Source organism: Rhinoderma darwinii, chromosome 1 (assembly GCF_050947455.1).
Source record: "Rhinoderma darwinii isolate aRhiDar2 chromosome 1, aRhiDar2.hap1, whole genome shotgun sequence".
NCBI lineage: Eukaryota > Metazoa > Chordata > Amphibia > Anura > Rhinodermatidae > Rhinoderma > Rhinoderma darwinii.
Window position 1 is genome coordinate 325011241 of NC_134687.1, and position 288358 is coordinate 325299598.

The following is a 288358-nucleotide window of genomic DNA, read 5'->3' on the forward strand; positions in this document are numbered from 1 at the left end:
AGGGGCTGCCGATTAGTGCAGTGCTATTTTGCCGCCAAAAACGTGCCCGTAAATACGGGTGGAATACGGGTGACACCGGACCCATATTTACAGGGGCACGGGTTCGTAAATACTGGTGCAAAACGGGTGGAATACGTGTTACACCGGACCCGTATTTACGCCAGTATTTACGGGTGGGAAAAAATACGGTCGTGTGCATGAGGCCTTAGACTACTTAAAACTAGACCAGACAGGCAGATGTTGCAAAAAAATTAATCGCAGTGACGCAAATGGTTATACATTTAGGGGATCTTGTTAGAAGTTAGACACTTATGTCTTCGAAACATTACATTTTTGGCTTTCTCTAGACCAAAAATTTGCCTTTAAAACTTTTAGAACAATTCTGGTGCATTTCAAACCATGCCCCCTTCTTTAGACATTTTTCAAAACTGCACAGTGAGGCGTATAAAGCGTCTAAAAACACAAAAACCTAGCGCAAGGCAAGTATGCCAGTTTTTTTTGGCGCAAATGGAGACAAAACTCTGGCGAAGTTAGCATAGTAAATCTTCCTTCAGGGTGTTTTGGTTTGTGGCATTTTTGTAACGTTTCTGTGATTAGTAGGTGTTTTTATCAAGCATGCTCTAGGTATGGCATTTTTCTGGTGTTTTCTTCATAGGCTCCTCTATAGAACTTAACCCCTTGGAGACACGGCCAATTTCAGTCTTTCCATTTTTGATTTTGCCTCCACGCCTTCCAAAAGCCATAACTTTTTTTTGAATTCAATGAAGAACAGCTCAAATGTTCGGCCGTCAAAGACGCCTCGCATAATGCGAGGAGGAGCTTTTACGTGTGAAACGACGCAGCTGTTTTCTCCTGAAAAGTCTGTAATTTCAGACGTAAAAGCCAGCTAGTGTGTGCATATACCCTAAGCGAGCGCCCCTCTGATTCTAACAATTTAAATGCCACGGTCACGATTGACCGCAGCATTTAAGGTGTTAAACGGGCAGAATCAAAGTGAACTTTGATTCTGCCCGCTGGAGTGAGGCGTCGGCTGTGTAACACAGGCATCACCCGCCATGTATGGAGTGCGCTCCATACTTCCCCATGGCGACATTTCAGTATTAGAGTCGTATGTCGCCAAGGGGTTAAAAAAAGTCACAACAAACTTTATAAACGCATGGCGTTTACCTACATATGAAAAAAACCAAAAACACAAGCGTGTGCATGAAGGAGGCCAAACCAAGATTTTTTGACATACGGTTTTGAATGGTTTAGATGGCTTCTTTAGACAGTACAAGCCATAGATTAAAGTTATAAATATATAGGTGGCAAAGAATCCATTCTAAACACGTGAATAGGGTTCTGTCTGCAGCAGGTGCATGGATTTCTGCAAGCCCCATTCAGATGTAAAGGACAGTCGCAGAAATTTTTGCAAAAAAATCTGCCCTTTGTGAATATACTCTCCAGCTCTGTCGCCAGATCATTGACTTGTCATTAGTCCACTCACATAGTTAATATATTATCAACACTCTAAAGTAATTTGGCAAGCAAGAACTGCTGCTATCTTAGAAAGCGAGAAGTCTCCAATTGTTAACTGTTCAAGGAAACTCAAGCATTTGTGACCAGAAGGAAACATCCACAATCAGAGGAAGAGCAGGGTGAGGCCTAAAAAAATAATTATTGAAAAAAAGCTTTTTAACTTTTAAGACAGGCTTGATGAACACTTCCTATTTGTGATAAGCAGGGTTAAGTATTGTAGAGAACTTGCTGGGTAAGTAGAAGACTAGAAGAAACCACTGTAGAATTACAGGTCCGATCAGCAGTGCCTGGTATTAAAATAATGATGCAGCTCCGTTATGTGGGCGCTGGCAGACAGTGGGTGTTTGAGGGATTTGTTCCTTTTGGCAGGTGTCACAATAATTAGCTAAGCAAACATGAAAGTGACAGACACCTGCGCACAAGCAGAATCGGGCTTCATGGAAAAATTCAGGCAGGTGTTTCACTTACGTGCTTGAACGTTCAATAAAATTGTCAATTTAGAGGTTGCTCACGGTAGAATTATTTTTCGTTAGGAGATCATGCAGCTAGCTTTTATAGCAACCCAATACAATAGGAAGAACAGAAGAGCAGTCAGCCAGCGTCATGTCGCAGGTGTCACCTGAGCACCAAGAGACTTCTTCGGTGGGTTGCGCTTTTTTTCTATCATGTGGATGCATTGACTCTTCCTCTTAAAGAGGCTCTGTCACCACATTATAAGTGCCGTGTCTCCTACATAAGGAGATCGGCGCTGTAATGTAGGTGACAGCAGTGCTTTTTATTTTAAAAAAAAATCGATCTATTTTCACAACGTTAGGAGCGATTTTGGTTTATGCTAATGAGCTTTCTTAATGCCCCAGTGGGCGTATTTTTACTTTCGACCAAGTGGGCGTTGTACAGAGGAGTGCATGACGCTGACCAATCAGCATCATGCACTCCTCTCCATTCATTTACACTGCACTAGCGATGTAGTTATATCACTATGTGCAGCCTCATACACAAGCCCTAACATTACTACAGTGTCCTGATAATGAATACACATGACCATCCAGCCTGGACGTCATGTGTACTCAGAATCCTGACACTTCTGAATCTTTTCTGTGAGATTTACAGCAACGGATACGAAATCTCGTTTACCTCGTAATCTCGCGAGATTTCGTATCCGTTGCTGGAATCTCACAGAAAAGATTCAGAAGTGTCAGGATTCTGAGTACACATGACGTCCAGGCTGGATGGTCATGTGTATTCATTATCAGGACACTGTAGTAATGTTAGGGCTTGTATATGAGGCTGCACATAGTGATATATCTATATCGCTAGTGCAGTGTAAGGGTATGTTCACATGCTAGCTGGCTTTTACGGCTGAAAAGACAGACTGTTTTCAGGAGAAAACAGCTGCCTCGTTTCAGCCGTAAAAGCAGCTCCTCGTATTATGCGAGGCGTCTTTGACGCCTGTAATCTTGAGCTGCTCTTCATTGAGTTCTATGAAGAACGGCTCAAATTACGTTGCAAAGAAGTGCCCTGCACTTCTGTGCCGAGGCAGTCAATTTACGCGTCGTCGTTTGACAGCTGTCAAACGACGACGCGTAAATTACAGGTCGTCTGCACAATACGTCGGCAAACCCATTCAAATGAATGGGCAGATGTTTGCCGACGTATTGTAGCCCTATTTTCAGATGTAAAACGAGGCATAATACGCCTCGTTTACGTCTGAAAATAGGTCGTGTGAACCCAGCCTAAATGAATGGAGAGGAGTGCATGATGCTGATTGGTCACGGATTGGTCAGCGTCATGCACTCCTCTGTACAACGCCCACTTGGTTGAAAGTAAAAATACGCCCACTTGGGCATTAAGAAAGCTCATTAGCATAACCTAAAATCGCTCCTAACTTTGTGAAAATAGATCGTTTTATTAAATAAAAAGCATCACTGTCACCTACATTATAGCGCCCATCTCCTTATGTAGGAGACAGAGCACTTCTAATGTGGTGACAGAGCCTCTAACTGAAGGGCTGGACGTACACTCTTTTGTTGCAGTGAGCAATAAAACCGCGATGCATAGGAATGCATTTGACTAGAGCGAATTATCTCACTACAAAAGATCGCTGTGATAAATCTCTGTCCATAGGAACGCATGGAGTTGCTTGAAAATCTCCTCAAAATCACTCCACACAAGTGTGTAGCTTTGAAGAGATTTTCAAGCTACTCCATGCATTCTTATGGACAGGGATTTATCACCGCGATTATTTTGTAGTGAGATAAGCCGCCCTAGCCGAATGCATTCCTATGGACAGAGATATACGCCGCTCACTACAACAAAAACAATAAGTCTCGTTAAAGATAAAAAATATTTCGGTGTGAGAAAGATACTTCAAACTACATATCTTATAGCGCCTCTATGGACATTACAAATACCTTCAAAACGGAAACGTTAGGTGTTTATGAAGGGTCCTATTACATGGTCCAACATGGGCCATGAAAACAAGCGCCGACCGAGAATACAGCTTGTCGATTGGTGCTTCTTTGCTTCTTTCACAAGGAGAAATGATCGGTTATGTGTAGGGACGAGCGATTGTTAGTCCCCATACATTTCCATCATGTCAGCAGCACATCTCCCTATGTACATAAGGAGCTGCGACCATTCAACAATCGACCATTCTATTGGCCACAAACAAGCTGATCAGCCAATGAACGAGCGTTTGCTCAGTCATCGGCTGATCGTTGCCATGTTTACACAGGGTAATTATTGGAAATTCTTCTGAACGATCGTTTGCCTCAAAATTGGACCGCGTAAAAGGCCTTAAAGAGGCTCTGTCACCAGATTATAAGTGCCCTATCTCCTACATAATCTGATCGGTGCTGTAATGTAGATAACAACCATGGTTTTTATTTTGAAAAACAATCATTTTTGAGCAAGTTATGAGCAATTTTAGATTTATGCTAATGAGTTTCTTAATAGACAACTGGCCGTGTTTTTACAATTGACCAAGTGGGCGTTGTAAAGACAAGTGTATGACGCTGACCAATCAGTGACCAATCAGCATCATACACTTCTCATTGTTCCAGCCCAGCTTCTTTCACTGCACAATCACACTGTAACAATGGACTGGAACAATGAGAAGTGTATGACACTGATTGGTCAGCGTCATACACTCCTCTGTACAACGCCCACTTGGTCAAAAAGTAAAACACGCCCAGTTGCCCATTAAGAAAGTCATTAGCATACATCTAAAATTGCTTATAACTTGCTCAAAAATTATCGTTTTCAAAATAAAAACCATTGCTGTTATCTACATTACAGCGCCGATCAGATTATGTAGGAGATAGGACACTTCTAATCTGGTGACAGAGCCTCTAAAACCGGCCATACATGAGATAAGGTTGTCTGAACATAATTTCGAGAGTGGGTCAGCCAACAATATAATGTATATGGCGACCGCCTAACATTAGGCTGAACTGATTGTTCATGCTTGTGGTGGAATAGGGAGAAACAGCCATCAGCTGCCAGTGACAGAAGGAAGAAAGATCACAACCTCTTGGCTGAGTTTACACGGGATGGTTACGCTGCGTAAAAGCACACCGCGTATATCCATCCTTTGCGCCGCAGGCAAAAACCGCACCAAACTGTGGTGCAGTTTTTCGCCTGGAATGTCTGCTGCGGAAACTGCAGCAGCAGCCAGCCTGCCTCCTGGGATGACATTTCATCCCAGGAGACCGCTGCAGCTTGTGATTGGCTGCAGCGGCGGTCACCTGGGATGAAGGGTCTTCCCAGGAGGCAAGCCTTCTGACGTCACCCAGGCCGGCCTCATGAGATGACGTTTCATCCCATGTGACCGCCGCTACAGCCTAGGATAGGCTGCAGCGGTCAAATGGGATGAAACGTCATCCCAGGAGGCCACGCTGGAGGAAGAAACAGACTTCTGGGTAAGTATCCGGCTTTTTTTTTTTTCCCCGAGTTGCGTTTTTGGTTTAGGGATCACTGCGAACCCGCCGCAAAAAAACGCAACAACTGCTATTTGTTGCGGGATTTTACCTCCCATTGAATTCAATGGGAAATTCCCGCAACAAAAGTAGCGTTTACGCAAATACAATTTACATGCTGCTGACCAAATTTCTGCACCGCAGGTCAATTTGAGCGTTTTTTCCCGCTCCGTATTTACGCAACGTGTGGATGAGATTTGTTCAATCTCATCCACTTTGCTGCTGCTGTATTTTGCTGCGTTTTTTCCGTCTGCAATTCCTGACGAAAAAAACGCAGCAATTCCGCAATCCCTTAGGCTATGTTCACACGGCAGATTTTTTGCGGCATAATCTTCCACAAGATTCCACCTCCCATTCATTTCAATGGGAGGCGGACGGTTCTTTTTCCCGCTAGCTGATTTTTTAAGCTAGCGGACAAAAGAAGCGTCCTGCCCGATCTTTGGGCGGATTCTGCGCGATCTTCGGGCGGATTCTGCCCAAACCTCCCATTGAAGTGAATAGGAGCAGGAATCTTTCTGTGGACAGCGGGAATAATTCTGCGGCGAGGCCCGGCATGCAAAAGTCACTGTGTGAACATAACCTCACTCATCTCTTGTACAGCCTCCAGTGACCCCAGGGGGTTGATGCATGGACTTTTGCTCAGGTCATCACCCCCCTAGGCTGAAATGACGCACGGCATTTAAAAATCGCATTTTTTGTAGCATTTTTCTATGCTTTTTGTGGTCAGTGTGTCTCATTTTTTTGGGTCTCACTCTAGGTAGGGAATTTTTTTTCATAGACTTCTTTATAGGACTTTTAAAAAAAAAGCTGTACAAAATGTCCCTAAATAAAATATGCCATTGAAACATACACTTGAAATGCATATTTTTTTTTACATGCATTTTAAACACGCTGGAAAAAAAACCCAAAACAAAAAACTTGTTTAAAGAAGATCCGTTCGGGCTCTATACTGACGTTCCGTCGGAGCTTTCCGTCAGAATGGATCCCTGACTGACACAAACCATAGGTTTCCATTTCCATTGATTTAAAAACGGACAGATCCGTGCCAATGGTTTCCGTTTGTCTCTTTTGTGCAACAGTTCCGTTGTTTTGACGGAATCAATACCGTAGTTGACTGTGATATCGATTCCATCAAAACTCTTGCACAACGGAATGAAATCAATGGTGATGGAAATGGAAACCGGCTCCGTTCCAACGGAAAGCTCCGATGAAACGGAGCCCTGATGCATATGTGAATGCAGCCTTAGACAGGATGTGTCTCACATATAGGGGTTCTTTTCACCCCTTCCCCCGAAATCAGGCCTTATGTTGATTCGGCGAACCAGATGCCAGTAAATCTTTGCATCAGATTTTTTTTTTACCTCTTCAGTTTTGATGATTTTGTGATAATATGTGCATGTAGACACAGGCATACGTGGCGTATATGAACTCTGCATATCTTGAACTTTCATTTTTATGAGGTTGTGCATCTCAGGCTCTGCTTATGCATTATATGTTACACTTTACTGCAAAGCTGCATGAAGGTGCCCAAAGGTGTAAAGGAATGGGTGGCATTCACATTCATCCACAATATGCCAGGTGTCTACTTTAAGAAAACATATGCAGGGAATTTGGAGCTTGTACAGAAAAATGGAGCCCAACCTCTATAAAGATATAATAAGAAATGTATTAGCGCCAAGCTTTGAACACAAAAAAAAAAAAAACCTGTAAGACAAAAAGGTGGAGATCCATCTTAAGTAAATAGAATTCTGGGTCACTCTTGTTCAATTCAAACGGTGTTGACATCAAACCTAGAAAGTTTGGTTTAGAACTGCATGTATGTATTACCTGTAACCCAGTTCTCTCACTTCATGCCCTTTTTACAATATCTGCTTATACTACGTGCCTATGTTTCCGGGACCTATTTCAAGGCTGGAGCCACAGGTGATACTTTCTACAGGCTTCTTTTTCATGCCATTAGCAGTACAACCTACTGATGCAGCAGAACAAACAGAACGACCTGCCATTGGGTGATGGCGCCCTGTAGACATGGTATAAAACTGAGTGATCTTTACTTCTCAACTCATAGGACTCCCCATATAAATTCAGTGTATAGGCTTCAAGCTCTGTACATAATAATCATTGTGAAAAGCTGCAGATATTGTCGTAAATTCTTCCATAGAAACTTAATTTGCTACGAAAATCTGCAAACAGATGAGTGATTTGTGTAAATGGAGCGTGCTAATATTTTATAATGCATGGTTGGTAATTTCTCATATCATGTGATTTAAATGGAAGCTTAGAGTTGTACACGGTAATAATTTTTTTTATTGCCAACTCGTTTTTACTCCTTAGAGAGTCAAGAGTAAGGCTAAAAGCATACTAAAATACTACAGTCCGTTAAAGACACCGGTATCCTCCCCCCCCCCCGCCACCACCTTAAAAAAACCCTCAATAAATTATGATTTTGAGTGTCACAGTTCGGAGATAACAAATCTAGGATTCTACATAGGCTTTATAAATAAATGTGGCTTTTGTTCAAGGTTTGAGATTGCCTTCCTTGATGGCTTAAGTCGGCGACGCTGTATGGTCCCTGTCAGTTATGTCTATAGAAATCACTGAAGTGGTATAATTTGGGTGTCTCGCTGGAGAGGCTAGTAATTAAATGTCAGATGTCAGGCACGGCTGCTTCCCCGCAAAGGGAATTCTCATTTTCTCTCATTCACATCAGGACACTTGTATATTTTTTTTAGGCCTGACCTCTTAGACAAAGTTCCTTGCAAATCGGAACCCAATTTGCATTAGAATTCGGGGGTAATGAGGTGCAAATCCAGAGGCATAAGTGAATAGCATTAAAACATGAATAAACCATTGCACTTCAGATATCAATTAAGAGCCGTCTCCCGGTGATGATCTCCGTAGCTTTATCATTCTTCCCAATCACCAGTAAAAGTCAGACACAGAAACAGCTTGGAAAGCATATACTGTATTGCACAAAGAAATTCAACGAACTGCTGACAACAGTTGAGCAGAGACAATAATTTTCACTTCCACATGCTGAAGATCAATTTTATTAAAGAGAAGGTTGGAACCCTAATACTGTCGTTTTTTTTTAAACTATTTGGATTGGAGGAAAACCGACTTCACAAGCTAACAGTCAAAAATAACAATACCCTGATTTAGACTTAAACCTAGAACATTCGAGTAACTCTTCCTCACTAAAGGACAGTCACACTGTACAAACACTAAACATTGTCAACGCTGCCTTTTAAGGCCTCCGACTGTAAAAAAGGTGCACAACAACTCTTTGTACCAAAAAACGGGGTCAAAAATATAATTATATATTAAACCGCTATTTTCTTTATTTACATATCCTATTCATAAATAATTAACCAAAACGTGACTTTGCTCAATAATGGGTCATAATAACGGATGTAGCAAGTGAGAAACCAATTATTGCTCCAACAGACAAGTATTACTAGACATATTGTCAGAGCAGTCCACGCAGGCTCTAGGTGCCACAGAAAATGTTATTGGTGGTTTTTTCTAAAGCTTAGCGTTGAAAGGTGATAGCACTGAAACATTTAAAGGGAATCTGTTCCCGGGTTTATGCTAACCTATCTGAGGGCAGCATAAAGAAGCGCCAGAGATTATAGCGGTGTATACCTTACTTGTTTTCTTGCAGTAGTTCTCATAAAACCACTGTGTATCAGCTGCAGCGCGAGCCAAGCACAACAGGTTCCCTCCACCTTCCGGCCACTGACTGACAGCTTTCTCCATATAATGTGCATAAGGCCATTTGATCGGGCAAACTAGCGTTCATATGAATGCTCCTGATCATTGCCCTGTGAAACGGGGCAACGATCAGCCGATAAACGAGCTCGTTCATGGGATCTTTTATGCGACCAATAAAATGGACGCTAGCTGGCAGGGTGATGTGTTGCCTAAATGATGCAAACGCATGGGGACAAACGATCGTAGTAACAATCATTTGTCCCCATACATTACCTATCATTGCTCCTTGTGACTCGAGCAAACTAGTGCCAATGGCCAATATCAGTCTAAAAAGACCTAGAGGAAGAAAGCGGTCATTACGTAGCGGTGGGTGGGGGCAGCAGCTCACGTATATCAAGGACTCCTGAGTACACGCATATCAGTGAGCGGACTCCTGGCTCGGCTCGCGTTGCCACCGATAAACAGTGATTTTATGAAAATAACTGCAAGAAAACAAGGAACCTACTGCTATAATCAGGGTGTCTGACACTAATTTGTGCTGCCCTCAGATGGGCAGCATAAACCTGGTGACGGATTCCCTTTAATGCTCCACACAGCAATTAAATCTCTACAGGGCATGGCCTAGACCTCTTCACTGGGCCTCCTTTCCTTTAATATGAAAATCTGCATTGCCTATTTGTAGAAGGAGAGGCCTTCAAGGAAACAGTTTTCGGATAGCTATGGAACTTCGTTACCGAGGCTTTACATTTTGATGTAATTCCTTCAAGATATTTGTACCATCCAGACATCTTTTGGGATGTTTTCTATGGCTTATATGCCTCAATTTCACAGCAATTATTAACTCTGCCGAGAATCGGCTGATATAGCTGGAAATGGAACGCCTCATTTCAGATCATTTTTTGTAGTTTAAGATAAATAGTTGACCATTGCTGACATTTTATGCTTGAGCAACCCCCAGCATCACTGCCATGAGGTATAAAGCGTACAAGGCAAACCAATTATTTCTCCTCATTTGAAATGACATAACTGCCAATATAGCCCAAAAGCACCAAACAGTATTATGCTTCGAAAGAGGTTTGCAATGGACACCTCAGATCTTTTCTGAGCATATATACTAGTTTATATTGTATTGTATATGCTTTTTACAGTTCAACTTCTACTCCAAAATAAGCATTGCATCAAACCATGCTTTTTTTTTTTTTACCCTTGAAAACCTACAAAACATCATGGAACCTTCTCAAAACAGAAGCAGTGTTCTTTATGAAAGCCGTAGTGCAACATCGTACATATTGTGAGTGGCCGTAGTTGACTATTCACAATGTCAGTGCCTAAGTTGTCCCCCTGCAGTACCCTGCTGATTTGTAGTGCAGATGTTCAGTCCTTGCAACAATGCTTCTTGCCAGTCCCCTGTCCACAGGAAGGGGTGCTTCAGTCCGTCTGCAATCTAAAGGGTCCGCACTGCTACAGGGTAGAGGAGTGATAAATGTTCTGCTCCTTTTATTGGAAGCTTTCTGGTGGTGTAGAAATGGATGACTTCAGGGACGCTGTCAAAAGGAGGACTGTTCTGACCCAATATATATTTTTCTTTGGCCTTTGACAGTTTCATGTGCATAAATCCTTGGCTGCTCCTGTAAATACAATGGAAGAGAAATGTAATCCAAAAACCCAATCATAAACAGTAACATGCATTCAAACACATTACACTTAAAGGGGCTTTATGACAAAGGAATTTACAGCATAGTCCCTAAACACACAGTCTGACCCCCCACCCTTCAGACTATTGGAAAAGCTCTTGAAAAACCCTTATCGATTTTCTTACAAATAGATTTAGATGACGAAGCTTTACAAAACCGTACTGAGTTATGCATAGTTGAGCACAGTAAAATGATAAAGACGCTAATTAGAAAAACATCGAAAAAGATTTATCAATATTATCATATGATGGGCAAATTTATAAGCCAGCAAAAATCGTGCCAAAAATCAAAATGACACCGTCAGCATGTTAATTTTGTTGCAACTCATTAGGCATGTTAGACACGTGTATTCCATTTGCCACCTACCTCATGGCTAGCGTACATGTACCCTAATATTTTGCCCCAAATATTGGCACATTTATAACTCTCCTTGGACACCTTCCTTTTTTCTACACACATTTCAAAACTCGAGATACGTATAAAGTCTAAAAAACTAAATATATTTGACATCCACAATATACCCGATTCTGTACGCCCAATTTGCACTAGGATTTTTTCTGCATTTTGCTTAGTAAATCTCCGTCATTGTTATTACTAACCAATATTGAGAAATTAAGATGTTTATGTTCAATGATCTGAACATAACGGATGCTAGGATCCCGACTAATAATGTTAATATGGCTTCAGTTATATTATACGCAGAACATTTTGAAGTCTCATTCACATGGGTTTGTGAATTGGAGATGAGAGAGATGAAGGGGCAGACATGTTTCTGGACCCTCTCAGCCATTTCGAAAAGACCGTTTACCAGGATCTGCAGATTGCAGTCGTATTTATAGTCACATATAAAATTTATGGCATAATAAAGAGGATGGCGGCTGAAACTGAATCCTAGCAGAGTGGACCGTAATTCATGGGATGCAGTTCCATGTAGTGTCAGTTCTGTCTCAGAGACTTGGTGTTCCCCATTAGCCATAGAAATATGCATGGCTATTGTGTGAAAGTAGTATCAGAAACCGATGGCTGGAATTACAGCTCATGATGCCACATAGAACCAGAATAGAAGACTCCTGTTATCTAAAATCCACAGACACAAGATGTACAATGCGTTTGACAACGGCTTTGAAATCTTAACAGCTCAATTACCACACATTCAGCAATTTTATTAGCCCAGGAAGTAAAAACACGCAGAAAATGCAAAACCAAATCTAGGAAAAATGTAGTCCATTCATGTATGGATTTCATACCAACATCAGAACCTATAAAAAACAATATGATTGCTGCCAGAATATAAGTAAGCAGCAGAAAAATATAAACAAGGCCAGTAGATGCCAACAAGACACCAAAATTTGCTGCCATATATGCGTGCAGTCCTGTGGTGTTAGGCCCGATTCACACGAACGTGTTAACGTCCGTGGGACGGCCATTGAAACCGCGGCCGCCCCACGGACCTATGTAATTTAATGTGGCCGTTCACACAACCGTTGTTTCAACGGACCGTGCGAAGGGTCCGCACGAAAATAGGACATGTCCTATCTTTTCACGCATCACTCCATAGACTGTTTAAAAAAAAAAAAAAAGGACAACCCATGCGCGCTTTATTACTATTGTTATATGGTTCAGCGGCAAGTTTTTTTTTTTTTTTAAAAACGTGCAGTAGACTACAACAGCATGTAAACAAAACCTTAATTATTTACTGGTGTGCACAACTTTAGGGGGTGGAACCCCTGCAGACATGGTGTACCCTTCTCTGGAAAGCTCAAGGCTAAATTTACACGAACGTGGCCAACCTCGGACGTGAAAAACTGCTGTCCATGCGGGACGCCTTATCACGCATCCCCCATAGACTAGAGTCTATGGAGGGATGCGTGAAGCGCAAAAAAATAGGACATGTCCTATATTTTCACAGACCCTACACACACTCTGTCCCATTGAAATAAAGGAGTCCGTGTGGCCGTCACACGGACGTGATACACGCTCGTCTGAATGAGCCCTAACTACTAGAAGCACTGAATTGCATTTGCATAACAATTGCAATTCCAGTGCTGTCTGTTTGGGGAGGAACATTGTGCTGCTTTATTATGTCTTGTAGAGGGAGGACTATATTAAAGCTCTGGCAGGTAGGATTGCCTGGTGTGTAATTTGCAGGCAGTCCATTCTAATATTTTATTCATTTATAGAGCACCAACATATTCTGCAGCACTGTAGAAGTGGTCATCACTCACATGGAGTATCCAGAAGAAATCCACACAAACAAGAGAACACAAACTCCATGCAGATGTTATCCTAGGTTGGATTCGAACCCAGGACTGCAAGGAAATAGTGCGAACCACTAAGGTGTCATATGGGCACTCTAGCTAGTGCTAAACATGGTCACCATGGTTGTTGTTTATAATGGGTATAGTTTCTGGTTTTGCCTGTTGAGTGGGTGTATTCTGCCTCAGGTGGCAGAAATTGACACTATATTATACATATTGCCTTTATTAACCCCTTAGTGACCAGCCTATTTTAGGCCTTAATGTCCAAGCTATATTTTTTACATTTTTCCATTGTCACATTCAAAGAGCTATAACTTATTTTTCCGTCAACATAGCTGTCTAAAAACTTGTTTTTTTGCGGGACAAGTTGTATTTTTTTATTTTTACTTAATAGCAGCATTTTGGGGTACATCTAATTTGATGATCTTTTATTAACTTTTTTTTTTGGGGGGGAGGGGGGGAGATAGAAAAAAAACCCAGCAATTTCGCTATTCTTTCTTGCATCTTAAATCTACGCCATTTACCGTGTGGTATAAATAACTTTATTCAGTGGGTCGTTACGATTTGGGGGATGCCAAATGTAACTTTTTTTTTAGTTCTACAAGGGGACTTTACTGTGCGATCATGCGAACGCTTTTATAATACACTACAATGCTTCTGTATTGCGGTGTATTATTGCCTGTCAGTGTAAACTGACAGGCATCTGTTAGGCCATGCCTCTGGGAAGGAAGACCTGGGGGCCGTTGATAGGCCCCCAGGTGGTAAAAAGAAAACATCAGCAAATCCGCAATCGCATTGCATTTGGCCCAGTTCAGACAGATTTTCTTCCGCCGATTTTGAAGCGGAAACTGCGTTGGAATCCACGCCGAAAAACCATCTACACCTGACTCCCATTGATTTCAATAGGCAGCATAGGCACCTTTTTCCTAGACCACTTTTAGCCGCTCGCGGGAAAAAAAAAGCAGCATGTCCTATCTTGCCGCGGTTCCGCCTCTGACCTCCCATTGAAATCAATGGGAGTCAGAGAAAGCGTGTTTCTCAAAGTTTTTTGCCCACGGTCCTCAAAGGCCACGGGCGAAAAACGCAGCAAAAAAGTGCAGGCAGATTAAAATCTGCCGCAGATTTTTTTCTGTCTGCAAAAAAACTCTGTGTGAACTAGGCTTTTTTTCTTTCTTTTTTTTTTTTTAACACAATGGTGCAATGTGTGATCACATCTCAATAGATGAATCCCCACTACCGACAAGAGATAGATAGACCCTCTCTCTCTCTATATATCACTTTTCTTCGATATGTGTCATGGTGTTTTAAATCGGACACACTGCTAATTCAAGATAGTAAACGAATGGTTGGACTTCTGATATAAATATATACACATACATATATAGGCTTAATACGAAGATCAAACACATCTTAGGGTCTATATGTATATATTACTTATATAGGGAATGTTTGGTAGAAGTTATTGATCTCTGACCCCTCTTTGCGGTGACGAATGGATGTGCTATGCATTGTGTTAGGGGAGCTCAGGTGTGCTTCCCTTGAAATACACAGTGGGGTAATAGAACATCAGGTTAGGAGCATGTGTGGCGCTCGAAATGCGTAAGCAATTTATTGGACATTTTCTTCAGGATGATGTAAAATAAAGTTTATACTTTGGATATACCACAGAGTGCTGACTTTCTACTGTAAACTCTTGAATGAAATGTATTTCCCTGTGTGGGGTGTCATTTGTCAGTCTCTTATTCATTCTTAAAGCAATAATAGCAGGAACTTCCTAGTCGAGAAGCAATTGATGGGCTTAGAGATTAAAGATGAATATTTCAGAAAGTAAATGGATTTTACTATAAACAATAAAAGGTAACTGCAGATCGCCACGATTAGGGGAAGGGGGCTGGAGTTTCTGTAAATCAAGGTCTGTTATACATGTAAACTCAGGATATCTAATATTAACAAAAAAATAATTCTCTCAGAAAAACGAAACTGCTTTTTAGCTTCGACACTCTCCTGAATTCTGGCATTCACTGCTGAATATTTAGTAGATCTTAAATGTAGATATTGGTCTTTTAACAATGAGCTGTCATTACATGGTTCTCAACCACAGACTAAAATGTAAGTACAACGGAATTAACAAATGGGGGGAAAAAAAAAAAAGTCTCTTTACATCTCGATGAGAAGTGTGGTGATGCATCATATGTCACGGCTCAACAGAAATATTAGTCACTGCATCCAATTGGCAGAATACAGCTAATTTGCGGAAAAGGTTCTGCGGGCAGCAACTATTGTTTGATCAACAGCTAGTTATTATGGAAATGTGTGAATCCTTGCCATCAAGTATAAACAAGACAAAATGACAGCAGATTACTAAAAAAAAAACAACACGGAAAAAAGAGAAGAGAAAATAGAGCGGTCTAATGCATAACCACACATTCTAGGATGATAAACATACAGTACTGAGTAGCCTCCCCAAGTTATATTACCAGCTTTTATAAACGTCTCCCAATTGGGTTCATCTTGCATTACAGGATTCTTATCTTGGCTACTCCAGACGTCTTTATCCGCCCTGAAGTACTAATGAAAACAACTTGTACTCTGACATGCAGAATTGATGTGCCATTTAGGGAGCTATCAAATATAGCTTTAGTCATGGTGTAGCTATTAACAAGTGAGACCAGTTTATTTAATGGCCCCAGCGATAGCATCTTAATGGTCCACTGAGCTGTCCACGGCACAGGTTGTAATTAACAGTACGTAGAAAGAAGAGCATTATTAACCCAAGTATTAAAAGGATTCTTCACCTTCAGTCTGTACCACAAAGGCAAAATGCCAGGGTTGTATGGCAAGTCCATACCTGCATAGAGCAATTTCCCTTATAATAATATGTTTAGGACATATCCTATGGAAACAATGTATACCTTCAAATGTGCAGACAGAACAGGAGAAATTAAACAACCCCTTTAAATATGTGTGTGTCGTGTCAGTGAATGAGCCTCTTGAAAGTAGAAGGTGTTAGAAGTTACCAATAGCCAAGTTAAGGGATTGTTATCACACAATCTGTATTTTATACCCCAAATAACCATTTCTAATAATAAAAAGGTTCTCCAACTAAATTTATTAGATTAATACCAAAGTCTAATAGGGACTGCCAGATAACTTACTACCAAGATGTACGTCTATACGGTCAGCACAGGGATAATGCAGCTTAGATCTGAACAGGTGAGCTATCGGAGACCACGTAAATCTCGCTATACACAATCTGTGGGCCGACAGCTATCACCCGACTAACCAAAGAGTTGTGAAACATCTAAATGGTAAACAACAAGGATCAGACCGGTAAAACTCCAATCTACAGTAGATCATCTTCGCTTCCTTCCCTCCATCAGTCATGTCTACAGATATAAGATTATCGAAAGATTGACAAAATTAGCGGGACCTGCTGACAAAAATCCAAAGTTTACGGCCATCTTACATTTTTTAGGCACATGGTCACGGTGTAGTAGAAGGATTGTATTAAAGGAAAGGGCACAATTATGGCATTAAAATCTCTAAGAACATAATCAGGGTTCATACTTGGATGGACAGAGTTAGGGTATGTTCACACACTAAAGTAAAACCGGCCGTAAAATACGGAGCGGTTTTCAAGGGAAAAGAGCCTCTGATTGTCAGCCGTTTTTAAAGCAATCGTTTTTTGGAGCAGGTTTTCGATTGACAATGAAAAGCGGCTCAAGAAGTGACATGCTACTACTTTTGATGCTTTTTTTTTTTATGCAATGTTTTTTCAGAAAGCAGTTTAAAAAACGCCCCGCCTGAACGAAACACAATTTTTCCCATTGAAAATCAATGGACATATGTTTGTAGGCGTTCAGCTTCTGTTTTTTCAGACGTTTTACGTGGCACTTTTGCCCCGAAAAACACAATGTGAACATACCCTTAGGACTAGTTCACAGTTTTTTTTTGCAGGTGGAAAAATCTGCCTCAAAAATCCTTCAGGAAATTTGAGGCAGATATTGACCTGCCTGCACACCCTTTGCTGCGTTTTTCATCCGCAGCCATTGAGCACCAAAGGCAAAAGGCTGCGAAAACCGCTTTCTCTACCGCCCCTTGATGTCAATGGGAGATCAGACACGAAAAAGTCTAAAGAAAGGGTATGATGCGTCTTTTTCCCACTAGCGTTTTGTTCCGCTAGCGAGAAAAAAACGCCCCCGTCTCCCATTGAAATCAATGAGACATTTTTGCCTGTTTTTTCGGCGCGGATTGAGACGCAGTTTCCGCGTCAAAAAGCTGTGTGTGAACATACCCTGGTGGACTACTTATAGAACGTAGGCTTCAGTTGGACCACTCCAGGAGTCGGACAATAAGAACTTCCTTACAATTGCAAGCTTCTAGGCGTTGACTTCCTGGCTGGCTCCAGTCCTGCAGTATGTCTACATATAGGTCTACAAAATATGAAGCTTAGATTAAGAAGAAAAAAAAGTCTAGACATTGGAGAAAATCACACTGATCTCCCAAGAGGTGTCTCTTTTCTTGGGGTTCCACAACTAGGCACCATAATTACAGATCTCCTGGATAATGTAAAGGTCTCTTCTTCCATTCTGCACAGTCCGGGAAGGCGACATCATCACATACATAATGATGAAATAAATGCTGCTAGAATGACTGTTCATTAAACCGTGCCTGCGCTGACTGACACAGGATCCGGACACCAAGAATATTAAAAAACAAGGAGCACCAGTTAGGTGCAGGCACAGAACCGTCGCGCCAGTATAAGGGCTCGTTCACATGCAGATTTTGCGTGGTGCGTGCCGATGGCAGGAAGATTCCTCCCTCCCATTGAAATCAATGGGAGGTTCAAGCGGAATTCGCCTGAAGATCGAGCAGGACGCTTCTTTTTCCCGCTAGCTGAAATAATCAGCTAGCGGGAAAAAGAAGCGTCCGACTCCAACTGAAATGAATAGGATGTGGAATTTTGAGGCAGAATTCCTACATGTGAACATACCCTTACTCGGAGATGTATATCTTTACTTTGGAGATACCCTGGCAATTATATAAGGAGATGCCATAGTGATCTAAAGATAGAGCAGGGGAGTTCATGGTAAAATCAAACTTACTGTGGCTTCACTGTAGCACAGCCTGTAACATAGTCTGTAACCTGCACTCCATAGGCAAAGTACAAGCCATTACTGTATAAATGGCAGTCTACAGTTCTTGTGACAGATACTGAAAGTTAAATTAATGGGGGTCATTTAAAGCTGTAATATCACCAAAAACCAGTCCAAACTATAGCGCAAACCATGTCAGTCAGATTCACTGGCTTTCTATTCTATATAACCTCAATAAAAATAGAACCACAATAGATCTGCTATAAAAATCAACAGGGAATTTTTTTTGGGGGAGGGGACTTTTTTCCCTAAACCTAACATTGCAGCATAGCAAGTCACAGTGTATCGGTGGAGCAATACTGCTGCACCATAACGGTGTGGCGTAGCTTTGGTGGAAGAAAGCACAGGGCAACTACTGCTGCTGGAATAAACAATACTTATTTTCCCCAATGTCAGGAGGGCGACTGTATGACCTAACAATGGAACGCTTCAATCTTTCCATGCTAGAGCTTGTATTTCTTTTACATATGAAACAGAGCATTTGAAGCGACCCAGGATCAATAGTGGCGAGATGGAGACAATTAACCAATCACATGCCCTGCATTCGAAATTCACCTACATTAAAGCCTCAATGGTAGAGACTACATTCAACATTACACCTGCTCACATAGCTCCATCAAGCCTTAAAGGGAACCTGTCCCCAGCATTTCACCTATTAAACCAGCAATATCAGGTGGAAGTGGGTGAAAAATCATTTTTATGTAACCTAGAATTCTCTTCTAAGTTGGCTCTGTAGCTTTAGTATTACATTTTTTTTAGTGTTCCCGCGCTGTATGCTAATGAAAATGAGAGTCAAATCTTCAGTCCTCAAGTCTTTCCGAGTTAACCCCACCCCCTTACTTTTGATTGACAGCTCACCGCCTTCCCAGCACACAGGAAATCCTGAACTTACGCATCGATAACCTGTTCAGGTGCGCGTGTAAATCAGGACACCATAGCGGCGCATGCGCAATAAGATAAAAGGCGCAAAAATGTTTGCAGACCGTTATTTACAGTCGGAGAGGGGATAACGAGTTCAATAGGTGAAATGCTGGTGACCGGTTCAATTTAACCTGCTCCAAATGAAATGAATGAGAACCCTTTTTCCTGGCAAATGGTGACAAAAACCTGGAGAATGTTTTAGATCTTTTAAAACACAAATGTAAGTAACTGACTGTCATCACCCCATGATGTTACGGTTACATTGAAATCCACAATTCTAAATTATTTCTCCACAGAGGTGATATAACGACGACGCCTGAAAGCATGGAAGACTGCCACTCATTTACGCTCACAGAAAGGATGTTGATTAAATTACCATGGAAACCAAGGACCCCCTACCATCGAGGTCTGTTCCGTGGAGCAAGTAGCTAACAGACACATGGATCACTGAAGGCTACAACGCTCAACAGAATACAATGCCAGTGCCGAGACCTAATCTTTGTTGCATTAGATATATGGGCTCAACATTTAGACAGACCACATTCTGGGAAAACACAAGTCACAGCATAGGATATATAGATACGATATAGAATAGCACACATGTTAGACTGAGACGTGACCAGGCACGGATGAACCTGTAGTGTAATATAGACATATACAAACAATAGCCTGGGTGTCTAGTTCTCCATACAGTAGAGCGGTAAGCGGCACCACTCTCAATAGGAGACTATTCTGTAACAGTAGTGCCCCATGCCCATCAGGAATAGCTCATTATGTTAACAAAGAAGGTCATTTCTGATGGAGGATTTCCAACTGTGTTATGTTTGATGGAGAGACGGATCCAAAGACGTTGCACTTCGCTAATCATCAGCGTAATAACACATCACAGATTTGTGCAGATGTTCGGGCGCCGCATGTATTCTGCTACCTCTGACTTCTGCCTGTAATTGCACAGTGAATAATTCATGAGCTAGACATGGGAACGTTTATGTCAAATTAGCTGCCACTATGAAACAGCAATCTAACATACCAGGCGCGGACGTTGGCACCTGTAAAATCCACTTACAATCAAAATTGTAATTGAGTGCACCAACACGCTACACAAGAACATAGATAAAGCGTGAGATAATAGAGTAAGCAACAGCGGTGTGTTAAATTAACATGGTAACAAATGACTGAACCTAATAAAGGCAGAAAATTGTGGCGGCACATAAATAGGATACATTTTATGCAGCGGTGTACTTTGCAAGGTGCCAGGCATGTAAACATAGAATAAAATGGATGAATTTGTGAGGAAAAAAACCCTCAGTGCACCTTGGAATAAAATCAAAAGGCATATGGAGGCGCAATATGACCCCATCGATTTATAAAGGTGCCGCTTTACAAACCTATCAGTTATCCGGAATATTGTAATGTGAATGAGCCCTAAACAAAATGTAACTAATGTTGTCCATGTAGGCTTTAGGGTATGTTCCCACACAGGACAGAAAATCTGCAGCAGAATCTATAGAAAAACGCTGGTAGATCAGTTACAGAAATCTGCACCAAATAGTGCAGGTTTTTTTGCTCATATTGCTGCGGAAACGCTGTATTTTTACCTGCGTATTTAGTGTTAAACATTGGTTATAGCAAAGCATGTGTGCACCTGTGGATTTCAAGAAGTTTTTACTGAGTTTCCGCTGCGTAAACTATGTAAAAACCGCAACAAATCTGTTGCGGAATTTCTGCTCCTCATTGAAGTCTATGGGCCAAGCAGAACACTTTCCGCACGACTTGTGTGGTCTTCTTTCCGCAACGTGGGCATGAGATTTATGAAGTCTCATTCACTTTGTAAATACTGTGGAATTTCCGCACAGAATTCAGTTTCCACTTAATGTGGAAAATCTGCAGTGGATTGAAGTCCCAGCCTCGTGAATGAGATTTGAAAAAACATCCTATCCACATGCTGCGGAACGTTTTCCGTACGGAAATCGGAGTATGCTGCAGATTTTCAAAGCTGCAGCATGTTCATTCTGTTGAGGCTTTTCACAGCGGATTTCACCCTGTTCAATGTATAAGGGGTAAAATGCGGAATCAATCCACAGCAAAATCTGCAGTGTTTTTGTTGAAAAATCTACAAAGAATCCGCTCCGTGTGTGGGTAGCGTTACTAGTCTAAAATCAATATGCGTGCGCAAGAAATGACAGTGCCCGTGTGCCAGCCACATATCACCAAATGGAACACAGACTGCAATTCAGACACTATAAATATACTGTAATCGCTGTAGGCTACTGGGTACAAAAACTCACAAGCTGGCTTCATAATTCAGATTTCTTGCACTATGACTGAAATGCGGAATAAACGTTCACTCTGGCATCTCTTGGTCAAGGTCACAATTAGTTGCCCTTCGCTTTGGACCAGGGATTTTAATTTCACAGGCCAGCGCTTTATTCATACCCACGCATTTATGCTACAAGCAATGAGATCATGCACTCTATGTCGTTGACAATATGTGGTGGTAACAAGTGAATGTTCTCACTCTATACCACAACTGTACATCGGTGTTAACCATGGAGTCAGGTAAGGCCTTTAAGGCTATGTTCACACAGGGTGGATATGCTGCATAAAAGCACACATCATATACGCTCTGGGCACCACAGGGAATTCGGAAAAATCGCACCAAATTGTGGTGCAGTTTTTAGGCCGGAATGTCCGCTGCGGAAAGCAGCACATAGAAAAAAAAAAAAAAAAGTTTCATAGTTACGTAGCCATGGCGAGGCATCCCTCTGCCGTCCTGCAGGCCAGCCTCCTGGGATGACGTTTCATCCTATGCGAGCGATGCAGCCTGTGATCGGCTGCAGCAGTCACACGGCACAGAAGGTCAACCCAGGAGAGCGGCCTTGATGAAGAAACACAGAATTCTGAGTAAGTAGAAGAATTTTCTTTTGAGTTGCAATTTTTGCAGCGAATCACAGCTGTGATTTCACCGCAAAAATCATAACCTGCTATTTGTTGCAGATTTTACCTCCCCATTGAATTCAAGCGGGAAAACCCGCACAAAAAGTAAGCAGCAATTATGCAAATACAATTGACATGCTGTGGATTCTAAAAAAAAAAAAGAATGCGCACCAGAGGTCAATTTGAGCGTTTTTTTCCCGCTTATCATTTACTCAGCATACGGATGAGTTTGTTCAAATTTCATCCACTCTGCTTCTACTGTATTATACTGTGGATTTTCCCACAAGGAAAATACGCAGTATTTATGCTGTGTGTGAACTTACCCTAAGGGTATGTTCACACGACCTATTTTCAGACGTAATTCAGGCGTTTTACGCCTCAAATTACGCCTGAAAAGACGGCTCCATTACGCCTGCAAACATCTGCCCATTGCCTGCAATGGGTTTTACGATGTTCTGTTCCCACGAGCCTTTATTTTACGCGCCGGTCAAAATACAGCGCGTAAAATGACGGCTCGTCAAAAGAAGTGTAGGACACTTCTTGTGACGTTTTTGTAGCCGTTTTCTCATAGACTATTGAAAACAGCTCCAAAAACGGCCGTAAAAAACGCTGCGATAACGCGAGTTGCTCAAAAAAACGTCTGAAAATCAGGAGCTGTTTTCCCTTGAAAACAGCTCCGTATTTTGAAACTTTTTTGACTCTGCGTGTGAACATACCCTTAATCTCAACAAAGCAGCCAGGAAGCAGATAAGATGCCTACTCAACTTCTCCAATTTACACAAGTGCCAATAGATACAGTGAAGGAAATAAGTATTTGATCCCTTGCTGATTTTGTAAGTCCGCCCACTGTCAAAGACATGAACAGTCTAGAATTTTTAGGCTAGGTTAATTTTACCAGTGAGAGTTAGATTATATTAAAAAATAAATAAAAAAATCACATTGTCAAAATTATATATATTTATTTGCATTGTGCACAGAGAAATAAGTATTTGATCCCTTTGGCAAACAAGACTTAATACTTGGTGGCAAAACCCTTGTTGGCAAGCACAGCAGTCAGACATTTTTAGTAGTTGATGAGGTTTGCACACATGTTAGATGGAATTTTGGCCCACTCCTCTTTGCAGATCATCTGTAAATCATTAAGATTTCGAGGCTGTCGCTTGGCAACTCGTATCTTCAGCACCCTCCATAAGTTTTCGATGGGATTAAGGTCTGGAGACTGGCTAGGCCACTCCATGACCTTAATGTGCTTCTTTTTGAGCCACTCCTTTGTTGCCTTGGCTGTATGTTTCGGGTAATTGTCGTGCTGGAAGACCCAGCCACGAGACATTTTTAATGTCCTGGTGGAGGGAAGGAGGTTGTCACTCAGGATTTGACGGTACATGGCTCCATCCATTCTCCCATTGCTAAGGGCACAGGACTACTTCACCGCATCAGAGAAACACCCCCAAAACATAATGTTTCCACCTCCATGCTTGACAGTGGGGACGGTGTTCTTTGGGTCATAGGCAGCATTTCTCTTCCTCCAAAAACGGCGAGTTGAGTTAATGCCAAAGAGCTCAATTTTAGTCTCATCTGACCACAGCACCTTCTCCCAAACACTCTCAGAATCATCCAGATGTTCATTTGCAAAGTTCAGACGGGCCTGTACATGTGCCTTCTTGAGCAGGGGGACCTTGCGGGCACTGCAGGATATTAATCCATTACGGCGTAATGTGTTACCAATGTTTTTCTTGGTGACTGTGGTCCCAGCTGCCTTGAGATCATTAACAAGTTCCCCCCGTGTAGTTTTCGGCTGAGCTCTCACCTTCCTCAGGATCAAGGATACCCCACGAAGTGAGATTTTGCATGGAGCCCCAGATCGATGTCGATTGACAGTCATTTTGTATGTCTTCCTGTTTCTTACTATTGCACCAACAGTTGTCTCCTTCTCACCGAGCGTCTTACTTATGGTTTTGTAGCCCATTCCAGCCTTGTGCAGGTCTATGATCTTGTCCCTGACATCCTTAGAAAGCTCTTTGGTCTTGCCCATGTTGTAGAGGTTAGAGTCAGACTGATTAATTGAGTCTGTGGACAGGAGTCTTTTATACAGGTGACCATGTAAGACAGCTGTCTTTAATGCAGACACCAAGTTGATTTGGAGCGTGTAACTGGTCTGGAGGAGGCTGAACTCTTAATGGTTGGTAGGGGATCAAATACTTATTTCTCTGTGCACAATGCAAATAAATATATATAATTTTGACAATGTGATTTTCTTTTTTTTTTTTATATAATCTATCTCTCACTGGTAAAATTAACCTAGCCTAAAAATTCTAGACTGTTCATGACTGACAGTGGGCAAACTTACAAAATCAGCAAGGGATCAAATACTTATTTCCTCCACTGTATACATCATGCAGGTTTCTTTGAATGCCCTGCTGGATCTTTTAGCGGAGACCTCATCTGCCCTAAACAAGGAGTCATTTAGAATGATATAAATAAGACTCCAGAGGTAAGGAATTAAATAGGCTTTTCTCCTCTATGGCCGGGTTCACACTTAGTTTTTTGCAGGAGGAAATTCTGCCTCAAAATTCCGTTTGGAAGTTTGAGGCAGATTTTCCTCTGCCTGCACGCCGATCTTCGCAGCGCTTTTCGCCCGCGGTCATTGAGCGCCGCGGGCATAAAACGCCACGAAATACGCTTTCTCTGCCTCCCATTGATGTCAATGGGAGGTGAGAGGCGTAATCCCAGAGGTGGGACCCGCATCTATCGGACATTCATGGCATATCCTGTGGATATGTCATAAATGTCCAAGATGGGAAAGCCCAGTTAAGGTTGAACTGGCTTACTGACAAAACTTTGCGTAAATAAGCATGGTGAGTGGGGTTTTTGGTATCTGTCAGCACAAAAATTGGTATTGAATTCCAGTTATAATTCTCCATATTCCCCATTCTGACATTGGTAGAGGAAGACACTTAAAGGAGGTTGTCCGAAATTAGTAAAAAGGGTCTGGGTCCAAAAACAGCATCACTTGTACATGAGGACCTGTGGGTGACGTCACGCTGTGTCTGCAGTGAAAGAAGCTGGCTGGGAATGATGACGTCACCCACAGGTCCTTCAACCTTGGCGTCGGAAGAGAGAAGACACCACAGCTCCAGGCGTACAGTTGAATTTGCAGCAGCATCACCATGTGCAGGTAAGCATAGTAAACTCCCTAGAGACGAGCATATATTTACCTTTTGGACGCCTGTAGCTGTGGTGTCTTCTCTCTTCCGACGACAAGGTTGAAGGACCTGTGGGTGACGTCACTCTGTCTTTAGTGAAAGAAGCTGGGTGGGAACGATGAGAAGTGTATGATGCTGATTCGTCAGCGTCATACACTTCTATTCACAACGCCCAGTTGGTAAAAACACAATACACGCCCAGCTGGTATAACGAGAAAACACGCCCAGTTGTCCATTGAAAAGCTCATTTGCATAAATATAAAATTGCTCATAACTTGGGCAAAAATGAAACAAAAAACTTTGTGGTTATCTACATTGCAGCGCTCATCACATTCAATAGGAGATAGGGATTTGATAATCTGGTGACAGAGCCTCTTTAAGGGGTTAAATGCCCGAAAAAACACAAGTAGTTTTTGGGGCATAGATAAATGAGCATGTAAAACAGTAATGCCTTCCCCTATCCCAATACTCATCATTACTTTACAATACAGACAGTAAAACTCAATCTACCACTAATAGGAACATCAGATTTCTTGCAGAGCTGTAATCTCTCCAAAAGGCTATTGATTGGGCGATGAAGCGCTTATACGAACGTTCATTCCCGGTCATTGCCCAGTGTCAACAGTGCAGTGATAAGCCGACGAAGGAGCAAACGCTCAATTGTCATCCGATTGGACCTTTTATGAAAAATGGCCTCTTGACGGTAGCACACCTCCCCGTAGTAACTATTGTTTGTCCCCATACACTCCGATTATTGCTCCATTGGAATGGAGCCAACAAGCACCAATCCACATGCTGTATTCGGCGCTAGTGTACAGGGTAGAATATCTGCCTGTGAAAAAGGGCCTTTAGTCTGTATTCACATGACTAATAATGCTAGGTACAGGAGCCATATATTTAGTACCATAAACAGGTGTGGATTCCAACATGTATTCGAGGTATGCCTATCTAAAAGCTTTATTTTATGAGAAAAATCTTTTCTGAATACACAAAGGAATCAGATTCAATCTTTAGCTCTACATTTAGAGCATTATTATGAATGCAGCATTAGGGCTCATGTATGCAGACAAATTTGTCTATGTCCTGATGGTTGGGGGCCAAACAGAACGACATTACAAGGCGTGGCCCCCGTCTGCAAATTGTGCATTTCTGATCCATAGGGTCTTCATAAAGTAAAATACATGTGAATAAAGCATAAATGGGGCAGATTTGCTAAGCCAAATGCACCAGAATTCGGTCTAAAATTGCAGCAAAATTGTGTTCTAGAGACTGTCCTTACATAAAAAAATATATAAAATAAAAAAAAAATTATATATATATATATATATATATGTGTGTCTAGAAAAGGGGGCGTAGCCAACGGATCCTAAAATCTGCCAGATTTATTAATGGTGGGTGCCACAATATTGTTCTAGAATACTGGAGTAAGCCAGCCAAGAGGTGGTAAATAGAAGGGAAAAGTGTCTAACACGTCTAGCAGGATGAGCCAAATTTATGACGCGGCGCACACCTCTCGGATAAATTGGGTGCATCTTCTGCCCACCTGGTCTAGTTTTAAATTTCAGACAGTTTTAATAAATTTGCCACAATATGTGTGGATCCCAGTCTTAAAACTAATAAAGTAATAGGAGAATATGGTTCTCTAACACAGTACGTCTAATGCCTTATGCACACGACCGTTGTGCCACTCGGGCAGTTTGACGGCATCCGAGTGGCACCCGATAGTCTTCACGGACCCATTCACTTTAGCGAGTGATTCAAGTCCGTGAAAAATGGTCCGAGTAGAACATATCCTATCTTTCCTAGGATCACTGACGGGACTCTTATGGCACACACGGTCGTGTGCATGAGGCGTAACTACCATGAAAATTATGGCAAAGAAATTGCAAGAACATTGTACAGAAAGTAGTAAATCTCTCAATCATACATTGCTGAATATCCAATAAAGGAATATTTTATACAGCTCAGTCAACTAAATGATTGAGAAGACAGAATGACGGAGATCGGGCTTTAAAAACACACAGAAATCTAAGTTTTGCCAAAGAATTAAGGAACACACTGAGAAAATAGCCCTTTATCTCATTCAGTGGTTACTGGCAAGATGATAAATCTTCCCAATATACGGTCAATCTTTATAATGTATGTATGTATGTATGTATATATATATATATATATATATATCTATCCCACAAGCTCAATATCATGCCTTGACGCTTTATCCTGATATGAACACCACTCTTTTGTGGTTATTTCCTCTATCACTCCAGAGACTAGTGAAGATGTTAGCCAGACAAACCATTCCAAAATGGTCAAGGCACCAAGTGCTACAGCTAGATGAAAGAAAAATCTTAATATCTACGGTGATCAAGTTCCCATTCACTCAATGTGAGAAAGGGTGTTCTGCTTGGAAAATGACAGCGCTGGTAATTGCAACCTAAGCTGGATGACCTTAAAATTTGGCAAAAGCAGACACTGGAGATAAAACACACCTGTCCGCTTAAAGTGGATGCTCATTTTCTGCTTAAAGTGTTTGTTCATCGCATTTAAGGGAATGAATGGAGCGCATATCTGTTTTCAATAGAAACACCACAAGGTTTTCATTAAACTGGGATGATCTGTAAAATTAGATCAAGACCTGATCTACCCGATTTCCTTTTACAGCTGCAACAAAATGGATAAAAGCCTCTGCATTCTCCATGCCATTTATAAGTTGCCTTTTTGAATATGATCTTCAGGGCCTATATATAACTAAGTGTACATATTGCTGTAGTGCACTCACGGGATTCTTAGATTATATCTGGACAGGATGTACAGTGATTATAGAACTGTGAATACTAGCTAAATTCATTTTCTCTCAGGAGGTGTAGTTTATAATCATTCTATCCTTGTAACGGGAATCAGTGCCCCGTGTATACACAAAGCGATCAATCTGTACAAGTAGAGCTGCAGTGTAAAGAAAAGGGAAACGACAGCACAACACCTTTAGTTTGTACAGTCCTGGCCAAAAGTTTGGAGACTTACAAATTTTGGTTTTCACGTCGTTTGCTGCTTCAGTTTTTATAGTGGCAATGTCCATTAACTCTACAATTAATTGCAATACAGCTGCTTACTCTTCATAACAATTTAAAGTCATTCCTTGCCATGAAAATTAACTTGATCACAAAAACTCCATTTCCACTGCATTTCAGCCCTGCCACAAAATGACTCAACAATTTCAGTGATCTTCTCGTTAGCTCAGGAGAAAGTGTAAACGAGGACGTGGCAGCTAATATCACCGTCATGCTGATAGAATTATAAGAGCAGACTGGTTGCTTTAAAAGGCGGATGGTGCTTGAAATCATTGTCTTCTTCTGTTAACCATGGTATCCTCCAAGGAATCACGTTCAGTCATCATTGCTTTCCATCAAAACGGCTTTACAGGCAAGGACATTACTGCTTGCAAGATTGTCCCTAAATCAACCATTTATCGGATCATCAAGAACTTCATAGGAGAGAGGTTCAATTGCTGTGAAGAAGGCTTTAGTGCGCCCAAGAAACCCAACAAGTGCCAGTACCGCCTCCTAAAGAGGATCAGTTCAACATCAGTGCAGAGCTTACTCGGGAATGGCAGCAGGCAGGTGCCAGTGCATCTGCACGCACTGTGGGGCAAAAGCTTTTGGAGGCTGGCCCGGTGTCAAGAAGGGCAGCAAAGAAGCCACTTCTCACCAAGAAAACCATCAAGGACAGACTGACATTCTGCAGGAAGTACAGGTATTGGACTGCGGTAAAGTTATTTTCTCTGATGAAGCTCTCTTCAGACTGGTTGGGACATCTCCAGACAATCGTTCTTCCAGAAGAAAAGGTGAGCGCCACCATGAGTCCTATGTCATGCCAACAGTAAAACATCCTGAGACCATTCATGAGTGGTGTTGCTTTTCATCCAAGGGAGTGGGCTCACTCACAATTTTGCCTAGGAACACTCCCATGAATAAAGAATTGTATCTAAACATCCTCCAAGAGCAACTTCTCCCAACGATCCAGGAGCAATTTGGTGATGAACAATGCTTTTACCAGAATGATGGAGCAACATGTCACAAGCAAAATTGTTAAAGTGGCTAGGTGAACAAAACATTGAAATTCTGGGTCCATGGCCAGGAAACTCCCCAGATCTCAATCCCATTGAGACCTGGTGGTCAAAACGCGGGTGGAAAAACAAAAAACACAGAAATTGTGATAAACTCCAAGCACTGAATAGGTAAGAATGAGTTGCCATCAGTCAGAATATGGCCTAGAAGCAGATATCTAGCATGCCAGGGCAAATTGCAGAAGTCTTGAAAAAGAAGGGTCAACACTTGATCTATTTGTCAATGCTTATAAATGTATGAAATGCTTAGAATTGTACTTCAGTATTCCATAGAAACATCTGACTAAAAGATCTAAAAACACTGAAGCAACAAACTTTGTAAAAAACAAAATTTGTGTCATTCTCAAAACTTTTGGCCAGGACTGTGGTAAGACAGGAGGAGGTGGATTTAGGATTCCTTTAGGCTCCCATTAGACAATGCGGTTATGCTACAAGCACGAATGCCCTAATGAAGCAGAGCTACAAAGCAGCAAAGACTGCCGAATATAACTAGCAGGTAAGCACAAACCAAATCGGCACTGACTGTATATTTTTTCAAGATCACTTGGCATCCACTTAAAACATAGCAAATTATATGTCAACTATCTATTTGATAGCAGAAGTCATTCAGCAAAAACTAAACCGTTTTGTCTCCCCACTGACCACACACTCTCGGCCTCGCTCTACACATAATTCTGCTGATGTTGTATATGAAGACTAAAGCTGGGATATTCGTTAGGATGATGTTAAAAAAAATCCTATTCTATAAGCAGTTTGCAAAAATATGACTACTTCTGACAGCTGTCAAATGTTTCTTTATTCTGAACTTCATGTTGGGTTTGTAAGGTGATCATGTTTGTAGCTTATCTGTACATCAGCAGCCTGAGCAGTAGTGCAGTCAGTTCTGTAAAGTACTTTAACCTCTCATTCATAATCTACGGCATCAGCAGAAATGGTCCACTCATGACTGTAGTCACTAAGCTCGGCAATGCACAGAACAAAGGCAATCTGGACTACAGATCAGAGACATCGGATTCTCTCTGATATCAAAACAGCTGTCAGCAGCAGCAGAAAATACAGCCTTTCAGGAAATTCCTATGGAAGACAAGTGCAGCAGATGTGTCACACGTACAGAGAAGAGTGAGGGTATAAACTGGGAAGGTCAGCCGTCTGTCCATGTAATTAGGTCTTCGGAGAGCAGCTACATGCTGGTCGCACTGAGATCTGTGTCTTGACAGCCTATTTACAGTTATCTGGATCATGTTATTCAAATGCATACTTATATCCACATTGATACCATGGAGCTTGGATGAAATGTAAACTGGGCAGAGAAAAACTGCACACAATCTTGACAGTGTAGATCAGCACATATAATAATCCCACAAATGATAGCCACACTGCAATACATCAATACAGATTTGCAGATTATGTTAAAAAAAAGCCTTTATGTCCAGTCAGTTGTCTTGACCAAACATATTAAATTTGGCTGACTTATCTGCATTCTATGGCTAGCTGACAGCAGGAACAGTACTGAAAAAATAATACAAAAAATTTTTTTTTTAATTTAACGAAGCATTACATGCCGCCAATTGAAGTCAATGGGTAATGTGTAATGAATAAACACCATTGGTTCTCCAAAGCAAGCAAGGGTTGCCTTTTTTGCAAGAATTATTTCTACAATCTGGCAAATATATGGAGTACTGACAGGGCAGATCTAGGCAGACAATGCATGTAAAAACACTAAACAAATGCACAAAAAATTAATAAAATTCAAATATATCCTCCCTTCATCTAGTCTCCTTTAATTCTATTTGTTTCATATGTCAATAAAGAAATACACGGAGAAATCTGTGTTTCACAGAAGCTCAGCCATGTCCCTACTCCTCACTGTCCTGTGTCTGGCTGTAAGACAACTGGCTGCAGCAGGAGCCTTCCCAGTCAGCAGTAGGACACAGACTGTTAAGCCTCATCCACTTGGCTAAGCCCTGCCCGCTCAGCCAAAAATGGAACAGATCTGCAGGAGATGAACCTGTGTTCTCTGCAGTATTTCTACAAGACTGGTTGTTTCAGGAATATGTAGAAAATCCCACAAACAGTAGATATAATTTCTAACTTCTACGCACGGTTTACTTTTAGCCTTCATTTCTAGGTTTAGCGTTCCATTCATATATAAAAAAATTAAAAGTAAATAAATAATAATAGATGTGGCCATATATTTGGGAGAAGCATGAAAAAAAAAAATACTGGGCAACTAATTACCTTTCCACTGGCTAGGTCATAAATATATGATCTGAGGGAGTCAGACACCCGGACCCCGCACCGATCAGCTGCTTTGGTGGCTTGCGGGATATCATTGCACAGTATGAAATGTATGGAGCCGGAAGAAGTTGGCTCCATATATTGCATAGTGTCCGTGCTGCAGAACCTCACTTGAATAGGAGCTGAGCTAAAGTACTGTCGTTTGGCCGCTATTCTATGACCGGAGCAAACTGCTTCCAGCATGGACCTCCGATGCCAGGAGGCAGCCAGAGCAGCTGATCGGTGCGGGGCCCGGGTGTCTGACACCCACAGATTATATACGGATGACCTATGCGGTGGATAGTTCATCAGATGTCCGGTAGTGGACAACCCTTTGTTATAGCATGCCAAAAATTGACTTCAGAATATCATTCATCTTATTTACTTTAGTGAAATGAAATCATGTTTTTATATCACATGACATTGTCCAGACCTTTCAATATAAGATTTCACACATTTTCATGCAATGAGCAGGATTTTGCTTTGAATAAACCGACACCTGGACTTACTGCTCTAGAAAGATCTCACGGACAATAGATTTGCTGAAAATAAATAAAACAGAAACAAGTATTGCTTTTACTGGCAATTGCCCAACTAAAGCTTATTTAAGATCAAAGTTCCTGCATCAAAGCTCCGCTCCAGCCAATGTGTCAGAATTAACCCTTACAATGCTGGAAAGGCTTAACTAGTATTATTGGATCAATGCACAGCACCAGAGTCAAGCCATACACTGTTGTCAGCAGTCCCAATCCTGTTTCCAGAACTCGGCTGCTAGCTGTATTGGAGGCCAACAGATATTTGCACCATCACCATCCAGAAATAATAGTCTTCACAAAGCTGTCTACAAGTGCGGACAAGCCAAACCACGATCAATTATGAAGCCTTGTTTAGGACAGTCCTCCTATTAGCCAATTACTTTTGTTTTTGCATCTATGGGTAGCTGATCTGGATTTTGTGTGTCAGTTTGTTGAGAGAGGCAAAAGCAGAGTCCCCTAGCAACTGCTCAAATCTGTCCCTAATGTACATGAGAAAGCGTGAGACCGCAGGCAGCAGTGAAGTCTGCTCCTTGACCAGATGTGACATGTCACGGAATCATACGCATCATATGCCAGAGCCTCGGTTTCCTCTGTGGACTTGTACTAATGGAGGCTTCCAGGAAGCACAAGACAGGAGCTATCAAACTTTTAAAACACAATCAACTGTTCTATATTATAACCATGTGTTATCATCTAAACAACAGCGATGGACTTGGAACTACATTGTTATGAAGTCATGTGTAAAAATGTTTATAAAGATGACAAAATCACACTGGATTTCATCATCATGAGGCTACTGTCATTAGTAGAAGACTCCCATAAAATGTATTACATTTTACAGTGATTTGACATTTCCATGCTAACAGAAGTGTCAGGGGCGTAGCTAAATGCACATGGGCCCCGATACAAAGATTCTTCTTGCCCCCCCCAAACATCTCATGGTCGACAGCCCGCAGCTTTCAGCTGCATCGATGGATTACCTAAGTGACCCAACAATGCAGCACTAGCAGCCGGGGGCGTCACTAAGGTCTTGAAACGTCAGGGGAAATAGCCCCAATACATATGTCCCCCCCAAAAAACTGCGTGCGTGTATGTATATGTGTATATAGGAGACAGCATATCTATAGCACTACAATCCTATGCTATGGATAGGATTAGATACAGTGGCTCACACATGATAGGATTAGATATAGGGCCCAGCTCGCTGACATTGCAGCTCCAGCGCTGGACCCAGGAAAGGTAAGAATAATAATTGTTTAGATTTTTTGTGCGCTACTAATACATTTTTGTGTGTGTGCTTTTTTACAAGTTGTTGGACTTCTTTAGATTCGAGGACTACTTCGAAGACTGCGTTATTTTTAATTCTCAATAAAATGGATAACGAGGGTTGTGTGGGTTTTTTATGTCAATAAAATATTTTCCCTATGTCTTCGTATTTTCTAAACTTTATTACTAGCGCCTTCTTAATAGCTGCAGGCTGATTGACAAGTCCATTACTAAGGCGGGGCTTAGTGTTAGACATGAAGAGGCTAACGCCAACCATCATTATTACCCCGGTACCCACCACCACCAGGGGTACCGGGAAGAGCCGGGTATGATTGAATACCCAACCATCTGTAGTGATGGTTGGGTACTGGCGCGGCAGCAGGCTGGTATTATTAGGCTGGGAAAGCCCAAAAACAGTGGACCTTCCCACCCTAGTACTGCTTGGCTGCTGCTATGTTGTGTCTGGCTGCTTATAAAAATGGGGGAACCCCACATAGCTCTTTCCAATTTAAAACAAAAAAAAGTGGGTCCCCCTATTTTTCATAACCAGCCAGATACAACACAGCAGCAGCCTAGCATTACCAGGGTGGGAAGGGCCAAGGTTTCCAGGCTACTAATACCAGCCTGCAGCCGCCCCAGTGCCCAGCCATCACTACAGATGGTCGGGTACTGGATCGTACCCGGCTCTTTCCGGCCAGGGTAATAACCGAGATTAGTGTCAGCAACTCTGAACCCACTAACACTAAGCCCCTCCTTAGTAATGGACGTGGTCAATCAGCCAGCAGCTATTAATAAGGCAGTAGTAATAAAGTTGAAACAAAATACAAAGACATAGAAAAAATTGGTTTATTGCAATAAAAAACCCACACATCCCTCATTGCATTTTTTTTTATTATCAATAAAATGGTTAGTCATTAAAGTAGTTCAACGACCGAACCTTTAAAAAAACACAAACAAAAAACAAAACCTTAGTAAGGGCCTGTTCACATCACCCTTCCGCCGGAGGTTTCCTTCGGGTAACCCCTCAACGGAAAGGCAAACTGAAACCTCAGCTTCAGTTTCCCTCACCATTAATTAGTTTCGTTATATTGATGGAATCAATAGCGCAGTCGACTGCACTATTGGTTGCTTCAAGAACGACGGAACCCTGTCACAACGGTGACAAACGGAAACCTTTAGCAACGTTTCCGTCACCATAGAGGTCAATGGTGAGGGAAATGGAAGCTGAGGTTTTCGTTTGCCGTTCCGTTGAGGGGTTACCCGACAGAAACCTCCAACGGAACCCCTCAACGGAAGGGCAACGGTGATGTGAACACAGCCTATCACATATGGTAAGCTTAGATACAGGGCCCTAGTGCACGTGTGATATGGTTTGTTGGACCCTGTATCAAAGCCTAAGTTAGGCTTAGATACAGGGTCCAGTAGACAGTAATCTTATACAGTATAAGATTACTGTCTGCTGGGGCCCTGTATGTAAGGCTGCCACATGGTAGGTGTAAAAGGGGTTGTCCAGTCCCTAAACATTGATGGCCTATCCTCAGGTTAGGCCATCAATAGCAGATGGTCGGGGTCCAACTCCCGGGACCACCGCCAATCAGCTGTTTTAAAGTAGGTGCAGCGCTCGTACAAGCGCTGCTTCCCCTTCATTTCCCTTGCTTGCTCGCACTGTGAATCGCTAAACACATCCGTGTCAGCGATTCAGTGTGTAAAAAAATGACCGGAATGAAGGGGGAAGTAGCGCTGTACCCCCTTCAAAACAGCTGATTGGCTGGGGGCCTGGGAGTTGAACCCCAACCCGTCAGCTCCAGCAGAAGAGGTCCTGACTCCATCCAGGGTCGGGATGTTATGCGCAGTGCATAGTGTTGTGACATCATGCGCTGCGCACAGCACTTTGATGTCAGGACCTCCGCTGCGTTCCGGAAAGGGGGGTAAGTACTGTCAGTTACTATAGTAACGGGGGCCCGTGTAGTTTATCACATAGGCCCCAGTTACTATGGTAACTTTTCATTGACGTGGTGCAGGGGGCCGCAGGCCCCCATGGCTTTGGTGCCCGGTTGCAATTGTGACCCCTATAGTTACACCACTGAGAGGTATATAATCAGAGTGGAACATGGGTATTAATCTGACCAGGGTAACAATTGTATAGCGTTATGTAGGTTTATATGAATACAACATAAGGAGGCAGATTCAACAACTTGATCAAAGTGAAGAACGTGAATAAGATGGTCCTGAAAACGGTCATGAGTGGAATGTCTCAAACAGTTTTGCTATTTTTTTTAGACCGATAACAGAACTAAAAGAAACTATTGAAATTTAGCCTTTAAAAAGGTGCGCTACAGGGGATTTACATGCTGGTGGCTAGTAGGATACAGCTGTGCAAAATTAATTTAACCCCTTTAGGACTGGCCATAACTTTTTTTTCCCCTTCCTTTGTCCTGCAAAAATCAAATTCACATACGGCTGAAAGTCATTTTTTAAAACAACCATAATAAAAAGGTACATATAATTTAATGATTAAATTCTATAAAACATTTTTGGGAGGGGGTAATGGGAAAAGAAGCAATTACACCGTAGTTTTCTTGTTTTGTTTTTACGTGGTTCAAAGAGAATTTAAAGTAACGTGTTATTATAGGTGATACGATGTGTTTTCTGCTTTAACACTTTTGCAAAATAAAACCACTTTAGAGGCCTTAAAAAATTATTTTATTTCATTTGTACTATGAACAGTTTTTATACTAAATAAATACATAAAATAAAAAAAATGTATATACAGTTTAAAAAAATATAATCTAGTCTCCCTTGGGGACATCACAACACGATCTTCTGATCGCATCTTGAATGCTTTGGTATGCTTCGGTGCCAATCGGGAAACCCCACTTTTAAAAGTTTTAGATGTGGTGGTGGCGGCGAATGACTGTGGCATCTAAGGGGTTAAACGGCCGGGATTGGAGTCATCTCCGATACAGTCTGTTGGAGTGGGACGTCAGCTGTTCAGTACAGAGAGCACCTGGTGCTGATGGCGTGGGCACAGCTTCTCTTGAGGTGCGGGAAGTTAGTCCTCACAGGACGCACAGTTATGATCGTGGTGCGCAAAAGGGTTCAAGGAATTGCCACGATTCAGTATTCTGTTCGATAATGCAAAATAAAAACTATTTTTTCAATTGCAATCAGTTAAAAAAGAAATAAAAAGATGTTCATTTGGCTAGATACTGATGTTACATACTTGTTATGGCACCCCATGGTGTTATTTCGATTTACTTTCAGAACGTCCACCTATTGTGTTCAGTACCAGTGGATGGACGGATGCACACACTCTATCTCTGTCCCACCGCCGGGATCCTCTTGTACGTTGGCGATTCCGGCTATAGTGCAGGCCAGCCAATCATAAGCGCACTAGAAACTGTTTATTCTCACCAGTACTGGGCACATAAGGTGAACGTTCAGCATGGAGCAGCAATAAGTACACAGGAGAATTTTTTAAATATGATTCCAAATGAAAAATTGTAATGGTATGTGTGATCTAACAGAGAAGTGTAAGGGTATGTTCACACGCCCTATTTACGGACGTAATTCAGGCGTTTTACGCCTGGAATTACGGCCGAAAAACGGATGCAAACATCTGCCCATTGAATTCAATGGGTTTTACGGTGTTCTGTGCAGACGGGCTTTTTTTTTTTACGCGCCACTGTCAAAAACGCCCGCGTCAAAGAAGTGCATGTCACTTCTTTGGACGTAATTGGAGCCATTTTTCATTGACTCCATAGAAAAACAGCTCCAATTACGTCCGTAAAAGACACCGCAAAAAACGCGTGCACTTGTCAAAATGTCTGAAATTCAGGAGCTGTTTTCGCCTGAAAACAGCTCCGTAATTTCAGACGTAATTGGCGTTGGCGTGTGAACATACCCTTATACTTAATCATGGGACAAACCCTTTGTCCAACAACAAAAGTTTTTGTTTTTTTTTTACAAAACTTGAGTAAATGTATAGTACAGAGCTTGTAGCCAATTCAGAATATTCATTCGAAGTACAGATATTTATCATGTGTCTTTACGATTTGTGAGACAAAAAAAAAACAAAAACAAAAAAAACTGCTCAAACGAATATCGAGTATTTTGAAGGCAGAAAAAAAAAAAGTCTGCAGATTTTGACCTGCCTGCACTTCCTTGCCGCGGTTTTCACCGGTAGCCATTGATCAACACGGGCAAAAAATGCTTTTTCTGCCGCTCATTGATTTCAATGGGAGGTCAGAGGCGGTACCGCGGCAAGAAACGACACCCTGCTTGTTGTTCCCGCGAGCAGCTGAAAGACGCTCGGGAAAAAAACAGCCTCCACCTTCCATTGAAAATGAATGGTAGGTGGTTTCGGACATTTTTTGGCACGGATTCCAACTAAGTTTCCGTGTTAAAATCATGGACATATCTTATTACGGCCGTATTTCGCGGTCCAGGCTCAGAGAAAATAATGCAGGCGGCCATGTGCACGGCTCGTTATTTGCGGGCAGCTCGCGGGCGACACTCAGGGGCCTGAAAATCAAGGCTGTGCACATGGCTACGGTCGTGTGCATGAGGCCTAAAGGGCTATTCACATCTGTGTTTGAGGTTCCGTCAGGGGCCCCCATAGCAGATCCAGCAGAAATTACCAGAAACAATAGCGCTGCATGCTGCACTATTGTTCCCCCGTAAATCGACTGACACCCCAACAGAAAGTGGACAGTACCCATTAAAGTCTATGGGTTTCGTCAGCTGCTGGCGGTGTCTGTGTTGCAATGGAACCAGTGCGTCCAGCGTTCCCTTGTTCTGCTCCTCTGACTGAGCAGAACAGAATCCCCTGACGCAGATGTGAACAGCCCCTACACTTGGGGAAAAAAAACAAAAACAACTCATTGGGGCAGATTTACTAATGCAGTTTAAGATTTTAACAGCGTAAACTTAAACCAGGCAATCAGAAGATGCAGCAAATTTATCACAGTGGCACATGCGGTATGATACATTATTGAAAAGTTTCTAGTGAGGTGCAAACACCCGTTCTTTTTGTTGCAAATGACTAATACATTTGCCTAAAAGTGATTTGCGAAAGAAATTTAAAAAAAAATAAACAAAAACAAAAAAAACGCAACTTAGGCCACAATTCTGGCACAACAACAGTAGTGGTATCACAATGATGTATTAGATTCTAACAAAATGCGTAATCGTGATCAGGCATCTCAGATGAATGCAGATAATACGGATTGCTAGAAGCTACAGCTGTTTCTTCCTGTAACCGGCATTGTCATCTTAGGCTGGATTCATACATTGCAGATTTTAATGCGGATGATTTTTTATCCAAAGTCAGAAGTGGATCCAGGCTGAAAAAAGTGCTTTATATTTCCCATTCTTTTGAAAACCACTTCTGGCTTTGGCTCAAAAATCTGCATCAAAATGCGGTGTGTGAATCCGGCCGTACTCTGCAAACAATACAAATTCTAGCCAAAACAAAAGACGACTTTAGATGTAATAGCTGCACATCTAGCCTCTGCTGATGTGCCGCTGGCAGGACTAATAACAAACTCAAGTCAGAGAAAGCAGACTATGAAAATGAGTGTGTGAAAACGGTTTCTTTACATCTGAATAAGTAATGTGTTTCTCAGCTGTTCAACCTTAAGAAAATAACGGTTTTGGTTCCAGCAGGAATATAGAACACATTGAAAGGCACCTCTTATTGTATTAACCCCTTAACGACGGCCCAAAGTCTTTTGCGGCAGGCGGTGCAGGTCCTTAGTCTACAGCGACATTTTAGAAATTCTGCAGTGTTTTCAGTATCCGTGACGCCACACCCCTAGCGCCGCTTTTTCCATAATATGGCCGTACATGGAGGGACACGTGAAAAGACCTCCCTCCACAGCCTCAGATGAAACCCACTGCACATGTGCAGATCCTGGAAAGTCAGGAAACTAGCGAAAGCACAGCGGCAACTAGAAGTGGGTTTCATCAGAGGTTATGGACAGACGTCTCGTCAAGTGTCCATCCATCTGCAGGTAAAAAGCAATGCGAACAAGGGGGCGTGGCTTCACAGATAGCGAAACCGCCACAGTACTTCTAAAGACAATTGATTAGTAAGTTGCCTATTTTAGCATTTAGCACATTAGGAAATAGCATATCTAAAGTGGCCAACTGCTTTAAGCTTTTTTCGCTTCAATAACTTGGTACACACACCCCCCCCCCCCCATTAGAAATAGGCCCTAACAACAAGTGATTGGCTCCAAAGTCCGCTCCAAATGGGATTACGTTCTGTATGAGTATGAACTTTGGGAGCCATTATTGTATCAGAGCCTGGGCCCACTGGAGGATCCTCTAGTACTCAAATAGGCCAGTCCAACCCTTAACATAAATATCTTACATCTCACTTGCAGTTATATACTGTACATGTATATAATACTTTGTGTTCCAAGAAAGAGAAAATAGTTGATTTGTCCAAATATACAAAAATAAGCAAAACAAATGTTCGTTTTTTATTTTATCATCATCTTGCAGAACATCAAGATCACAAATTTAATATCAGACAGACACAGTAATGTGATAGAAAAGCGTAAAGTAATAAATCAAACAGGATAAAAGTCGCAAAAGGTACATTATGTTATGAGTTGTTTATCTATTGCACACAAAAAAAAAAACCTTCAAATTCCAAGTTAACTGCAAGTATTCCGTATTTTTTACAAGGCTAATGATGACATGATGGCAGGAAGCCCTTGCTGCCCGCAGAAACGGCCTCCATGATGTCACTGGTTTCTATTAAATTTATTAACCGAATTACTTTATTCTGCGAAATTCAATAAAATACTTCAAGACCTGTCACCTGCCCAAAAAATCATCAGCTTAGATTGCAGGTGCCTAACAAATTGCCGCTTTTAATTTTTTTCTTCTAGCCCCCCACCCAGTGGCGTAATTACCGCTGTAGCACCCAAAGCAGCTGCTACGGGGACCGCGCCGCCGCAATCTACTAAGGGGGGGGGGGTCTGCGTGTGGCGCAATCTACTAAGGGGGGCTGTGTGGCACTATATACAGAGGGAGCTGTATGGCGCTATATACAGAGGGAGCTGTATGGCGCTATATACAGAGGGAGCTGTATGACACGATATACAGGGGGGGCTTTATGGCGATATCTACGGGGAGAAACGACTGTATGGCACTATCTACAAGGGGGAAGTGGGGGGCGCTATCTACAAGTGAGGTATGACAGTCTGCAGTTGAGGCTGTATAGTACAGTCTACAGGGGGCACTATATATAAGGGGGGGGGGGGCTGCGTGTGGCACCTAGGGGGGGGGCAGTCGAAAGTTTGCTATGGGGTCCTGTCTTTCCTAGTTACGCCCCTGCCACCACCGTTGCGTAAATATCGGTGCAGTTAGTTTTGGATATGTAAATGAGACCTTTGACTGTCAAGTGGGCGGTTACCGCTTATCAAGTGACTGGTGTTACCCACCCACTTGACAGTCAAAGGCCTTATTTGCATATGGGGCACCAAAAGTAATTGCATCGATATCTCAGCAACGTTGGGGGTTAGAAGAAAAAAAAAAGCGGCAGAATCGGAGAGGCAAACAGGTTTGTTGGCTGATCGCATCTTTCATGAAGCCTATAAAATCATTGCGTCGGCAGAACATCTCCAATATGCAAACGGTATGGCAACCAAACTACCGTTTTAACGATGATTAGTCTCCATACAGTTCGTATCAGCCAGTGTAAAAGTACCTTAAACGAGTGGCAATCAACAACTTGGAATTGTAGCGATCGTTAGGGGGCATATATATATATATATATATATATATATATATATATATATATATATATATATATATAATCCCCAAAAAAATGGAAACCCAAAAAAACGAAGATTGCTTTACATGGGCAGTTCCTCCCTATCGGCGATATAACAAGTAGATCTGCGCTCCTTCACAGGTTGATGCTACACAGTATGGGAACGACTGATCGTTAATACGCTCGATCAATGCCCATCAGTTTGCATCATTGTCGGCAGCACATCCCCATTGTGGCTGCCCTGTTTACATAGGCCAATAATCAACGGAACGAGCATTCTAAGGCATGCTCGTTCCCGATTATTGGCCCATGTAAATGGGCCTTAATGTCATACAACATGTAAATCTTTAGGACTATCAGTGGTTGAAATGTGTGTGGCCTGACAAAAGCTATAATCTCACTACAGAGAGCAAGCAGGATCAGGGTGTGTTATCTTTAGGCATGGATTTCCTTCAGGTAGTCAGAATACCTGGATTAATAACTATCCTCGTCATCCTCTTGTTCACTAAAGCAATTACAAAATTTGTCTTGGTCGTTGAGCGGACAATTCATACAAAGAAAAAACAACTGGTCAATAAGTCCTGCCCCACAAACAGCCAAGTAACTTGTAAACTTAACATTTTAAAATCTCAGCCAAATGAAAATTCAGAAGACAAGACACCAGATATAATACAGAAAAATACACATGAAAATTGTGAAACCGTCGGCGATCAAGCCAGAGCTTGGTATTAAACAAATACAACCAGATATTCATTGGCTGTTTATTTAGGTAAAAATGCACACTGTTTGCAGAAACGGCTTCCTCCATTCACCACATTAATCATGTCTACATCACTGTTTTATGAAACGGCACGAACGTAAACTAAACAATTTGGAAGAAATTAAGCATGCTCAATTTAAAATCAGCTGGAAATGGATAATCTAGAGAATTTCCACTGAGTATAGAGAAATGTTTAAAAACACTGAATTCCTGTGTCGTGCATCAAACAGATGAGTTCATTCCTCTATATACAGCGTTCGTTAATCTATGTCAGCCAACCACAACAGGTTTCCATTTGAAAACATTGGTAACTTTCTCTGAAAATATTTCTGCGGCTACTCTGAGTGCACGTAAGGTTAGAGTCATGGACTTGGCATAAAATTCACTTCAACGCACCAGCTAGTGTATCGGGAACGGTAAAATACCCTAAACAGAGGTGCTCAGCCATTTAAAATAATCAGTGGCACTGACCGCTACAGGTGGGAGTACATTTCTTGGCACTGCCATCTATTTATATGGTATCAGCATCTTCCATTGCACTATACACCGATTACTCCTCTATGTGAGTGATGACAGAGTCCCCGAACCCAGAATTCCTATGAAACATGTATAAAAATTTGTACATAATTTCATAAAAGGCCAATTGAACGGCCAGTTTGTTTGCAAAGTTTGGGAGAAAACCCGAGTACCCATTGCAACTCCATGCAGCGTTTTTACTGGTCCAGCTTGAACTCAGAACCACAATGCTGAAAGTCACCTGCATGAAGTGGAAGGGCATGTGCCATACAGACAGGAATCAGCAAGGAACATTTCACTGCAATTTAAAAAAAGTCATCTCCTGTATAAAAACTCTGCAAATATTGAGAAGGACTTTATAAATCAATTACACTCCAGTTACCTCCTGTTTGTAACTTACCCAGAAATCCCTTCTAGTGACCACTTAAAAAAATAAAATAAAAAATAAATTAAAAAAAGGCTAGCGACTCGCCTGACTGGAGCAATTTAATAGATTTTGAAGATATTTTAAAGGTACAAAGCATTTCTATGGACAACAATTTCTAAGTTTTTTTTTTAGAAAGATGCAAATTTTAAGCGTATCCCTAGCCTTAGAGTTGTTTTACACAACAATCAACGATATAGAACATCGATCGGCACTTATTTAGTTCTATTTACATGGAGCAATCATTGTATCATGTGGGGACCAACAAGATCGATCATCCCCATGCAGTTTACAGCATTGACGGTAGCACATACAGTTTACACGGGGGAATGTGCTGCTGTCAACATGGGCTTTTAGTACCGCATAAAAGATGCCCCGGGCCCTTTTACATGGGGCTATGATCGCAAACAAGCATTTTATTCCCGATAATCAGCCCCTGCAAAATTGCCTCTAGAAATTGAAAGGAAGCATCAAACCAATGGTATGCTAATACAACTGGTTTTCTTATGCATCCTTATATGGTCCCCAAGGTCTATTACACCAACTGTCATTGTTCTGCTTTCCAGGCTTCTACATGGGGAATTAACGTATTTATATATGTCTTCCTCAACTGCATATTGTACAGGTGCCTAATTCCTACCTTTTCATACCTGTGACATAAGTGCACCTACTAACTTGTAGGGGTTTTCCCATCAGAGACATTTATAGCATATCCACAGGATATGCCATAAATGTCAGATAAGTGTAGGACCCGCACCTATCTCTAGAACGGGGCCCCCTAAACCCCGTTCTACCTTTCTGTGTTCCCGCTGTCACTTGAGATTTCTAACCATGGAAGCAAAAACCAGAGTAGCTCGCGTGCTACGCTGCTTCCGTAACGGTCATTCACTCTATGGGAGTTACATTAACAGCGTAGCGCAGCGAGCTATGCGGCGGTTTTCTTTTTACATGGTCAGAAATCACAAGTGGCAGTGGGAACACGAAAGGTGGAACAGGGTTCAGGGGGCCTTGTTCTAGAGGTGGGACCCGCACCTACCTGACATATATGGCATATACTGTAGATATGCCATAAATGTCCCTGATGGGAAAACCCCCGGGAACCAGTCACCAGCATTTCACCTTTTAAACCAGCAATACCTGGTGGAAGTGGGTGAAAAATCGTTTTTATGTAACCTATAAATCTTCTAAGTAGGCTCTGTACCTTTAGTACTTTTTTAGTGTTCCCGCACCGTATGCTAATGAGCAGAAGAGTCATATCTTAGTTTGAAAAGAATTTACCCCGGCTCCCTACGGTTGATTGACAGCTCCTCACCTCCCCCCAGCACACAGGAAACCCGGCGCGTGCGCATCGATGTCCTGTTCTGATGCCTGCACACAACGGGACACCATAGTGGCATATGCGCAGTAACTAGATTTGGGGCCCGGATGAAGCAGGGAAGGGCGTCGGACCATACATGACGGGCGGATGCATGCTATTTCAGACGAGATTTTGGCATTCAGGGTTGGCCAGTTTTCAGCGGTGGGCGGACATAAGGAGAGGAATGAACGAGACTACCGGATTACCACCATAAAAGGCACAAAATGTTTGCAGATCGTTATTTACGGTTGGAGTAGGAGTTTAGGAGAGGGGATAACAGCAATGAACTTTTAACAGCAGCGGCCAGCGAGGGGTAACAAGAGTTCAATAGGTGAAACGCTAGTGACAGGTTCCCTTTAAGATGCATCATGCACCAAAAAGAACAAGAGAGACATATACAAATTTTAAGCCCTATAGTTGTATCCATCAGGGATAGAAAATAGAAAAAAAAACACCGGTCTTTTATTACATGCACAGATATTTTACTATAGCAGAATCGGGAATCTTTATGCGGGTCACGTAGTGTTCGTATTACACAAAGCGATTACTGGATTGTATCAAACATTGGTCAAGCCTTTTATATATGAATGACCTCAGGTAAAAGGTGCACTGTGTCTGAGAAGTGAGCAAAGGTCTGGACCGCAGATGGAAAGCAGTCCATTGTTGGTAATGATCATCAGGCCCCTGTAATTGGAACCAGTTCTAAGAGGCCATGCATCTCCTTAAAAATCTATAAACTGCTATGAGTCTGCCTGATGTATTAATGTTACTTCCCAAACGGCTTATAAAATTAAAATGATTAAAGCAATAAACTGCTGGAGGCAATAGTTGTTGTAAAATACCGACCTCATTTAACAGCATAAATCGTTCAATAATGATTCGTGAAAAACAAATGACCTAGAAGTCCCTTGATATTTTTTATTTCTGTGCATTAATGTAATCTCAGTGGTTATTAGAACTTCCAATATAGAGGTATGTATCAAGTTAAACAGTAAAAAGGATCGAAGTTGCTTTTTTTAAGCTCACATTGATCAATATTACTTAAAGATATGCACACTACTGTATATGCACATAAGAAAAAAAGAGGACCGTTTCCAACTACAAAAAGGCATATGTGGACAAGTTTCATCTGGTCTTAACCAGTTCAGGACCGGGCTATTTTGAGCCTTCAGGACCAGACACCATTTAGCCCTTTTTAGCACGTGTTAATTAAATTTGTTGGGCTAACGACGTGATTTTTGCGTTTTTTTTTTCCGTAGACCATGCAGGTTTCATTTTTTATCGTTTTTATACACACCTTTTTGCAATTTTAGAATTTTTATTCATAAAGTTTGAAAATCGTAAAAAAATAAGCTCTTACGTATCAGCTATTTTTTTTTCGTAATAACATAGTTTTACGCTAAAATAGACCTTTTATTTGTGATAGTCATCGTCTACCACAAATTTTAATATATTACATGTCTATATTAGGGTAATTGGGTCAGCGCTAGCGTTACAACAATGAACGGTGCTTTGTGGCAGTTTACCTGCACCGCGGGTGGCCAGGAGCATTGTTGTACAGGAAAAAACTGAATGGTCGGCAGCGCTACATCAGCGCGGCGGCACCTGAATTCTAAGAATTGATAGGGGTCCTGGCAGTCTAATCCCCACTTGTCATAAAGTGATGGCATAGTCTGATGAGGATTCCACTCACATAATACAAGCTGCTGTAGACTGCCAGTAATACCACAGTGGTAGATCCTACAGCGTATGTGTGTAAAAATATCCTGAATTCCCAGACCCCAGATATTTTTATTAATTATATATATATATATATATATATATATATATAATTAATAAAAATATCTGGGGTTAACCCATTTTCTCGGATGACTTCTTCGAACGTCACCAGATGTCCCGAACTTTCTGGTTGTATTGAACTCCGCTACTCACAATTTCATTACAATCCGCACCAATTATGAGCAGGATGATTTACTCTTATGACTTCTGGAAATTGCAAACTCAATATGTGGCTGGAAATGTACCTAGAACTATTATTTACAACAACCATGCTTATTTCTACTAAGGCTAATTAAATAAAAAGAAAGGGACAGCAAGGACTGCTTATACTTTGCAACCGAAATGCAAAAATTATGTTTTTCTAGAACATGCAGGAATGCTTTATTTTACTTCTATATAAACTCCCAGCACACACGTGGGACTTCCTCTAGGTCTATTACTTTATTAGTGTTGTACCTTATTTCCACATTAGATACAGGATTTAGTAAAATGACAATGACATATGCACTACCAAGCAAACACGCTTACACATTTTGGTTTTAGGCGAAGGCTAGGGTTCTAGAGCATCTTCACATGTGCGTTCCTGGTTGTGGGATAACCACATAACGGTACTTGTTAAGGATTTTAGAGACTGAACGATTTGTAGCAAAAAAAAAAAAGGATTGTTCTAAAAACAATCTGTTCTGACCAAAAGGTAATCTGCCCCGTTGGTTGAGACATTTTTAGTGTCTATGCATGTGATTTCTAGGTATAGTGTAAAGCCCACATGAATGGCAGTCCATGTAATAAACGGACGGCTCAAGTTTTAGGCTATCTATAGCCAAAACAACGCCTGCATTATGCCACTGTACCATTTGGTAATAAATCCGTAATTGCATTGTCTGGTGCCTTAGCTTCCCACTTTTTGGATTATTGGTGGGTTTTGGATGGTGCCCTAGCGAAGTTGCAGAGATCACATTTTACGTGAATAGTGGCGTTACGGATGATTCTTTGACTTCAGTACAGATGTATACAAAGAGCGGTGGAGGACCAGGGGACCATTGGCACAGGATTTGAATGGTGAGTAAGTAATTTTTTTTATATTTTAATACATAAACAGCTCACTTACATTGTAAGCTCTTACAGGCAGGGAACTCTCCACTCGTCTCTTCGTTTTCTCACCTGTTTCAACTACTTGTCATTTTACTGGTTTGTTACTTCCTCAATTGTAAAGCGCTGTGGAATAGGTCGGTGCTATATAAAGGGTACATTGTTTAGAATTGTAAACGGACTATCCGAATGACATGGAGCATGCTCACAACACACTCCGTCAAGTCAACGAGTCCTTTTCTAGCTTTATTTTGATATGACCAGGTGCCTGCTGTAAAGCAAATCTCTGGAGCGGTTAGAACAACTCCTGTAAGATGGCTGACCCCATAATTTATACAAGCCCGTCATTTTGCTAAACCAAAAACTTGTGCAGATTTCTTAAGATTTATTAGCACCATTTTTTTTTTTACTAATTTCTAAAAAACCTAGGCACATGCCAACTACAGGTTGGTGGGAATGACACTTGTAAATTCAGTAACGTCCATGGGGAGAACTCACTGCAGCACATTTTCTTTTACCTGCTAAGGGATCATTTAAAAGGATTTGCCAGATAAATTAGGAGGTCGCACAGCAGAGGTGAACACATAAGGGAGCAATGCAATTAACCTGGGCCTCAGCGTTCCTTCCAGCCAGAGGATCTTCATCTATATGTGACTTTACTAATTAAAACATTTAAAAAGGTGACCTAGAAAAGGTGACACGAATTATCCAGACAGTGTGTGATGTCATCGCTTTACTGCTCGTAATGGAATGAAGGCCTATTATACCTGTAAATCACAACGTCCTGGTGAGCCTTCTTTCTCCTACAGGAGACTGTTGCTGTGCCACAAATAACCCAAATGTCTTCCCAAATGCGCATCGGCAAGATACAAGCAGAGCGGACATTATTTCACCTACTGGTACATGCCAATAAGCACTCACCGACACAGCTGATCGCGTGCCAAAGCCGTGCAGACAGCAGTGGTGCAATAAGTATTAATGTGTTCCTCTGCTTCATCCTCATGTATAGATTTCCTTAGGCCCTGTTCACACAGAGTTTTTTTTTTTACGCGGAAACCGCGCCGCAAAGCTCCTCAAAAACCGCCTGAAAATGCCTCCCATTGATTTCAATGGGAGTTGGACGAGTTTTTTTTACCGCGAGTAAAAAAAACACGTCGCAGTAAAAAGAAGCATCATGACCCATCTTGAGGCGGTTTCCGCCTCCAAAACCCCATTTCAATCAGTCAGAAAGAGGAAAAAAACGCCGACGACGAGTGTTTTGACGAGTTTGTCAAACCACTGTGCAAAAACCGTCTGGAGCAGTTTTTGCAGGAGGAATTTTCCCCCTGCAAAAAACTCAGTGTGAACACAGCCTTAAAAAAGATTTCAAACTAGTTTGTACAAAAGTAGTTTGTTGTTTTTTCTTTTCATCCAAGAAAAAAAAAAAGAAAATTCTGTAAAAATACAAATTGAACGCATGACAAACAACCACTTACTCTGCTCATGCAAAAGGTGAAAGACTATTTCCCCATTCTGATTCTATTTCTTTGCTTTTTTTATACTCGGAACGTCGGAATGGAGCTCTAGCGCAGATGTGAACGAAGCCTTACATGTTATTTATGCCGCATAGTGAATGGCGTGAATTTATAACACAAAAAAAATCAATGCTGTAATAACTGTTTATTTTTAAAGAGGCTCTGTCACCAGATTTTGCAACCCCTATCTCCTATTGCAGCAGATCGGCGCTGGAATGTAGAGAAGAGGAACATATTTTTTTTTTTTAAAACGAGCATTTTTGGCCAAGTTATGACCATGTTTATATTTATGAAAATGAGGCTTGCAAAAGTACAACTGGGCGTGTTTAAAGTTATGTACAACTGTGCCGGTATTGTGTATGTACATCTGGGCGTTTTTACTTCTTTTACTAGCTGGGCGTTCTGACGAATCAGCATCATCCACTTCTCTTCGTTAACACCCAGCTTCTGGCAGTGCAGACACACAGCGTGTCCTCGAGAGATCACGCTGTGACGTCACTCACAGGTCCTGCATCGTGTCGGACGAGCGAGGACACATCGGCACCAGAGGCTACAGTTGATTCTGCAGCAGCATCGGCGTTTGCAGGTAAGTCGATGTAGCTACTTACCTGCAAACGCTGATGCTGCTGCAGAATCAACTGTAGCCTCTGGTGCCGATGTGTCCGACACGATGCAGGACCTAGGGCAGGAAGTGACGTCACAGCGTGATCTCTCGAGAACACGCTGTGTGTCTGTGCACTGCCAGAAGCTGGGTGTTAACGAAGAGAAGTGGATGATGCTGATTCGTCAGCATCATACACTTCTAGTCACAACGCCCAGCTAGTAAAAGAAGTAAAAACTCCCAGATGTACACACATAATACACGCCCAGTTGTACTTAAGAAAGGCTCATTTGCATAAATATAAAAATGGTCAAAACTTGGCCAAAAATGCTCGTTTAAAAAAACAAAAAAACAAACGTTACTGTTATCTACATTGCAGCGCCGATCTGCTGCAATAGCAGATAGGGGTTGCAAAATCTGGTGACAGAGCCTCTTTAATGCTTACCCAAAATAAAGTTAATCAATATATTATATGCACCCAAAAATGGTGCAATTGAAAAATACAACTCGTCCCGCAAAAAACAAGTCCTTATACAGCTATTTCGATGGAATAAAAACAAAGTTACGACTCTTAGGGTATGTACACACGGCTTACTTTCGGACGTTTTTTGAGCCGTAAACGGACGAAAAATCGGGAGCAGACCACCTCCAAACATCTGCCCATTGATTTCAATGGAAAAGACGGCATTCTATTCCGGTGGGGCGTATTTTTACGCGGCTGTTTTGAAAAAACGGCGCGTAATAAGACGCCCCGTAAAGAGTGCATGTCACTTCTTGAGCAGTTTTTCATTGACCCAATAAACAAAAAAAAACGCTCCAAAAATGGGTTTGGTTAAAAAACTTCTGAAAATCACTAGCAGTTTTCCCTTGAAAACAGCTCCGTATTTTCAGACATGTTTTAGTAAGCGTGTGAACATACCTTCAGAATGCGACAGTGAAAAAACAAAAAAATAATCCTTGGTCATTAAGACGCAAATAGGCCTGGTCATCAAGGGGTTAAAGGCTAAAGAGGGCTCTGGATTTATGTAATTAACACTTATCATTGTATAGCATTAGCATACAACTTTCCAATCTGCTCTGTACGTCAATTCTTCAAAATCTTCAAGAATTCTACTTGTGGTCAAATGACAACAATGGAGAGGAATTTAACAACCTTTTGATGCCAGTTTTTTAAGGTGTAGAGAGGTCGCAAAAGGCCCAAAAGTCAGAATGTGTTAAAAATTGCGCTACCGTTGCCGCTTTTGGGAAAAGGGGATGTGGCTTTATAAAAAAGGGCGGCCCAACAAATTGATGGAAATTTAGAGCGGAAATTATAGTAGAAACCCACGCCAGTACCTAGCTCACTCTGTGAGGTGTAGCTTACCCCCGCCCCCCCCCCCCCACCCTGATCAGGCTACAAACCCCCTTCCAACATGTTGCAGCTCATACAAGGTCCTAATGCCGAGCAGTGTAAGGACGTGTGTGACGCAGAACTCAGGACATGTAGTGCTCCGTCACATAAAAGGCCTGTACATAGAAGTTATCCTTAGATTCGCTTCATTCTCAAGTTATTGAGCTTTATCTACAGAAGGCTGGACAAACCCCATTAAATGTACATGCAACATCTGGCTACTGGGCCACATAGCTACCCATCAGTCTGCAGACATTTCACTGGGTGCCATGTACAAGAGTAACAGTTTTTGCTTTAAAAAAACAGTCAATGAATACTTCAATTAAATCGGCTAGAAATGACTTACTTCAGTGACAGGGAATAGTCGAGCTTGCTGGTCTGACTGTTCCTTACAAGATAACTGCATTCTTTGCACAACCTCAGTAAGTTCTCAGCATCTGTCCGGCTGATGGCTCCATGGTACCAACTAAAAACACACAACATTTGTTATACTGAACATAAAAAAACTAAATTAATAAGAAAAATATGTGATACAAGGGATATTAAAAGGTAACTTGTCAGCAGGTTCATGCAGACTTAACTACAAGCAGCGTGAAATAGCAACAGGTGCCCTGAGTACAGTGAACTTGGTTTTACTTTGAAGTGGTGCGGTGTTTGAGAAAACCGTTTTAAAAAAGTAGTGGGCAGCATTGCTAATCTATTCATTACCCGCGATCTAGGGAGGGGCCGTCTGTGGCAGTATCTACAGGGAGGGGGTGTGACTATCTACAGGGGGCCTGTGTGGCGCTGTCTATAGGAAAAGTGGTGTAAGAGGGATTCTTTCATTGATGCCTAGAATTGGTGTTTATAACTGTGAATTTTACTGCTGTACTTGTAGTATTAGGGTATGTGCACACGGCCTATTTTCAGACGTAATGGAGGCGTTTTATGCCTCGAATTACGCCTGAAAAGACTCCTCCAATACGTCTGCCCATTGCTTGCAATGGGTCTTACGATGTTCTGTTCAGACGAGGTGTAATTTTTCGCATTGCTGACAAAAGATTGCGCGTAAAATTACGCCCGCGTCAAAGAAGTGCAAGACACTTTTTGGGACGTAATTGGAGCCGTTTTTCATTGACTCCATTGAAAAACAGCTCCAATTACGTCCGTAAAAGATGCAGCGAAAAACGCGTGCACTTGTCAAAACGTCTGAAATTCAGGAGCTGTTTTCGCCTGAAAACAGCTCCGTAATTTCAGGCGTATTTTGCGTTGCCGTGTGAACATACACTTCTAGTATTTAAAAAAGTAATTAAAACTAAATTTAAAAGAAGTTTTCTTATTCTCTTATTTAGCACGCTATATTAGCGTTTACTGGGGAGTACTACTTTTGGTCATTAGATCGCCCACCATTGACAGAGAGTTTCCCTGCTCCCTAACTGCCCCGCTCAGGAGCTGCCAAGACTTATCCCTTATTCACACGACAAGGTTTCCCGGCCGGGTGACGGCCATTCATAAAATCGGCCGTCACCTGGCTGCAGTAGGAACAATGGACCCCTAATGGGGCTATTCACACGACCGATTTTTTGACGGCCCGGGAAACCTGGCCGTCAAAAAATGGGACATGCCCGTTTACCCGGCCCCCATAGAAGTCTATGGGGCCGGGTAATACACGGCCATCACCAAAATGTGTCCCGAGTGATGGCAATGTAATCCGTCGCTCGCGCTCTCTCTCCTCCTCCTCCTAGTGCATGTGAGGAGGAGGAGGGTCTTTTTTTGCTCCCTGTAGGAGTCGGAATCCCCAATCCCCGGCCGGGGATTGGGGATTCCGCTACAGGAGAAGTGAGTGACTACACTGTCCATATATGGACACAGCGACGTCACTCATTTCAGAAGCGGAATCCCCGACTCTGTGGCAGGGGATTCCGCTACAGGAGAAGTGAGTGACTACACTGTCCATATATGGACGTCACTCACTTCAGAAGCGGAATCCTCGACCCCGTGGCAGGGAATTCCGCTACAGGAGAAGTGAGTGACTACACAGTCCATATATGGACACAGCGACGTCACTCATTTCAGAAGCGGAATCCCCGACCCTGTGGCCGGGGATTCCTCTCCAGGAAAAGTCAGTGACTAAACTGTCCATATATGGACATTGAATTCAGTGACTTCTCCTGGAAGGGGGGGGGGATGGGTGCAACCTAGAGGGGGCTGTGTGCCATCACCTGCAGGGGGCTGGGTGGCATCAGCTGCAGGGGGCTGGGTGGCATCACCAGCAGGGGGCTGGGTGGCATTACCAGCAGGGGGGGCTGGGTGGCATTACCAGCAGGGGGGGCTGGGTGGCATTATCTACAGAGAGCTGTGTGTGGCAACAAATTTAAATGAAATTCAGCCGATTTTAAAACGGGCAGGGAAAAAAACGGTTGCAAAACGGGTCAAAATCAGCAGTTAAAAACGGCAACACGGTCCGGAATGGATGCAAACCGGCCGATTTTATCGGCCGACACTCGGACCCTGTCATGTGAATGAGGCCTTAGAGGGAACATTGGCTACCAGCAGCCAATTTTGATGATTTGCATGCCCAAGTGCACTTAACTTGGCATAACATTCCTCAGACGACCATTAATAGCCTCATTGATGACGCATGTATGTGCGTGTATTTTTGCGTGTGGCGCTCATACTCGGTACTGAATAAATCAAGATGTCTGGAATATTTGGTTTCCACTTTATCATTTGCATGTCATTAACATGCCTATCGATCCGGTGATTACCTCAATCCCAAAACTTTTCCTTCTTGGTGTTGAAATTTCAACAAGAGGAAGAGAGAACTGTGAGCGATTTACACCAAAGTTATGAAGGCATTTAGGAATAACAAAGGATACCAAAATTTTAATTTTTTGAATTTCTAGAATTTGTAAAATATTTATTGTGCAAACTAACATGATGCTGTATTAGGATTATATAAAGTTATATGTGGCTACACTTAAGACTGAATTACCACAGTCAATGTGATGCTGGATTCATGCTGCTTTATTAATAAGTAACTTAAATGATATCTTCTCTAGAGTATTAGAGCATTTTTCGCTATCCTTGTGCCTTTAGAACACACATTGATGAAACACTGAAATTATGAATATTTAACTCCTTACTTGGCTGGACTTATCCTCTAAATAACCCTTCCTTCAATCAATACAAACAAGAGAATATTTCTTTAAACACAACTCACATTTGTTTTTCCAGTGTTACATTTGGGTCCACTCTTTCTCCCAGGATACCACAGAGATCCGGGCTGCCATGCTTTATAGGTTTAAAGCCACCTCCAGGGGCACGGAGCTGTCTGCGCCGGTCACTTGATGGAGAAGGCGAACATGGTCTTTTATCACTGCCATTAAACTGGGCTGCAAAAGATTAAAAGGATGACTATAACCAATTACCAATGACCACTTCTAAAAGGCCCTGGCATAGATACTCTGCTGCTGCCAACAAAACGTCTTGTAAGTACCCAAGTATGGTGATAATGATTGGGGAAACCTTGTTTCCTGCCACATAGATTAGAACTGAAACGTTCTGGTATGAGGAGGAAACCTTATTTCCCATTTACTGACAATCAGCATTATATCCGTGCTTCGAGCCTGGAAAATGGCGGTGTGCCATGGCTCAAAAGTTCAGAGAAACAAAGCTCTTGGGTAATTATTATTAGTCTGAACTTTTACAGAAAGCAAGTACTTTGTTTAGCAAGAAAGCCTAACAAACCAATCACTTACAGCTTTGACAAGAATTTTAACAGCGTTTACTGTATACAATTTCTCCTCATCTAACTAAATAGGGCCCCTTAGGCAATACCAACGCAGTACTATCTTCATAGCCAGATACTGGTAAATAACATACAATGTATATACAAACTAAAACATATAGGCAAACGTACACTTCGGTCGGGCGTTGTATGGCCACTACTGACTGTTCCGTGAAACATGGGCTGCACACGGATGGATTCCGTGTGCAGTCTGTTTCACGAACCAAATCAATAAAAAAAAAAATCTGAGACTGTTCCGTCCAAAACGGGCAGGAGTAGAACCTGTCCTATTTTGGACGGAACGGCCGCACGGTTCCGTTAAAATGGAAGTGTGAATGGCCCCATTGAAATGAATGTGTCAGGGTGCCATCAATCAAAACAATGGATAGCGCCCTGACAAACAAAATGGAAGTGGGCATGAGGCCTATAACAATACATTCTCATATTGTGCTGGATATGCGGATTTATTTTACTGTAAGAAACCATTTAATTGAAATAATAATAATAATCTTTATTTATATAGCGCCAACATATTCTGCAGCACTTTACAATTTAGAGGGAACATGAAACAAACAATATCAGAAATTACATAGTGACAAAAGTTAATTTACAATTTAAACCTGAGGAGTGAGGACCCTGCTCGCAAGAGTTTACAATCTATGAGGAAATAAGGGAGACACAAAGTGTAACAGTGTTTGTTCTGTACAATGGTCCGGCCATTTTTATACACATGCGGTGGTAACATAAGCTGCATGAGCCGGTCACCAGCCAGTATCCGTGTATGACAGACATGAAGAGAAGGAGTGTGAGGGAATCTTATTCTGATGACTAATCTAAAAGGAGGGCCATGGAAAGGAGTCAGATTAGGGAATGTTATAGGCCTGTCTAAATAGATGTGGATATTGGGAATTAATCTGATTGTCTGGGGTAGCGCATTCCAGAGGTCTGGTGCAGCACAAGAAAAATCTTGGAGACGCGAGAGTTGGAGGTTCGGATTATGGAGGATTTTAATCTAAGGTCGTTGGCATAACGTAGAGCCCGAGTAGTGTGGTAGACAGAGATGAGGGAGGAGATGTAAGGAGGCGCAGCACTGTGGAGAGCTTTGTGGGTGAGAGTAATAAATTTGAATTTTATTCTGAAGGGGATGGGCAACCAGTGTAGTGACTGCCAAAGACTAGAGGCGTTGGTGTAGCGGTTGGTCATAAAGATGAGCCTGGCTGCTGCATTGAGGATAGATTGGAGAGGGGAGAGTTTGGTGAGGGGAAGACCGACTAATAATGAGTTACAGTAGTCAAAACAAGAGTGAATCAGAGCAACAATGAGAATTTTGACTGTTTCCTCCGTAAGAAAAGGGCAGATTCTGGAGATGTTTTTGAGGTTTAAATGACAGGTGCGTGAAAGTGAATGAATGTGAGGAGTAAAGGAAAGATCTGAGTCAAAAATAACCGAGACACGGGGCGTGGTGCTTAGAAGTTATGATAGTGCCACACACAGAGATGGAGACATCAGGTTTAAGGAGGTTAGTAGATGGTGGGAACACAAGGAACTCAGTTTTAGAAAGACTCAGTTTCAGATAGAGAGAGGACATGATGTTAGAGACAGCGGACAGACAATCACTGGTGTTTTGTATTAGAGAAGGGGTGATGTCATGGGAAGAGGCATATAATTGGGTGTCATCAGCGTAGAGATGGTACTGGAAGCCAAATCTGCTGATGGTTTGTCCAATAGGGGCTGTGCAGAGAGAAAAGAGAAGCGGACCTAGACTGATCCCTGAGGAACCCCGATAGAAAGGGGAAGAGGAGAAGAAGTAGAACCAGCAAATGACACACTGAACGAGCGGTCAGTGAGATAGGAGGAAAACCAAGAGAGCCGCGTCCTTGAGGCCAATAGAGAGGAGCATGTTAAGTAGGAGTTTGTGATCTACAGAGAGATCCAGAAGAATCAGTAGAGAGTATTTACCATCCGATTTAGCCGCCAAGAGATCATTTGAGACTTTAGTAAGGGCAGTTTCTATGGCGTGTAGCTTGCGGAAACCAGATTGTAAGGGGTCTAGAATGAAGTTGGCAGAGAGATAGCGGATAATGCGAGAGTAGACCAAGCGTTTCAGGAGTTTGGAGATGAAGGGCAGATTAGAGACTGGTCGGTAGTTAGCAGCGCTGGATGGGTCAAGAGTTGTTTTTTTCAGTAATGGGTTTATAATGGCATGTTTAAAAGAGGAGGGAAAGATACCAGTGGAAAGAGAGAGGTTAAATATTTTAGTCAGGTGACTAGTGACAGCTGGGGAGAGGGATTGGAGGAGGTGTGAGGGGATAGGATCACTAGGGCAGGTAGTAGGACGAGAAGAAGAGAGGAGCCGAGAGACTGCTTCTTCTGTTATTGGGTCCAATGCCGAAAGTGAAGAAGAGAGTGCGGGAGGGAAGGGGATCGATGTTACTAGGGGACTGGGAGATCATATAATGGCGGATGTTGTCAATTTTAACTTGATCAATTGCATACAAAAATGTGCACAAACATGGCTCCAGCTTTTAATCTCCTATACGGCCATCTGGGGTTTGGCTGGCATCACACATTCAAAGGGTTTGCCATGCTCAGTTGAACACATGGGCTAGTTAAGCCACACACAGTCATACAAAGGCCAGCGTGACAATTTCAACTTGCCTGCCACACACTATACTCACATGGGAACAGTCACCCATAAAACCTCCCTTTTCATTTATAGAACAGTGAATAGAAGCGAGGAAGGCTAAAATGTGGCACTTAAGGCTGTTTTACTGATGCAGAGATTAAGGAGCCTGATGTACTGAAATGTGATTTCAATAAAAGCAATCTTTAAATAATACATAATTTAGAGGATTAAAACAACTCATTGCAGACAGAAAAAAAATTTAACGGTTCTACATTAGAAAGCACAAAAAAAAAATGTAAAAGGGAAATAGCAGAGAGCTTGTCTGGTAACAGCATCCTAGTTTGGTCCCATTGGTATGGAATCGCCCCTCCTTATACAACTCACAAAAATGCCTGTCAATGCACGAGACAAATGAAGAACAAACTGAAGTCATAGAATTGTTGAGTTAAAAGCGGCTATAATGGAAGGAGCTCAGTCCATGTGCAAGTGGGTGGGTATGGGTTTCAATATTTTCTTAAAATAACGCATTCAATTATATGGATTATACCGGGTTCAGTGAAAAAAAACAGGAATGGCAGACAGGAGCTTTGTAATTGGTAATACTCTTAAGGGGGGTTTACACTGGGCGATTATCGGGCAGACAAGTGTTCATAGAACGCTCATTGCCAATAATTGCCCTGTATTAACAGGGCAGCGATCAGCAGATAAACGAGCAAACGTTCAATCATCTTCTGATCGTATCGCTTTAAAAAAAGTGAAACATTATCGCTGTCGGCAGCCCATTTCCCTGTGTAAACAGGGAGACGCGCTGCCGACGTGATAATGTATGGGGACGAGCGATCGGAGTAACAACCGCTCGTCCCCATCCATAGCTCCTTGTGACAGGAGCAAACGAGCGCTGATCAACGAGCTGTCTTGTTGATCGGCACTCGCTGCACCGGCCAGTGTAATGGGGCCTTTAGATGCTCTTCTGTATCTACAAATTCTCACGGATACCTGAAATCAAGGGCGTACGTACTATAAAAGGCAGACCATGGGGCTTCTATGAAGCCCTTGGAGAAAGGGGGCTCCGCCCTGTTCCATCCTTTTGCGATTGGGTGATGAGAACCTGTGCAGTACTCCTTTCTCTAGGGGAACTGCAAAATTAGCGAACTAAGAGGTAAGGAATTGGCCATGGAAAGAGTGGAGAGAAACTAAACACTAAGCCCTTGTGTCATGGTGGCAAAACCAGGGATCATAATGGGGTCCTCTCTTTTATGTTTGCCATTGCTTATAACGTAAGTAAAAGGTGACATACGACGTGCCACTAATAAAAAAATATTTAGTTAAAAATGCAAGATGATCTTTGCCCATAAACTGAACTTCTAATGCACCAGCATCATTTTCTTCTAAGAGCGATGTTTGCTAGGCAGTGCTGAAGATACACCCACATCTCCACCTTCTGTGTTTCTCAGGGGAAGACCACCACCTCGTTTTTAGCCAATTATTTTTTCCAATGTAGTTTAAAGAAAAATATATATATATAAATAAGCAAACCAAAGAATTTTCTATAGGAGCAGATTCTGTATTTCTTTAGCAGCATTGCTAAACTACTTATTACCCAGAATATATTATCCACTCACAATGGTTCTGGTTTTCAATGGGGTTCATAATAGGATTTTCCTATATCACGCACCCACGCTTCGGTTCATTGGCTTCCAGTGAAATTTGCCAGTTTGTTTTTGGAATGTGGGAGGAATCTCATGCAAACATGAGGTAAACATTAGAAAAATGATGGCAGTATGGACGGCTGTGCACGTCATTGCCTTTCATGTATTCGGCTTTGGTTTCAAATACAGAACGAACCAGAATGCAATGGATGATTAAAGACACGACTGATGAAGTGGTTGGATCAGTGTCTGCCTTGAATGGTAATGCATGATACAGTACAAAACTAAAACGCCTTGCATTGAAAAACAACGGTTTATTTGGGATGTAAGTAAAGTGTGCAAAAATGCCTTAAATGGCATGCCGTAAAGAGCTTTAAAATGCCTAGAACGGGGGCGCATGCGAAGCTCAAGGTACAGGACGCACCTGATGTGAGCTCCGCTCCGGCAGCACTGATTAAGCCGTATTAGCGCTGTCTTTCACAGCTCCTTAGCAGCCAGAAAGTCCGGTAAGGTGCAGTATGACCCAGACCAACAAATCCAAGCCTAGAGGACCGGCGACTCCAGCCCCGTCTCAAACTATCCCGGAGATCTTCCGCACCACGAGGCAATCCATCATGGCCGACCCGGCAGCTGCTCAGGTCAGTGAGAGTCAGTCATCGGTGGACCCTTCCCCACCACCCTCACCTCCAGAAGCAATAACCCACACTGACACTGATGATTTATTCAGGAATATCGCAGCATTGTTCCGAACGGAATCACAGGCGGTAGCCGAATTTTCCCGCCAAATTCATGAAATAGGTCAAAGAGTCTCTGACATGGAGACTAGAGCGGACGACATGGCGGATGCATTAGAGACAGACCGCAGGGATATAGATTCCCATGCAGCTCAGTTGGAGGCACTGGAATTTAAATTGGAGGATCTGGAGAACAGGTCCCGGAGAGGGAATCTGCGGGTCAGAGGCCTGCCGGAGACCATTACGGACTTGAAACCCACTCTCACCACGCTTTTTCGTATCCTTGTGATCCAAGATGACATTGCTTTATTTCGTATGGATAGGGTTCATAGTGCCCTGACACGACCACGCAATCCGGATTTACCGCGTAATGTGATATTGAAATTTCATTATTCGGAGGCTAGGGATAAAATCCTTATGGCGACACAGAATCTTTCGCCTTTACCGGGAATGCCACCCTCTGTCCATTTATATGCGGATTTAGCACCCTCTACACTCCAACGTAGGAGGCATATGCGGGACATCACTCAAGCTCTACAGACGGCTTGGGTCCGTTGCCGATGGGGATTCCCCTTTTCGCTTAACTTCCAGAACCTAAGTGGTTAAATCGCCGGCAGAGGGTCGAGATGCCCTACGCTGTGCTGGAATCTCAGTGGTTCCTGCTTCAGCCCTCCCGCCCCGACAGGAACTGGACACCCGGGCCGAGAACCTCGAACACTCCTATTAGGCAGCCCGACCCTCGTGGGCCCTGAGGACACATACTACAAGGATCCTCTTATGTCTCTTGGCACTCAGATGAGTATCATACCCTATAAGGGTTTATATTATTTCTGTATGTTGCACCTCATCTAAGCCAGCTATGCCATTTCTTGTTCCGGTGGACTTTACGGCTAGATCTTGTTACCTGGCTTCGTGTTGTCGGCCATCATGCTGGCCTTATCTTTGAGAATTGCTGTAGCAGAGATGTGCACCCCAGGAGGATCTGTTTGCTGAATACTCCACAGATTTTTTTGGACACTTGTTCATTGTTATTTGTTCATTAAGTTTTTTCTGTCATATTTGAGTCTATATGTGAAAAGTACAAGTCACTTATACATACTTTACTGTATGCCTGGCATCTCTCCTATTTGTAGAATTTCCTGGCGTATGCCACTTCTTTACTGGTATTGTGTAGAGTACTAAGTCATAATGTAAGGGGATTCAACTCCCCGCAGAAGAGGAGAAAAGCATTCCTCTCCTATGTTAAACAAAACCCTGATACCATTTGTTTGCAGGAATCTAATTTCACACCCAAATCTCATCCTAAATTCTTTCATCCCCGGTATACTACATTTTACTCCTCTACCTTTCCCTCTAAAATCACGGGGAGTGATCACCTTAATTAAGAATAATTTCCCTATTCAAGTCACTGAAACTAGAATAGACCCTCAGGGCAGATTTGTGATCATACTCGGCCTGTTATACGATAAAGTCTTATGTATTGTGAATTCATACGCTTCGAATGATGATCCGCTTCTCTTTTTTGATGGTTTACATGATATCTTACCCACTCTACAGTACCAACATTTAATATGGGAGCGGAGATTTTAATTTTGTACTGAACACTGTACTAGACCGTTCCTCACCTGCTCCTTGCAGGTGTACGCGTAGTCAGGCAGCTTTGATCACCAAGATCCTGGGCTCGCTCTCTATTGCGGATACTTGGAGAGAACATAATGGTGCGAGAAGGGGTTATACGTACTTCTCCCCGGCCCATCGTCTATATACCCGTATTGATATGATTCTTGCCTCAACTAACTCCCTCCCCTTATTGGCCTATTCTAGACATGTCCTGTCTGCCTGGTCTGATCATGATATAGTTCTAGTGGAATTAGATTTCTCCAAACGAGGTGCCATGCCCTTCTCCTGGAGGCTCAACGAAATCGCTTTTATCTAACCCCACTGTTCAGTCACAGCTCCAGACTGAGCTTTCTCAATACTTTACGGATAATGCCACTCCTGATGTTAATTCACATACTGCGGGGCTTGCCCATAAAGCATTTATGAGGGGAAGGATAATGGCATTGGCTTCTCAATGTAAAAAAGAACGGTCCCAGGCCCAGAATGCTCTTGAAGCTAAACTTGCCCACCTAGTGGCGGCCAATCAAAGTCGTCCATCATTTTATCTTATTCGTGCTATTAAAGATACCAAGCTTCAGATTGATATGTTATTAACCAACAAGATGGAAAAGGCCCTTAGATGGGCTAATAAGCTGGATAAACTTATGGCCCATCAGCTTAAGGCTCGTCAGCGAATCAACCAGGTGTTTCGTATACAATCACGCCCACGACAGACCACCTCTAACCCAGATCATATTCATGCTGCCTTTACCCCTTTTTACCAATCTTTATATGCCAACTCCTCTCCCCCTTCTGAGACTGCGGTGAGGGACTTTTTAGCTTCTGTCAATATCCCTCAACTTCCCCAAACGGCTATTGATTTTTTGAATACTGAGATTGAGCGATGAGGTGGAGGTCACAATTAAAGAATTGAAACTGGGGAAGGCCCCGGGACCTGATGGGAGAATTTTTTGTAATATAAAGGCTGTGAATCCAACAGTTAGTCCCCCATATTTTGAATTTTTGTACGGATCTGATGAGGGGTCGCCCCATGCCCACTGAAATCCTCTCCGCAATGATAACGGTTATTCCCAAACCCAACAGGGACCCCTTGATGACTGGTAACTATAGACCAATCTCTCTACTTAACCTAGATACTAAAATATTTACTTCAATTTTAGCCAGACGGTTGAACAGGTTTATGTCTCAATTCATAGAGAACAGGTACGATTTATTCCGGGACGGGAAGCGCCTGATAATGTTAGGAAAATTCTTAATACTATCCATTCAGCTAATACTTCTAAATCCCAGATGGTCCTTCTCACCTTAGATATCGAAAAAGCTTTTGATAGCCTTTCCTGGGAATACCTATTTAAAATATTGGAAAAGGTGGGTATCGGGGGTCCCTTTCTTCGAGCTGTTAAGGCGATTTATGACAACCCTGAGGCACACCTTAAATTACCAGCTACCACACTTCATCCCATACATATTCGGAGAGGCACTAGGCAGGGATGTCCCCTCTCACCAGCCTTATTTGCTCTTGCTATGGAGCCCTTAGCAGAAATCATTAGATGCAATCCAGACATCATGTTGGAAACAAGGAACAAAAGTTAAGTCTCTTTGCTGACGATCTCATCCTCACTCTCACTAAACCGTTGACTTCCCTCCCAAATCTGATGGCGGCTCTCGGCTCCTTCTCTGCAGTCTCAGGTCTTCGTGTGAATCAATCCAAGTCGGAGGCCCTATATTGTAAAGTCCCACCTTCCATGCAAAAACTAGTGGAGCTGAATTTTGGCTTTCACACTCTAACACATTATCTTCCCTATTTGGGCATAGCTCTGATACTCTCCCTTGATACACTCTATAAACATAATTACCCACCGTTGTTTAAGGCCATTAGGGCTGATATGGCTAAGTGAAGTAAATTTACGATCTCATGGGTGGGTAGAAAACTATCAAAATGGTTACCCTCCCCCGACTGCTTTACTTATTTAGAACCCTCCCTATCCCCCTTCAGAAGGGTGATCTACAACTCCTCAAGACAGACATTTTTTAATTAATTTGGAACAATAAACGTTCCAGGATATCGACACGTATCATGATGTATCATAAAATAATTGGGGGTCTCTCACCTACTAAACTAATACAGGGCGGCTAGGGTGGCTCAATTATTATTGACTCATCTCCCACCAGATAGGGCGCCGGTATTTGTTTCCTTAGAGGTGGCCCAGCTTGCACCATATTCCTGGGGCGCACTGATGTGGATGATATCGCCCCTGCCGGCTACGTTAAAGAATATCTCTCTCCTTTCCTACCATTCCCTACTCCTTTGGCGCTCCGTTAGATTCAGACATGGTTTGCAATCCCGATACTCCCCGCTGATTTCTGTGTTTGGGAATCCGGGGTTTCCCTCGGGTCTCTAGTGCTCAAATTTTCACTGGTGGTACTCTAAACATTTAACCAAAGTTCATGATTTCATTAGGGATGAACGTTTGATCTCATACGTGCAATTCACTGAAGCCCATGCCCCCCCCCCCCGCACCTGAGTGCTACAGGGCTATCCAGCTGTTCTCTTTTTTGCACAAGTTAGTTCCTGCCCAAGTTAGTATGTCATACACCCCTATGGAAATTTTTTTTACTTTACTCACCCTCTCGACTAGGTTTGTAGTCTATGGTATATCGTATTTTTAATACTCCACGTCCGGACACCAAATTGCCATATATGTTGAAGTGGGAGGGGGACATGGGTGCCACGCTCTCGCCTGCACAGTGGAGACAATGCTGTGACACGATAAGTAAAAGGTAGCTGGCTGGTTGAGACGTCTACGAAATTGCTCCATAGAGCTTACTATGTTCCAGCAACACTTCACACCATCTATCCTACGGTTTCGGCCGGTTGCTTTAGAGGATGTAGCCTAGATGGTACGATGTATCATATTTGGTGGTCTTGCCCGCGAGTGTCGACTTTTTGGTCAGATGACTGTACTTTAATCTCCAAAATCTGCCAGTTTACCGTCCCAAAACGGCTACCTACGTGTCTATTGGGGGCTATTCCTCCCAGAATGTCTAACTCTAAATTTAAGCTTGCCCAGTTTATATTCCTGGCTGCTCGAATTTATATAGTTTCCAAGTGGCGTACAGCTGATCTTGATTTCTCTATGGTTATTAATAGAGTTAATCGTATCGCTATTTTTGAAAAATTGGAGGCTGTGAGAACTGACTCACTCCACCTCTATCGTGCAGTGTGGGACCCATGGCTTTCCTCCCCTCATTCACCCGATTTTCAGTATACCATTACCTTATAATGTGTAATCCTTTTCTGAGATACTCTGCTCGCTCTACATATCTGTGACTAATATGTGCAATTTTATGCCATGGCTCAGTTGTTTGGTTTTTATTTACCCGCCCTATGTCCCTCCACGTCCCTTTTTCCCTGTATGGTCTCCCTATTTGATACAAGCTATTTTCATTATATCCTCCTGCGTGGGGATTGTATATCCAATTTCTACCCTGATAAACCAATAAATGCCTTTTGAAACTAAAATGCCTAGAACATATTTAGCGTGTTCTATGTAGCTAACCCCACGTCAAAACAAAAATGGACACGTTTGGAAATCATGCATAATTAAATGTAAATTATTACTGGTGGGAACAGAAAATAAGAACATCTGTTAAAACTAAAATCAGAAGTGTTTAATCTGTAGGGACAAATAGCTCAAATTAACTTTGTGACCCTAAGCAATGAAGAATATTTCTAATTGGGCAGCATAAGGGAAAAATGTTATTAAGAAGCGCTAAATGATTTCAAGAACATATTGTGCATTTAGTCACAATAACTTTACGATTAACAATCTGCTGAAGAATAGCAATGTTGTCTGAATGATGTCCTTCACATACGAGGAGTGGTTTGCGTCCATTTGCAAGTCAGCAGACAGAATAGGTTTAATTGTTGCTTAGCAACAGGTGCTGCAGTAGGTGGGTGACACCATCAGATCACCATGCCCCGGTGGAGGCCGACTGTCACCTGCTATGCTATAGAATGGCTAGTAGAATGTATTAATGATGTGCCGCCAGCATTTCCAGACACCATACATGGGGGGGGGGGGGGCGAAGATAGAATTTCACATCTATTGCAATATCAATGATGTTCTACAGGGTGCTTGCCCAAGCCTTACATAAGACAAACTCTTATCTTTGCATATGGAGTCCGATGGTACACAAGCACACTGACCTTGTTCACTCAATTGGTCAGACATACAGTCGTGATAAAAAAAAAAAATAGCAGGGAGTTTATATATAAAAAAAAAAAAAAAAAAGCACAAAATCATATTAACTTATTTTCCTAAATACTAATTCACTGGAAATATTACACATTCAATTTCAAATGAAAAACAATAACATTTCTCCAGTTTGTGTTAATCCTTTACAGAAAGTAAAGAAAAAGGAATATTCGGCTGTTCAAATAAATAGCAGTGCCAGCATTTTTCTTTAACAACTCAAAAATGGAATGTATAAACTGAAAATATATTTCAGATTTCACTTTACTGAACTAATATTTAGCGGCATAACCATTGTTTCTGAGAACTGCTTGACATGTGTGTTGCATGGAGTCGACCCACTTCTGGCACCTCTGAACAGGTATGCCAGTCCAGGAAGATTGGACGACATTTCACAGTTCTTCTGCATTTTTGGGTCTTGCCTCATAAAACACATTTTTTATGTCACCCCACAAGTTCTCTATGGGATTGAGGTCAGGGGATTGGGCTGGCCACTCCATTACCTCAATTCTGTTTTCTATAACCAAGATGTTGTTCGCTTACTGGTGTGTTTTGGGCCATTTCAAGGGCATTTCTTCTTTGGCATAGGACAACATGATCTCAAGTATTTTGATATATTCAAACTGATCCATGATCCCTTGTATGTGATAAATAGTCCCAACACCACGGTATGAGAAACATCCCCATATCATGATTTTTGCACCACCATGTTTTACTGTGTTCATAGTGTACTGTGGCTTGAATTCAGTGCTCGGAGGTCGTCTGACATACTGTCTGCGGCCACTAGACCCAAAAAAACAATTTTGCTTTCATCAGTCCACAAAATATTGCACCATTTCTCTTTGGGCAAGTCAATGTGTTCCTTGGCAAATTTTAACCTATTCAGGACGTGTTTTTTTCAATGGGACTTTGCGGGGAGTTCCTGCTGGTAACTTGGCTTCACTTAATCGTCTTCTGATTGTAGCAGCACTCACTGGTAACTTCACATCTTCTTTGATCTTTCTGGAGGTGATCATTGGCTGAGCCTTTGCCATTTTAGCTATTGTCAGATCCATTTGAACAGTAGTTCCGCGCTTACTTCCACACCTTTCAGGTTTTGGTTGCCACTTCAAGGCATTTGAGATCATTTTAGCGGAGTAGCCTATAATTTGTTGCACTTCTTGATGTTTACCCCTCCCGAATCCGCTTTTTAATCCAAGTAAGCTTTTCTTAATGTCTAGAACGACCCATTTTCCCCAGTATTTCAGAGGGAAATGCACTATAACTAACATGGGCGACATTTGCCACCATCCTACCTTAAATAAGGGCCAAAATTGCCACCTGTAATTCCACAGAATGAATGACGTCACCCATTTAACCCCTCACTGCTATTATTGTGAACAAGCACTTTACAATGAATGATTCAATTACTCAGAATGAGCGGTATGCATGTCCTAATTGTCAGCTCTGGTTTTTTTCTACTACTCTACAACACTTACAAGAATGTAGAAATATCACTTCTACCAAAAACATTGATTTATTAGGTTAATGATGTTGAACTGCTATTTTTTGAACACTACATTGCATTTTATGGACAAAAGTATTGAGACACATACACAGAACACCTACAAGAGCTTTAAAAGGACATCCCATTTTAAACCCATATGCATTAATATGGAGTTGGTCCCCCCTTTGCAGCTAAAACAGCTTTCACTCTTCTGGGAAGTCTTTCTACAAGATTGGAGTGTCTGTGGGAAGTTTTGCCCAATCATCAAGAAGAGTATTTGTGAGGTCAGGCACTGATGTTGGATGAGAGGGCCTGGCTCGCAATCTCAGTTTTAGTTCATCCCAAAAGTGTTCGCTGGGGTCTAAGTTCTTCCACACAAAACTCACCCAACGATGCCTTTATGGCCCTTGCTTTGTGCACTGGGGCACAGTTATGCTGGAACAAAAAAGGGCCTTCACCAAAACTTCTCACAAAGTTAGAATAATACAATTGTCCAAAATATCTCGGTGTGCTGAAGCATTAAGATTTTCCTGGAATTAAGGGGCCTAGGGCAACCCCTGAAAGACAACCCTATAACATTATCCCTCCTCCAAACTATACAGTTGGCACAATGCAGTAAGGCAGGCAACGTTCTATTGGCATTTGCCAAACCCAAAGTCGTCTCTTAGACTGCTAGAGAAGGGCGATTCATCACTCCAGAGAACATGTTTCCACTGCTCCAAATTCCAGTGGTGCTTTACAGGACTCAGACGCTTGGCATTGTGATTGGTGATGTAAGTCTGGCATGCAGCTGCTTGGCCATCGAAACCCATGTCATGAAGCTCCCGCTTCAACATTTTTAAGCAGATGTTAAGGCTAGAGGAGGTTTGGAACTTTGCAGTTATAGTCAGCAGAGCGTTGGTGACTTATGCACTACGCGCCTCAGCACTTGGTGACCCTGTTCTGTATCTTTACTTGGTCTGCCACTTTGTGGCTGAGTTTATCGTTCCCAAACGCTTCCACTTTGCAATAATACAGCTCAGTTGGTGGAATATCTAGGAGGGAAGAAATTTCACTGACTGACTTGTTACAACGGCGGCATCTTATTATAGGACCACGCTGGACTTCAGTGAGCTCTTGAGAACGACCCATTCTTTCACAAAGGTTTGTAGAGGCGACTGCATGACTAGGTGCTGGATTTCATACACCTGTCGCAATATACACACCCCCTGAGGAAGCACTATCGCGAAACACGCGTTTGGGTTCTGCACATATTACGCAGGTTTCTAGGACCATTAAGATGGGTAAGGTGCTGTTTAATTCCTAATACTTCAGCTTCTCCTATCTCTATATGGACTGTTTTGTCCTGATTACATGCACTTTGGATAGGGTATTGCCACTCTCAGGCTACTGCACTCCCTACTCTGTACATCTTTGATATGGAGACTACAGTATACTTTTTATAATATATTGTTTGTTATCCTGTCATGACATGTATGTGGCTTGTCTTTATAGCCACACATGTAAAAACTCTCCCGCTTCATTTGCATAAAACATGGCCACTACAGATGCTTATTCTATTGACTTGTCCTTGGCCATCGCTCCCAAGTCGTGCTTCCTGGGAGTCTATTAGAAATGCTCCTTTTAGGGACAATGTGACAACGTAACACTGGCTTCAACCATGGCCCAGATAAGGATATCGGGTGATCTCTGGAATAGCAGCAGTCAGGGCAAGTCAAACTCTGGAGATCTAAAGCACCATGACTGAGGAAAAGGCAGAATTTTTGTTCTTTTACTTGCGTTTATAGAAGGAAACTATGGAAGATAAGTGAAGGCGGTAAAGTGGCTGGTTGTGAAATTGGTAATGACATAAAAATACTAATTTAATGTGGTCATAACAGACTTTCGCAATTGAAGCTTTCACAAGCAATAGGGTGCAAAGAACATGTTTAACGTACACAAATACAAGCTCCTCAAGAGAAGGATTGGAGTCTGTGGAAGGCTTGTATAAGAGGATTACATTTAATTATATCTTTTTCCAACTGCATGGAAAGGTTATTAAAAGCCAATTACCTCTTTGGAATGCAGTGAAGCGAGCAGAGGCCATTCCAACGTCCTCCTTGCACTACTTAATACTGAAATTAACAGCATTTTAATTCTTCATGATAACTTCCCCTCATGAGAGAAAATCAGGAGGCGGCAAAAAAACATAGCAATTTTATGAGCAATTTAGTAGAAAAAGAGAACACCGCATGCTCATTTGATTTTGCGAAATAACATTTATATGCAGCCTGTAAAAGCACACATTGCTTATTGTCATTCTATCAATGGTCCAAGATAGATACCCTGATGACGATAGAGAAGCAAATAAACAAATCAACATTTCTTCCATTTCTTTATTTCTAAGGGCCGGTTCACATCATCGTTCGCTTTCCGTTCAGGGGTTCCGTCGTGGAACCCCGCAACGTAAAGTCAAACGGAAACCCCTGAACGGATAGCGAACGCGGATGTCAACCGGCCCTAATATTTAAACCCATGTTAAAACTACGTTAGGGCCTGTTCACATCAGCGTTGGCTGTTGACACACAATAGATCTTCTGTCCCTAGAATGGAAAGACAACATGGTCCAACAGTGTCTACATACATTAGAATGTTGGCAAATACTGATGAAGACTATATCATCTGCCGTACGACTGTTACTAAGGGTCCCATTAAACAGGCAGATATTCTTTCATGAATGAGAAACGAGTGGTTTGTATCTGAAAGACTATTACACGTAGGAATAATTTACAGATTTTCGCTGTTTAGTTGTTACTGCGATTATATGAAAATTTGCACGATAAAATCGCTCGGTCTAAAAATTCCTTAACTCGGAGCAAAAGACCATCCGCCATCTAGATTTCTTTGGTTCTTTTCTGGGATGATCGGCGCTGTATAGCAGTTGTTCACTCCACAGCTGTAAATATTCATTCACCCAAGCCATACATGTTAATAGGCGTACTGGGGGGTGAGAAGTTCTGGCTAAATCACTATAAGCAGGCCGTCTAAAACCGCTGTACACGTTAAATAACTGCCAATGATGAGATTAGTAATATACATGGCTTTTTGCCATGCTTTATTGGCATGAGTGCCCATTGTGCTCTGATTTTCTTAACAACATCCGTGTGTACACAAGTTGTAGCCAAAAGAACATTTATCAGAATATGCAAAAGAATGGTTACTGCACAAATCTATGGGGTTCTCTTACTTGTCATACAACTCATAACTGGCCAGTAAATTAACTCTTTGTATGTAATAAGGGGGTGTGGCTTTAGGAGGTGCCAAGGCAGCAGTTGCACCCAAGTACTGGTGCCTGAGGGAAACCAAAGGTCCAGTATTAAAAATGGCACAATAGGTTAGGGACCCTACAGATTTTGCGCTGGGGCCCAGGAGCTTTAAGTTACACCTGTACAAGGTGCGTCCCAAAAGCAATGAGAATGATTAGGTGAGGAGAGGGAGGAAAGAAGGGATAGAGGTTGCTTCGGGGGTATCAAGTATACGGCCGGACCTTCCTCAGTTAAACCCAAACCTTTCGAGGCATTGGTACGTTACAAAAGTGCGCCCTCGTTTTCCCTTAGTCACAGACGAAAATGCAGAGCAGAATCGCACAGCGTTACGCAATCAAATTTTGCAAGAAACTTGGAAAAAGAGCTTCAGAAACCTTAGAGATGCTGAAGACAGCGTATGGAGAAGCTGCTTTGTCATCAGTCCAAGTTTTCAAATGGCACAAGTCCTTCAAGGATGGAAGGGAAGCCTTTAAAAATGAACAGCGCTCAGGGTAACCTTCAACATCAAGAATTGATGAAAATGGGGCTTATAGCCATGACTTGGCACTGTGTGATTTGTTTTTGTTCTCCAAAATCAATACTCACCTGAAAAGACACCATTTTGGTATTGATGAAAACGTCCAGTCAGCAGCGATGAGGGCTCTGACCAACCTCTCACATGAAGACTTCCAGCACTGCTTGCTGGAATCGTTGTGTTCAGTCCCAGGGGACTTACTTTGTAGGTGATCGAGCCTAATTTTATGTGTTTTGAATAAAAGGATCTTTTTGGAAATCATTCTTATTACATTTGGGGCGCACCTCGTATGTCACATAGTTAGTACGGTTGAAAAAAAAGACACATGTCCATCAAGTTCAAGCAAGGGGTGGGAAGAGGGAAAGGAAACATTTCACATAGGAGCGAATATTTTTGTGTTCTAGGAAATTATCTAAGCCTTTTTTAAAGCCATCTACTGTCCCTGCTGTGACCAGCTCCTGCGGGAGACTATTCCATAGATTCACAGTTCTCACAGTAAAGAAGGCTTGTCGCCTCTGCAGATTGAACCTTTTTTTCTCCAGACGGAGGGAGTGCCCCCTTGTTTTTTTTACATGGAACAGGATTTCACTGCAGTTTTGTATGTGCCATTAATATATTTATATAAGTTAATCATGTCCCCCCTTAGTCGTCTTTTTTCAAGGCTAAATAGGTTTAATTCTTTCAATCTTTCCTCATAACTTAAATTCTCCATGCCCCTAATTAGCTCCGTTGCTCTTCTTTGTATTTTTTCCAACTCCAGGGCATCCTTTCTATGAACTGGAGCCCAGAACTGAACTGCATATTCTAGATGAGGCCTCACTAATGCTTTGTAAAGTGGCATTATTACATCCCTGTCCCGCGAGTCCATGCCTCTTTTAATACATGACAATATTTTGCTGGCCCTTGAAGCAGCTGATTGACATTGCATGCTGTTATTTAGTGTATGATCTACAAGTACACCCAGATCCTTCTCAACAAGTGACTCCCCCAGTGTAGCGCCCCCTAGGACATATGATGCATGCAGGTTGTTGGTACCCAGATGCATAACTTTACATTTATCTACATTAAACTTCATCTGCCAAGTGGACGCTCAAACACTCAGTTTGTTTAAATCCGCTTGCAATTCACGAACATCTTCCATAGACTGAACTATATTACATAGCTTGGTGTCATCTGCAAAAATAGAAATAGTGTTATTAATCCCATCTTCTATATCATTAATAAATAAGTTGAATAATAGTGGTCCCAGCACTGAACCCTGGGGTACACCACTTATTACCGGGGACCATTCAGAGTAGGAATCATTGACCACAACTCTCTGGATACGGTCCTTGAGCCAATTCTCAATCAAATTACAAACTATAATAGCTAAACCTATAGTCCTTAATTTACCCATTAGACGTCTATGAGGGACAGTGTCAAATGCCTTTGCAATGTTCAAACACACAATATCCGCAGCGGCCCCTCTGTCTAGGCTTCTGCTCACCTCTTCATAAAAACAAATCCGGTTGGTTTGACAACTTCTGTCCTTAGTAAAACCATGCTGGCTGTCACCTATATTATTTTTTGTCACATAATCCTGTATATAGTCCCTCAATAGCCCCTCAAACATTTTCCCCACGATGGATGTTAAGCTTACTGGCCTATAATTAGCCGGGGAAGGCCTAGGGACATTTTTGAAAATAGGCACAACATTTGCCCTGTGCCAGTCCCTTGGCACTATACCAGTCACTAGAGAAACTCTAAATATTATGAAGAGGGGGACAGAAATAACTGAACTAAGCTCTTTAAGAACTCTAGGATGTAACCCATCTGGTCCCGGGGCCGTGTGTACATTTATTTTATTTAACTTAGCTTGGACCATATCTACATTCAGCCAATTCAGTAGATCAACTGATATATTAACAGCACTGGCACCGGCTACATCAGCTGCTCTTTCTTCTGTTGTATATACAGAGCTGAAGAACCCATTTAGTAGATGCAACTAGTACTAGTGGAACCCATTTAGTAATGTAACTTAGTAGATGGCCCACTTTACACTCCAAAGGTTAAAATACTCCAGATAAATGCTCAGGGACAAATTATAGCTCCTCAAGTAGCTAAGAAAGTTGTGTTTCTATAAAACAGAATAATAACAAGTAAATAAAGTGAATGAAAAAAAATCAATATAAGGCCCCATGCACACAAACGTAAAAACGCCCGTAATCACGGGCCCATAGACTTCTATTGGCCACGGGTACCTCCCCGTATGCTTACGGGAAGGTGCCCGTGCCATTAAAAAATATAGAACATGTCTTCTTTCAGGCCGTAATTACGGCATAGAAGTCTATGGGGCTCCCGTAATTACGGGTGACTACGTGTGTGCACCCGTAATTACGGGAGCGTTGCTAGGCGATGTCAGTGGCTAGTCACTGTCAAAGGGTGCTGAAAGAGTTAAACGATCGGCAGTAACTCTTTCAGCACCCTGGACAGTGACTTCCGATCACAATATAGATCAACGTGAAAAATAATAGAAGTTCATACTTACTCAGAACTCCCTGCTTCTTCCTCCAGTCCGGCCTCCTGGGATGACGTTTCAGTCCAAGTGACGGCTGCAGCCAATCACAGGCTGCAGCGGTCACATGGACTGGCGCATCATCCAGGGAGGTCGGGCTGGATGTCGAAAGAGGGACGCGTCACCAAGACAACGGCTGGGTAAGTATGAATTTCTTTTACTTTTACTATGGAAAGGGCTGCCCCTTCTCTCTATCCTGCAGTGATAGAGACAAGGGGCTGCCGATTAGTGCAGTGCAATTTTGCAGCGAAAACGTGCCCGTAAATACGGGTCGAATACGTTTGACCAAGGACCCGTATTTACGTGAGGAAAAAAATACGTTCGTGTGCATGAGGCCTAAATGCTGGAAATGTACTAGTAGGAAATCAGCAAAGGGCATAGGTAGTTTCTTTGACTATATCTGTAATCTAGCGAAGTGAAAACTGTAGTTCTAGATTCAAGGCATTCTCCACCAGTGCACGAACCCTTAGAATTTCATATAATAGAATATAAAATGCCTGCACTAGTTGAATATTATGACTTAATATAATATAGACAAGCTGTTACAATAACTTTGATCTTTCAGCTTCAGGACCATGGCTACTGGTCACGCGTGATGCCGTTTGTACGTTGAGCACATCTCACAGAAGTTGCGTTGGATAGTAGGGTGCGACAGCTACAATTGTGGCTCATAGAATTCAATTGAAAAGGGTGGTGGTGTATGAAAATCCTAATGAAACAAGTTGCTAGAATATGGAAATATAGCGATGCATATGAAGGAAAAGCATATAGAAATGCTGGAAACTGATTCCATCTTTCTTCATTACAGGATGCCCCTGCTCTCTCCAGAGTGGTGCTAAATAGGATTTCCTCCCCAATGTGGATCTGGTATAAGGATGGCCGTATAGCAGTAGTAAAACACAACTGCGTGGACCGACCTCAGCAGAGAAACGTCGATATTTATAAAGCTCTGGAACACCCATAATGTAGACCAGCAGTGTTGTATACATGTCCTGTGCATATATTTCAGCTCTCATTACAAGCAAAAGGTTGTACAGCAAAGTGACAAAGCAGTTGTAGAAAATCTGCAAGTATCAGCCCTTCCTGTCTCAAAACCGGAGATGGCAGGTGTTTTACATACATATAGCAGCAAGTCGGAAAATTAGCCTCCGGCCTTTTATTCTATAAATCACAAAAGCTTTGCATGTCACTTCGCCTCCTGCAGCCGCGGGCAAGGAAGTGGCCCATAACTGCAGCACCATGAAACAAACACAGAGGAATGAAACCAAATGTCAATGTGTGTGAAACAGCTTTACAATAATCCGATCAGTTACTACCGGGCAGCAAATAACTTCTAACTGCTAATATATTTACTTCTAGAGGCACCCTCCATAAATTCTGTTCTAACAATGCTGTCCAAATGATTGCCAACTATTCCATATGCCAATAGGATCCCTAGCGTCCGTCTGAGCCAAGAAAGCGGTCAATCACCCGCTCACCCCAGTTTGTGAATTTTATTGTAAAAAGATAATAAAACATAAACAGAGCAAACAAACAATGAAATAAAAGCACCTAAGAATATATCATTACGAAACAATTACCACCGACACTTTCTACGGAATCGGTGTACCCTGTACACAACCTACACTTTGAGTAGATTAATAAAAGGAAACCGCATTTGGATCCCATACCGAAAAAATTCTAGCATTACAAAAGCGCAAGAAATTTGCAGGAAAAGAACACACCTGAATGTTTTTTTTTGGTACGGTTTTTAAGTTTTGCTGTGTAATTAACTGCGTTTTCATGCTGTAGGGTTTGCTGCGTATTTCTGTACAACTACAGGGATAGAATTCACAAGCGTAATCGCGAAATAAACGGACATGCTGCAATTTTGAAAATATGCACTACGGGTCAATTTACGTCCTGTGAAATACGGCAGCGTGCACATGCGATTACCTGGAATCTGATGGTTTATGCTGGTACTGTAATACGCATGGTGTACATTGACCCTGAAGGTTACTCTATGGACGGTAAGATCACTAGACCTCTATCTTAGGCAAGTTCAGTCTTGTTCTGGTTAAGGAGAATGGTTATCCAGTTCTGAAATGCTCTTTTGTAGCGTATATAGCAACAGTATAAGTTCAGGGCCTCATGCAGCTCGTGGCCCTGTTCCCTGCCTCTATTAAGGCAGACTTCACATGGGACGGAAATGCTGCAGATTTTCTAAAGCGTATCCGCAGCGTTTTATGCATGCGTTATGTGCGTATATTGCTTCAAAATTATTCCCATCTACATTGAAAAAGCTGAAATCCGCTGTGAACATCCATAACAGAATGAGCATGCTGCGAACAGTATTTGAAAATTGGCAGTATGCTCGGATTTATGTCCGGAAAATGTGCAGCAACATGTGGATGAGATTTGTTCAAATAAAGCATTTGTGGGTTTGCTGCAAAGACACTTTAGAAATGCTGCAGAAAAGCTGCGCAAAATCCTCAGCATTTCCATCCCGCCGTGAATCCTGCATAAGGCCCCCTGCACATGCTGCATATTTTGTTGAAGAAATTTCTGCAACTGAAATTCACTTCCGTTCATCTGAATGAAGTTCTTTCAGTTGCAAGCACAAAATTTGCAGCGTGTCTAGCGTGAATACTGGCCGTAAAAATACGGATCCGTAAAACAGAGGGAGGATGCAAACTATGTCATCATCAGCATGTTGCATAGCAACGCTTCAGTAAATATGGACGGTATACGGATGCACATTCGTAGCAGTCTGTATTTACGGAAGCTCCCATAGACTTCTATGGGAGAGTCCTTGCCGTAATTACTGACAATAGGACAGGTTCTAGAATTTTTTTTCAGCACGGACACCCACCAGTAAAAATACTGAAAGGTGTTCGTGGCCAATAGAAATGAATGGGTCAGTAGTTACTGCCCATAATTACTGATGAAAAATACGGTTGTGTGCACGGGGCCTAACTCTTCAGACTGGAGACAAATAAGTCTCCAAAATTCAGGGAGAAAATCAAGGATTCCTGGAATACCATACTACTGCCCTGATAAGACATTAGTTATAGACTAAGGGCTTGTCTACATGTAAAGGAATTGCTACAGAAAATTTCTGCAACAATTCTGTTGAAAGTAGCAGACATTCCGCTGCGGAAAAACGCATCATTTCCTACAGAAAGTGGTGCGGATTTTACGGCGTTTTTCTCAATGTTGGGGAATGGTGACATCTATGAAAAACGCAGCAATTCAGTCCACTTTCCGCAGCAGGAATTGACATGCTGCGGTACGAAAAATACACTCCGCAATTTCGGGTGGGATTTTTACGCAGCGTGTGGAGGAGATTTGTTATATCTCGACCACTTCGCGGCTACTGTATTCTGCTGCGTATTTTCCGCCCGCAGCAATTCGACTACGTGTGGACAAGCCCTAACTTTTCCAATCTGACAGTATAGATTGGCACAGGAAGATATAGGTACAAATGGTATGATTGGCTGCTCAAATAAATTCCTGTTAGCAAAGTAGTCCTTGAGGAGAGAAGAGTTGTATTGATATTTTATCAAAGGGGAACTCTCTGGGAACTATAGTCTGGGTATTGCTAAAGTAAGCGGGCACTTTTATAGGATTGTTTTATGCTCGAAACTATGTGGAGGACCACATTTATGGAGAATTGTGTGTGGAGGGTACAATGGTATGGGCTACTCTATGATATTGCAATAGCTTATATATCTGGGGGGGGGGGTAGCACCACTGTGTAGCTAGCATGTCTTCCTAGTATGGGGACAGTCTGATATGAGCCCTACAATTTGAAACAATTTAGGGGTCACTGACATCACTAGATTTGGGGGCACTTAGAAAACAGGGATTTTTAACCGTTTTGCACGACTGACACTTTTCACTGCATAAAAAGCCACAGCAGAAAAATGGACGGAAACCTGCACGTGTGAACATACAATATACTTTCCCATGTATGCAGTTCTTATTTAACCTATGCCCTGCCAGAGTGCCATTGTGTTTTCTTGCTTAGAGAATTTGTACAATTGTATAAAAACATGGGATGCCTTTCCTTGTGCCCGATGTACCTGTTGTAAGAATTAGACTGCAGCAAATGAAGCGGGCAATGATCGACTGATTATGTGCATGTTGTCTAAAGAGGGTGGCATCTGTTTCAGAAATCATCTAATCGTGCGGATGACGGGGTGGCAAATGTCATTTCTACCTCAAGAAGCAGACGTTATTAGAGGAACAGATGCTGAACCAGCCAAAGTGTGAGGGCCCCAGGTGACAGGATCCTGGGTGGTCGGTTAAACTTCTTAAACATACAATATTATTCTTGTATGATTGGGAAATGGGGGACGTGTGACATTCACAACCAGCCTGGGTGAAATCAAACGCAGACGAGTCTTCTGGCCTTCATCAAAGAACACTTATATAGTCTGCAACCTGGGAAATTAAAAGGTTTACTTTCAGCTTCCCTCAAAACCACAATATAGGATTACACTGATTATAACGAACACTCCCACAAAAAAATACAGATTACTAACAGTCCAGGCACACCATAGGAGTGGGAAAGCAACGAGCTGCAAGATGTGGCCTTCTCTAGAACATGTGGTTTCTCCTATAAACTACAGACAATTCTCCATGTCAGATACCTGCTAAAGCTGGTAAGGCTTTGTTCCATTCCCACGGCTGGTCATACTCATCAGCAGGCCGGTCATCATCTTGAGGCAACTTGCTCTCTCGCATTCGCAGGTCAACAAGGCTTTCAGAATCCGACTCCACTCCATTACACTCTTGCTCATACGGCGTGTCATACAACTGGATGTTTTTCGGGGGCTGCTTTTGACTTTCCTGTTTTTGAATATCTATACAAAAAAGAAACATTTCCGGTTAGCTATGCTGTAAAATGAGATCACAGAATATCTTATTCCATGAATCTTGGCACATTAGAACGTATTTAGCACAATTGTGCAATGGTTTTCGCAGCTGCAATGTGTTGTGATAAAGAGCATTTCTTCTTTAAAAAAATAAGCAGTAAATACATATACAAAACAAAACAAAAAACAAAACCACTTGCGTCTTCTGCCAGACTGGTTACAGCAGCCTACGCGTTTCGGACAACACTTCTGTCCTTATTCATGGCTCGTGTCTGACACGCGTAGGCTGCTGTAACCACCGCCATGAACTTTCTGATTCTTTTAAATCGTTAGAATAAACTTGGAACGTTGCTTTCTTTTAAATACTTCTAAGCGCTGGATCATAGATCTTTTCTTCCCTTCTATTGGCTTGCCGTGTGCCGTCACGCAGGATCCGAGCGCAGTCTGGATTGAGACGATCTGTGGGTGAGCTGGAGGATCCTTCCTGGCTTTTCATATATACACAAATTTCACCAAAAAAGCTGGGTGACAATCCACATGGGAACTGAAATGGCAACTATATTGGTTGTACCAGATAACACTAAACTAACAACTGAATAGAATTTTTAGCAGGATAGAACAACTCGAGGGCATATATATCTATCTCTATTTTTACACTTTTAGGGTCGAAATCCTCACTAAGCATTAGCGCTCTAGATTATAAATAACGGGGTACAATCCTTGCTTTCTATTCAATTATTAATTTATTTCACAACACTGACCCATGCAATCAAGAATTCATTTTACTAGAGGAACTAATGGTAGAGGCAGACCCAACAATTTGCACTTCCACATTTCTGCATATTTATTAATGACTCTGTCTGGGCATACTCCGGGTAAATGTAGAGCTTGTATGAAAAGGATAGGTAAGGCTTCGTTCACATCTGTGCTAGGTCTCCGTTCTGACGTTCCGTCTGAGCTTCCTGTCGGAACGGAGCCCTGACAGACACAAACTGAAACCAGAGGTTGCCGTTTGCATCACCATTGATTTCAATGGTGACTGATCCGGTGAAAACGGTTTCTGTTTGTCGGTTGTGCAAGGGTTCCATCGTTTTGACGGGATGAATACATAGTCGACTGGAACGACGAAGCCTAACAGCAGTGAACGACAAAAGATCTGAATGCACACTTTCTAATTCATTCATTGCTTATGCAAAATGATCCTCGCTGTCGCACTAGAAATGGTGTTTTTAGGGCTCGTATAAAATCTTTAAGTTAAAACGCCATCCGCTGGAATATGTACAACATACAGATTTGGACTTTGACAATATGAGTTAAGTCTAAATGCACAGTCACATATTACATTTTTATTTGATCTTTTTTCATTTTCTTTGCACAGATTACTGAGGTGTGCAAAATAAAGCAAGTGTGTCTATGTATAAGCACATATGGTGTAATTCTATTTTTGCTGGAAAACATGCCTATTAAAATGAGAGCATGATATAGAATTAATATCAACCCAGGAGAGTACAGACAAACTCCTTTAAAGCCAAAAACAACAAGTTGCCAGATCAAATATTCTGGATTATCACACATCATCGAAAAGTTGTTTTAGAACTGCAAAATAATCTGAAATCAAAGATCAGGAGAAACACTAACCAGATAAAATAAATCGAAGTGTCTAGAAATTCTGATAGTCTGCGTCCTGTTACAGAACAGCTCAGATTCAAGGCGTTTCATATCACCAGTGGATCGCCGGAGGTCCAGCTTGAGACCCCCGGTAAAGTTAGCTGCAGGCTACATTCAGATGAGCGTGTCAGATTTGCACTCGTAAAAAACAGTTTTTCCAACATTTCTTGTCCATGTGCGTTGCGTATGGTCGGTGTGCTTAGCGTGTGGCTTGCGTTTTCCACGTCCGTACAAGCACTTTTTTTTATTTTATTTCTCTGATTTAGTGTGTGACTGATGCGTGAAACACAGACAACACACGTATGTCGCCCGTGTGCTGTCCATGGTTTTCACTGACGCATAGACCTCAATGGGCAACTAGGTGCGCAAAAATGCACCAATATAGGACATGCAGAGAGTTTCACGCAACGGACACTCGCTGCGTGAAAACTCACGTATGTCTGAATAGCTGCACCGAAATGAAATTGGCCCGAGTGCTGTCCGTGATTTCAACGGGTAGCACACGGAGGAGGAACACGCTCGCCTGAATGAGCCCTAATTTTCAAGATCCAATTCGCCATAGCCCAAACAGGGTGGGGGGGGGGGATATAACATCCATATGGAGCATATGGACAGGGGCAACCCCTTTTAAGAGAATGTTATCGTATATAAAAAAAATTGAGGAGACTTCTGAAAACTTTGTCAATAGTATCATCTACCATGTGGTGTACTACACAAGAATATATCCCCATGTAATGCCTCGTTCACATCTGCGTTGGAAGCTTAGTTAGGGGCCTCTATAGCAGATCCAGCTGAGACTACCGGTGACAATAGCGCAGCATGCTGCGCTATTGTCTCCGGTAAAACCACGGACACCCCAAAGGAAACGGAACTCATTTAAGTCAGTCAATAGCTTCCGCCGGCGGTATCCGTTGTGCTTCCGTTATTCCCTTGTTCTTCCTCTGACGGGGCAGAACGGAATGTCAATATGCAGGTGTGAACATAGTCGAAGACATTTTTTATAGCGAGTATGGTTTAGTAAAGCGAGCATTAGACAAAATTCCATGCGTGCAATTAAAATATATATCGCTAGTCATAAATATATATGTTCACTGGATACAGAATTGTGCATTATAGTAATTGTGTAGCAAATAAGCAATAGAACACAATAGTACAAAGGAGCCTTATTTTAACAAAATCTATGTGTATAGTATAGCAAATGACTAATAGCCATCCTCTGCTAGTAATGCTGGGACGCCGGGAGACCTTTGTAGGGGAGCACGCTCTCCATCTTTAATTGCTACTACTCTTTAAAACCGCTTTTTGGACAGACAATGAGGGTTTTAGAGAGCTTAAATCACTTGATGCTGAAGGCTGTCTATGAGGATTAGAAGTCCCGGCTCCTCACATGGCAAGTATAAAAAAGAAAAAAATGAACCGCTTTATCAACACCATGCTCCACAAAAGACAATTAAAAGGTTTTCTGTGATCATTTAGAGGGTCAATGAAAGATTGCGGAGCGCCTGCAGCTTACAGAGTCAAGATGGGCCTGAAAGTGTCCCTGCTGTGTTCTTTAATGGATCTCGGGAGCCATTAACGGCAGAGTCTTAAATTAACCCCTTGCCTGCTCAGAATAGATGTAAAGAACAGCCATGGAGCGCACATAGGTTTTAATCTTCCGGGACCCTTGCATTTACCTCATGTAATAGGCAGAGCGTAGAATACAAAACTGGCTAGGCAATGTGCTTAGCTTTTCTTATTTGTAAAGGAACAATTTTCAACGTGCCCTCCTTGCCCCCCTGCACCGGCTTTATTATTTTCTTAAAGGATTGTCTTAACTGACAGACGGGGAGCTCAATAAAGCCTATACAAATTCCTGGCTCTGGGCCAAGGCTATCCAGATAAGAACAATTAAATAAGCGTCCGCTCTTATTCGGACTTACTTTCACTGATTCCTGGTCATAGATCCTGTCACTAGGCCACCACATTAACACGCCTGTTCACATTTCTGAATTAAGAAGTAAAAGCCACATTGTCAATGAATGATAGAAACTAATCTTAAAAAAAAAAAAAGCAAGAGTGTAACCACATATACCACAGAAAAAAACAACAACGAAACTTCGCTTAAAGGGGTAGTACAGAATTAGACTAACATGGATCCTTTCTTATCCTGCACAAACCCTTTAAAACGTAATAGAATTTGGGTACCAATGACTGAACCAGGAAAATGTTATCATACGATATTTAAAGAGGCTCTGTCACCACATTATAAGTGGCCTATATTGCACATGATGTGATCGGCGCTGTAATGTAGATTAAAGCAGTGTTTTTTATTTAGAAAAACTATCATTTTTGACGGAGTTATGACCTATATTCGCTTTATGCTAATGACTTTCTCAATGGACAACTGGGCGTGTTTTACTATATGACCAAGTGGGCGGTGTACAGAGGAGTGTATGCGCTCAGAACAGTTTCCACTGGTGCATCCAAGGCACGCCACTCACACACGATCAAAAAAAGCAGACAAGAATGAAAATATAATATATATACATATATACATACGCTTTTCCTGGTGATAAAACTCAGGTTATGCCAGAGAGTACAACCAGAATGAAAAAGATCGATAGAAAGCAAAATTAGAACATGACAGGAGTTTAGTATGGTCAATGTACATGATGAAGATTACCCATCGCAACCATATGTCTGCCTTAGACCATGTTCATACACGGCAGATTTACATGTAGTACATTTTTCAGCTGTGGATTTAAAGGAAGCATGCCTATTATCTTATGTCATGGATTTTCTGCAGATTTTCAGTGGAAATCAGGGTGAAATCCATGGCAAATCCTCAGCAATATACACGTGACGTGGATTTTGCTGCAGATTGAGGCTAGATTCAAACGAACTAGTGCAAACTCGGACGTGAAAAACAGACGTTTGAGTCTATTGAGTGATCTATGAAAACGGACGAAAATAGGACATGTCATTTTTTTCATGGGCCCTTCACTCGGTCCGTTAAAACAACGGCTGTGGTTACAGCCCCATTGAAAAATACATGCGTCGGTGAGACGGCTATTAAAAAAAACAGCCGTCACATGGACGAGATATACGCTCGCATGAATCTGGCTTTGAGGATTTGCAGCAATATCTGCAATGGATTTTCTCTGCAGTCTCTGAACTACCCTAATAAAATATTAAGGTAAAAATTATACAGACCCGCAACATGTCAGCCCTGGGTCATTATATGGTTTAATAATTTTTACCTGGTTATTATGGTCATCATAAAGTACTTCAGGTAAACTGTTGAGTTGTACATATATACAGTTCATTCGGAAAGTCTTCAGACCCTTTAGCTTTTTAACATTTCGTTATGTTGAGGCCTTGTGCTAAAATAAAATAAAAATTCAAGCTCCCCCCCCCATTATTCTGCACTCAATACCCCATAATGACAAAATGAAAACAGAATTTTAGAAATTTTTGCGACATTTATTAAAATCTGAAAACTCAAATTCCACATGGACATAAGTATTCAGACCCTTTGCTATGAGACTTGAAATTTAGCTTTGGACCCTCCCATTCCTCTAGATCTTTGAAATGTTTCTACACCTTGATTGGAGACCAACTGTGGTAAATTCATTTGATTGGACATGATTTGGAAAGACACACCCCTGTCTATATAAGGTCTCACAGCTGACAATGCATATCAGAGCAAAAACCAAGCCATGAGAAGGAAAGAACTAACTACCTGTAGAGCTCAGAGACAGGATTGTGTGGAGGCACAGATCTGGAGAAGGGTGCAAAAATATGTCTGCTACACTGATCGTTCCCAAGAGCACAGTGGCCTCCATAATTCTTAAATGGAAAAAGTTTGGAACAACAAGGACTCTTTCTAGAGCTGGCCGCCCCACCAAGCTAAGTCCTCCGGGGAGAAGGGTCTTGGTAAGAGAGGTGACCAAGAACCCAATGATCACTCTGACGGAGAACCAAAGACCTTGTCTGCAGATGGGAGAAACTTCCAGAAGGTCAACCATCACTGCAGCACTCCACCAATCTGGGCTTTACAGCAGAGTGGCCAGTAAAAAACACATGAAAGCCTGTCTGGAGTTTGCCAAAAAAAAAACAAACACCTAAAGGACTAAAGACTGAGAACCAAGACTGTAGTCTGATGAAACCAAGACTGAACATTCTGGCCTCAATTCTAAGCGTCATGTCTGGAGGAAACCAGGCACTGCTCAATACCATCCCTACAATGAAGCATGGGGGTGGCAGCATAATGCTGTGGGGGTGTTTTCCAGCAGCTAGGACAGGGAGACTGGTCAGGGTTGAGTAAAAGATGAATGGAGCAAAGTAGAGAAATTCTTAATTGAAACGTGACCCAGGCCTGTCTCAGGTTTTCAAAAAGATTAATGGTTATGCGATTCATATAGATTTTTGAGTAATTTGGGGTCTTATTGGTTTGTGTAAACATTCGAATAAAGCCTGTGCAGTCATTGGCAACGATGGGCTCTCAGAACTGGCACTGAAATGCTACATCTGGTACATATGCATTTGTGGTTTGATAATAGAATACAATAACTAGAAAAATTTTCAAACCAAACGTGTTGTTAACTACAATAAAAGTTGATAACTAGTTGATTCACGGATTTTAAATAAAATTAAAAAAAAATCTTCCACCCATAAACATTCAAACAGTTTTATTTTTAGAATACAGTGTATAGCAATTTACCTAAGTACTCAAGAAATAAATTATACGGTATATAGTAATAAGTTCTTTAAGATTATTTGGTACAAAAAAAATAATGGAACAAAAAAATAACTAAAAAAAGTTTTATGATGTAGTTGGTATCACTAAAATATCTTAGGAAATTGTAAGTCAGCCTTCCTTCTTTAACCGCAAAGATATCATTGCCTGTTACTGAACCACAGTTTAATAAATGTGAAAGCCAGATCTAACAAATAAATGTGAAATTTATGTTTCTTCATTACTTCTCTTGGTACAGCTATTTATTATTACTTGTTGTCAGATCTCTTCATGAATGCGCTTTGTAATTTTTGGAAGGAAAATAACTCTTGGGGTAAAAAAAAACAAAAAAACAACAAAGCACATAAAAAAAGTACAGAGTAATGGAAAATTCAATAACAGATCACACAAAAAAACGACAAGAAATGGGATCTTTTACATGGGACACGGGAATTGCTCAGCTTTGCCTTATGTCCACATCTGTGTGTTTAGGATGGGAAAATAGAGATGGAATGTCCATTTATATTGTATAAATTTACTCAAAGGTGTATTTTATTTGGTTTTTTTCTAATAAGGGGCATTTGAGTTTCTTTATTTTGGTCATAAACCAAAATGACACTACCATAGACAGGATGGTATACACCCAGGAAAATCACAACAACAAACAATAGTGTCTTAGAATTCTGCAGGTGTTCTTGTAATCTCTATTGAGTTCCTGCGGCTAGACTGATCCCGCTATGCTTCATCTACACTTGAATGCCGTTTTCAACATTATATCCACAATGTACCAGAGATCATTTATTAATGGAAAACGCTTGCTGACCACCCAAAATAATTATTATATTAAAATAGATGTAAAATAACGTATTATACACCTGCCCCTTAGGAATACAATTGCAGTATATAGCTTCAATAGAAAATTCTAAGTTGTATTGGAAGCCAATACTGTTGGTTTAGAGCTCCCAGTGAAGCACCTCAAGGGAAATAGTGGAACATTTGTCTTAAGAAAAAAAAAAAAAAAAAATTATAAAAAAAAAATCGAGTCAAATTGGCATTACTTGCTGCTCCTGACACATAAAAGACGGAATCTAGCAGATGGCATCAAAGGGTAAACGTCGAAGTCTTTACTCTGAATCCACAAGGAGAAGGGATCCAGACTTCCTGGAGCCCTGAGCTTAGCTCGAATTGCTTTAGGTAAAATGAACAAAACAAAAAAAAGACGACCTAGCACTTGGGGCTCTTGAGAAAAGCTTCTGAGGTATCAATCTCATTATGTGTTTTAGCATATCCCAAGTTCTTCCTGGATTTAAGCGGTCTAGTTAACCTTGATAAGTGACTTGGAGGGCAGACGATATGCCTACTCTCCTGAGGAAAGTCCCACCATTGCCTTTTTTTGTTTACACCTTAATGCAAATTTGGAGAGGATACGTCTTCCCTTACAGGGTGCGTCTCATGAAAAATCTCATTCCTTTCACTATGTGATAAGCCTGTGTAAAAGAGATCTTAAAAAGGGAAGGTGTTCTGAATTTTTATTTTTATCCAATTGCATTTAGTATGATATTAAAATACATTTTATTTATTTGTGTTTTTGTGTTGTACTTTTTTCTTACTTTTACTTCTCCATGGGGGCTGCCATTTTTTTTTTCATCTCTGTATGTGTCGATTAACGACACAGAGATGGAATACGGCACATGCAACACCATAGAGAATGCGAACGGGAGCCGTTCCATTCTCAGAAGCGCACGCCGTCTGTGTGCGAACGGCGCATGCGCCGCTCCCACACAGACCAAAAGGAAGGTCTTTGGCAGAGCGAAATCCGGTGCCATTTTCATGTGGACCGGAAGCCGCTGCTGGACAGTAAGATGACGACTTCCGGCCGCGGCTTCCGGCCATATGTTCAAGGGAGCGAAGGCGCAAGGAATAGGAGCTGAGGCGGCAGGAGCAGGTAAGTTATGTTCGTGTATGTGAGGTGTGTTTTACGTTCGTGTATGTTCGTGTTAAACTGTCGGCTGAGCACTGTATCTAATCCTCCTACACTATGCAGTCGCTCAGAAAATGGCGGCACACAGTGTAGGAGGTTTGACGATTCAAACCCCCTCTTTACCCTGGCACTAGCCAGAATAAGGGAGGGGGGATTGTGTGAGGACACTAGAGAGTGTGTCTATCCCAAATTTGCAGCATAACGCAATGAGGTTGCTTTACGACAGTGACCATGCTGCAATTTTGGGAAGTGCTCACTCTAGTGCCCAGCACATGGAAAGGTTATAAATTAGAATCTAATTTATAATATTTCCGGACTTGTGAAAAAATTAAAACAATGTGTAATCACTCAAATAATAATTGTTTAACGAAAATAAAAATAAAAAAATAATAATTTCTAGCGACACATTCCCTTTAAGGAGGCTCTGTCACCAGATTATAAATGCCCTATCTCCTACATAATGTGATCGGCACTGTAATGTAGAGAAGTGTTTTTTATTTTGAAAAACGTTCATTTTTGAGCAAGTTATGAGCAATTTTATATTTATGCTACTTGGTTTCTTAATGACCAACTGGGCGTTTTTTAACTTTTGACCAAGTGGACGTTGTAAAGAGAAGTGTATGACGCTGATTGGTCACGGTCATACACTTCTCTTCACAACGCCCAGTTGGTCAAGTTAAAAAACGCCCAGTTTGGCATTAAGAAACCAAGTAGCATAAATATAAAATTGCTCATAACTTGCTCAAAAATGAACGTTTTTCAAAATAAAAACCACTGTTATCTACATTACAGCGCAGATCAGATTATGTAGAAGATAAGGCACTTATAATCTGGTGACAGAGCCTCTTGAATCTGTCACTAGTTTAGTAATTTCCTAGCTAATCTAATAGGCGCTGTTACACTGATAATGCTAGTGAAAATTGTGTCCCAAATATATTTTCAAAGTTATGATCTTTTTCTGAATATGCAGATGAGCCTTTATTAGACAAGTGGGAGGTAACAGCAGCGATTCTCCTGAGGTGGAGCCTCCTCACAGCCTCTGACGCTGTCCTATCAGCATGAAGCTGCTTCACACAGTGTGAGAGACTGAGGCTGATAGGAAGAAGGATCACTTCAAACAGCCATATCTCTGGCTGTGGACCACCTAGAACAGTGGTTCTAGTGGCATACGAAACATGAGATTCTAATAATTCATATGACACCAGGATCGCAGTGTGACAACTGGAGGAATCACTAGTTGAAAACACAGTAGAGAATGGAAGCGGTTTACTATATGATCACGCTGTGTTGCTGGGCTGAGGAGTGGAGACCTGTATGAGCTGATTGTACTGCATCATACAGAAAACATTACACTGCCCAGAGTGAAAAGAAAGTCACCTCCTATTTGGCAAGTGTAGCTGAATTAGCAGATTTAGAAAAACGCACCTAACTTTGAAAATAAAAGCCTTAAAAAAAAATCAATTAAAAAAAAAATAAAATAAATCACACTGTAGTCATTATCATAGCACCTATTCGATTAGGCTCCATGCACACTACCGTAAAAAATCTCCGTAAATGCGGACCGTAATACGACCCGGACCCGCCCGGTTAAATTGGCAGCGGACACCTTTCCGTATCGCTACGGATAGGTGTCCGTGCCGGGAATTATGGCGCATGTCCTACTTTTAGTTTTTTACGGGCCGTGCTCCCATACATAAAATGTGGCCCGCAACAGTCAGCCGTGCCCGCACGCTCGTGTGCATGAGACCTTAGTTAGGAGACTGGCATTAATAAACTACAGATCCTCTAACTGTAATATGTATTTTCCCGTCATTGCTATGACAAAGCCGTCATTTAAGTTGAAGTGGCCATACGTTAGTTTTATTTAAAAAATTTGTTTAGGTTGAGCACAGTGATCCTCCACTACGTGGCATAACCATGTACTGGACAATTAAAATTAAATGCTATAACTAACTTGCGATGGAGAATTTACTACAGACTTGTGCTGCCCAAGTATGAATCTGTTTTATTACTAAAAATAGGTGACAATGGCCGCCACTGCCCACTCAGTGGTTGCCTCAACTACAAATCATCTTTTACGAACGGTCAAAGAATATCTGATCATTCAACCGGTAGTCCTTTTGACCAGATTATGAATTCTTGTTTACACCCGGAGATCTTGAGCCCTGTGTCACAGTTGCTAGAGCTTAATTAGCATAGATGGCATGGAATTCCCACTACAAAGATTACTGGAAATCATTTGCATTATTAAAAAATATATATATTAATAGAATTTGTGCCTTTAGAAAAATCAGACTTAAAAAACGTAAAAAAAAAAAAAAAAGTGTTAACTATAATCTGCTACTTTCTCTTTGTGCTCTACCCTCACAATGGAGTTTGATATACTTTGTCGGAGAAATCTCGAAAATTATTGTGCATTAAAATTACATGGTGTGTATGTATTTACTATACTAAGTTATCATTAGCCTGCCGAGGGTATTTGGACCTTAAAGGAACAGTGTCACCACAATTTTTTTTTTAATATGTTAAAGATGTTAGTGCTTTATTAAAAACGTTTGGATTAATTTGTGTGTTACTTTTTTTTATTTTTACACTTTTTCTTCCCTATGGGGGCTGCCATTTTTTTTTCCATTTCTGTATGTGTCGATTAACGACACATACAGACATGGAATACGGCAGCTCCAGTCCCATAGGGACTGCGAACGGGGCCGGTTCCATCCACTATCATGTACGCCGTTGTGTGGGAACGGCGCATGCGCCGCTCCCACATAGTTCAATTTGAAATGCGCGCCGTCCGGCGCCATTTTCCTGTGGACCGGAAGTCGCGGCCGGACAGTAATATTACTACTTCCGGTCGCGGCTTCCGGACTTGTGCACATGGAGCAGCGGCAGCAGACGGAGCGGATGGACCGGCGGCGACTGGAGCAGGTAAGTTATTTCTATGTATGTTCGTGTTTCAGTGTGTTTACTACTGTATGTAAACCTACTACATTGTGTGTTAGCTCAAAAAATGGCGACACACAGTGTAGGAGGTTAGACTGTTCAAACCCATCGTTTCTCCCGGCACTAGCCAGGATAAAGGAGGGGGGGATTCTGAGAGCTCACTAGAGCGAGGGATTTTTACCCAATTTTGCAGCATAAAGCAATGTGGTTGCTTTACCACATGCAATGCTGCAATTTTGGGAATGGCTCCATCTAGTGACCAGCAATGGAAAATATTATAAATTAGAATTCAATTGAATCCAATTTATAATATTTTCTGACTCGTGAAAAAAATAAATAAAAATTAGAACAATGTTTAATCACCTATACACTAATTGTTTAACTAAAAAAAAACAAAAAACATGTTTTGCTGGCAACACATTCCCTTTAAAGGTTTGCTAAAAGCAAATGGTAATCTCCAGCGAATTTGACTTTCGCTTCTAACTCTGCAGTATATTCAGATTTACCCCCTGCAGATAAAAGGGACCAATTTTAATAATAATAAAAAAAAAAGAATGATCAGAGAGCTGGAGCTAGACTTGGACAGGAGCTCTACATCACTGCGGCCCTGGCTGTGTAGATTGCTTTTGTCAGCGTCCTATTCGTATATATGGGATCCAATGGTTGTATTAGTGACCGTGCGGTACAAGAAGCTGGGAAGATGAATGATATCATATCATGACTTCTCCATAGCCACACTTCAGGCATATCAATGGTCATTAGCTCCATTTCTTGCTTTCTCACGAACATTTCCCTGCTGGCATTTAGGACTATGCTGGAACATACCTGTGGGCAGAATTCTAGCGCAGTTGGCTTGGCATATTCTGACATCTGGATTCGATAAAACTCTAGGTTTTGTTTTAATGCTGTCCGCCTTGAACACAGATAGCAGACAGATGAGTCCCAGGCTAAAGTGTTTGCTGCAGAAAGCAGTGTTTTGCTGTAAGCACTTACAGTCTGAAGCAGGCAGCTCATTAGACTTTTATTGGATCCTGGTGCCTCTGCCCAAGGACAAAATCTACAGTTCACACGGGACCCTAGCCACACAGATGGATGCAACAGTAGCCAAAAACAAGACTATACGTGTAAATCATGCTGCGGGTGGATGAGGCAGAGATCCCAATTATGATTATCGAACCATCTGCCTCCGCTTTGTAAGAGACAGACAGTGAAGAAAAATTACAGCTGAAATACATCTCTAAAAGGGAACAGACAAAAAGTGACTGCACGGTGCCTGGAGAGAGATAAGAGAAGCTATCCATCACTGGTGCCTGGCTGCAACAATGGAGCCAGGCCGCAACTAAAACCACAACCGCATTGTCCTGCAACGATAACATCATACATTTCTAGGAGAAACGGACAGCTATTTGTATGAGGTGAACAGGGCCGTCCTGGCATAGATACACAACAGGCGACGTAGTTCACAATGCTTGGAGGAAAGAAAAATCCTGCTTTCCTAGCATAAAAAAATGAAGACCAATGTTTACTTGGAGGCTCACATTATATAGAAACTAAAATGATGTGCAATGAGTTTTCTTCATGGATTCAATCTAACCTGAAAGTGGGAATTGCTTAAAAGGATATTTCATCCGAAAAAAAATCAACTGCAGACACCAACTACGGAGTAAAAAAAAACCAAAACAATAGTCTATAGAAAATCCCATAATACGAAAACCGATTAAACTGCTGCAAGTGTAGACCCACCTTTGATCAGTCTAAGGCCTCATGCAAATGGAAGATTGTACAGTGTCATAAAACAGTTAAATGACTGAGCTGCTTGTATGATGAAGACATCAACTGCGGAGGGGAAGGGTTGGAGCTCAGGATGCCGGACACCCCACACGCCAGAATAATACTTCCTTAGGCCCCATGCACACAAACGTAAAAACGCTCGTAATTACGGCACGTTTTTACGGGCCCATGGACTTCTATTGGCCACGGGTACCTCCCTGTATGTTTACGGGAAGGTGCCCGGGCCGTTGAAAATATAGAACATGTCCTATTTCAGGCCGTAATAACGGCACAGGCAGGCCCATAGAAGTCTATGGGGCTCCCGTAATTACGGGAGCGTTGCTAGGCAACGTCAGTGAATAGTCACTGTCCAGGGTGCTGAAAGAGTTAAACAATCGGCAGTAACTTTCAGCACCCTGGACAGTGACTTCCGATCACAATATAGATCAACGTGAAAAATAATAGAAGTTCATACTTACCCAGAACTCCCTGCTTCTTCCTCAAGTCCGGCCTCCAGGGATGACGTTTCAGCCCATGTGACCGCTGCAGCCAATCACAGGCTGCAGCGGTCTCATGGACTGCCGCGTCATCCAGGGAGGTCGGGCTGGATGTCGAAAGAGGGACGAATCACCATTTCTTTACTTTTACTGTGGAAAGGGCTGTCCCTTCTCTTTATCCTGCACTGATAGAGAGAGAAGGGCTGCCGATTAGCGCAGTGCAATTTTGCAGCGAAAACATGCCCATAAATACGGGTGGAATACTGGTGGCACGGGTCTGTAAATACTGGTGCAATACGGGTCGAATACGTGTGACCAAGGACCCGTATTTACGGGAGGACAAAAATACGTGTGTGCATGAGGCCTTATGCCTCATGTACACAAACGTATTTTTTTCCTCCCGTAAATACTGGCGTAAATACGGGTCCTTGGTCACACGTATTCGACCCATATTCACGGACCCGTTTTCTCTGCACTATTCGGCAGCCCCTTCTTTCTATCAGTGCTAGAAAGAGAGAAGGGGCAGCCCTTTCGGGCAGAGTTTCCGCAGCGATTGAAAGTAAAAGAAGTTCATCCGTACCGTTGTCTTGGCGACGCGTCTCTCTTGACATCCAGTCCGATCTCCCTGGATGACGCGGCAGTCCATGTGACCGCTGCAGCGGTCACATGGAGTGAAACGTCATCTCGGGAGGCCGGACTGGAAGAAGAAGCAGGTAAGTTAACTTTTAATAGTATTAACTCCAACTCCACTGTCCCGGGTGCTGAAAGAGTTACTGCCGATCAGTTAACTTTCAGCACCCTGGACAGTGACTATCCCCTGACGTCTCCTAGCAACGCTCCCGTAATTACGGGTGCACACACGTAGCCACCCTTAATTACTGGAGCCCCATAGACTTCTATGGGCATGCCCGTGCCGTAATTACGGCCTAAAATAGGACACGTTCTATATTTTTCAACGGCACGGGCACCATCCCGTAAGAATACGGGAAGGTACCCGTGGCCAATAGAAGTCTATGGGTCCGTAATTACAGGCCTGTAATTACGGGCGTTTTACGTTAGTGTGCATGAGGCCTTACACTGATCCAAGAACAAAGATATTCAACACTAGTATGTCTCTACTGCTTTACCATATAGCTAACTAGCGATGCTAAAATCTTATAAGACTGCCTTTAGGAGTTCTTCCCTAGAGGCAATATGAAGCACAACATAGCAGCACATGTAGTACAGAGCCACAGCATTTCACCGATAGCATTTTTTTTTTTAGGAATTTCTTACTTTAGATATTAGCAGCCACCAGATTAGATTCATGACATAATGTACAGTTTATACAGGAACTTAGGGCCTGCTTACATCAGCATTGGAGGCTCCGTTAGGGGCCTTTGAAATAAAAATAATAAAAAATAAAATACCAAGAAACAAAAATACCAGAAAACAGTGGCGCATGCTAAGCTATCGCTTCTGGTACAACCACGGACACCCTGACGGAACACATTAAAGTCAATGGGTTTCGAAGGGCGCCAATGAGGTCAGTCGTAAACCAGAATCTGTGCTTCCGGTATTTTTGTTGTTCTGCTCCACTGAAGTAGCAAAACAATGGAAACACAAACGCAGGTGTTAACTAGGCCGAAGGCTTCGTTCACATCTGCATAGGGGGCTCCATTAAGGGTCTTCATTGCAGATCCGGCCGAGATCACTGGAGACAATAGCGCAGAATATGCTGCGCTATAGTCTCCGGTAAAATCACGGACTCCCTGACAAAGCCAACGAAACCCATTAAAGTTAATTGGTTCCATCAGCTGTCCGTTGTGCAGTGGAACCGATGCTTCAATTATTCCCCTGTTCTGCTCCCTCTGAAGGAGCACAACGAAGCAGGTGTGAACATAGCCTGAGAATGCAGTTTATAGTAGTCTGTATCCTGCCTGCACTCGGACAGATGTGCAAGAAAATAATACCCTGTATGATCAAAACACTATATTAGGAAATTGCTGTTTATAAAAGTTTAGATTCACTAAATGGAAATTGCACAGAAAAGAGGCAGAGAAAAATAAAGTTTATAACCTCCTAAAATAATTGGCGTTAGTAACTGTCGAACTGGATGCTTGATTAATATAAAATATGTAAAGCTTATGACTATTTTGTATAATATATTAAAATCACACTAAAAAGAAAATGTTAAGAGATTAACTGTTTTTTTAAGACGACTCTTCGGATTCACACGAGCGTGTTTGGTCCATGATACAAGGTCCGCACGTCGGCCGCATTTCCCGGACCGAACACAGTGCAGGGAGCCGGGCTCCTAGCATCATAGTTATGTACGATGCTAGGAGTCCCTGCCTCGCTGCAGGAAAACAGCCCTGCACTGTAATCATGATTACAGCACGGGACAGTAACTCCACAGGGAGGCAGGGACTCCTAGCATCGTACATAACTATGATGCTAGGAGCCCGGCTCCCTGCACTGTGTTCGGTCCGTATATCACAGACCGAACACGCTTGCGCGAATCCGGCCTTAAAGTGGTATTTCCAAAATCATAATTTATCGCCTATCCATAGGATAGGTTATCATTTTCTGATCGTTGGGGGCGATGTGGGAATGGGGGTCCAGTACCCCCAGATCACCACCACTGATTTGGCTTTGCAAAATTAATGTATGTATGTATGTATGTATGTATGTATGTATGTATGTATGTATGTGAAGAACAATGGAGCTGAACAAGTGCTCCTGGAACACCTCCAGCAGTGTGCACATCACTTTCACACAAGGAGTAAATAGCCAGGAAGAAGAAGTCACCATCTTCCATATTTTATAAGTACAACATGGATCACAATAGTTTTAATAAAATGACTTAATGCTGGATGACAGCAGCTACAATATCTTCAGGACAACTCACGGGTAAATGAGGGAGCAGCAGCTGTCAGATCACGGAGGACATCAAAAAGACAAAACCATGCTATTTGCACTTCCCTCATTCCTCACAAACAGAAGACGGAAGGCTTCAGATCGTAAACCGCAGGCTTTTCACCTTCTACAAGGTGGATTTTAAGTAGAACACTTCCGCAACAGGCTTTTGGCTTGGATTTATTTTGTCAGGTAATCCGGACTGTCTTTGAAGTGTGCCCAGCAGAGCCGTGTTCTGACTGTAGATTAAGTCATGGTGTATGGTTTGCCCACACTCCAGCTGGTTTAAGGTATGAGCGGATTCTTTACGCAGACAACTATTGACTTACAAAGTTTTTACAAGGTGAGGTGGAGGTCAGAGGAATAAAACGCGTCTATAGAGAAAAATGGACTAAATGAAAAACAAGCGAGTGTAGAAAGAGCTCATACTGTATAGAAATGCAAAGGGGCCACTAATCCACTGCAGTCAGAGACAGAAGAGACTAAACTCAAGGCAACACTTAGGCCTTATTTACACGAACGTCTGCGTTTTGCGCGCGTTGCAGTTCCGTGTGTTATCAGTGTTTGGTGCGTGTCTGCGTTATTTTTGCGCGCATGCCATCCTTGTGTCACGCGGTTTTGAGGTTTACAAAATTAAATGGAGGTGGTTTTCTTTCTCCCATCATTTCTTGAGCAACTGTTGCGCGTATCACGCACAGCAACACGGATGTGCGTCCGTGTGCTGTGCGTGATTGTCACGCACCCATTGACTTCATTGTTTCCAGCGCATCAAGCACCCAATCAAGTATAGGACATGCAGTGAGTTAACAGGTACAGCGCCGCCTATAGTGTACTTTTATATTATATATAGTACTGCTACTTACCAACCACTGTTTGTGAACAAAAGGCAGAGAAGGGGAAGAACTCCTAGGACATTCGTATGCCCTAATAAAGTATATGAAGAGGGGTGATTAAAACAATGTATATAAAAATATTAAAATGTCCATAAAAGAGACTAATGGTTATGGACATCACTTTGATAAATGTGGGTGTAACTGCCAGGACCCCAAAAATTCTAAGCAGTCCTGGGCACCTGCTGTGCAGGCAAGTGCTACATAGCCCCATCCAAATGTTCCCAGCACAGCAGTAGACAGATGTAGCCCCTTCATTCTCAGATGTCACGTGATGGACACTTTAAAGGGAGCCTGTCCCCAGCATTTCACCTATTGAACTTACATATCTCACTGGCCGCTGCTATAAAAAGTTCATTTCCGTTATCCCCTCTCCTAAACTCCTCCTCCGACTGTAAATCACAGTCTGCAAACATTTTGCGCTTTTTATCGTAATAATCCACTGTCCCTTTGTGCGCACACACCAGAAGAGGACATCAATGCAGAAGCGCGGAATTGTGTGTGCTGGGGGAAGGCGAGGAGCTGTCAATCAAAAGTACGGAGGCGGAGTAAACTCGGAAGGACTTGAGGAATGAAGATATGACTCTTTTCAAGCAAAGATTTGGCTCTTTTCTGCTCATTAGCATACGGTGTGGGAACACTAAAAAACTGAATACTAAAGCTACAGAGCCGACTAAGAAGACAATTATAGGTTATATAGAAATGATTTTTCACCCACTACCACCTGGTATTGCTGGTTTAATAGGTGAAATACTGGTGACAGGTTCCCTTTAAGGCTGGTTTCTCTCACACAGCTTTTGCTGCCTTGTTAAGTGTTTTTAATATTGTTTCTATTTGCACCAAAAAAATGCACAACAAAAAAAATGCAGACAAATGTTATATTAACCTCTTAACATGCGACATACACGTAGGGTTGCCAACGGTCAGTAAATTTACGGACAGTCAGCAAAAATGGGTGTTTTTTTCTGCCGTCCTTAGCGTCCAGCAGAAAAAGGCACCGTTCAGTCCGCAGTCTCCCAGAACTTTTCACTGCGCATGTACGTTTTGGCGAATGCGCAATGCAAAGGAATAGTAGGCCACGGCCGGGTATATTTTCAGATTCCGCTTGACTTCTGCAGAATCTGAAGATATGCAGCCAGGTCGCTGCCAAGTGAGGTCGATGCCGGGAGTGGACCAATCCAGTCACCTGACTAGGTCAGGTGCCTGGACTGGTCCACTCCTGTGCCGTCACCGACCCCAGTGAAACGTGATCCTCGGCTCTGCCTGACGTGACTCAGTCAGAAGGAGGAGGTGGTCATGCAACAGACAGTGGTAGTGCTAGGGCTACCACTACCGCTCTGTTTGGCGCCATCCACAAGGGGGGGGGGGGGCGGTGTGTGGCGTCATCCACAAGGGGCGCCTGCGCGGCGCCACCCACGAGGGGGGGCTGCGCGGCACCATCTACAGTTATCTGCAGGGAGCACTTTTGTGTCGATCACTGAGGGATCATTATTACCATCTGGGGCACTGTGGATTACGAGTTTGTTTAGAGGATGGGGTATAAGTGTGTAGGATGCCAGAAAAACTGAGAAACCAACATGTCTGTGTGTTAAATTCTGCAGAGACAACTCGTGGCTGGAATAAGTACCGTATATGTCGGCGTATAAGACGACTGGGCGTATAAGACGACCCCCAACTTTTACCCTTAAAATATAGAATTTAAGATATACTCAACATTTCGTGCAGGAGCGCTTCACTATGGCCATCGGCGGCAGGACCCAGGACTCTCTGTCTCTTTGAACTCGCGCATGCGCAGATAGGCTGCTTCATCGCGCGAGATCTGAGAGGCAGGGAATGAGAGGAAAGGGCGGGCCAGAGGATCTTACAGAGATGTTCCCTGGCGGCTAATACCGGCTTCCCTCAGATCCGTGGCGGATTCCGTGCATCCCGGGAGCCTGTGTACCGGACTGCAGGCTCACAAGGTAACACACAACCTGTGTGTAGACAATATGTAGACTAGGGATGTCACGATACCAGAATTTGGACTTCGATACCGATACTTCGTTTAGTATTGCGATTTCTATACCAATTTCGATACTTTTGCCAACAGTAATAAAAAAAAATTCTTCCGTTTTCTGATGTGAGGCGCGACGTGTGATGAATTTTGAACGCGCCTCACATTAATAGTAATTAATCCCATCATGTTTCTCAGTCATATTGGGTTAATGTGCGAGGTACATGATGGGGTTAATTACTATTAATGTGAGGAACATGGAGGGTAAATTCATCGCACCTCACATTAATAAGTGAATGAAAGCCGTGTTTATTTCATTTTTTTACAGCGTACACATCATAAATGATGCAAAAACATTGTTGTCCGCGCCATTACTGAATGTGTGTATTTTATGTATTGAGACTTATTTTAATGTTTATTGTAAAAAAGGTGAATGTGTATTTTTTTTAAAATTTAACAATACTTTGTTTTTACTTTATTTTTAAACTTTAATGTACTGACATAGATCAGATATGTGACAGTACATTAACCTGTGGACGGATAATACACAGGCAGTTGTTAGGACATACTTGGGTATGTCCTAACAACATGAAATATGGTAAGACAGCCCTGGGGTCCGTCAATAGACCCTGGGCTGTCTGCCCATATATGGTATGGCCCTCGATCGCGTCACAGGAATTCCCTGTGACGCGATCCAGGGGCATCCCCCTTCTCACTTTCCCCTGATTGCTGCAGTCAGCTGTGATCGCAGCATTCAGGGGAATAACGGCGGAGATGAGCGGTTTCTCTGATCTCCGCCGTTATAGAGCGGGGCTGCGGCTGTGTAATACAGCCATTGCCCCGCTCCTGACAGGAAGTGCGCGCGCGGACAGCATGAGGTGATGCGGCCGGCGCTGCACTAATGAGCGGCAGTTCAGGCACTGAAGACAGAACATGGGGGTGTTTTGTAGTACGCCCGCCATGTTCTGTCTCCAGTGCCGCCGCTCATTAGTGCAGCGCTGGCCGCATTGCATCATCCTGACCCCGCGAACTTATCATGACTCAGGGGCGGGGCTGTGGCTGAATTACACAGCCGCAGCCGCGCTCCCATACATTCATGTGTTACTATACTGAGCTGTGCGGCTGCGCAGCTCAGTATCGAAATACAGGAAATAGCGGTATCGAACCGTTTAGGGATGCACAGTATCGAAACAGTATCGAAGTTTCGATGCACCGTGCATCCCTAATGTAGACAATATCCGGCATATAAGACGACCCCACACTTTTGACATTTTTTTAAGGGTGTAAAAAGTCGTCTTGTACGCCGATATATACGGTAGTCACAGTGGTCTGGGCCAGATGGAGAGAGAAAAAAAAAAAAGGGAAAGTGAACGACTAATCGAAGAAAACATCACTTAAGTTAGTGGGGGAATGCTACAAGCGAGGCTGTGACTGGCGAGTTACTCCTAGAACATTGCACAGGCAACCCTGCATACATGTACAAGGCAACCTTTAAGGGGGAAGTATGGAGTGGGCTCACATGCGGAGCTTGCTCCATACTTAGCGGGTAACACCTCACTGCGATGGGCGGAATCAAAGATCCCTTTGATTCCGGACGTTTAACCCCTTAGATGCCACAGTCATTTGCAAAGGCGGCATCTAAAGCGTTAGAATACAGGGGGTGGGCCCCTCCAACGCGATTGTGGGGTGCGGATGGTAGCCTAGGGGCCTAATGAAATATGCACCATTTTCTTTAGTAAAAGAAGGTCTGCTACTTTCAATGGAATTGCTGCAGAAATTTTCTGGAACAATTCCGTTACGTGTGGACAAGCCTTTAGTAGAAGATTTTTTTTTCTGAGTTGCGTTTTTTGCGGGGGAACCGCTGCATTTTCCCCGCAATAAACGCAAAAACTGCTATCTATTGTGGGTTTTACCCTTCCAGTGAATTCAATGGGGGAAAACTCACAACAAATAAGCAGCGTTTACACAAAAACTGCTGTGGAATAAAATTCAGTATTTACGCAGCGAATGTATGAGATTTGTTCGCTCTCATCCACTTTACTGCTACTGTATTATGCTGCGGATTTTCCTCAACGAATTCCATTGCGGAAAATCTGCAGTATGTACATTTTCTAGTACATTAGACGGATTATGGAAGATTTTAATCTAAGGACGTTGGCAGAACATAGAGCCCGAGTAGGGTGGTAGACAGAGATGAGGGAGGAGATGTAAGGAGGCGCAGCACTGGGGAGAGCTTGGTAGGTGAGAGTAATACGTTTGAATTTTATTCGGAAGGGGATGGGCAACCAGTGCAGTGACTGCCACAGATTAGAGGCGTTGGTGTAGCGGTTGGTCATAAAGATGAGCCTGGCTGCTGCATTGAGGATAGATTGGAGAGGGGAGAGTTTGGTGAGGGGAAGACCGACTAGTAATGAGTTACAGTAGTCAAGACGAGAGTGAATCAGAGCAACAATGAGAGTTTTGACTGTTTCCTCCGTAAGAAAAGAGCGGATTCTGGAGATGTTTTTGAGGTGAAAATGACAGGAGCGTGAAAGTGATTGAGGACTTACAATGTTGGGAGATGGCGACATTTCCTCTGAAAAATGCAGTGATTCAGTCCACGTTCCGCAGCTCGATTTCTGCTGCGGTCAGAAAAATACACAACGCAGGTCAATCTCTGCTTGTAATTTTTACGCAGCGTGGATAAGATTTGTTAAATTTCACCCACTTTGCTGCTCCTCTATTCTGCTACGTATTTTCCGTCCGCAATTTCGGACGGAAAATTAGTAACTGTGGGACTAGGAAAACAAATTGTATTTAACATAATGAAGTATGTGATCCATTACAAAGTGTCTTGCAAAAGTATACACCCCTTTGGGTTTTTTCCTGTTTTGTTGAACAACCATCTGGAATTAAAATGGATTTGAAACTTTATTTTATGCCATGGACCAGACAAAATGTCCAAATTTTACAGAGGAATGAAAAAAAAAAATTTGTTCTGATCAAACTAGAAGTCACAATTAGTTGAATAAGGCCCCCTGTGTGCAATTAAAGGGTCACATGATCAGTCACAGGTCAGTATAAATACACCTGTTCTGAAAGGAACCCGAGTCTACAACACCATTAAGAAACAAAACATGAAGACCAAGGAGCTCTCCAAACAGGTCAGACAAAAGAAAGCCACCCACTAAAACCCACAGGCCAGGCAAGGAGGGCATCAGAGCTTCAAGAAAGACACCAGCGATAACACTGAAGGAGCTCCGTAGAGTCACAGCAGAGATGGAAGTATCCGTCCATAGGACCACTATAAGTCATACACTCCACAGAGTGGGGCTTTATGGAAGAGTGGCCAGAAAAAAAGCCTTAACACATGTTGGGGGTCCCTTTTCTCCTTTTATTCTTTGTGAAAATAAAAAAATCTGGAGCTAAAACTGCTGTGTGTGTGAAAAAAATTGGAGTTTATTTTACGGCATAATTCCAAAAAATTCAGAAGAAAAAACCGTGGGGTTAAAACGCTCACTACACCTCTAGATGAATTCCTTGTGGGGTATAGCTTCCGAAATGGGGTCTTTTTTGGGAGTGTTTCCTTTGTTTTGGCATCACAAAACCTCTTCAAACCTGACATGGTGCCTAAAATATAATCTAATAAAAAGGAGGCCCCAAAATCCTCTAGCTACTCCTTTGCTTCGGAGGCCGGTGCTTCAGTCCGTCACGACACTAGGGCCACATGTGGGATATTTCTCAAAACTGCAGAATCTGGGCAATAAATATTGAGTTGCCTTTATCTTGTAAAACCTGTGTTCCGGATTAAAATGGTATTTCTTAAAAAAATAATAGTACATTTTACCACCACTTCGCTTTAGTTCCCTAAAGGGTTAAACTTTCTAAATGCTGGTTGAATACTATGAGGGGTGCAGTTTTTTTTTAAAGGGGGTGTATGTGGGATTTTCGAATATAGGTCCCTCAAAGCCACTTCAGAACTGAACTGGTCCCTGTAAAAACAGGCTTTTGAAGTTCTTAAAAATGTGAGAAATTGCTGATAAAGTTCTAAGCCTTGTAACGTCCTAGAAAAATCTAAGAATGTTCAAAAAATGCCGCTAACAAAAGTAGACATAAGGGAAATGTGAACACCATGTGTTGCTATAAACTGTTTAGGCACACGGCAGGGTTCAGAAGGGAAGAAGCACCATTTGGCTTTAGGTGCGCAGATTTTGCTGGATTGGTGACGCGTCCCTCTCTTGATATCCAGCCCGACATCCCTGGATGACGCGGCAGTCCATGTGACCGCTGCAGCCAGTGATTGGCCTGTGATTGGCTGCAGCAGTCACATGGGCTGAAACGTCATCCAGGGATGTCAGGCCGGATGTCAAGAGACTGACGCGTCACCAAGGCAACGGCCGGGAGGAAGTTCTCGTTAAGCATGAACATCTTTTTTTATTTTTTTTACAGGTTGCTCTATATTGTGATCGGAATTCACTGTCCAGGGTGCTGAAAGAGTTACTTCCGATCAGTTAACTCTTTCAGCACCCTGGAGAGTGACTATTTACGGACGTCACCTAGCAACGCTGCCGTAATGACGGGAGCACACACATAGCCACCCGTCATTACGGGAGCTCCATAGACTTCTATGGGCTGCCCGTGCCGTTATTATGGCCTGAAATAGGACATGTTCTATCTTTTTCAACGGAACGGGCACCTTCTTGTAAGCATACCCGGAGGTACCCGTGGCCAATAGAAGTCTATGGGCCCGTTATTTCGGGTCGTAATTACGACCCGTAATAACGGGAGTTTTTACGGTCGTGTGCATGAGGCCTTAGGCTGTGTTCACACATTGTGAAGGGTGCCCGCGTGGTCCGGCGCACTGTGCGGATTAAAACACTTCAATACATGACCAGTCTTTGTTACTTCTGAAGGAGCATGTGCTCTTCCAGGACATGGTTATGAATGGGTTAAATCAGTAAGGAAAGCATTCACTGTAAATGGAGCACTGGGTTTCTCATGGATGAATGAGTAATGAACCTGTCAAATCAATCTGCATTCACCACATTGCTTCTGATATTTAATGCAACACTTTGTGGTTTACCAAGTAATATCCAAATCGAATCTGATCAAATTTTGTCCAGGATCATATGTTTAATGGATGCCATGCAGTGGTATTAGTTACCCATATAGACTAATATGGCATCCGTTTGACGTTTACATCATGAAAAGCCTTTGATAGTCTACTACGCTATTCAATACCATCTTTTTTTTTAGGTATACTGATGAATACAGGCCCAACGGAGGGCTAGGACAACGCTCTTTTGGCCTCGGTCAGGAAAATGTAACCCTATGGAGACACTTTAGCATGTAATACAGGAAAGTTTCCAGGGTACACACAAACATATATGTGGACTGATGTGAACTGTGAAGATGTGTGTAGGGTGTACAGGTTTCCTATAAAACTACCCAAAATTAATATTCTGCATTCAACAAATTACCTACAAAAAACAAAGAGGTGAAAGGAATGTACAACAGAGCCCCTTTTATATACAGCTTGTTTGAACCTCTCTCACTATTCCTCTTAAACCACGACTGGGAACAATACTATAGACTTTAGGAGCCGGTAAGAAGGGTAGGAATTGCAAGCAGACTTTAAAAATTGGTAGTTTACCTTTGGCTGATTCAATCCAGCGTTTAGACATATATTGTATCACACATATAACATACATTTTTAGTAAGTGCTCTGTAAATGCAGAAAACGACTACAGAAAGCAGATTTCAAGTATTATTGATGTACATTGGCCGGACTGCAAGGCTTTGATGATCCTCCAAGAAACCCCTTGATCAGGAGTGTCTCAATGGGTGTCATACACTGAAATACCGGATGCCATTCTGCCTGTTATTATTGGATGCCTCCTTGCAGCTAAGCAGAACTAAAAGCGGAAATTTTTACCTTACACAAAAATTAAGTAAGGCCGGATTAATAATCAGATCAATATTGAAAGCCAATTGTACCATACTACTAAATGAGTGTAATAAAAGAGTGATGGAAATAAAGTCTACCATAGGAGCTATGACTATTAGGCTATGTTCACACAGAGTTTTTTTGCAGGCAGAAAATTCTGCCTCAAAATTCTGTCTGGAATTTTGAGGTAGATCTTGATATGCCTGCACGCAGTTTGCTGCACTTTGTGGCGTTTTTTCGCCCTCGGCCATTGAGCGCTGCGAGCAAAAAGCGCCGCGAAATATGCTTTCTCTGCCTCCCATTGAGGTCAATGGGAGGTCAGAGACGTAAACGCCCGAAGATAGGGCATGTCGCTTCTTTTTCTCGCGAGACTGTTTGTCCGCTTGCGGAAGAAAAAAAAAAGCCTCCGCCTCCCATTGAAATCAATGGGAGGCATTCTCAGCCATTTTTTAGCGGGGTTTTTGCGTAAAAAAAAAACTGTGTGAACTGGCCCTTAGACGTACATACTCATCTGCAATAGTCTCCTCTGTACAGGTGCTCCAATGTAATCACACACGAGCGCTGAAGGCGGACACGCTGTCACAGCACGGGAGAAGAAAAGTCTCATTGTCATCCACGCCAAGATAACCATTTTTGCATGAAGGTCAAAAGTAAAGACTTGCTTTATAAGGCAGCACAGGCTATAACTCTAGTCATTTAGATAGGAACTCTTCATTACAGCATATAAAATAGCCAAAGAAAGAACCTATTGAGTCTTAAAAGGTCGTGTATTACAAATAGCATTTTCAGCTTGATGTAATTACAGGCAAAATAATCCACCTTTATGGGATAAAAATAGAGGAACATTACAGCAGAGTATACACTAGGCGACCACGAGCTGTGAACACATAACCCTTCATAGTCTTAGGACTAGATCTACAGTCAGTGCCGTACATGACCAATTCCATCATGACTTTACAGCCGAACGCGTTAGGTGGGCAGGGTCACATACTATTTGCCTTATTTCGGATTAGAGAAATTTTTCACCTCAGATTGACCATGGCAATATTTTCTTCACAGATAATGCTATAGAGAGTTGGTGAAAAGTCAGAGTCTGGCCTGGCAATTTCAAGAACAGGCAGATGTTTTGTCATCCACAGTTCTTAGAGAAACATCCACCAGCGCAGCGCCATTGCAGGACAGTGGATAGATTAGAAGTAGTCCCATTCCATTTATATATAGCCCACTAGAACGAATTAATTGATATGTTCATTGGTTAATTGTATATGTGTACACAGGCTAATGATCATCCCCGATCACTATCCTGTGTAAACATCCGGGTGATCACATCTTTTATACGGCCAAACAATGGTCACTAGTCAGCAGCACATCTCCCTGGGTAAACAGGGGATGTGCTCACGACATGATGAAAATATATGGGGACGAGCGAGCCTAGTAACAATTGATCATCGCCATATTAATGATCATTGAAAGGAGGAAACTAGCATTGATCGAAAAGCTGTCTTGTCGATTAGCGCTCGTTTAAAGGTTTCAAACATGGGCAAATATCTGCCCGTGTAAAACCAGCCTTAGCGTACATAGCCCTGGCAACATTCATATGCAGTATTGCCAATTGGACCTACTAATCAATAGGACTCCTAGCAATAGTTTATACTACTTATGCACAACAAATTTGCCACATTCCAATTTAAAAAAGTTGAATGTCTTTGCAAATCTGGAAATCATGAAATTTTATTCACGGTTCAGAGAACAGCTATAAAAATTCTGGATTCCTGTTACCCGAGAGCAGTGCATTAGGCGAGTTCAGTGAACGTTTACACGTGGCCACACATTAGTCATTGGCTGAACACTCATTTGACCGACAGTTGTCTCGGCCCAGCCACAAGCGCGCATGCTTAATTCAGAGGAGATACAACTGACAGCAGTGGCTTATCTTCCGCAGGGACAATGCTTTGAATTGCCCCATATTATGATTAGTGGGGGTCCAAACACAAAAGGGATAAAGGTCCCTTAGGACTTTTTCTCGCATGGCGGCAATCTCGTACGCCCAATATTCAAGAAACGGCAACAGATCTCCATTCGAGTCAAGGTCCCCAAGAAACATAAGAGGATACTGATGTAACACATACGATTCCACAAAGGAAGAAACTGAAGTTTCACTTTGAGAGTGAATGGCCAAGGAAACACATACATTATGTATATATATTGATCTTGCACTCCTCCCTTTCTGCCCTGGGTGATTTTAATTAGTTTAGTGCTGGTTCCTACCATCCCCAGGTATATATGTAGGCTTAGTCCCAGTTCTGGGTGTATGTGCAGAGTAGGTCCCCACCTATAGAGGACGCCTTGTCGTGGCAGGTGGGCTCACACAATTTGTTCAAAATGTGCACTAAGAACCTCCCTATTGTAAGTAGATTTAGCAGTAATGCATATTTATTTATATTTAGTGGCTTAGGTGGCATTAGTGTCGCAGTGTGCGGTCGCCATTCTTTGTCTGAGATAGAGAGATGAAGAGATAGATAGGTTACAGAAAGTATTTACAAACTGACAATTTTATGTAGATTTAAAGTGTGTAGTTAAAAGAAATTTTCCCTTTTAAATAATATTTTGAGTAGGCGCATTCAAGGAATATTGTTCAGTGGCTCTAAAAAACAACAACAGCAACAACACTCCTAAAACGACAAAAAAAAAAAAACAAAAAAAAAAACACGACTTCATTGCCCTTTCTCCAAAATTCAAGCCATCCATACACCTGAGTTGGGGGATGGTTAACAAACACTAATTTCTCCCGATTCCACCCCAAACTGAGCCAAGCATGAATGTTTATTTTACTGGGGAGAGGGGAATAAGACACGGAGCCCTTTGGCAGAGGCTGATCTCCCATGGGAACAAGGATGGGGCATGTTCAAAGCCTACATGCCCCATCACGCTTTCCTCTAATATCTGCCGTTGGGAAAAATTAGGGAGGCCCCCATACACATTCATCGATATGGGAGGGTTCGAACGACTTTTCTCACATGTGTATGGCCAGCTTTAGATTAAAAGGCAGTGTACCATAGTCCTGAATCTTGGGACCATGAAAAGGGTATTTTATTGGTGATTTTTATCTAGTGCCATATACAATGCCAGTTGCAGCCATGTATAAATATAGGGAGGATTTGCTTTACTAGCCCAGCTACGGATGACTACAACAAGTGGAATGGAGCAGACATCACACATTTACAATGTTTTCTTCCCACGCGGTAAAGTAACAAGCACGGCACTATAATGGCCAGGTAAGCAGGATTACTGGGCCTACGGCTTTTTAATATACTGGAATTAATATTCTCTTCATTCTGCCGCTCATACTCCACACCCTGCTCACATAATATGGAACATGATTTGTACAAGTCATTCCGCATGCCATTTGTCTCAAGCCGATCATTTCCTAGTAGTATTCAATTGTTTTAATAACTTCCTGTTTTGCCATCGAATGCCATAAATACCTTGCTTTCAGTAAATTACATTTCAGTCAACAGTAACACAAGAAGTTAAATCCTCAGAGGAACACAATTTGCATGAATTATTGAAGGGCATGCTGTCAATTCAGAGCATTGAAGCACATCTCTCTCAGATATATTACAATTCACGCGATAATACACCACACTCACATTGGCACGCATGTGTTTCTATGTGTCAGAATTGTACCGACCGGTCTCCCATAAATAAATGTAAATTTTTTTGAAAATACAATTCCAGAAGTGTAACTTTTTTTTTTTTTTTTTTATAACTGCGCGCTCAAAACTCCAATGGAAAAAACACAGTACCTTGTGGTAAATATTGCACGCCGATTTGCCACACAGCACGCTACAGGCATGTGTGAATACACAATAAGGCCTCAGACAGTTGTAAGGTTACCACATTTTAGCGTCCATATTAGGACCACAAAACCCCTAGGTGATCCACTTTTGGTTCACTTTAACCGCGGGGTCTGGGTCTTTCATTCGTAATACGGAAGCTAAAACTCGGCCGCTTTTACGGTCGTCTGAACTCCAGCTCTAACTGGCTTATCAGGATGTTAGGCTTTTCCAAAAACTTGAAAAAACACTTTTTACTTTTCCAGTGAAAACAGGCGACTGCTGGCGAAATGGATTTACAGATCCGATTTGTCGTTTCTGATGCAATGACATTACACATGCACACAGGCATCTATGTACATGTATGTGTGTCACAAGCATACTGCTTATTAGAATATTTCAAGCTGAATACCATAAGCATTAAAACAAGAATAATAATTGACATTTGTTATTCGGTTTGCTGGCCCTGCCGAGTCACAGTGTTTTTATATTTACACCGTCATCTAAGCCTTACGTGATCACGCGACATGAACTGCATCAGGCTGTCAGTGTGAACCTAGTGGAGTCATGCCTCATACTTGAACAGGGCGGGCCACCTGCTTGTGCCAGCAGTGCTGCAATATACAGGAAATTCCTGACCTTTCTATAGAATATTTCATTGCCTCTCCACAGCAAGTTCCCATCCAGAAGATCCAAAACAAATACTGTTCATCTGAATAAGAGGAAGCTGTTTATCGCAAACATCTCAGGCATGAAACAAAACAGTGTTGTGTTCCCTGAGGGAGAAATCAGTGACAAGTAGTGCTAGTCTGAGGAAGTCAGACTGATATGATGTAAGCGCTTTTCCCGGCCATCAGATTTATGGGCTATTCAATATAATGTCCAGATCAATATTATTAAAGGGGTTTTCCACCTTCTGACAACTGATGACCTATCCACAGGATAGGTCATCAGTACATGATCTGTGGGGGTCAGACACCCGAACCCCGCACAGATCAGCTGGTCCGGTGCCTCCGTGCACCGGACGTACATGCCGGAAGCACATAGCTCCGGCCACGGAATAGAGGCCAACAAGTAATGTATTCAAGTGAATAGGAGCAGACCTGCAGCACGGCCGCTATTATATGTACGTAGCCAACTGCTTCCGGCTCCGTCCATAGCATTATGTGCCATAACATCCTGTGCCCGCAGGCCACCAGAGCGGCTTATCGGTGCGGGGTCCGGGTGTCGCACCCACACCGATGCTATACGGATGTCCTATCCGGTGGACAGGTCAGTTGTCAGAAGGTGGACAACCTCTTTAAAGCTGGTTAGGTTTAAAAATGGAAACCGGACAATGTATGCCATTGAGTCTGTATATCACATCTTTGATCTTATTCGGTTTAATATTGAATCAAAACTCTTAGAAATATTTTAAGAAATGGATATAGGTTCCCTAAAGTTCGCCCATTATCACCCTCCTGGTCAGAAATCTCAGGTGAGGCCTAGCTACAATAAGAGGCCGGGCAGTCTCCTCAAAAGTAAAGACATCACAAGGAAATGACAACCCGTGTACTCTGAAAAAACATTTACAAGATGATTTGTTTTAGAATCAAGCATATGTGTAAAGAAGATAGCAAACATGAATTGTCCCAGAGTACTTCAGTTAGGGCCTGCCTTAACCTGTTAGTGACCGCCCCATAGTGTTTTTACGTCCGTCACGAACGGGCTTTATTCTGATGCAATAGACGTTTTACGGCGCTGCATCAGAATAAACAAACAGCAGGGAGCTGTCAAATCTCCCTGCTCTCGGCTGCCAGATGTAGCTGAGGACTGGGGACATCCCTGCTCGAACGTGAGAGATCGATATAAGTATCGATCTCACCTGTTTAACCCTTCAGATGCGGTGCTCAATAGTGTGCACCGCATCTGAGTGGTTTTGGAGAGAGGGAGGGAGCTCCCTCTCATCCCACTGACACCCGGCGGTAAGATCGCCGAGTGTCTGTGTCTCCGATGGCAGCCGGGGGCCTAATACAGGCTCCCAGGTCTGCCTGTAGTGAATGCCTGCTAGGTCATGCCAGAGGCATGGCCTAGCAGATGCCTGTCCGTTTTAAAACGGAAAGGCAGTAATACACTGCAATACAGAAGTATTGCAGTGTATTATAATAGCGATCGGATGATCGCATATTAAAGTCCCCTAGTGGGACTAGTAAAAGAAAGTTAAATAAAAAAAATAAAAAAAGTGAAAAAAAATGAAAAACCCACTTTTTCCCCTTACAAACTGCTTTACTATTGAAAAACCAAAATAAAGTAAAAAAGTTACGCATATTTGGTATCGCCACGTCCGTAACGACCCAGACTATAAAGCGATCACATTATTTAATCCGCACAGTGAACCCGTAAAAAATAAAAAATGTGATAAAAAGGGATCATAAAGTCACATCTACTCCAAAATGGTACTAATAAAAACTACAAGTCTTCCGGCAAAAAAAAAGCCCTCATACAACCGCATCGAGGGAATAAAAAAAGTGAAGACACAAAAATAAATAATTTGGAAAAAAAAAGCGTTTTTACAGTGTAAAAGTAGTAAAACATACAAAATCTAATCTCAAAATCGTAACAACCCGCTGAATAAAGTTAGTGTTATTTATACCACACGGTAAACGGCGTAGATTTTGGACACGAAAAAGAGTGGCAAAATTAGTTTTTTTTCTATTCCTCCCCCAAAAAAAAGTTAATAAAAGTTAATCAATAAATAAATCAATGAATTCTACGTACCTCAAAATGGTGCTATTAAAAAATACAACTTGTCCTGCAAAAAAAAAGACCTTATACAGCTATGTCGATGCAAAAATAAAAAAAGTTATAGCTCTTGGAATGCGACGATGGAAAAACTTAAAAAAAAGACCTATGTCATTAAGGTTTAAAATAGGCTGGTCATTAAGGGGTTAAACTATGTGTAACCGCACACGCTTATCACCTGTCAAAACTAAACGGGGCAGGTCCTAATCAAAGGGGCATCAAGAGCTCACATCGCCAATACCACAATTCGTGCCTGAAGCTATGGAAAGGTCTGTAACTTCATTCCTTCGGGTTTATTTTTATTGGGCAATGTTATATTGGTAATTATCTAGCAGTGTTATTTGGAAACTTTACAGCAATGTTAACTATAATCATATCATTTGAGCACAGAATGGTACACCATAAGGTGGGGGTGCGGGTGTCAACAGTAGGTACAACACAGGGCACCAGCCAAACTAAAAATCGGTCCTGACTTCAGGTATTGAATCTTATTGCTTCATGTATAAAATCGGCAAATACAGTATTTGATATCGATGCCAGATGGAACGGAATTGTGCATATACCTCAGTGCCAGCAGGCTGGATAGTAGAGAACAGGGTAAGAATGATCCAGCTTTCTGATGATTTCCGTTATAAAGCGGTGCATAATGTAAACGGTTCACGGGTTATTAGGATTTCCTCCATTTTTCCCACACTCTCCTCCATGACTAATAGCACATTTACGTCGCACCACAAGCTCCAGATGTTGAATACATTACAATCATGTTTTCCAGGGCAATATTGGTCTACTGCATTGCAATGTAATTAACACTGGCACGTATTGTTCTTCCTAAGAGACTAATGCAGTGTGTTTTCTTATAGTTCCGTATTGAAGGCATCTGTTAGGACAAAGTATTTTCTTAGAAACCTCACTACTTCATATTCCGGACCTATACATTAAATCTACACCGATATATGGAACAGGGCAAGGATGTAATCTCACCTCCATTCATGGAGTCCATATGAAATATTCCCTTCAAGGCTTAACCAACATCGCTACCGGAAAATCTCATCTGCTGTGCTTAATTTTTTCATTAAAATTTTAAATGGAAAATTCACAAGTGGCAAAATTGGGGAATTCTGCAACAATGTACATTTACAATGCATATTTTAGGGCTGGCAGCAGATTTTCTGCAGCATGCTGTACATGTAGCATATTTTTGCAACTTATGTGGATTTTGCAGGAGATTTTGCAGTTGATTCAGGAAAGCTTAGTCTAAGGGGGACTTCTCACTGAGTTTTTTGGAGAGTTTGACGTGGAAACTGCGCCACAAAACGTGCCAAAAAATGGTCGCGTGCGGAAAAACCGGTTCGCGGGAAAGAGGGACATGCCCTATCTTCAGGCGTTTACGCCTCTGACCTCTCTGACATCAATGGGAGGCAGAGAAAGTGTATTTCGCTGCATTTTATGCCCGGGACGCTCAATGGCCGCGGACGGAATTTTGAGGCAGACTTTCCGCCTGCAAAAAAAACTCTGTGTGAACCTAGCCTAAGTATATGTTCACGCGATTTGAGGCAGAAAATCTGCCTGTAAAAAATGATGCTTTCTAGAAGCAGTTTTTAGGTTTTGTTTTTTTTAAGTAAAAAGCAGATTTAAACGCTTTTTTGGAGCATTCTTAGTGCAATTTTGTGGCACGGTTTGACAAATTCACTTTGATGGGAAACTTCAAGGCAGAATACTGAAAGCACTTTTTATTTCAGCGACGCGGTTTTGAAAACGTCATCGTAACATATATGGCCCTATATGAACAACGGGCAGTTTCCCATTAAAACAATAGGAAGCTTTTTATGCAGGTTTTGGGACAGTTTCCTCCCCGGAACACGCCTAAAAAAAAACCAGTGTGGACAAGGCCTAATTAATCCAAACACTAGAGACAAAGAAAATATTCTCAAAACAAACTCTTAGAGATTGTTTCCATTTTTCCTTGTGTTGGAAAGCATTCCTTTTTAATGGAAGCGGAAGAAAAAAAAAAGGAAAAATAATAGACAATAAAATGGATCTTCACACGACCGTGAGAATTAGGCCTGATATCAACTTCGATTAAACCCCTTTAATATGACAGTTTCGGCAGGAATTAGCTGAATGCTCCAGCGATCCCCTGCATACAGCTAGTTGTTCTAGGAGTCAATGTGATTAACAAGAATTAATAGCGCGGGCCTTGGCCTGCTGGCAACATGAGCGGACGTGAAGTGTGAGAGCTCCAACGGGTAGCCCGCTATACATATCATCCGGCTTATACTCCTGAGGAAAACAGACCTTTTAACAGCTCACAGCAGTGCTCCTGAGGTATGGCACCGATGGGTCCCACAAAAGGGTCGTCAGCGGTGGAGAAGTTGAAGGATTTTCGCCAGGGACAGTACACAAAATGGCGTGCGGCCTCTCCAGCACAACGCTCCAGACCACCACGCGGTCAGAGTGCTCACACGAGTTAATCTGAGGAGATGGAGCATGGTCCTGATCTGACACTGCAGCAGGTATATGAGCAACTGTTGCAAGCTATAACTTTGTCTACCACCTCTCTGACAGGAAAGATAGAAGAGAAGAGGTGAGGGTGGATCTTGGCTTGCTCCACCATGATGTACAGAGACTTCGAGAGAGGGTGAAGGAGACGGAACATCGTATTTCCGCCATTGAGGATACTAATGCTCACATTCCTGCTAGATTGTCGGCGGTAGAGACAAAAGTGGAATTGTGGCAACAGAAATGCGATGATTAGGAAAATCGTTCGCATAGAAATAACGCAAGAATTATTGGACTGCCGGAACGAGTGGAGGGCTCTACACCTGGCACCTTTATTGAGTAACGGTTCCGGACCACCTTCCCTGAGGCACAATTCTCGGCGGCACTTGCTGTAGAACGTGCGCACAGAGTGCCGGCAAGACCACCTCAGCCTGGATTACCATCACGACCTTTATTGGCGCGTCTTCTAAACTGGAACGGTCGGGACTTCATCTTGCAGATGGCTCGGAAGCAAACAGATATTCAATATGAGAATTCTCGTGTTTTATGGTTTCCTGATTTTTCAGCTGAATTGCAGAAAAAGCGTGCAACATTTATTTGTGAAGAGGAAAATGCGGGACTTAAACATCTCTTATTCGATGGCTTACCGGCTCATCTCCTGCACTTCGTTGCTCTGTCTGTGGTAGTTACAGCAGAGGAAGCGTGATCTCGCGAGCTCTCGCTATGACAGGTTACAACGAGATCACGCTTCCTCTGCTGTAACTACCATAGAAACAGTAACGAGGAGCAGAGATTGTGAATAGCCATCCCGTGGAATGTCTATTCACTGTCTAAACACTTCAGTATTGTTAATGTGTTAGTATAAGACAGCACATAAGGATCTAGCAGGATCCCTATGCGCTGAGTAAATGAATGGAGAGGAGTGCATGATGCCGATTGGTCAGCATCATACACTCCTCTGTACAACGCCCTCTTGGTCTAAAGTAAAAATACGCCCACTTGGGAATTAAGCAACTCATTAGCATAAATCTAAAATCGCTAATAAAGTGGTGAAAACAGATCGTTTTATTAAATAAAAAGCATTACTGTCACCTACATTACAGCGCCGATCTCCTTATGTTGGAGATAGGGCACTTATAATGTAGTGACAGAGCCTCTTTAAATGGGATACTTTTAAAGCGTATTTGAGGGGGTGTTTGAAGTCCACAATTTTATTCATTAACCCCTTAATGACCGCCGATACGCCTTTTTACGGCGGTCATTAGTGGGCTTTATTCTAGAGCGCCGCTATTCTACGTCGCTGCTGTAGAATAAAGTAAACAGAGCAGGGAGCCGTGAAATCTCCCTGCTCTCCGCTGCCAGAGGCAGCTGAGGGCTGGGGGCGTCCCTGCTCTGCCGGGTGAGATCGATATTAGTATCGATCTCACCCGTTTAACCCTTAAGATGTGGTGCACAATAGCGTGCACCACATCTGGATGGTTTTTGAGTTAGGGAGGGAGCTCCCTCTCTCCCCACCGACACCCGGCGATAAGATCGCCGAGTGTCTGTGTCTTCTATGGCAGCCGGGGGTCTAATAAAGACCCCCAGGTCTGCCTGGAGCGAATGCCTGCTAGATCATGCCGCAGGCATGACCTAGCAGATGCCTGTCCGTTTTAAACGGACAGGCAGTAATACACTGCAATACAAAAGTATTGCAGTGTATTATAATAGCGATCGGAGGATAGTGAAGTCCCCTAGTGGGACTAGTACAAAAGTAAAAAAGTTTAATAAAAAGTTAATAAAAAAAAAAAGTGAAACCAAAAAAATGAAAAACCCACTTTTTCCCCTTACAAAATGCTTTACTATTAAAAAAAACTACAATAAAGCAAAAAAGTTACACATATTTGGTATCGCCGCGTCCGTAACGACCCCGACTATAAAGCTGTTACATTATTTAACCCGCACTGTGAACGCCGTAAAAAAATAAAATAAAAAACAATGGAAAAATTGCTGTTTTCTGTTAATCCTGACTTTAAAAAAATGTGATAAAAAGTGATCAAAAAGTCGCATCTACTCTCAAATGGTACCAATAAAAACTGCAAGTCGTCCCGCAAAAAACAAGACCTTATATAGCTATGCCGACGCAAAAATAAAAAAGTTACAGCTCTTCGAATGTGACAATGGAAAAATGTAAAAAATGGCTTGGACATTAGGGCCCAGAATGCAAGCAGGGGGAAGGGGTTAAGAAAACATCGCAATCTGTTTACGGATTGTCCGCGTCCTGTAAAGTAATGGAGAGGACCTTTATGAATGATCCTTCTTAGGAGAATAGACTAAAATGGCTGCAGTAGATTATACTTGTTACATCTTAAAAGAAAAATGGGATAGGAAATTATTTTTTCTTAAACAGAACGCCTTTGAGCTGGGAAATCAGTCCAGTAGATTGTCGCATATAGTGCATTCCAGTCAGTCGTCTCCTGCCATTTTAAAAATTCTGGATGAGGGGCGTCAAGAACTAAGTGATGCCGAACAGATTGGACATAGATTTAGTAGGTTTTATACTGAATTATGCACTTCCCAGAGTGGGTACTAGGATCATACACTGTCTGAATACTTGGAGTGGATTACTTTCCCGCAGTTGTCCTTAGTGCATAGAGATAAATTAGATGAGGCTATTACGCTAGAAGGATTGCTGTGAAGGACCTAGCTAAGGGGAAATCACCTGGACCTGATGGGATGCCTTTAGAGGTGTATTCCAGACATTTTGAGATTATTGGTCCTGAATTGCTTCAGATGTACGTGAAAGTTTTTGAGTTGGGTACTTTGCCTATATCTCTATACGAAGCCACAATTATAATTTTGCTGAAACCTGACAAAAATCCCCTGGAGTGTGGGTCATAGACCAATTTCTTTACTCAATTTAGATTATAAAATTCTGATTAAGCTTTTGGCAAATAGACTTCATTCTATTATCACCTCGTTAATACATGATGATCAATCAGGCTTTATTCCCAGGAGGTCCACTTCTGGGAACATCCGCAGGGTCCAGGCGGTTTCACAGGTGGGAAGGGAATTGAACCAACACTGGGCATTGGCATCACTTGATGCGGCAAAGGCCTTAGACTCCGTGGAATGGAGGCATCTACAAGCGGTTAGGGATGCACGATGCATTGAAACTTTGATACGGTTTCGATACTCTGCATCCCCAAACGGTTCGATACCGTTATTTCATGTATTTCGATACTTCGCTATGCGGCCACACAGCTCAGTATTGTAACACATGAATGTATGAGAGGGGGGATGCGGCTGTGTAATACAGCCATTGCTCCCGAGTCCTGACGTGCACACTGTCAGGATAATACGATGCGGCCAGGGCTGCACTAATGAGCGGCGGCACTGAAAACAGAACATGGTGGGCGCACTACAAAAACACCCCTATGTTCTGTCTTCAGTGCCTGAAACGCCGCTCATTAGTGCAGCGCTGGCCGCCTCTCCTCATGCAGACAGCGCACGCACTTGATGTCAGGAGCGGGGCAATGACTATTAAACAGCCGTTATTCCCGTGAATGCTGCGATCACAGCGGACTGCAGCATTCAGGGGAAAATGAGAAGGGGGGATGCCCCTTGGATCGCATCACAGGGAATTCCTGTGAGGCGATTGAGGGACATACCATATATGGGCAGACAGCCCAGGGTCCATTGAAGGACCCCAAGGCTGTCCTACCATATTTCCTGTTAGGGCACTTAGGTATGTCCTAACAACTGCCTGTGTACTATCAGTACACAGGCTAATGTACTGTAATATAGATATATGCCAGTACATTCAAGTTTAAAAAATAAAAAGTAAAAACAAAGTAATGTTAAATTTAAAAAAAAAATACACATACACCTTTTTTACAATAAACATTAAAATAAGTCTCAATACATAAAATCTACACACATTCAGTATTGGCACGGCCATAATAACCTGCACAACAATTTTTTTTCCATAATTTATGATGTGTATGCTGTAAAAAATAAAATAAAATAGGCTTTCTATCACTTATTGTGGGGCACAAGGTGTGATGAATTTAACCTCCATGTGCCTCACATTAATAATAATTAACCCCATCATGTACCTTACACATTAACCCATTATGACTGAGAAACATGATGGGGTTAATTACTATTAATGTGAGGCACGTGGAGGTTAAATTCATCATCACACCACGCGCCTCACGTCAGAAAATGGAAGAACTTTTTTTTTTTCATTACTATTGGCAAAGTATCGAAATCGCAATACTAAACCAAGTATCGGTATCGAAATCCAATTTCTGGTATCGTGACATCCCTACAAGCAGTGTTGACACGATTTGGATCTGTGTTTTCCAAATGGGTTTCCATTTTATACAAGAATTACAAGGCAAATCTTTTGGTGAATGGTATGGGTACAGCCTTTTTTGATCTAGGTAGGGGGACTAGACAGGGATGAACGTTGTCCCCTCTTCGATTTGCTTTGGCTATATAACCTCTTGCTATCCAAATTCGCCAGGACAGTATATTTCAGGGAGTGTTTATTGGCAATAGAGAAAGTAGAATAGGCATGCAAGCGGATGATCTAGTTCTCTTCATGTCCGATGTTCACGATACACTTCCTAGGGCTAGTGAAATTGTGAACCGTTTCCTGATCAATTGGGCTAAGTCGGCTCTGATGCCTTTGTGGGAGGTGGGCATATATATAACGAAGTATCCTGTTGAATCTCATGCTAAGAATATATACCCCCTGGAGACCATTCAGAAATTTAGAGCATGGAAGACTACCTTTATCGGTGGCGGGACAGGTAAGCCTGGTAAAAATTATCCTTTTACCAAACGATTTATATTTACTGGAACATGCTAATGGCCTTATTCCACGATCATTCTTTGACAGGTTGCACTCCCTGGTAGCTAGTTTTGTATGGGGGAACTCTCGCAGGAAACTTGCTGTCTCCACACTCCAGCGTCCGACGGTTAAGGGCGGCTTGGCACTACCAGATTTTTATATTTATTTCCTGAGTGGCCAACTCCGCTATTTGAAGGACTGGATTGCCTTAATTCCAGAACCATTTTCAGAGTTTGCTTTGGGGCACGTGCTGGGACAGTCGGTCCTGTGGCCTGATCTGGAGAACCCCACACAGTTTAGAGGGAAATTAGTATTACTTCATAGACTTGCACATCAGGTTTGGAAGGCAGCTAAGCTGCTATGTGGTTTTGGGGATTTGGAGGGGGAAACTCTGTTGTGGGATAATCCCATGTTCCCTCACTTACAAATGCTGGAAGGGTCTGAGTTTTGGAAGTCTAATGGGATTCTGTCTCGGTGATAGATATCGGGGAAATGTGTTATTATCGTTTACCCAGATGATGGAATGCTACAATTTAAATCGTACCCAATTCTTTAGATACTTACAACGAAGACACGCATTGAATTCGCAATTTCGAGCACAGCCCCCGTCTCTTTCAAAGTTCCCGTTGATAGGAATTCTGAAGACACAGGGACTCAAGGGTATTATCTCGGCAATTTACACACTTCTTCTGAATGCAAAAACCGAGTCGTGTACGCTCTCTGTACAGGCTGTCTGGAAAACAATTATTCCCACCTTATCTGAGGAGGATTGGTCAGAGGCCCTGGAGTCACATTTGTTTGTTTATCCTTCTGTAAACAATACTGTCCCAATAGTACATCACACACCAGAGTTATCTTACTCCAACTCGTTTATATCGTATGGGTCGGCTGCCACATACAGAATGTCACAGATGTCATTCTCCTGGGGCAAATTTCATACATCTTATTTGGGATTGCTCATATATTAGTTCCTTTTGGGATAAAGTGATTGATTTGAATGGTACTACCTCGGTACCTGTACCCAAGACCCCAGAGGTGTGTTTGTTGGGTTTGCTGCAGGAGGAATAAATATATATATATATATATATATATATATATATATATATATATATATACATACATACATATACACATACACTTCTGTCATGCAGCTAATTTGCCGAGATGATACAATTGTTTGAAGTGTGTTATGCGTTGTGTATACGGTGCATTGAATGGCATGTAATTTTGTTCTTTCAATCTATCGATGTATGATATACTGTAATATTGTGTTTTCTCTATTGCAAGCTTTGAGTTCAATAAAATGAAAAAAATAATTAATAGCGCAATGCTGTGTGTAAGTGGCGTATTCACAACGGTTTACACTCTCCCATATGTATACATACTTGTATTTCCAGGGAGAAACAAGCTGCCAAATTGGTGTTTATGCAGCACACCACAGCCAAAAGATCTGTCTGTCAGTTTGTTCAGGCCAAGGACAAAACACAATCTGGAAGTTCTGAATTAGGCTGGAACGTTAATTTATGGCAATCCATGGTGACAGAACCTGCTGCTTACACTGAAATGGACGGCCTTGTCATAAGCTTAAATCCACAATATGGCCTTGGAAATAGACATCTCATTTTCTCCTACAACTGTTCCAATGTTAATTATGCAATGGGTTTTTTCCCGCTTTAAGTGAAATGACAGAAGAAGTGGTGGCAAGAACAATTTAAAATCGCTACTTGGTTTCAGAACGGATCTTTGGTTTTCAAATGGATTTTATGAAAATATAGACTATACTAAAATAGATTTTTCAATGCAATTACATCTGGTGGAATTGCATAGAAAAAAAATTGCATTAAAAAAAAAATAGTGAATACAGCGGTAAAATCTAGCACTAGTTTTTCACATTGGCGTTATTGTGCAAAAGGGCCCCATTGTGTTATACATGTCTAAGGCCCCATGCACACGAACGTGTTTTTGCGTCCGCAATTCCCCTGCAAATCCACGGGAGAATTGCGGACCTATTCATTTCTATGGGCCCATACACACTATCCGTGTTTTCACGGGTCTCCGCATGTCCGAAAATCCGTGCCGCAGGAACTCAGGACATGTCTTATTACGGCCCGCAAATTTGATGCGGACATGCCCATAGAAGTCAATGGGCCCGTGGAAAATGCAGGTACACCTCCGTGTGTCAACCGCAGTTTGCCGATTTGCGGAAGTGTTGCTAGGCGACGACCGGGAATGAGTTCTGTCGTCATCCTGTTTTACCTAGGCTTTTTTTTTTTTATCCGCATTTTGCGGATTACATACGGATGAACTGCGGATTACATACGGATGAACTGCGGAGGACATTTCACGGAACACGGTCCTGGAATTTGCGGACCAGAAAAACACTACGGTCGTGTGCATGAGGCCTAAATGAATTACAATTCAATATGATAGTAAGCAATTTAAAAAAAAGTTATTGCTTTGTCTATACTGTGCCAATAATCTTTCTGAAAAGAAATCAAATTTACGGACGTGTTCCTGAAATCATTGTCTGGTTTCGGATAGCGGTTTGGGCATTTTCTGGCCAACGTATGTAATTTATACTAGATTACCCTTGACCAATACTGACTAAGCTTTAAAAATGGCCAGTGACTAGAATCTTTAGACACCGACTAAGGCCTATTCTCTCAGGTTTATTGCACTCCAGTCTAACTGATGTAACTGCTGAATTCCCTGCAGTTCTACTGAACCAAACTTATAGCACCACATATTCCTATACGGCTGCAGGTATTTCGGTAGTACTGTTGAAGAGTTTGGGTGTTACATCCGAAATTCAGACAGTTAAAACACGGGTACAAACACTGGAAGACTGGATGATCCCCATAGAAACATGCACCAAACTAACCACAAATTTGATCAATTTGCATCAGGCACAACCATACATTCTAGCTGGTTAATGAGTAATAACTAGTCATCTGTCATTTTTCACCATTGTGATCAGTGATTAACACTGGTTTTTGTAAGTTCTGTAGAAAACCAATCCCAGAACCTGCTAGTCCCAACCCTGGTTACAAATAAAAACTCCTTTCACACTGTTCTCATGGAAGTCTTATCTTTCGCTCTCTATTTTTTTTAGTCAAAACCCTAGAAAGGCCCTTTTCACAGAGCAGAGTTTTTGCGGAGGATTCCGCCACAAAATTCCACCTCCCATTCATTTCAATGGGTGTCGGACGCTTCTTTTTCCCCCGCGAAGCTGATTTTTTCAGCTAGCGGAAAAATGAAGCGTCCCGTCCGAACCTCCCATTGAATTTAATGGGAAGAGGAATCTTCCTGCTGATGGCAGGAATAATTCTGAAGCGGATATTGCAGCGGGTCCGCCACGCAAAGTCCGCCGTGTGGATGGACGCAAAGATTTCTAGCACAGGCATCAATTAAAAAACCCTCATCCCGATTTTGGTTTGAGAAAAAAAAAAAAAAATTGTGTGAATAACTCTTGACCAATATGAACCAAAAATTTTAAAAAGGCGTAACTAGATTAATGAGGTATTCCAATTTTTTTAAAAAACTGATGGAATATCGCTAGCATATGCCATCACTTTATAATAGGAAGAAGTCCGAACTTTGGGACCCCCACTGATTCGAAGATCACTTTATAAGATGGTAATAGCCCATTAAGATAATGCAACAAACTAGAATACCACAAAAATGACATCTCTGCAATAGTCAGCAACCAGGTATTGCCTGCATAGATTTCTTACCGGTCATCAGTCTCTGGGCTTCATAAGGTTCCATGTAGCCGTTGTTCTCGGTTACCACTTCCTTGTTCTTCTGTTCATTCTTGACATCGAAGGGATCAGAGTAGTCATCAGCAATTGCAACCTGAAAGAGGAGGAAAGTGAAAAAAATGACACCATGTCTCCTCTTTGAAGCTCACTAACACAAGGAAAGAAGTGATTAGGAGAGGAAATGTACAGGCAATGAGGCCTTCATAAACTGCAGAAAGTCTCAACGAGCTAGTGGCAGAATACAATAAAAGGAAAGTAAAAGTTTCTATTCACATAAATTCATTAAAAAAAAAAACAGATTCAGTGAGGAAAAGCATCAATTACACTCATGAATACATGAAGACAGGGCAGCACAACCACATCGTGGGTGGCCCTGCAAACACCGGAGAAGCCATTATTACACATTGCATTGTACATTTTGCATTTTCCACCAATAATATTCAAAATAATAATAATAATAATAATAATAATAAATTTTAAAAAAAACTTTGCAAAACGATTGAGTAAGGCTTTGTAGGTTGTGTAAGGCATCTGCGTAGTAGACGCTTTTTTCATTCCGTCAAAAACAACGGAACCCTTGAACAACTGAGACAAATAGAAACCATTGGCACCGGATCTGTCAGCATTGAAATCAATGATGATGCAAACTTATGGTTTCTGTTCGTTTCAGTCAGGGTCCTGTTCGGACGGGAAGCTCAAATGGAACGTCAGAACGGGACCCTGACGCAGATGTAAACGAAGCCTTACTGGGGGGAAAAAGAAAAAAGTGCCTGGAAAAACACCCACAAAATGCCCTGTGTGAACCCTTCAACATGCCGTTACTTTGTGGAGCTGTGGACAGGGATAAAGATGGACAGGGAGTAAGGCTTCATTTGGTGTCTATATACGGTCCATGACATCCAGTATATATGGCAATTGCATAAAAAAAATAGAATTGATTTTCTGCTATATTTTACTGGCACCAGCATCTGTTAATAGACAGACTTAAAGTGAATAACTTCGGTATTATTACGTCTGGTGAATGCGAAGCGTGTTAGCACTCCGAAAATCACATTGCCTTTAGCTTCTTTTACAAAGTCTGCAGACTGTGCTCAAATAGTCCCAATACGGTGCATTGTGCTAGGACTATCCGCCACAAAAAAATTATACAAGGGCTCATGGATATGCATTATTATGGCGCTGTGCAACCTCAGAGTTGTACAGAGCCGCAATAGGGCACCCACAGTTTTTGGAGTGTGTAATGAAACGTAAGTACTTGGAAGAAATACACATAGGCTCTGAGGAACATCATTGTTTCGGCCCTACACTTACCGCTTATGTTGGGATAGCTCACAAAATACACGATATACATGTCCACAGGGCTCCATTAGCTTGACAGAAGATGTACTTTGGCCTCCATTAGACAGGTAAACGTTAGCATTTTTTTATTTTTTTCAGGATGGAATAGTGTAGTAGACTACGCTATTCCATCCCATGGGATCACCCAACAAGACCTAAGTCATGGGCTTTCAATGGCTTTATACGAGGTATATGTTAAACAGATGGCGGTGAGGAATGTCTAACAGTGGCATCTGTCATCAAAGGTTATAATGGTATTTAACGTATACGTCATGAAAAGGGGTCACGAGAGTTTAGGACGTATCCATTAAACGGATACCATTATAGTCTATTGTGGTGGATGATAGCATCAGGTCATCTGTCACAGCCTACATTTAATGTATACGTTGGGAGCTTTTCCTGTTTTATACGCTAAACGTAGAGCGTATGGTGTGTACAGAGCCTAAACTAGGCAAGAACATACTAACTCCATGCATATGTTGCCCAAGGCTTTATCTGCATGGCCATATTACATTTAATGGCAAAAACCAGTCTGTATCTAGCCATGGGAAAGGTTTTCCCAGTTTCCCATATAGTTATGGCTACTAAATATATGAGCCCTCACACAAAGTTGCAATCCTGCCATGTCAGTAACTCACTCACCACTTGTTCTCCCGCCTTGCTGGCAGGCTGACGGATTTATTAAAATGCCCATCGTATAGGTCCAGTTGAGTGGTAATTTAGGGAATTTCTGTTGGTTCTGGTTTCTTTTAAGAAAATCTTTACGGACATAACAGCAAGTTAGTTCCGGCCTCCTAACGAAGGTTGCGAAACGCACATCGAGGGGTCTCCTCATGTGAAATGTCTATCTGCCAGCCATAGGTAATTGACTACCTTTAGAGCAAAAATGTAAAGCTATTGAATAGACATTAAACCTAGTTTGATGAGCCACCATTATACACATTGTGACTGTATAGCGATTTGACTGGGTTTTGTGATGGATACACTTGGAGACATTTGGTATTAGTTTCAGCCTCTTCACTTGACAGGAAGGGTAAAGTGTCTGAGACACACCCCATCCAGACACCTCTGTAGAGGGGTAACGCCACATTCACACACCAGTGTGTTAGTACTGTAAACCTCAAAGTGTGGCGTGCTATAGCATTATTTGCACAGGATAGCTACTAGTTTACACTTACAACCATTACTTTAGAGCTCAGAAAGGCAGCAAAATGTCACCTTTTGTGCTCCTTCGTAAACCCAGACGACAACTAGAACACTATCCTCTAGCCTTGTTTGCATGGTTTTAGTGTATTTGCTCAGCTAATAAAACCCACACAAAGACATTAAAAAAAATAAATCAAAAAGCAACAAAGTAAATAGAAGCTTCACATTTCATCAATGGGTTTTGAGCTCCCAGAAGTAGCAGAGTAGAGTAAACAGTCTTTTGTTAGTACCAATGACCCCTGAATAGCCTTTTAAATGTTTATTTCCATCTAAGGCTTCGTTCACATCTGCGTTGGGGGTCACGTTCTGTCACAGGTTTCCGTCAGAACGGGATCCTGAGTACACCCAAACTTACACCGACGGAAACCAGAGGTTTTAGTTTCCATCACCATTTATTTCAATGGTGACGGATCAGGTGCCCATGGTTTCCGTTTGTCTCGGTTGTGCACCTGATCCGTAGTCGACGCTATTGCTTCTGGCAAAGCTACGGGTCCGATGCACAACCGACACAAACTGAAACCAACTGGGCGCGTTTTACTTTTTGACCAAGTGGGCGTTGTGGAGAGAAGTGTATGACACTGACCAATTAGCGTCATACACTTCTGCCCATTCATTTACACAGCACATAGTGATTTTACTAGATCACTATGTGCGGACACACACACACACACACACACACACACACACACACACACTAAATGTTACTCAAGTGTCCTGACAGTGAATAGACATCACTACCAGCCAGGACGTGAGGTCTATTCAGAATCCTGACATTTCTGTAGCGTCTGTGATATTTACAGCAAGGCAAGCGTAATCTCGTTTTAAATGACAGGTTACAGCGTAATCGCGCAAGATTACGATTGCCTTGCTGTAAATATCATACAGACGCTAGAGAAGTGTCCTGACAGTGCATATACATTACCTCCAGCCAGGACGGGATGTGTATTCAGAATCCTGATACTTCTGTAGCGTTTGTGGTTGATTTACAGCAGAGCAGGCGTAGTCTCGCTGTAAATGACAGTTTACAGCGTAATCTCGCGAGATTATGCTTGCCTTTATGTAAATATCACACAGATGCTACAGAAGTGTCAGGATTGTGAATAGACATCACGTCCTGGCTGGAGGTAATGTATATTCACTGTCAGGACACTTGAGTGACGTTATAGTGTGTTTACGTGGCTGCACATAGCGATATAGCTATATCGCTATCTGCAGTGTAAATGAATGGAGAGAAGTGTATGACGCTGATTGGTCAGCGTCATACAGGCCTCTGTACAATGCCCACCTGGTCAAAAAGTAAAACACGCCCAGTTGTCCATTAAGAAACTCATTAGCATAAAGCTAAAATAGGTCATAACTCCGTCAAAAATGATTGTTTTTCTAAATAAATAAAAAACACTGCTGTAATCTACATTACAGCGCCGATCACATCATGTACAATATAGGCCACTTATAATGTGGTGACAGACCCTCTTTAAGGTAATTCTTCTTTAAGTGTTGGACCAATTTATTAAATGAGTTACATGAAGCCAAATTTAGGCCTCGTTCATACACTGCAGATTTAGTTTGTTTCCACTCCTGATTTTGGCTTTAAAATACTAAGAGAAGATGAATAAATCTTCCCACTTTATTTTCCCTGTGTATTCGATCCAGTCCTGCATTTGATGTCAAAATACTGGTGAGAAACATTGGCTAAATCTGCAATGTGTGAATGAGGCCAAAATGTGGCTTCATGTAATTCATAAAATTATAAACAAGGAATTCTTTGACCGAACTCGGATATAAGGGCCCAAAAAGTAATGAATAAAATAAAAATCAATCAGCAAGGAAATCTATAGCACTCAAAGACGTATCCAACCACAAAACGGAGCCGTAAAAAGGCCATGTGCATGAGCCCTCCCAGTTTCCAGTCAAAATAAAACACCAACGTATTACCCTATGTAATGAGATCACGGAGTTATTACTTGCTTTTCATAAGACGTCCTGTCAACAGCCTGCCTGGCGGACACTCAACAGAGCAGCAAAAGTGGAACCACTTACAGATAAACAATCTTATCTGTTCCACGTTTATAATTCTAAGAATAAGAACATTGAAGTGTAATGAAAACAGCAACATCCACAAGTCATGTATGTATGTATGTATGTATGTATGTATGTATGTATGTATGTATATATATATATATATATATATATATATATATATATATATGTATGTATGTATGTATGTATGTATGTATGTATGTATGTATGTAGTGTTGCAGACCTAGTCATAGAAAATCAGAAGACAACATGTAAAGAGTTTGTATGGATACATCACAGATGGAGATCGTAGTCTTCCGGACCTAGAACCCTTACGAAGCAGTCTATGGTGCTTTGTAAATGGAGTTCAAAGAGTAGAAGAGAAACGGTATTTGGTGACAGTAAAGCAGTGGGATTGATTGGCTGCTGCTTGGTATTCAGCGATGTATTCACAAGCTGTAATCTGAAGAGCTGTCACAGGCCCCGCACACTGTACAGAGACAACAATGTGCAGCAGCCAGCAGTAATGTCTCGTCAGAGAAAAGACTAGGTTTATCTGTGAAAGCCCTGGAGCTGAACTACCCTTTGTGATGCTGGCCTGTCACAAGCAGATGGATGGTGTCTCAGACTCCCTGCTGATTCCACAAACCCCACATGCTTGCACTGTAGTAGTCACTGTATTTACAATTAACTGCTCCTCATTGTAAGGGACATTGTCAAGTGACAGCTCCTCATAAGCAAGGAGAAAAAAACCCAAACAAAACACATTAGTGATGATCATTTTCTTTACGTTTTTCCGTCGTCACATTCAAAGAGCTCTAACTTTATTTTTTAATAGCACCATTTTGGGGCACTTAGAATTGATTAACTTTTTTTTGGGAGGGGGATAGAAAAAAAAACAGCCTTTCTTTTGCGTCTTTTTACACCGTTGACCGTGCAGTATAAACAACAAAAACTTTAGCGGGTTGTTGCGATTGCGACAATGCCAACTTCATATAGGTTTTTTTTTTATGTTTTACTACATTTACACAGTAAAAACTTTCAAAATTATTTTTGTGTCTCCATATTTGAAGAGCCATAACTTTATTATTTTTCCGCCGATACAGCTGTATGAGGGCATTTTTTTTTGTGGGATGACGGAGTTTTTATTGGTACCATCTTGGAGTACATGCCATTTTTTTGATCCATTTTTTTATAAAAATGTTTGAGGCAGGATAAATAGAAAACCGCAATTCTGGCATTGTTTTTTTTTATGGCGTTCACGGTGTGGGTTAAATAATGTAATCATTTTATAGTTGGGGTCGTTATGGACGCGGTGATACCAAATGTGTAACTAATTTTTTTCTGGTCTTTCCATACTAATTGTAAGGGGGAAAAGTGGATTTAAATTTTTTTTTTATTTATAATAAACTTTATTAAAACATTTTTTTTGTACTCCCGCTAAGTAACTTCACTATGCAATCATTTGATCGCTTTTAGAATATACTGCAATACTTCTGTATTGCAGTGTATTATTGCCTGTCAGTGTAAAACTGACAGGCATCTGTCAGGCCATGCATCGGGCAGACCTGGGGGCCTTGGTTAGGCTTCCGGCTGCCATTAAAACCATCTGCACGCCGCAAATCGCATCTTGGGGTACCGATGGGGTGAGAGAGGGAGCCCCCTCCCTCTAAAACCACTGAGATGCGCGGTCACTATTGACAACTGCATCTAAGGGTTTAAATGGGTGGGATTGATGCAGATTTCAACCCCACCCACTCAAGCAGGTCTGCTCCAAACTTTTACTGCTCCCGGCGGCGCTGCTTTATTCTGATGCAGCGTAGTAAAAAAGCATATGCATCAGAATAAAGCCCGTTAGAGACTGCCGTAAAAACAACTCTGGGCAGTCACTAACTGGTTAAAACGAGAGGTCAAAAAACACTAGTGAATTTACCCCAAAACATCTTTCATACTCACCGCATATGCCAAAAATGACTTCTGCTCCGAGAAGAACAGGGTTTATTGGAGTTTGTATTTCATTTTTGGTTGGAGAATGACCTAAATACTAATGGTCAAAGCTTATTATTATAGTTATTTTGCAGTAACTGGATCCCAATAACAGAGATTGTAACGTATTCATAAAACAAATGTACACATACCTCCTCCTCAATGCAAAAAAACTAAATACAACCCTGTCTCACAGCTTTAGGGTATGTTCACACGCTAAAGTAAAAATGGCTGTAAAATACGGAGCTGTATTCAAGGGAAAATAGCCTCGGATTTTCATCTGCGTTTAAAGTATGAACCGCTTTTTGGAGCAGTTTTTCTATTGGCAATGAAAAACAGCTCCAAAAACGGCTGAAGTAGTGACATGCTACTTTATTTAAGCGCTTTTCTACGTTGCGTTTTTTCAAACTACCGCAAAAAAACAAAACGCCCTGTCTGAACGAAACGCAGGTTTTCACCAATAAAATCAATGGGCAGATGTTTGTAGGCGTTAAGATTTTGTTTTTTCAGGCGTTTACGCCCTGAAATCCACCTGAAAACAGTGTGAACATACCCTTAAGGCCACTACATCTGTACAAACTAGGCAAGCCCCTCTAAACCCATGAGATTGTATAGTAAAACGCATTATACGCCAAGGAAAAACTGACTGACGGAGCTTCATGTCCACTGCGGTCTGAACACCAAAAAAGGTTCAGTCACACGTGTGCGCATAAACTCAAATACGAAGGCTCTATTCACACAACAGGGTCCGAGTTTCGGCCGATAAAAACGGCTATTTTGCATCCGTTCCGGGCCGTGTTGCAGTTTTTTTTTTTAAACATTTCTATTGGATTCAGATTTTTTTTCATCAAAATAAGAAAAAAAATATACAATAAAGCATAGACATAAAAGTAGGCCTACATGTAATCATATAGTCATACCATCATACAATAACAGGAATACAATCTTATGTGATAATTGGTACATCCATACAATGTCATCAAGATCAGAAATGTATTGTCAGTATTTAACAAAAGTTGACAACCCTCGCAGAACCACCCGTGGCGCCAAGTAAACATCGCAATTGAGTATCCCTGTGAACAAATTTACCATAAAACTGGAGCCCAGTGAAGCCACATACCCGCCTAAGTTGGCCAATATATGACATCAAATCTATAGATATTATGTTCGAGAAATTTTCAGCGCGCCCAAAGTGCCCTTAAGGTCTTCTATCAAGTACCAAGACGATCCTGTGAATGAGTCAATTACACCGCGTTCCAAATTATTATGCAAATTTTATTTTTCGCTGATTTTCCTAAATAGTCGATGCAAATGACAGTCAGTATAATCTTCAAGCCATCAACCGTTGGAGTATAATGCAAATTTTATTGAAGAAATCTCATAACAGATTTTTTTTTTAGAAGTAAAAAACTCAAAATGCACGGTTTCAAATTATTATACACAACAGAAATAAAAACATTTTAAAGGTTGTAAAGAGAAGTAAAATGGTAATTTGTTGAATTTGCAGCATCAGGAGGTCATATTTACAGAAATCAAAAGCTCTTTCAATCAAAAAAAAACGTAACAGGCCAAGTTCCATGTTAACATAGAACCCCTTCTTTGATATCACCTTCACAATTCTTGCATCCATTGAATTTGCGAGTATTTGGACAGTTTCTGCTTGAATATCTTTGCAGGATGTCAGAATAGCCACCCAGAGCTTCCGTTTTGATGTGAACTGCCTCCCACCCTCATAGATATTTTGCTTGAGGATGCTCCAAAGGTTCTCAATAGGGTAGAGGTCAGGGGAACATGGGGGCCACACCATGAGTTTCTCTCCTTTTATGCCCATAGCAGCCAATGACAAACAGGTATTCTTTGCAGCATGAGATGGTGCATTGTCATGCATGAAGATAATTTTGCTACGGAAGGCACGGTTCTTTTAGTACCACGGAAGAAAGGGGTCAGTCATAAACTCCACGTACTTTGCAGAGGTCATTTTCACACCGTCAGGGACCCTAAAGGGGCCTACCAGCTCTCTCCCCATGATTCCAGCCCAAAACATGACTCCGCCACCTCCTTGCTGACGTTGCAGCCTTGTTGGGACATGGTGGCCATTCACCAACCATCCACTACTCCATCCATCTGGACCATCCAGGGTTGCACAGCACTCATCAGTAAACAACACGGTTTGAAAATTAGTCTTCATGTATTTCTGAGCCCACTGCAACTGTTTCTGCTTGTGAGCATTGTTTAGGGGTGGCCGAATAATAGCTATATGCACACTTGCAAACCTCTGGAGGATCCTGCACCTTGAGGTTCGCGGGACTTCAGTGGCACCAGCGGCTTGAAATACCTGTGTGCTACTTTGCAATGGCATTTTAGCAGCTGCTCTCCTAATCCTATTAATTTGTCTGGCAGAAACCTTCCTCATTATGCCTTTATCTGAACGAACCCGTCTGTGCTCTGAATCAGCCACAAATCTTTTCACAGTACGATGATCACGCCTAAGTTTTCTAGAAATATCCAATGTTTTAATACCTTGTCCAAGGTATTGCACTATTTCACGCTTTTCGGCAGCAGAGAGATCCTTTTTCTTTCCCATATTACTTGAAACCTGTAGCCTGCTTAATAATTTGGAATGTCCTTCTTAAGTAGTTTTCCTTTAATTGGGCACACCTGGAAAACGAATTATCACAGGTGTCTGAGATTACAATGATCAAAAGAGCCCTAAGACACAATAACATCCATGAGTTTAATTGAAAACTAATAATTAAATGTTTGACACTTAAATCCAATGAGCATAATAATTTGGAACACTGTGTATATTGCGTATTTCCATACGAGAGAAATGCTTGGTTAGAAACCACGTCCATTTCCCAAAGATTTTTTTTCCCTGCGTATCCTAAGGGTATGTGCACACGATAACGACAATTACGTCTGAAATTACGGAGCTGTTTTCAAGAGAAAACAGCTCCTGCATTTCAGACGTAATTGGGTGTACTCTCGTTTTGCGAGGCGTCAATTACGGCCGTAATTTGGAGCTGTTCTTCATTGAAGTCAATGAAAAACGGCTCAAATTACGTCCCAAGAAGTGTCCTGCACTTCTTTAACGACGCTGTTATTTTAGGCGCCGTCTTTTGACAGCGACGCGTAAAATTACAGGTCGTCGGCACAGTACGTCGGCAAACCCATTGAAATGAATGGGCAGATGTTTGCTGACGTATTTGAGCCGTGTTTTCAAGCGTAATTCGAGGCGTAAAACGCCTCGTTTACGCCTGAAAATAGGTCGTGTGAATCCAGCCTTATGTTGTAAGATGCTGATTCTATCGAAGGTACAACAATTTCCTCAACCCTTGAACAACCACACTCAGGTGTGGGATATCCGCTATCAACCAATTTTGGAGTATACGTTTTGCCACCATAAGTGTGGCATGAGCTATGGGAGGAAGATGGGTCACCTCCGCATCCTCCAATTCTCCATCATGCTGTACATGAAAAAACCCCTCCATTGGCCCCAAAATCCCCTTATATTTGCTCACTTGCTGAAGTACCATTTCTCATTGGTAACATGGGCCCTAATACCTACCAACCCCATTTCAATATGTTTTTCAATACCTGGCAAGCTAAACAGTGTTTCCCATCTCCCAAACAGTCTCAAAGTGCTATACAGTTGTGATATGGATCTTATTTGAGTGCCCAAGAACCACGAGTCAAACAAGTTAGATGGGATTTCACAAGGGATATCAGCAAGTTTAGTTTTACAGGAAGATAATATTTGATAATACTGTAAATACTGGTGATGCTCGAAGTTGTATTTTATCTGAATTTCTTGTAAGGACAGCCACCTCCCCTCCTGCTCATGGAACATATCTCCCAAAGTCACTATCCCTCTCTCTCTCCATTGCAACAGTAATTGACTGTCTTCCCGCTGCAAAGTCTGGGTGTTTCCATAAGGGCATGTGTTTTGAGATACGGTATGGAAGACCATAGTGTTTGCGTAATATTTTCCAAGTAATGATGGTATCTCGTAATAGGGATGACCTCTTAATGGCTGTTGGGAGAGATGCAAAGGCTATGTGAACCAGTGCTATGAGATCCCAGGGTTCCATAGCTGCCACTCCAAGATGGTGTTAGAATGATACCTTGTATCATGTTTCCAAACCAGTAAGTGTCTACTCAAACACGCCAGGTTGTACTCCCAGATGTTCGGAAAATTGATGCCACCCTCTTCTTTCCGCAACATGAGTTTTGCGAGCGTTATTCTCGGTTTTCTTCCCCCCCAAATGAATTTAGTAAAAGACTAATTGAGCGCCTTAATATCTGCATGCTTAATCAGTAAAGGAATGGTCTGTAAATGGTACAGAAATTTTGCAAATCCCGACATTTTGACCAAACAGCACCTTCCCAAAAGTGAAAGGGGCAAACTGTTCAGCCTGAATGTCCCGCATCAGTGAAGGATAGCTCAGCTCGTAAACTGACCTAGGCACCCGACCTATCTTGATACCCAGGTATGTGATTTGTGACTGCGCAATCTCAACATCCAGTGCGTCCAACAGGCGCATATAGCTGGAATCCTGCGGCCTTAAATCCAATAGCTGGCATTTTGAAGAGTTAACTTTATAACCCGAGTAAGTCCCAAATTCACGTAAGGCCTGGAAAATGAGCGGAACATCTTACAAGGGATGTGCAAGAAATAGTATGTCGTCCGCAAACAACGTTTCCCTAACCTCCATCCTCCCTACCGATATGCCCCTGAATACATCTGACAATGCCAGGTACCACGCCAAAGGTTCCAATGCCAGGTTGAACAATAACGGGGAAAACGGACAGCCCTGCCTAGTACCTTTGTACAAGCGAAATGGTTGGGATAGGAACCCTGTGGTGTATATTCTAGCTTTAGGGGTCTTGTAGATGTGGTGTAGTAAGGTTCGAAAAGCCCCAGTAATCCCCATCTTATCCAGAACAGCATCTAACCATTTCCATATGACATTGTCAAATGCTTTCTCTGCATTTAATAAAAGTAGTGCAGGGTGCTCATTTGGAACTGGGCTATGCTGTACACTATCTAATACCGCCAGGACCGTCCTGATATTGGTGGCCGCTGATCTCCGCTTAATGAAACCCACCTGTTCTGGGGCTATGAGATGTTGCATTATTTTCGCCAGCCTATCCGCAATGATTTTAGAAAGAAGCTTAGCATCTACATTTATCAGAGATCTAGGCCGATACGACCCCGGCAATAGGGGATCTTTTCCAGGTTTTGATAAAAGTTTGACATCCGACGTGTCCGCCGATGGTGGCAATCCCTCACTACCCAAAGCGTTGTTAACCCCTTCCCGCTCCTTGACGTACTATTACGTCATGGCAGCTGTATCGTTCGCGCTCCATGCCGTAATAGTACGTCTCGGGAGTAACGGCCGTTTCGGCCGTCCTCCCGACACATACAGGAGCTGTGACGCTGCTGTCTTGTTCAGCAGCTGTCACAGCTCCTACAGCGGGGACCGATCGCTGTGTCCCCGCTGATTAACCCCTTAAAAGCCGCGTTCTATAGAGATCGCGGCTTTTTAGGGGTTAAGCTGCCATCGCCGGCCTGCTACGCGATAGCGGCCGGCGATGGTGACTATGGCAACCGGACACCAAACAATGGCGTCCGGCTATGCCATAGACGGAAGCCTAGTGGGTCCTGACAACGTCAGGACCCACTATGCTTGCTGTCAGTGAGTAGCTGACAGTTCTAATACACTGCACTACGCATGTAGTGCAGTGTATTAGAATAGCGATCAGGGCCTCCTGCCCTCATGTCCCCTAGTGGGACAAAGTAATAAAGTAAAAAAAAAGTTAAAAAAAGATGTGTAAAAATAAGAAAATAAAAGTTTTAAAAGTAATAAAAGTAAAAGTCCCACTTTTTCCCTTATCAGGCCTTTATTATTAATAAAAATATATAAACAAACAAATAAACTATACATAATTGGTATCGCCGCGTCCGTAACGGCCTGAACTACAAAATTATTTTGTTATTTATCCCGCACGGTGAACGCCGTAAAAAAAAAAATTAATAAACCGTACCACAATCACAATTGTTTGGTCACTTCACCTCCCAAAAAATGGAATAAAAAGAGATCAAAAAGTCGCATGTACCTAAAAATGGTACTGATGGAAAATACAGTTCGTTACGCAAAAAATAAGTCCTCGCACGGCTTTATTGATTGAAAAATAAAAACGTTATGGCTCTTAGAATAAGGTAACACAAAAAGTGAATGATTGTTTACAAAACGTATTTTATTGTGCAAACGCCATAAGACATAAAAAAAAACTATAAACATCTGGTATCGCCGTGATCGTATCGCCCCGCCGAATAAAGTTAATATATCATTTATAGCGCACGGTGAACGCTGTAAAAAAAAAAGTATACAAAAACAATAGTAGAATTGCTGTTTATTAGTCACCACGCCACCTAAAAATGGAATAAAAACTGATCAAAAAGCCGCATGCACCCCATGAAAACTACAATGGATTCCTCAAGGGGTCTAGTTTCCAAATTGGGGTCACTTTTGGGGGGTTTCCAATGTTTTGGCACCACAAGACCTCTTCAAACCGGACATGGTGCCTAATAAAAAAGAGGGCTCAAAATCCGCTAGGTGCTCCTTTGCTTCGGAGGCCGGTGCTTCAGTCCATTACCGCCCGAGGGCCACATGTGGGATATTTCTCTAAACTGCAGAATCTGGGCAAGAAGTAAAGAGTTGCGTTTCTCTGATAAATCCTTTTGTGTTATAAAAAAAATGGTATAAAAAGAGTAAATGTCACCTCTACTTTGCTCTAAATTTCTGTGAAACACCTAAAGGGTTCATAAACTTTCTAAATGCTGTTGTGAATACTTTGAGGGGTCTAGTTTCTAAAATGGGGTGTTTGATAGGGGTTTCTAATATATGGGCCCCTCAAAGCAACTTCAGAAATGAACTGGAACCTAAAAAAATAAATAAATGAGGCAATACTTCGCTTCTTACATTATACTGATAATGAGCCGTGCCCACTCCGAGATGACCCCAGTTTTGACCGTTTGTATAAACGGAGACCCCTATTAGACCGTTCCAGTGCCCGGTTTTCCCAAGCATACACCCCCGAGAAGTGTTTTTCTATTGATGAGTCCCTGGTACATTTTAAAGGGAGGGTTCAATTCCGCCAGTACCTGCCAGGTAAGAGGGCAAGGTATGGCGTGAAGATGTATAAGCTGCGAGAGTGCATCAGGGTATACCTACAGATTTAGGATATATGAAGGAAAGGCCACCCCCAAACCAGACTGCATCCTGGACTACAATAGGTACATGGGAGGGATGGACTTGTCAAATCAAGTCCTGAAGCCCTACAGCGCCATGCGGTGAGGTATAAGAAGCTGGCCGGGCACATCATACAGATGGCTTTGTACAATGCGTATGTGCTACGTCGATGTGCAGGCCAGAGGGGAACTTTCCTGGAATTTCAAGATCTAATCTTTAGGGTCCAGGAAGGGGGGGCGCATCGTACCAGGGCAACACTTTCCAGGAGAAGGTCCCCAAACCGGTGGAAAGGGAAAGAGTCAAAAGAGGTGCAGAGTCTGCTATAAGAGGGGGATAAGGAAGAACACAATATACCAATGTGACACGTGTCCCGAAAAACCAGGGCTCTGTATAAAAGATTGTTTTAAAATGTATCATACATCCCTTGATTTTCAATTTACCCTGATGCACTCCGCACAGCTTACCCCCCTCATCTTTCCCTTCTGAGCCCTGCCGTATGCCCAGGCAGCTGATAACAGCCACATGTAGGGTATTGTCGTACCCAGGAGAACCCACATTACAATTTAAGGGGTGTATATCTCCGGTGGCGCATGCTGGGCACACTATATTGGACACTGAAATGGCATATACATATCTAAAATTGCAAATCTCACACTGCACCATCTGCTGCGCATTATCTTTTACACAGTACCTGTGGGGTCAAAATGCTCACTACACCTCTAGATGAATGTCTTAAGGGGTGTAGTTTTTAAAATGGGGTCACTTCTCGGGGGTTTCAACTGTACTGGTACCTCAGGGGCTTCTGCACACATGACTTAGCACCAGAAAAGCTCCAGTAGGCCAAATGGTGGTCCTTTCCTTCTGAGCCCTCCCATGGGCCCAAAGGGCAGTTTATCACCACAAATGGGGTATTGCCGCACTAAGGACAAATTGGGCAACAAAATGGGGTATGTTGTTCCTTGTGAAAATAAGAAATTTTGATCAAAAATGACATCTTATTGGAAAAAATATCATTTTTTTCATTTCACAGCCCAATTCAAATAGGTGCTGTGAAAAAACTGTGCGGTCAAAATGATAACAAAAACCATAAATGAATTCCTTGAGGGGTGTAGTTTCCAAAATGGGGTCACTTCTGGTGGGTTTCCATTGCTTTGATACCTCTGGGGCTCTGCAAATGCAACATGGCACCCGAAAACCAATCCAGCAAAATCTGGACTCCAACAAACACATAGCGCTCCTTTCCGTCTGAGCCCTCCCATGGGCCCAAACGGCAGTTTATCACCACAAATGGGGTATTGCCGCACTAAGGACAAATTGGGCAACAAAATGGGGTATGTTGTTCCCTGTGAAAATAAGAAAATTTGATCAAAAATGACATTTTATTGGAAAAAGTATCATTTTTTTCATTTCACAGCCCAATTCAAATAGGTGCTGTGAAAAAACTGTGCGGTCAAAATGATAACAAAAACCATAAATGAATTCCTTGAGGGGTGTAGTTTCCAAAATGGGGTCACTTCTGGTGGGTTTCCATTGCTTTGATACCTCTGGGGCTCTGCAAATGCAACATGGCACCCGAAAACCAATCCAGCAAAATCTGGACTCCAACAAACACATAGCGCTCCTTTCCGTCTGAGCCCTCCCATGGGCCCAAACGGCAGTTTATCACCACAAATGGGGTATTGCCGCACTAAGGACAAATTGGGCAACAAAATGGGGTATGTTGTTCCCTGTGAAAATAAGAAAATTTGAACAAAAATGACATTTTATTGGAAAAAGTATCATTTTTTTCATTTCACAGCCCAATTCAAATAGGTGCTGTGAAAAAACTGTGCGGTCAAAATGATAACAAAAACCATAAATGAATTCCTTGAGGGGTGTAATTTCCAAAATGGGGTCACTTCTGGTGGGTTTCCATTGTTTTGATACCTCAACGCCTCTTCAAACCTGGCATGCTGCCTAAAATATATTCTAATAAAAAAGAGGCCTCAAAATGCACTAGGTGCTTCTTTGCTTCTAGGGCTTGTGTTTTAGTCCACGAGCGCAGTAGGGCCACATGTGGGACATTTCTAAAAACTGCAGAATCTGGACAATACATATTTAGTAGTGTTTCTCTGGTAAAACCTTCTCTGTTACTAAAAAAAAATTGAATAAAATTGAAATTCAGCAGAAAAAATGAAATTTGCAAATTTAATTTCCACTTTGCTTTAATTCCTGTGAAATGCCTGAAGGGTTAAAAAACTTTCTATATGCTGTTTTGAATACTTTGAGGGGTCTAGTTTTTAAAATGGGGTGTTTTATGGGGGTTTCTAACACATAGTCCCCTCAAATCCACTTCAGAACTGAACTGGCACCTTCAAAAAAAGGCTTTTGAAATTTTCTTAAGAATATGAGAAATTGCTGTTTATGTTCTAAGCCTTGTAACGTCCAAGAAAAATAAAAGAATGTTCAAAAAACGATGCCAATCAAAAGTAGACATATGGGAAATGTGAACTAGTAACTATTTTGGGTGGTATAACCGTCTGTTTTTCAAGCAGATGCATTTAAATTCTGAAAAATGCTATTTTTTGTAAATTTTCTCTAAATTTTGCAATTTTTCACAAATAAAGACTGAATATATCGACCAAATTTTACCACGAACATGAAGCCCAAAGTGTCACGAGAAAACAATCTCAGAATCGCTTGGATAGGTTTAAGCATTCCGACGTTATTCCCACATAAAGTGAAATATGTCAGATTTGAAAAATGGGCTCTGAGCCTTAAGGCCCAAACTAGGCTGCGTCCTTAAGGGGTTAAAGAGAGACTCCAACGTGGCTGTGTAGCAGTTCTTTCTGAGAAGCCCATTCATCAAAATTCTGTTTAGCCTGCACCCAGGCCCGTCTAGCCTCCACCGTTGATTGTGCTAGATATATTGTGTAAGCGGTCCTCAAGATGAGACTAGATGAATTACATTTTTGTGTTTTTATTTATTTTTTTACTCACAGAATATGCAAGTATACTGCCTGTCAACACAGCCTTGGCCGTATCCCAAAAAAGTGAGGGATTATCCCTATGCCGGTCATTCACTGAAGCGTATTCCAACCACCAACCCCGTAACAAACGTACGAAAGTGTCATCCTATGCTACGTGGGCTGGAAATCGCCATATAAAATCAGCACCTCTCGGGTAGATTTCCTGAAGGGATAACAATATTGGGGCATGATCGGAAATCATTAGATCCCCTATGGTAGAGGATCCCAACCTCTGCTGCAAGCATAAGGACACAAATAAATAATCTATCCTTGACCAAGACTGTTGAGCATGCGAATAGTGCGTAAATTCCCTTGCGTCAGGATTACCTACCCGCCATGCGTCTATTAGGTTTTGAATTAAAATTCTGATGAATTTAATTTGTAATTTTTAGCCACACACTGCCCCCCCGTAGGTAATGCCACACAGCCCCCCCCTACAGGTAATGCCACACAGCCCCCCCCCCCTCATAGGTAATGCCACACAGCCCCCCCCCCCTCATAGGTAATGCCACACAGCCCCCCCCCCCCCTCATAGGTAATGCCACACAGCCCCCCCCACTCATAGGTAATGCCACACAGCCCCCCCCCCCTCATAGGTAATGCCACACAGCCCCCCCCCCCCCTCATAGGTAATGCCACACCCCCCCTCATAGGTAATGCCACACCCCCCCCTCATAGGTAATGCCACACCCCCCCCTCATAGGTAATGCCACACCCCCCCCTCATAGGTAATGCCACACCCCCCCCTCATAGGTAATGCCACACCCCCCCCTCATAGGTAATGCCACACCCCCCCCTCATAGGTAATGCCACACACCCCCCTCATAGGTAATGCCACACACCCCCCCCTCATAGGTAATGCCACACACCCCCCCCTCATAGGTAATGCCACACACCCCCCCCCCTCATAGGTAATGCCACACACCCCCCCCTCATAGGTAATGCCACACACCACCCCCCTCATAGGTAATGCCACACCCCCCCCTCATAGGTAATGCCACACCCCCCCCTCATAGGTAATGCCACACACCCCCCCCCCTCATAGGTAATGCCACACACCCCCCCCCTCATAGGTAATGCCACACACCCCCCCCCTCATAGGTAATGCCACACACCCCCCCCTCATAGGTAATGCCACACACCCCCCCCTCATAGGTAATGCCACACACCCCCCCCCTCATAGGTAATGCCACACAGCCCCCCCCCTCATAGGTAATGCCACACAGCCCCCCCCCTCATAGGTAATGCCACACAGCCCCCCCCCTCATAGGTAATGCCACACAGCCCCCCCCCTCATAGGTAATGCCACACAGCCCCCCCCCCCTCATAGGTAATGCCACACAGCCCCCCCCCCCCCCCCTCATAGGTAATGCCACACAGCCCCCCCCCCCCTCATAGGTAATGCCACACAGCCCCCACCCCCCCTCATAGGTAATGCCACACAGCCCCCCCCTCATAGGTAATGCCACACAACCCCCCCTCATAGGTAATGCCACACAGCCCCCTGTAGGTAGTTCTGCACAGCACCCCCCATACCTGTCCGTAGATCTCGCCACCGTACCAGAAGTCCCTGACTTCACTGTCCATATATGGACAGTGAAGTCAGGGACTTCTCCTGGAGCGGAAACACCGGCCACAGGGTCAGGGATTCCGCTTCAGAAGTGCCTGGCATCACTGTGTCCATATGGACACAGTGACTTCAGGCACTTCTAAAGCAGAATCCCCAATCCCCAGCCACAGCGTTGCCGAAGCTGTGGCCGGGGATTGGGGGATTCCGCTCCTACAGGGAGCAAAAAAAATACCCTCCTCCTCCTCCTCACACGCACTTCGCACTGTGAGGATTAGAAGGAGAGCGAGTGACGAAAGACACTGCCCTCACTTGGAGCACATTCCAGTGATGGCAGTGTATTACCCGGCCCGATAGACTTCTATGGGAGCCGGGTGGCCGGGAGAACGGCCGAAAATAGGGCACGTCCAATTTTTTGACAGCCGGGTTTCCCAGGCCGTCAAAAATGAGGTAGTGTGAATAGCCCCATTAGGGGTCTATTGTTCCTACTACGGCCGTGTGACGGCCGTTTTATGAACGGCCGTCACAAGGCCGGGAAACCCTGTTGTGTGAATAAGGTCTAACTACATTTCTCTTTTTCTCAACACTTAAAGAGGCTGTCACCAGATTATCAAATCCCTATTTCCTATTGAATGTGATCAGCGCTGCAATGTAGATAACAGCAAAGTTGTTTTTTTTTTTTTAAACAATCATTTTTGCCCAAGTTATGAGCAATTTTATATTTATGCAAATGAGCTTTTCAATGGACAACTGGGCGTGTATTGTGTTTTTACCAACTGGGCGTGTATTGTGTTTTTACCAACTGGGCGTGTATTGTGTTTTTACCAACTGGGCGTGTATTGTGTTTTTACCAACTGGGCGTGTATTGTGTTTTTACCAACTGGGCGTGTATTGTGTTTTTACCAACTGGGCGTGTATTGTGTTTTTACCAACTGGGCGTGTATTGTGTTTTTACCAACTGGGCGTGTATTGTGTTTTTACCAACTGGGCGTGTATTGTGTTTTTACCAACTGGGCGTTGTGAAAAGAAGTGTATGACGCTGACGAATCAGCATCATACACTTCTCATCGTTCCCACCCAGCTTCTTTCACTGCAGACAAACAGCGTGACGTCACCCACAGGTCCTTCAACATTGTCGTCGGACAAAGATGATACATTGGCTCCAGGCGTCCAAAAGGTTAATATGCTCGTCTCTAGGGAGTTTGCTATGCTTACCTGCACATACCCTGCACTGTACCCTCTGACGCCTGGAGCTGATGTGTCTTCTCTCTTCCGACGCCAAGGTTGAAGGACCTGTGGGTTACGTCATCATTCCCAGCCAGCTTCTTTCACTGCTGACACACAGCGTGACGTCACCCACAGGTCCTTCAACCTTGGCGTCGGAAGAGAGAAGACACCAGCTCCCGGCGTCAGAGGGTACAGTGCAGGTAAGCTTAGCAAACTCCCTAGAGACTAGCATATTAACCTTTTGGATGCCTGGAGCCGATGTATCTACTTTGTCCGACAACAATGTTGAAGGACCTGTGGGTTACGTCATCATTCCCAGCCAGCTTCTTTCACTGCTGACACACAGCGTGACGTCACCCACAGGTCCTTCAACCTTGGCGTCGGAAGAGAGAAGACACCAGCTCCCGGCGTCAGAGGGTACAGTGCAGGTAAGCTTAGCAAACTCCCTAGAGACTAGCATATTAACCTTTTGGATGCCTGGAGCCGATGTATCTACTTTGTCCGACAACAATGTTGAAGGACCTGTGGGTGACGTCACACTGTATGTCTGCAGTGAAAGAAGCTGGGTGGGAACTATGAGAAGTGTATAATGCTGATTAGTCAGCATCATACACTTCTATTCACAACGCCGAGTTGGTAAAACGAGAAAACACGCCCAGTTGTTCATTGAAAAGCTAATTTGCATAAATATAAAATTGCTCATAACTTGGGCAAAAATGATAGTTTTTCAAAAAAACAACAACTTTGCTGTTATCTACATTGCAGCGCCGATCACATTCAATAGGAAATAGGGATTTGATAATCTGGTGACAGAGCCTCTAAATCTACATTTATAAAGGAGCTCAAATGCTGCAGCTTGTGTCCAGATCGGTCAACAGCCAATTCTAAGCGGAACACAGTAGCAGCAAAGTGGATGAGATTTTAAGTCTCATTCTCATGCTGAAGAAATTTTCTGCGTGGAAATTGACCTGCCGTGTGGATTTTTAATGATTTTCAAATAAATTGCTGCTGCGGAAAGCACACGGATTTGTTGTGGATTGTAACCATTGAGTTCAACGAGGAAGTAAAAAGTTGCAATCAAATCACATTGTTGAGGATTTTGCTGCCGATTTTGCTGCGGATTCGCAACAAAAATCTGCAAGTCCAGATCGCTTAATATTTTTTTATATTTTTTTTTTTTAAGTCACCTACCCTGGTGCTTCCATTGCAATGATTCTCTGCCAGTCTCTGTACACCTAGCTTCATCGCTGGAGGCTGGGTGTATAGTGACTGGCGAGGAAGCTGGAAAGGATTGCCACGGGAGCGCTGGGGAGGGCAATATAGGTTTTTTTTGTGTGTACGTTCACCTGTTCTCATCAGGAGATCTGCACAATTTGGTTCCGATTTCCTGTAAAAAATTTCCACAGCAAATTTGCTACATGTGAACTATTAAAAAGGTCTGCCAGCAAAAGGGTTTTCCTGCCATACTCCTCAAGAGTCCCTAGATATTGATGTGCATAGCTGTATATATTAGGGAAACGTGTGCCATTATTCATTATAGACCCATACACATTTAAAACTAAGCAGGACAAAGGATTCTGTAACTATAGTTAGACAGCTCACCGTATCCATTAGTATAGGGACTTATGTACACGGGACACTATACTGAGTAGACGCCAAGGGTCTCTTTAATAAGCACTTCACAAATAGACATCAATAGTACCCACTAGGTTTGCATATTTTAACACCATCCTGCCCAACAACTCAGGCTAGAGAGAGAAAAGCAGTAACTACAAAAGGCTTCACAGAGCTTTATAAACGGTCAATACAGGATTCGAGTTAATAAATGGTGACCAAAACCGTACAGTCCCCCTGCCGTTTTAGTGCCGCACTAACCAGACACTTGTGCCAAGCAAATAAAACAACATTAAGACAATGCTCAATAGCTCCAGGACAACGACGCACCTAAGCTTCTTCCAATGTTACGCACTTTGATCCCCCTAACCAAATAAAATTCCTTTTTGGAACTCTTACGTGGAGCCTACAGTTAAAGGGACAGCAAATAATAAATCACTCGGACCTCAAACAGACCTTCGACTTTGCGGAAATTAAGATTCCCACAGCGATATATTGTTTAGAATCAAGATTATGTCATAAATCTGAATAAAATCAGGATATAGTGGCGTTAACAGAATGACAGCAATGCTCTGGACACCTACAAAATTCAGACCTGCGCAATAATGAAATGCACCGTATTCAATAAATGGAAACAAAAATGCTCAGTGTTCAATCCGAAAGAACCAAAATGCACATAGCTATAATTGTGACTGATCTATGAGGGAGTTTATAGGTTAAACAATACTGAAAAAGGAATTTATCCCATAATCCGGTCAATCGTGCCAGCATGTGGCTCAGCAGTAAATGTTATGTTATAGGGGGGGGGTGTCACTGTCCTACCGTTCAGCCTGCAGCTGCTTGTACTGCGGTCACCAACAGCAGAGGAACACATTGTTTTCTGCTAACAAGCTGGTCACAGGTGGTGTACTGAAGTGGCACAGGCAATTATAACAAAAAATTACCCTGCGCAGCAAATGTTCTATTCATTGACCATGGTCTTCCTCTATTATCCATCCTGGCAACAGCAGCTGAAGTCACAGGATCATTTCATAGCACCTACTGCTGCGAACATTGCCAAAAGCTGGGTGTCAAGTCAGCCGTAGGACGTTTTATTTTTTTTATCGCAGCAAAGTAGCGCGTTTTTTCCACAGTATGTGGCAAAAACACACATTTGACTGCGACGTGTAAACCTTAGGGTGCAGAGCTCTCCGCTGCACTTTCCGCAGGTTTTTAAGGAAGAAAAACCTGCCACAAAAATGCTTCAAACTACTGTCATTTTTTACATGGGTTTCAAAACACAGAACAAAAACCTTTTGTGAGGCCTAACTCCTCACGCCCACGACCGTTGGGCCACTCGGGCGGTTTTTTGACGGCATCAGAGTAGCACCCGATAGTCTTCATGGACCCATTCACTTTAGCTGGTGAATCGGGTCCGTGAAAAATAATCAGAGAGTCTCCGTTCCGAGGAAAGATAGGACATGTTCTATTTTTCTTCGGATCACTGACAGGACTGGGCCGGCGCACACGGTCGTGTGCATGAGGCGTAAAGCTGGCCATAAAGGCGTCTGGCCACTGCTCAACCCACCCCCAAGCCAATAACTGATGTAATGGGTAGAGTTGTGGGGTTGAAAACCATTGAGGCAACCATATGTCTAGACCAGGGGTCTCAAACTCGGCCGGGTAAGTGGGCCAAATATAGAAAAAATGTGAAGTTGACTGGCCGCATTACTTTCAAATTTGATACAACACAAAATTATTGTTAATAAATTACTTATTTGAACTACTATAACACTACATTACTATAATAATAATAATACTACTACTACATTACTATAATAATAATAATACTACTACTACATTACTATCAAATTAATACTACATTACTATAATAATAGCGCTAGATTTAAAATTTGAGAGAATTCTCCATGTGCTTATTTCAACAATCCAGTTTAAGTGTCGCTAAATGCAGTCCGGCGGCTCAGTTGGCAGCCACACGTCAAGACTGGGAAGCCCCTTTTTAGATGCTGCCGCAGTGCCCTCCGCAGATGGACAGCGATGTCAGGGAATTCCACAGAGTCCCGGAGCAGAGCCGATACTAGTGCTCTGCACGGGACTCCGGCTCTGGGGAAGCCCCAGACATCGCTGTTCATATGTGGACAGCGATGTCAGGGAATTCCAGAGTCTCGGAGCAGAGCCGATACTAGCGGCTCTGTGTCCCATGGGCCGCAGATGACAGCCCCAGGGGCCGCATGCGGCCCGCGGGCCGCGTGCTTGAGACACATGGTCTAGACGATCTTAGAATTGTGTACGGAAATTCTGCAGCATTTACAGGAGTAGCAAAGTGGATGAGATTTAGAAAATCCAGTTCGGATACACTGCACAGTTTTTGCGGATCGTACCCGACCCGTGGGAACCCGGCCTTATGGTGGTTACACGCAGCAGATTTTGTTACAAAAATTTCTGCGACTGAAAATCAGTTCCATTAATCTGAATGGGTTTATTTCTGCCGCAGGATTTTTGCAAGTTCCGTTTAGATGGAAATTTCTGCAACAATCTGCAGGGTGTGACTGTACCCTTGTTCACAAAGTGCAGATTTTAAATAATTTTGCTATCCAAAACCAGAATTGGATCCAGGAGAGCAGACCTATAAGGCATCTCTTCATATATTTCTTTGGTTTACATCCCATTCCTGGTTTTGGCTTTAAAACCACATGCAAAAATCTTCAGCAAATCTGCACTGTGGGAACAAGGCCTTAGGCCGGATTCCCACAAAGCGTAAACGCTGCAGAATTTCCACAACTGAATGTGGAAAATGCGAGGTATTAACAGCAACAGCAAAGTGAAAGCTTTGTACAAATCTCATCCACACGCTGCAGAATAAATCTTGCTGTGCAGTTTTTTTTTAATCCACAGCATGTCCATTTATGCTGCAGAATCTTGCACTTTTGTTGCAGGTTTTCACCATTTAATTAATGGGGAGGTAAAACCTGCAACAAAATAGCAAATCTTGTGATTTTTGTGGTGGAAACGCTGCGATTCCGCAAAAACACAAGATCACATGGGCTGCACGTCATCACAGGAGGCCGGGCTACACGTTAAACCAAGGGACGTTTCACTGTGGCAACTATTGTATTTTTTATTTTTCTAAGCTCTGCTCTCTATAGCGGCGATTCCGGCCGAAAATTTGCACCACAATTTGGTGCGGTTTTTCAACCGGAATTCCCTGTGGGTTCTAGGTCAGATAAGAGCAGGGCAGGCCTTCGGATAGATGGTACCCCGTACCATCATAAAAAAAAATGCCCCATAAAAAAAAAGTATAATGTACCCCACAGTATAATGCCCTATATAGTGCCTCCACACAGTATAAATGCCCATTTAGTGCCCCCATACAGTATAATATTTTATATAATATATTATCACCCCTTCAAGGACACAGTATTTTGTTCTCCAATTGTGCCCACAGTATTATGCCCTCTGTAGTACCCCTACACAGTATAAAGCCCGCCTCCCCTGGAAGCCACACACAGCCCCCCCTTGTAGATAGTGCCCCCCTGTAGATTGTGCCATACAGCCTCCTTGTAGATCGTGTCATGTCCCCCACTCACAGATGCCCCCTGGTAGGTAGTGCCACAGAGCCTCCTGGTAGTGCCTGGGGGCTGTGTGGACACAAGTGTCTGGTAGCACCCCCCCCCCCTTCCTGTAGATAGCGCCTCTGTAGCTCCCTGAAGGAGCAGAATACCCCTGTGGCCGGGGACTCCACTCCTGAAGCGCTCCGCTTGATGTCCCTGTGCATATATGGACAGTGACATCGGGGGCAACTACCGGGGATTCCACTCCAGGAGATCTGGGTCCATTTATGGACAGGGACGTCACTGGCTTCTCCTGGAGTGGAATCCCCAGTCACAGAGTCGGCAACGCTGTGGACGGGGATTCCGCTTCAGGAGTTGCCCATGATTTCACTATCCATATATGGACAGAGACATCAAGCGCTCCATCAGGGAGCTACACTGGCGCTAGTAGATAGCAGAGCAGGGAGACACCTCCCTGCTCCGCTATAGTGGCGTCGCTACCGCTGAAGCAGCCGCAGTGCTGCTAGTGCCGCCACCGGCCATGGGTGGGGGTGGGGGAGCTTCTCCTCTTCTCGTGCCCATGTCTGCTAGCAGTTGCTATGGCTGCTACAGCGGTAGCGACGCCACTAAGTGAAGAAGCGCCCGGGCAGAAAGGCGGCCGTTGGAGTCGCCGGGCCCGGGCGCTTCTGAAACAAAAAGGGGAAGGGAACCAGCGCAGCACCCCCTTCAACCTGCTGGAGTGATGCGTCCTGTGCAATGGCACAGGTCGCACACCCCCAAGGCCAGTCCTGGATAAGAGGTGTATTTTTACGCAGTGTATCCGACCTGTGGGAACAGCTAGTTTCCCACGTAGTGTAGACACGGTGAAATTTTCGCAACAGAATTCTGTGCGGAAATTTCACAGTATTTACAGTAGCAGCAAAGTGAATAAAGTTTAAGGAAATCTCAGCTCTCTTTATGCCGCTTATTCTGTGCAGAGATGCTGCGTTTTTTTGGCTCATAGATTGAACGGGGAGCATAAATTGCACCCTAAAGTTTTATACATAGTTTCAAAAGCAGTAAAAACCACTGGAAATCTATAGAGAGATAGATCGATATATTTTGCTATAAATCAATGCTTGACACTAAATACGCAGCAAAAAACGCAAGCAATTGGGAACCTGCATTTTTATGTTTTTGTTTTTTTTTTTTGATTGAGTACAAAACGTACATTTGATCATTAATAAAAAAAATATTGCAAAAGAACAAAGCCAGCATAGATCCTTGCAGCACTATATTATAGTATTTTGGAGCTCCTCGGCACCAGACTATATTATTATAGTACTTTGGGGAAGCAGAATATATGGTTTTGCTACATTTATATTAAAATAGGGATTAGGACAGGTCAGGGTATTATCTCTACAATTCCAAAGCAATGATTTTTTTAATAAATACAATTGATGAAAGAAAAGAAAAACTGAATAAATCAGTTGGATTTCTTGAGGCAGTCGGTGTTGAGCACAGCTGGAGAGACCTGGATTTTTCTCAGGTGAGTTATAAAGGACCAATGTTGTCAGCATATCCGCCCCTCCTAAATAACGTCTAGACGTAACGTTTCCAGCCTTATCCCCAGGGCATCCTAGTTAGGGAATCACCAGTGTACAACGCACTTGTACATGCTCAAAGGGGCTTGAAGGTTTCAGGTTACGCAAGGCTCAGTCCTAAACCAAGACTAGGGGGTTTTAAATCAGATCATGTCAGATTAAAGACGACAAGATTCAGGATGTAAACCTGCGAAATTTGTATATATTACAAACCGTGCTAAAAACACGGCTGTATCTCCCCCAAGAAGCCCTTGGAATGGAGGATACACAGATTTTATACATCTTTTGTGAGTAGTTGGTAATAAATCTGTAAGGCTAAGTCCACACTACAGTTAAGCTCAGTTTAGCTCTCTTCCGTCAGAGGAAGAGATGAACGAGAGTCCAAACGGAAAGCATCACTTCTGTTAGAATTACCATTGATTTCAATGGTAATTCTTTTGTTTCAGATGCATTCCATTTGCCTCCGTTCGCTAGGTTTCCGTTCCGTTGACTGAAGTGCTGCAGCACTTGTGTACGTATAATTTTTCGCTGTTTTTTTTTAAATTTATCATGTGTTGTGAAAAGGAATCTTTGCAACACACTATCTCGTCATGACTAGAAAGGTGAAAAACACGCATGTACCATGTATTTCACAAAAGTGTTTGCGTTTTTTCTAGGCTTTTTAAACCAAAAAATAAATAAAAGACCTACACAGAAAGAAAGTGTGTGAAGGAAGCCTTAAACCGTTTTTTACAAAGGGCACAACTTTCTTATTACCATCAATAAGATGTAACTATCAATGTAAGAATTTTTTTTTTCCATCAAAGTGGAGGAGAGTTTTTAGCACTAGAAACATTTACACTGTATGCATCATCTTAATAAAGAGGTCTCAAGTGTTCCTCAGATAAGTGACTTTTCCCCCACACGTTGTAATAAGGTAGGCACCGTCACAGAAATCCCACGTGATACATTAATTTGCATTCCTAAGATATTAGGCCTCATGCACACGACCATAGCCGGGTGTACGATCCGGCATGGACGGGCAGCAGAGTCATCCGCGGGCTGTCTGCAGACCACGCGCAGTCATGGACCCCGCACACACACACAAGATCGGGTCCGATCCGTAAAATGACATATTTTTTGTGCTCCGAGCAATGCACGAATGGTGGAAACCTTGGTCGTGTGCATTAGCCCATAGGATAGCATGTGTTCTATACTATCCGCAATTGCAGATAGTATGCGGACGCAAATGCAGTCGTGTGCATGAGAGGCCTTCGTGTCTCTTTCACTATTTAGATAGAGGGAATAACCAGGAGGAGTCCCATATAATAATGCAAGTTTGCATGTGGGACTTATTTATTCAAATTGATAGCCTACCCTTTTGGCTAGACCATCAAATCGGTGGGGGTCCAACTGTCGCCACCTCCGCCGATCAGCTGTTTGAAGGGGCGCTGTTACATTTGCAGCAGCCATGCAAGGTATTGCACCACTGTCCCAGTTAAGGATAGGCCTTCAATTTTAAATAACCCAGATAACCCCTTTAACATAGCGTTCACATGGCATTTAGCTGCTGCAATATATTACAGCAGCAACCAGATGTCAATACATGGGAATACATATGTTCCTATTGGGCTGTGGCACAGTAATAGTTAATATTTTATATTCAATAATGTTCCAGTGGAATCACTTCGGGCCTATTCAGATGAGCGCTGTTCACGTGTGTGCGCTGTCTGGACTGAATGATGACACATTAAAAGTCAATGAACTACTTTGGTCCGATGCTCCGGCAAGACTCACCCATGCCAGCAAAAGAAAGAGGACAGACAGACAACCAACCACACGGCAGCACACAGACACTATCAGAGTCCGTTTTTCAGAGACGTTAAAAAAACGGACACGGAATGCATTTGGACACTATACTGATTGAACTCTGCCATCGACTGCGCTATGGATTCTGTCCAAAACGACAGAACCCTGTCAACGGTGACAGACGGAAACCATTAGCTAGGTTTCCGTTACCATTGAGTTAAACGGGGAGGGAAACGATAGCGGAGGTTTCCGTATGACTTTCCGCTGAGGGGTTAAACCGACGGAAGCCTCCGACGGCACCACTCAGCGGAAACGAACGCTGATGTGACGAAAGGCCTTAGGGTGTGTTCACATGTTTGTAGGAGGCTCGGCTCCATTGCAGATTTAACCCGTTAGTGACCGCTCAGTGATTTTATGACGGCCACTAATAGGCTTTATTCCTCCGCAGTAGCCTTTTTACGGCGCTACATCGGAATAAGTAAAAGCAGGGAGCCGCTAGATCTCCCTGCTCTCAGCTACCGGAGGTTGCCAAGGGCTGGGAGCAGACCTGATCGAACGGGCGAGATGGAGATCCGTATAGATTCCGCTCGTTTAACCCCTCAGATACGGCGCTCATTAGCGAGCACCGCATCCGAGTGGTTTTGGAGGGAATGGGCACCCTCTCACCCCACCGGCACCCTGCTATACGATCGCAGGTTGCAATTGTCTTCTATGACAGCCGGGGGCCTAATAAAATCCCAAGGTCTGTCTCTAGTTATTGCCTGCTAGGCCATGCCAGTAATACAGAAGTATTGCAGTGTATTATAAAAGCGATCGGAGTATTGCAACCCACTTTCGGGGGGAAAGTGTGTTTTTAATTTTTTACAAAATGCTTTATTTTTATTACATAATAGAGTTGAATATTTTGTATCGCCGCATCCGTGACTACCTCAATTATAAAGCCATTAGGGTAGAGCCACATGGCACGGCCGTGACACGGTCGCAACGTGGCTAACAATTGCACCGGCACCATGTTTGATACGGCTGTCAAACTGCCTGTTAAGGGGCCACATGTTAGACGGTTTACCCGCATACTTTATCTGAAAAATCATGCGGCCATGAATTAATGCACCCATAGGGCCGCACGATTTTGCAAATTACAACAACTTACCTCCTATTCATTCTCTATGGCAGCACCAGAAAAAGCCGAACACTGCACTCTGCGATCTCCGGCGCTCCCATAGAGAATGAATGGAGCGGCAGTGCGCATTGGCATGTAACCGGAATACCCCTTAATTTGACAGCCGCTCCTACATAGTGCCAGCGCGGTTGTTGGCCGCGTTGCAACCATGTCAGGGCCGCTCAGTGTGGCCGTATCCTTACATTTTTTAACCCGCTCTGTGAATGCCGTAAGAAATAAATAAAAAACAATGAATTGTGGTTTTCTGTGCAAAAATGTGATAAAAAGAGATCAAAAAGTCGTCCCGCAAAAACAAAAAAAAGCCCTCATACAGGGGAAAAAAAATAAAATAAAAAAAGTGTTTATTGTGTAAAAGTAGTAAAACTTAAGAACTATATAAATTTGGTATCACCACAATCGTAATGACACGCTGAATAAAGTTAGTGTTATTTATGCCACATGGTAAACGGTGTAAATTTAGGACGCAAAAAGAGAGTGGCAAAATTGCGGTTTTGCACTAATCCCCCCCCCCAAAAAAAAAGTTAATCAAGTTATATGCACCCCAAAATGGAATCCTTTTAGTCTCCATCGCGCTAGTATACGTTTCTTTTTTGAAGTATGGAATAACATAACTATGCCATTCCATACAACAGGATGCCACAAAGAGACAGGAGCCTATGGGTGAGCGATGCCACTGTATGGCATATAGTACAGGCATCCGTTTAACATACTTGTCAAGAGCTTTTCATGACATACAGTACGTTAAACAGATAATAGTCTTTGGTTGACAGGCGGCTTACAGTGGCATCCGTCACCCATAGGCTATAATGCTATCTGTTTAACCAATACGTCAAAAGGGCCATGAGAGTGAAATACATATCCATTAAACTTATACCATTTTAGTCTACGGCTGACAGATGCGGATTGTTGACATCTGTCACAGCATTCATTTAATGGACAAACTAGGAGCTTTTATACATTAAAAAGTTAGGTGAATAAACTTTTTTTATATATATATATATATATAGGATATAAAAAAAACAAAAAACAAAACAAAAAATATATATTAAAAAAAAAAAAAAAAAAAGTGTCCCTTGACAAAACAGTAAAACAAACAAGTCGTATTTATATTGTAGTGAATGTCTGACAAATCCAACACAATCCATTCATCAAGACTATAATTGTTGGCGTGCTAAAAACCAGATGTGATGTTAAGATCACCAAATCCTTATGTCAAAATAACATACCCACCCAGTAGCTACATGCCTGCACCCTATGCACAATGCTGCCTTAGTCACTGCAGGCACTCCTGTGTGACAGAATATGGCGCACACAAACAGGTCTTCAGCTTGGTACCCGATTATGTTTTAAGATTTAATTGCACTTTACTGCTGGTGCATGGGCGCTACTAAATGAGTGAGTCGCAGTGTGCGTGACAGCCAGGTAGCCTCAATGGTGGAGATCATTAAGACGGTGTCTATAGCTAGCTTTAGTAACAGAAAATAAAAAGTGTTCAAAACCGGGTTTATTATACACATTCCTATAACCTCTCAGTCTATACTTTGATTAAACTTTCTATAACACAATACATTTTCCCAGGATATTCTAATTTTCCATAGGACAAAGAACTCGAAAAAGGGCATGAGATGTATGAAAAGTGAAGGAAACAAAAAAACAAACATTTGATGGCACATTCGGTCTTCTCTAGGGAAGTTGGCTAACCTGAGATTCGGATCTGCCCAATATCAATGGGCACCCTGTAAGGTTTTGGTTTTTTTTTCCTCCAAGAGTGGCTCAGCAGGAAAAATGTACAACCACCCAAAATAGCAGTGAAAAAAAATAAATTTCTTATAGAGGAGTGGTCCTCTCAAAGAAGTTATCCAAAATACATAGAATATAAGGAAGGGGAATAGAAAAATGTGGTGTAGACCAGAGGTTGTCTTCTTGAGAGGTGTCACTGTATGCAGTACTCCCAGCAATATGGACTAGTTGCAGAGCTCCATGTAGAGACCCCTGTGATCAGCTGCTGGTGGAGGAGATGAATATGTGGACTTCCCCTGTACACAACTGCATACAGGTAGCAATTCATCACGTCTCATTTCATGGACAACCTAACCTTATTTTGATATATGTATATAGCAGAATGCAGTAATGCAAGATGGGGCGACCACAATCCCGTTTATGGCGAATACAGTCCTCCTGTGATTGGAGTAAGGGCTCGTCCCCATGTAACGGAATTGCTGCGTATTTTCTGTCCGGAATTGTGGACGGAAAATACAGTAGCAGCAAAGCGGGTGAGATTTAACAAATCTCATCCACATGCGGTGTAAAATTCCCGACCATAAGTTTACCTGCAGTGCGTATTTTTCGTCCATTCCTTCTGTGGAAAGTGGATTGAATTTCAGCGTTTTTTCGAAGGAGATGTCACCACCTCCTAACATTGGGAAAATCGCAGCAAAATAGCACCATTTTCTGAAGCAAAAAAAAAAATGCAGGAAGTGGTGCGGTTTTTCCGTAGTGGAATGTCTGCTAGTTTTAACAGAAATGCTGCACACATTTTCTGCAGCTAGTCCGTTACGTGTGGACAAGCCCTTATGCAGTCACAACTTTCCCTAAACATACGGTGATTCAGAGAACTATATGAACAAAACAAGATTGCTGTAACATTTCCATTATAGCACCCCCCCCCCCCACTTGTTGCGCATCTTCCATCCATCTTCATAGGTGCAAAATCCGCAGCGCAAGACTGTTCAGGTAGGAACACACTAGGTGGAAACACTGCGGATTTTCCACAACAGATTTCATTGTGGAAAACCCGCAGCATTGGGGCTTGTCCACACGTAATGGAATTGCTGCAGCAATTCTGCAGAAAGTAACAGAAATTCGGCTGCAGAAAAAAAAAAAACTCACCATTTCCTGCGTTTTTTACATATTTTGCAGCGTTTTTCTCAATGCTGGGGGATGGTGACATCTCCTCTGAAAAATGCAGCAATTCAGTCCACTTTCTGCAGCAGGAATTTATGTTGCGGTACAAAAAATACGCACCGCAGGTCAATTTCTGCTCTGAATTTTTGCGCAGCCTGTGGATGAGATTTGTTAAATATCACCTACTTTGCTGCTACTGTATTCTGCTACATATTTTGTGTCCACAAATCCGGACGGAAAATATGCAGCAATTCTGCTAAGTGTGGACAAGCCGTAATACAGTAGCAGTGTGGGTGAAATTTGAAAAAGTATTTATTTGAAATTAATAAAAAAAAGTTCATACTTATCCCCCTGCCGGAGTCCTCGTGATGCAATCCGCTCTCCTGAGCGCAGTCTGGCCTCCTGAGAACATTTCATCCCATGCGACTCTTGCAGCCAAAGGCTGCAGTGGTTACATGACCTACAGCGTCCCATGAGGCCGGGCTGCGCTCAGAGTAAAGGGACCCGTCGCCATAACTACAGCTGGGGGTAACTTTTTTTTTTTTTATATATATTGCTGCAGGTTTCTCTGCAGTGGACTTGCCACCCGAAGAATCGAACCACAATTTGGTCCGGTTTTTCAGTCAGAATTCCCTGCGGTTGCCAGGGTAGATATGGTACGTAGTTCTACGCAGCGTTTCATCCACTTGCCTGTAAGGCAGAGTTGCCACGTAGTGTAAACGCTGTGGAATTTCCGCAATGGAATTCTGTACGGAAACTCCGCAGCATTTACAGTAGCAGCAAAGCGGATGAGTTTTACAAAATCTCGTGCCCACTTGTGGAAAAAATCCTGCAGCGTATACATTAATAAATTGACCTGTGTTGCAGAATTTAAATCCGCAGCATGTCAATTTATGCTGCGTTTGTTTATCTTCCGTTGCAGATTTTCCCCATTGAATTTAATGGTGATGTAAAATTCGCAACAGAAAGCCAATTGTTGCGACTTAGGCGGCGTAATTGCAGCGATTACGCCCCCAAAAAAATAAATAAATTTAAAAAAATAAATAAAAATCACAGCTCTGGTAAGGTAAATAATCATGCTTACTCCTTCCTGCAGTCTGGCCTCCCAGGATGACGTTACATTTCGTGTGACCGCGGCAGCATCAAATGGCCTGCAACGTCATCCAGGGAGACCGGACTATGTGCAGAGAAGAGGCAGGAGGTAAGTATGAGCGCTTTTCCGCAGCGGAAGTTCAGATGGAAAAAAAAAACAAAACAAAAAAAAAGCAGTGCGATTTTTCACACTGCGAGGGTTCCAGGTTGGACACGCTGCACGATTTGTACGCCGCGTATCAGACTCTTGGCCTAAAGATAGAGATTTTAAAAAAATAAAAATTTTCCTCACGAACTTCAGATCATGCTGGGGATTTTTAAATTATATGAAGGTTTACCATTTTTTAACATCGAAGGGGTAAAATCCGAAGCAAAATCCACATGACATGCGGATTTTGCTGTAGAAATGCAGAAATAATCCGCAAACAAATACACTACGTGTGGGGGCAGCACAAGGATGTTTAGATGTGGGTCAGAGGCCGAATTAGAAATCTCTGGCAAAAACCACGTAATTTGCGACAGACAAAAGAGCAACTATTTTGTTCTGAAAACCGACAGACTGTAGCGGAAACGCAACGAAACCCATTGAAGTCAATGGATTCCATCGGTCCCCGTTGGTTTGCCTCTGGCAACCCTGGTTTTTCGTTGTTCTGCTCCTATGATTGAGCAGATCTATGGAAATCCCTGACAAAGATGTGAACAGAGCCTTGATACTATACGGTCTACACAAGGCTGGAGAGTGATTCGGTGTCTTGTATGTTTGTCTTCGAGAGTTTCTCCACGTAAAACAAATGCCAGCTCCAGTTTAGCAGAGTCTCTGGGAAACGGCCCCATAAGTAAAGACAAAATGTGTTCCCCTTTTTAACTAATGATTATTTGGATGTAAATGGATATGCTGTAGACTTCAGGCATGACAGTGGAGGATTAGTGTGCACTTTTTTTCCTAGTAAAGATTTTTTTTTAAAGTTATCAGCAGCCTCTTTGTTATAGCGGAGCGGTGATGTATGCTGGAGCAGCATAGGGAGGCTGCTGTTTCGGGAGTGTTGCCTGTACAAGGGGAAGCATTTCTGTTGGGTTATTTTCTTGCCACCAGCTGCTCACAGTATCTGCGTGTGTGTCAGTCATGTCTGCCGCGTCTATCTCTCAGCTGCCAGACAATGTAAAAATAGACTGAATGCAGTATGGCGTCTCTTGGAAGGGATTTCCCATGTGGGAAGTTTTGGAATATCTGCTCTTTTTTAGCTGCTGTCTTTTTAGATAAGTGGGAAACCATAAGCTTTATTTCCAGCAAAGAGGTTTACATTTCAGCAGCATCAAATCATCGTGAATAAATACAATTGTCCAAAACAGCCTACATTTGGCGTTTAAGAACTTAAAACAAATATATAATAAATATCTAAAAAAATATGTACTTAAAAACCCAAGGTCAACTTAAAAGTAACACCACACTGGGCTTATACACTGCCGATTTTCAACAACAGATTTCATTGCAGAAAATCCACAGCATAGTATAGGAGCAGCGGTGTGGGTGAGATTTGAACAAATTACATCCACACGCTGCGTAAAAATCTGCCAAGAAACTGCTCATAAATTGACCTGCGGTGCGGTTTTTAAATCCTCAGCATGTCAATTTAGGCCTTGCTAGCGTTTTTGCAAAGCGCTTTTTAAAACGACACGTATTTGTCGCGTTCCATAGACTCTGGGAATTAGGCGCGCTTTCAACACACGCGCGTAAAAAAAAAATTACTACGAAACAAAAAAAAACCCGCAAAATGTTTGCAGACCGTTACAGTCGGAGGAGGGGTTTAGGAGAGGGGATAACGGTAATGAAATTTTGATAGCAGCGGCCAGTGTGGGATAAGTAAAGTTCAAAAGATAGAATGCTGGTGACCGGTTCCCTTTAAAGTGCAGACTCTCAGCTTTAATTTGAGGGTATTCACATCCGAATTTGAGAAAGGGTTTAGGAATTACAGCTCTTTAATATGTAGGTGCGTCTTTTTCAAGGGACCAAAAGGTAATTGGACAAATATCTCCAAAACTATTTAATTGGCTGCATGGGCTATTCCCTCGACAATCCATCAAATAAGCAGGTAAAAGGTCTAGAGTCTATTCCAGTTCTGGCATTTACATTTGGAAGCTGTTGCTGTGAACCCACAACACAAAGTCAAAGGAGCTCCCAATGCAAGTGAAACAGACCATCATTAGGCTGAAAAAAAAAAATGAAGAAATCCATCAGGGAGATCGCACAAATGTTAGGAGTGGCCAAATCAACAAAGAGCGCACTGGTGATCTCGTGAACTCCAAAACGCCTGGATGTCCACGGAAGACAACAGTGGTAGAAGATCGCAGAATCCTATCCATGGTGAAGAAAAACCCCTTCACATCTACCCAAGTGAAGAACACTCTCCTGGAAGTAGGACTATCAGTATCTAAGTCTACCATAAAGAGAAGATTTCATAAGAGCAAATACAGAGGGTTCACCACAAGGTGCAATCCATTAATCAGCCTCAAAAATAGAAAGGCCAGATTAGAATTAGCCAAACATCATGTAAAGAAGCCAGCCCAGTTCTGGAACAGCATTCTATGGACAGATGAAACTAAGATCAACCTGCACCAGAATGATGGGAGGAAGAAAGTATGGAGAAGGCTTGGAACGGCTCATGATCCAAAGCACACCACATCCTCTGTAAAACATGGTGGAGGCAGTGTGATGGCATGGGCATGCATGGCTGCCAAAGGCACTGGGTCACTAGTGTTTATTGATGTGACTGAAGACAGAAGCAGCCGGATGAATTCTGAAGTGTTCAGGGATTTACTTTCTGCTCAAATTCAACCAAATGCAGCAAAGTTGATGGGACGTCGCTTCAGAGTACAGATGGACAATGACCCAAAACATACTGCGAAAGCAACCAAGGAGGTTAAGGCAAAGAAGTGGAATATTCTGCAATGGCCAAGTAAATCACCAGATCTCACCCAATCGAGCATTTCACTTGCTTAAGACAAAACTTAAGGCAGAAAGACCCACAAACAAGCAACAACTGAAGACAGCTGCAGTAAAGGCCTGGCAAAGCATCACAAAGGAGAAAACCCAGCGTTTGGTGATGTCCATGGGTTCCAGACTTCAGGCAGTCGTTGCCTGCAAAGGATTCTCTACAGAGTATTAAAAAAACAAACAAAAAAAAACATTTTATTTATGGTAATGTTAATTTGTCCAATTACTTTTGAGCCTCTGAAATGAGGAGTCTGTGTAGAAAAATGGCTGCAATTCCTAAACGTTTCACAGGATATTTTTGTGCAACCCCTTGAATTAAACCTGAAAGTCTACACTTCAATTCTCAGTTGTTTCATTTCAAACCCAATGTGGTGGAAACAGAGCCCAAATCATGACGATTGTGTCACTGTCCCAAATAATTGTACGTACGTATCCATCTATTCACACACTTTACGAAAAACATCTGTGAAACCAGCCTTAGGGCATGCCCCCACGTGGCGGATTTCCTCCGCAACTGTCCGCATCAATGCCGCACCTAATCCGGGTTGCGGATTACGGCTGCGGATCTGCCCAAAATGTGCAGTAAATTGATGCGGACTAGCTGCTGCGGACTGCGGAAAAACTGCTTCCCTTCTCTCTATCAGTGCAGGATAGAGAGAAGGGACAGCACTTTCCCTAGTGAAAGTAAACGAATTTCATACTTACCGGCCGTTGTCTTGGTGACGCGTCCCTCTTTCGGCATCCAGCCCTACCTCCCTGGATGACGCGGCAGTCCATGTGACCGCTGCAGCCTGTGATTGGCTGCAGCCGTCACTTAGACTGAAACGTCATCCTGGGAAGCTGGACTGGAGACAGAAGCAGGGAGTTCTCGGTAAGTATGAACTTATATTTTTTTACAGGTTGCTGTATATTGGGATCGGTAGTCACTGTCCCGGGTGCAGAAACAGTTACTGCCGATCGCTTAACTCTTTCAGCACCCTGGACAGTCACTATTTACTGACGTCTCCTAGCAACGCTCCCGTAATTCCGGGAGCCCCATTGACTTCCTCAGTCTGGCTGTAGACCTAGAAATACATAGGTCCAGCCAGAATGAAGAAAAGTCATGTTAAAAAAGCAAGACGCATCCGCAGCACACAACATGTGCATGACAGCTGCGAACTTCATTGCGGAATTTAGAATCTCCATTGAAGTCAATGGAGAAATTCCGCCATGAGTCCGCAACCAGTCCACCACTGCTCCGCAACAGACAGAGCATGCTGCGGACACCAAATTCCGCTCCGCAGCCTATGCTCCGCAGCGGAATTTTACGCATCGTCTAAACGAACACTTCTAAATTTAAGTGGAAGTCAATGGAGAAACGGCTCCGCTGCGGAGTGTCCGCAGCGGAATTCAAGTGAAATTCCGCCACGTGTGAACCCAGCCTTAGGCTCCATTCACATACGCGTTGGGGTCCCGTTCTGACGTTCCGTCTGAGCTTTCTGTCAGAACGGGACCCTGAACAGACACAAACGGAAAACAGAGATCTCTTTCATCAACATGGATTTTAACGGTGACTGATCTGGTGCCCATGGTTTCCGTTTGCCTCTGTTGTGCACCGGACCCGTCGTTTTGCTGGAAGTAATAGCGTAGTAGACTATGCTATTTCTTCCGGCAAAACAATGGATCCGGTGCACAACAAAGACAAAACGGACACCATGGGCACCGGATTTGTCACCATTGAAATCAATGGTGATGGAATCCTCTGGTTTTCGTTTGTGTCTGTTCAGGCTCCCGTTCTGACGGAAAGCTCATCCAGAACCCCAACGCAGATGTGAACGAAGCCTTACAAATCGTATATCTGTCTGTTTATGCAGTTACACACTACCCGTATTGCTATATAAAATAGGTTTGTTGAGAATTCTAGGAGAGGTGGTGGATAGCGCTGTGCAGTACTGGTGGTCAATTTGATGTCACCCAGCTTTCGCAGAACAAACTATTCACCACTTGACAGAGGAGCACAATTCAAGGCCATTTACTAGAGATCATTATTTTTCATTATTTAAAGTGGGAAACATTAAATTTTTAACTTGCATAGCGTAATAAAAATAAAAGTGTACGGTAAACGCATGCCATAAATGTGTATAGTAAAAAAGCAGCATTCGAGGCATATCGACATAGACCGAAAGTCAGCATCAAATCAGGTTTGATTTCCAGACGGAATTGCCTGCGGAATCATGGTCATATTTGACCTGTGTGAACATACCCTTACAGTTCAGCAGTATTAGGAGTCCTAGCAGTTCGACACTAAGCAATCACGCATTTATAGTAATTTGCCATACACGAGTGTGATGGGAAAACCACTTTATGTACAGTTTTACGCAGCAAGTTGTGATCATTCAGACATTCTATAAAATAAAGCGATCGTTTCCGTTAATCTGGATCAGCACATTTATAATTAATAAACAGGTTGGACTTGATGGCCCTTTGTCTTTTTGTTGAGCCGTAGGAATTATGTATCTGATCGTATTGTGAATACATGAGGATCTTAAAAACGCTCTGGGCGAAATAATTTTATATTTTGTAAACATTTATGACTATTCAGGAGATAAATTATGTACCTCGTTGGCAGCAGAAGCAGCTGCGGAGTCTCTGTAGGGTTTAGTTCAAAACTTCAATTACTGTAGGTTTCCTATAGAGACCAATTATTTAGAATATAAAGGAGATTTATGCGAAGGCAGCAAATCTGTGCAATAAACAACTTTTACTGAAACTTTTCAACAATGCAAATTGTTCCAGAAAATAGAGTTTAAGGGCTCATGCAGAGGAAAAAAATCCACGTGCACCAAGTCTGTACAGAGGCATAGGCTACCCGTGTGCCATTGTGTGGTGCTCCATATCGGATTGCAGAATTATTCTACCCTAGAACCAATCTTCTAGGGGAGACTAGCTCTGTAATACTGCACCTGATAAAACATGGTACTGGTTTTTTTTGTTTTACAGGAGGTCCCTTCAGACGACAGATATATGAGTGCCACATTACAGATCCATATAACTGACTGTTTTTACGGAGCGGTTATATGCCAGTGAGCATTATATATACATAGGATGTTGCGTCACGACTTCGCCCACCAAAATACTAAATCCAATACCAAACCCATACCAGATGTATCTTTTTGATATGCAGATACAGCCGTGAAGATTTGTACAGGCTTGCCCTGAAATCCAAGAGGACTGACTACTGGAGGACGTTGCCAGGGAGCAAAACAATGAAGATACAATCCTGGAGGACGGGCTACTTTCGGGGTGAGCTCTTTTTGGCAAAGGCATTTTTGAAAATGAACTGTATTTACACATACTAATTATTTTAGAAAAGGAGGACAATGTGGTATGAATGTTATCTTGGGAATATTTCTATTAAACTGCCAGCATATTTATACCCTTATTTTGTCTGCTAAGTGAAGCTGCGAGATTACGGCATAAGTAACACTTCATTTCTGAATAATAATTCCTTCATGCTGCCAACGTACTAGACACATGGCAATGTAATCTCCCCAAGAATACGTTTCTTATTCTTCATGACGACTAAAGCAGACTTTTCTAACCCTTGCTTCCAGGCAATGCCATGGCAGATTGTAAAATTCCCAATCTAACTAATCAAGAAGTTTCCATCTACATGACTAGTGACATCGGAAACCTATAAATCTACACGGGAGGGGCGTTTAGAGACTAGTTCAAAACTTATTTTTAATGGACATTTATAGACCTGAATTTATAGCAGGAGCAAAATAAAACCCATTACCTTACAAGTCCCGGAGTGAGCCGCTTAATATTTTATTCAGCCTCTTCTGGGTAGTCCAATAGATGCTAGATAAGGTAACAACTGCTTATAATAGCAAAGAGTATGTCCATTGGGGTTGTCAAACATCTTTCCAAACCTTGAGTGACATATATCATCTAGGTTACATTCCGGTATACCACACTCAGTAGGTATTGCTGTAAAGCTGCCTATACACTTTAAATAGCTGACACCCAACAGCTATTCTCCCAACACCCCCATAAACAAGCTCACGCGGCCGAGCATGTATGTTTAGGTCAATGGGAGGGGGGGGGGGAGAGAGACATCTACCAGCGGGCCTTACCTCCCATGGGAACAATGGCTCGGTATTGTTGAAATCTAACATGCCCTATCCTTCTTTCCCCTGACATCTGCTGTCAGGGCAAGTCAGGAGACCCTCATTCACATTAGTCGTCTGGTCATGATAAAAAAAAAAATCAGTGGGTTCAGCTTATGTTCTTCTGATGTGTATGGGCACCTTACAATGGGTATTTCCACCTTAGACATGCCTGAAACTAGTCCCAGCTCTAGGTCCCGCACCTTTCTTGAGAACGGGGGACCTGTGGATATTCCATACAGGTCTGTCTAAGAAGGGCATACCCCTTTAAGTGTCACAGTAGTTTTAACGTTCTATTCATGAAACAGATAGCATACTATGCCATGCTGCGTCTGACTAATCTATCCTGGGCCTTAAAACATTTGTATAGAATTATATATACATATATATATATATTTATTTATTTTTTTATTAGTTTACATTTATTTTTATGCAAAATAAATATGTATTTTTAGCTTGGTCAAACATTTAAGCAAAGTCAGACTGTGGCACTGATGATCTTCATAAGAAAACAAAAAAAGAATTGAACAGGAAAAAATCCACCCTGGTGCTCTATATGAGGCTGGCAAACATTATGGGGCCACCTAAAAAATCCTACATATCGCTTCTGTCATATTTGTATCGTGATCTGCGGTCAGGGTTTTTTTACGCATTATATTATTGGCACATCAGGTTAACATCAGCAGCATTTGCCGACAAATATCCACGATCTAACACCGCCACTGTCAGCGTTGTAATCTGCACTGATAACCATGTCGAATTATACAGCGAGCAATAGAAGACGCAAAGACTTAACATTCTTTGTTCCCTCTGTCACATTCTTGTGAGAAACCAGACTGGAGGATCATGTAGAAGTTTACAGTTAAATAAATAAAACCTGCCATTTACATTTTCCAGATCACAACAACACTGAGCACAGGACCTGTAGTTATGATCAGGCATCTTTTATTCGGACTACCTTTCAAGCACCGTCAATAAACAGAATATAAGTATTTCACCACGTTCTCTGGAACTTCCTTTCAGGCATGCTGCAGAATGGGACATGTAAAAAAGGTACGTTCAGAAAAATAATTATGTACCGAGCACTTTCCACAACTTACCTTGTGCCTTTCCTTTAAAACAAAACTATTACTTTTCCATTTATATATTGACTTTATATTCCTCAAGGGCGGGCGTTTCAATTCCCCTGTTCCCCCTTGCCTGCTTGTCTGGTTTAGGAAGTCTTTTTTTCTATCACCCCATTAGGAGACTCCTCTCTAGTAAACTTAGAATTCCCTATTTAGAACCCTAATCTACTAACCAAGGAAGAGATCAGCTATGAAGATAGCATAAAAGTCTATAGTTTCCCCTAGTAACCCAAGGAAAACCTAAAATGTACATGCCTGCAGAAGCCAATGCTGAAACGGATAGCCTATGACCGGTAAATTATACATGGGAATTTCTAAAGGAGGTTTCTTCTGCATTTGCATTGCAGTGGGTGAAATCTGCTGAGACCATAAATGCAGATTATGGCACAGACTAAGTCACTCCCCAGTGGATAAAACTTGCTGCACGGGCACACCGCAATGGATTTTCCCTTAAGACAAACTTCTTTTCTGATCAGGTCTTCCAGATCGGTCAGAAATCAAACGGGTTGAGTCCCTATGGCTCAGACTCTTCCCAATTTCCAAAACATCCAAGCCCCCTATTGGCACGGCTGAGAGATTTGTCAGCATTTTAAATAGAGTATTTTTAAGAATGTTGCCAGTTCTTTATAATGCAGAGTCCGTTTTTTAATAAATAAAATCTCTGAACAAAGTTGGACAAATTCTGACCAGTTGCTAGTACAAAATTCATGACTCCTAGATCACTACAAAAAAAAACAACCAATAACAGCGCCGGTACGTAAACGTAAGTGCAAACAAACCTTTGTGGCCGCAGAGCGACTTATCATTTCAAAAGAAAAATAACCTTTGTTCGCATATGCAAATTATTTTGTAAGTGACACGAGAGGGGTCCCAACATCGGCAAGCGCTCCTGGTGTCTCATGAGTAAACCCTGCCCAACGCCTCCCCAAGGCCTTGAGTCAAGGCTCCAGTATTCGGTCACTGACAGGGACGTCACGCCTGCAGATTTTGCTACTGATCTGCGGTTACTTCTCAGCAAAATCCGCAACAATTGGGTTTTGTTGTTGATTTAGACTCCTCCATTGAACAGCATTTCCGCATGGAAAATGTCCACAGAGATTTGTTGTCATCTAGACCACTTTGCTGGTGCTGTATTCCGCTACTAAATTTGCTCATGCAAACCGGGATGGAAAGTCTACAGCTATTATGTGTTAAGACCTTAAACCCCTCTGTTACGTCGTATATGTGCCCCATAACAATGTGGCGCAGGCTCAGGGGATAAGCATGTACCATATGCCACGGTTGCTGGCTGGTTTCTATCCTCTAACACCCACCTGCACTGGTCAGGATTGGAGATCACTCCGATCCTGAGCGTTTAACCCTTAAGTTGCCTTGTTCAGTAGTGACCGCAGAATCGAAACTGTTAGACAGAGTTGCCATGGAAGCCAGAGGCTTATTGAAGGACTTTAGGTCTACCATCAGTGTAGGTAGTGCCTATATTGTGCTACACCCTATAGATGGCACCCCTCCCCCCATAGATGGACCATATATGCACAGAGATGTCAGGGGCTCCCTTTAGGAGCGGAATCCCCTGCCAGAGCGGTCTGAAAGGAGATTCAGCACCTAGAGGGAGCTTGGGTGGCACTATCTACAGGGGCGGTATCCTGGGGTTCTCAAAGCCCTGGCAGACATGAGTGCAGATCTGCTTACAATGAAGCAGCACTGCACTCATTAAACCCCGTTCAAGGCTGCCAACGTTTATATATATATATATATATATATATATATATATATATATATATATATATATATGGCAACTGCATGGGGCATCGGCAGATGGAACATATATAGCCATATGGCTGTCGTGAAGAGGTTAACAAAAAAAAACAAATGTTTAATAAGATTTGCAAAAAAATTAATTAATAAATGTGAAAAAAAAACAAACTTAACTGGTCAAAAAGTTTTATGTACCCCAAAAGGGTACCAATAACAAAAACACCAAAAACATTTTTGGTAAACAATTTTGTTTGCTTTTATTTTTTGCAAAAAAAACGCACAAAAAATAAATAAACGCACGCTGGAAATTCAAAACCTACCTGAATTCCTGAATGAATTTGAGACAGATTTTTTTTCTGCCGCCAAAAACTGTGTGAACTAGGCCTAAAGCTAAATTTTGAATTCTGCGTGTTTTCAGAGAGCAGTGCATTGTGGGAGATCAGACGACAGAATGAAGCTGATCGAAACAGACAGTAGCTTATCTCCACTCTGTTAGACATGTGACATAAGAGAAACCAGCCAGTAGCAATGTATAATACATATAAAAAAACAAAAAAATAGCATAAACACACTTTTGCTAAATTATTCACCTTTAAATATACATTTTCAAATGAATTCATGCTAAAAGCAGAATCCTTTTTAGGCCTTGTTCACAATGAACGCATTTTTGCTGCATTTAACGCGCCGAAAAACGCATGCCTTAAGCTTCCCATTGACATCAATGGGAAAACGCATTGTAGTGCATAGGACGCAATTTTTACGCTCGTGTTTAAAAGACGCGTTGTGTAAAAAAAAAAAGCAGCGTTCGGTCAATCCATGGCACGTAAAACGCTCCTAATTCGCATAGTCAATGGGAGTCCTAATTACGTGCCCAAAAACGCGGCAAAGAATGCATAAAGAAAGGCTTCAACGAATTTTTGCAAAGTGCTTTTTAAACCATGTTTGTTTTTTTTTAGCGCTGTGTGAACAAGGCCTTAAAGGTTGCGCTCTATGCTTAGTTAGGAAATATAAAATATACTATCTTACCTATAAAACGATGAAAACGAAAAAAAAGCATTTGAGCAGCAATAAACACCCAGAGAAAACATTTCCTTTTGCACTCCCATAGATGGGATAGTATTACTAAGCATTTTCTTCCTTGTCGTGTTAATCTTTAACTAATGCACTTACTGGGCGTCTGCTCGAACTACATTTCACAGAAAATACCTGGAATTGTTAATATATAACCGATAACATCAAAATCCCAACATGAACTTCATGATTTTGTAGCTAGTTGTCACCACATTTCTGTATTGTACAGTTCACCACGCATTTCACGTTAGCAGGTACCCAGTTATTAGGCACCTCATTTAACCAGGAAAAACTACTTGAATGGCTTGTGTTATATGGTCAGAATCAGTAAGCAGGACAACTGGGAGCACTGTATGTGAACTCATTCATTGCTAAGCTAAATCTCCTTTAATCAGACGCCAAATGTTTTGTAACAGCGGTATAAAAAGACGCATTTGTCTGTTCTCGGGAACAGAAATCAGAGGGATTATAATGGAGGATTTAACTACGAGCAATCTCATGAATGGAATAAACAGATTAGACTTTCACAATGGGTGATCTTGTGAATGGAAACCTTGCAGCTATCAAAAAGGTGACTTTTTTTTAGTTTTCTTCATATAAAATTAAAAAGTCAATAACCGACAGGTTCAAACGTATACGGTGCAGAAATATAGCCATACAATTGGACCGGTCTGGTGAAAAGGCAAAAAAACTAAACAAAAGCCCACACCAAAAAAAGAACGACTTCCCATGAAAAAAAAAATGTTGTATGGCAAAAATATGTAGAGCCTAGTTCCCCCAGCAGTTTACCTACATGAGCCACCGTACAGGCAATGACTATACAAATAAGCAACTGGTGCTCATTAACCATCAGACAAGTATCAGGCACAAGACAAAGGACAATCCAGAGGTGCCACAACAACGCAAGCAACTTGAGCCATATAAGATTGTGAGAATTTGTGTCCTACAACGTGATCAGTTTCGCTCACATTAAAAGGATGATTTTATCGTGCAGACTTCGGCCCCATGCACATGACTTTCATCTGTAATTACGGACCGATTCGTTTCTATTGGCCACGGACACCTTTCAGTATTTTTACGGATGGGTGTCTGTGCTGAAAAAAAAATTATAGAACCGGTCCTATTCTTGTCCGTAATTCGGGCACGGACTCTCCCATAGAAGTCTATGGGAGCTTCTGTAAATACAGACGGCTACGAATTTGCATCCCTAAACCATCCCTATTTACGATAGCGTTGCTATGCAACATGTTGGTGACATTTGCAGCCTCCATCTTTTTTTATGGATGCGGATTTACAGACGGTATTTACGGATAGATGAAAATACGGTCATGTGCATGGGGCCTTATGCCATCAGAAAAAGATCAAATGGGGGGTTGGAACAATAAAAAAGGTTCTATCCAGGATAGAAGACCGGACTTTTGAAGTTCCCCTGATACATGAGTTTTCCATTGATGGAACCTAATAAAATATTCTTTAATACAGAAAGGAGAGTTTTCTAATGTAATAAGACCAGGCTGGCCTTAGACTGTAGAGAAACAAAACTATTAACCCCTACAAATACAATGGTCATGTCTGGTTTACATAGCGGACTACCTCACCAGAGCCCGCTCTTACGTTATTTATTTCAACCAGTAGAAAAAAACCTGCCATAATGTCTGGTGTCTAAATACGTGTTTTATCACTTAACTAACCTGGTATTTCATTCAGGACCAACACTACTGGTTTTCTCTTACCAATGAGAACGGAATCAGAATTACACACTGTACATAAAACACTACGGCTCAGAATGCGGACACAGAAGTAGATGGAGGAGATTTGCCTCTAGATGCCTATCAATGGTCTTTTTTACCACCAGCAAGATGCCACAGATCTTACCAGCTGGACAGAAGTAATAAGCATCATCCCCTCATAAAAAAGGGGGATAGTCTAGGACATCAGACTGGGGAGATTTTCCTCATCTTCCCCATACATAGCAAAATTCTCAACTGAAATTCAGATCAGGAAGAGACAATCTGTTTATAGGACTTTGTAGAGCTTTTGGAGAACAGTCAGGGACTTTGCTTATCTTTTGGGGGAAGCAAATAGTTGGCACAGTGTCAGAAGTGCTTTACAGCCCCTCATCTACGCATGCTGTATGGAGGTATCATTACCCAACATTTATCCTACAGCCATTTATAGTACCAGTGACCATTGAGACCCCTCTATAATATATTCATTCACACCAGAACTACAGCCATTGGTGAGTTACAGCGATTGCTCACGTTTGGTCTTGTACCTAGACACAATTCACACTCTGCTGATAACTTATTCAGGCCTGTAACTGCTAGGTAAACAAGTACACTAGTACCAGTTGGATTTGCGCATGACCAGGAGCTCACACAACACAATGGACGCAGTTCTTTACAAACTAAACTCTGGAATTTCTGCAACTGTTTAAGATGGTTCATTTTGGAACATGAATATCTCCGTAAACAAATTCCAATTTATTGCCTATTTTTTTTTTTTAGATAAAAAAAAATAAAAATCAGTCAACTAATTTACTTAATGGATGGTAATAAAAATGGCTGCTGTTTAACCCTTGACATTTTGCACTACGTAAATACAAAAAAAATAAATCAGATAAACTCTTGTTTACTACAATTCCAATACAATTAATATGGTAAGTGATATTGTAACCAATCTTCCTTTTACAAGACTTGCCATAAAACCAAAATAAACTGGAGAATTTCTACTGATCAAATAGATTGTTTTTTTAGCTTTCCGTTCTGAAATATCCTGAATATCTAAAAAGGAAACAAAAAGAAACATCTGATGGCTAGTGTGAATACGCTTCAAGACTTCAGGCTTCCTATCCAGGAATGCAAACAATGGTCAAGAATATAAAAAGGTACTGTAGGAAGTTTGCAACATTTAACCCCATTGACGCACCGGTACGTCATGGGGGTGATGTTTGGAGTGCGCTCCATAGGCTGCGGGTGTCGGCTGTGTTTTAGAGCCGACACCCAAGACTAACAGTCGGGAGCAGTGATCGCACTGTTCCCGGCTGTTTAACCCCTCAAATGCTGCAGTCAATCGCGACCGCAGCATCTGAGGCGTTGAAAAGAGGGGGCGGCACCCTCGGACAGCTCATCCCCCCCCCCTCTTGGAAGGCGCGAAGTGAAAAATGAAAATTATCAATCAAAAAATGGCTTGGACCTGAAGGGGTTAAAGTAAAAGAAATATATTAGCTATATAAACAAACATAATATGAATGTAAAATATGTATAGAAATAAAATCAATTTTTTTTTTTATATTCTTTTCAGTATTAGGCCCATTGCAACCAACCGTCTTTTTCATCCGTAATTACGGATAAAATAGCAGACCCATTCATTTATTTTGGCCATGGACACCTTTCCATACACTTTGGGATGGGTGTCCAGGCCTTAGAAACGATCTACAAAATATAGAAAAGTCCTATTCTAGTCCGCAATTGCGGCACGTACTTGTCCATAAACGTCTATGCGTGCTTCCGCTACTGTGGACTGCTACGGATGTGTATCGATTCCGTATTTGCAGACAGTAAAAACCCCTCACGGTCGCGTGCATGAGGCCTTACCGGGCTTTAGTGTTTTACAGATCTCCTGATCGAGACGGTCTCTTTAAGCTAGAGCATCCACTGATTTCAAAGGCTACAGGAATATTTAACAATTTTCCCTATAGGTAATGAACCCAAAAAAGAATAAAAGCATTAATAAAAAAATAAAATATAAAAGGCCTTGTGACACTTTTAAAGTCTTCAATTCGGAAAATACGCAATTTTGCACTACTTTAAGCACAGATGGCTTGAAAATTAAAACGATCTCTGTGCAAAACTGTAATTAACTAAACATAATATCCAAGAGACAGAAATAAAAACAAATGGTAAAAGATGAATAAAACGTCCAGCAATCTGGGAGGCCGACTCCAAGGCATGACGTTTTATCAGGTTAGGCTGATGAATTCCTGCTGTGTGGTCACACTAAACCCTTAAAAAGCAGCTGCTCTGGAGAGAGAGAATTGAAGTGGCATGTTTCATAGGGTTAAAGGGCCATTTTCCACTAGAATGAAGCTTGGCTATTAAATTGCAAGCCTGATCCCTGGATGACCACCTCTCCAATACCAGCTGGTTTATTGCTATTGACATGTTCAGCATTCTTGTTCCAAATTTTACCCTGCAGCTAAAAACGACACGTTTTTCTTCAGAATACGCAAAAGAAGATGATGGGAAAGGTACCCCTACCAATCATTTTCATATAGGATGGCATAGTAAAGGTATGCTTTTATCTAACCTGAAGAAGTTATGCGGCAGTATGTGGTGTAATGTTCGGGTTCGCCATTAGATGTATTAGAAACGGACCTCTTCTTACAGAGCTTCAGCACGACAAGTTTTTACATATACTGGATTCTCCTTTTAGACCTGGCCAAATGATATTGCCATAGGCTATTAACACTATTGAAGGTTACCAAAATGTATACTCCAGTTGAAGAAATGTATTTAAGGTTACTGGATAGCTTCTGCGTTTGGGAGATAAATATTTTAGAACTGGTGTGGAGTAGCACGGACGTCCGCGGAGTATCAGTCGCGGGCCATCCGCAAATCACTGATCGTGCACACATTGATTTCAAGGAGCCCAAACCGCAAATGCAGCTCATGTAATGACTTGTCCGATTTTCATGCGGTCCGGGCTCCCGGGCCAATGCACGGACCGTGGAAACCACGGTCCGTGCATTGGCCCATAGAAATGAACAGGTCCGCAATTCATCGGCATTTTTGCGGATGAATTGCGGACGCAAAAAACAAAAAAAACGTTTGTGTGCATGAGGCCTAAAGTTTCAGCGCCCACATCGGAGGTGTGAAGTTTTGCCCAGTAAAATCAGTCACAGTCCAACAAAATGCTTACCAGATGTGACCTGGTATATTGTTGCTCTGCCAGCCTTTTAACTTCTCCCCCTTCTGGGGTTAAACATTATTCTGGAGCAGTTCCATTTGTGAACAGAAACATTGACATTATTCCACATTGTGATAACATGGCGAGAAAACTTAAATAATCAGAACATATTGTCAACGTTTCCCGGAAATGAATCCGCTTAGTAGAAGCGGACACGCAATTATAGGCGCCAGGCCCTGGAACTGCGGGAAACGTGGAAGTTACATAGAGGTGCTAATATGCACTTCATGCAGGTCGCAGTGATTGGAACCATCATCTTGTATCTGAGCTAGAGACACTTAGCTTTTTTTTTCTTAAATATAGATAGATAGAAGACCAATATTGCATTATGATACATATTCACACTTCTGCACAGTAAAAATTGTAAAAAAAATAAAAACATTTGACGGCAGCAAAAACACTGCATGTAAATATACCGAACACATTGGCCTGTGTTTGAACCACTATCAGGAAGGTATATCCATGGTTTGGTGATTTTTGTTAAACCGTACACGTTATCACATCCCCCCATACAGGAATTTTTCACTTCAGCCTGTATTATAAAAGGACACAATTATATAGCAGATGGGTAAATACGTTATAGAGGTAATGCCAAAAGGTTTCTCAAAACACGTGTTCTAGAGAGAGTATACTGGAAAGCGTAAGTTCACACGTTGCATAAATACTGCGGATATTCCGCAACATAATAATACAGTAGCAGCAGAGTGGATGAGACTTGAAGAAACCTCTCATCCGCACGCTGCATAGGTGGTAAGCGGAAAAAATGCTCAGAAGTTGACCGTTGTGTTTTTTTTTTAATGTGCAGCATGTCAATTGTATTTGCGTAACCGCTGCTTTTTTGTTGTGGGTTCTCCTTCGTTCAATGTGGAAGTAAAACCCACAACAAACAGCAGATGTTGTGATATTTTTGCGGCGGAAAAGCTGCAAATCCGCCGCAAACATTTTTTAAATTATCTTATACCCAGACTTGTCTGCTTCTTCGTTCAGGCCAGACTCCTGGGATGACGTTTCATCCCATGTGACCACTGCAGCCAATAACAGGCTGCAGCGGTTACATGATATGTCATCCCAGGGGGATGGGCTGCAAGACGGTAGAGGGACATGTCGCCATGGCCATGTAAGTATGAAACGTATTATTTTACATACAGTTTTCCGCAGCGGACATTCAAGACGAAAAACCGCAACAATGGATTCCCTGTGGTGCCCAGAGCAGATACTCTTATTTTACACAACGTGTCCGCCATGTGTAAAACATACCCTAAAGAAAAGAATATTCAAAGTTCAGGTATTACTTCTGACGAGTTGCGACATCTGGATGTAAAAATGGCATTTGATAACTAGACTACCCATGTGCAAGTCCATGCCTGTGTTTCCTTCTGTCTGCCACATACCTGCCCTTCTTCCCGTCAGGTTCAGTATACGCTTTACTTAACCTCTCTAGTGCTAGATGTCAAGAATTCCTTTTTTATGTACTTCCGATTACAGCATAGGTCAATTCCTCCACTATGGGTAGGAACATGCTCCACATTTGTCAACGTACGACAATTTACCCCTCAATACAGAAATTCTTTCAGTTGTATGTAGGCGAGGCTCCGGATTAGTTTATATGCAAACAAAATAGAAGAAAAGTGCTATGCCCCATATCAAACATATACCACAACTCTAAAACATCTAACAAAGTTGTAAGCATATTTTCAGAATCTACAAAAGGCAGCAAAGAGGCTCAGGGGTTCGCACTGCCAGGCCCTGTTCACAGTATTTTCTGCCCTTTATTTCATATGCACTTTCGGAGAGCTCCCAACTTACACGCTAAACGTGTCCATAGGGCTCTATTAGCCAGACGGAGGCCAAAAGTCTATCCTCTTGGCTTCTGTTGGGCGGATATACATCAGTATTTTTTTTTGTTTTTAGGCTGGAACAGTGTAGTAGACTACCCTATACTATCCCTGCGGACCCTGCAAAAAACACGTGTATTGCGCGGTATACATTTAACATTGGCGATGTATGCCACTGTATGGAATACGTTTAACGCATACGTCACAGGCTTTTCAATTGCTTTTCTTAAGGTATACGTTAACCAGATGTCCAATAGGGACATCCCTCGCCCATAGACTTTAATTGTATCCGTTTAATTTATATCATTAGCTACATGTAATGTGTTTCACAGAGGGAGGGAGCTCCCTCTGTCACCCCATCGGCGCCCCCGCAAAGAAAATCGCGGGTCGCCGTCGGGTTTCCATGGCAGCCGGGGGCCTAACAAGGGCCCCCAGGTCTGGCTTCAGCAAATGCCTGTTAGGCCATGACGGAGGCCTAATAGATTGCCTGTCAGTTTTACACTGACAGGCAATAATGCTTTGGTATACCAAGTATACCAAAGCATTATATATGTGATCAGCAGATCGCATAGTGAAGTCCCCTGGTGGGACTAAAAAAAATATAAAAATAAAAAATAAGTAAAAGCGGTTAAATAAAGTTTGTGGGGAAAAAAAAAAATTCTGTCAAAATAAAATAAAACTACGCGGAATCATCCAGGATGTGTTTACATTATGAATGGGTACAATCCTACTTATTCTTTAGGTTACTACACACAATTTGTGAGCCAGAGCAAAGGCACTTTGTTAATGGCGTATCAATGAACTTCTTGCTTTCATATCAGTACGCCATATGTTTCTGCCCCTTTATGTGGGTATATACTTTAAAGACGACTCGTCTGGTCTACCGACATGTCCGTTTTAGTAAATACTTGCATTCCCCTATAAAACAAATGTATGGAGGAAGAATTAAAGGCTATGTAAACATAGAAGACTTTTCTTTTTTAAGTGTGATTAGTGCCACTTTCTCAGTTTTTATTAAAAATTATGTTGTTTACTTTTTGAGATACAGCTGCTCTGTATTCTCTACACAGGGCAGCTGCAACGTTCGCTATTACCTGAATCAGTCAGTAAAACATACAGGTCCAGTGGTCCAAACAAACACTTAGGCCCAATGCACACGACCGTAGTTTCTTCCCTCTCGTAAATACGGGTCTGGAAATTATGCCACATGATCGCTCAGACGTCATTTTCTCTGCTTCTATTTAAAAATTGTAATCCCCTGACGTCACCTAGCAACGCTACTGTAATTATGGGTGCATACACGTAGCCATCCGTAATTACGGGAGCCCCATAGACTTCTATGGCCCTGCCCGCGCCGTAATTACGGCTTGAAATAGGCCATGTTCTATGTTTTTCAACGACCCGGGCACCTTTCCGTACGCAGACGGGAAGGTACCCGTGGCCAATAGAAGTCTATGGGCCTGTAATTACAGGCGTTTTTACGGTCGTGTGCATGGGGACTTAACCAGCACCGCTCCACTCCAGCAGCTTTCCACTCACAACACAGGATTAACTAATAAAACACACAGGTCAGTGGGACGAAGTTAACGCGTTGAGTGGAAAGCCGCTGGTTAAAGTGTCTTTGGACCACCGACCTGATGGGTTCAATGTCGGCGGGGCCTGCGCATCTGACATGCAGAATCCGCCTGTAATCTATCACATCTAAATTATGAAGGGTCAGAAACGCAGGATCGGTTGAGACTGAACCCGCCAGTCCTGTGGACCTGACGGCAGCAGGATTTAGTGAAAGATACAGCTGCTCTGTATAGAAAATACAATGCAGCTGTGCCCTAAAAAAAACAATTTTTTTTAATAAAGACTAAAATTATATTACATTTTACACCAAACACACAGACTGACTTTTTTTTTTTTTCAAAGGTTTACAAAGACTTTAAAGAACAGCAAATTGCCGAGTTCTAAGAAAAGATCCCCCAGAATGGTTTATCTGATAGGGAATACAACGATTTACTAAAACAGACATGTAAGGAGAACTGACCGATCCTCTAGAACAAGGTTTAGTGATGTTCACCTCATGTCTAGGGAACCAATCTGTTTGACAATTACGTTTGGAATAGGTATTTGTACAAGTGTGAGAATATTACTTATTATAGTATTAATGAACCCATCCGCTACATGGTTCCTCAGCACATCCCTCCTGATCAGAACATCTCCCAGCCTTTGTGATGTGATCTGCTAACTATATATCATCTTTCGGAATTCTCCTGAAATGCCAGCATAAGGCTTCAGTTAAACATGGAATAGGCCGTAGTAGAAGAACAAGTCAGAACCTAACACTCAATGGCTACATCTAAACGCTTTGGGGTATTTGCGGCTGCTTTTTTTAGGCATTTAAATTCTAGAGGCCCATAAACAAATTTTATGACAGTAGAAGATTCCACACACACAAAAAAATAAAAAAAAAAAAGCAGTACAATAATAGAAATGGAACTGAGCAGCAAGGCCACATTACAGTGACATCACAAGGTCAAAATGATATGTTTCCTACGTTACTATACAATTATACTCTAAATCAGCAATATACGACTGGTAAATTGGATAATGAAATGTTTGGAGCTGCTATGTGGCTCAAAAGCTTGAAAGCGGGAATTTCCGCCATCAGACTAGAGCAAGGCCTATAATGTTCAGTTGTATGTCTTCTACCAACAAAACCTCAGTGTAAAGGGAGGAAAATAAAATAAAAAAGTAGTAAAAGATAAAAAAAAACACAATACTGGACCTTCTAGGTTTCATCTCATACTACTGTAGACCAGCAAACAGCGGAGAACAAATATACATTCCAGGCTGTGTGTAATATATAAGTAGAGCCTTCATGTTTCACAATCATGGCATCGTACCAGTGTGTACATTGGATAAAAAGGAACACAAACTTACAAATACCTGTTAGAGGCTCTGTCACCAGATTTTGCAGCCCCTATCTGCTATAGCAGCAGTTCGGCACTGCAATGTAGATTACAGTAACGTTTTTATTTTTAAAAAACGAGCATTTTTGGCCAAGTTATGACCATTTTTGTATTTATGCAAATGAGGCTTGCAAAAGTACAACTGGGCGTGTATTATGTGCGTACATCGGGGCGTTTTTGCTACTTTTACTAGCTGGGCGTTCTGACGAGAAGTATCATCCACTTCTCTTCAGAACGCCCAGCTTCTGGCAGTGCAGACACAGCGTGTTCTCGAGAGACCACGCTGTGACGTCAGTCACAGGTCCTGCATCGTGTCGGCCACATCGGCACCAGAGGCTACAGTCGATTCTGCAGCAGCATCGGCGTTTGCAGGTAAGTCGATGTAGCTACTTACGTGCAAACGCTGATGCTGCTGCAGAATCAACTGTAGCCTCTGGTGCCGATGTGGCCGACACGATGCAGGACCTGTGACTGACGTCACAGCGTGGTCTCTCGAGAACACGGCTGTGTCTGCACTGCCAGAAGCTGGGCGTTCTGAAGAGAAGTGGATGATACTTCTCGTCAGAACGCCCAGCTAGTAAAAACGCCCCGATGTACACACGTAATACACGCCCAGTTGGACTTTTGCAAGCCTCATTTGCATAAATACAAAAATGGTCATAACTTGGCCAAAAATGCTCGTTTTTTAAAAATAAAAACGTTACTGTAATCTACATTGCAGCGCCGATCTGCTGCAATAGCGGATAGGGGTTGCAAAATCTGGTGACAGAGCCTCTTTAAGTCCATGTGATATTTTGTAATTCTAAATGACCTCAATAGGTAAAACGCTATACTCTATCTACAAACATACCCACTGATGTGCAGACAATGGGGCAGATTTACTAATACAGTCTAAGATTAAGGCAGCGTATACCGAATGCCCTTTTAAGCGAGCAAATGATCAGGTAAACGAGCTTTCATAGGAACAAGGCCAGTGATCAGTCGATAAACGGGGAAACGCTCGTTCATCGGCTGATCATATTGTTTTTATGCAGCAGAAAATATTATCGTTGTAAGCAGTACATCTCTGTGTAAACATGGCGATGTGCTGTCTACATGATGGAAATGTATGTATGTATGAAATGTACTTACGTAGAAACGATCGCTCGTCCCCATACATTACTGATCATAGCACATTGTGAAAGGAGCGCCGATCAACAAGCTGCCTCATCGATCAGCGCTCATTGTTACGACCAAAATTGGCAGGTGTAAAAAAGGACCCTTAAGGCCTCATGCACACGACCGTATTTTTTCCCACCCGTAAATACTGGCGTAAATACGGGTCCAGTGTCACACGTATTCCACCCGTTTTGCACCAGTATTTACGAACCCGTGCTCGTAAATATGGGTCCGGTGTCACACGTATTCCACCCGTATTTACGAGCACGTTTTTGGCGGCAAAATAGCACTGCACTAATCGGCAGCCCCTTCTCTCTATCAGTGCAGGATAGAGAGAAGGGACAGCCCTTTCTGTAATAAAAGTTAAAGAAATTCATACTTACCCGGCCGTTGTCTTGGTGATGCGTCCCTCTCTTCACATCCAGCCCGACATCCCTGGATGACGCGGCAGTCCATGTGACCGCTGCAGCCTGTGATTGACCTGTGATTGGCTGCAGCGGTCACATGGCCTGAAACGTCATCCAGGACGTCGGGCCGGATGTCGAGAGGGACGCGTCACCAAGGCAACGGGCGGGAGACCGGACTGGAGGAAGCAGGAAGTTGTCGGTAAGTATGAACGTCTTTTATTTTTATTTTTTACAGGTTTATACTGATCGGTAGTCACTGTCCAGGGTGCTGAAAGAGTTACTGCCGATCAGTTAACTCTTTCAGCTCCCTGGACAGTGACTATTTACTGACGTCGCTTAGCAACGCTGCCGTAATGACGGGTGCACACATGTAGCCACCCGTTATTACGAGAGCTCCATAGACTTCTATGGACTGTCCGTGCCGTTATTACGGCCTGAAATAGGACATGTTCTATCTTTTTCAACGGCACGGGCACCTTCCCGTGAGAAAACGGGAAGGCACCCGTCGCCAATAGAAGTCTATGAGCCCGTTGCCAAATTTATCACAGTGGTGCCTGCTGCAAGATCGTGGCTTAGGTTCACGGCAAGCGCTCAATTTATTAATCAATTAGCACATCAGCCGCTAGAGATTAACTGGCTGATTGCGGGGGAACAGAGGCACCTCCAAAGAAAATAGAAACTGTGCTGGAATAAAAAGGGAGAAGCCAGTTATAGTAGGTATGGAGCCTTTCTGGAGACATGACTGGTCGCATGATCTCCGCACCAGGAACATTGTAAAAACTATAATATAATAATTCAATTTAAATGAACGGGGCCAAGTTGCAGCACCTGAAATGGCCAGGGTCGGGAGTGGATAGGGTATCGGGAAAGACATCCAATGAGTAGGTTATGGCACATCCCACTATTGTAGGAAATCCCTGTAAAGTTACATGATATGAACTACAAATGCCATGGTTTACATAATGTTCTTTCCAGTAAACATATAGCCCTTCATAAACTGATGGAGTAGATCACATATAAACATGCTGAATGTAAATATTTAGCTGTATAGTTTCTAAATTAGGACCTTCGCCCAGTGCCCTTGGTATATTTACACAGTTGCTAATAGCACAGTTACTTATCAGAAGTGTAAACTATAAAAGAGAAAAATAACTACAGGGTAGAGAAAAAGCTTTAGGACCAATTCTACTTTATGCCATTAGAACAGCCGGAACATTATCCACAGAAATACTTGTCTTCCAGCACGGAGAAGAACAAATGGTAAAAGAGCCTTCCCGAAACAAGGCTCATGATCCGTTCAATTGGAGGAAGAATTATGACTCACAGTATTGACATTGAACTGTTAAACTAATGCCAACACCATTAGTCTCCTACATAACTCACACACCCATTTATGACCAGTTGACAGATGGGTTTATCAACAGAAAAATCTGCTTGTATCAGCTGCCAGTGCAATATAATTTTTTATACCACGAGTAAAGGATTTAGCTGCCCGATAAAACCTGAAGCCCACTTCCCCCAGGCAAGCAAGAAATAGCAGCATTCCATGGCACGTTTGCAGAAAGTGTATGGATTAAGCAAGTGTCAGAAGTATGTCAAGACTGAACACGTAAAGTCAGAAAGCGTGACGTCCCATCCGTGCAGCTGTTCACTGAAAAACCAATATCAAATGTAAAAAAAACTAAAAAGTCTATTTGACATATAAACTATAGGCAAAAAGATTTGTTGCCAATATAAAAATAAGCATCTGCAGGAGTCTCATGAACGTCGGTGCTTGTAGTACCTAGTGGGAATAGCATAGTTATCAGCCATCAATATGTTTGCACAGGGATTGAGCATAGAGATGGGCTGTTAGATATAGAGCCGACACGTGTAAGGAGCACGGAGATCAGATCGCACACAAGGACTGCATTAAAGGGCCACTCAGAGCAGTGTTGAGAATGAATAGGCCACTTACTATAGACATTCCCATGACAAATGCATGAAAAGAGAAACCTTGGAGCAGACATTGACCTCTGAAAAGAAAAGATAAACATTGAGAAAGGCTGTGGATAAGATGTGTGACCTACATGGCTGGAGCCGCAACTTCCACATACTGTACAAGTGACCCAACTATAAAAGACACCAATCCAAACTCCTCATACCTCTCCTAATGAATGTACCAAGTCTGTGCACCTCACATTCAAAACCAAGAGAGCCCCTCTATAATGGCTCACCCCCACCCCCCGTCCAAGAAGCGAGCAAGCCCATCAATAAGAGTTTTAGCAAAACTAGCGCAAAGGAAAAGTGGAGTAGTTGCCCATTGCAAAATGAAAGGTGAAATCTTATTGGTTGTGAAGGTCCTTTGGAAAATGAAAGCAGAAATTGTATTGGGTGCCACGGGCAACTACTCCACTTTTCCTTTACACCATTTTTGATAAATCTTTCCCCTTATTCATTAGCACAATCTATATAAAATTATACCTCGTGTATTTCCTGTGTAATTTATATAGCTTTTTGACCAGAAGAGAGAAAAACATTTAAACATAAAAAGAATGCAAGTGGTCACCTACGGGTCTCTGAACAGAGGGGAAACCCAATGCATCACTATTAGATTTGACTTAAATCAGGGGGCACAGTCTGAGGGATTGATACTCTTTAAAGGGGTTTTCTAGTCCCATAAAAAACTACTTTCTCGCTGTGAATACCAAGCACACTGAATGAACACGGACACATTAAAGCAAACGGGCTCTCTGTTCTCGGATCTGAACGCTTGTCTGAATAAGTCATGAGTGTGAGGTGTTACTACATTTGATATTCTTGGCTTGACGTCTGTATGGACTTTTCTTCTTATTGTGGCCTGACATGCATCGGTGTTCCCATTTTGAAAGATTTGTAGAACCATGCTTCTGCTTTGCGATTTTGTTCCACGCTACGTAATACCATCTGCAAACCGTCAGCTGCTATTCGACATTACTCTAGGAACGCGATCTGGGGATTCCCTCTGCAGAGTCCACACCAAAATCAGGAGTGTTTTAAAGAGTTAAAATGGTTTTCTAGTCCCATAAAATTGATGGCCTATCCACAGGATAGGCCATCAATATCACATTGGTTGGAGTCCGACTCCCAGAATCCACGCCGATTAGCTGTTTTGAAGGGGGCGCGACTCTTACGAGCGCGGCTTCCCCTTCATTTCCACTGCTCGTACTGTGAATCAGTGACACACTAGCAGCGGCAGTTCACAGTATTACAGCCTTCTCCTATTCAAGTGACTGGGAGAAGGTTGTAAGGCCCCATGCACACAACCGTGCCCGTAATAATGATTACGGGCGCAGGCAGTCATCCGGAATTTGCGGACCGTGTTCCCATTATAAAGTATGGGAGTACGGTCCATAAAATAAAAAAATAGGACATGTCCTATTTTTTACGGAAGGCTTCTACGGCCCGGACACCTTCCTGTAAATATAGGGGAAGGGGTCAGTCGGCCATAGAAATTAATAGATCCGTACTTACGGATTAAATCTACAGTCGTGTGCATGGAGCCTAGCAGTGATCGACAATTCGCAGTGAGAAAGTAGAAATGAAGGGGAATCAGCCCTCACATGAGCGCTGCGGGCCATTCCCAACAGCTGATCGTCGGGGTGTCGGGAGTCGGACCCAGGCCAATCAGATATTGGCCATCAATTTTATGGGACTAGAAAACTCCTTTAAAGAGTATCAATCCCTCAGACTGTGCCCCCTGATTTAAGTCAAATCCAATAGTGATGAATTGGGTTTCCCCTCTGTTCAGAGACCCGTAGGTGACCACTTGCATTCTTTTCTGGTCAAAAAGCTATATAAAATTTACACAGGAAATACACAAGAGCCGTAGTAGATGCGCACAATTTTCAGGGGTTTAAATAAATGTGAAAACGTCATATTTTACTACAGACATTTCAGGCGAGGTGACAGGTAATCTTTAATGGGAATGGGTCATCAGAAAACCCCTTTAAAACAGAAGTGGATAATACTACAATATAAGGCGACATTATGGCCCACAGGCTAGCATGTCAAATGGGATGGGTCCTGCAGGAAATGTGCTTTGATGCTGCATAAAGCATTCTGCTAGGTAGCCTTCCTTTCCAGCCTATTCCTGGCAGAAACATGCAAACCACAAATTCCTTCTGATGTCACTTTTTCCCTTTTTGCTGACCCCGAGTGACACCACTCATGTCAAGCCAAATGATTTGCAAAGCAGCAATTGAAAGCAACAACATTTAATTGGTTGCTTTTCATTAAGTCAGGATGTCTATTTCGGCTTCCATTACAGTCGTGCTGTCAGGGGAAAAAAGCAACGTCATGCAATTGTTTTGACATGAGTGATAAATCGTAACAGATTCCATCACCTAAGTGGGTTAGTATTGAAAGGGTTTAGCTTTGCCACAGGCAGGGAGAGTGAAAGGCACATTAATTCCTAGCCACTGAAAAGGAAAAAAAAAATAGTTTCCAATAAATCAACTTTCTGATTGATTAGTCCCGATAAAAACAGTAAAAAGAAAGTGTTAGAATGATTCATTTAGAGGAGATTCTTTTCTGGAATACTAGTACAGTACAAATCTTGTAATTCAGTATCTAGTAGGCCAAAACTTCTAATGTCTAAACCTTGCTTCAATGGCACGAGACTCCGTCAAAAAAACATAAAAAAGAAACAGCAGATTTCTACACACTCTAGAATAGTTTATAATACAGCAGCAATCAAGCCCTAGTAATGCATGACTAAGGGCATGTTCACATCACCGTTGCCCTTCCGATGAGGGGTTCTGTCGAAAGTTCCATCGGGCTAACCCGTCAACGGATAGGCAGACGGAAGTCTCAGCTTCCGTTTTCCTCACCATTGAGCTCAATGGTGACGGAAACCTAGCTAATGGTTTTTGTCTGTCACCTTTGTGACAGGGTTCCATTGTTTCGAATGGAAACTGCGCTATTGAGTCCGTCAAAACGACTGCACCCTGTCACAACGGTGAAGAAAACCGAAACGGAGGTTTCCGTTTGCCTTTCTGCTGAGGGGTTAACCCGATGGATTTCTTCCTCTAGGCTGGCCTCCTGGGATGACATTTGATCCCATGTGACCTCTGCAGCCAATCACAGGCTGTAGCGGCGGTCACATGGGATGAAACGTCATCCCAGGGGGCCGGCCTGCTAGGTGCTGCAGTTTTGCTCAGCGGACATTACAGGCGAATAACCGCACCAAACTGTGGTGCAGTTTTTCGCCTGTAGTTATTCACCCGCAATTCCCTACGGTGCACAGGGCGGATACGCTGCGGGCTTTTACGCATCGTATCCGCTCCATGTGAACTCAGGCCTACAGTCTCTGAACGATTGGTCTGAGCACGTCTGGTACAAGGAACATGATTGCTTTAAACGTCTGTATACCTCTAGAGCTTTAAGATAAACTTAAGCAGCATTGTCCAGGACAGCCAAATTCTGTGTTAATTTTTATTTTAATACTTTGGCTAGCTGCTACGGAATCTAACTATATTGCTGCCATAATGGTCTCAGAACTTTGCACTAGCGCCACACATCTCTCCAAATGACAGTACAAGTCCTTCATGTGCACCATGCATCTGCAGTAACTCTCACTACTCGGCTACATTCTGTAGGAAAAGTAAGAGCTGTGTCTAACATACAAAAGTAACAAAATAACCTAGAAGAGTGAAAAGAAAAAACACCCACTGGTAAATTCACCTTCAGATTGGGAGGGAAGCAGAAATTCACAGGAAGTCCATCATGAGATATTGGCTTGCCGGCACCAGAGGCAGGTGAGGAACAAATAAATATTCTTACACTTTGTGCACACAAACAAAAGCTGTATGCAAAAGTCCCAAGAGCCTTGCAAACCCTGGTATCCAGCAGAATAGAAGATGAAGAGCTTCACAATGAAGTGAGACATTCCTGCCCTTAAACATCAGGCTCGCCCATAAACCACCAAGATGGCAAAAGACGATTCTTCCACAAATCAAGTGCGATGGAAAAATTGTAATTTTGCCAACAGACTTCTTTATCATGTGATCAGTATGTTTATATAGATATTAGGTATCAAGCTTGAGAAAGAGATCAGACCCACCAAACATTGCACCTGCACGCTGTAATGCGTACTCCATCTCCATTAGGCCTTATTCACACGAACGTGTCAGTTTTGCATGCGTAAAAAAAAAACGCAGCATTTTTCCTGCGTTGCAGTTCCGTGTGACATCAGTGTATGGTGCGTGTCAGCTTTTTTTTATGCGCGTATGTCACGTGTTTTTTACGTCAGCAAAATGAAATGGAGGTGGTTTTCTTTTTCTCATCACTTCTTTAGCAACTGTTGCGTGAATCACGCACAGCACACGGATGTGCGTCCGTGTGCGGTCAGTGAATTTCACGCACCCATTGACTTAAAGAGGCTCTGTCACCAGATTTTGCAACCCCTATCTGCTATTGCAGCAGATCGGCGCTGCAATGTAGATAAGAGTAACGTTTTTATTTTTAAAAAACGAGCATTTTTGGCCAAGTTATGGCCATTTTTGTAATTATGCAAATGAGGCTTGCAAAAGTCCAAGTGGGCGTGTATTATGTGCGTACATCGGGGCGTTTTTAATACTTTCACTAGCTGGGCGCTGTGAAGAGAAGTAACATCCTCTTCTCTTCAGAACGCCCAGCTTCTGGCAGTGCAGATCTGTGACGTCACTCACAGGTCCTGCATCGTGACGGCCACATCGGCACCAGAGGCTACAGTTGATTCTGCAGCAGCATCAGCGTTTGCAGGTAAGTAGCTACATCGACTTACCTGCAAACGCCGATGCTGCTGCAGAATCATCTGTAGCCTCTGGTGCCGACACGATGCAGGACCTGTGAGTGACGTCACAGATCTGCACTGCCAGAAGCTGGGCGTTCTGAAGAGAAGAGGATGTTACTTCTCATCAGAGCGCCCAGCTAGTAAAAGTAGTAAAAACGCCCCGATGTACGCACATAATACACGCCCACTTGGACTTTTACTTTTAAACACACCCACTTGGACTTTTGCAAGCCTCATTTGCATAACTACAAAAATGGTCATAACTTGGCCAAAAATGCTCGTTTTTTAAAAATAAAAACGTTACTGTAATCTACATTGCAGCGCCGATCTGCTGCAATAGCAGATAGGGGTTGCAAAATCTGGTGACAGAGCCTCTTTAAAAGGGTGCGTGATGCAAAGAACGCACAAGTATAGGACATGCAGTGAGTTTCTCGCAGCGGGGACACGCTGCATGAAAAACACGGAAGGTCTGAGTGGCCCTATTGAATCGCATAGGTCAGTGTGACGCCCGTTGTTTTCAAGCGCGTAACACGGACGTGAAATACGCTCGTGTGAATTAGGCCTTAGAGTCTTCTCACCGAATTATACTAATTCATTTCTAATATTGCCAACGATTGCACCCAACGACCGTAATAAAATAAAAAATATAAAAAACACGTCATTTTTCACAGATCCGAGAGTCTTTTGGTGTGAGACATGTCTTTCCGATGGGAAAAAGTTGTCGAAGGCGGCCATTAAATTCACCATTGTACAGCCAGATAGAGTCTAATCCATTACGTAAGAAGATATACATGATGCAGCTATGTACAAGGTTACCAGGATGGACAACATATCAATACGTTCCTGCATACACCGAGGATCCAGACACTAGTGGCTCTAGAATGGTTAGGAATGAGGGTATGTTCACACGGGCTATTTTCAGCCGTTTTTCGGCCCGTAAACTTCCCAAAAAATGGCTGAAGAAATCAGAAGCAGAACGCCTACAAACATCTGCTCATTGATTTCAATGGGAAATACGGCATTCTGTTCCGATGGGGGTGTTTTGTTTTTTTAACGCCTCATTTAAAAAAAAAAAAACTCCCCGTAAAAATGACACTTCTTGAACCGTTTTTCATTGACTCAATAGAAAAAGAGCTCCAAAAACAGCCGTAAAAAACAGCCGTTTGATTTAAAACGGCTGAAAATCAGGAGCCGTTTTCCCTTGAAAACAGCACCGTATTTTCAGCCGTATTTTGTTAACCGTGTGAACATACCCTTAGAAGCCTCCGTCGTGGATTCCACAAAAAATCCTGGACAAAATAGCTCAGAATGCACTGACATTTTGTATGGGAAAATGACGGACATAACGCCGTGAACCAGACAGAATTGTTCACACGGCAGCGTCCAATACAACTGAAATTACGGAGCTATTTTCAGGCAAAAACAGCTCCTGAATTTCAGACATAACTGCTCGTACTCGCGTTTTTCGCGGCGTCCATTACAGTTGTAATTGGAGCTGTTTTTTAATGGAGTCAATGAAAAATGGCTCCAATTACGTCTCAAGAAGTGACATGCACTTCTTTGACGCGGGCGTCTTTTTACGCGCCGTCTTTTGACAGCGGCGCATAAAAAAAAAGCCTGTGTGCACAGAACATTGTAACCCCATGGGCAGATGTTTGCCGGCGGTTTGGAGCCGTAAATAGGGCGTGTGAACATAACTTTAAGGGTATTCGACAGATCCGGCACTTCTGCTATAAAAAAAACGTGCATACTTTGACGTCCTGCAGATCGGTTGGCCTGGACAAAGAACCACAGAATTTTGGGCACGTCTTTTTTTGTTTTCGGATTTAACATTTTTGTACGGAATAGCAGTTCCCCTGCCACAAAGAAAAAAAAAAAAGAAAAAAGGCGACATCTGCTATTTCTTGCGGGTTTTAACTCACCATTGAATTCAGTGGGGAAAACCTGCAGAAAAAACAAAATTGCGATTACGCACATACAATTGACATGCTGTGGATTAAAACAGATGCACCGCAAGTCAAATTGAGAGTTTTTTCCCGCTTATCATTAAATAGACTGTCACCACATTATAAGTGCCCTGTCTCCTACATAAGGAGATCGGCGCTGTAATGTAGGTGACAGCAGTGCTTTTTATTTAGAAAAACGATTTCACCACTTTATTAGCGATTTCAGATTTATGCTAATGAGTTGCTTAATGTCCAAGTGGGCGTGTTTTTACTTTAGACCAAGTGGGCGTTGTACAGAGGCGTGTATGACGCTGACCAATCAGCGTCATGCACTCCTCTCCCATTCATTTACTCAGCGCATAGGGATCCTGCTAGATCAGTATGTGCTGTCTTATACTAACACATTAACAATACTGAAGTGTTTAGACCGTGAATAGACATTCCACGGGATGTCTATTCACAATCCCTGCACTTCGTTACTGTTTCTGTAGTAGTTACAGCAGAGCAAGCGTGATCTCTCGAGATTACGCTGCAGATGACAGGTTACAACGAGATTACGCGTCCTCTGCTGTAACTACCACAAAAACAGTAACGAAGTGCACAGATTGTGAATAGACATGCTGCTACTGTATTATGTTTATGTATTACGTTGCGGAAAATCTGCAGTAATTACGCTACGTGTGAACCCAGGCTAAGGGTATGTTCCCACATACAGGATATGCTGTCGATTTTCTGTAACAGAAAGTTTGCAGCGGAACCTTAAAAAACAAAGATAAATATATATCAAAGAAACTTGCAGCAAATAGCATGTTCCCAGTGTGCAGATTTTGCATGTATTTAAATAGGCTCTGTCACCACATTATAAGTGCCCTGTCTCCTATATAAGGAGATCGACGCTGTAATGTAGGTGACAGTAATGCTTTTTATTTAGAAAAACGATCTATTTTCACAACGTTAGGAGCGATTTTGGTTTATGCTAATGAGCTTTCTTAATGCCCAAGTGGGCGTGTTTTTACTTTAGACCAAGTGGGCGTTGTACAGAGTGTATGACGCTGACCAAAGTAAAAACACGCCCACCGGGGCATTAAGAAGCTAATTAGCATAAATCTAAAATCGCTCCTAACGTGGTGAAAATAGATTGTTTTTCTATATAAAAAGCACTGCTGTCACCTACATTACAGCTCCGATCTCCTTATGTAGGAGACAGGGCACTTATAATGTGGTGACAGAGTCGCTTTTGTTCCAAAGCTTTGTAAAAATATGGCAGAGAGAAGAGAGTACATGTAGAGCTTTAATTTTGGGACGGCTTTTATGGAAAATTGCATCATAGTACTGCATGTAAAAACAGAGATCAGTCTGATGGGGAAGTCAGGAATTTGTAGTGTGAAAACCCAGGCCTCAGGTAGGAATAAAGAACATAGTGTAGTAAAAAGAAACTGAAAGGGGAGTATTGCGGATCCAGGATGTGTGTGAACATGTCACTAAACTAGAACCAGATTGTCACTCACTCCCTCCTACATAAAGCTGAAAGATACGCAGTATAAAGCCCTGTACACGCTGACGATTGTTGCAAGTAAAAATTCAGTTCCATTCATTGGAAAGTGTTGCTTCTGCAGCAAGCACAAGGTCTGCAATGTCCTCCTCAATGCCAACATAAGAGGCTGCGGATAGAGAGGTTGTCTTAGCTCTAGCAGATTGGTATCACACTCAAGAGCCTCAATGTTGTGGCAACCATTCAATGGTCAATTGAGCAGATTCTTTCAAACTAAGGCAGAATTTGACAGCTGAGCACAAGCGATACATTATCAAGAGACCGACCCTGCCATTGTGTAGTTTGATCCTATAGTAGGGGGGGGACCAGCCCGACCTCACGCTGACCGCTGCTGCGATTCCGCCCTACTCACTCACATTTAGGAGCCAAGCAGGGCGGCGGTCTGCATGAGGTCGGTGCGTGGCGGCCCAAGAGTGGATCAGTCCGGTCACCTGACCCGAGTCAGTGACGTGAGGTCAGTTGACTGGACTGTGCCAGCCAAAGAGTGGATCAGACTGGTCACCTGACCCGAGTCAGTGACGTGAGGTCAGTTGACTGGACTGTGCCAGCCAAAGAGTGGACCAATCCGGTGACCACTGGTCCATTCTCGGGCCGGCAGTGGCGTAGTTATAGGGGGAGTGGGGTCACAATTGCGACCAGGCCCCTAAGTCTGGGGGGGTCGATAGGGCCCCCATTGCCACACAGCGCTGACCTCGCTTCCAACTGAATCTGCGTCAGCTGGACGCAGTCAGTTGGGTTCAATGCTGGAGCCTTGCGAGAAGCTCAGCACAGGCAGGCGCGACGTTGTCACTGCAGTCACTCACAGTGCAGAGGAGGAGTAAGATCCTCCACCCATCGTGAGAACGGGGATAGGTAATTAGTTAGGTTGTTTTTCTATTAGGTACATACCTATGGGGGCATTATACTGGGTATGAGAGGGGACAGCTCATATGGTAGCTGTTGAGGGGGCATTATACTGTATGGGACATCTATGGGGCATTATACTGCATGGGGCAGCTATGGAGGACATTATACGGTATGTGGCAGCTATGGGTGGCAATACACTGTGTGGGGGGTATTACGTTTATAATGTAGTACAGCCCGTGAATGAGGTTATAAATATCCAAATGGCCCACGGCAGAAAAAATAAATAAACAAATAAAATAGTCTACTGGTCCAGGCTCACATTAGTGCTTCTATTTGGGGTGGATATAAAATGGTGTGGTCATACATACAATATTTAGTAAATTCTACCAATAACGAGCTGTCGGGAGTGATAATCCATACATGGCCGGTGACAAATCAATTGGTTAAGGAGGACAGACATCTGGCAACAAATCGGCCTAGAACCCCACTTTGACCAGGATCATACACGGTTTTAATGCAGTTTTTGTCTCAATTTTTTTTTAGCTAAATCTCAAAGTGGATCCAAAAGGAAAGAAAGGTATAAAGAAAAGACTGATATATCGCCTTTCTTTTGTGTCCACTTCTGTGTTTGGCTCAAAAAACAGCCAACAACCGCTTCAAAACTGCTTGTGATCCTGGCCTTACAGCAACGTAGGAATGGCCTTTGCAAGAATTGCCAAGATTTTCACATGGGTTACAAAAGGAAAACCATTTCAATTGTTGGAAGATATCTGCATGTAGAGGATTCAACACCACAAATGTACGTGTGAATGTGGCCAAATCCTTTAGTCTTGGTCACTATATAGTTTAAAAAAGAAGGAGCCAACAGCAGCCAATCAGATTACAGCAGCCTTTTCTTCAGTCTTACTGGTTGCTATGCAGATCCCGGCCTCTTTTCTTGATAAATCATTCATTAAAAGACATGGTTAAAAATAAATATACAAAAAAGGTATAGGGAGAGTATGGGGTTAACATAGAAATTGTGTTTATAACCAGAGATAGGCCGGCATGACTCATCCCAAATATCTTGGCTCTTCTTGTAAAAGTTACTAAATTGTGAAACCTTTTAGATTTTAAGCTGTGTGTACTCTCCAGCCAGAGCCCCATACATTGACAGTGTTCTCGGTGATAGCCAGACACACACATCTAGTCACCCTGCCTAAGCAGTTCTCATAATGTGCAGCCAAATGGGAAGGTGGTCATGTGCTTTATTTGGAACCAATGCAAAGATCAGAGGTTGAGTTGGCATTGCAACGTTCTACTATACTAAAAAAAAAGCTGTTCATTATCAATACACTAAAACTTAGCCAATTCCTTTTAGCCACAACAAAATCGAGAAGAATTACCTTACCCATGCTCCTGATGCATTAAAAAGAATGTACATATAGAGGAAATAGTTACAATTATGAACACCACAGACTAAAGCTGGGCAAAGCCAGGTAAGCCATGCTAGAAAGTTTCTGCTGGTAACTAGCGTTATGGACTATTTTCTATCGATGCCTATTAGGCTGGGTTCACACGAGGTCATTACTTCCGTAAAGGAAAGAACGTATTTCGGCCGGAAGTCCCGGACCGAACACAGTGCAGGGAGCCGGGCTCCTAACATTATAGTTACATACGATGCTAGGAGTCCCTGCCTCGCTGTAGGACAACTGTCCCTAGCTGTAATCATGTTTTCAGTACGGGACAGTAGTTCCACGGAGAGGCAGGGACTCCTAGCGTCGTACATCACTATGATGCTAGGAGCCCGGCTCCCTGCAGTGTGTTCGGTCCGGGACTTGCGGCCGAAATACGTTCCGTCCATTACGGACGTAACATGCTCGTGTGAATCCAGCCAAAGAGTTCTGGTTGCTGGGCCACTAAAGGTCAGATTGGCCCCTAAGTCGTTGAGATAAGTACTGGAGTCCATTATTAATGGATCTCGCCACTAGTGAATAACATTGGATCAGCACAGTGATGACGTACCATCTGCCATTCTTTATCACAGACTTCACCAGAACTTTCAAAGAATAGGCTCAGTTCACATCTCGTTTTTCACGCACGTCGTAGGTATACGCCAGGATAATTCCGCCACGTATGCCCATAGCATCCAGTCTATGCCAAAATTGTCCTCTTGGCATAAACTGTGCTGGTATGCTTTGGCATACTGGTTTTAATCTGTATAGAAAAGAATGGTCTACAACACTATTCTATACAGTGGGGCACTATACTTTATTTCTTTCAATAGGAGTCAATAGCCGATGTATGCAATCCAGTGGGAAACAGAGGTGTATCTCTAATCCGGACATATCCTGAGATTCATGGCATGAGATGTTAAAGACACATGTAAAAAAAATACCTCCAACAGATACCACTCGTCATCCATCTATCCCCCATAGAATCCCATGTTAAAAAAGAAAGTTTAAAAAGCTTGCATTGGATTGCTATGACAAAATTATATAACTCATGAAAAGTTAAGGATGGACATATCTGTACGGAGGAATACGCCAGAGGTATATGTTGGGGATTGCTCCTGATGTATACCTCCAATGTGCCTGAAAAACGAGATGTCAACTGAGGCTTATAGGGAAGACATGCCAAGCAAAGTCTTTTTTGCCATAGGGCACATAAAGCAGCTGTTATACAGTAAATGGGCAGAGCTGCGCCTCACGTACTAGAAATCAACGGACATATATCCAGTCCTCAGGTTTGTAGGAGAAAAGTCACAAAATTCCACCCATACTTTACGCTTATGCTACAAATTACAAGAATCTGGATTTTCAAGTTAAAGAGGTCAATATCACATGCCACCAGCCTCCTTAACCCCTTCAGGACCCAGCCGATTTTTTCAAATCTGACATGTGTCACTTTATGTGGTAATAACTGCGGAATGCTTTTACCTATCCAAGCGATTCTGAGATTGTTTTCTCGTGACATGTTGTACTTTGTTAGTGAAAAAATTTTGTCGATAGTTTTGGTATTTATTTCTGAAAAACACCACAATTTAGAAAAAATTTGCAAAAATTAGCATTTTTCTAAATTTAAATGTATCTACTTGTAAGACAGATAGTAATACCACACACAATAGTTACTAGTTAACATTTCCCATATGTCTGCTTCATGTTTGCATCGTTTTTTGAACGTCCTTTTATTTTTTTAGGACGTTACAAGGCTTAGAACTTTAGCTGCAATTTCTCCTATTTTAAAGAAAATTTCAAAAGGCTATTTTTTCAGGGACCAGTTCAGTTCTGAAGTGGCTTTGAGGGCCTTATATATTAGAAAATCCCCAGAAATCAGCCCATTTTGAAAACTGCACCCCTCAAAGTATTCAAAACAGCATTCAGAAAGTGTTTTAACCCTTTAGGCGTTTCACAGGAATTAAAGCAAAGTAGAGGGGAAATGTACAAATTTTATTTTTTTTGCCAAAATTCATTTCTAATACATTTTTTTTCTGTACCACAGAAGGTTTTACCAGAGAAATGTAACTTATTATTTATTCCCCGGATTCTACAGTTTTTAGAAATATCCCACATGTGGCCCTAGTGTGATAATGGACTGAAACACAGGCCTCAGAAGCAAAGGAGCACCTTGTGGATTTTGGGCCTCTTTTTTAGAATATATTTTAGGCACCTTGTCAGGTTTGAAGAGGTGTTGAGGTGCCAAAACAGTGGAAACACCCCAAAAGTGACCCCATTTTGGAAACTACACCCCTCAAGAAATGTATCTAGGTGTATAGTTAGAATTTTGACCGCACAGGTTTTTCGCTAAATTTATTAGAATTAGTCTGTAAAAACGAAAATCTATTTTTTCTGAAAAAACATAGAAATTTTTAATATTTACAAGAAATAATAAAGAAAATGCACCCCAACATATGTAAAGCAATGTCTCCCGATTACGGCAATATCCCATATGTGGTAATAAACTGCTGATTGGACCCACAGCAGGGCTCAGAAGGGAAGGAGCACCATTTGGATTTTGGAGAACGTATTTTGCTGGATTGGTTTTCGGTGCCATGTCGCGTTTGCAACGCCCTGGAGGGACCAAAACAGGGGAAACCCTCCAAAAGTGACCCCATTTTGGAAACTACACCTCTCAAGGAATTTATCTAGGGGTATAGCATTTTGACCGCACAGGTTTTTCGCTAAATATATTGGAATTAGTCTGTATAAATGAAAATCTAGAATCATAGAAATTTTACATTTTTAGGGTATGTGCGCACACACTAATTACGTCCGTAATTGACGGACGTATTTCGGCCGCAAGTAGTGGACCGAACACAGTGCAGGGAGCCGGGCTCCTAGCATCATAATTATGTACGATGCTAGGAGTCCCTGCCTCTGCGTGGAACTACTGTACCATACTGAAAACATGATTACAGTACGGGACAGTTGTCCTGCAGAGAGGCAGGGACTCCTAGCATCGTACATAAGTATGATGCTAGGAGCCCGGCTCCCTGCACTGTGTTCGGTCCGGTACTTGCGGCCGAAATACGTCCGTCAATTACGGACGTAATTAGTGTGTGCGCACATACCCTTACAAGGAATAAAGGAAAAAAAGAACCACAACATTTGTAAAGCAATGTCTCCTGATTACGGCAATACCTCATATGTGGTAATAAACTGCTAATTGGACGCATGGCAGCGCTCAGAAGGGAAGGAGCACCATTTGGATTTTGCTGGATTGTTTTTCGGTGCCATGCCGCCTTTGCAACACCCTGGAGGGACCAAAACACTGGAAGCCCCCCAAGTTACCCCATTTTGGAAACACCCCTCAAGGAATTTTTCTAGGGGTATAGTGAGCATTTAGACTCCACGGGTCTTTTGCAGAATTTATTAGAATTTGGCGGAGAGAATTAATATCACAATTTTTATCCACTAAAATGTTGAATTTTCTCATTTTCACAAGGGATAAAGGAGAAATAAACAACCAATTTTTGTAAAGCTATTTCTCCCAGGGACGGAAATACCCCACATGGGGTCATACTTTTTTTTCATTAGAAATGAATTAACCCTTTCAGGACTGATCCATTTTTTGCTTTAGTTTTTCACTACCCGCCTTCCAAGAGCCATAACTTTTTTCTTTTTCCGTCAGTAGAGTGATGTGAGAGCTTATTTCTTGCGGGAGGAATTGTAGTTTCTATTGATACCATTTAAAGTGCCATAAAAAGTACTGGGAAACTGAAAAAAAAGAGGAAAATATAGGAATATAGGGAAAAAATCTGATTCCATTTTTTTGGGTTTTTGTTTTTACAGCTTTCGCCGTGCGGTAAAAACGAAAACTACAGCGATTTTGGCAGTTTAAATTATTTTAGTTTTTTACGGTGTTCACCGTGCGAGTTAAATAATGTTATATTGTAATAGTTCGGCCTTTTCCGGACATAGCGATATCAATTCTGTTTATTTTTTTACATTACTTTTGAAGAAAAATGGGAAAAGGTTTTTTTTTTTTTTTTTTACTTTAAACTTTTTTCTCTCTCACTACCAATAACTTGAATTATTCTACACATTTTATTAGTCCCCCATAGGGGACTTGTACCAACGATCATTGGATTCGCGGGTACAATATGCTGCAATACTAATGTATTGCAGTATATTGTTATTTTTACAGGCTTCTATAACCGCACGATTGCTGTTCCTGTCCGTTAGTCCTGGGTGTCAGCTGTAATACACAGCAGACACCCGCAGCGTATGGAGCGGGCTCAGAACGTGAGCCGGCTCCATACATCACCCCCGCACCATGACGTGCTATTAAGTCATAGTGCGCAAAGGGGTTAATGCACAGCGGATGGTGTGAATATTGCCATTTTCCACTGATATGCCATTTTAGTGCATAATATGTCGTGCCCAGTTTGTGCCCTGAAGACAAATACCTCATAAAGCGTTAAGCGGGTTCTCCCGGGTATGGCGATGCCATATATGTGGGCACAAACTGCTGTTTGGGCACGCTGGAGGGCTGAGAGGGGAGGGACGCCATTTTGCTTTTGGAGCGCAGATTTTGCTTGGTAATTTTTCTGTTTTGGTTTTCGCTGGTATTTCAGTTTATAATGTGGGGGGGCATATGTGAGCTGTGCGGGGTACATCAGGGTATAATAAGAGGGTATAAAAAATACGGTAAATAAATAATAATTCATAGATGTGTGGCCGGTGTCACACCGATAAATGGTGTCGGATGTTACCCGCTTTTAGAAAACACTGCACATTTTGCATCGCCATATTCCTGGGAGCCAGAACTTCTTTATTTTTTCACCACCGGAGCTGCATGAGGGATTATTTGTTGCGGGACAATCTGTAGTTTTCATTGGTACCATTTTGGGGTACATGCGATTTTTTGGATCACTTTTTATTACATTTTTTTTGCAAGCCAAGTGACCAAAAACAAGCAATTCTGACAATGTTTTTTTAGTTTATTTTTTACGGCTTTCACCGTGCGCTATAAATGACCATTATATTTTATTCTGCGGGTCGGTACTATTACAGCGATACCATATGTATCTAGGGTTTTTTATGTTTTGCAGCGTTTGCGCAATAAAATCACTTTTTTATAAAATAATTTATTTTCTGTGTCACCATATTCTGAGAGCTGTAACTTTTTTATTTTTCAGTCAAAAAAGCTGTGTAAGGGCTTTTTTGCGGGACGGGTTGTAGTTTTTATCGGTATTATTTTCGGGTACGTGCGACTTTTTGATCACTTTTTATTCTCTATTTTGGGAGGGGTGTCGTTTTTTATTGATTTTTTTTTTTGGGGTGTTCATCGTGCGGGAAAAACAACATTATAGTTTTATAGCTGGGGTCGTTACGAACGCGGCCATACCAGATATGTGTACTTTTTTTTTTAACGTGTTCATTTTTTTCCTATAATTAAAGACTTATTATAGGAAAAAAATGCAGTGTTTGTTTATATAAAACTTATATTTTTACACATTAAAACATTATTATCTTTTTTTTTTACTTTTTTCACTTGTCCCACTAGGGGACACTTAGACTTGCAGCTTTGATCGCTGCTAGAGTGTACATTACACTACCTACGTTGTGTAATGTCTTCTAACTGTTATTGTGACGTGACAGTCACACTGACAGGAAGTCTCGGAGGACCGGCCGGAGGCTGCTCCGCCGAGGCTTCCGTACATGGCAACCCGGAGGTCATTGTCTGACCTCCGATTGCCGTGACAAGCATCGGTAGCCCCCACGATCACTTCGTGGGGGCAGCCGATGTGCTTCAAACCACTTAAATGCGGCAACGGCAATCCGTCGCCGAATTTATGGGGTTAATTGCCTAAATCAGCGGCGATGGTCCGCTGACCGGCAAGGCTGGAGTGTCAGCTGTCAGGGACAGCTGACCTCCCGGCTCCCGGACACTGCCCGTTAGGACAGTGTGCGCCGGGAAATACTCTGCAATAGTACGTCTGGATGCGGGAACTAACCCCTCTGCAGGACGTACTATTGCGGAGCAGCGCGTGAAGAGGTTAATTCCAAAGTAAATGGAGTTTCCGGGAGATTGGCTACTCTTGAGAAAGGGGGCATATTGTGTAATTGGTTTGGTGCCCAAACTCCAGTAAAAAACATTCTGGCAATCAGGCTGAATAATGTGTAATTGCACGCTCAAATAGATAAAGTGAATGCATACTACTGCTGCTCATCTGTATGTGAAAACCCACGGACTGAGGTCAGTCACTTCTACTATCACTATGCATGTTAGCCACAATTCATCTTCATTAAAGGGGTTGTCCGAGATTTAATGTTTGTACTTTATAAATGTAAATACATTTGTAATATACTTACATTTTCCAAAGTGTAACCCGTCACCCGTCAAGTTCCCCACGGAAGGATCTGGAAACGGGGCCACTTTGGAAAATGTAAGTATATTACAAATGTATTTACATTTATAAAGTACAAACATTAAACAGTCATTAAATCTCGGACAACCCCTTTAAATTGAAGCATAGAACACCTTGAGAGAATGTTATTCTTGTATAGATTCTCTATATGCATTAGGATTGTTCCTCCAGCCACCCCAACCCCACTGCTGCCATTGGTTACGTACAGACGGCAGTGAATACCAGAATTTAGGGTAGGAACACACTAGGCAGAATCACAACGAATACACTGCATACAACTAGAGAACGTATCCGACCTGGTAGCCGCAGGGAATTCCAGCCAAAAAAAAACAAAAACGCACCCAAGTTGTGGTTTGGTCTTTTGTGCAGGACGTCCGCTGTGGAAATCCCGCAGCAATATAAAATACATATATATCTGGGTAGAGAGGATCACTTTGTTAGGACTACTTCAGGGGGTAAGCAGGAGCATTATTTATTGATTTCAAATTAGAATTAGTTTTTATTCCGGCGGATTCGCATAGTTTCCGCCGCAAAAATCGCAACACATAGCTCTTTGTTGCGGGTTTTAAACACCCCATTAAATGCAATGGGGGAAAACCAACAACAGGAGAGAAATGAATCCGCAGCATTGATTGACATGCTGCTGCATCAAAAACCGCACCACAGGTCAATTTATTACGTTTTTTTTCCTGAAAACTTTCCGCTGTGTGGGGGTGAGATTTGTTGAAATCACTCCGCTGCTACTGTATTACGCTGCAGAATCTCCGCAATGAAATCTGTTGCAGAAAATCCACAGTGTTTACGCTCCGTGTATTCCTACCCCCAGTGTACCCCATACTGCTGTGTCTACATGTTTCAGCCCTATATGCCATTTTTTGCTAGGGCAAGTGTAGGCACTCAATAGCACCATATTGAGTGCAACAAACAAGGTTCTCCTGAGGAACCACCAGGAACCTGAATGAGCAAAATAGGTACCAAGAAGAATTTCAGATTAATTTCAGCTGTGTGCATAGGATTGAAAATGTATGAGACAACAGCAACACAATAAAGTAGTCCCTGACTTATGCACTATTACTTGTGGAAACAAATCATGTCTACAGACGTATAAACAAGCCACCACCTGTCACAGCGCTCAGGGGAAGTCAACACAACTACGCTTTTTTACTCTAGTTTTCTTTACCTAAACAGTCAGGAGTCTATTTAGGAGTATCCCACCATTGTACTGAGCCGTGAATGGGGGTCACATAATAGTTGTACTAAAGACCCCAAATCATGAGTATAGGCTGGGAACATTTAGAGCTCCTTCACCTGGCTGGATATGAAGCCGTGCACTGGGATCCAAGCACTGGCAGAGCGATACTTTGTTACACGTGTGGATGCCATTCATTATTTATACTCTACACACAGGGATAAACATACGGTGTAGACAGAATTCATGTTCCACACATGTGGAGGGCACTCATTGTATGGACTGTACACAGTGATATGTATATATTGGTATATAGTCTGGCTACATGTGGAGGGCACTCATTGTATGGACAGTACACAGTGATATATATATATTGGTATATAGTCTGGCTACATGTTACACATATGGAGGGCACATTGTATGGACTGTACACAGTGATATGTATATATATTGGTATATAGTCTGGCTACATGTTACATGTGGAGGGCACTCATTGTATGGACTGTACACAGTGATATATATATATTGGTATATAGTCTGGCTACATGTTACATGTGGAGGGCACATTGTATGGACTGTACACAGTGATATATATATATATATATATATATATATATATATATATTGGCATATAGTCTGGCTACATGTTACATGTGGAGGGCACATTGTATGGACTGTACACAGTGATATGTATATATTGGCATATAGTCTGGCTACATGTTACATGTGGAGGGCACATTGTATGGACTGTACACAGTGATATGTATATATTGGCATATAGTCTGGCTACATGTTACATGTGGAGGGCACATTGTATGGACTGTACACAGTGATATATATATATATATATATATATATATATATTGGCATATAGTCTGGCTACATGTTACATGTGGAGGGCACATTGTATGGACTGTACACAGTGATATGTATATATATTGGTATATAGTCTGGTTACATGTGGAGGGCACTCATTGTATGGACTGTACACAGTGATATATATATATATTGGCATATAGTCTGGCTACATGTTACACACATGTGGAGGGCACATTGTATGGACTGTACACAGTGATATGTATATATATTGCCATATAGTCTGGCTACATGTTACATGTGGAGGGCACATGGTATGGACTGTACACTGATATATATATAGTGGCATATAGTCTGGCTACATGTTACACACATGTGGAGGGCACTCATTGTATGGACTGTACACAGTGATATGTATATAGTCTGGCTACATGTTACATGTGGAGGGCACATTGTATGGACTGTACACAGTGATATATATATATATATTGGTATATAGTCTGGCTACATGTGGAGGGCACTCATTGTATGGACTGTACACAGTGATATGTATATATATTGGTATATAGTCTGGCTACATGTTACATGTGGAGGGCACTCATTGTATGGACTGTACACAGTGATATATATATATATTGGTATATAGTCTGGCTACATGTGGAGGGCACTCATTGTATGGACTGTACACAGTGATATGCATATATATTGGTATATAGTCTGGCTACATGTTACATGTGGAGGGCACTCATTGTATGGACTGTACACAGTGATATGCATATATATTGGTATATAGTCTGGCTACATGTTACATGTGGAGGGCACTCATTGTATGGACTGTACACAGTGATATATATATTGGCATATAGTCTGGCTACATGTTACACATGTGGAGGGCACTCATTGTATGGACTGTACACAGTGATATATATATATATATATTGGCATATAGTCTGGCTACATGTTACACATGTGGAGGGCACTCATTGTATGGACTGTACACAGTGATATGTATATATATTGGTATATAGTCTGGCTACATGTTACACATGTGGAGGGCACATTGTATGGACTGTACACAGTGATATGTATATATATATATTGGTATATTGTATAGATTGTACACAAAGCGACGTGTATATTAGGGTGTCCCGCAGCAGGAAAACTCGGAGGTAAATGGCACACCATACGGGGTAGGATCAGCCCCAGGCAGGTGAGGCATGGCAGGCCACTCCATAGGCCAGGGGCTATAGTAGGCGGCTGTTTGCTGTCACCAGTGTGGCAGGCAGCCAGAGGTCTTACCTTCTCCTTCTTGGTGGAGTTACTGAGCTCCTCGCCCTTGTTCATGCCTCCAGTGACTGCCGGGCTCCAGGAGATGCCAGTCGAGCCGGTGCCCCCGGTCTCTCCCCAGCCGCAGCTGTCTATCTTGATTAGCCGGTGCTTGGGGGACACGATGTACTTGAGCTCGGTCCCCCCTACCAACTGCTGCTGCTGCCGGGTTACGGTCGGCCTCCTCTCGCTGTTGCTGCGGTACAGGTGCGGCGAGGAAGACGAGGATGAGGACGAGGACGTGGTGTTGGTGCTGGAGCCGGGGTACGGCTCCTGGAAGAGGCTGTTGCTGCTGCTGCAACCTGGCGCTCTGCCCCTCCTGCCATCCGCCTGCTCCTCCCCGCACATGGCCCGCAGCTTACGGAGGGACGAGCCGGGTCCGTTGTACGGGTCCTCAAAGTCGCGCTCCTTCTGTGCCCGGTAGGCTTTGATGAGGTCGCTCTCCTCCCGGGCGGGCAGCGGAGACGTGTGGTGGTGGTACTGGGGGAAGGACTGCTGTTGCTGCAGGTGGAAGGTGCGCTCAGTCCCCCCGTTCCTCTTGTAGTCCGGTCTGGGGGGCTGCGGGGGGCTCTTGGTCTTGTTATTGTTGTTGTTTCCCAGACTGAAGTACTTATTCAGCCATTTCGCCATGATCAGCGGCCGTCCTTTAGTCAGATCTCCCGGCTGCAACAGCTGACACTCCCCCGGTACAGCGCTCACATGGAATTGCAGCAAGTTCTGGGGAAACTCTCCGGACCTGCTCCCGGTCACACTCGCTGGGGATTCACTCTACCAGCTGGGGCTCGTCCATTGACTTAGTGTCGGCACAATGTCCTGTGGCTATTCAGGTTACCGGCACGTCCCATTCAGTATCCCGGTCACCAGCACCTGTCAACCAGAAGTGACATGTGTAGTTAGAAGTTGGACGGACTGGCCCCGCTTCCCCACTAGTTGAATGGCAACAGCCGCAGCGTACTGCCACAACTCGCGTAATATCCAATGGACGGTATTCCTTAGAACGTGCTGGACACGGTGCAGACAGCTCCACCGGCTGCGGCTTGTGCGGCCGCTGTATCACACCTCACCTCTCGCTTCGGTGGTGGGCGGTGCTAGTGCACAAATCCCCGCCCCCCTCGTGTCAAACCCCGGTCACTCGGGGACTCTCACCTCTGCACGGAGCAGCAGCACAAGTCTGGGCAGTGCCTGCGCGCCGTACAATAACGGGGTTCCTGTTACAGCATTGTAGAATGTTTTATAACGTTGAACGAAACAGCTTTACATCATGGTGCTATTCATAGAAGCTCCCGCGCACTTTCCTACTACCTAACTGTCTGAATTCTTATAGCGCCCCTGCTGGATCACTGGGGAAAGTGCATCCAGCTCAACCTGACGGCATTTGCTGGCTATAGATAGGAATTTACATACAGCAGGTAACGCTGGGTCCATGGCCAGATGTGCGATGATTTGGGCGCTGTATTAGGGTATGTTCACACGCACTGTTTTCAGACGTAATTCGGGCGTTTTAGGGTATGTTCACACAACCTCTTTTCAGACGTAATGGAGGCGTTTTACGCCTCGAATTACGCCTGAAAAGAGGGCTCCAATACGTCTACAAACATCTACCCATTGCTTTCAATGGGTTTTACAATGTTCTGTTCCCACGTGTAATTTTACGCGTCGCTGTCAAAAGACGGCGCGTAAAAAGACGCCCGCGTCAAAGAAGTGCATGTCATTTCTTGGGACGTTTTTGGAGCCGTTTTTCATTGACTACATTGAAAAACAGCTCCAATAACGTCCGTAAAATAGGCGGCGAAAAACGCGAGTTGTTAAAAAGCGTCTGAAAATCAGACGTATTTTGCAACTGCGTGTGAACATACCCTGACACTCTCTTTCAGAGCACTTGTCACTGGTTTTATGTTACAATCATTACACTGTAATATGGTCTTATGAGTGTCTTCGATTAAATGATGTCCCTACACATTCAATGTTTACATGCTAAAGGGCAGAGCTTGGAAAATGTTTTTGGTATGCGAACAGGGCCTGTTTGGCAAGTATGGGGGGAAAGTATACAGTACTGGCCCATGAGTAGCGGGCCATCCTTCAACTGTTTATCATAAGGTTCCCCCTTGCAATATAATGTCATAGAGCCCCCCTTGTAGAATAATGACAGAGCCCCCCCTGTAGTATAATGTCATAGAACCCCCTTGCAGTACATTGACATCCCTTGTAGTATAATGACAGACGCAGAGGTCCCCATAAGTACATAAAGCCTTCAGTAGTCAGACCCCCCTTGCAGTATAATCTTCCAGAGAGCCCTCAGCAGTCTGACCCCCTCACATTATAAATCCCCCCTATAGAGCCATCAGCAGTCAGACCCCCCCCCCTTGTATTATAAATCCCCCCTATAGGGCCCTCAGCAGTCAGACCCCCCCTTTCATTATAAATCCCCCCATAGAGCCCTTAGCAGACAGACCCCCCCCCCTTACAGCATAAATCCCTCCATAGAGCTCTCAGCAGTCAGACCTCCCCTTGCAGTACAATCCTCCATAGAGCCCTCAGCAGTCAGACCCCCCTTGCATTATAAATCCCTCTCCCATAGGGCCCTCAGCAGTCAGACCCCCCTTGTATTATAAATCCCCCTATAGAGTCCTCAGCAGTCAGACCCCCCTGTCATATAATCCCCCCATAGAGCCCTCAAAAGCCAGACCCCCTTGCAGTATAATAGCCCCCCCCCCACAGAAGCCACAGCAGTTGGACTACCCCTGTAGTATAATACCCCCTCATTGAGCCCTCAGTAGAAATCAAGCACAGTAGAAGGAAGTCGGCACCACTCTCAATCTTCACAGCATGGAACAGGCAGATAGATGCAAGTGGAGTCAGGGTTTCCTCATTTAAGCAAACTTCGGGCGGTGCTCAGCATAAAAACAGACAGTCTTGTAGTATAATATAGATGAAAGAAATGAAAATGCGGCACTCACCCGTTTGCAAATCTTTTTAACTTTATTGTGTCACCTTGGCGAGGGTAAAAGCATTACAGGGAGGACAGCTAGTTGTAGGTTACAGCCTGTTTCGCGCTGGAGATTGCGCTTCTTCTGACCTCTTATAATACCCCCTCATTGAGCCCTCAGTAGCTAGAGCCCTCTGCAGTATAATACTCCCCCATAGAGTCTTCAGCAGCTAGATCCCCCCCTGCAGTATAATACTCCCCAAATAGAGTCCTCAGCGGCTAGATCCCCCCTGCAGTATAATACTCCCCCCCCCCCATAGAGTCCTCAGCAGCTAGAATCCCCCTGCAGTATAATACCCCCCATAGAGTCCTCAGCAGCTAGACCCCCCTGCAGTATAATACTCCCCCCCATAGAGTCCTCGGCAGCCAGACCCCCCTGCATTATAATACTCCCCCCCCCCCCCATAGAGCCCTCAGCTGCTAGACCCCTGCAGTATAATACCCCCCATAGATCCCTCAGCAGCTAGACCGCCCTACAGTATAATACTCCCCGCATAGAGCCCTCAGCAGCCAGACCCCCTTGCAGTGTAATATTTCCCCCGTAGAGCCCCCCTGCAGTATAATACTCCCACCGTAGAGCCCTCAGCAGCTGGACCCTCCCGCAGTATACCACTTTCCCCGCCATAGAGCCCTCAGCATCTAGACCCCCTTACTGTTTAATACCCGCCCATAGAGCCCTCAGCAACTAAACCCCCCCCCCCTGCAGTATACTACTCCCCCACCATAGAGCCCTCAGCAGCAAGACCCCCCCCTGCAGTATAATACACCCCATAGAGCACTCGGCAGCTAGACCCCTCCTGCAGTATAATACACACACCCCCATAGAGCCCACAGCAGCTAGGACCCTACCCCCCCCCCCCTTGCAGTATACTTCTCCCTTCCCCATTCAGAGCATCCCTGTTGGCCAGTCCTACACATTTTTTTTCCAGGTACTGAGATGTGGCAGCAGGGTATCTTACACTGGCTGCGGTCGTCATTCATTTTCTCTCATCTTCTCCTCCTTCCTGCTCCTCCCTGACAGACTTAAAGAGGCTCTGTCACCACATTATAAGTGGCCTATATTGTACATGATGTGATCGGCGCTGTAATGTAGATTACAGCAGTGTTTTTATTTAGAAAAACTATCATTTTTGACGGAGTTATGACCTATATTAGCTTTATGCTAACAGGTTTCTCAATGGACAACTGGGCGTGTTTTATTATATGACCAAGTGGGCGTTGTACAGAGGAGTGTATGACGCTGACCAATCAGTGACCAATCAGCGTCATACACTTCTCTCCATTCATTTACACTGCAGATAGCGATATAGCTATATCGCTATGTGCAGTCACATAAACACACTATAACGTCACTGCAGTGTCCTGACAATGACAAATTACCTCCAGCCAGGATGGGATGTGTATTCAGAATCCTGACCACTTCTGTAGCGTCTGTGTGAGACTACAGCACAGCACAGCGAGATCTCGCTGTAAGGGCACGTTCACACGTGGCGGAGCTTTTCCGCTGCAAATGTTGGTGCAGATTTGGGGCAATTACGCAACGAATCTGCACCAACATTTGCATATTTGACAGGTAATTCAGACGTTGCAGAAAACACAGATTTCAGTTTTTGCATTGCAAAGGCTGAAATCCGCAGTAAAATTCCGCTTCTCCGCAACAGACAGTGCATGCTGCGGAAGGAAAATTCCGCACCGCAGCCTATGGTCCGCAGCGGAGTTTTCCGCAATGTCTGAACTAACTTGCCAAAAAATGTATTAAAACAAATGTTAAAAACGGCCGCTGGAGAATTCCACTGCGGACTGTCCGCAGCGTAATTCCACAGCAATTCCGCCACGTGTGAACATGCCCTAAATGACAGTTTACAGCATAATCTCGCGAGACTACGCCTGCTATGCTGTAAATGACAGAGACATGCAGATTCTGAATAGACATCCCGTCCTGGCTGGAGGTAATGTATATTCATTGTCAGGACACTTGATTAACATTAATGTGTGTGTATGTGGCTGCACATCGTGTTCTAGTAAGAACACGATGCTGCTGTGTAAATGAATGGGGAGAAGTGTATGACGCTGATTGATCACTGATTGGTCAGCGTCATACACGACTCTGTACAACGCCCACTTGGTCAAAAAGTAAAACACGCCCAGTTGGTCATTAAGAAAGTCATTAGCATAAAGCTAAAATAGGTCATAACTCCGTAAAAAATGATCGGTTTTCTAAATAAAAAAACCACTGCTGTTATCTACATTCCAGCGCCGATCACATCATGTACAAGATAGGGCACTTATAATGTGGTGACAGAGCCGCTTTAAGAAAACAGCAGAATGCCAATCACATGGAGCACTCTCCTGCTCCTTTGTGACGGGCAGCGTCAAAGGAGAGACTTCTAGCAGATGTGCCTAGCGTACAGCAGAGTAGTGCAGCTGTGGTGGTCAAAGCAATAGTAACTCTATACATCTACTGGGGTACGGCCCGGGTGGCACATGTCCCCTGGACCACTTTTTGTGTAGAATGAGTCAAGTGATCTACCAAAAAACCTGCGTTTTTCCCATACTGCGACTGTCACTCCATGCATTATCTTTTCACTTTACCACTGTAATTTATTACCCCTGTGCTGTGACATCACTGTGTTCATTACCTCTGCATTGTGACATCACTAATTTGCTTGTATTATGACACTATGTTAATTATAAACATTATTCTTGTGACATCATTCTGCACATTATTCCCATCCTGTGACATCACTGTGAGTTATAACTCTTTCCTATGACTTCACAGTGTTTATTATCCACGTCTTGTGACATGACTTTGTGCATTATCTTTATATACTGATACTGTGACCTCGATCACTGTGTGCACCGTGACATCGCTGTATTTATTATCCCTGTACTGTGACATCATCACTGGGATATCATTGTTGGTTATCCTGTTTCTGTGATATAATTGTAAGAATTATTTCTATGCAGTGACATCACAGTGTGCATTTTCAGGAGCATAAGTGCATGAGGTGATAAGGTTGTAGTTGCCTCTGGGAACTGATGCCTGAGATGACCTACCAGTATGATAAAATGCATGTAAAGTTATGGGGGAGCAATTACCATTCTGATATGGAGCCAGTTGCAGAATCCTAAACAAAAAAAAAAAGGAATGGAAGTTTGCCCTGAGGGGTAATAAAGGAACATGGCTAAGTATTTACCTGACTAATATCTATTCTCACACCACTTTTAGGCAGGTTTCTGGTCCGAGTTGGTAAAATAAATACCAGTCCTCCATTCCCCTACAACTGCCAGCAGCTCACTTAAACTGGAGTGGAAAAGCATACGCTGGTGATGACACATTGATTGGCTATAGGTCCTATTACACGACCCGATATGGGCCGTGAAAAGAATCGCTGATCAAAGAGACAGATCGTTGATCAGCGCTCGTTTGCTCCTTTCACAAGGAGCTATGATCGGTTATGTATGGGGACAAGCGCTCGTTACTACGATCGCTCGTCCCCATACATTTCAATACACAGGGAGATGTGCTGCCGACAGCGGTAATATTTATTGCTGCATAAACTAAAAAATGAGCCGATGGACGAGCGTGATTGTTGTCCTATACACATTACAATTATTGGGAATGAGCGTTCATATAAACGCTCGTTTGTCCGATCATTGGCCCGTGTACAGAGGCCTAACTTGAAGCTCCTGAGCCCCAATGCAAAATCTATAACAGGGCCCTTACCTACCAAGTATAATTTATAATATTGATGTCTTCGTATGAGGTTCAGGGGCTTTTGGGCTCCCTCAGGCTCCAGGGTCAAGGTACGACTGCTACCTCTGCACCGCCTATAGCTATGCCCCTGCCCGTGTAAAAGGGCCTTATCGTTTGCCCCCACATTGCCTCCGGAAGGAAGCAGTAGTCTAAAAGACACAGACACATATGTCACCATGACTACCACTGGGATCGAAGTTGCAACTAGTGGGATCCTAGGGAAAAAAAGAACGTCAAGGCTAAATATAGTTATTCAGCCTGACACCATATCTAAAGTTACTGTCACAATGGACAATCACTTCAATATAATCTGAATCTTCACTTTATATTTTGTTTTGAAATGTAGGAATGCTGTCTGAAGAACCTTAGGGTGTATTGACACAGTGCGGTTTTGCCTCAGTTTTTGCCGCACGTTGAAAAACCGCACCAAAAAAACTCAATGCGTTTTTTCGATGCAGTTTTCGGACGCTCTGCAAAAAATGCAACAAAGCCCTACCATGTGAATATATCTTTATGGGCACTCTAATAGGTGCTATTATTTGTTACCATTAGCATCTGTTACCTGTAAATACTGGCATTAAAACTCAGAAATGTTCAAATAAAATAACACACATAGGAGGACAATTTAGGGAGTTATATTTCCAAGATTTATTTTATTTTATTTTTAACCCCTTCAGGACTGAGCCTGTTTTGGCCTTCAGGACGAAGCCGATTTTTAGTAATACCACACAAAATACTTACTAGTTTATATTTCCTATATGTCTACTTTATGTTTGCATCGTTTTTGGAACATTCTTTTATTTTTCTAGGACGTTACAAGGCTTAGTACTTTAGCAGCAATTTCTCATATTTTCCAGAAATTTTTTTCAGGGACCAGTTCAGTTCTGAAGTGGCTTTGAGGGCCCTATATATTAGAAACTCCCCATAAATCACCCCAAAAACTGCACCCCTCAAAGTATTCAAAACAGCATTCAGAAAGTGTTTTAACCCTTTAGGTGTTTCACAGGAATTAAAGCAAAGTAGAGGTGAAATATACAAAGTTCATAAAAACTTTTGTACCACAGAAGGTTTTACCCTAGAAATTCAACTCAATATTTATTGCCCAGATTCTGCAGTTTTTAGAAATATCCCACATGTAGTCCTAGTGCGGTAATGGACTGAAACACCGGCCTCAGAAGCAAAGGAGCACCTAGAGGATTTTGGGGCCTCCTTTTTTTAGAATATATTTTAGGCACCATGTCAGGTTTGAATAGGTCTTGTGGTACCAAAACACTAAAGACCCCCCAAAAGTGACCCCATTTTGGAAACTATAGAAGAGAAGGAGCGCTATTTGGCTTTTGGAGCTCAAATTTTAGCTGGAACAGTTTTTGGGTGTCATGTCGAATTTGCAAAGCCCCTGAGAGACCGAAACAGTGGAAGCCCCCAAAAGTGACCCCATTTGGGAAACTACACCACTTAAGGAATCTATCTAGGGGTATAGTGAGCATTTAGGCCCCACACGTCTTTTAAAGAATTTATTAGAATTAGGCCGTGAAAATTAATATCAACATTATTTCCACTAAAATGTTGCATTTTTTCAATTCCACAAAGGATAAAGGAGAAAATGCACCACAATATGTGTAAAGCAATTTCTCCTGAGTATGGCTATACCCCACATGTGGTCATAAATGCTTTTTTATTAGAAAGTAATTAACCCTTTCCGAACTGATCCATTGTTTTCTTTTTAGTTTTCCCTCCCCGCTTTCCGAGAGCCACAACTTTTTTATTTTTCCGTCAATAGAGTGGTGTGAGGGCTTATTTTTTGCGGGACGAGCTGTCGTTTTTATTGGTACCATTTTTTGGTACATAAGACTTTTTTAGCACTTTTTATTAAATTTTTTGTTAGAGCGAACGTGACCAAAAAACTGATTTTGCGGTTTAAAATCCTTTATTTTTCACGGCGTTCACCGCACGAGTTCAATAATGGTATATTGTAATAGCTTGGACTTTCACGGACGCAGCGATACCAATTTTGTGTATTTTTTTATATTTTTTACATTACTTTAGAGAAAAAATGTGAAAAGGGTTCTTTTTGGACTTTAAGTATTTATTGAATTTTTTCCACTAATAATAACTATTTACTTTTGTTTTTACATATTTCATTAGTCCCCATAGGAGACTTGAACCAGCAATCGTTAGATCACTGGTAGAATACACTGCAATACTAATGTATTGCAATATATTGTCATTTTTACAGGCTCCTGTAACAGCGTGATCGCTGTTTCTGTCCGTTAGTCCCGAGTGTCAGCTGTAATACACAGCTGACACCCGCAGCATATGGCGTTGGCTCAGCGCGTGAGACGCTCCATATATCACCCCCACACCACGACATGCTATTAAGTCATGGTGCGCAAAGGGTTTAATGTGCAGCGGATGTTGCAGAGTGAAAATTACAATTTTCCACTGATGTGCCATTTTAGTGCACTATATGTTGTGCCCAGTTTGTGCCACAAATACCTCATAAAATATTAACCGGGTTCTCCCAGGTATGGAGATGCTATATCGGTGGACGTAAATGGCTGTTTGGGCATGCTGTAGGGCTCAGAAGGGAGGGACGCCATTTGGCTTTTGGAGCGCAGATTTTGCTTGGTAGTAGCTCTGGCGTTTTGCTGGTATTTCAGTTTATAATGTGGGGGCATATGTAGGCTGGGCAGAGTACATCAGGGGCATAATAAGAGGGTATAATAATGCGGTAAATAAATAATAATCCGCATATATGTGGCCTTTGTGGCACTTATAAATGGCGCCTGATCTTATCCGCTTTTAGAACACTGCACATTTTACATCTCCATATTCTTGGAGCCAGAACTTTTTTTATTTTTTCACCACCGGAGCCGTGTGAGGGCTTATTCTTTGCGGGACAATCTGTAGATTTCATTGGTACCATTTTGGCGTACATGCGATTTTTTTTGGATCACTTTTTATTCCATTTTTCGACAAGCCAGGTGACCAAAAACCATCAATTCTGACAATGATTTTTATTTATTTTTTACAGCGTTCACCCTGGGCTATAAATGACTATTATATTTTATTCTGCGGGTTGGTACGATTACAGCGATACCATATGTATATAGTTTTTTTATGTTTTGCAGCGTTTGCGCAATAAAATAACTTATTTAGAAAATAATTTATTTTTTGTGTCACCATATTCTGAGAGCCATAACTTTTTTATTTTTCAGTAAAAAAAAGCTGTGTAAGGGCGTGTTTTTTCGGGAGTGTCAAAAAGCGGATAAGATCAGGCACCATTTATCAGTGCGACACTGGCCACATATCTCTGAAATATTATTTATTTACTGCATTATTATACACTCTTATTATGCCCTGATGTACTCTGCCCAACCTACATATGCCCTTACATTATAAACTGAAATACCAGCAAAGCCCCAAACAGAACAACTACCAAGCTAAATCTGTGCTCCAAATGGCGCTCCCTCCCTTCTGAGTCCTACAGCGTGCACAAACAGCAGTTTACGTCCACATATATGGCATCGCCATACCCGGGAGAACCAGCTTAGCAGTTTACGAGGTGTGTGTCTTCAGTGGCACAAACTGGGCACAACATATTGCGCACTAAAATGGCATATCAGCGGAAAATTGCAATTTTCACTTTGCAGCATCCATTACTAATGGAAAAACACATGTGGGGGCAAAATGCTCACTACACCCCTTAAAATGCCTCAAGGGGTGTGGTTTCCAAAATGGGGGTCACTACTTGGGGGTTTGTTTTGCTATTTGACCTCAGAGTCCTGCAATTGTGGGCCAATTCTATGAAAATCACCAAAATAGACCTCAAATGCGCATGTTGCTCTTCACTTCTGAGCTCTGTCATATGTCCAGGCAAATGTTAAATGCCTTGTGGGGTGTAGCTTCCAAAATGGGGTCACTTCTTGGGGGCTTCCACTGTACTCTGGTTCCCATACGCTTTTCCAAATGCGACATGCCACCCAATAACCAATCCAGCAAAATCTGCATGCCAAATAGCGCTCCTGCCTTTCTGAGCCCTGCCGTGTGTCCAAACAGCAGTTTATGACCACATGTGCGGTATTTCCGTAATTTACTAAATTACTTTACAAATATTGGGGTGCTTTTTCTCCTTTATCCCTTGTAAATTAAGAAATTAAACTTTTTATTTGAAAAAGTGTAGATTTTCATTTTCACGGTCTAATTCCACTAAAGTGAGCAAAAAACCTGTGGGGTCAAAATGCTCACTATACCCCTCGATAAATTCCTTGAGGGGTATAATTTCCCAAATGGGGTCACTTTTGGGGGCCTCCACTGATTTGTTCCCTCAGGGGCTTTGCTAATGCGACATGGCAGCTGAAAACCATTGCAGCAAAACTTGAACTTAAAAAGCCAAATGGCGCTCCTTCCTTTCTGAGACCTGCCGTGTGTCCAAACAGCAGTTTATTACCACATATGGGATTTTGGCGTAATCGGGTGAAATTGCTTTTCAAATGTTGGGGTGTTTTTTCTCCTTGTAAAAATGTAAAAGTTTTATTGGAAAAAATGTAGATTTTCATTTTCACGGCTTCATTCCACTAAATTCAGCAAAAAAACTGTGGGGTCAAAATGCTCACTATACCCCTTGATAAATTCCTTAAGGGGTGTAAGTTTGCCAAATGGGGTCTTTTTGGGGGTGTTTCCATTGTCTTGGTATCACAAGACCTCTTCAAACCGGACATGGTGCCTAAAATATATTCAAATAAAAAGAAGGCCCCAAAATCCTCCAGGTGCTCCTTTGCTTCGGAGGTCTGCATTTCAGGGAATTAGCAAAGTAGGGCCACTTGTGCGATATTTCTAATAACGGCAGAATCTGGGCAATAAATATTGAGTTGCGTTTCTCTGGTAAAACCTTCTGTATTACAGAAAAAAAAAGGATTAAAAATTAATTTCTGCAAAAAAAATGTAATTTGTAAATTTCATCCCTAATTTGCTATAATTCTTGTGAAACATCTAAGGGGTTAATATACTTTCTAAATGCGGTTTTGAATACTTTGAGGGGTTAATTTTTTAAAATGGGGCAATTTATGGGGGTTTGCATTGTATGGGCCCTTCAAAATCACTTCAAAAATGAAATGGTCTCTGTAAAAATAGCCTTTTGAAATTTTCTTGAAAATGTGAGAAATTTCTGCTAAAGTTCTAAGCCTTATAACGTTCTAGAAAAATAAAAGGATGTTCAAAAAACGATGACAATCTAAAGTAGACATATGGGAAATATGAATTAGCAATTATTTGGTGTGGTATAACTGCTTGTCTTACAAGCAGATACGCTTAAATTTAGAAAAATTCTAATTTTTGCAGTTTTCCGCAAAATTTTGGTGTTTTTCACAATAAAATACTGAATGTATCGACAACATTTTACCACTAACTTAAAGTATAATGTGTCACGAGAAAACAGTCTCAGAGTCGCTTGGATAGGTAAAAGCATTCCAAAGTTATTACTACATAAAGGGACACGTGTCAGATTTGAAAAATGGGGCTGCGTCCTGAACGTTCAAACTAGTCCATGTCCTTAAAGGGAATGTGTTGCCAGAAAAACATGTTTTTTTTTTAAAAATTAAACATTTAGTGTGTGGGTGATTAAACATTGTTCAAATTTTTTTTATTTTTTTCACGAGTCAGGAAATAGTCAGGAAATATTATAAATTAATTCTAATTTATAATACTACCCATTTTTGGTCACTAGATGGAGCTATTCCCAAAATTGCAGCATTGCAACAATGGGTTAAAAGCCCTCGCTCTAGTGAGCTCTCAGCATCCCCCCCTCCTTTATCCTGGCTAGTGCCGGGATAAACGAGGGGTTTGAACGGTGTAACCTCCTACGCTGTGTGTCGCCATTTTTTGAGCTAACACACAGTGTAGTAGGTTTACATACAGTAGTAAACAAACACGAACATACATTGAAATCTCTTACCTGCTCCTGCCGCCGCGGCTCCCTCCGGCCCGTCCGCTCCGTTTGCTGCCGCTGGTCCAAGTGCACAAATCCGGAAGCCGCGACCGGAAGTAGTAATATTACTGTCCGGCCGCGACTTCCGGTCCACAGGAAAATGGCGCCGGACGGCGCCAATTTCGAATTGGACTGTGTGGGAGCGGCGCATGCGCAGTTCCCACACAGACGCCGTACACTGAAGTCAATGGGACGGGAGCCGTTCGCAGTCCCTATGGGACTGTGGCTGCCGTATTCCATGTCTGTATGTGTCGTTAATCGACACAGACAGAAATGGAACAAAAAATGGCAGCCCCCATAGGGAAGAAAAAGTGTAAAAATAAGAAAAAGTAAAACACAAACACACAAATGAATATAAACGTTTTTAATAAAGCACTAACATCTTTAACATATAAAAAATTAATTTGTGATGACACTGTTCCTTTAAGGGGTTGACTACTCCTGTCCTTTTCCTTAAAAAAGAGTAACTAAAGCAATTCAGCTTTAGGGGCTATACAGACAGTTGCAAGGTACTTGTCTTACCTGTGGTCATACCTGCAGCAGTGATCCAACAGAGCTAGGATTTGTCAAACCTGAAAGATGGCTGACTGGCACTTTTCACAGGGGCTTCTTTGACATGTGCTTCTTATTCATTCCTCTACCCTAGAATTTTAAGGATAGGTCATCAGTATCTTATCAGTTGGGGTCAGACTCCCTGTAACCTTGCCTGCCATCTGCATGAAGGGGACGGGGTGCTCGCTGGAGTGCTGAATCCCCATCGTACATTTGGTTGTGGCTGTGCCTGGTATTGCAGCTCACAGCAGCTTAGTCCCATTTAAGTGACTAAGATTGAGCTTCAGTACCAGGCACAGCCACAACCGAATGTACAGCACTGTGCCTGAGTAAGCAATGAAGGAGACCGTCATGTAGCTGATCAGCGGGGTGCGGGATGCTAAAAGTCATAATTATTACAGTTTGGGAAACCCTGTTTAACCATCTCAGATACCAGCTGTATGAAATACACTTCTTTATTTCTTTCTTCCTTGACAAAGTTGGCTCGAAAATAGTGAATAAAGTAATTAATTTAAAATGGAAAGTTCAAGATGAACTGAAAGGTAACTGTCACTTTACATGAACCACATTTATTTAACGGAAAAAAGTTGAAATGCTCATTGAGCGTAGTGTATTGGTGTTGAACTCATAAGATGTAAATGCAGGAAGCCAGTGTACGTTAATTGCATAGCTTCGGGGTAGACCTGCTATGAAAATGAGCACTGGCTCTTCTAGAATGTACCTATTTAGTATGCAAAGCATAGAACTCCAACCGCTCATTTTCTGGGACTCGTTTTTTGCACAAGGATGTGTTCTATTATGCAAATGCTGTCTTCCTGTAGGAAATATGTCTTTCAAATATCTTCATTGCCTTAGGCCGTCGTTTATATTCTCTGTAGGATTTTCTTTTTTATAATTCTCTGTCACAGTGTGTCATACTATGACGGCTGCTTTGTCTTTAAATAATATTTCTTTATGCTGGTTTTAGATACTGTATAACTAAGACATGCTTTATTTTAAAGGAAATACCTATTTACATTGTTCATTAAACATACTTAGAAACATACTCTTAAGGTCTGTAGCCTACTGGGTAAGGGAGATTTTCACTTTCAGAAATAGAACAAACAGTTGTACAGTACCAAGGCATCCAACGGACACCATTGACTTACAGATATCAGCTTCCTTACATTTTCTCTTATCTCAACATATCCTCAGATATGTGGCATGAGATGACCAGTTTTAAGGCCCCATGCACACAAACGCATTTTTGCCGCCGCAATTCACTCGCAAATCTGCGGGTGAATTGTGGCCCCATTCATTTCAATGGGCCCATGCACACGACTGTGGTTTCCATGGTCCGTGCATTGCCCAGGAGCCTGGGCCGCACAAAGAACGGACATGTCTTATTATGGCCGCATCTTGCGGTCCAGGCTCATAGAAAATAATGCACGCGCCCGTGTGCACGGCATGCTATAATCGGGCGGCTCGCAGGTGACATTCCGCGGCCATCCGAGCTGCAAATCACGGCCGGGCACACCACTACGGTCGTATGCATCAGGCCTAAAAGAAAACATTATTTTGTGATACTCTGACACAAAATGTCTACCCTATATGTGTGGCCACCCAGTGATTGGGATGTGAATTGCAGCTGGTCAATGGTTTTGTTAGCATGTCGCGATATTGTATTACATTTGTTTCATGAGAAATTAGAGTCCTTAATCAAATTTAAAGAAAAGAAAAAGGTTAGAGTGAACACATCTCTTCAAAGCAGTCAGTCGGGTTCCGTCATGGTCTCTGTCATTTTTCTGGTGTCAAATGTAACGAAAATGGCAATGTCCTTAATCTAGGCGGACATAGACTGAGTCTCTGGCAAGGAGAGAGGGTATACCCTTCCACGGGGAAGGGATGCGTTAGGAACCAGATCAATAGGGCAGGCATACGCCCGGTGTGGAGGCAGCGTCTCAGCCTCCCTCTTGCTAATGACATCCGCAAACTGCGATTAGTGAGAAGGCAATCCTGCCTATGACTGAGACTGGGCTGGATGGATCTGCCCCAGGCAGCAGTTGAGGCACCTGGAACCCCACGGGAGAACCTCTCCAGAATTCCAGTGAAGAACTGGGGCATGTAGTCAGAGCCAGGGCAGCACAGGGTTGACGGCTTTGGTCAGGACAAAAACCAAGATGAGCTCAGAATGAAAAGCTCCCACTTGCAGCTTCAGTGGTTTGGTCACAGCTACAATCGGGTCTGGCAGAGGCAGTCCATTCACCGAGGCAACGATCAAATGCCTCTCCAGGGGGGTTGTAGGCAAATGAAGAAGATCCACCAGGTCTTTTTGAATAAAGTTAGCTGCAGATCCAGAGTCCAGATAGGCCGAGACCCGGTGCGTCTTCTCGCCGGACACTATGGTCACGGGGATGGACAATTTGGAAGAAGGTCCCTCCTCACCCAGAGTTGTCTCTCCAACCAACCCTAGGTTCTGGGGCTTTTGGGGGCACAGACGCACAAGATGGCCGCAATACAGACAGAGTCCCGAAGTGCATCTGCGTTGTCTCTCCTGGATAGACAGTTTGAGATGGTCCATCTTCAGAGACTCCTTAGGTGGAATAGCTGATGAGGACAGCAGGGGTTGCTGAAATGTGGGAGCTGGACGAGCCTCTTGGAACTGTTGGATCCTTATGTCGATCCGGGCAGAGAAGAATGAGATCCAGGGTAGATGGCAGATCTCGGGGGGCAAGCTTGTCCTTAATCTCGGGGGACAGTCCCTGCCAAAATGTTGCAACGAAGGCCTTGTTGTTCCATAACAACTCTCCCCCTTGGGTGCAGAAGTGAATGGCGTACTCGCTCATTGAAGTATCTCCCTGGTGAAGGTTCATCCAGGAGGCGGCTGCTGACTAGACTCGTCCAGGTTCCTCAAATACCATACGAAATGTCCGTAGGAACCCCTGGAAATCATGGGTTTCTGGTCCTTGTCGTTCCCAGATAGGGTTCGCCCATGCTAGGGCTCTGCCAGTGAGGATAGAGATGATGAAAGTGACCCTTGCGCCGTCAGAAGAAAATGCTCTTGCATACAGACTGAAGTGGATCTGGCACTGGTTAAAAAATCCCCTTCAGGTCCTCGCGCCTCCATCATAGCGATGAGGTAGTAGCAAAGAAAACCGGGGATCAGCACTGCCAGGAGGTGTAGTCGGAGGATCCATACTGCCAGGAGGTGTAGTAGGAGGAACGGCAGCTTGCATATCCAGCCGATGTGAAATAATGTTGAACGCCTGGAGGAGTTGGTCCTGTTGAGACCGGCGGTCTAACATATCTGCCCGCATCATCTGTGACGTCGTGATGGTCTTGGATTGACCAGCGGGGTCCATTGCCTGAGCGTACTGTCACGATCTGTGGGTATGTGGACCCAGGGCCGTACCGCCGTAGCGGTATAGCAGCTGGCCAAAAGGGTACAAAGACAATGTCTATAGTTCGGATAAAGGTACCTGTGGCTCTTGAGACAGTAGCGATGGTTTAGGCTCGGATGGAACTCTGGCAGCAGGCAGACAACAGGTGCGGTGAAACACAGCGGGTGTAACAAGTGACACAACACGACTCCAACTCTGTACAGCACAGGAACACGGAAGCACGGGATACAGGTAGCAGGAACGGGAACACTGGGAACTGGGGAACACTCAAGGGACCATTTGCAAAGACTTACACGTGTAGGTACAAACAACACTCAGGCAATGAAGGAAGGGGCAGGGCCCTTCTTATAGTCCAGGGTGATCTGGGAGCAATCAGCTCAATCTCACACATGTGTGTTCTCTGGCTCTTTAAGGCTGAACTGAGCTCGCGTTCGATGGCCGCATGTGCTGGCATCTCCGGAGAGAAAGGCGTCGGCAGGATGAGAGGAGTTCGTGGTCAGCGATCATGGACGTTACACAATAGATGCTCCAAATGCGAACAGAGCTTTATCAAAATAAAAACATAATATATAATATAATCATAACATATATGTTATGCTTCTTTTTATAAATTACACCTAGAAAATGGTTATATAAGGTAGTTTATTATGGCTATATAAGCTAGAATTTTTTTTATTATAAAAATCTTAAAGTACTCAATTTCTATTATTCAAATAAATGAAAAAATTATCTAATTGTTCTTTTCTACTTTTAAGAAATTACTTTGGTGACGTAGCCCTATTCTTACAGAAGTACTCCAGCAATTTATTTTTATTTTTGCACATCTCGTGCTAACTCACCAGCAATATTCTAGCAGTGTCATCTGTTTTTTCCCAGCTCAGTTGCATCTATACATTTTTAACCTTTTCATTATGGACAGATGTGTCATGTGATCTCAGTTTGACCATCAAAATAGACCATGCTCTTATGTGTAGACAGGAGGTCAATCTCTCCTGTGTGACTGACGTCCTGTAAACTACAAGATTACATCATCACCTATCAAATCCCTCCTGGCAGCTCTGAGACACCTCCTCAAGGCATAGGAATACACTGGGACTCTGCAGTGTAAGGACAGACGTTTTATATCACTGATCTATCACTTGCTGCACTTAGATAAGACTCAGAGCAGAACTAGTGCAGTCTGATGAGAATTCACCCCCTCTGCAAAGCCAGAGGCATGATGGGAAATGCAGGCTGCATTAGGGGAACCATATCCGAGGGGAAGGAGGAACCAATATGGCAGACAACCCATTAATGCCACATCAACTAAAACAGGTATACACAAAGCATACACAGGAGCCTCTACATTATTCTTTAATAGCAGAATATGCTGCACTATATAGGCAAAAAAATATATCTTTTGCTGGAGTGCTTCTTTAAATATTCGTGCTACACCCTCAAATTGCCCATTAAGAAAATAAAAATACCCTAATAACCACAGCTACCGTGCCTACATGGCCACAATACCCCTATCAAAAGTCATAGCGTCCCCCGTAACCACAGCCACAGTGGCCCATAATGATAACTGCAGTACCTCCCATATTAATAGCTACAGATCGAAGTTTAGTAGGAAATCTCCAGTGTCAAATGCCCCACCCCTCCCCACTGCCCTTATGGTAGAGCATGCCCTTTTTCTCCCTACTATGCATAACAGGTCCCCACTGCTTTATTACTTTATCATTAGCTTGGTTTGGCAACTTTTCCCATACTCCAGCTTTTTGGACCTGCAGCAACCTTTATGAAAAGGAATGTGGCAATGGAATTAGACAGGAAAAGTCCAATTAATTATTTCAATGAAAATAAACCTCTTTAGACAGAGTTACCACATTTTTCTTTCTAGAGGTCATATTACACGGCCAGACGAGGGCCGTGTAAACGAGCGCCGATCATCGAGACAGCTCGTTGATCGGCAGCCGTTTGCACCTTTCACAAGTAGCTAGTATGGGGATAAGCGGTCGTTACTTTGATTGCTCGTCCCCGTACATTTCTATCATGTCAGCAGCACGTCTCTCTGTTTACACAGGGAGATGTACTGCCGACAACGATAATATTTTCTGCTGCAGAGACGATACAATCAGCCGATGAACAAGCTCGTTCATTGGCTGATCATTGCCCTGTTTACACAGAGCAAATTATTGGGAACGAACATTTTGATAAAGGGCCCTGAATTCCAGAAATTATATAGTTAGAGGTTTATTAACTTTGGGATATCTTCAGGCTCAATACGCTATTAGCATATGGACCCATACACTGCTGGCAAGAGCTGAGCCATGGCCTCTATGCCGGTACACAGAGTACCGACTTATGGCATGGTATTATGGAGATATTCCCCCTAGAAGCACTGCTTCCAGGTGAGAATAGCTCCGAAATATGGCATCCAATGAAGCTTGCCAACATTCATATGATGCTGGAGGCATACAGAGGTACTGGAGGATCTCATAGACCTATATTGGTGCCATATTACAGCTCTGTACAACTCAAAGGTTATACGGAGCTTCACTATGGTCATGTGGACCAGGCATTATTCACATTTTTATAATGTATTCTACACATTTATAAAATGTCCCTGGAACTTGAGGTGACAAATTTCGGCAAGTTCTGGCAGGAAAGTGTTAAAGAGTTATTCTTATCTCAGACGTTTATGGCATATCTAGAGGGTATTCCGTAAATAGCTGATAGATGCGGGTCCCCGCTCTGGAACCACACATGAATCAAGAATGTGGGTCACCCCGCCGCCGATTACTGTTGGGGATTATGCGAAGAGGTGGCCATGTGCGTAGCTCCCTCCATTATGTTCTATGGAAGTAAGGGAAACAATCAAGCAAGCAAATAAAGTGATTATTCGTGTGGTTAAGGCCACTTTCACATTGCAGTATTTTAGTAATTTTTTTACATCAGTATCTTTAAGTCAAAACCAGGAATGGAAAAAAAATAGAAAAAGTATAATGAAAAGATTTGCAACTCTTCTGTGCTTTGAATCCACCCCTGGTGCTGAAATGTAAATACTAATACAAAATACTGACCGTGTGAAAGTGGCCTAAATGTCCTAAGGGCCTGTTCACATTAGCGTTAGGTTCCCTTCGTGGGTTCCGTCAGACCTTTCCGTCAGTGGAACCCATGAATGGAAAACAAATTTAAACCATAGGTTCCGTTTGCATTACCATTGATTACAATGGTAATGCTTCCTTTGCAAATGATTTTCGTTTGTCTCCGTTCTGTAAGGTCTCTGTTTTTTGTTGGAATCAATAGCGCGGTCAACTACGCTATTGTTTCCGCTTAAACCTTACAGAACGGAGACAAACGGAAACCATTTGCAATGGAAGCATTACCATTGAAATCAATGGTAATGCAAACGGAAGCTATGGTTTCCGTTCACGGGTTCCCCTGATGGAAAGGTCTGACCGAACCCACAAACGGAACCTCGACGCAGATGTGAACAGGCCATTATTTAGAACTATTGTATTTTACTAATGTTTTAGTTAAAAAAAAGTCCATATAAGGGCAGATTCACACGAACGTTGCGTTTTTGCGCGCGCAAACAACGCAGCGTTTTGCGAGCGCAAAAAACATTTGACAGCTGCGTGTGTCATGCGTGTCTGATGCGCGGCTGCGTGATTTTCGCGCAGCCGGCATCATAGAGATGAGGCTTGTCGACGCCCGTCACTGTCCAAGGTGCTGAAAGAGCTAAATCTTTCAGCACCCTCGACAGTGAATGCCGAACACAACAGCGAAAAACCTGTAAAAAAAAAGATAAAGTTCCTACTTACCGAGAACTTCCCGGCCGTTGCCTTGGTGACGCGTCCTTGGTGACGCGCCTCTCTTGACATCGGGCCCCACCTCCCTGGATGACACGGCAGTCCAAGTGACCGCTGCAGCCTGTGATTGGCTGCAGCCTGTGCTTGGCCTGTGATTGGCTGGAGCTGTCACTTGAACTGAAGTGTCATCCCGGGAGGTCGGACTGCAGGAAGGAGACAGGAGTAATCGGTAAGTTAGAACTTCGTTTTTTTTTACAGGTTCATGTATTTTGGGATCACAAGTCACTGTCCATGGTGCTGAAACAGTTTAACTCTTTCAGCACCATGCACAGTGAATGTCTCCCGACGTCGCGGACCGGAAATTTTTTGGCCGGGTTCGGCCAAAACGAGTTTGGCCGAACCTGGTGAAGTTAGCTTCGGTTGTCGGGGTTCGCTCCTCGCAAAGACACTCCGTTTGGATGCTTGGAAACAGAAAAGCACGTGGTGCTTTTCTGTTTCCATTCATCCTTTTGACAGCTCGTGCGCTGTTCGCACGGAAGTGCTTCCGTGCGACCTGCCTGGTTTTCACGCACCCATTGACTTCAATGGGTGCGTGATGCGTGAAATACGCAGAGTTATTGAACCTGTCGCAAAATACACGGACTGTGTGTACTGCCCCATAGACTTCTATAGGGCATTGCGTGCCGCGCGAAAACCCACGCGCCCTACACGCTGCCAAATCACGCTCGTGTGAATCCCCCCTTACCTGAATTAAGTGGACTGCAGTAATTTAACATTTCTGCCAACATTAAAATAATACAAATAAATATATTCATATAACGGAAATCTCATCAAGAGTAATAAGATACATAAAACACATATTAATGTCCTTTGACTTCAATTTGCAAAGCTAATGCATGCTATTTCCTTTCAAAGCAACATTATTCCTATTAAAGATTCAGGAGCCACAGCAATAAGATAAATTAAGATTCATCATTTCTACATTTACTTGCTGTCCTATTGCATGCGATACGCAGTCCCAGTCCACTTCCATGGTGACTCATGCTCCTTTATTGGATTAAACAATTTCTTTATTTATATAGGTCGATTTAGATGTGAATCTCATTTTCAAGCATCTCTAGTCAGAAATATACTCTGTAAATGAAGACAAGCTAAAAAGCAATCAGTTACCTATAAGGCTGGGTTCACACGACCTATTTTCAGGCGTAAACGAGGCGTATTATGCCTCGTTTTACGTCTGAAAATAGGGCTACAATACATCGGCAAACATCTGCCCATTCATTTGAATGGGTTTGCCGACGTACTGTGCAGACGACCTGTTATTTACGCGTCGTCGTTTGACAGCTGTCAAACGACGACGCGTAAATTGACTGCCTCGGCAAAGAAGTGCAGGACACTTCTTTCAGACGTAATTTGAGCCGTTCTTCATTGAAGTCAATGAAGCACAGCTCAAAATTTACGGCTGTCAGAGAAGCCTCGCAAAATGCGAGGAGGAGCATTTACGACTGAAACGAGGCAGCTGTTTTCTCCTGAAAACAGTGTGTCTTTTCAGACGTAAAAGCCTGCTACCGTGTGCACATACCCTAATAAACAATTGCTTTAATATTTTCAATAGGATGTAATAGCCAGTTTTTAAATTATACTAGTAATTCACAAGTCAACATTATGTGAATAGAAAATAAGGCAAATAATAATGATGATTAAATGGTCATTCCCATCACACAAAGTTATGGCACATCACTGGGATATACTATCAATATGCAATCTGCGCAGATCTTTCTGCCGGGACCCCCATTGATCCTGAGAATTGAAGGGGCCACAGTTCCAGTTTAGCACTACGTCCCCTTTTCAGTTTATCCCTGCACAGTGGTGCTCCTGGGAATGGGGCCATGCTGCATGACCGCCGAATCCATCCAGGCACCACTATTATTAGCATGGTACCCTGTCTTACAGCGCTAGTTACAGATCGGGCGGAGGACTCACTATTTCTGTAGACATCCTATTGGCGAATTATGGAGCTTTTCATGTTAGGGCATATAACAATAATATTTAAAAAGTGGCCAATCTCTGTTGCCCCATTTGTAAATTTGAAAGGAAAACTACGGGCAAAGTTGAAACACTTATTAAGACTGGCGTTTCATATGCCAGTCTTAATATAAAGAAAGTTGACGTAAAATGCATCTAGTTTATTAAGAGACGCTAGCCTCTTATTAAGTTAGGTGCATCTCTGGCCATCTGTGTGCCAGAAAGGGGATTCTAGATTTGCGGAATAATTTACACCAGATTCTGGTGTAAATTTTAATACATTTGTATTAAAATTTTACAAAATTACATGAGTGTGTTATGCCCATGGCCGCGGCTGACGGCCACAGCCATGGATCTGTGAGCGCTGGCCCCCATCTCCCCCTCAGGAGACACCAGCGCTCACTTGCGCTTCTCTCAACCAGGTCCTGTAGGGTGCTCACGCACGCTCGTGCCCGCTCTTAAAGGGCCAGCACGCGCACCTGTGTTAAAGTACCAAATTAGCGCATGAGCACCCTGAACTATAAGAACGGCTCTGCCCCTTTCTGCATTGCCTGAGCTTTGTTGTCGTTACCCTTGTCTGTCTTTGCAAATGGTCTCCAAAGTGTTTTCCAGTTCCCAGTGTTTCCCGTTCCTGCTACCTTTAACCTGTATCCCGTGCTATCCTGGTCCAAGTGCCGCATTGAGTCGAAATTGTGCTGCGTTGAGTGCCACACCTGCTGCCTATTCCCAGCCGAGCCTGTCTTGCTACTGTCTGAGCTACCACAGGTACACCTATACGAACTATAGACTGTGACCTGTGTCCTGTTGGCCAGCTGCCATACCGTGAAGTCGGTACGGCCCAGTGGCATTTTGACAGTGTGCCAGGTGTCTACTTTCATAAAATATACAGGTATGGGGGTATAGTATGATTCTTTATTTTGTCAAGTAGGTTTTATTTGTAGATGTCAAAAGTGTGAACATTTTCTTGGCTACCAGAGGTGCAAAGTGTTCAAAAACCCCTGGCAGCGAAAGTGTTAAAAAATGTGTGAATCAATACAGTTTTGACCTCTCAGTAACAGACTATTTTATGCGATTGTACTGTACTACAATGAGATTTGAACACTTTGCTGCTTATAATGTCCAATAATGGGGTGGTTTGCATGGCCTGTCTAGGGAGAATACATTTCCTATATTTTTATATATGGTATGTGAGAGAAATAATGAGTGCACGGCACTCCATTACACTACATACAAGGTGTATAATTAAAGAAACACCATCTCTCATCATAAGCAGCAAGTGACTTACATATTGTCACGATGCGGGGTGTGGACCCACTGGGCCGTACCGCGTAACGGGGTGGCAGCTGGCCAAACAGGTAGGTATAGAGTTCAATTACTTCAGCGAGGGTACCTGAGACAATCGTAGGCAGTAGCGAGGCAGGCACGTCCAGGACCAGGCGGAGGGAAGTCGTCAGGTGAGGCGTAGCAGATGAAGCTTAGGCTGTAGCACAGCACGGCAAATAGCACAGCACGGCAATAGCACTAGGTAGCACGGAAACCAGATACGGGATACAGGAGCAAGGTACACTGGGAAACTGGAAGACACTGGGAGACCATAAGCACAACAAACAATGGGTAACGAACAACGCTCTGGCAAAGAGCAAGGAGGCAGAGCCCTTTTTATAGCCCAGGGCATCCTGGGCTAGATTGCAGAGTTCCTGCAAAAATGCGCGCACTGGCCCTTTAAGGCCGTGCACGCGCCCGCCGGAGACACTCAGAGTCCGGAAGTGAGTGCCGACGCCTGACAGGAGGACGACGCTGCAACGAGGTAAGTTGTCCATGGCCATGGCCGTCGAAGTTAACGAGCGAACGACGGACCGTGGCCATAGACGTTACAGTATCCCCCCTCTTACGCCCCCTCTTCTTGGGACCAGAGCGGGAGAGAAACTTCATCACGAGGACCGGAGCATCGATGTTCTCCTCTGGCTCCCAAAACCTCTCCTCTGGACCGAACCCCCTCCAATCCACTAAATAAAATGTCCTTCCTCCCATCTTCTTGGTAGCCAGAATCTCCTTTACTTCGAAAGTCCCCGACGAGCCGTTAGGAACCACTGCGGAACTAGGAGTCCTGGAGTAGCAGTTCAGGACCACGGGTTTCAGCAGGGAGACGTGGAAGGAGTTAGGAATCATGAGGGTAGGGGGGAGCCGCAGCTTGTAGGATACTGGGTTGATCTGTAGCAGGATTTCGAAGGGTCCGAGGAACCTAGGGGCAAATTTGCACAACGTCACCTTCAGCCGGATATTCCTAGAAGACAAACAGACTTTAGTCCCTGGAAGGAACTGTGGAGGCGCCCGTCTTCTTGTATCTGCCTTTCTATTCATGCGGTCCACCGCCAACAGAATAGAAGATCGGGTCTGTTGACAAATCTGTAGAAAGTCCCTGAAGGTCGAGTCGGCTGTAGGGACCTGGGACATAGTAGAAACAGGAAGAGGTATACAAGGATGTTGGCCGTAGACGATGAAGAATGGACTGGAAGTGGTCGAATCACTGGTATGGTTGTTATAGGAGAACTCTGCCCACGGGATCAACTGCACCCAATCATCATGGCGCCTGAAAACAAAGTGACGTAGATAGTTCTCCATAATCTGGTTAACTCTCTCGACTTGCCCATTGGACTGGGGATGATAGACTGAAGAGAAGTCCAATTTTACACAGAGGAGGCCGCAGAGTGCTCTCCAAAACTTCGAGGTGAACTGGACCCCTCGGTCCGAGACAATATGCAGGGGCAAGCCGTGCAGACGGAAGATGTGCTGTATGAAGAGGTCAGCCAATCACGTAGCAGACGGCAGGGCGGTCAAGGGAATGAAGTTAGCCATTTTGGAAAATCGATCCACCACCACCCAGATCACACTGCAACTCGCAGAAGAAGGAAGATCCGTGACAAAGTTCATAGCGACATGTTGCCACGGGGCAACGGGCACATGCAGTGGTTGGAGCAGGCCAGCAGGTCTGGAGTGAGCAACTTTATTTGCTGCACATACTGTGCAAGAGGAGACAAAGTCCATAACATCTTTGGGTAGCGTGGGCCACCAGAACTGACGGGTGATTAGATCTTGGGTCTTACGAGCACCCGCGTGACCTGCCAGCTTAGAATGGCCATTGACTACTGTCACGATGCGGGGTGTGGACCCACTGGGCCGTACCGCGTAGCGGGGTGGCAGCTGGCCAAACAGGTAGGTATAGAGTTCAATTAGTTCAGCGAGGGTACTTGAGACAATCGTAGGCAGTAGCGAGGCAGGCACGTCCAGGACCATGTCCAGGTGAGGTGTAGCAGATGAAGCATAGGCTGTAGCACAGCACGGCAAATAGCACAGCACGGCAATAGCACTAGGTAGCACGAAAACAGGATACGGGATACAGGAGCAAGGTGCACTGGGAAACTGGGAGACCATAAGCACGACAAACAATGGGTAACGAACAACGCTCTGGCAAAGAGCAAGGAGACAGAGCCCCTTTTTATAGCCCAGGGCATCCTGGGCTAGATTGCAGAGTTCCTGCAAAAATGCACGCAGTGGCCCTTTAAGTCCGGAAGTGAGTGCCGACGCCTGACAGGAGGACGACGCTGCAACGAGGTAAGTTGTCCATCGCCACGGCCGTCGAGGTTAACGATCGAACGACGGACCGTGGCCATAGAAGTTACACATATGTAGAATTAATTGGTATAATTTATATAGGATCAATGCTTGCAGATGTTCACGTTCACAGGAATATTCCGAATTAGTAAAGGAGAAACACCCCATAAATTCTAGTGGGTGGCAATATTTGTCAATATATTTTATTAAAGGTTTATTAAAATATAGATTTGTATATGTTTATCCTGCTCACAGTGGTTCCTAGTTTAAACAAGTGTCTAGTTATGTTTATTCTTATTATATTGGTGACATCAAGAATCTGCCTCTGGATTTCTATACAATAAGGGAAACACAACACCCATAATAGGAAAACTAGTATTGTCTGTAGGAATGTTCTATTCACTTTTTCTACCTTAGGCAATAAATAAACTTAAAGGGCCTGTCTCAATGAAACAACCTCTCTCCATGTACCCTATTGGGCGTAGGGGGCAACTTGTTTAATAAGTTTTAAAAAAGTTATTGGTTTTCTTAAGCCATTTTCACATAACTGACCTATTTGTGTTATAATGTGCTTGTAGCAGGGGTCAGACAAGGTACTTTGGTGCCCAGGCCACATAAGGTAAATTGAACCCTCTCCTCTTCCCCCATACTCACTATGTAAAAGAGTATCCTCCAGTCTTAAAAATCAGTGGCCTATGTACCACTATTTACCGTGTGTCATAGATTGCCTTACAGAGTGCCTGCCAAAGAGTGCCCCCATATACCTTGTGTTTGCCAGAAAGTGCACCTTGGGGTGTTTGGACCATATGATTTACACAACATGCCTACCACTTTGAAGGTGCAAAATATTATTTACTGTGACACAAACAATAAATAAGACAGAAAACTGAGAACTTTAATGCACATAAGTATTCAAACCCCCCCCCCCCTAAAAAAAAAAGACAACACTTTGTGGAGCCACCTTTTGTTTCATGCAGATCCTTCAAGGTAGGTCTTTATAAGTTTACCACATCTAGACACTGGGATTTCTGCCCATTCTTCCTGGCAAAACTACTCTAACTCCTTCAAGTTAGATGGTTGCGTTGGTGTACTGTAGTTTTCATGTCACAGATTCTCAGTTGGATTAAGTATTGGGCTTTGACTTGGCCATTCCAAGACATTTACATATTTCCCTTTAATCCCCTCCAGTGTAGATTTATCAGTATGTTTAGGGTCATTTTCCTTTTGGAAGATGAACCTCCATCCCAGTCTCAAATCTCTGGCAGACTGAAACAGATTTTCCTCAAGAATTGCCCTGCATTTACTGCCATCCATCTTTTCTTCAATCCTGATCAGTTTTCCAGTCCCTGTCGATGAAAAGCTTCCTCACAGCATAGTTCTGCCACCACCACGCTTCACTGTGGGAATGGGATTCTTGGGGTGATTGGAATTGTTGGGCTTGCGACACACATAGTGCTTCTTATGATTGCCAAAAAGTTAAAATTGTAGTCTCATCAGACCAGGGAACCTTCTTCAATATGTTTGGGGAGTCGGCCACATGCTGTTTGGCGAACTCAAAACATTTTCTTATGGTTTTTTTTAAGCAATGGCTTTTTTTCTGGCCATCCATAAAGCCCCACTCTGTGGAGTGTATGACTTATAGTGGTCCTATGGACCGATACTTCCATCTCTGCTGTGAATCTACGGAGCTCCTTCAGTGTTATCGGTGGTGTCTTTCTTGAATCTGATTAATGCCCTCCTTGACCGGTCTGTGAGTTTTATCGAGCGACTTCCTCTTGTAATTTGTAATTTTGCCATATTCTTTCCATTTTGTTATAATAAATTGAATGCTTTTCTGTGGGATGTTCAAAGTTTGAGATATTTTTTTTATAGCCCAACCCTGATCTATAGTTATCCATAACTTTATAGAGCTTCTTGGTCTTCATGTTTCTTTCTTAGTGGTGTTATAGACTCAGGGGCTTTCAGTACAGGTGCATTTATACTGACATCATGTGACACTTGGAATACACACAGGGGGCCTTATTCAACTAATTGTGACTTCTGAAGGTAATTGCTTTGACCAGAACTTATTTAGGACTTTCACTGCAAAGGGGGTGAATATATATTTAATAAGGTGTTTGTTTGTTTTTTCATTTTACTGTAACAATTTAAACTATTCCATAAAATAAAATTTAAAATCAATTTTAATTCCAGGTTGTAATGCAACAAAATAGGATTAACACCAAGTAGGTGAATACTTTTGCTAGGCACTGTACATTGCCTCATCTGGAGAGTGCCCTTATACACATTGCCCAACCAGAGAACCTCAATGTATGGTCACCTCATCCTCATAACTGTGTCGTCTAAGAGGAAGTGATTTTTTTTTATTTTAAATATAGCATTAAGGAGATATACCAAAGGTGGACAAATATGGGTATATAGAAAATTGATTTGTCAGCAATTGTCTAATAAATTTCTATCTCCAGAAATTCTCAGATTAATAACAGAAGTAATACATTGAGGCTGAACTGTCCGATTAATTCCTACAATGTCTACTGTTGTTCTGTTCTCCTTAACAGAAAAGCCAATTTTACAGCAGTCTGCTGTTGTCCATATACAGACTATAAGCTGCTATAAAATACAGCCTTTTTTTCCACAGAAAGCATAGATGTAGAGGGAATTATTATAACTGAAGAGTTGAATGAAGAATCATTGGACTGCTGTATTAAAAAAAAAAGCAAATACAAGAAATGCATTAAAAAAATTTAAATTTTACTGAGAAAGAAATGTATTCCTCTAGAAATGCATTGAGCACTTAGAATTTTGCGAGTCCTCATAGACCACATTACTGCAGACATTTGCCGATAATTGAAAGACGTCATAAGTGATTGTCGCAGACATTGAAAATCAATGAGGCATCATCTGCTTGGCATACTACATGGAGTTCCTCTTAAAACATGCTGTTGAGTCGTGTCCATACCCATCTGGCCTCCCATGTTGCATTTCCTACTGAACATATTTATTACTACGACATAGAAACAATTACATTCGAAGACGTACAATCTTTCAAATCTAAAAGCTTTTTCTTCTGACTAAACTGAATGACCGGAGAAGTCATGTGAATGAATAGAAATGGTGACAAAATATTAGGTAAGAGATCCATTCCAGTCGTTGCAGTCGCTAAGCAATTACCTGTATTTTTTTATTAGATTCCTAACCCAATAAGGCTTGGACTATGGATATTTGCCCTACCAAAAAGGCTGTATCTAGCAGTAGGGCATTAGATAGATAAATAGATAATTAAAATGGAGTAGTATAGAAATGTTCTTAAAAATCTGTCATAGAATGTTTCATGCAGGGTGAAATTTATTTATATCCTCATAAAGGACTGGTCCATTAAAGGGTTTTTCTAAACATAGACATTGATAGCATATCGCTAGGATATGCCATCGCTTACTGACTGATGGGGGTCTCACTGCCAGAAAACCCAACAGTTCCTTACATCACAGTGCTTCCATGCACATTGACACTCCCAGAGGTACTACCAATCTGAAGCATAGCTATAGTGGGTGCAGAGGAAGCAGTAAAGAAGGGAGGAAACCTCCAGCTCACCAGTTTGATGCGTCTCCAGACTCTCCGCTCGGATCCCCGCTACGGCTTGCGGTATGCAAATAGAAGAAAAAAAGAAATGATCCAGCGCTGAGTCGTACTTTGGATTTAAAAAGGAAGCAGTATTCCCACCTTTATTGGGGTATTGAAATAAAATTGAAGGGAGACGCAGTCCCAAGACGTGTGTGGATAGTAGGCGGTTTGCCCTGGCCTACGCGTTTCAAGCACGAGCTGTGCTCTTACTCATGGCAAAAAGAATGTGAAAGCACTTCCTACCTTGCCTGCTAGATATACAAAGATAATGAATATGGGAAATTCAGGTGAGTGATTAACCCTTGATGCTGATTGTTACTGCAGGTGAAATTTGCCTGCAGGATGAAACAGCATAGGTATATGTAATCAAAGAAGTATGTGTTACATACTAAAAAATCTATGGACCTGTTCATTCCATGCAAAAAACGATAACTAAATATGAATAAAACTACTCAAGGTACTAGGTGTTACATACAATACCTTGAGTCGTATAAATCATACAGCAGGCAAGGCAGTAATTGCCTCACGATACATACAAGATATATCACAGATGTTACATTTGCGCAGCAAAAAATTAATTAAAAACAACATATATAACACAATTTTCAGTCTGACTTGATTTCTATTGTTGCATATTTGAATTAGCATGAAAGATGTTAATAATATACGACACAAGTATGCAAACAAATCGGAAATATAATTAAAATAAAAAAAGATTAAATATATATATACACAAAAATGACCAAAGGAACACTATGTAAACTGTGTATGTGTGACAGTTATAGACTATCAAAACATTTAAATACATCATTAAATGACAATAAGTTAAATCCTAAGCCGTAGGTATTTCATTGGGAGTGGTTTAAAAAAAAAAAAAAAAAACCTCGATGTTAGTTAGGTCTGAATGAGGCTCTAAAAATTTCCATGCGATTATATAAAAAAAAATAATTATTGATCTCAGAATTTTTATATATATTTTACGTTTGTAGTTTGTTAATTACAAAAACGATTCTCGTGGTTGTGATTAGTTAGTAAAGCCTGCTAAATATTATAAGCATTTATTCCAAAATATATTCTTTTTAGGGACCCTTAAAGGTTCTATTAGGCAAAATATATATACTAGATGAGATAAACTTCGAACGTGAGTATCTGTAGCCTCGGGTACATGCAAGTTTGGAGTAAGAAAGACTGCATAAAAATAGTTGATCCTATAGCTAATCTCGTGCCAAATTAATTCCATAGTCTAATTTCGGAATTAGACCCCCTAGTTGATATACCTCCTCAAGGAAATATCAATGCTACCGGTTCTAGTGAATCAAAAATGTATACCGTAAAAAGGCAAGATACCAAGCGTTGCTGATGGCGCTGTCCAACATACGTGGTGCTGAATGCGCTTCAGACTGTAACCTACAATACCTATTTAGGAAATGTAAAATAGATGATATAAAATCCATGTTTTAATACCTACATCCCAAATAAAATGTAAATATGGGTCAAAAATTGAATGGACTATATAAAAATTGTATGCCCTAAAGTCAATCCCATAATGAATATTTCATGGAATGAAGCCTACAGAGTGAACCCCCTACTTAACATATCTCCGTGATGAAACACCATATCTATAGATTTCAATGAATCAGGAATATATATAATGTATTGTGGAAATACCTGGCATTGCTGCTGACACTGTCCATAATATGTGGTGCTGAATATGCTTAAAGCCACAGCATTCAATGCCATTTGTAACGGGTGATTCTGGAGTATGACCGATACAATAAGTTCCCCCCAGTTGATATAACTCTCTAGCAACACACTGTTTCTGTTGATTCTAGTAAATCGAAAAAATACGGGTAGAGGTGAATGTGTATAATGTATGTACTGTAAGTGTATAGTGTATGTCTAGTGAGTAATGTATGTATTGTAGTGTGTAATGTATGTATTGTATAGTGTAGTGTGTAATGTATGTATTGTGTAGTGTGTAATGTATGTATTGTATAGTATCGTGTGTAATGTATGTATTGTATAGTGTAGTGTGTAATGTATGTATTGTATAGTGTAGTGTGTAATGTATGTAGTGTGTAATGTATGTATTGTGTAGTGTCATGTGTAATGTATGTATTGTGTAGTGTCGTGTGTAATGTATCTATTGTGTAGTGTGTAATGTATGTATTGTAGTGTATAGTGTATCTGTAGTGTGTAATGTATGTATATGCTGTATGTGTATAGTGTATGTCTAGTGTAATGTATGTATTGTAGTGTATAGTGTATGTCTAGTGTGTAATGTATGTATTGTAGTGTCTAGTGTAATGTATGTAAAGTAGTGTGTAGTGTGTAATGTATGTACTATAGTGTGTATTGTAGTGTATAGTGCATGTGTAGTGTGTAATGTATTGCACCTCGTGACTCGTCAGCTGCCTGCGCCCAGTGTCAGGACGTCGCTCGGCGCAACAGCGTTGTGTGTTGTGCCCGGAGTGAAGGAGCGGGACGTGCGCTCAACAGGCAGCACAGCATCTAGCCACCGGTCACTAAAAAACAGACAGACTACTGTGAGTAGAGAAAAGGTGTGACAATTGGAGTAAAAAAGCACAGAGTGCCTGGAGACACTAGCGTTTCTAAAATCATAAAATTAATGACATTTGTTTTATGTTTTTAGAATCGCTAGTTTTTTCAGGCACTGGCTTCTTAAATCTAAAAAGGCCTTAGGGGATCATGCCCCATATGGAGTTAAAGGGGGTTCCTCACAAACATGTTTCCCTAATCAACAGGATAGGGGATACATGTGTGATCGCTGGGGGTCTGACCACTGTGACCCCCAGCGATGAGGAGAACGGGGTACCGAAAGTCCCTCGAAGTGCTGCATAAGAATGGAGAGCTAGTGTGCATGCTCGACCATTAATGGAGCGCTGGCTGAGCATGAGCACCAGCTCTCCATTCTTATGTAGCACTTAGGGGGACTTTTAGTCCCCCGTTTCCTCATCGCTATGGACCCCAGTGGCTGGACCCCCAGCGATTGCACATTTAACCCCTTATCCTGTGGATTAGGGCTACATGTGTTTGTGGGAAAACCCCTTTAATTTGTAATATATGATGATGAACACCTATATAAGAAATCACACATGAACCATTATTAGCGAAAAATAGACAATATTTTATTGAAAGACAAAATCATTAAAAATAAGTACATTGGCAGTAAGATTACCCATAGAAAAAGGATCCCCACATAGGTCGGGTCCCACAGCCTCTATAGTAAAGTACAAATAGTGCATGCAAAGACTGGTACATAAGTAATACAATGAATATGGATAGGAACCATCCAAAGCAAAGTAATATAAAAAAAAACAGACAGCAGAAAGGTACAATTAAGGAGGCATACAGACCAGAACTATTGGCGGATCAACCCCAACACGTTTTTCGCACGTAGCTTCTTCTTGTACCTTTCTGCTGTCTGTTTTTTTTTATATTACTTTGCTTTGGATGGCTCCTATCCATATTCATCGTATTACTTATGTACCAGTCTTTGCATGCACTATTTACACTTTACTATAGAGGCTGTGGGACCCGACCTATATGGGGAGCATTTTTCTATGGGTAATGTTACTGCCAATGTACTTATTTTTTAATCTATTTTTCGCTAATAATGGTTCATGTGTGATTTCTTAAATAAGTGTTCATATTCTTATATCACACGGTTCATTTGAGTTGCTATATGCATGTATTAGCCCAACTATCTTAGTAGGTGTTATGTTATTGTAATATATGATGTTTCCGATCCATAATTGGTCACGTGCCACTGCAGCCAATCGCTGGCATCAGCTGAGGCCAGCGATTCACTGCAGCTATGGGGGTATTACACTCTATGGGGCAGCTATGGAGCACTATATTGTATGGGGGCATCTGTGTGGGCATTATACTGTACGGGTGCAAATATGGGGGCATTATATTGTGTGGGGGCAGCTATGGGGCATTATACAGTATGGGAGGTACTATGGGGGTATTAGTGCGTCCCACACAGTATATCGGGGTATTATACTGTGTCGGGGCAGCAATTGGGGCATTATACTGTGTGGGAGGCACTATGGGGCATTATACATTGTGGAGGGTCAGCTATAGAAGCATTATACTGTGTAGGGGGTCCTATGGGAGCATTGTACTGTGTGGGCTGAATGGGCAGGGTTAGAGGCGTGGTCTAACAGGGGAAAATTTGCTATCCGCGCCACTTACATTGTCCCTCTTTACGAAACTGAAAAGTTGGGAGGTATGCCTTAAATGCTGCAGTCAATAGCGACTGTGGCATTTAAGTGCTTTGACAGAGGGAGGAGGCTCCCTCTGTCACCCATCAGAGGCCCACGAACAAAGGCCCCCAGGACTGCCATGGCTGCATGCCTATTAAGCCATGTCAGAGGCACATCCTAATCGATTGCCTGTCAGTTTTACAGTTATATACAGGCAGTAATGCTTTGGTTTGCTAAGTATGCCAAAACATTACAAAAGCGATCAGAAGATTGCATTGTGAAGTCCCCTAGTGGGACTTCCAAAATAATTTAGAAAAGTTAAATACATTTTGTTAGAAAAAAAAGTGCAGTGATGAAAGAGAGAATAAAACCATTTTTTCTATAAAAAGTATTTACATTTAGTAAAAGTGTAAATAAAAAATACGTTGCTGCTATAATAACAACCCTAACAATAAAGTGATGAACAGTGTTTTAAAAAAAAAAAACCCTCATTGCTTGTTTTTCCTTTCCCCTCCCCAAAAATTCCTTTTTTTCATTTTACCTTCCAAGAAACTATAAAAGTTCATCAAAAAGTCCCATGTACACCAAAATAGTACTAATAAAAACTACATCTTGTCCAGCAAAAAACAAACTCACATTTGGCTACATGGAAAAAGAAAAAAGTTATGACTTTGCGGCAGAATGCAAAAAACCAAAAAAATTCCTGTTGGCCTTAAAGGAACAGTGTTACCACAATTTTTTTTTTAATATGTTAAAGATGTTACTGCTTTATTAAAAACGTTTGGATTAATTTGTGTGTTTGTGTGTTACTTTTTCTTATTTTTACACTTTTTCTTCCCTATGGGGGCTGCCATTTTTTTTTCCATTTCTGTGTGTGTCGATTAACGACACATACAGACATGGAATACGGCAGCTCCAGTCCCATAGGGACTGCGAACGGGGCCCGTTCCATCCACTAACATGTACGCCACTGTGTGGGAACGGCGCATGCGCCGCTCCCACACAGTTCAATTTGAAATGCGCGCCGTCCGGCGCCATTTTCCTGTGGACCGGAAGTCGCGGCCGGACAGTAAGATTACTACTTCCGGTCGCGGCTTCCGGACTTGTGCACATGGAGCAGCGGCAGCAGACGGAGCGGATGGACCGGAGGGAGCGGCGGCGACTGGAGCAGGTAAGGGATTTCTATGTATGTTTGTGTTTCAGTGTGTGTTTACTACTGTATGTAAACCTACACTGTGTGTTAGCTCAAAAAATGGCGACACACAGTGTAGGAGGTTAGACCGTTCAAACCCCTCGTTTCTCCTGGCACTAGCCAGGATAAAGGAGGGGGGGGGATGCTGAGAGCTCACTAGAGCGAGGGCTTTTTACCTAATTTTGCAGCATAAAGCAATGCGGTTGCTTTACCACATGCAATGCTGCAATTTTGGGAATGGCTCCATCTAGTGACCAGCAATGGGAAATATTATAAATTAGAATACAATTGAATCCAATTTATAATATTTCCTGACTCGTGAAAAAAAAATATATAATTAGAACAATGTTTAATCACCTATACACTAATTGTTTAACTTAAAAAAAAAACATGTTTTGCTGAAAACACATTCCCTTAGGCTCCATACACACGACCGTATTTTTCATCAGTAATTACGGACAGTAATTACTGACAGTAATTACGGACCCATTCATTTCTATTGGCCATGGACACCTTTCAGTATTTTTACTGGTGGGTGTCCGTGCTGAAAAAAATAATAGAACCTGTCCTATTCTTGTCAGTAATTACGGCAAGGACTCTCCCATAGAAGTCTATGGGAGCTTCCGTAAATACATACTGCTACGGATGTGCATCCCTAAACCGTCCGTATTTACTGCAGCATTGCTAGGCAACATGTTGGTGACATCATTTGCAACCTCCCTCTTTTTTTACAGATCCGTAAATACGGATGGAATATGGATACAATATGTACCGTATTTACGGACAGTATTTCGGAATAGATGAAAATATGGTCGTGTGCATGGGGCCTTACCGATCATAATGTTATGGCAATGCACTAGTGATATGCCATAACATTACCTTATGGGAATACCCCTTTAACCCTTTAACCCTAGTGTCAAATGGGGAAATATAAATTAAAAAAATAAGATAATATATGGAGTGCAGAGAACAATCCTAGAATTTTGTTTTGCATAAATCAGTAGTAGATGTGAATTTACCGTATGAATCTTTGTAACACATCTTATTAGGGGAAAATGTAATCTTCCTTTTCCTGCCTGCAGACTACTTCTGCAAGGCCTCATGCACACAGCCGTGCCCATAATCACGGTCTGTGATTACCGGCGCAGATGCGGACAGCCACTCGCATTTTCAGCTCGTGCTCCCATTATAAAGTATGGGTGCACGGTCCGTAAAAAGCAGAAGATAGGACATGTCATATCTTTTGCGGAGGCTTTCCACGACCCGGACACCTTCCCGCAAATATATGGGAAGGTGTCCGTGGTCAATAGAAATGAATGGGTCCGTAATTACGGACCGTAATTACGGTCCGCAATTACGGATAAATTCTACAGTCGTGTGCATGGGGCCTAAATGTACAGAAACCTCCTTATTCACCAAAAACCTGTCTATTGTAATGCAGTAAATAGACCAGGAAAAGGGTAAAGCTTTTGCAATTTCTTTCAGTGAAACAACATGAGAAAGAGGGTAAAAAGCAAGGGGGCATTTGATTGGCTCAGGGCACACAACACAATATGCATTTCTGTCTGAACTACATCTATCATACAACTATAGCTGCCTATGGAGAAAGGCCCCATGCACACGGCCGTGCCCGTAATCACGGACCCAGCCGCCCGCATTTTCGGGCCACGCTCCCATACAAAGTATAGGAGCACGGGCCGTAAAACACGAAAAAATGGACGTGCTCCATAATTCCCGGCACAGTTCTACGGCACGGACACCCATCCGTAGAGATATGGACAGGTGCCTGCGGCCAATTTAACTGAATGGGGCCATAATTACGGCCCGTAATTGGGGCCTTAGGATTTTTTTTATTTTTTGTAACAATAGGAGGTACGCTTTTAACTGATTATAGGCCAGTGCTGATTTTGTGCTTTTAGGTATATAAATAATACAATACAATCACAGCCAGTAAAAAAAAATAACAAATTCTTGTTGCTAATCCATGGTGACAACTGTGGGCAAACAGTTCTACAGTGCTCCACTTTGAAAATGCCTAAAATTTCAGGATACAGCCGGGGATTACGTACCTATTGGTTAAAAATACCTGGACTCAGAAGTAGCTTCAAGCACTCAAGTTTTTGTTGGGGGAGGGAGTGGTGATCGGCACATCAAATCATACTCTTGGCAGGCGTTCGCCATGTCAAATAATAACTATTATGGAAAGGTTAAATAACAAGAATAACCTGGAGAGGCACCTGAGTGGATGTACAATCAGAACACATCAGCTGTTGTCTAGGCTTTAGAAGGAGATAGCATCAGCTGTTAAACTTGTGAAAGAAACCAATTTTCTTCATGGCTTAATAGAATGAAGAAAAAGTGTTGCAAAAAGAAGGCATTTCTGTCAAGAGCTGTATTATTTGCTAGAAGGACATTTTTTTAATCTTTTTTAAAAGTAAACTTAGACCATGTTCACACATTGAGAACTCCAGATTTACAAGTGGATTCCGCACCTTAAATCCACTGCAATTCCACCGGCTATTTCACATGCTGTGGAAAGAATCCACACACATAATGATCGCGCTGCAGATTTTATAACCCGCAGCATGTTTATTCTTCTCATGGATTCTGTGCTGAAAAGCTAATCCATATGTATCAGTTGTAAATCAGAGACAAAAGTCCTCAGCTGCGAATTTCTGCCCGACATTTTAATGAAAATTCACAGCAGAGTGTAGCGTCCATGGCCGCGGGCCGTCGGGTTTACTCCCCTTCCGACGCCCGCAGCCATGGATCAATGATCAGTGGTCCCCATCTCCTTCCTAGGAGACGCCAGCGCTCACGTCCGCTCCGGCCCGCTGTGTCCCGTAGGGTGCGCACGCACGCTCGTGCCCGGTCTTAAAGGGCCAGCGCGCGCACATGAAAACAATCATCATCATCAACTCACATGATTTCCTGGACTATAAGAAGGTCCCTGCCCTTCTGATCCTTGCCTGAGCAATGTTAGTGTTTCCCAAGTCTGTTTTGCAAATGGTCCCTTAGTGTTTTCCCGTTCCAGTTGTTACCCGTGCCCTGTTACCTGTTCTTGTATCCCGTGCTGTGTTCTTGTTCCTGTGCCTACTAGTGTTGGAGTCGTGTCTACTGCACCTGCTGTCGTTTGCAACGTCCTGTGTCATCCGCCACGTCCTGTGTCATCTGCCACTTCCAGTGTGATCCGCCACGTCTGGACCAACCTGCGGCACCTGCTGTCATCCACCCCGTCTGGCGTAACCTGCTGCACCCACCTACATCCGTGCCAGAGCTGTGGCCGCTGTCTGGACTATTCAGGTACCCTAGTGCGAGACTTTGTATTACTGGGGTGCTCTGTTGTTTGGCCAGCTGCCTCCCCGCTATGGCGGTGCGGCCTAGTGGGTCCACATACCCACAAACCGTGACCGTACGCTCAGGCCATGGACCCCGCTGGTCAACCTGAGACCTCGACGACACAAGCCTTGCTGGCCGAGATGCAAGAACTCCAGTAACGGCAAGACCAACTCCTCCTGTCGGTGAACGCCATTGCCCATAGGCTGGTTGGTCCAACCACAGTCGACTTCCTCTCTGTACCAGTGCCGATCCCCTGTGCTTCTTGCCGCTACCTCCTCACTATGATGGAGACTCGAGGACCTGCAGGGGATTTCTGAATCAGTGCCAGATCCACTTCAGACTACATGCCAGGGCCATCTCTTCGATCGCCTTCATCATCTCTCTCCTTACTGGCAAAGCCCTGGCATGAGCAAATCCTCTGTGGGAACATCAGAGACTCGTGACTTGCAGTGCTTCTTATGGACTTTCCGCTCAATCTTTGAGGAACCTGGTAGAGTTTCTTCGATTGCTGCATCCCTGCTGACCCTACACCAGGGAGACCTCTCCGTGGGAGAGTATGCCATTCAGTTCCGTACCCTGGCTGCTGAATTAACCTGGAACAACGAGGCTTTGGTGGCCACATTCTGGCAGGGACTGTCTTCGGGGATTAAGGACGAGCTGGCCGCTCGTGATCTGCTATCTGCCCCGGACTATCTCATCCTACTTGCCACCCGCGTTGACATGAGGATCCGAGAGCGTTCTCAAGAGGTTCTCCAGGAGAGAGGATTTCCTAGGCTAGATTCTACTTTCCAGCAATCCTTACTATCCTCCTCAGTCGTCCCAACAGATGGTCCTATGCAGATGAACCGTGTCAAATTGTCTACCCAGAAGAGACAACGCAGACGCACTTCTGGACTTTGTCTGTATTGCGGCCTCGGAGGCCATATTGCGCGTCTGTGTCCCCAGAGGCTAGAGAGACCCCAGTGCCTAAGATTGGTTGGAGAGACAAGCCTAGGTGGAACAGTACCAAATAAAGAATTCTGTTCCAAGTTGACTATTCCTGTAACCCTAGTATCCGGCTAGAGGACGCATTGGGTTTCTGCCTATCTAAACTCCGGGTCCAAGGCAAACTTCATCCAAAAGGAGATAGTGGATCATCTCCAGTTGCCCACAGTTCCCCTGGAGACATCTTTGGCTATTGCCTCAGTAAATGCACTGCCTCTGCCTGATCCGATCATTTCTAAAACCAAGCCGTTGAAGCTCCAGCTTGGAGTCCTTCATTCTGAACTAATTTCTTTCCTTGTTTTGCCCAAGGCCATCAATCCTGTACTGCTGGGCCTGCCTTGGCTTCGACTCCATGCCCCAGTCCTGGGCTGGAGTTCTGAAGAGGTTCTCCAATGGGGCTCCATGTGCCTCGGTCATTGTCTGTTGCAGATTCATCCTGTCCAGCCTCCTCTGCCCCAGTCATTGGCAGGACTGCCCCCCCCTGTTTCGCTCAGTTTGCAAATGTCTTCAGCAAAAGGGAGGCTGAGACACTACCTCCACATCGGACTTCTGACTGCCGCATTGAACTGGTTCCTAATGCCTCTCTCCCCCGTGGACGGGTATATCCTCTCTCCTTGCCAGAGTCTCTATCCATGTCGGCCTATATCAAGGAGAATTTGGAGAGGGGTTTCATACAAAATTCTTGCTCCCCGGCCGGGGCTGGTTTCTTCTTCGTTAAAAAGAAAGATAGATCCCTTTGACCCTGCATTGACTACCGTGGTCTCAACCAGATCACGGTCAAGAACAAATACCCGTTGCCACTTATATCTGAACTGTTTGACTGTATACGAGGAGCCAGAATATTTTCTAAACTAGACTTGCATGGGGCTTATAATTTGATCCGAATCCATCAAGGGGACGAGTGGAAGACTGCATTCAACACCCGAGACGGGCACTACGAGTACCTGGTGATGCCATTCGGACTGTTTAACGCTCCAACGGTCTTCCAGGAATTTGTTAATGATATATTCCGAGCTCTCCTCTATATCTGTGTTGTAGTTTATCTCGATGATATTTTGATGTTCTCCCCAGATCCGACGACTCATCGGAGGCATGTCCGTCAAGTTGTACTACGATTAAGGGAGAATCGTTTATATGCCAAGCTGGAGAAGTGCTTATTTGAGAAGAGTTCTCTTCCCTTTCTGGGCTACATTATCTCGGATCAAGGTCTCAAGATAGATCCTGAGAAAGTGAGAGCTGTCCTGGAGTGACCACGTCCTCAAGATTAGAGGTCCATACAGCGTTTCCTGGGATTCGCCAATTTCTACCGGCAGTTTATCCCAAACCTCTCATCATTGACAGCTCCCATCTCTACCCTTACCAAGAAGGGTGTGAACGCCAATGTGTGGACTCCAGAAGCAAAATCCGCATTTATTAGTCTCAAAAAAGCCTTCACTTCAGCCTCGATCCTCCATCATCCTGACGTATCTTGGCAGTTTTAATTGGAGGTGGACGCTTCTTCTGTTGATGCAGGTGCACTTCTGTTCCAGAGCAGCTCCAAAGGAAAGGCAGTAGTATGTGGCTACTATTCGAGATTTTTTTCTTCTGCACAGCGGAATTACTCTATTGGGGATCGGGAGCTACTGGTCATCAAATTGGCTCTGGAGGAGTGGAGTCACCTTCTAGATCTACACCGACCAGAAGAACCTCATCTACCTTCAGTTCGCTCAACGACTAAATCCCTGTCAAGCCAGGTGGTCGCTGTTCTTCACCCGTTTCCAATTTGTGCTCCACTACCGTCCCGCTGACAAGAATGTGAGGGCCGATGCCCTGTCCAGGTCATTTGAGACGGATGACACGGTGGATTCCCTTCAAAGTATAATAGACCCGTTCTGCATTGTCACTGCCAATCCTTTGCAGGTTAGAGACATCCCTCCGGGGAGGACTTTGTTCGGTTGGCAGACAGGAGAAGAATTCTCTCCTGGGGACACAGTTCTAAACTGACTGGGCACGCTGGTGTTCGTAAAACCCGAGACCTGATTGCTCGTCACTTCTGGTGGCCTACGCTACCCAAAGATGTTGTGGACTTTGTCTCTTCTTGCACGGTGTGTGCTTCTAACAAGGTTACTCACTCCAAGCCTGCCGGCCTGCTTCAACCTCTGCCTGTACCCAATGCCCCCTGGCAGCACATTGCGATGGACTTTGTCACAGACCTTCTTCCCTCAGCAGGATGCAACACTGTCTGGGTGGTGGTGGACCGGTTCTCGAAGATGGCACATTTTATCACGCTGACCGGCCTACCTTCTGCTCCCCGACTGGCGAGTCTCTTCATTCAGCATATCTTCCGCTTGCATGGCTTGCCCCTTCACATTGTGTCCGATCAGGGTTTCAGTTTACCTCAAAGTTCTGGAGAGCCCTCTGTAAACTCCTGGATGTGAGATTGGACTTTTCCTCAGCCTATCACCCCCAGTCCAATGGGAAAGTTGAGAGGATCAACCAGATCATGGAGAATTATCTCCGCCACTTCATCTCCTTACAGCATGATAACTGAGTACAGCTTCTTCCATGGGCCGAGTTCTCATACAACTACCACACAAGCGAGTCCACCACTTCCACTCCGTTTTACATTGTGTACTGTCTACATCCTAGAGTCCCTCTTCCAGTGTCGACTACATCTCAAGTACCTGCTGCCAACTCTGCATTTGGGGACTTTCTGCAAATATGGCAACAGACCCGGTCCTCTATTTTGCTGGCAGTTGATCGCATGAAGCAAACAGCGGATACAAAAAGAAGAGAGCCGCCTCAGTATCTTCCAGGTACCAAAGTCTGGCTGTCCTCACGGAACATTCGTTTGAAGGAGCCTTCATACAAGTTTGCTACCAGGTTCCTCGGTTCTTTTGAGATTCTGCAACAGATAAACCTTTCTCCTATAAGCTGCGTCTGCCTCCTACCCTCAGAATCCCCAACTCCTTTCAGGTGTCCCTCCTGAAACCAGTGGTCCTGAACCGCTACAGCAAGACTTCCAGTTCCCCAGTTGCTCCCAGCGGTTCTTCTGATGTGTTCGAGGTGAGGGAGATCCTGGACTGCAAAAGGGTAGGACGAAGGACTTCCTATTTGGTGGACTGGAGAAGGTTTGGTCCTGAGGAGAGGTCCTGGGAGCGGGAAGAGAACCTGGATACCCCTGCTCTCATTAGAAAGTTCCTCTCTCGCTCTGGCCCCAAGAAGAGGGGGCGTAAGAGGGGGGATACAGTAGCGTCCATGGCTGCGGGCTGTCGGGTTTACTCACTTCCCGACGCCCGCAGCCATGGATTGGTGAGCGCTGGTTCTCATCTCCTTCCTAGGATACGCCAGCGCTCACTTCCGCTCCGGCCCGCTGTATCCCATAGGGTGCGTGCGTACGCGCGTACCCGGTGTAAAGGGCCAGCGCGTGCACATGAAAACAATCATGATCATCAACTCACATGATTTCGTGGACTATAAGAAGGTCCCTGCCCTTCTGATCCTTGCCTGAGCATTGTTAGTGTTTCCCAAGTCTGTCTTGCAAATGGTCCCTTAGTGTTTTCCCCTTCCAGTTGTTATCCGTGCCCTGTTACCTGTTCATGTATCCCATGCTGTGTTCTTGTTCCTGTGCCTACTAGTGTTGGAGTCGTGTCTACTAAACCTGCTGTCGTTTGCCACGTCCTGTGTCATCCACCACGTCCTGAGTCATCTGTCACGTCCAGTGTCATGTTCCACGTCCAGTCCAGTGTGTCCGTGCACGTCTGTATGACATGAAATGCTCATGCAAGTGGGGGGGGGGCATGGGACTGCTTATGGCCCCTCCCATGGAATCTCATTACCTGGCGAGGGGGGGCAAGCAGTGGGAATCTTTTGCCCCCCCCCGAATCTCGAGGGGGGAGGGACGTAAGTTAATCAGTGGTGATGTCCTGTGGTACACGATTGCATCACATGATACATCCCCAATTACCTCTCTGGTCCCCTGCAGAGTTTGGAGAAAGGAGATCAAAGACAGTATCTCCTGTCTCACTCTGCTAATCAAATCAGGACAATAACTAATTGTCATTGTCTTCTTTTAAGCAGATTCCCACGACCAGGTCTGTGTTTCTACATTAGAATATATTTTAGGCAGCATGCCAGGTTTGAAGAGGTGTTGAGGTGCCAAAACAGTAGGAATTCCCCAAAAGTGATCCCATTTTGGAAACTACACCCCTCAAGGAATTCATGTATGGTTGTTGTTACCATTTTGACCACACAGTTTTTTCACAGAACGTATTTGAATTGGGCTGTGAAATTAAAAAAATATGTTTTTTTCCAATAAGATGTAATTTTTTATCGAAATTTCTTATTTTCACAAGAGATAAAATACCCCATTTTGTTGCCCAATTTGTTCTGAGTGTGGCAATACTCCATTTGTAGTGATAAACTGCCGTTTGGGCCCATGGGAGGCCTCAGAAGGGAAGGAGCACTGTGTGTTCTTTGGAGTCCAGATTTTGCTGGATTGGTTTTCGGGTGCCATGTTGCATTTGCGGAAAACCAGAGGTATCCAAGCAATGGAAACCCCCAAGAAGCGACCCCATTTTAAAATCTACATGCCTTAAGGCATTCATCTAGAGGTGTAGTATGCATTTTGATTCCACAGGTATTGTCTAAAAGGTAATGCGCAGCAGATGGTGCAGTGTGAGATTTGCAATATTCTATATATCTATGCTATTTCAGTGTCCATTATATTGTGCTCAGCATGCGCCACCGGAGATATACACCCCATAAACTGTAATGTGGGTACTCCCGGGTACGGCAATACCCTACATGTAGCTGTTATCAGCTGCCTGGGCACACAGCAGGGCTCAGAAGGGAAAGATGAGGGGGATAAGCTGTGCGGAGTGCATCAGGGTAGAAATCTAAGGGCTGTATGATAAATTTTAAAATACTCTTTCATATAGAGCCCTGGTTTTTCGGGACACGTGTCACATTGATATATTGTGTCCTCCCTTATCCCCCTCTTTGAGCAGACTTTGCACCTCTTTTGACTTTTTCCCTTCTTGCTAGTTTGGGGAACTTCTCTAACCACCTCTTGAAATTCCAGGAAAGTTCCCATCTGGCCTGTACATCAATGTATCACGTACGCATTGTACAATGCCATCTTTATGATGTGCACGCCCAGCTTCTTATACCACACCGCATGGCGCTGTAGGGCTTCAGGACTTGATCTGACAAGTCCACCCTTCCCATGTACTTATTGTAGTCCAGGATGCAGTCTGGTTTGGGGTTCTCCGTATTGGTACCTCGTTCTGGTACATGGGTACTGGTGTGGCCATGTATTGTTGTCAATACAAGAACATCTCTCTTGTCCTTGTACGTGACACACAATATGTTGCTGCTAGAATGTTCTCTGCTCTCACCCCTTCTTGTTCGCTCAAGCAGTGTCTTAGGGAGGCCTCTCAGATTTCTTCTAGCAGTGCCGCATAACCCTGGTCCAGCAGTGGGTGCACCAAATCCCACACAATTTTTGTAAGGGGGGGCATTCTGGGGGCTGAATACTGCTGTCCTTCCCTTCATATATCCTAAATCTGTAGGTATACCCTGATGCACTCTCGCACAGCTTATACATCTTCACGCCATACGTTGCCCTCTTACTCGGCAGGTACTGGCGGAATTGAAGCCTCCCTTTAAAATGTAGCAAGGACTCATCAATAGAAATACACTTCTCAGGGGTGTATGCTTGGGAAAACCGGGCACTGAAATGGTCTAATAGGGGTCTCAGTTTATACAAACGGTCAAAACTGGGGTCATCTCGGGGTGGGCACTGCTTATTATCAGTATAATGTAAGAAGCGAAGTATTGCCTAATTTTTTTTTTTTTTTAGGTTCCAGTTCAGTTCTGAAGTTGCTTTGAGGGGCCTATATATTAGAAACCCCTATCAAACACCCTATTTTAGAAACTAGACCCCTCAAAATATGCACAACAGCATTTAGAAAGTTTATTAACCCTTTAGGTGTTTCACAGGAATTTAGAGCAAAGTAGAGGTGAAATTGACATATTTCTTTTTTTTTTGTCAGAAAATCATTTTTATTCCATTTTTTTCTGTAAAACAAAAGGTTTTACCAGAGAAACGCAACTCAATACTTCTTGCCCAGATTCTGCAGTTTTTAGAAATATCCAACATGTGGCCCTAGTGCGCTAATGGGCTGAAACACCGGCCTCAGAAGCAAAGGAGCACCTAGAGGATTTTAAGGCCTCCTTTTTATTAGACACCATGTCCGGTTTGAAGAGGTCTTGTGGTGCCAAAACAGTGGAAACACCCTAAAAGTGACCCTATTTTGGAAACTAGACCCCTTGAGGAATTCATTGTAGTTTTCATGGGGTGCATGCAACTTTTTGATCAGTTTTTATTCTATTTTTAAGTGGCTTGGTGACTAAAAAACAGCAATTCTACTATTGTTGTCTATTTATTTATTTTTTTACAGCACTCACCGTGCGCTATAAATGACATTCACTTTATTTTGCAGGGCGATACGATTACGGCGATACCAGATGTTTATAGTTTTTTTTTAGGTCTTATGGCATTTGCACAATAAAATCGTTTTGTAAAAAATCATTTTCTTTTTGTATTGCCATATTCTAAGAGCCATAACTTTTTTATTTTTCCATCAAGAAAGCCGTGCGAGGACTTGTGTTTTGCGTAACGAACTGTAGTTTCGATCAGAACCATTTTTAGGTACATGCGACGTTTTGATCTCTTTTTATTCCATTTTTTGGGAGGTGAAGTGACCAACCAATTGTGATTCTGGAATGGTTTATTGTTATTTTCTTTTATGGTGTTCACCGCGCGGGATAAATAACAAAATACTTTTGCAGTTCAGGCCGTTACGGACGCGGCGATACCAATTATGTATAATTTATTTGTTTGTTTATATATTTTTTATTAATAAAATAGGACTGATAAGGGAAAAAGGGGGATTTTTATTTTTATTACTTTTAAAACTATTATTTTCTTATTTTTACACAACTTTTTTTTTACTTTATTACTTTGTCCCACTAGGGGACTTGAGGGCAGGAGGCCCTGATAGCTATTTTAATACACTGCACTACATGCGTAGTCCAGTGTATTAGAGCTGTCAGCTACTCACTGACAGAAAGCATAGTCGGTCCTACCTCTCCTAGGCTTCTGTAGACGGCATAGCCGGACGCCATTATTAGGTGTCCGGTTGCCATAGCAACCGTCGCTGCCCGCTATCATGTAGCAGGCCGTCGATGGTGGTTTAACCCCTAAAAAGCTGCTATTGAACGCAGCTTTTAAGGGGTTAATCAGCGGGGACACAGCGATCAGTCCCCGCGATAGGAGCTGCGGCAACTGCTGTACGAGACAGCAGTTGTTACAGCTCCTGCATGTGTCGGGAATACGGCCGAAATGGCCGTTACTCCCGTGACGTACTATTAGGTCATGGAGCGCGAACGATACAGTTACCATGACCTAATAGTACGTCCAGGTGCGGGAAGGGGTTAAACCACACAAAATAGTTACTAAGTAACATTTCCCATATGTCCACTTTATGTTGGCATTGTTCTTTGAACGTCCTTTTATTTTTATAGGACGATTCAGGGCTAATAAGTTTAGCCGAAACTTCTCACATTTTCAAGAACATTTCAAAAGCCTATTTTTTTGAGTGACCAGTTCACTTGTGAAGTGGCTTTGAGGGGCCTATATATTAGAAAATCCCATAAATCAACCCATTTTAAAAACGGCACACATCAAAATATTTAAAACAGCATTTAGAAAGTTTCTTAACCCTTTAGGCGTTTTACAGGATTTAAAGCAAAGTGGAGGTGAAATTTACAAATTTTCCTTTTTTTTGCAGAAATTACATTTTAATCCATTTTTTCTGTAACACAGGAGGTTTTACCAGAGAAACACAACTCAATATTTATTGCCCAGATTCTGCAGTTTTTAGTAATATCCCACATGTGGCCCTAGTGTGGTAATGGACTGAAACACAGACCTACGAAGCAAAGGAAAACCTAGTGGATTGTGGGGCCTTCTATTTATTAGATTATATTTTAGGAACCATGTCAGGTTTGATGAGGTCTTATTGTTCTAAAACGAAGGAAACGCCCGAAAAAAATACCTTTTTTGGAAACTGCACCCACAAGGATTCATCTAGGGATGTACTGAGCATTTTGACCCCACAGGTGTTTCGTATATTTTATTAGAATTGGGCAGTGAAAATAAAAATATATTTTTTTCCAATAAGATAAAAGAGAAAAAGAACACCCCATATGTTGTTATAAACTGCTATTTGGACACAAGGCAGGGCTCAGAAGGGAAGGAGCGCTATTTGGCTATTGGATTACAGATTTTGCTGGATTGGTTTCTGTGCACCATGTCCCAATAATAAAATAAACCCCTGAGAAGTGACCCCATTTTGAAAACTACACCCATCAAGGCATTTATTAAGGGGTGTAGTAAGCATTTTGACACCACATGTCTTTTCCATAAATGATTGCGCTGCGGATGGTGCTAAGTAAAAATTGCAATTTTTCCCTAGATATGCCATTTCAGTGGCCAATATGTTGTGCCCAGTTTGTGCCACTAGAGACACCCCAAAAATTGTTAAAAGGGTACTCCTGGATATGATGGTGCCATATATGTGGAAATAAACTGCTGTTTGGGCACAGGGTAGGTCTCATTTGGGAAGGAGTGCCATTTGGCTTTTAGAGCGTGGATTTTGCTTGGTAGTAGTTTTGTTTGAGTATTACTGTTATTTCAGTTTATAATGTGGGGGTACATGTGAGCTGGGCAGAGTATATCAGGGCATAATAAGCTAATATAATAATGGGGTAAAAAAACTAATGAATTCCTCAAGGGGTCTAGTTTCCAAAATAGGGTCACTTTTAGGGTGTTTCCACTGTTTTGGCACAACAAGACCTCTTCAAACCGGACATGGTGTCTAATAAAAAGGAGGCCTCAAAATCCTCTAGTTGCTACTTTGCTTCTGAGGCCGGTGCTTCAGCCCATTAGCGCCCTAGGGCCACATGTTGGATATTTCTAAAAACCGCCCAGAATTAATAACATTTTTATAGTTCAGGCCGTTACGGATGCGGCGATACCAAATATGTATGGTTTATTTTAATTTTTTTCAATAATAAAGGACTTAATAAGGTAAAAAGGGCCATTGTTTTATTTTATTACTTTTATTTTTTTTAACTTTTTATCTCCCACTAGGGGACTTGAAGTTCCAACTGTTTGATTGCTGTTCTAATACATTTCACTACCTATGTAGTGCAATACATTAGATGTAAAGGATCTGCCAGGCACAGCTTCGGGGTTAACTCCCTTAATTAATCAGTCAGCACCTGAATCTACATCCCTGAGACTGACTCCAGCTTCCACCACTCAGGCTGGCAGGCTTAGGAGTGGGAGAGCCTATCGCAACCTGGCCAGACTCAGCTAGCTCCCGCCCTCGGTCTATTTAAGCCTGCCTTTCCTGTTCCTCCAGTGCTTGTGATTCTTTTTCGTGTGGTTTCCTGGCCCAGCTACAGCTCCTTCTATTTTGTTCCTGCTCCATACAGACCCTGGCTTACTGACTACTCTTCTGCTCTTCGTTTGGTACCTCGCACACTCCTGGCTTGACTCGGCTCGTTCACCACTCTGGTTGCTCACGGTGTTGCCGTGGGCAACTGCCCCTTTCCCTTGCTTGTATTCCCTTGTATGTTTGTCGTGCACTTACTGAGTGCAGGGACCGCCGCCCAGTTGTACCCCATCGCCTAGGGCGGGTCGTTGCAAGTAGGCAGGGACAGAGTGGCGGGTAGATTAGTGCTCACTTGTCAGTTTCCCTACCCCCCGGTCATTACATTAGAATTGTCAGTCGTTTACTGACAGCAAGCCGATTAGGCTTCACCTCTGGGTGGAGCCTAATTGGCATCCGTAATTGGCAGGCCAGGAGGCCATGGTTAGGCCTCATGTTGCCATAGCAGCCGTCGGCACCCCCACGCGATCTCGTTGCAGGGGTGCAGATTTGCTACAAACCACTTAGATGCAGCGATCACTTTTTACCGGAAGCCTTTTAGGGGCCTAGGAGGCTTCCATATTCGGCAGACCAAAAGGCCAGTGTTAGGCCTCTGGTTGCCATTGCTGCCATTGGCACTCCGGCGATCTTGCCACTGGAGTTCCAATTGGCTACAAACACCTTAAATGCAGCGGTCGCTTTTGACCACTGCATTTAAGGGGTTAATGGCAGGGATCAAACTTAAATTCAGTCCCCGCCATTACAGCAGGGTGTCAGCTTTAACATACACTGACACCCGCAGCTGATGGCACGGATTTAGCTTTTAAACCCGTGTCATCCATTTTTGGTAAGTATACAACAAATTGCGGCAAGCACTAACTTTCAATGACGTATACTTACAACAAATGTCGGGAAGGGGGTAATTGAAAACTAAAGCTCATCCCACAAAAATAAGTCCTCATACCACTCAATCGACAGAAAAAAAAAAAAAAGTTATGGCTGTCAGAATATGGCGATGCAAAAAAATTTTGTTTTTAACAATTCGTTTTTTTCTTGTAAAAGTAGTAAATCATAAACAAACAATATAAATGTGTGAACGCCGTAATCATATTGATCCACAAAATAAAGTTAACTTGTCGCTTTTACCGCATGGTGAATGCCGTAAAAATGAAACCAATAAAATAATTGTGGAATCGCTGTTTTTTTCCCATTCTGCCCCACATAGAATTTCTTTCCAGTTTCCTTGTACATTATAAGGTACAATAAGTGGTGTCATGAAAAACTACTGTCACAATCTGTGGGTATGTGGACACACTGGGCCGCACCTCCATAGCGGGGAGGCAGATGGCCAAACAACAGAGTGCGCAATCAATACAAATTCCAGCACAAGGGTACCAGAATAGTCCAGACAGTCTCAGTGGAGCTTCAGATGGCAGATGATGCAAAGCTTGGCAAATGACACCAGACGTGGTGTAACACAGCAGATGTGGTAAGCGGCTCAACACGACTCCAACACTATGGAGGGCACAGGAACAGATACAGCACGGGACACGGGATACAGGTAGCAGGGCACAGGAACACTGGGAACAGGAAATGACTAAGGGACCATTTGCAAGACTGAGGGTATGTGGACACGTAGTGTTTTCAGCCGTTTTTCGGGCCGTAAACATCCCAAAAAAGGCTGAAAAACGGAAGCAGAATGCCTACAAACATCTGCGCATTGATTTCAATGGGAAATACTGTGTTCTGTTTCGATGGTTTTTTTTTTTACGCCTCGTTTTCCAAAAACAGCACGTAAAAAGACGCCCCGAGAAAAAGAAGTGCATGTCACTTCTTGGGACATTTTTCAGAGACTCTGTAGAAAAACAAATCCAAAAATGGCCGTAAAAAACGCAGCGAAAATCGCGAGTATGATTAAAATAACGGCTGAAAATCAGGAGCTGTTTTCCCTTGAAAACAGCTCTGTATTTTCAGATGTTTTTGATTTTGTGTGTGCACTTACCCTAACAGGAATACAAACAACGCTCAGGCAAGGAGTGAAAGGGTGGGGCCCTTTTTATAGTCCAGGGATCTGGGACTAATTAGTTCATGTGCGCGCGCTGGCATGTGCTCACGCGCACACCCTAGTGGTCACTGCAGGACAGGACGGCCGCATTTGCTGCCATCTCCTGAGAGGAAGACGTCGGCATGATGAAAGGGGTCTGCAGTTTGCGACCGCGGCCGTTACAACTACAACTCACCCCGCAACAATCTACAATCATAAGGCTTTATCGATGGAAAGCGGATTGTCACAGGATTGATATTGAAATGATGATGAAGAGCTGAAGGAAAATCTTATTATTTTGCGGACAAATCGAGCTTCTGAAATGCAATTTGAATGCAAGACTTTGGAGGAGTTTTGGTGTGCAGCACTGGATTTGGTCCCAGGACTTGGTGGAAAAGCACTACGTGTCCTGATTCCATTTTCTACAACATACTTGTGTGAATCTGAATTTAGTTTTCTTTTCTCATTCATAACAAAATCTAAGAATCACCTGTATCCACAGGCAACCCTGCATGTCGCAGTCAGCAATAAAGTTCCACGTTTTGAAAAAATCATAAATAAGAAGCAGGAGCTAAGAAGTCATTGAATGTTGTGTTCACAACTGCAAATGATTTGACTGTTTATAATTTTTTTCTGAGTAAATTAGAATCTAATTGCTCAATTTATATTTGCATTTTTATGCAAAAATTTATTTGAAAAAGCTTATTTTTTTAAATTCAATTTGTTAATTTGCAGACATATTATATGTGGATCAACGATTAGAAATTAGACTTCGTCTTGATCTTCAAATGTGATATTATTTTGTAGGGTGTGCAAACATTAGTTAAACATTTCCTAGGAGTGTGTGGTGTAGGAAAGTTTGGGAACCATTGCTTTAAAAGTTCCAGCATGACAAAAAGAAAAACTTTCCAATTAAATATGTGAAAGAGCTTAGAAGAAACAGCACCTCTACACTAACCATAACCAGAACACAAAAGTAGACATGACAAGTATAAACGTTCTCTGCCTCTATTGTATCTTTTATCACCCTCCTTATAGTTACCCTTTCAGCTTTTATACAGTGACAAGGAACCGGGTAATGGCCTCTATGCATAACTTCACTGTAACTTTTATATCGCCACCATTGTGTATCTCAGCCCATCCTATTTTTCGTATTCTGCTGTTGGTTCTCATTTTCTTATCTGCCAGTATTGGTAGGGTTTTCACAAGGTATGGTCACACGTGGCAGATTTGTAGCAGAAATTTCTGTGATTGAAAATCAATTCCTTACATGTGAATAGGAATGTTTCTATATTCAGATGAATGGAACAGTAGCAGAAATTTCTGCAACAAATCTGCTGCGTGTGAACATCCCCTTACTGTTTAAATTGCTATAATACTTACCAATAGTTTAAAGAAAAAATAATTTTCTATTCAGATTATTGGTGTATGGGTAGCTTGGATATTGTTTAGAGAACAACAGGTTATTTATAGGCCATATCTGTCCTGGTATGCAGTTGTCAAACTACTTTTGCTTGTCCCTTGCACTATATGGGCAATGCAAACAGCTGCCACATTCCATATTGTACACTAAACTAAATAAGCAAAGAATTTGCCTATATAGGACATGAAGTAGCTGTCAAACAGCCATATGAGCTGTAGTGGCCTAATTTCTTTGTCACCTGGTCACTAGGGGAATCCACTGCTCTCAGATCTCCTTGGCAGTGAATCACTGAGAAAATCCTACACTTCTCACTGTCCAATATATACATGCTTGATTGAATGTATGCATGCTGAGCAGGAAGATTCAGGGATGGGGATACCATTTGGGCAACTTGTGCAGCTTAGTGGCCACTGCTAAAAAAAAAAAAGTATTTTGGTCTTCACAAAAGGGACAACGCTAATGAATCTTATCCAAGGCTCACAGTTACTAATGGGGAATTTTTTGACAGCTAAGCCGGAGAGTCTTTATGACTAACAACCTGCTCTCACAAAACTAGCCGTTTGAAAACAGGAGCCATATACTGTTCTTCCACATGGGACAACTTTCCACACATGATCTGACATTTGTGTCTAAATAGATTAGAATTTTTCACCCTTATTTGTGACTATGCTAAAATGTAAAATGTAAAACTACATTCAGCATATGTGCTGACTACGCTTTTCAATGCACGTGTCAGGACTTTACGTTCAGAGCATACATCGAGAGATTAGACCGGCATACGTGCCAAATGTAAGTTATGAACATGATGTGAACTGAGCCTAAGGTTAGCAGGCATTGTTGTTTCACTTTAACATTTAGATTTGACACTACACAACAATATAAAAGAGATATCCGTTCACTTAATTGATTGAAATTGTATCACTGCCTATATGAACGATTAAAATAGAATTTTATCATAGAAAAACCATACTAAAATAGGGCTAAATAGCCAAAATTACTAATAGAGGCGTAAGCACAGTTGACCAGCACAGGATGGGGGCAAATGAGGGTACTAAGTGAAAGTACCACACACTGCTAGGGACACGTTTATTGGCACGGATTGACCAGCTGGTTATTCTATAACACAGCTAGGGGGATTTACCGTTCAGCAATGTGTGGTACTTTCACTTAGTACCCTCATTTGCCCCCATCCTGTGCTGGTCAACTGTGCTTACGCCTCTATTAGTAATTTTGGCTATTTAGCCCGATTTTAGTATGGTTTTTCTATAATAAAATTCTATTTTAATCGTTCATATAGGCAGTGATACACTTTAACATTTACTTTAACATTTTCATTTAAACGCAAGAGCAGTACAATCTATCTTGGTACCCAAGGCAGGAGTTTCAGAATGCCCTCCACGCACACACAGACCGTCCATGCAATAGTGCAGTCGACTGCGCTATTGATTCCGTCCAAAATGACAGAACCCTGTCGCGACGGTGACAGACGGAAACCATTGGCTAGGTTTCCGTTACCATTAAGTTCAGTGGTGAGGGAAACGGAAGCGGAGGTTTCCGGTTAACTTTCCGCTGAGGAGTTAACCCGACGGAAACCTCCGGCGGAACCCCTCAGCGCAAATGAACGGTGATGTGAACACACACTTATTCTCTTCAATCAGCAGGTAATTCCAAGTAAGCATTAATTGTTTACAGTGGTACAGTGGGCATCTGCTACACATCAAAAGTCTATTCCTGGTGAAAGGCACCAAGTCCACACCTTTAGTGCAGGGAAATCGCTCATTAGACCCAGGAACCTACAATATTATCAGCCCCTCAGATTCAGCTGTACAAAGAAATGTTAAAGGCAGATTTTTTTTCTATCGGTAAATTGCACCCCATCCTTAATGCCATCCTAGACGACTACCTACTCTGCCTACCCCTCTACTTAATGTTTTTTTTTTTACGAACTGAAGAAGGGATCAAGTGTACTCTGAAACACGCCCTGTTGCGTTTGAAATAAATAGCTGCTTTAACTATGCGAACGTTCTTGTCTAAATACAAGGCTTGCGCCAATAAAGTGCCTCTTTTTATCCTGGATTTGATATCCAGATGGGATATTCTGCATAGCATTGTAAACCCCAGCGGAGTGGGCACCATCCTACAGAAGGGGACCAGGCAGTGGCAGCATCGTGATCTACATGACTAAATATAGTGTTGCGTCTACATATTAGCACAACACGACAAGATGAGCCTCTACAATCGCTTATAAGCTGTTTCTGTATTTTGAGTGTACTCCCCCTATGTAGTGCCATTTTTTTTCCTTTTCTCCAGCCCAGTACCCCTCTATTTGGTCCTGTTTAAACGGATAGTTAGATAGGAAGTGATTTTCGACTTGAATTTCAATATAAATAAAGCGGTCAGTTATTATTGTGCCCTGAAAGCATATGTCCTGAATGCTTTACATTTTTCAATGTCTTTTCATCTTAAAATAGATTTGCTTATATTCATGCTTACAAAGAAGATGCAATCAAAGGAAACATGTATATAACCTTCTGAACTTCAGACAGATTTGCATACAATACATGCAGTTCCATATCTGGATCTAGACTGTATTATAGGCAGTATACACATTATAAGGCTAGGTGAGCATATATCAGTTGTGTCCGGCTAGTTGTTTTAGAGCCTGTTCACATCACCGTTGCCGTTCCGTTGAGGGGTTCCGTCAGAGGTTTCCATCGGGTTAACCCCTCAGCGGAAAGGCAAACGGAAACCGCGGCTTCCATTTCCCTCACCATTGAACTCAATGTTGACGGAAACCTAGCTAAAGGTTTCAGTTTGACACCGTTGTGACAGGGTTCCATTGTTCTCGACAGAACCAATAGCGCAGTCGACTGCGCTATTGATTCAGTCAAAACGACGGAACCCTGTCACAACGGTGACAGACGGAAACCATTACCGCTGAAAGCGACTGTGATGTGAACGCAGCCTTAAGCCTAAACCAGACGTAACTGATGACAAAGTTGTACACTTTGTACACTGGTCCAGTGTCCTTAACCGGACAGCTAAGCCGGAGAATCTTTATGACTGCGTGGACTATGGCTGCGTGCAACGTTTTTCTATCCAGCACTGGGAGATGTCCAGAGTCACAACTGCTGCTTTGGATGCCAAAACTGCTCATATAGAAAAGAGTGGGATCAGTTCTGGCATTGGTTTTACTTATGCGTTTCATAGCTCAGAAAATTTCTAGGAAGAGTTCAGGAATAATTCAGCCTTACCTCAACATTGTGAAAATAAACTACTGTACTAATGTAATGTAAGCACAAAATGATAACCTTCCATGTCCATTACTCCTTCAATGATTGCTTTCTTTTCGACCTGCAGACAGACTTGAATTTATTGTACATTTAAAAATTTAAGAAAGACTATGACTGTGTTTACATGTTGCGGTCATAGTGGGGTTTTTTGCCGCATTTTCACAAACTATAACTGCTATGGGCAGGGCCGGACTGCCCATCTGGCAATTCTGGAAAATGCCAGATAGGCCAGTGTCTGCAGTGGGCCACTCTCCTACCTCTGATCTCTCTCTCTCTCTTCATCAGGGGAACTTTGTGGCTGAGCTGCTGTGGTTCCTAAACGCTTCTACTTTGTAATAATACCACTCACAGTTGATTGTGGAAGATCTAGGAGGGAAGATATTTCATGAACTGACTTGTTATAACTGTGGCATCCTATTACAGTACCATGCTGGACTTCAGTGAGCTCAGTGATAACGACCCATTACTTCACAAATGTATGTAAAGGCGACTGCATGGCTAAGTGCTGGACTTTATATACCTGTGGCAATGGGACTGAATGAAACACCTGAATTCAAATCATTAAGGGGTGTGTCCCGATACTTGTGTCCATATAGTGTATTTCTTATACACAACAGATGTCCTGTCTAGCAATCCTATAGAATAGCAATCTGCTCTTGTAAGGACAATAGCAGGCAATGATTGTTGCTAGTAATGCGTAACTAAGGTTATGTTGAACAATGACTGTATCAGCGGAATTATAAAGAAATAATTTTGGGGTCTATGGGCAGCATACAATTTGTCATTGAAAAATTATAAGCTAAAGTTTGTTCAGAAAGATACCCCACTATTTTCCTGGTATCATAGTATAGTGGAAATATATTGTTAATAGAGGTCTAACTTGAAGCTCATGTGCCCGATGCAAAATCTGTTACAGGGCCCCCATCTATTACATGTAATTTTGGAATTCGTAGCACTGTTATACACTTATGAAGTAGACCACTGGGCCCTCTTAAACAACGAGCCCCGGGTACAACTTCTGCACCCTATAGCTACATCCCTGATCATTAACAAAAATGTTCTCGGTTGATAGCTGTTAATGCTACAATCATATTGTTTATACTGAACGCCGGCTGAGAGTTCCAATGCAAAGTTCAGATTTTCAATTACAGGAATGATGTTATAATGTAGCAACATATTTTTACTGGTATGTTCATTCTGAAGGACTGATCTCATAATGAAAAATATTATTTGATGTGACATAATATTGTTACTTCTAAAACTGACCATACATTAGAGATTTTGATCGGCTTAAAAGGACGATTTTAACCATTGACCATCGGCGCCATTTCACGACACGAACAAGCGTGACAGACACAGACCGAAGACCGATATTTATCAAAAAGTTTATCTGCCCTGTTGAATGTATTCGGTCGTTGTCGGGTGCAGTCTTGTAAAGTTGTGAATGAGTAAAAAACAGAACTGCATCTTATCAATAAAAGACCAGGCCACAGATCAAGGCAGAGATCTTTCAGCTATTTGTTCTTTTCATTTATGAAGTTATCGTCCAGAATAACAACCTTCACAGACTAGCCATCAATGACAAGTCATTCAGAAAATGTCTCTTGTGGTTGAGTTCACGTAAAAAAGCCCTGACAGATAACACTTGCATGTACAATGAAAGTTAGCAGAACACGTTTGTACACAACGAGAGTCATATTACACAAGTGTTAATTCTGAGAGTCACTTATAGTGGCCACTTATCTTAGTAAGTGAAATGTGCCTGTGAGCTATGACAAGAAACTGTTGCTTTCAAAGATTACTAAGAAAATTAGACATTTTATAGATCAAAGACTCGAAGTCCCCGGAGCAATGTTAGTGTCACTGGTTGGCTTGGCCCACCTCAGAAGAATGCAGGGAAGCAACATTCCGGGAAGGCAACAGTCATAAGAGCTGCAAATTGCTCCATTGTTAACATAGGTATTAAGGAAGGTAATGCCACGTGCACCTTGCTGGATGGCAGTATGAATTTCTCAACTACTAGCATAATACCACAGCTTAGCATATAATGGAGGATAAAAGCCCTTTCAAGTAGTGGTAGACACATTCAAAGCATTTTTATAGATGGATGGGGAAAGTACTTATTTCTGAATAATCTCTTTCCAAATGCACATTTGCCAATTATAACTCAGGCTGGGTTCACACGAGCACATTAACGTCCGTAATGGACGGACGTATTTCGGCCGGAAGTCCCGGACCGAACTCAGTGCAGGGAGCCGGGCTCCTAGCATCATAGTTATGTACGATGCTAGGAGTCCCTGCCTCTCCGTGGAACTACTGTCCCGTACTGAAAACATGATTACAGTACGGGACAGTTGTCCTGCAGAGAGGCAGGGACTCCTAGCATCGTACATAACTATGATGCTAGGAGCCCGGCTCCCTGCACTGAGTTCGGTCCGGGACTTCCGGCCGAAATACGTCCATCCATTACGGACGTTAATGTGGTCGTGTGAACCCAGCCTCATTATAACTCACAGGGAACCTTGGGTGAGAAACACTGACATATCAGCCGTTATGTGTTCATTTTGACAAAAGTAACAACAGTTCATCCACAGTTGTCACTTCTGTATAACCATCTGAGAAACGAATGACCAAGCATTGCTTCTAGGAGGTAATACGTCAGCCACCGTATGGATTCTCTGCCACGTGCATGAAGCCTTATGATTATTTGATAAAAATGTGCATGGGGCCTGCATGTGGTGGGAAATTTGTATTCTGTATGCAGTGATTTCATATGGTTTATGGCATCTGTCTGCATAAAATATCCTTTAATGCTTCCTATAGATATGATTTTTAATTGGAAAACTTATATACTGAATTTTTTAGTCTATTAGTTTTAAATAAATTTGTACGTAAGTTTAGAATTTATTCAGTTTCTCATCCCTCCAGGGTAGAACTCAGCCAAGTACAGGAGATGTCATTATTCACATCTAAAATCTCATGTGGAGTACCCAAAAGCTATGTTGGGTCTTTGTAGCAGCTTAAGGCCTTGCCACTGAATGGGACCTGGCAGTCACTGAGAAACACAGCAAATACTGTACCTGTCTGTGGAATTACAATGACCTCTACAGAGACCTCAATAGAGAATTTCAGGCATGTCATGTATGTGCTGAAACCAGTGACCAATTTAAATTTTTGTTTTTAATGGTTTGTAAATATTTGAATGTTTTATTAATCCTTTGTTTAAATACACAAAATTGCAGTCCTTAAAACATAAGTCCATCTTTGCAGAGATTTGCTACGTGACAGAATCAGAATCAAACTACACAACACATGCCACATGGTGGCAGTTTTAAGTTCGATTCTAAGTTCCAACCTTCAGAATTTTGACCGTCATATGACAAATTTCACTAAAGATGATCTTGTGCTTTAAATACCCTTGGATAATAAAGAACTAACACTCGCTAATCATATATAATGCCTAAAAAGTACATTTAAGGGCAGCATAGCATGGGGACTGGTCTGATGTCCTATTAGCCCAAAGGGCACCAAAATGTTTTGCTGTTAAAAGGAGCAGTCAAAGAATTCATGAAGGGAGTGCTCCTCTCACCTCTCCCCGCCCCTCTGAGCAGTGATTGGCGCTGACTGCTGTGAAAGCAGACTCATAGCAGCCCGTCAATCACTGCTGAGAGAGGCGGGGGAGCACATAACCATAAGTCTGATATATTCTTTGATTGCTCTTTTTTTGGCCAAATGGCACAATATTTTTTGTGCTGCTTGGGCTAATAGGAGAGTGGACCTATCCCCACACTATACATCCCTTACATAGGGTAGCAAAATCTGATGACAGATCCGCTTTAACTATTTAGCATAATGCTCTATCAACTTTTGAAATAACATTTGATAACGGAATATAGTCCACCACTACATTCTTTACATCCATGTGGCTAAATGTGGATACTGGAACAAGATTATTATATATTCTAGAAATTCAGCACTAAAACACATCTGACCTATTTTAGAAACAGTTTATACACAAAATAATACACAAAATATTCTAGAAATTCAGCACTAAAACACATCTGACCTATTTTAGAAACAGTTTATACACAAAATAATACACAAAAAAAAGTCACTGTTCCAGACCCAGACATCCCAGTCCCAGACATCTTTTGAGCTTACACATGGGTTGAGGAAGAATTATTGCTGCATTTCACCAACAAACGTTACAGGAAAATGTCAGGCTATCCATCCATAAGGCAAAGCATAACATAATGTCGTTCATGTACCATGAAAGCAATTCTAGACAAAGAAGTAAATCTATAACAGAATTGCTGAGGCAGAAGATATTTCACATTTTGAAATTGCCAAGTTTAAGTTTAAACTTAACCTGGCAGATTAGATCTTGACCTGAAATATAAAGTTTACACGATGTATTTGAAAGCAACTTTCATTAGAAGCTGTTACGCAAAGAAATATGGGGCAATAAACTGTACCAATAGCCTTACATTAATGGGTTTTATGGAATCTTGGGTTTACTTAATATTGCTACCAGTTACGAAATTTAAAGTCTGATATTTATTTTATAGCAGATACTGTTATAATGACCACATACTGCAACCTGCATATATTGTATTGGTACATGATTTTGTATTTAGAATATTTAGATACAAGTTGTAATGGAATCACTAGTTGAGTAATTCCCTTGAGTGTAATTTATGGAATTGCTCAATAAGCGATTCCCCAAAGGCAGCTGGAAACTGTCAGCAATAAGCGTGCAAATAATCCGCTACCTCAAGTCCGTCACTACTCTGATCAGCAGAGTCTAAGGCTTCTCTATAGTCTTCACCAGAGCCCACCGCAAGGCAGGTTGGATTTGGCTGCATAGAACCCAGGTGGCATTAAGAGAATACAGTGTTGGACAGGAGATGCAATACAGGCAATACCAGAACGGAAACCTGACAGACAGAGGGTCAACAGCAAACAGAGAACACAACCAGGAGAGACTGAAAGTCCAAATCAGAAAACAGAAGAATACCAGAAGTTATCAAAAACAGCCGAGAGCAGAATGCCAAAATCAGTGAGCAAAAGGGTTAATCTAAAGACAGAGTCGAGGTCCAGTTCCAAGAATCCAAATAGTCAGGTGATACAGGGTGTAACCAGGAGCTTGATTAGAAAGGATGAAGATCTGATAGGAGCTTGATCTAATAGGATGAAGACAGAGAAATTAGATTGGCTCTGCAACTCAAACCAGAGCTGCCCAGAAGCTAGGCTAGTAGTCATGACAATCTTAAAGAAACTGATGTTTCCTAACAGTACCCCATTTCTACGAGGGGCCACCGGACCCTTAAACCTCGGCCTAGTTTTTAAAGGGAACTTCAAATTAAAGACTTTAACTAAACGATTAGCATGAACTGAACAGGGAGGAACCCAAGTTTGTTCTTCTGGCTCATACCCCTTCCAGTACACCAAGTACAGGGTTAATAACGTCAACAATTTCATATGGACCAATAAACCTAAGAGCAAACTTACGAGACGGTACTTTAAGTAGCAGATTCTTAGTAGAAAGCCACACCTTTTGACCCACACTGAACACAGGACCCACCGTACGTCTTTTGTCAGCATTTTTCTTTAGAACAACTTGGGAGTTCTTCAGGTTCGATTTGAACCTGAGCCCAAACTGTGCACAGTTTATTTGAGTCAACTTTCACCACAGGGTTATCTCTAGAAGAGGCGGAAAATGAACCAAAACAAGGATGAAAACCATAGTTACAGAAGAACAGCGAGGTATCAAGAGAAACATGGTGGCAATTATTTATAGCAAATTCTGCTAATGGAAGAAATGAAACCCATTCAGCCTGGTTATCCACAATATAGCACCTAAGATACTGTTCCAAGGTTTGACTAAAGCGCTCGGTTTGACAATTAGTCTCAGGGTGAAAAGCAGAAGAGAATGATAACTGTACACAAAGTTTCTCACAAAGAGCTCTCCAGAAGTTAGCCACAAATTGTACACCTTTATCAGAGACAATATTTTCCGGAATACCATGCAGACGAACCACCTGATCAATAAATAATTTAGATAGAGTTTTGGAATCAGGAGTTGAAGCAAGGGAATGAAATTACACATTTTACTTAAACGGTCCACCACAACCTAAATGAAAATTTTCCCTTCATAGGGAGGCAAAATCGGTGATAAAATCCATAGACAGATGAGATCAAGGTTTCTGTGGAACAGACAATGGAAGTAGTCCACCCATAGGACGAATTCGAGGAGTCTTAGCGAGAGCGCAGACATCACAAGCAGAGACATAGGAACTAACATCACGAGATAAAGACGGCCACCAGTAGAGCCGTGAGACTAATCTTTTAGTACCAGTTATCCCTGGATGGCCACACAAAACAGAATCATGTAACTCATTGAGCAAACGAAATCTAAACTAAGTAGGTACAAACAATCTCCCATCAGGAATGGTTTGCAGAGTGAGTTGCTGACATTCCTTTATCTCAGTTGCAAGATCGGGTGATATGGCAGAATCCACTATCCCCTTAGACAAAATAGGTTCAGGATGAATGTCGGGGACCTGTGAGGAACAGAAACTTTGAGATAACGCGTCAGCCCTGACATTTTTAGACCCTGGTCTGTAGGTTACAATAAAGTCAAATCTGGTAAAGATCATGGCCCACCTAGCCTGACTGAAATTGAGTCTTCTGGCTTATTCTATAAAAGTCAGGTTTTTATGGTCAGTAAGTACAGTAATTTGATGTCTAGCTCCCACTACAAAGTGGCGCCACTCTTCAAACACCTGCTTAATAGCAAGAAGCTCATTATTACCTATATCATAATTCTTCTCAGTGGCAGAAAATTTGCGGGAAAAAAAAGCACAGGGACGCAACTTAGTTAAAACAGAAGATCCTTGAGACAACACAGCCCCCACACCTATTTCTGAGGCATCAACCTCAACAATAAAGGGGCTAGAAAGGTCAGGTTGAACAAGTACAGGCGCTGCCATAAAACATTGTTTTGAGGTTTCATAGGCGGAGACTGCACTAGGTTTCCAATTTACAAGGTCAGAACCTTCTTTCGTAAGATCCGTCAAAAGTTTGGCAATGGAGGAAAAATTATGAACACATTTTCGGTAATAATTAGCAAAACCCAAGAACCTCTGCAGAGCTTTTAGTGAAGTGGGTTGAACCCAATCAAGAATAGCCTGAACCTTAGCGGAGTCCATACGAAAATCATGAGAAGACCGAACATACCCCAAAAAATTAACTTCCTGAACTCCAAAAAGACACTTTTCAAATTTCGCGTAAAGACAATTTTCTCTCAATACTTGAAGGACAGATCTTAAATGCTGAATATGAGAGGACCAATCAGAAGAAAACACAAGAATACCGTCCAGATACACAACAACAAAACGTCCAATAAAATTTCTGAAGATATAATTTACCAGATTCTGAAAAACAGAGGGAGCATTACTTAAACCAAAAGGCATGACCAAATACTCATATTGACCATCAGGAGTTTTAAATGCTGTCTTCCACTTATCCCCTTTGCGGATACGAACCAAATTGTAGGCCCCGCATAAATCTAGTTTAGAGAACCACCTGGCACCTGAGATCTGATTAAACAGGTCAGGGATGAGTGGAAGTGGATATTGATTCTTAACGATAATCTTATTTAATTCACGGTAGTCGATACAGGGTCTTAACCCGCCATCTTTCTTTTCATCAAAGAAAAACCCTGCACCCACCGGAGAAGTAGATGGACGAATATGACCCTTACTGAGATTGTCTTTAATATAGTCTTTCATGGCCTGTCTTTCCGGAGCAGAAAGATTATAAATCCGCCCCTTAGGCAGCTTAGCATTAGGGAAAAGTATAATGGGACAGTCGTACGGCCTATGAGGAGGGAGAGATTGACAACCAATTTCAGAAAAGACATCCTCAAAATCTTGAATACACTCAGGCAACGATCGTGCTATGCAAGATACATTAGTAGTAGAAAGAGACATGCAAGATTCATAAGATTTAGGATTCCATTTAATCAAATCTGCTTTTACCCAATCAATAACAGGATTATGTGTCTGCAACCATGGAATACCCAATATTACCTCAGAAGGCAAATTTTTTAGGATAAAGAAAGAGATTAGTTCAGTATGTAAAGTACCCATTTCCAAAGTAACAGGCAGAGTAGAGAACTTGACCGACCCCTGGAAGAGAGGGGTATTATCTACAGCAGTCACTTTGACAGGGCTACTCAGTTAAAAGAGGGGAATAGAATATACAGAACCACAATCTACAAAAGCTTAACCAGAAAAACAAACATTATTAAACAATACATTAACAGGCAAAATAATTTTTGGAGAAAATGTGGGAAAAACCTGACTGCCCAGATGGCTTTCGCAGGGACCATGTACGCTCTGAAGTTTTCCGGAGCTGGACATTTGGGGACAGTTCTTGAGAATATGACCAGCGTCCCCGCAATAGAAACAAAGCCCTCTGCGTTTCCGGAAAAGTCTCCGTTCTTGAGAAGAGATCGTGGAGCCCAACTGCGAGGGCTCTTGTGCATCTGATGAAGGGATCTCAGCGCAGGGAAGGGGAGAGACCATTGCAGATTTTTCTTTTTTGCGCTCTCGTAGACGTCGGTCAAGACGCACAACAAGAGTCATAGTACCCTCTAAAGTCAAGGGCGAAGGGTAATTTATTAGGAGAACTTTCAAGGTTTCAGAAAGGCCTCGGCGAATTTGACACCGGAGCGCTGCCTTATTCCACTGTGAAGAGACGGACCACCGTCTAAATTCCGAACAGTATTCTTTGTCAGGGTGCCGTCCCTGCTGGAGGGATAACAGATTGGCCTCAGCCCCTGCAGTGATATCTGGTTCACCATATATCAAACCTAGTGCTGCAAAGAAGGTCTCAACAGAAAAAAGTTCAGGGGCATCAGGTCGCAACGAAAAGGCCCAGGTTTGAGTACCTCCTTGCAACAGGGAAATTACGAGACCAACTCACTGCTGCTCAGTTCCAGAGGAAGCAGGTCTTAGCCGAAAATACAAATTACAACTCCCACAAAAAATAAAAGACTTACAATCACCAGAAAAAAGATCATGTAAGTTCATTTTTGGTTCGACCGGCATAGCATCGTGAACGACTGCTTGGAGCTACGCAATTTTATGGTGTTGAATCCTTTCGGCCAGATCTTGCACCAGCTGAGTCAGACCGTGCATCTGTTCCACTAGGCTGTGCATGAGTTCCATAGTGGAAAGATAATTTTTAAATCTCAGGTGAATATGTAATTGGATCACTAGTTGAGCAATTCCCAAAAGTGAAATTTATGGAATTTCTCTGTAAGAGATTCCCCAAAGGCAGCTGGAAACTGTCAGGAATAAGTGTGCAAATAATCCGCTACCTCAAGTCCGTCACTATTCTGATCAGCAGAGTCTAAGGCTACTCTATGGTCTTCACCAGAGCCCACCACAAGGCAGGTTGCATTTGGCTGCATAGAACCCAGGTTGCATTAACAGAATACAGTGTTGGAGAGGAGGTGCAAAGCAGCCAATACCAGAACGGAAACAATGAAACAACTGACCAGACTTAAATACTCCACCCTAGAATCCGATAGGATGAAAACAGAGAAATGAGATTAGCTCTGCAATTCAAACCAGAGCCGCCCAGAAGCTAGGCTAGTAGTCATGACAATCTTAAAGAGGCTCTGTCACCACATTATAAGTGCCCTATATTGTACATGATGTGATCGGCGCAGTAATGTAGATTACAGCAGTGTTTTTTATTTAGAAAAACGATCATTTTTGACGGAGTTATGACCTATATTAGCTTTATGCTAATGACTTTCTCAATGGACAACTGGGCATGTTTTACTATATGACCAAGTGGGCAATGTACAGAGGAGTGTATGACGCTGACCAATCAGCGTCATACACTTCTCTCCATTCATTTACACTGCAGATAGCGATATAGCTATCACAGCGAGACTACGCCTGCTACGCTGTAACTCACAGACGCTACAGAAGTGGTCAGGAGAATGAATACACATCACGTCCTGGCTGGAGGTAATGTATATTCATTGTCATGACACATGAGTAGCGTTATAGTCTGTTTATGTGACTGCACATAGCGATATAGCTATATTAACCCCTTCCCGACATTTGCCGTAAATGTACGTCATGGAAAGCATTGACTTCCCGCAAAATGCCGTACATTTACGGCAAATGTTTGGCACCGGCTCAGAAGCTGAGTCGGTGCCATCATCGACGGATCTCAGCTGTATCTTACAGCTGACATCCGACTGTAACGGCGGGGACCGAAATTAGCTTAGATCCCCGCCATTAACCCCTTTAGTGCAGCGCTCAAACGCGATCGCTGCACTTAAGGTGTTTGCAGCTCATCGGAGCCCCAACAATGAAATTGCCGGGGTTCCGGTGGCTGCAATGGCAACTGGAGGCCTAATACTGGCCTCCCGGTCTGCCTAGCACCGAAGCCGGTCAAGATCCGCCCGGCGGCGGAGCCTGATCGGCTTCCGTAGCTGCCGGCAAGATGGCGCCGGGTCAGGAGCTGATCCGGCGTCATCAGCGGTGGAAGTCAGCTGTACTGTACAGCTGACATCCACCTGTAACGGCAGGAACCGGAGCTAGCTCCGATCCCTGCCATTAACCCCTTCGATGCAGCAATCGAAAGCGATTGCTGCATCGTAGCGGTTACTAGCAGATCGCCAGCCCTGTCAGGCAATCAGGACTGGCGACTGCTGTTATGGCAACAGGAGACACAATGGTCTCCTGCTCTGCCATTACGGAAGCCGATTTAGGCCCCGCCGGGAGGCGAAGCCTAATCGGCTTGCTGTCAGTGAATGACTGACAGATCTAATACATTGCACTACATAGGTAGTGCAATGTATTAGAAAAAAAAATATCTGACCGTTGGACCTTCAAGTCCCCTAGTGGGACTTGAAGAAAAGTGTAAAAAAAGTATAAAAAAGTGTAAAAAAAAGTGCAAAAAATAAAAGTTTGAAAACAATAAAAGTTTCAAGTAATCAAATAAAACACAATCACCCTTTTACTCTTATCAAGTCCTTTATTATTGAAAAATAATAATAAACCATACGTATTTGGTATCGCCACGACCGTAACGACCTGAGGTATCAAAATATTATATTATTTATTGCACGCGGTGAACAGCGTAAAAAAAAAACGTAAAAAACTTTACCAGAGTTTCTGTTTTTTGGTCACTTTGCCCTACAAATATTAGAATAAAAAGTGATCAAAAAGTTGCACGTATCCAAAAATGGTACCTATAAAAACTATAGCTCGTCCCGCAAAAAACAAGCCCTCATACACCTCAGTCGACAAAAAAATTAAAAAGTTATGGTTCTCACACCTTGGCGACAGAAAAAATACATTCTTTTTACAAAAGTAATTTTATTGTGCAAAAAGTTGTAAAACATAAAAAAGTGATATAAATTAGGTATCGCCGGAATCGTACTGACCCGCAGAATAAAGTTAACATGTAGTTTATAACTATTGGTGAACGCTGTATAAAAAAAAAACGAAAAAAGCTGTGCCAGAATTGCGTTTTTTTGTTTACCTAGCATCCCAAAAATTAGGATAAAAGGTGATCAAAAAGTCACATGTACCCCAAAATGGTACCAATAATAACTACAGCTCGTCCCGCAACAAACCAGCCCTCATACCGCTACGTCTATGAAAAATAAAATTAGTTATGGCTCCAATAAGTCAGGAAATAAAAAAATATCCAGTTGTGCCCAAGGAGAAACATTTCTTCTGTTTCAAGAGGCGATTTATCAAGGACCTAAAATTAGGGAACCAGGAAGGGGAGAGCCCAAACATATCCGCTGGAAGCGACGGTGCCCGTATAACACTTTCCCAGCAAAATTCCCCAAACTACAAAAGGTGCGGAGTGTGGACCAAAAGGGGGATAAGAAATGACACCATTTATCAGTGCGACACTGGCCTGTGCGGAAAGGATTGCTTCACAGCGTAACACACATCTATGGATTATTTTATTTTTTTATACCACCTGACTATGCCCCTTATATACTCCGCCTCGCTTACATGTACCCCCACATTATAAATGGAAACACCAGCAATACTCAAACAAATATAGTACCAAGCAAAATCCGCTCTCCAAAAGCCAAATGGTGCTCCCTCGGCTCTGAACCCTACAGCGTGCCCAAACAGCAGTTTCCTTCAACATATATGGCATCGTCATACACGGGAGAACCCTTTTAACAATTTTTGGGGTGTGTGTCTCCAGCGTCATAAGCTTGGCATGACATATTTGCCACTGAATGGCATATCTAGGGAAAAATATACATTTTTAATTTGCACCATCCGCAGCGCATTTATTTATGGAAAAGACCTGTGGGGTGAAAATGCTCACTACACCCCTTAATAAGGGGTGTAGTTTCCATAATGCAGTTTCCATAATGGAGTCACTTCTCAGGGGTTTCTTTTTATTATTTCACATTGGAGCCTCTCAGTTGTGAACCAACACTTTGTAAATCGCCAAATTAGGCCTCCACTCCGCATGGTACTCTTCACTCCTGAGCCCTGTCATATGCCCAGGCAAAAGATTAGGGCCACATGTAGGGTGTTTCTAAAACCGGGAAACACAGCATAATAATTAAAGAGCTGTCTTGTTATGGTGGCACAAGCCGGGCACCACATATTGGCATATCTATGGAAAAAAATCCCATTTTCACTCTGCAACATCGAGTGAACACTAATTTCTACAAAACACCTGCAGGGTTAAAATGCTTACTACACCCCTTGGTAAATGCATTGAGGGGTGTAGTTTCCAAAATGGGGTAACTTCTGGGGGGTTTCCACTGTTTTGGGCCCACAGGCGCCCAGAAACCAATCCAGCAACATCTGCACTCCAAATGGCGGTCCTTCCTTCTGAGCCCTGCCGTTTGCCCAAACAGCAGTTTATGACCACATATGGGGTATTGCCGTACTCGGGAGAAATTGCTTTACAAATGTTGGGTTCTTTTTTTCCTTTATTTGTTGAGAAAATGAAAAAATTTGCGCTAAAGCTACGTCTTATTGAAGAAAAAGGACTGTTTTTATTTTCACTGCCTAATTCTAATAAATTCTATGAAACATCTGTGGGGTCAAAATGCTCACTACACCCCTAGATGAATTCCTCAAGAGGTTTAGTTTCCTAAATGGAGTCCCTTTTTGAGCGTTTTCATTGTTTTGTCCCCTCAGGGGCTTTGCAAATGTGACATGGCCTCCGCAAACCATTCCTGCTAAATGTGATCTCAAAAAGCCAAATAGTGCGCTTTCCCTTTTAAGCCCTGCCGTGTGTCCAAACAGCCGTTTATTACGACATGTGGGGTATTGTTTTACTCGGGAGAAATTGCTTTACAAATTTTGTGGTTCTTTTTCTCCTTCAGTCCTTCTGGAAATGAGAAAAAATTAGCTAAACCTAGATTTTTTTTGAAAAAGTGTAGATTATAATTTTCACAGCCTACTTCCAATAATTTATGCAAAAAACCTGTGGGGTCAAAACGCTCACTATACCCCTAGATGATTTCCTCAATGGGTGTAGTTTCCGAAATGGGGTCACTTGTGGGGGGTTTCCACTGTTTTGTCCCCTCAGGGGCTTTGTAAATGTGACATGGCCTCCGCAAACCATTCCTGCTAAATTTGAGCTCCAAAAGCCAAATTGCGCTCTTTCCCTTCTAAGCCCTGCCGTGTGTCCAAATATCCATTTATTACACCATGTTGGGTATTGTTTTACTCGGGAGAAATTGCTTTACAAATTTTGCGGTGCTTTTTCTCCTTTAGTCCTTGTGGAAATGAGAAAAAAAATCGCTAAACCTACATTTTCTTTGAAGAAATGTTAATTTTAATTTTCACGGCCTACTTTCAATAATTTCTGTAAAAAACCTGTGCGGTCAAAATGCTCACTATACCCCTAGATAATTTCCTTGAGGTGTCTAGTTTCCCAGATGGGGTCACTTTTGGGGGATTTTTACTGCTTTGTCACTGCAAGAGCCCTTCAAACCTGACATGGTGCCTAAAATATATTCTAACAAAAATAAGGCCCCAAAATCCCCTAGGTGTTCCTTTGCTTCTGAGGCTGGTGCTTCATTCCAGTAGCACGCTACGGCCACATGTGGGATATTTCCTAAAACTGCAGAAACTGGGCAACAAATATTGAGTTGCATTTCTCTGGTAAAACCTTCTGTGTTATAAAAAAAATTGCATTAAAAATTTATTTCTGCAAAAAAATATGAAATTTATAAATTTCACCTCTACTTTGCTTTAATTCCTGTGAAATGTGTAAAGGGTTAAGACATTTTCTAAATGCTGTTTTGAATACTTTGAGGGGTGAAGTTTTTAAAATGGGGTGACTTTTTGGGGGTTTCTAATATATAAGGCCCTCAAAACCATTTCACAACTGAACTGGCCCCTGTAAAAATAGCCTTTTGAAATTTTCTTGAAAATGTGAGAAATTGCTGCTAAAGTTCTAAGCCTTGTGATGTCATAGAAAAATAAAAGGATGTTCAAAAAACGATGCCAATCTAAAGTAGACATATGGGTGATGTTAATTAGCAACAATTTTGTGTGGTATAACTGCCTGTCTTACAAGCAGATACATTTAAATTGAGAAAAATGCTAATTTTTGCAATTTTTCGCTAATTTTTGGTCTTTTTCGCAATTAAATACTGAACATATCGAGCAAATTTTGCTAGTAACTTAAAGTGCAATGTGTCACGAGAAAACAATCTCAGAATCGCTTGGATAGGTGAAAGCATTCCGGAGTTATTACCACATAAAGTGACACATGTCAGATTTGAAAAATGAGGCTCTGTCAGGAAGGTCAAAAGTGGCTAAAGAGGGAAGGGGTTAAATGAATGGAGAGAAGTGTATGACGCTGATTGGTCAGCGTCATACACTTCTCTCCACAACGCTCACTTTGCCATATAGTAAAACACGCCCAGTTGTCCATTGAGAAACTCATTAACATAAAGCTAATATAGATAATAACTCCGTAAAAAATGATTGTTTTTCTAAATAAAAACCACTGCTGTAATCTACATTACTGCGCCGATCACATCATGTACAATATAGGCCACTTATAATGTGGTGACAGAGCCTCTTTAACCGGTTAAAGGCATTGTGTTGCCAGAAAAACATGTTTGTTTTTTTTTAAATTAAACATTTAGTGTGTGGGTGATTAAACATTGTTCAATTTTTTTTTATTTTTTTCACGAGTCAGGAAATATTATAAATTAATTCTAATTTATAGTATTACCCATTTCTGGTCACTAGATGGAGCTACTCCCAAAATTGCAGCATTGCAAAATTGGGTGAAAAGCCCTCGCTCTAGTGAGCTCTCAGCATCCCCCCCTCCTTTATCCTGGCTAGTGCCGGGATAAACGAGGGGTTTGAACGGTGTAACCTCCTACACTGTGTGTCGCCATTTTTTGAGCTAACACACAGTGTAGTAGGTTAACATACAGTAGTAAACACACACAAACACGGAACATACATTTAAATCTCTTACCTGCTCCTGCCGCCGCGGCTCCCTCCGGCCCGTCCGCTCCGTCTGCTGCCGCTGGTGCAAGTGCACAAGTCCGGAAGCCGCGACCGGAAGTAGTAATATTACTGTCCGGCCGCGACTTCCGGTCCACAGGAAAATGGCGCCGGACAGCGCCAATTTCAAATTGGACTGTGTGGGAGCGGCGCATGCGCAGTTCCCTCACAGACGCCGTACACACAAGTGAATGGGACGGGAGCCGTTCGCAGTCCCTATGGGACTGTGGCTGCCGTATTCCATGTCTGTATGTGTCGTTAATCGACACATACAGAAATGGAACAAAAAATGGCAGCCCCCATAGGGAAGAAAAAGTGTAAAAATAAGAAAAAGTAAAACACAAACACACAAATAAATATAAACGTTTTTAATAAAGCACTAACATCTTTAACATATAAAAAAATAATTTGTGATGACACTGTTCCTTTAAGGACTAGGCTGTTTTACAGCTAAATGACCAGAGCAAATTTCACAATTTTGCTGTGCGCTTCTTTAGATGACTATAACTCTGCAGGTGAATAAAGTTCATCTTTGAATTTTACACTCTTTTTAAAGGACAGATAGGGCTTTGTTTTAGTGGCATTTGTCAGTATATATAATTTTTATTTTTTTCTCTAAAGTGGGCAAAATTGGAAAAAAATGCAAGAATTTAGCAATTGCGTCAGTTTATGATAGCATTTTTCACACACAGTATGGACCACGGACAAAATTAATCTCCTTTTACATTCTTCCACTTCTCCCGTGCATGGGGATACCAAATATGTGTGCCTTATTTACTGTGCGGGCATGTGCCAGGGCTTGGCATAAAAGGAGGCTTTTTGGCCTTTTCGGTCCAGGAATTTAGCATTTGATTTTATAGCCGCATACTGTTTTCTTGGGGGCGTAATGCTGCTGAAACATTGGAAACACCCCATAAATGACTTCATTCTCACAATTAGACCCCACAAGGTTTCCTTCAAGGGGTTTATCATATTTTTAGACAGTCCAGTTTTCTTCTGAAAGTTTCTTGAATAAGATGGAACAAAATAAAATCAGCTTTTTTTTAGCAAATGTGTCGGGTTTATGCCAGCATTTTTCACACACGGTATAGACCACGGCCAAAATTAATCTCCTTTCACATTCTTCCACTTCTCCCGTGCATGGGGATACCAAATATGTGTGCTTTATTCACTGTGCGGGCATGTGCCAGGGCTTGGCATAAAAGGAGGCTTTTTGGTCCAGGAATTTTGCATTTGATTTTATAGCAGCATACTGTTTTCTGGTGGGCGTAATGCTGCTGAAACATTAGAATCACCCCATAAATGACTTCATTCACACAAGTAGACCCCACAAGGTTTCCTTCAAGGGGTTTATCATATTTTTAGACAGTCCAGTTTTCTTCTGAAAGTTTCTTGAATAAGATGGAACAAAATAAAATCAGCTTTTTTTTAGCAAATGCGTCGGTTTATGCCAGCATTTTTCACACACAGAATGGACCACGGACAAAATTCATCCCATTTCACATTCTTCCACTTCTCCCGTGCATGGGGATACCAAATATGTGTGCTTTATTCACGGGCATGTGCCAGGGCTTGGCATAAAAGGAGGCTCTTTGGCCTTTTCGGTTCAAGAATTCTGCACTTGATTTTATAGAAGCATACGGTTTTCTGGGGGGCCTAATGCTGCTGAAAGATTAGAATCACCCCATAAATTACTTCATTCATGCAAGTAGACCCCACAAGGTTTTCTTCAAGGGGTTTATCATATTTTTAGACAGTCCAGTTGTCTTCTGAAAGTTTCTTGAATAAGATGGATCAAAATAAAATTAGCAATTTTTTAGCAAATGCGTCAGTTTATGCTAGCATTTTTCACACACAGTATAGACCACGGACAAAATTCATCTCCTTTCACATTCTGCCACTTCTCCTGTGCATGGGGATACCAAATATGTGGGCCATATTTATCACATAGAGATGTAGGAGGGCGGACGATAGAAGAAGCTTATTTCACAAATCGCTTTTTTTCAAAGCTGGTTTTACAAAACTCAACAGAGTTTCTATAACACTTCCAAAATATCTGCTCTTGAAACAGAAATCCCAAAATATTAATCTAGGGGTATAATGGGAATTAATTTTTTTGGGTTTTCTAAAATAAGAAATTGCAGGTTTATGCAAATGGTGCTCTCCAGCAGATGAACTTTAGAAAATATGCAAACATGACATCCACCCCCCACCCATTCCCTCCCTCACCCTTGGAGTAAAATCAGGGGAAAAATAATAATGTAATGTAGGGCAAATATATTTTCAACAAATTAACTAAAATCTAATAATGCAGAACAGTGTGGTATTTTTTACAATTTGGCTCAATGCACAGGCCTGGTTGCGAGGGACATGATGGACAAAAATATCGGGAATCTTTGCGGTGCCCGTCTTTTCTGCAGACGCGGCACTTTTTCTGGGGGTTGCTTCTGGTTGGTGTTGGGGGAATCCGACTGATGAAGTGTCTTTCAGTCAGTCGCGTGACATCCTCAGACTGGGGGCATTCTCTGGTGTCCTGAACATCAAATATGAGGCCTTCAATAATTTTATACAGGTATGTGTCTCTGCCTCTGTTTTTTTTGTAGAGCACAAATGAATTGTGGATTGCCACCTGTAACAAATAAATGGCCACTTTTTGTACCAGGTTTTTGTTTTTCGCTTCACTAAATAGGGCTGTAAAACCTGGTCGCTTAAATCCAACCCCCCCATGTACTTGTTATATTCGGACACGCTCACTGGTTTGTGCTTGTCCGATGTTGCCCCCCTTTCCCTCACTGCCACTGCTCCTGCGGTATGAATCGTGCTTAGCACATACACGTCTTTGCTATCCCTGAACTTGACCGCCAGCAATTCCTCAGATGCATAAGCACAGGAGTCCCCCTTTACCATGCGCTTCCCCACTAATTGCTGTGGAAAACCAATTCGGTTTTTGCGCATGGTTCCACATGCCCCAGTCCTTGCAGCATGCAAATGCCTAAACAGGGGCACACTCGAATTAAAATTATCACAGTACAGGTGGTACCCCTTGTGAAGCAGAGGCTGCATTATCTCCCACACGATCTTACTGCTGGTGGAAAGATCAGGGTGGCATCCAGGAACATTTATTGTGCGGTCCCGCCCTTCATAAATCCTGAAGGCGGTGGTATATCCTGACCCGCTTTCGCACAGTTTATAAAGCTTAACGCCATATCTTGCCCTTTTGGAACGTAGATATTGGTAAAAGCTAAGTCTTCCATGGAAGTTGAGGAGGGATTCGTCCACGCTTACATTCTGCTCAGAGGTGTAGAGTTGCAGAAATAAATTATTCAGGGAATTTATCAGTGGTGTAATTTTGAACAACTGATCCCGGTTTGCATCGGTACTTGGGGGGGCCTGTGCGTTGTCGTTGAAGTGGAGGAACCTCATTATTGTCTCATAACGAGACCTGGGCATTACTGCAGAATATACTGGGGTGGCTTGGGCGGGTCTTGTTGACCAGTAAGACCTAATGGAGGGCTTTTTGACAATACCCATATTTAGGGTGAGCCCCAAAAAATTTTTTAATTCCTGCAAATTGGTGGGCGTCCAATCTCTGGCATGGGTGGATGAAGGTTTCTGCCTTATATATTGAGTGGCATATAAATTTGTTTCGTGGACAATCTGATTTAGGATGTCGTCCGTTATAAATAAATGGAAGTAATCAATTTGGACAAAATTAGTATTGTCCACGGTTATGCCAGGAGTGGCAGTAAATCCGTGGATTCTAGGCCCAAAAGATGGGGCAGGTGCCCATACAAGAGCCTGGACTGGAGGGACCAGGCTGTCCCGTGCTACAGCGCTACTTGGCCCTGCGCTTTCATGTTCTGCAGTTTCAACTGCATCAGGGACAACGTCCCCTGAAGATGAAGCTGAAGTGACACTATCATCGTCACTGCCCAAAACAGGTTCCATCTCTGACGCCATCTCTGATGCGGTCTCCGACTCAGACCACAGCATGGCGTATGCCTCCTCGGCGCTAAACAACTTCCTCGCCATAATGTCACTAACACTAACGAAACAAATTTTTTATAAAACACACAAACTAACTGGTATATATATCTACACTACCGCTAACAAAAAAATAAACCGCTATTGCTATATATATTATATATATGTGGATATATATATAATTATATACTCCCTACCTGCCTATTCTAATAGAATAAAAGAAAGAAAGGTAGATAGAAAAAAAGATAGATGGATAGATAGATTGTATAGATAGATAGAAATCTATCTATACTGTAATGACGGGGGTGGGGAGACAGACAAGTGAGCCCTAATCTACCCGCCACTCAGTCCCTGCCTACTTGCAACGACCCGCCCTAGGCGACGGGTTACAACTGGGCGACGGTCCCTACGCTCAATAAGTGCACGACCGACAAACAGACAAGGGTACACAGAGCTAGGGGGAGAAAGGGGCAGTTGCCCACGGCAACACCGTGAGCAACAAGAGAAATGAACAAGCCGAGTCAAACCAGGAGAGTACGAGGTGCCAAACGCAGAGCAGGAGAGTAGTGAACAAGCCGAGTCAAACCAGGAGTGTACGAGGTATCTAACGCAGAGCAGGAGAGTAGTCAGGAAGCCGGGGTCAATATGAAGCAAGGACAATAGTACAAGAAGCTGCAGCAGGGCCAGGAAACCAAACGAGATGAATCACAAGCAAAGGAGGAACAGGAAAGGAAGGTATAAATAGACAGTGGGCGGGAGCTAGCTCCGTCTGGCCAGGCTGTGATAGGTTCTCCCACTCCTAAGCCTGCCACCCTGAGTGGTGGAAGATGGAGTCAGTCTCACAGACATAGAAGCAGGTGCAGACTGATTATCTATGGGCGTTAACCCCGAAGCTGTGCCTGGCAGATGCTTTACAGTACCCCCCCTTTTATGAGGGGCCACCAGACCCTTTCTAAGTGGACCTGGTTTACTGGGGAAACGAAGGTGAAACCTCCTGACCAATATCCCAGCGTGAACATCCCGAGCGGGTACCCAAGTCCTCTCCTCAGGCCCGTATCCTCTCCAATGGACCAGGTACTGGAGGGAGCCTTGGACCATCCTGCTGTCCACAATCTTGACCACCTCGAATTCTGCCCCCTCAGGGGTGAGAACAGGGACCGGAGGTTTCCTCGAGGGAGCCAAGGACGGGGAGCAGCGTTTAAGGAGGGAGGCATGGAACACGTCGTGTACTCGAAAAGATGGGGGCAACTCCAGTCGGAAGGAGACAGGATTGAGGACTTCAATGACCTTGTACGGCCCTATAAACCGGGGAGCAAACTTCTTGGACGGGACCTTAAGGCGCAAATTTTTAGACGATAGCCACACCAGATCCCCGACCATAAACAAGGGGTTAGCAGAACGTTTTCTATCTGCCTGAGTTTTTTGTATGCTCTGGGACGCCTCTAGGTTCTTCTGAACCTGAGCCCAGACTGTGCACAGTTCTCGATGAACGACCGCTACCTCGGGATTGTTGGAACTACCAGGTGAAACGGAAGAGAACCGTGGATTAAACCCAAAATTACAGAAAAATGGGGAGACCCCTGACGAGTTACTGACCAGGTTATTAAGGGAAAATTCGGCAAGGGGAATGAATGAGACCCAATCATATTGACAGTCAGAGATAAAACACCTTAAATATTGTTCTAGAGACTGATTAGTCCTCTCAGTTTGGCCATTAGTTTCAGGATGGAAGGCAGAGGAGAAGGACAGATCAATCTCCAACTTTTTACAGAAGGCTCTCCAAAACAATGAAACAAATTGTACCCCTCTATCAGAAACAATATTGACAGGGACCCCATGGAGACGCAGGATGTGTTTGACAAACAAGGTAGCTAACGTCTTAGCATTGGGTAGTTTCTTGAGGGGCACAAAATGGCACATCTTACTGAAGCGGTCTACTACAACCCACACCACCGACTTGCCTTGAGATGGAGGCAAATCGGTGATAAAATCCATGGAGATATGGGTCCAAGGTCTCTGGGGAATGGGCAAAGAACATAGTAAGCCCGCTGGTCGGGACCTGGGAGTCTTGGACCTAGCACAAACTTCACAAGTGGCGACGTAGGCCTTAACGTCTTTAGGCAACCCAGGCCACCAATAGTTTCTGGCAATGAGGTGCTTGGTACCCAGGATGCCTGGATGGCCAGATAGTGCGGAGTCATGATTTTCCCTAAGTACCCTTAGCCGGAATTGCAGGGGAACAAACAGCTTGTTCTCAGGAAGGCTCCCGGGAGCTGAACCTTGATCAGCCGCAATTTCAGAGACTAAATCAGAATCAATAGAAGAAATGATTATACCTAGAGGCAAAATACAAGCAGGATCTTCCTCCGAAGGAGGGCTGGCCATGAAGCTACGTGACAGTGCATCAGCCTTAACATTATTAGACCCAGCCCTATAGGTAACCACAAAGTTGAATCTGGTAAAAAATAACGCCCAACGAGCTTGTCTCGGGTTTAGCCTCCGGGCAGATCTAGGAAAACCTGATTCTTGTGGTCGGTAAGGACCGTTACCTGGTGCCTAGCCCCCTCCAGGAAGTGGCGCCACTCTTCAAATGCCAATTTAATGGCTAAGAGTTTGCGGTTGCCAATATCATAGTTACTCTCAGTGGGTGAAAACTTCCTGGAGAAGTAGGCACAGGGACGGAGATGGGTGAGGGACCTGGTACCCTGGGACAAGACAGCCCCCACTCCCACCTCGGATGCGTCAACCTCCACGATAAATGGCTCCATTTGGTTGGGCTGAACCAGCACCGGGGCCGAGATAAAGCACTTCTTAAGGACCTCAAAAGCCTGGACAGCCTCAGGAGGCCAGTGGAGGAGATCAGCACCCTTGCGAGTGAGATCCGTAAGAGGCTTAGCGATGACCGAGAAGTTAGCAATAAACCTCCTGTAATAATTAGCGAACCCCAGGAAGCACTGTAACGCCTTCAGGGAGGCAGGTTGGACCCATTCCGCCACAGCCTGGACCTTGGCAGGGTCCATGCGGAATTCATGAGGAGTGAGGATTTGGCCCAAAAATGGTATGTCCTGCACCCCAAACACACATTTTTCGGTCTTCGCAAACAGTTTGTTTTCTCGAAGGACCTGGAACACCTTCCTGACATGCTCAATGTGGGAGGACCAGTCCTTGGAAAACACAAGTATGTCATCAAGGTACACTACAAGAAAAACCCCCAGGTAGTCTCTTAAAATCTAATTTCTGAAATTCTGGAAGACAGACGGAGCATTACACAACCCAAAGGGCATAACGAGGTATTCGAAATGACCTTCGGGCGTGTTAAACGCAGTCTTCCACTCATCCCCCTCTTTGATGCGGATAAGGTTATACGCCCCCCGTAGATCAAACTTAGAGAACCATTGGGCCCTCTGAACCTGATTAAAGAGATCAGGATTATAGTAAAGAAAGGAGGAGACCTCCAGCTCACCAGTAGTTGCGTCTCCAGACACCTCGCACGGATCCCCGCTACGGCCAGCGGTAGGTATATCAGGAAAAAGAAAGAGAAAATCCAGCGCTGTGTTTGATTAAAAAGGAAAATTGTTCCCAATTTTATTGAAAAAATGGTTAAAAGTTACACGGAGACGCAGTCTCAGGGTGTATATATAGCGGGCTGGATGACCTTGGCCTACGCGTTTCGAGCAAGCGTGTTGCTCTTAATCATGGCAAAAAGGATATGAGTGCCCCCAATGCTGTGTCTGCTTTATATACAAAGCAAACTACTATTCCAGAGTCAGCATAGGCTGACATTGATTGATAATTAATTCCGCAGGTGGAAACTTTAACCCATGTAGTGAACATGGGTGGAGTGTGTTTTCGTTACTTTGTATAACATGGTAAATTGGCTCTGAGTATCAGCGATCCACTGGTTGGTTTTTTACAAAACCAGAGCACTAAAATAATGCTCTGGTTTTTCAGATCGTATTTGTTGAACCTTGGATCGTTTGATATTGATTTTATTATGAGTACTGGCCAGAAATACAAATTAAGATAGTCAGCGAACAGAAAATAGACTCAGCATAAAGGGGGCAAACATATATTAAACATTCCAAATATATAACAAGCGAAATAAGAATAAAAGTAAAAATGAATACAGATATAAAAAGACATTTACAGATCATGATCTAGTAATCTAGCTTCTAATATATCTGAATCACATTAGGATATAAACAAAAACAACGAGACATCCGCTTGTATATAATATTTCAACAGAACATTGTATTGGCACATGTGGTTTGATTAAAAAGAATGAGGGAAGAAAGAAATTTCCCTGCCACTATGACCCATTAGACTTGAAATTGAAAATTTAGTACATATGTATATATCCAAGGTATAGGAATTACATTTCTCTCGAGAACATTTGTATATTGTATATAGAAAATCAAACATGCATGGTTTCGTATGGATCAAGATGTCCTATCAATGTATCTTACTATAATTGTAGGCTAATAATCGCGAAAGATCTTTTAATAGCGTACTAAAGCATACTTTGAATGTAAGTGTGTATGATTCACAACATTCCCCATGTTTTCATTATTGTTATGTTTATTTTGAATGTGGAGACTAAACTAGTTCGAATACACAGGGCTGATGTCTATTACAAAAAAAAAAAAAAAATATTACAAAGAATATAAAAAAAAAACAACAAAAAAAAATAAAAATAAATAAAAACTCACGCTACCATCGCCGCGGCACCTTCTTTGTCCATACAGCGCAGCCTATACTGAACAACGGTCATATCGTGACACTCTTCAATCAGAGCCACCCGATGGCACGACCTAGCCTCAACCAGCACAAAAAGCAGTCCGACAACCGCCTCATGTGAACGGTGAGTACAATTCCACTATACATTTTTGTATTGTATTTGGGTTTATTGGATTTGTAATAGAACTAGATGTTGTAAGTATTTCGGAAACATAAAGTGTGTGTATACAAGGATTCTTCTAGTACAAAGTTTACAATACCGAGACTAATATGTATTTAAAGTGCATCTGGATGAATAGCTTGAATCCTCGGGCTATGTTAGACAATTGTTAAAGGAATGTCCTGGGGAATATGTGAACTGGATAATAAATTCGTTATGTCCCATAATCCTGGGATTATTCTACTAATTTTCTGGGCATTGATATATATATTTTATTTATAAGATCTTTAATCTATATCATAATCCTAGTAGCAAAAATTATATGTATCCAGTGAGTATAGTCCCTATAGACATGGGACCATTTTTGATATACACAATATCTAAACGAAGTTACGTATAATATTAATTGATATGTATGATGCATACTAATAATTTATATAATTGATCAGTATAGATCTTTGTAGTGTTATTTTGTCTGGATATTTGAAAACACGCGAAATTGAGAAACTCTTGGACCTGTATGGAGTTGGATGACAATGTGGCTTATTTAATAATGGAACATGAGCTCTTTTTTAAGATTCAAACCTGCAGGGAAACGTGTCTGTAGATTGTATATCCAGAAAGCCTCCCTGGTCAAAAGAAGGTGTTTGAGATCCCCTCCCCTCACTGTACCTCTGACTTTCTCTATTGCGTATGTACTGAAAGAATTTATATTTCTATTGTGACATGATATAAAATGTCGGGCAGCATTGGATATATTGGTTATATTAGGATTTCTTATATAACCTAGGTGTTCTAGGATGCGTACCTTGAATTTCCTTGTTGTGCATCCCACATATTTTAGATTACATGTGGTGCATTCAATAATATATACCACGTTCGTACTATTGCAGTTGATATATGATTTGACTTGAAAATTAGTGTCCTCCATGGAATTAGAGAAATGTTTGATGGTTTTAGATATATTGCATGTTTTGCAAGGATGTACTCCACATTTAAAAAAGCCCTTATGTGTTAACCAAGTGGGTTTGGAGTTACTACATGTCAAAAGTGACGGGGACAATTTATTGCCTAAGGTGGTTGCCCTGCGGGATACCACTCTACAACCATTTTGCAAAACTTGTTCTAATTTGGAATCTTCAAACAAAAGAGGGATATACTTTAACACTGTTTTTTTAATTAAATTGAATTGGTTACTGTATTCTAGTACCAAGGTTGGCATGTTGGAATTGATTCCAACCAACTCGGTAGCTTCCGTCTTTTTGTCAACCTTTAAAAGGGAATCTCTCGTTTTGGTGCCCACTATTTTTTTTGGCTCTATCTAACATCCAATTTTTATAACCTCTGGCTTTTAATTTGTGACATGTCTCAGATTCCTCTTTGGCATAACCTATTTCCGTACTGCAATTTCTTTTTGCACGTGTTAGTTCACCTACTGGTATTGCCGTGATAGTGTGTTTTGGATGGCAACTGGTGGCGTGCAAGATGGTATTCCCTGATATGGGTTTATGAAAGATTTCTGAATCAATATGGGAACCTACAGTAGATGTAAATTTTATATCGAGAAAATTGATGGTATTTTGATTATAAGAGTAAGTGAATCTCAAATTGAGATCGTTGGCATTTAAGAATTCCAGAAATTTAGGAATGGCAGATACATCTCCCTCCCAGATGAATAGAAGGTCATCTATGTATCTGCCATACCAGTGGATGTTTTCCGCATACGTGTTGGTGGGGGAGAAGAGAAAAGACTCTTCCCACCATGCCATAACTAAATTAGCCAAGGATGGGGAAAATTTAGCTCCCATGGACACCCCTCGTTGTTGTAAGTAGAAAGTACCTGCAAAGTTGAAAAAATTGTGTGTCATTAAGAAATAGGTTATTTCTATCAAAAAGTTTTGTAATGTTTCATCAAATGAACTATACTTGTGGAGGTGATGGGTGAGAGCTTTAATAGCCACTGGATGAGGAATGCTGGTATATAAAGACACCACATCACATGTGAGCCATATATGGTTGTGATTCCAGATTTTATTGTGGAAAATAGATAGAACATCCTTTGTGTCCCTTAAATGACCCGGTACCCTAGATACAAATGGCTGTAAGAAGGAATCCAGCCATTCAGATGTTTTCTCAGTAAGAGAACCTATACTTGAGACTATAGGTCTCATAGGAGGGGGATTGATACCCTTATGTGTCTTGGGTAAGGCATGGAGTATAGGTATTACGGGAGACTCTACTAACATATAATCATATTGTTTCTTGGTAAGTATGCCCGTGTTCAGACCCTTATCCAGTAGATTGTTCAACTCTAGGGAAAAAACGTTAGTAGGATTATGTTGTAATTTGGTGTAGGTATTTGTGTCACTCAACAATTTATTTATTTGGTCTATATACATGTCTTTGTCCATGACAGTGATGGAACCGCCCTTATCTGCCATCTTTATGATAAGGTCTTCATTGTCCTGTAAGGATTTCAATGCTTGTTTTTCGGCCAGGGTAAGGTTGGTCCGGTCTTTAATTCCATGTAACTCTCTTTCCATGATATATTGGAATCTGTCCATGGACTCTGTACGGGATTGTACTGGGTAATAGTGAGGATTTCTGGTTACAAACTTGGTTGACTGGTTGCTGATGGCAACTTCAGTGTGTTCCTCGGCAAGATCTTCTAAGTGTAATAATGTCTGCTGTTCCTCAAACATAAGTCGCCTATATTGATTTTCACCCGGTATGGTAGATGTCTCCTCAACTTGTGTTAAATTTTCAGGCTCTGATGTTACAAAATGCCTTTTGACCGTTAGGTTTCGGACGAATTTGTTAATATCCAGGAGGGTCTTAAATATGTCAAAGTCCTGGTTAGGTACAAAGTTGAGTCCTAATGTAAGGACCTTGGTTTGTGCGGGGGAAAGTGACACCGAAGATAGGTTCACCACATCGAGATGGTTTGTTATCTGTGGTTCCTTAATCTCCGTGTTTGTATGGTCTCCGGGGTGCTTGTGTTTCTTGCCCCCCCTCTTCCCCCGTTTTTTGATGTACCAGGGTTGACATCATAGTTGGATCTGAGTTTGCGTGGACCTTGTGAGAGATCCTGATCCGACTCCTCCTCTGCTCCATCCGTAGTTTCCAGCTCCGTAGAGCTGAAACTAACCCTATGTGAGCTGGAGTTGTATCTTCGTGGATAGTTGCGGTTTTTGAGAATAGACTTGTTACTATTTTTATGATAGTTGGCTTTATTCCAAGTATAAACCTCGTCATTGCTGTAATCTTGACTATCTCGCAAGAATTTTGATTTTTTTATGTCTGCGATAGATTTTTCCAGTTGTTCAAGGTGTTCGTCCATTTTTCTTTGTAAGGTCAAAAAATCTGGTGAGCTGGTATGTAAACTTATTTCCTCTTTTATTTTGGAAATGTCATTTTGAAGTTGAGACAACTTGATTTCCTCATGTTTGGTGATGAGTAACATGAGATTGATTGAACAATCTGATAGTGTTTTGTTCCAATCAATTATAAACTCTTCTGAGTACTTGTTCGTAGGCATTTTTCGTAGTCTCAGACCTCTTGGGATCATGTTTTTTGATATGTAATTTCATAAGGTAGTGAGATCCCACCATAACCTAGTTTCATTTGCGGAAAGTTTCTCCAGTTCTTTGAAACTGTTTGTTAAATTGGGGCTGGAAAATTCCTTGTGTCCGGGTTCCCCAAATACTAGTGCGACCATTTCAGCCCTAGAGCGTTGTGGATTTGGCATATCCGCACCTGTGTCAATTAGTTCCACTGTTTGTTGAGAGAAAAAATACCTCGATTGAATGGATATATTATCGGTCGTATAGTGGTTAAAAACAAGCCATGTTTAAGTTATATATATTATGGAAGTTGAATAAATGTCAGGTGTAAGCCCCTTGAGACAACTGCATGCGTATTCCAGATATTTCATACGTAATTCAAATGTTCATCAAACAATTGGTTTTCCAGTTGGTATATTGCAACTAAATATCGTTCCAATAGTGCATGAAATACTGTTCAATTTAACGCAAAGATAATCCGGTGGGCACGGAGGCATGTGCCGTAAACTTGATTATAGTAAAGAAAGGAGGAGACCTCCAGCTCACCAGTAGTTGCGTCTCCAGACACCTCGCACGGATCCCCGCTACGGCCAGCGGTAGGTATATCAGGAAAAAGAAAGAGAAAATCCAGCGCTGTGTTTGATTAAAAAGGAAAATTGTTCCCAATTTTATTGAAAAAATGTTTAAAAGTTACACGGAGACGCAGTCTCAGGGTGTATATATAGCGGGCTGGATGACCTTGGCCTACGCGTTTCGAGCAAGCGTGTTGCTCTTAATCATGGCAAAAAGGATATGAGTGCCCCCAATGCTGTGTCTGCTTTATATACAAAGCAAACTACTATTCCAGAGTCAGCATAGGCTGACATTGATTGATAATTAATTCCGCAGGTGGAAACTTTAACCCATGTAGTGAACATGGGTGGAGTGTGTTTTCGTTACTTTATATAACATGGTAAATTGGCTCTGAGTATCAGCGATCCACTGGTTGGTTTTTTACAAAACCAGAGCACTAAAATAATGCTCTGGTTTTTCAGATCGTATTTGTTGAACCTTGGATCGTTTGATATTGATTTTATTATGAGTACTGGCCAGAAATACAATACCTGCGGAATTAATTATCAATCAATGTCAGCCTATGCTGACTCTGGAATAGTAGTTTGCTTTGTATATAAAGCAGACACAGCATTGGGGGCACTCATATCCTTTTTGCCATGATTAAGAGCAACACGCTTGCTCGAAACGCGTAGGCCAAGGTCTCTCACAAGGTCCATGCAAACTCAGATCCAACTATGATGTCAACCCTGGTACATCAAAAAACGGGGGAAGAGGGGGGGCAAGAAACACAAGCACCCCGGAGACCATACAAACACGGAGATTAAGGAACCACAGATAACAAACCATCTCGATGTGGTGAACCTATCTTCGGTGTCACTTTCCCCCGCACAAACCAAGGTCCTTACATTAGGACTCAACTTTGTACCTAACCAGGACTTTGACATATTTAAGACCCTCCTGGATATTAACAAATTCGTCCGAAACCTAACGGTCAAAAGGCATTTTGTAACATCAGAGCCTGAAAATTTAACACAAGTTGAGGAGACATCTACCATACCGGGTGAAAATCAATATAGGCGACTTATGTTTGAGGAACAGCAGACATTATTACACTTAGAAGATCTTGCCGAGGAACACACTGAAGTTGCCATCAGCAACCAGTCAACCAAGTTTGTAACCAGAAATCCTCACTATTACCCAGTACAATCCCGTACAGAGTCCATGGACAGATTCCAATATATCATGGAAAGAGAGTTACATGGAATTAAAGACCGGACAAAAAATAATGCTTCCACTCACAACCTTACCCTGGCCGAAAAACAAGCATTGAAATCCTTACAGGACAATGAAGACCTTATCATAAAGATGGCAGATAAGGGCGGTTCCATCACTGTCATGGACAAAGACATGTATATAGACCAAATAAATAAATTGTTGAGTGACACAAATACCTACACCAAATTACAACATAATCCTACTAACGTTTTTTCCCTAGAGTTGAACAATCTACTGGATAAGGGTCTGAACACGGGCATACTTACCAAGAAACAATATGATTATATGTTAGTAGAGTCTCCCGTAATACCTATACTCCATGCCTTACCCAAGACACATAAGGGTATCAATCCCCCTCCTATGAGACCTATAGTCTCAAGTATAGGTTCTCTTACTGAGAAAACATCTGAATGGCTGGATTCCTTCTTACAGCCATTTGTATCTAGGGTACCGGGTCATTTAAGGGACACAAAGGATGTTCTATCTATTTTCCACAATAAAATCTGGAATCACAACCATATATGGCTCACATGTGATGTGGTGTCTTTATATACCAGCATTCCTCATCCAGTGGCTATTAAAGCTCTCACCCATCACCTCCACAAGTATAGTTCATTTGATGAAACATTACAAAACTTTTTGATAGAAATAACCTATTTCTTAATGACACACAATTTTTTCAACTTTGCAGGTACTTTCTACTTACAACAACGAGGGGTGTCCATGGGAGCTAAATTTTCCCCATCCTTGGCTAATTTAGTTATGGCATGGTGGGAAGAGTCTTTTCTCTTCTCCCCCACCAACACGTATGCGGAAAACATCCACTGGTATGGCAGATACATAGATGACCTTCTATTCATCTGGGAGGGAGATGTATCTGCCATTCCTAAATTTCTGGAATTCTTAAATGCCAACGATCTCAATTTGAGATTCACTTACTCTTATAATCAAAATACCATCAATTTTCTCGATATAAAATTTACATCTACTGTAGGTTCCCATATTGATTCAGAAATCTTTCATAAACCCATATCAGGGAATACCATCTTGCACGCCACCAGTTGCCATCCAAAACACACTATCACGGCAATACCAGTAGGTGAACTAACACGTGCAAAAAGAAATTGCAGTACGGAAATAGGTTATGCCAAAGAGGAATCTGAGACATGTCACAAATTAAAAGCCAGAGGTTATAAAAATTGGATGTTAGATAGAGCCAAAAAAAATAGTGGGCACCAAAACGAGAGATTCCCTTTTAAAGGTTGACAAAAAGACGGAAGCTACCGAGTTGGTTGGAATCAATTCCAACATGCCAACCTTGGTACTAGAATACAGTAACCAATTCAATTTAATTAAAAAAACAGTGTTAAAGTATATCCCTCTTTTGTTTGAAGATTCCAAATTAGAACAAGTTTTGCAAAATGGTTGTAGAGTGGTATCCCGCAGGGCAACCACCTTAGGCAATAAATTGTCCCCGTCACTTTTGACATGTAGTAACTCCAAACCCACTTGGTTAACACATAAGGGCTTTTTTAAATGTGGAGTACATCCTTGCAAAACATGCAATATATCTAAAACCATCAAACATTTCTCTAATTCCATGGAGGACACTAATTTTCAAGTCAAATCATATATCAACTGCAATAGTACGAACGTGGTATATATTATTGAATGCACCACATGTAATCTAAAATATGTGGGATGCACAACAAGGAAATTCAAGGTACGCATCCTAGAACACCTAGGTTATATAAGAAATCCTAATATAACCAATATATCCAATGCTGCCCGACATTTTATATCATGTCACAATAGAAATATAAATTCTTTCAGTACATACGCAATAGAGAAAGTCAGAGGTACAGTGAGGGGAGGGGATCTCAAACACCTTCTTTTGACCAGGGAGGCTTTCTGGATATACAATCTACAGACACGTTTCCCTGCAGGTTTGAATCTTAAAAAAGAGCTCATGTTCCATTATTAAATAAGCCACATTGTCATCCAACTCCATACAGGTCCAAGAGTTTCTCAATTTCGCGTGTTTTCAAATATCCAGACAAAATAACACTACAAAGATCTATACTGATCAATTATATAAATTATTAGTATGCATCATACATATCAATTAATATTATACGTAACTTCGTTTAGATATTGTGTATATCAAAAATGGTCCCATGTCTATAGGGACTATACTCACTGGATACATATAATTTTTGCTACTAGGATTATGATATAGATTAAAGATCTTATAAATAAAATATATATATCAATGCCCAGAAAATTAGTAGAATAATCCCAGGATTATGGGACATAACGAATTTATTATCCAGTTCACATATTCCCCAGGACATTCCTTTAACAATTGTCTAACATAGCCCGAGGATTCAAGCTATTCATCCAGATGCACTTTAAATACATATTAGTCTCGGTATTGTAAACTTTGTACTAGAAGAATCCTTGTATACACACACTTTATGTTTCCGAAATACTTACAACATCTAGTTCTATTACAAATCCAATAAACCCAAATACAATACAAAAATGTATAGTGGAATTGTACTCACCGTTCACATGAGGCGGTTGTCGGACTGCTTTTTGTGCTGGTTGAGGCTAGGTCGTGCCATCGGGTGGCTCTGATTGAAGAGTGTCACGATATGACCGTTGTTCAGTATAGGCTGCGCTGTATGGACAAAGAAGGTGCCGCGGCGATGGTAGCGTGAGTTTTTTTTTTTGAAAAATTTTTTTTTTTCGATTTTTGTAATATTTTTTTTTTTTTTTTGTAATAGACATCAGCCCTGTGTATTCGAACTAGTTTAGTCTCCACATTCAAAATAAACATAACAATAATGAAAACATGGGGAATGTTGTGAATCATACACACTTACATTCAAAGTATGCTTTAGTACGCTATTAAAAGATCTTTCGCGATTATTAGCCTACAATTATAGTAAGATACATTGATAGGACATCTTGATCCATACGAAACCATGCATGTTTGATTTTCTATATACAATATACAAATGTTCTCGAGAGAAATGTAATTCCTATACCTTGGATATATACATATGTACTAAATTTTCAATTTCAAGTCTAATGGGTCATAGTGGCAGGGAAATTTCTTTCTTCCCTCATTCTTTTTAATCAAACCACATGTGCCAATACAATGTTCTGTTGAAATATTATATACAAGCGGATGTCTCGTTGTTTTTGTTTATATCCTAATGTGATTCAGATATATTAGAAGCTAGATTACTAGATCATGATCTGTAAATGTCTTTTTATATCTGTATTCATTTTTACTTTTATTCTTATTTCGCTTGTTATATATTTGGAATGTTTAATATATGTTTGCCCCCTTTATGCTGAGTCTATTTTCTGTTCGCTGACTATCTTAATTTGTATTTCTGGCCAGTACTCATAATAAAATCAATATCAAACGATCCAAGGTTCAACAAATACGATCTGAAAAACCAGAGCATTATTTTAGTGCTCTGGTTTTGTAAAAAACCAACCAGTGGATCGCTGATACTCAGAGCCAATTTACCATGTTATACAAAGTAACGAAAACACACTCCACCCATG

General features: G+C 42.5%; 1 protein-coding gene across 2 annotated transcripts; it reads right to left on the reverse strand.

Annotated features, from left to right (window-relative positions):
- Positions 1–8465: 8465 nt before the first annotated feature.
- Positions 8466–200464, reverse strand: SHB (SH2 domain containing adaptor protein B). 2 transcript variants are annotated; one of them, XM_075825642.1, is made up of 7 exons: positions 200384–200464; positions 199211–200104; positions 121148–121268; positions 77947–78159; positions 54002–54173; positions 51146–51265; positions 8466–10837 (listed from the first exon to the last, which is right to left on the reverse strand). In XM_075825642.1, the coding sequence occupies exons 2-7, from the start codon at positions 199865–199867 to the stop codon at positions 10654–10656; spliced, it is 1467 nt and encodes a 488-aa protein (XP_075681757.1). In that variant the 5' UTR covers positions 199868–200104; positions 200384–200464; the 3' UTR covers positions 8466–10653. The 2 variants fall into 2 exon arrangements, with proteins under 2 accessions (XP_075681757.1, XP_075681756.1); XM_075825641.1 differs by lacking the exon at positions 200384–200464 and having other exon boundaries at positions 199211–200329.
- Positions 200465–288358: the final 87894 nt, after the last annotated feature.

Coding starts and splice junctions, on each gene's coding strand:
- SHB (XM_075825642.1), bottom strand. CDS start 199,867: ATGGCGAAATGGCTGAATAAGTACTTCAGTCTGGGAAACAACAACAAT. Junction 121,269..199,210: donor ACTCCACCAAGAAGGAGAAG/GTAAGACCTCTG, acceptor CTCCTCTTTCAG/GTTGCAATTGCTGATGACTA. Junction 54,174..77,946: donor AGCCTTACCAGCTTTAGCAG/GTATCTGACATG, acceptor AATCTTTTGCAG/CCCAGTTTAATGGCAGTGAT.